The 287,676-nt window shown below is 41.4% G+C and overlaps 14 protein-coding genes and 1 non-coding gene across 20 annotated transcripts; 7 read left to right on the top strand and 8 right to left on the bottom strand.

Annotated features, from left to right (window-relative positions):
* Window positions 1-43,895: 43,895 nt before the first annotated feature.
* Window positions 43,896-66,506, bottom strand: rps6kc1 (ribosomal protein S6 kinase polypeptide 1). Its single transcript, XM_070849467.1, has 16 exons — window positions 66,352-66,506; window positions 65,283-65,318; window positions 63,964-64,084; window positions 63,613-63,728; window positions 63,439-63,532; window positions 63,289-63,342; window positions 62,722-63,144; window positions 61,637-61,761; window positions 61,049-61,147; window positions 59,052-59,099; window positions 58,328-58,460; window positions 55,089-56,738; window positions 53,869-53,958; window positions 48,601-48,683; window positions 46,853-46,948; window positions 43,896-46,086 (listed from the first exon to the last, which is right to left on the bottom strand). Exons 1-16 carry the CDS (start codon window positions 66,451-66,453, stop codon window positions 45,985-45,987), a joined length of 3,372 nt encoding a protein of 1,123 aa, XP_070705568.1. The 5' UTR covers window positions 66,454-66,506; the 3' UTR covers window positions 43,896-45,984.
* Window positions 66,507-67,086: 580 nt separating this feature from the next.
* Window positions 67,087-73,326, bottom strand: moxd1l (monooxygenase, DBH-like 1, like). Its single transcript, XM_070849885.1, has 13 exons — window positions 73,057-73,326; window positions 72,726-72,872; window positions 71,602-71,754; window positions 71,308-71,391; window positions 70,884-71,039; window positions 70,659-70,761; window positions 69,521-69,693; window positions 69,324-69,412; window positions 69,054-69,150; window positions 68,853-68,912; window positions 68,240-68,352; window positions 67,978-68,077; window positions 67,087-67,341 (listed from the first exon to the last, which is right to left on the bottom strand). Exons 1-13 carry the CDS (start codon window positions 73,324-73,326, stop codon window positions 67,177-67,179), a joined length of 1,710 nt encoding a protein of 569 aa, XP_070705986.1. The 3' UTR covers window positions 67,087-67,176.
* A 1,934-nt stretch (window positions 73,327-75,260) lies between these two features.
* snx9b (sorting nexin 9b) lies at window positions 75,261-90,942 on the top strand. Of its 2 annotated transcripts, XM_070848883.1 has the most exons (19): window positions 75,261-75,534; window positions 77,121-77,207; window positions 78,252-78,326; window positions 79,514-79,633; window positions 80,291-80,368; window positions 81,477-81,639; window positions 84,783-84,921; window positions 85,468-85,552; window positions 85,898-86,023; window positions 86,318-86,435; window positions 86,547-86,677; window positions 86,814-86,917; window positions 87,026-87,129; window positions 87,324-87,401; window positions 87,607-87,683; window positions 88,376-88,465; window positions 88,958-89,072; window positions 89,162-89,253; window positions 89,418-90,942. In XM_070848883.1, exons 1-19 carry the CDS (start codon window positions 75,523-75,525, stop codon window positions 89,463-89,465), a joined length of 1,842 nt encoding a protein of 613 aa, XP_070704984.1. In that variant the 5' UTR covers window positions 75,261-75,522; the 3' UTR covers window positions 89,466-90,942. The 2 variants fall into 2 exon arrangements, with proteins under 2 accessions (XP_070704984.1, XP_070704985.1); XM_070848884.1 differs by lacking the exon at window positions 80,291-80,368.
* A 753-nt stretch (window positions 90,943-91,695) lies between these two features.
* LOC139218107 (angiopoietin-related protein 7) lies at window positions 91,696-97,528 on the bottom strand. The gene is made up of 8 exons (XM_070849654.1): window positions 97,379-97,528; window positions 95,745-95,960; window positions 93,920-94,039; window positions 93,703-93,817; window positions 93,439-93,576; window positions 93,022-93,238; window positions 92,741-92,936; window positions 91,696-92,665 (listed from the first exon to the last, which is right to left on the bottom strand). The coding sequence occupies exons 1-8, from the start codon at window positions 97,526-97,528 to the stop codon at window positions 92,519-92,521; spliced, it is 1,299 nt and encodes a 432-aa protein (XP_070705755.1). The 3' UTR covers window positions 91,696-92,518.
* Window positions 97,529-128,013: 30,485 nt separating this feature from the next.
* Window positions 128,014-149,976, top strand: LOC139218124 (potassium channel subfamily K member 2-like). Of its 3 annotated transcripts, none has more exons than XM_070849675.1 (6): window positions 128,014-128,217; window positions 135,871-135,988; window positions 142,001-142,161; window positions 144,943-145,129; window positions 146,777-146,919; window positions 149,620-149,976. In XM_070849675.1, the coding sequence occupies exons 1-6, from the start codon at window positions 128,029-128,031 to the stop codon at window positions 149,974-149,976; spliced, it is 1,155 nt and encodes a 384-aa protein (XP_070705776.1). In that variant the 5' UTR covers window positions 128,014-128,028. The 3 variants fall into 3 exon arrangements, with proteins under 3 accessions (XP_070705776.1, XP_070705775.1, XP_070705774.1); XM_070849674.1 differs by having other exon boundaries at window positions 144,943-145,138; XM_070849673.1 differs by having other exon boundaries at window positions 144,943-145,147; window positions 146,771-146,919.
* Window positions 149,977-166,227: 16,251 nt separating this feature from the next.
* LOC139218319 (uncharacterized) lies at window positions 166,228-252,615 on the bottom strand. The gene is made up of 42 exons (XM_070849883.1): window positions 252,612-252,615; window positions 189,408-189,423; window positions 188,763-188,891; window positions 188,539-188,624; window positions 188,298-188,412; window positions 188,006-188,121; window positions 187,831-187,916; window positions 187,605-187,748; window positions 187,387-187,503; window positions 186,631-186,759; window positions 186,422-186,492; window positions 185,235-185,369; window positions 183,605-183,765; window positions 183,173-183,355; window positions 182,981-183,026; window positions 182,102-182,214; window positions 181,744-181,917; window positions 181,609-181,657; window positions 181,351-181,516; window positions 180,435-180,627; window positions 177,534-177,613; window positions 175,395-175,502; window positions 174,214-174,306; window positions 173,949-174,060; window positions 173,603-173,769; window positions 173,329-173,442; window positions 173,020-173,125; window positions 172,795-172,858; window positions 172,471-172,548; window positions 172,275-172,363; window positions 171,473-171,538; window positions 171,187-171,234; window positions 171,033-171,077; window positions 170,787-170,898; window positions 169,948-170,084; window positions 169,740-169,829; window positions 169,268-169,409; window positions 168,943-169,106; window positions 168,117-168,233; window positions 167,732-167,794; window positions 167,529-167,604; window positions 166,228-167,235 (listed from the first exon to the last, which is right to left on the bottom strand). Exons 3-42 carry the CDS (start codon window positions 188,883-188,885, stop codon window positions 167,149-167,151), a joined length of 4,365 nt encoding a protein of 1,454 aa, XP_070705984.1. The 5' UTR covers window positions 188,886-188,891; window positions 189,408-189,423; window positions 252,612-252,615; the 3' UTR covers window positions 166,228-167,148.
* Window positions 189,800-197,529, bottom strand: fdft1 (farnesyl-diphosphate farnesyltransferase 1). Of its 2 annotated transcripts, XM_070848811.1 has the most exons (8): window positions 197,356-197,529; window positions 194,128-194,225; window positions 192,855-193,038; window positions 192,517-192,645; window positions 191,959-192,150; window positions 191,430-191,606; window positions 191,130-191,282; window positions 189,800-191,045 (listed from the first exon to the last, which is right to left on the bottom strand). In XM_070848811.1, the coding sequence occupies exons 1-8, from the start codon at window positions 197,452-197,454 to the stop codon at window positions 190,818-190,820; spliced, it is 1,260 nt and encodes a 419-aa protein (XP_070704912.1). In that variant the 5' UTR covers window positions 197,455-197,529; the 3' UTR covers window positions 189,800-190,817. The 2 variants fall into 2 exon arrangements, with proteins under 2 accessions (XP_070704912.1, XP_070704911.1); XM_070848810.1 differs by lacking the exon at window positions 197,356-197,529 and having other exon boundaries at window positions 194,128-194,594.
* On the bottom strand, window positions 204,718-212,205 carry gata4 (GATA binding protein 4). Its single transcript, XM_070849376.1, has 6 exons — window positions 211,450-212,205; window positions 206,675-206,841; window positions 206,440-206,565; window positions 205,814-205,895; window positions 205,539-205,675; window positions 204,718-205,184 (listed from the first exon to the last, which is right to left on the bottom strand). The coding sequence occupies exons 1-6, from the start codon at window positions 211,970-211,972 to the stop codon at window positions 205,059-205,061; spliced, it is 1,161 nt and encodes a 386-aa protein (XP_070705477.1). The 5' UTR covers window positions 211,973-212,205; the 3' UTR covers window positions 204,718-205,058.
* Window positions 225,598-225,669, bottom strand: trnae-cuc (transfer RNA glutamic acid (anticodon CUC)). The gene has a single exon. It is a non-coding gene; the product is annotated as a tRNA-Glu (tRNA).
* On the top strand, window positions 225,924-240,381 carry ncoa7b (nuclear receptor coactivator 7b). Of its 2 annotated transcripts, none has more exons than XM_070849489.1 (17): window positions 225,924-225,978; window positions 226,927-227,108; window positions 231,306-231,463; window positions 233,153-233,223; window positions 233,355-233,462; window positions 233,544-233,645; window positions 234,198-234,314; window positions 234,572-234,756; window positions 235,251-235,372; window positions 235,928-236,521; window positions 236,696-236,867; window positions 236,993-237,140; window positions 237,366-237,494; window positions 237,626-237,778; window positions 238,259-238,354; window positions 238,437-238,510; window positions 238,593-240,381. In XM_070849489.1, exons 2-17 carry the CDS (start codon window positions 227,071-227,073, stop codon window positions 238,726-238,728), a joined length of 2,403 nt encoding a protein of 800 aa, XP_070705590.1. In that variant the 5' UTR covers window positions 225,924-225,978; window positions 226,927-227,070; the 3' UTR covers window positions 238,729-240,381. The 2 variants fall into 2 exon arrangements, with proteins under 2 accessions (XP_070705590.1, XP_070705589.1); XM_070849488.1 differs by having other exon boundaries at window positions 235,218-235,372.
* On the top strand, window positions 241,110-243,517 carry LOC139217500 (adenosine 5'-monophosphoramidase HINT3-like). The gene is made up of 5 exons (XM_070848813.1): window positions 241,110-241,219; window positions 241,893-242,010; window positions 242,200-242,269; window positions 242,772-242,898; window positions 243,042-243,517. The coding sequence occupies exons 1-5, from the start codon at window positions 241,118-241,120 to the stop codon at window positions 243,108-243,110; spliced, it is 486 nt and encodes a 161-aa protein (XP_070704914.1). The 5' UTR covers window positions 241,110-241,117; the 3' UTR covers window positions 243,111-243,517.
* LOC139217501 (adenosine 5'-monophosphoramidase HINT3-like) lies at window positions 244,245-246,084 on the top strand. The gene is made up of 5 exons (XM_070848814.1): window positions 244,245-244,335; window positions 244,411-244,528; window positions 245,251-245,320; window positions 245,451-245,577; window positions 245,935-246,084. The coding sequence occupies exons 1-5, from the start codon at window positions 244,249-244,251 to the stop codon at window positions 245,980-245,982; spliced, it is 450 nt and encodes a 149-aa protein (XP_070704915.1). The 5' UTR covers window positions 244,245-244,248; the 3' UTR covers window positions 245,983-246,084.
* ppp1r13bb (protein phosphatase 1, regulatory subunit 13Bb) lies at window positions 248,552-275,106 on the top strand. Its single transcript, XM_070848809.1, has 18 exons — window positions 248,552-248,890; window positions 249,128-249,282; window positions 255,721-255,868; window positions 257,339-257,458; window positions 258,288-258,358; window positions 263,189-263,290; window positions 264,515-264,689; window positions 264,876-265,075; window positions 265,196-265,360; window positions 265,758-265,950; window positions 268,822-268,955; window positions 269,185-269,635; window positions 270,261-271,045; window positions 271,141-271,278; window positions 271,365-271,498; window positions 271,621-271,787; window positions 271,982-272,181; window positions 272,863-275,106. Exons 2-18 carry the CDS (start codon window positions 249,274-249,276, stop codon window positions 272,902-272,904), a joined length of 3,234 nt encoding a protein of 1,077 aa, XP_070704910.1. The 5' UTR covers window positions 248,552-248,890; window positions 249,128-249,273; the 3' UTR covers window positions 272,905-275,106.
* Window positions 275,107-276,533: 1,427 nt separating this feature from the next.
* On the top strand, window positions 276,534-278,386 carry LOC139217499 (tubulin alpha-1B chain-like). The gene is made up of 3 exons (XM_070848812.1): window positions 276,534-276,669; window positions 276,755-276,903; window positions 277,397-278,386. Exons 1-3 carry the CDS (start codon window positions 276,549-276,551, stop codon window positions 278,384-278,386), a joined length of 1,260 nt encoding a protein of 419 aa, XP_070704913.1. The 5' UTR covers window positions 276,534-276,548.
* Window positions 278,387-279,560: 1,174 nt separating this feature from the next.
* On the bottom strand, window positions 279,561-284,564 carry eif2b2 (eukaryotic translation initiation factor 2B, subunit 2 beta). Its single transcript, XM_070849415.1, has 8 exons — window positions 284,317-284,564; window positions 283,589-283,709; window positions 282,667-282,818; window positions 281,239-281,402; window positions 281,012-281,107; window positions 280,793-280,930; window positions 280,646-280,712; window positions 279,561-279,756 (listed from the first exon to the last, which is right to left on the bottom strand). Exons 1-8 carry the CDS (start codon window positions 284,486-284,488, stop codon window positions 279,599-279,601), a joined length of 1,068 nt encoding a protein of 355 aa, XP_070705516.1. The 5' UTR covers window positions 284,489-284,564; the 3' UTR covers window positions 279,561-279,598.
* Between the last annotated feature and the right edge of the window lie 3,112 nt (window positions 284,565-287,676).

Genomic DNA, 287,676 nt, shown 5'->3' with positions numbered 1-287,676 from the left:
AGTCAACTGGTGGTTTTTCTTAACCCTGACTCAGCAAACGACCACTGTTTGATCTGCTCTGCTGTTGTGATGTCGTGTTCCTCCCATTACAAAGAGTACCAGGAAATGGTGGCCCCTGGAGAGATGAGAAAGAGACCCTGTTTATCCTGAGCAGAACCCGTGCTCGTGATCACAACCCAGCCCTGCACCTGGCCCCAGTGACATGCCAAGTACACACACACACACACTCACACACACACACACACACACTTACTTACTTACTCCACTCAAACCAAAATACACAATGCAGTGCAAATATGCATTATGAGAAAGTACACACAAGATTCTTAACCTTATATAACACCCACAGTTGTTAGCAGCCACTTCAACTTTTGTATGAGCACCATATGTTAGCAAAGTATGATGTACGTTGTCCGATTGCGATGTAGCAATGTTTGATGTCAATGTTAAAGAGCAGATTAGGGATTTTGGTCAATGGTTTATGATGTGTCTCCATAATTTCGTGATAGTTTTGAAAAAAAAAAAAAAAGAAGAGAGATGTTCACCTCCAATTAATTAGTTCCAATTAACTAGTGAAACATGGAGAGTCTTTTGGATTTGGATTTGACCCAAAAAATGATTCCAACATTATAGGCCAACATCAAGTGTTGCCTTGGTTTGTTACACAGATATTTCTTGAAAGCTGTAGCCCCCCCCCCAAAAAAAGAAAATAATAACTAAAAATATAGTTTAGGTAGCGGTCTTCGAAGCGGCAACCCTCGAAGGTGGCTCACAATGTTTGCTGTCATAGAAGGGGGCAAGACACAGTGAATCATACAAACAGGGATAACAGCGGCACGTGGTCTTGGGATATCTCTTCACAAAGGAATTCAGAGTGTTGCAGTCAGTTGTACACAAGAAAAATGATTAAAGTAGCTGTATGAAGAATAAAAATAAAAACAGAGCTCGTATTGTCAGTTTTGAGTTGTAAACATTCTATTTGAAGGCAAGTGGTGCCAGTTGGTGAAAAACTTCTATTTTTTGTGTATTTTTTCCCCAAAAGACAGTTATCATCCTTGGAACAGGTTAATTAGATCACCAGTCCCTTTGGGATTCAAATCTGGCACTAACACACACACACACACACACACACACACACACACATTCACTGAGTGCACCAGCTCATGTTCACTGCTTTCTAAGAATGTCTTTTTCGGGAGGTAGGCCTATATCGATATGTGTGCGCTGTCCAGAGATAAACTTTATTCAGAAATAAACCACAAGCCAAAGGGGACATTGTATTTGTATATGATCTCACCCAGGAGACATACATTACACTCTTACTAAAAATACACGGCCAGAAACCAAACATGTTGAATCGGAGCCACAGAATCCAGTTTGGCAGCGGGGGCTTGTATTGTGTGGCCAGTGCAAAAACAGAAGTGCTCCGTTGTCTCGTCTTTGTGCTTGTGAGGAGTCACATTGCGAACCAGTGGAATCAAAGACTCACCAAAAACTTTCAACAGGCTTTTTAGACCCGTTTTGAGCTGAAAGAGCTCTGAGCAGCTCCATGTCTTTCATGCTCCTTTTGCATTTACCTCTTCTTTTCTCAGAGACACTCAAGTTCACTTACTCTGTCTGCATTTCTGTTTTCTATTGTATCTCCAACTCCTTTCTTGTTTTTTTTTTCCAAACCACTTCTTCTCACCTTTGAATTTAGGCAAAACTTGGGAGAAAGAATGGAATTGAAAAGTCTCTCTTTTGCTTCTCTCTCATGCACTCACAGTTAGAAATGTCTCTTCTTTTTCTCTCTTTTTATGGTGCGCTGGCTGCCAGTTCTGGAGGAGCTCTATTGTCTCTTGGACCAGCACCTGTCACCACAGTGTTAAAATGCAGAGGAGAGGGGCCGTATGGTGTAGGACGCCCTCAGCAGGCCACTGGAAATGTGTGTAAATGCTTTAATTTGCATGCACACACATAAACACATGCACATACTCACAAGTTATTCCTTGTTGAATTGGGGAGGGGTGTGTTGGAAGTGTCGCGGAGGTCACTGAATCTTTGTGCATGTGTGCGTTGTGTGTGTGTGTATTTAATCCACTGAGCAAAGACAGTTTGAGCTGTTAAACAGCTGAGTGTCAAAGGGCTTTTATCAGGGCGAGTGGCGCCTGGACTCACACGCAAACCCACACACACACACACACACCCACGCATGCACATATTTGTGAGAACGCTTTCATGTACCATACAAATGCATCAAATTAGACTGCATGTACACACACACATGCACTCACACACTCACTCACACACATGCACTGTGTAGGCGTGTAAGTAGAAGGCAGAGATATTGTTATCGTAACGACACACTTAAGGTCCGTCTTGCCGTGCAGACGTGGTGGTGAGCCCAGCTGTTGCTACTTCTCACTTTCAGAGTACATGACAAGAGCATGTGATGAGGACATGCAACAGCAGTGCATGCACGTGTCATCTTGAAGCCTTACTATGAAAAGGCCCACCCACTTCATTACTTTCTTCTTACCTTCCATTTTCTGTCTTAGCTTACAACATGCACCGGCATATTTTCCAAGATATTATGTGCATTTTTTAAATTTCATTTTTATTGAAATAACTTAAAAAAGGTCTAGTAAGTAACTAAGTCAAATTATATTCAGTACTTGCAGTAGAGAAATACCACAATGTAGTTAAATGTAGTTCCCTTTGACACTGTGACAGCTACACTGCTCCTTTCACTAAATGTATTACAGCTTCTGCTGAAAAGCCATGCAGTTACATGGTCACAGTTACGTGGTTTTGTTTGCTGTTGTTTTGATGAACCTAACCTCAAATGATACCATCTAAGATGCCCTTACCTCTCCGTAGAGTCGACAGATTTAAGCTGTTTTTGACCAGAGTTCACAAGAGTAATTATATTTCACTAATGCTGCCATTACAAAGAGAGAAGCATGCTGCTGTCCTCAGTAATTGCAATATTATCCTCTCACAGAAGATGTAAGCAGCAGTGCAGCAATTATAACCTCAGCAAAGGAAAATAGACTAACAACTGGATGCACTTGACTCACTGAATGCATAACCTCAAAACTTGAAAGCATCTAAACCTGCAGTGCTGATAAAAGGTTCTAAAATTGTAATGAATTAAAATATATCTTCTAAAGTAGATTCTTTTAAACAATTCTTCAAAGAAATAAAATTGTAAAAATCTATTGGCTCTAATCACTGACAAGTTTGTCCATGTGCATTTCTCTGAATGCTGCATGTGGATCATTGATTTTGGGTTTTAGGGTTTTATTATCAAACTTTTAAGTGTATATTTACCATATTGTATGGCATCACATTCAGTATGATAGCTTTAATCAGCAGTAGGTTCTTAACTCACAATTATTAAAACAGTACCATATAACTTCTAGTGAATGGAGGCGGCTGTAGCCACAAGTGGTAATTACAAGATAATAGCACGTTGGAGTTTTCTTTATTCTCTAGAGTCTGTCGCTTTAAAGACCTCATTAATGGGCAGCTTGAATAGGATCACAATGAATAGGACCACAAGCAGGGAACAAGACGCATGTCTCCTGGTATGGTGAGTTTAAATCTAGTTTTGCTTTTGTCATAAAATCAGTCAAATGTTTATCTCTGGCTATGACCCTTTGCTAACATAAGCTAAAATTAGCCACCATAAGCTACTGATCATAACACACCAAGTGAAGCTGTAGGTCAAAACCCCTGAGCGTGTTGAATTGATCCGGTGAGGGTTTTATTTCTTATGAATAAAACTTTTGTAAGAGTATGTTGTTTTCTCTTTTTAAAAGTTACACAGTCTTGCTGTAATCCAGGTTTTGGACCACACTGAGGGCATTTTAAGTAAGTCACAGTTTCATAAATGTTGAATTGTAAAACAGTGAGTGATGTAGAAAGACTGTAATAGCCTGACATAAGCTGCTTAGCACTCAGACTTGCCATGTTGTGACTGCACATCCATGCATTCACGGACAAGAGATCCTTTGTACATCATTGTATATTTCTCATGTCTGAAACAAATACATGTGCGCACGCAAACAAACACACACACACACACACAGCAGAGGTACCCCTGCACGATGAAACACACAGACACTTGCGCAGCACGTACTCCTCCCCCAGTATAACCTACATCTTTATCTAAATAAAGGCATGTTTCAGATTATCATGCTAATGCGGAGGCATTGTTTACCAAACCACTTTCCTCTGGCCTTCGAGACCCTCCTCCCTCCTTCTCTCCCTCCTGTCCCCACCCCCATCTCCGTGCGGACCTCATGATTGTGCATTTGCAGCCCCCAAGTCCTCCATCTAGCCATTATCTCCTCTTATCTCTTTATAAGTCCCTGTCGCCCCTGCCCAGAAAGTGTCCTCATATTGTTGCTCCAGAGGACTTAAGACGCTCTTGGCTGCACTGAAATGTCCTAGCAGATGTTTCGCCATTTGAGCGCTTTTTATTGCCTGGGCTTTCTTCCTTTGAGGGGTGGAGGGAGGGAGAGAAAGAATAGGATAGATGGAGGGGAGGAGGTTTTAAACATTAGAAGGCCAACAGCTGGTTGCTTCTCCCTCCCTGGGTGCATTAACCTCTTTGGCCCTCTTGCAGCAGTGCCAGTACAAGGAGCCTCTCAGCATCTGGAGCTTAAGTAGGGCGAAAATATCACTGTTGCCACAGTGAGGGGACAGCAAATCCTGGAAACAGTCTGGAAGATGGAAGGCCAGGTCATGCCACATAGAAGATACCAGTTTGATAAGAGTCTGAGGCAGTGTAAGACTGCATCCTAAGCCTTTGGTAAAAACAAATTTCCATTTTCTGCTGATTTTGCCTTGTAACCTGTAAAATAAGCTTCATAAACACTCAAAGGGATAGTTTTGAGGAATCTTTGTACTCACACTTGCACAAACTATGTGCAGTCTGTGGTTTTTACTAGTCACTAGGTTGTATGAGGTAGTCTAGACTAGTCTACCAGCTGTCATTGATGTGGTTATATAAAACAAAGACAAATGCAGCTCTTTTCACAGCATTTCTAAATGCAGCCACTTAAATGGCATTTTGCAGTGTTACATAAACTATGTGTCTTTTTTTAGGCAGTGTGAACATTTGTAGTCTGAATATTACAATGCATGATGCTCTAAAAAGACATATGCGCCTATTGTAGTTTCAGAAACTGCTTTTAGTTTTATTGTTAATAAATGTGATGATTGACAAGTGAGTGGTCAATAAGTCATGTGGTCATCTCGTCCCTTAATGTGCAGTTTGGAGGATAACTCAGTGGTGGCACAAGCCGTCAGATGTCTTCACTGTCATCTAGCACAATAAGATATTTCATCAGGGTTAGGGATTAGATATTGGGCTCAAATCCATTGAGTGTCCAGAAACGTGACTCACAATTAATGCTAATGTTGCTCTACGTCTGCTAATTGTGTAAGTAGGCAACTGTTTGCGAAGACAATCAACAGAACAACTTCATAACGTGAAAATATATCAATACCAACAGCTTGTTTCTCTGCCCCCAAGGGGCCAAAATTATTTGCAAAAATAAATTATTATTCCTTTAAGGAGAATTGCAAACTGAAACTGAGCTGAACTTCTAATCTCACTTGTCAACATACCTTTGATTTCATGCAAATACATAAAAAGAAAACATTCATGTTGCATCGATAATAGTGCAATTCCCCGGAAACTAAACTATTCCTTTGAGTTATAGATATGAACTCAGGTATTTAATCCACCCAGTCTTGTTTACCTCATCTCACAGGATATTATTAGAATATGCACATAAAGCCCCAAATTAAATGACAAACAGAAAGGTGAAGCTGCACCAAGCGGGAGCCTAAAAGCATTAATTGCAGAGTGCTTGAGATGGACCTGAAGGCACTCCGGCTGCACACACACACTTTACACACACACACAGTCAGTTGCCATTCAGCAGCCTTCACTTTGAACAGTCAAAGTGTACCTTTTCTTGAGTAAACAGGACGATTGTCCGCAGCTCTCTCAACCCCTCGGCAGCTGCTTCTCCTTAAGCTACCACCATCGCTGTCATCATCATCATCATCATCATCATCATCATTATAATCATCAGCCTGCTTAAACACAAGACAACAAAGGTAGAGACACACAATGAGCCTGAGTAGCTTTTGAGGAGCACATCAAGGCTTAGTGAGAGAAAAGACAGAGGGTTTACCGTCTTTATTTGAATAGGCGTCCTTTGCCTCATGCAGGGCTTGGCCCTGTCGTCATCTTTACTCAGTATTGGGTGTTGTGTGCTCAAGGGAAAGGTGTGCGAGTGTGGGTGGGTGAGAGCGTGACAATAAGGGCAGGTGCTCCCGAGTTTAGCTTCATACAGTTTGTTAGCTCAGGGAACAGACACGCAAACACACAATGCTCAAGGAGAAGCGTTCTCTCCCTTATACCTCCACACTCCTCTATCATCGGCATCATCATCATCATCCCTTCCTTTTGAAATTAAAGTGTATCATGTCACTCATTTCTGAAAGTGACAGTGCTTTCATGGCTTTGCAATCGGCACAAGTATGACAAGCACACACTTCCTGTGTTGAAAATGTGCAGAACACACTGTACTCCCTGTTTAAACCCAGTTATTTAATTTAATGGAAGGGGCACTCCACTGATTATACATGTCAATGTCAATTTACTACATACGGGGATTTCTACACAACCTGTGAAAACTGCTGCATAATGTCTTCCTCTGAAGGGAGCTTTCTAAAGTCTAAAATTTCTAACTGTATTGAATTTTATCATGCTCAGTGTAGGACCCAGAGTTTTTGGAGCCTCATCCAACTGCGTCTGGAAACTAAAGTGTTCATAGCTGTACTGAACGGCCACATTTAAAGGTGCGGTGACAAGGCTGTCATCATAGAGAGAGGAAAAAGTGGTGTTATTTAAAAATGGTGCACATTTTCAGATCAGACTCTCCTGTAAGGTTTTCATAGTGTCACACTTGGCGGTACACACAAAAAGGGACAGAAATAGTTTTGTAAAAAATGAAAAAAGTGGAAACTTAAAAGAGAAGACTGTCGCACTTCCCTACAAGTTTCAGTTGCAGAAACTGTTGGACAAATCGTCCAAAAGGTGCAGGGCTTTCTAGACTGTGTGACCATTTGACAAGTACTCCTGTATTTTTCACTTCTCACACAACTACTTCTGTTGCTTTTATGTGTCGAACCGTGTGCACCACTTAAAGGACAAACTGCCCTCTGTCATTATCCTCATATTTAAATGATTATTAGTTCTTGCCTGTCTGTGACAGCAGGCGTTTCACCACTCCTTCCTGTACAGCCTTTCGGAAGCTATAAACACTTTAGACATGGTCAGACAGCACTTGCAAAAGTACAAGCAAACTGTTTTCAAGCACATTTTGGCCTTCACAAGTCTCTCAACTTTATAGAAAAACAGTACAAAATCACTGGAGTGCCAAAGGAGACAGCTGAGACAGAGTTTCTGAGTTTCTTTGGCAGTAGCTGATTGGAGCGGTAGTGGCACAAGTTGAATTCAGTACAGCAAAAATGGCTCCATCCTTCATACTGAGCACCTTTTCAAATCAAGCCTAATTATCGTGTGCATTTTTTTTACCTTTCTTTTCTCCGTCTTTGTTTTTTTTTTTTTTGCTTGACTTGTTTACCTCTCCTTCTTGAAACGGAAGGAGCATTGAGTCATTTTCTGGCAGCCGCAGGAGACAAGGGCTGAAATTGCAGGAGCAGACACTTCCATGGCCAAGTCTCATACGGCAGCACAGCTAGAAATTAATTAAAACAGGGGATGAGAGTGAGAGAGAGCAAGGGAGAAAGACAGGAGGGCAAGAGAGAGAGAGAGAGAGAGAGAGAGAGAGGGAGAGAGAGAGGGGAACAGACGGAAAGGGATCACAAGGAAAATACAGACATGCACAGTAAAAGGATGTTGAGCAAAAGCATTGTTACTTGTGTGTGTTTGTGTGCTGGCTCGCATGCGAACACCAGTTGTCCTCTGTCGACTCTGCCACAGACAGACGAGGGGAACAGTGCGATCCCGACACAAATCCTTGGTAAGGGTCCTTTTTCTGCCCTGCCTCCCTTGCCCTTTTCTCTTTGCCATCAGTAAATCCGGGTTTCACTACAACTTAAGCACTTAGCTGTAATCCCCATGAAGAGGCGATAGCCCTGCACAAGTCACTTTTCGACCATTAAAGGCATACAATAGGGGCGTGTTAGGGACTCACTTAAATGGATTGAGCACAAAGCCTGTGCTTGATAAGTTTTTAGCTGGGAAGAATCCGCCGTTTACACCCCTCCTTTTGTGCATTCTCTTAGATGTACTTGTCTCAACAGTCTAAGCCGATTTTATCCCTTTTTTGCGTTGTTTAATTCCTGCAACATAGAAAGGCTTTAGAATATGTCCTATTTCTTTCTTTCTCCCTCTCCTTTTTTTTTACAAACAAATGTCACACTGAAAGATTTACAATGGAGGATATCTCTATCCACTTTCTACAAACTAAACACAGGGGACGATGGCCTCTTCTTGATATTTCCAAAGCTCTCCCTTCAAATTAAGCCACTGTTTCTAATCTTTTAACATGGCGCATCAGCTGGACTGAGGGGAAGTGTTTTGATACGCTTGTCTCCCTTGGACGAAGGCTGCGGAGGAAGTGGACTCCAAACTCTTCAGAAAACACTAATACCCATCATCCTCTGGGGGCAAGGAAGAATGCGTTCCGATACTGCTTATCAAAGCAAGAACACTGAAACACAAGCGGCCAAGAAAAGAGGCGAGGGACAAAACCGGCATTGTCACTGCTCGTCATTTGCACACTGGCCATAGAGAAACACTTCGGAAAGACAATCCACAGTTGTCGCATGTGAAATCAATTAAGGAGAGAGCCCGTGGAAAACTGGGATAATGGATCACTCTGAGGGGGGCTCACTGTCTGATCGCCACAAACAAGTTCCAAATCAAGTTTGGGTATTCAAGGACATGGGAGTAGTTTTCTGGGATGCACAGAGGTCACTATTTAGTGTGAGTAGCAGGCTAGTTTACTGATGGAGGACACCCCAGGTTTTCTACTAAGTGGTTTAAAAAGTTTATGTACATATTTTAAAGTAAGTGTGCTTGTTGTTGCTGTTAGTAATCCCTCATCGTCCTAAACTGTATGTCTGTGTTTGTACTTCCATGTTTCTCCTGCTCAATTGCAGTCGCTTTCATTTACCTTAAGACTCTTTAAAAGGCCTATAAAGAAAGTGCTTTTAGTCTGGCAGACAGATAAAGCCTGAGAGTGAGCAGAGAGGGAGAGAAAGCGAGGGGGACACCGCTAAGTCGCTGAGAGCCGATCTAATCCAGAGGTTTGAGTGTTTGCCACTGCCACCATGTCTTAAAGCAGATCTCAGTAGGAGGTGGTGAGATGCTCCTCTGGGCTCAGGACTCTAATGGTTTGATTAAGCTCATCCAGCCAGGCCTGTGCTGCGGAGACTAAAGCTCCATTTAAGGACCAGACAAAGATGGGACCGCCGGGACGGATAAGAGCATTAAATGTGACTGCTAGGCTCACAAACACACAGATGTAGATTGGACACAATGTACACACACACACATAAGTGTATATGTGCATCACACACAGCAGTTCCTCCTGTATATGGTTGTCTAACTACAGTTATGACTTGCTTTACATTAAGGTTCAATTATTTTTGAGGTACTGAGTTATATGTAAATGCTGTAGCACAATAAAATGTGCTGTCATGTGTGTTGTGGAGTGTGTGCTGTTATAAAATGCTGCCCAAACGGTCTGAAAACAGCAAATCAATGTCATTCTCTGTAGACTAATCTTATTTTCTTATTTAAGCATCATCTCTAATGAAATAATTATAAGGAAAACAGAGATAATTTAAGAGAAAACTGTTCTGATAAATTAAAATCTAATCCAGTTTCTAGCTACCAGTAAAATGAACTTAAAATCTACGTGATCCCCAAACCCTGAAAATACCCACACACACCACCGCAGATCATACACACCCATACACCCTTAAATACAAAGGACATTTTTGCGTTTACATGCCTTCAGTATAAACTGACCATACAGCAATACACTGGTATGATGAATTAGTGACTGAAGTAACAGTGACAAGACACTCCAGCAGGCATATTAATAATGATGCTACTCACACCACACACACACTTACACACACCAGTGTGTTGTCCATCTTCAACATTGTTTTGGAATATAAAGGGTTAAGTCCGCCAGCTCACTCTCCCTGACTTTGCTGGCTGGACTGTAAGGCTACTAAGTAGCAGCTGTCCACCTGGCGAAGGAAGACCCTTCTACTGACACACACACACACACACACACACACACACACACACACCAAACACACAAACATAGACATACACATATATGGCCACTTGAGGAGAAACTGTTCTCAAACTCTCACTCACACATGCCTTTCTGCATGCACACACACACACTCACACACACACTCACACGCACGCGCACACACACACACACACACACACACACACACATACGAACATGCACTTTTCGTGGAGGAGAGGCCCAGATGGTCAGGGAGGGGAACAGTGCCCAGTGTCAGTGAGAGAGAAAGAGAGAAATGGAAAGAGAGAGATAGAAAAGGCAGAAAGTGAGATGGGGGAGAGTGAGATAGTTGGACAGAGAGATGAGGGACGGCAGCCAGACCCAAGTGGAGGAGCTGAAACAGGAAGACAACATCACACCAGCTCAGCCAGCCAGAGCAGCAGACACACAGAAAAGGGGCCATCTCTGTTACCAAATACACACAATCTGTTATCACATGCCTCCACTGAACTGTAGATCCACCAGCACTTCAAGGTCTTAATGACAACCGTAGATGATTTAGACAAATAGTTCAACATTTTTGAAATTACGCTTATTAGTTTTCTTTCTGAGTGTTAGATGAGAGGTCGTTAATTACAGACCCAAAGCGAGGAGCCAACTAGTTCAGCTATAAGCTATAGGAGGCTGGTTTGTGATTTTATTATTTTAGATTTAGTCTGTCCAGCACTTCAGTACGGTGTGTCCGCTGGTTGCCCGGCAACAGGACTCCGGAAACTCGGCTATTGTTCACGAAGAAATATGTAATTACAAATTGTCATTTTTACATCAGGGTTTGTACAAAGGTTGAACATTAAACAGGACACGGGCACAGGGTTGGCCTGGCAGATATTTGAGTGTTGGAGCGAGCTATGCTGATTCCTCCTTCACCCAGTCTTTATGTTAAGACAGGCTAGTGGCTCTCAGGCGTTCAGCTCTGCACTTTATGCATAGATATGAGATATCAGCCTTCTCATATAACTCTGAGAAAGAAAGCCAATGAGCACATTTCCCAAAATGCGGAACCATTTTTTTAAAAAGTGCATAACTGTTCACTTAGCATAAAAACAGGAAGCACGGGGCAACAGCTAGCCTGGCCCTTTGGAAAAATACAGCTACGGACATATTTAATGCTCATAAATTAACATGTTAACATGCTGAACTACGGTAACTGTTTCCAGTCTTTATGCTAAGTAAGGCTAACCATAGCCTGACACCAGCTCCGTGCTGAATGCACATTAGACTGATATCAATCTTCCAATCTCTCGCAGAGAAAGAAAGCAAAGACATTTGTTCCCCAAAAGCTTGAAATTATATGAAATTTATTTCAATCCTGAAACTACCAGGCAGTGAAACAATGAGACAAACAATGAGACACATTAATATGAGCAATTGTTGAATCTAGTTCAGTCCACATAATGTAGAAAAATTCAACCGACAAGCAAAAAAAGGGGGAAAAAACAAAGGCAGACATCTGAGCAGTGAGTTGTTTCTGGGATGTGAAACCCTTTCGTCCAGATGGCAATATTTTTTTCCAGCTTTAATTCATTTATTTCATGTCACAGTTGTGCTTTGATCGCTCCTCTCTAATAATTAATGTGGTTTTGCTGCGCGCTGCTCTTGAAGTCATTGTTCCAGTCTCTGCTGTACCAACGCGAGCTGGCTTTGACTTCCACACCTGATGGGAAAAGCACCGCACTCTCCCCCTCAGCTCACCCTCCTGTCTATTCATCTATCTCCCTGTTACTTTTTCTCTCTCTCCCTCAGCTTTGAATTGTCTCGAAGGGGGCTCACTCTTGCGCTCACACATTTGTACTCTCTCACACACACACACACACACACACACACATATTGGACTGTCTGGTGTCTCTCCAGAGTTGTTGGGATACAGTGGTTGGCATGTGTCACTCATCCATTATTGATCAGATCCAGCTGCCATCATCTACAGATCACTTAGAGATACACCATTGTCTCCGCCTCAGACAGACTATCACACACCCAAGTAAACTTGCTTGTTTACTCACTAACTTCATCTTTTTTTCTCAGCTGAGCTTATTGTCTCGCTGTCACCTCAGCATTTGTAATTAGTTCTGGCTATAATTATTCCAACATTGGCTTTGGGTTAACATACACTTTGCCCACAAGAGAGGGAATCGATTTCCCTAAAAATAAATAATGTAGCAACGATTATTATTATAGCTAAATGCAATCACACACATGAGACTATGCACAGAAAGCTCCAGCTCCCTCATTACACCTGCAACCACTAAACAAATGAACCTAAACTATGGCTTTATTAATGGTTGATGAAATGGTTAAGAAGTCCCTTTGGCTGGTGTTTAATCCCACCATCAAATCTCCTACATCTCCCATAAATATTTTATATTTGAATATGACAAAAAGCAAAATGATTATCAGGATAAAAACACCCCTTCAAAGGGCCATTTGACCACTTACCATCTTAAGGAAATCTGTAGATTCTGAACTACAGTCCTTTTATTAACAATTATTATCATTGACAACTGCAGGTTTGTTTATTTTAATTAAAATTTAATTTAATATTTTATCGACAACATATATAATCAGGTGTCACACTGGCGGAGGATATACTATAGGAGGTTTATAGGAGGTTATATAGGAGGTTTTTCATAATCAAAAAGTTATTGTCATCAATTGTTTATACAATAGTTTGTCTTATTAGAAGGTGCTAAATTCAAGTTCAAGCTTTAAAGTGCTTTAAAGAAGGAGAAAATGTGTTACAACATCAGGTAAGTGACAAGTAAAGAGGCTGTACACTTACTCCAAGAGTGAGTGTGTGTATGTGTATGTGTGTGTGTGTGTGTGTGTGTGTGTGTGTGTGTGTGTGAGAGAGAGATGTACTTGTTGGTTGAAGGTTTAGGGGGTAAGAAGAGGGGATCCGACAGAGACATGGAGGGAGGGAGGAGGGAGATTTTGCCCTCTGCAACATATCCACTCAACCATGTCTGTTCTCAACACCCCCTCTCACTCCTCTCTGACTCTCTTTCTTTTTTTTCCAAATGCAAGTCACCGTGAAAAATGTGCTGGTCCAATATTTGCACAGAAGTGGTGCTGGGACAGGCAGATAACCTATCAGTATTTGAGTTTGGCTTCCCATGCTCCAAATAGCCATCCTCCGCCTGTTTAGCTTATTGATTGGCTTGGCAAGAAACTAGGTCCCCTCAGCAGTGACCAAGGTCATACAACACATGGACTCTGTGCCACCCATTTACCCCCCCACTCCCACCCCCTCCTAACACTACCACCACCCCTTCAGCGCCCACCACAATCTCTTCCTCCTCCTCATTTCTCCCTCTCAGGAACATCATGTGCACTAATGCATGTGCGAGCAGACGTGAGGATGCGTTCACTCTGTCAAATGCACTCGTGCAAAGGGAAAGGCACCAACAATGCAACAAAGTCTTAAATGTGGGAGCTGTGGAAATGTGTTGCTTAGCATGAAAACACCCTGAGTGATTCGGAGGTGGTTCTTGGACTGGTTTAAAAAAGAAATAATGTTTCTTTTTCTTGTAAAACATTTGCAGACATTTTGGGTGAAAATATGAACTTTATTTTGAAAGAAATGTGGAAAAAACTTTTTTTGCTTTTCAAAAAGCTTCAAATGCATTAATTTAAGTAATGTGCCCCTCTATTGTACTGTATCTGTGTGTGTGTGTGTGTGTGTGTGTGTGTGTGTGTGTAATGACTCAGGGTATAGACCAGAGGCAGCGTCCTCCACTCCTCTGTGGGAATCAATGAGATTGAATTCTGAAGGTTTTCTCAGGGGCATCAGCCCTGCTTGTCAATACTGCTCTGTGTCACAAGTGCATTTTGTACACACACACATACATTGCACACATGTACACACACACACTTCCAGTTCACTGTCCCAAGCCAGACCTCTCCCTCGCCCCTCTCTGCATCTCCCGCTCTTCTAGTCCTCAATTAAACTTGCCCTATTTTCCCCTTTTTCACATCCCTGCCTTTATCTGCATCAACCGGACTTCCTGCTGTTTTTCGAACACTTCCTCTGTGTTATTTTCCTGTCCGCTTTCTGCCGTGTTTTAATCAAACATCAACACAGTACTGTAAATTAGTAGTAAGTAAAGCTAAAACAGTACTTTTTTGTGAAATGAAACTTTTCCATCCAACAAAAATCTTAATTAAAAATTTTTTATTGAATCTGTATCAGATAGTGAAATAACATCTTCAATATGTTCAGCGTAAAAGTTCATTCTTGACCTTAAAAACAGTAGTTTGACCAAAAAGATTAAGTAAAGGTCCAATTACTCTTTCATGTAACTGATATCATACTTTACTTTATCATACTTCACGTGATGAGAAACTATCTCAGTGACAACTGAGCAAACTCCATCCACTGAGGATGGAAGAAAAGCTCCAGAAAAAGCAGGAAGTGGACCTTTGATGTGCTGTTATCATTGTGTTCTTATCAGTTTCTTGCTCTCTGCTGCTCATGTAGACTATTGTCATTTCTGCCTAAGGACGCACTCTGATACTGTAGGGAGCAGGGAAGGATAGAGGAAAGGAGAGGAGGAAAGAGAGAGGGGACAAAGAAAAAAGGACAGAAAAAAGACTCAGACAGTCGGCCAATGTATAAAAACAGCAAGGTGATACTTGATTGTAGCATCTAAAGGAGAATTCCAGTATTTTTCAACCTGGATCTTATCTAGGACTATCATGGGTCATGACGCTACAGTTGTAGATATCTGGCTAACTGGAAAACTACATACGTATATCAGGACAAGCAGCAAGATCCTCCTAAAACTTTAAGATAAACTTGAATTTTAATTAGATCTGGATTAGATATTTGAAATCTACTTCAGGACAACTTGCAGGCTAACAAAACCAAAAAACACAGTAAGTTTCCTTTAAAAGTTTATTTTTTGGTCAGTCACAGAACAACATGTCTGAAACCAATATTGACGAAGGGTCTGTTCTATTCTATTCTATTCTATTCTATTCTATTCTATTCTATTCCTGATTTGTAGTCAAGTAAAACTCAGACAGTGTCACCTGTGGCTGGTGCATGATGAGCGGTACAAGCTGTGTGATTTATGACCGCTGCTGTGATGTTCTGCCGTGTTCCACTGTGACATATATTCCTGATATTCCCAGAGTCCTTGCTCTGAAACCCACCGGGCACCGAGGGGATTCGGCTGAGCCCCCCCACACACACCCATTTCTAATTTGAAAGGGCCCGCGAATACCTGCTGGCTTTGGGCTAAAAGTCACACACACAAACACACAGATACAGTTGACACACACACATAATCACTTACTGTTGCTCTTAAATATGGCTCTGGGGAGTTTGAGTGTCATTCTCCGGGAGGAGTGAAGGCCCCTGGGCCACAGCTGTGTGTGTCTGAGTCCGATCTGGTGTCCTGCCACACGGAGGGAGGCCTTGGAGCCCGAGGCTTGCCTGGAGGCTACAGCCAGGCCTTGAAGGACACGATAATATAAAGAGAAGAGATGCTGCCTCTCTCCTGCACCGAGCCAACAGATTTTGACAAGCTACTAACAAAAATACAGATGAGAGCAAAGTTTCTCTCTTGATTTTATGTTCACTCTTCTATAAATACACATGCGAGTGTTTTTCACCTGTCTTGCAGCCTCCTCCGCATGTGTCCCCAGTCCCCTACACCCTCCACACACACACAGATAGACGCACACACTCACACACACACACACACAAGTGTTAGCCCCCGTCGCCAAACAGCTGTCTGAGATGTGGCATCGTGGCGCACCCATGCTTCATCATTGTCATCTCCCCATCACCTGCATTCCTTCTCCTCCTTCGCCTTCTCCTCTCCATCCCTCCATCCATCAGTATTTTCAGACACAGGGCTCTGACAAGGGCACATCCATCCCCTGGTCATACATCACCTTTATCGGGGGATGGTGGGGGAGGGGGGGAACCGCGGTGCTGTCCCAAACTCCTTCACACGTTGGGACCGAGCCAAGTTTCTGTTTGTCCTTTTCCCATTTTCCTTTGTGTCTGAGGAGTGGGTTTCTTTGTTTAGTTGTTTTTTCGCTGGTGTTTTCTGTTTCACTTTCTCTGCCTTGAATGTCTGTTTTTATGTCTCCCAAATTCGAAAACATTCTGACATTATCAGCCTTCATCGAGGGTCTTTATTTAGGGGTTAGGCTAGCCAGTAGGCTTTTAAATCAGCAAAGTTTAACAGTGAAAACTATTAATTCCAATGGAATAGCCATATAGATTAGCAGAGGATTCACTTGTGGGGGTAAAAGTGAATTCACTTTTATTCGCAAATATCCATCACTTTGACAGTGTTGACCTTTGAGGATACAGAGAGTCCAGAATGGAGGAAGCTGTCATATTGTGTGTGTGTTGACAGTATAAATACATCTGTCAAACAAACAGTGAATTTCTTGTCCTGTTTGTGACCGAGAGCCGCCGACTGAGAGTAAACACAGAGATTAGTCCCATCTTGGCCCTCAGTAAGTCACGGTAAGCAAGCAGTTAACTAGCTTGTTAGCTTGTATTATCCTGTGTGTTAAAAAAAATTATTCTCTGGAAAAATCTCTCTGGATTACTTTGGCTTTCCTGTTTGTAGTCCTCCAGTCTGCTGCACGACTTTAGCTTGGAGGACACCTCCTGGTGACCCTGACTCGCTCCTCCTTCGGTGTTCTCCTCTACCCCGACCTCTCTATCCCTGTCTCCCTCACCTGTTTCTTCACTTTTCACACCTGGACTCTATTCTTGGCTTTTTGTTTACTGCTTCTGTTTTCCAATGTCCCGTCCTCCCTCTCTTCCTCTATTCCCCCCCCTCCTGCTGCACCATCTATCACTCACTCCCTCCTTCTCACCTCTCTCTCTCTCCCTGCTACCTTCTCTCTGTCTGTCCTTGCTCTGTTTCTCCTCTGGCTCACCTCTCATTAAGCCCCTGTGCCTATTGCCACCATGCCCAGTGTCCACCCACACGTCTCACACCTCTCTTTCTCGTGTTTTGTCTCTTATCTCTGTCCTTCTCTCTCTTTCCATATTTCTATCACACCCTTATGCATCCGTTCTCAAACTCATGCTTGATCTTCTTCTATTATGTGGTTACTGACTATACTTGGAAGTGATATCTCATGTCTGGACAGAATGAAATAAATAACATTTAAAACTGAAATCAAAAAATGCAAGAACTGTTGAAATCAGACCACAAACTGCCATTTGTCATTGAGGTATATGCCAGTTTACAGGTATAATATTTGCATCATTAAAGATGACAGTAAACACTTCCTGTCTCTTCCCTGTTGCCTTTTTAAGTGACCAAGTCAACCTTTCAGGAGCTGTATGCTATTTTCCACTGTCACTGATTAGTGTATTAAAAGCAATTGACAGTTTTTGTCCTGTGTAGTTAAGAGACCCAACAAAATAGACAAATAGAGCAGAAACCTTTATTGTAACATCTTACAGAATACAACAGAATTTCTTTTGTATGTATGTTTCTAATGTGGTTTTTCCCCATAGATAAATGTTAGATTTGATTGTGTTTTTTGATGTCTCTATAGTCCAAACTGTCATGTGATTGTCATTTTTACCTGTGCTTAGGTTCATATAACCCGTTGGCATTAACTGTTGCTGCAACATGAAGCACTGTTGCTATGGTTACCTGAAAATATTTATATGTCTTATACACAGCTGTAACTTATTTGAGGAGTTGTGCTATATGATTTAAACTGACAACCGCCAGCCAATCAAGTATTCTCTGTGGTCGTGGTCAGCCTTTATGCATACAGTACATCGTACATCACCATCTTGCTCACAGCACCCTCTCTCCCTCCCACGTATGCATGTGTTTAGATCACCCGGCAGCCTTACCTTGACCGTACGGCTCCTCCATTGATTACTGCCTCTACTTCTTCGCTCGAAAACACAATGCATCACAAAGACCAAACTGTCCGTGAAGGGCTAAAATAATTGTTTATAATAGACCCTCCACTTGCAATGACAAGAGTGCTATGATGTGTTTTAGGGTGTAGACAAGAGCTCCCGCTTTGTGCTCAGGTAATTTTCTTTCCAGGCCTAAGTGGTCAAGGTCTGGCGTTTTTAAACGCATGTGAGTGATGTGGTGTGGGGGAACCGTATTGTTTCAGGAGATGCGCCAATGTCCATTTGGAGAGCGGCAACACTCGTCTCCCCACTTGAGAAACAATGGAATACACTTCAGAGATGCTGCGTATGAAGTATGTTTATGAGTGCGCTTCGACAATGGAGGACAATGTTACACAACACAAGAAACGGGCTTGGCTCTGAGAGAAATGAGGTGGACCCAGCAGACATCCTTGACATTCATCGATAATTAAAACCCGTTGACATGGTTAGAAAAAGACTGATTCACTGGCAGTGTTTACAGTAGCATATGATTGCAGACAGAGCTGCGACCACTTTGAGTGCAGGAGAAAGTGGGCTGGAGTCATTTGGGGGTGGGGAATTGTTGAGGTACAGTGAGAGAGAGCACACTGTGTTTTGTTTGACATAAAAGCCCGCTAACAGCTACTGTAAACCCTGAGCTCTGCCAAGACTCACAGGTGTCATCAGGATCTGGCAACGTGCCACAGAGAGAAGACCCAATGGCCCTGAGGCTCGCTCAGAGGTGTCACCCTGCTGTAAGATGTACAAAAACATGAAGAGGAAGAGGTCAAGAGAGGCTGGAGATAAGGAGGAGATAACATCTGAGAGTGACCAAGTGTGTAAGCAGGAAAAAGAGTAGATACTGGGTGTGTATATATTTCTCTTTGAGACAGACTTCACTGTATCTAATGCTTAGAGAGGTGATGAGAGTATGGAAAGGAATTTTTCACCCTAATTTGTTGGGTGATATAATGACATGTTAATGATCCCGGCATCTGGCCGTTCCATCAAAGGTGTATATTTATGCTGAGAAAAAGAGGGTAAAAAAAATACAGCATGCAGAACAAACGCCTTTGGTTAGGTCAGAGTGTCTTCTAATGACCTCATTTACTAACAACAAACCCTGCAACCAAGCAGACAAACACGCAGCACAGCAAGGCCTCTCCTTTATCCCTGTGTGACAGTGGATGGTGGGGAAAGAAGGATGGAGGGAGGGAAGGAGAGGGGGAATAAGGAAACATGGAGACAAGAAGGAAAGAGCAGGAGAAGACATATCAGTGGAGGAAGTGTTGGCTAAGAGAGAAAAACAACATGAGGGGGGTTATTAAAGTGGAGGAAGGAGAGATGGAGACAGCAAGGTAAGAGAGCCTAAAGGAGCAGTGCAATCAAACAACACAAACACAGTCTCCGTGTGACTGCTCAACCTTGCCAAAGAAAATAGGTTACCTCTGTTTCTCCGGGTGCCCAGGGGAGGCACAAACTGGCAAGAGTTGTGCCCCTGTGTCATCCTGTAAACATTTAACCAGAAAACTGCCCCGCAACACTACTGACGACACTCCCCAACCACTTCCCTCACAACACAGGACAATGTGTGACGTGTAATGTAAAATGTGTTTTATATGGACACAGTGGAAAACATTTTAGTTAAATGCTCATTCTAAAAAAAAAACCTTCTTTTCATGATGACAACAGACTAAAAACTACATCATTAAAAACTAAATGGAAAGTAATATTTGAAAATAAAAGATAGCATTTTTTTGACATTAATTAGTCAAAGACAGAAAACTAACTAACCATTACCTTGAAAGACTGTGAAATGAACAAATAATGAACAAGTAGACCAACAACTTATCACTGTTAGACTTCAAAATCTTATTCAGAATCACACATTATATCCTCCTGATCAGTATAAACTTCCTCATCACCCAAAAATAAAGCTTCCTCAGAAGTTGATATACATGCTTGATGTAGCCTAAAAAGCAGCTTCTTGCAATTCAGTAACATTTTGTATTTGCCAAAAATGTTAGCTAATGTTAGTGCATCCAATATGCCACAGAAAATTAGACAAGAAGTGGCCGGCCACCATTTACAGAATCGTAAGCCAGTGTTAATGTCACATAATGGTTTGGCTGCTACAGCCTTACTTGGCCTGGTATGACCAGCAGCTTATGGCAGCAACTTTCATTTCTACTTTTGCTACAGTCACACTAATCCTATACTATGCTACACTGTTACTGAGTCTTGTAATTACCACTTGGGACTATAATGGCTGCTGTTCAGCAAAGATTACATAGGCTTATTTTAAATAGAGCAAATACGTTGTATTACTGCAAAGTGACATGGACACTGTGTGTGTGAACTACTACTGGTACTCAGGTACAGACTAGTAAATGGTACCTTCTCTGTTAATCTTGCTGTCAATGAGAATCACACATGTATCCGTGGTGATGGAAAACTTTTAAAGAATAGTGTGACGTTTTGGGAAATGTGCTTTTTGCCACTGCCATAGCTGTACAATAATATAAGGCTACAACTAGCTTAGCTTCGCACAAACACCAGAAACAGAGGGCTCTGTCTGAAGGCAACAAAACAGGGTGACTAGGTGTCCCGCTATATGCACAACTGCACAGCATTTTTATCTCTTGTCCCTTGTCCCACATACAGAGACAATGTATCACACTCTTTTCAGAGGTCAAACCACTGCAGAATAGATACTTTCCTTAAGTCTGTTTTTATCTAATGGCTGTGAAGAAAGCAGGGAAGGATGTCAGAGATCCCCCCCCCCCTCCCACACAGACACACATTTTTACAGGTGGTGGTGATTTTTGCTCAGCGTAAAGATTAAACTTTAGAGGTGCTGCTATGTGTACTGTGTATCTTTTGGACAGCTGTTTCCCTTTGTTTCCAATCTTTATGCAAAGCTAACAGGCTGTTGCCAGTAGACATACAGACATGAAAGCGATATCGATCCTGTCATCTCACTCCACACCAGAACGCAAATAGGAATATTGGTAAAAATGTTGAACTATTCCTTTAAAGATGGCGGCAGCTCTACCTCAGAAAGCAGAGAATGTATGATAATTAAACTGTGAAGAGATGCCTAGAAATTCATCTCAAATGTTGTTAATTTCTGCTGACTAAAACTTGATGAAAATAACAAAAATAAAACAACATAAATTTGATGAGAACTTTTACATTTTTGCTAAAACTGAATTGGCTGGCTGCAGTTTTCCTCAGCTCAGATGAAAAAGAGGAGGCAAAGGTTCACTTCTTGTCTTGACAGTGAGCATAAGTGCATCCATCCGTCCCTCCATCCCTCTCTCCTTCCATCCATCTGAGCATCACTAAAGCCCATCTTAATCTCCCTCTTCCACAATCACGGAACAAAGAGCAGAGTGCTGGCAGATCCTTGTTTTTCTAACTAATGTCGATTACATATTTGATAAACATGCATTTGCATTAGCATTAGCCGAGGTCAGGATTAGCAGCGTTCATCCTCAAACTGTTCTGTCTCTATGCTTCGCCTGTTTGTTGATCTTTTTTCTGGTGGTGCCTTTTTTTTCTCCTGTTGTTTGTGGCCATCTCAAATCCTAAAGGACACGACTCCACACAAGCGACGGCACAAATATTTGAAAGGGTGATTAAAAATCGTTTGGGAAAACAGATTATTGACTGTTTCTTTTTTTTTTTTTTTATCAATCTGTAAACACAAACAGGGTGATTTAAGGAGTCAAAAGGGGTCAGAAACAGTTAACATTTTATCTGTTAATTTAGATTTAGATTTCACCTCACTTCAAAAGTCTCATGATTAGTCATCAGTTTATTCCAATCTCAGATTTACTCGATCCCTCCGTTTCATGGACCCTTATCCCCTGATATGTAACATTTTTGCAACAAAACATTTCAACAAGTGTAGAGGCACAAGAAAAGGGCTTTTTAAGTATTTCATAAATACCCTTCTTCTGTCTTTTCCTCAAAAAGCAATAAAAAAGGAAGAATCAGCTCCAGACAGCTTGGGCTCTCAAAAAGTTTCAAGTGCCTCTGTTGACCGCACACAAAGACACTGATCTGCTTAGCAGGCTTAAGACTCTTTCTCTCCCTCTGTCCTTTCTCTCTGTCTTATGTCAGGCTCTTCCTAAAACCCTTCTCATACCCCCCATATACACCATACACCCACACCCACACCCACACCCCCACACACACACACACACACACACACACACACACACACACACTCTGAGAGACGCAGCCCAGATCGCTGGTCCTGAATGGATCTTAAAGTCCTCTTCCTAACCACCTATTAAACAGCTTAGAGGCATATAATTGTCATCCAGACGCTTCTCTCCAAATGGGTTTTTAAAAGCCACATTGTTCCTCTCTGCCACCAAAGGTTGAATAATCCTGAGGCTTAAGCAGCCGAGAAATGGTCCGTCTCATTCTGTTTTTCTCCAGCTAATAAGATCCTTCCTTTTATGAATACTCCTGCTTTAATTGTTTGACATTAATGCTAATCAAGCTTTTGTCTTTCTTTGTAACTTCTCCGCCAGACTTACAAGTATTGGCTTCACATTTCCCCTCTGTTTTGCTTGAAAATGTTCCCCTCCTAAACATTTTCTTTTCAGTATTTGTTTGGAAAAAAATATTTCTTAATAAAAAGGAGGGCAGTAATAGTTGCCAGCAATTATGGAACATTTAGTAAAGAGTACGAGGAGAGCACACTGATGCCACAGTGATGAAATGAGGAGCTACATTAGTATCCAGAGTTGAACCTAATTACATTTGTGGAAAACAAATATGGAATAAGAATCAATCAAGGAGCCCTGTGGCCACTGCTAATCAGATTTTATTAGTGTCCTTATTGCTCGCTCATGGATCACAAACGCGAAAAAGAAATTAGCCAGTGACTTTCTCCGACGGTCTGCCTGTTTTAATTGGAGAGATGACAAAACAACTGCTCTGGAAGTCTTCTTATTATCTGAAAGATAATTTAAGGGCCAGAGTACAAACGAAGTGAGGAGAGGAAAAAAGCCACTCATTCCTTAATTAAAATTTTTTGGTCTCCTTCCTCCCTGACCAGACAATTACCGTATTAGAGACCTATTAACCTTATCAACGCAGGCAGAAAGATCCAGAAGATTCTGCCTCTAATAAAGCAGGACTGTGAGACGGAACCCAAACGAAGACATTTGGTTGATTAAACTACGTAGCTGCAGCCCTGATCTCTCTGTTTCAGTGTCTTGGTTAGTGGACTCATTAGTCTCTTTGCACAACGCAACAACACTGAGTTTTCTGAGGGCAAATAATAAATAAATTCATACATTAATATGTGATCACTATTTTTTTTCCAGTTTTATTTGTGTCATTTGGTGCAAGAGCTGAAGCAGCTTGTCTGTTTTTCTACCTCAAGTCTTCCTAAGCAGTCCATTAGTCCTGGACGGCTCAACAATGATCTCCACAGAGAGAGATTTTTTTCTTACATTTCCATAAAGACAAGTGCATCTCCAGCACTGTTATTTCTGTCACAGAGAACTTAAACCAAATAAAACGATTTGAGAGATCAGAATTGTTCAATTAGCTTTCATTGAAGCCAAGTGATTGGTGGAAATGAAATCCCATCTCTCCTGCTGGATCTCCGGGTCGAGGATTTGTGGAGAATGATTGATGTGATTGGTTGCTCGTCCCTCCGAGAGTCATCCAATTGCTGGTCCATATGGACCCCTCTGACCCCTCCAGCCTCTTCATACTTCTAACTCCGTGGCTCCATTTAGCAAACAGAAGCTGCTAAAGGACTGCTAAGTTGTACTTCAGCGGTCCTCCAGTCCAATCACTCATTTACCTGAAGTGATTTTATCACTCTCCAGAGATAATCATGGAGAGTCCGACACAAAGTGCTGGGTTATTGAACCGACAACTAACAATTAACAAAGTTACAAACCTTGTCTGTGTTCAGGCTCTGTTTTAGAAACATCTTAATAAGGTATTACTGGGGTGAGTTAGGGGCATAAAATGCGCTTTATTTAGATGCTATGATGTAAATAAATACTGCTGAGTTAAAAGTAGACGTTAGTCTCTAAGTAATGGACGGTGAATATCCTCTCCAGATGGATTTCTCTCTGTCAAGTAGCTCTAAAAGGTTTTGGGATTTGTGGAGTGGGCATGGCCACTGGTTTTTGCATTTTTGGTCCTGTGCTCGCAGTGGTTGGTCTGAGGGGAGATTTTAAGAGGGGAATTATCTGGAATGGAGAGGGAGGAATGAAGGCGATTTGCGTGTATCTTTGTGTGTGAGTGTGTACGAGAGAGAGAGAGAGAGAGAGAGAGAGAGAGAGAGAGAGAGAGAGCATGCTTCAGTGGTCCCTTTGGTCAGTATGCAAAAAACCCACAGAGGGGCCCAAACGCATGGACCGTTTTTTGAGAAGGCTGCCTGCATCAGCTTTGCTCAGATCTCCCCTAATCCTTCCCACTTGAACCTTAGTCCACCACAATCTGCATGCCAACAGATTAACACAATACGCAAAGATAATTCAGCTGTCCCAGGACTGACAGTGATCTCGCAAATCTCTGAACGGCCAAGGGAAGATACCTACCCAAAACCCAGATTAAGTCCACAGATCTGAAGCCTTAGACCCTCTTAGGGCATATATTAGCATTACTGCGGGATGTTTTATTTATATATTTATCTGATTTTAAAAACAGATAATGCTGCCTGGTCAGCTTGAGTGTCACAAAATCTGCCTTGGGTAGGATGGAGGGATGAGACCTTATCCCAGATTGAGGAGAGAGAAAGAGGCAGAGCGCTCTGTAATCCATATTATATGATGCAGAGAGCAAGGGAATTATTTAAGAAGCTCTTTGTTGTACTCTTTTTGGAAGTGTCATTTGGGGATGGGATGAGGACGGCCGGCCCTATTCTGTGACCGATTATGTGATTTCAATTAAGAGGCTGAAGATTGAAGATTGGAGAATTATGATATCCATTTTCAAAGAGTGTAAAATTGACAGATTCAGATAGGAAGGAAAGAGAGAGTGACCGAGAGAGGAAGGCTGTGTGTAGTGAGTGTCGTGGTATGTTCCAAAGGGCCGCCAAAATTCCCTCTTTGCGTTTGGACATGCTGTGTTTTCTTGTTTAGCCGTGGTGGAGGGACAGTTGGACAGAGTTTTGGCGTCTGATACTCCTTTAAACCCTTGCATCTGTTTCTTAAACCAGCCTTCCTGACAAATATGCATGTTTTAGTGGTGCGCCTGAAACAACACGGCTCCATCGACTCAGGAGCCTTGTGTTGTTTTGTCTGAATGCCTGTTAAGTTACACTACACACCCATCCACCACCCAAATATCAATCCCTTACTGTCTGCCTCACTACATATGGATCACATGGCCCCCTACATTGTGGCAGAACACTGGTAGTGGACAAAGTGTGTTAGGAGGGATGTGAAAAAATCCATACCTCTCCTTAGAAGAAAAGTATGTCTGGGGTTCGTTTTAACACACAAACACACACACACACACAACTGCACATTAGATAAACAGACAAATTCCAATTTGAACAGCCACTAATTTACATCCAGTCATCTCCACTCCCTCAACTCTTTTTCTGGGAGGGTGGAGCGGGGAACGAAGTTGCCAAACTCCTTCCCCATTGTGTTTTTCCCAGCGCGGTGCTGGGATAGTTTGGAGAGCTTTGCTGTGTTCCCGCGGCGACAGACTGCGGCCCCTCTCTGCCGCGCTCAAGGGCCCTTGAGGCGGCCATTATCTGGACGCCCGCCTCGCTGAGGCATATGGGTAATTACTGAGCTAATAGAGTGATGGAGGGAGAGGCAGAGGCAGGAGCCTAGGCCAATTAGATGATGCATTAGTGCTCTGTCTTTTGTAAGCACCTAATGTGTGGGGAAAGGATGGGGTAGATAGAGAAAACGTGTCATTTCTGAAGGGTCAGGATCCTTGAGCAAATGCAAACAGTCTCTCTCTCTCTCTCTTTCTGTCTGTCTGTCTCTCTCCCTCTCTCTCTCTCTCTGTCACACACACACACGCACACACACGCACACTTATGGGACTCACTTGTGCATAGTAGCTCCACACACATTCACACAAGCGCACGTGTGCACAAACATGTAGACACTCAGACAACATTTGCACAATTGCACTTAGAATGTACCAAACACACACACACACACACACACACACACACACACACACACACTGATTACTGCGCTTTGTTTTGCTCTTTTCTCTAAGTGTCTGAAGAGTGTGAAGTCGTAATTATTGCACACTCTGGCTCTACCTCATGCTTGCATGTGCACATACACACATAAACACATAAACACACACATACACACACACACACACACAGACCAAATGCAGATGAGTCCAAATAAACGAGGAGACCCTGCCCAGTCTATTGAGGTCTGCTATGAGAATCCACTCCATCAATTACATTAAAGAGGCTGCCTAATGATGGCCACAGCTGTAATCACGCTCAGCTGAAGCATTTTACACCCCGCTTCTTTGTTTTCACCTATTATCATCCATCCCACAAAGGAGAGAAATTCTATCTCAAGCATCGGCACAGTGTTTTGAGTTAAGAATGTGCTTTTTGTCATCATCCAGTTTTGTCAGATTGTGAATCAGTGTTTTGGCAGTTGCAGCTGGAGTCATTGAAGTTGGCAAGCAGCGGGAGCAGCAGAAAGTTGTCAATTTGTTGCAGAGTTCTTTTTTTTTAATTTTGTCTTCCAGTTTTTCACTCTCACAGGTTGCTGCGTAAAATGACACCTGGTCAAGCTTCTGCTTTGAAAAGGAATTTAGTACATTTACTGTCTTTCCTGTACTGTGTAGTAAAACTTTAACATTTCACTTAATATCTCAACTGCAAGATTTATACTGTAATTATCGCAGTGAATTGTTACCTCAACCCTTCCAACTTTTGGAAACAGCCAATACTGAGTCACTCATTAACGTGCCAGTCTTTCTCAGCACCACAAACATCTTCTCTTAAACCATATGCGAAGAGCTCCATGTCATTAACTTAATTATTATTCCACCGTACAATTAGTATTAGAACAGTCTCGTCAAAGGGTAAATACAGACTGTACTGCTGGACAAAAGTGTATGATTAACACCCCAAATAGACTTCATTGTTACACCCGTAACAATAACTCCAAGGACCTTTGCTTTCCTCTCCTCGTTGCCTGACCGAGGTGGCCGGCCACTTCAATATCAACCCCACAATTACAGACATACAGAATGTGTGTGTTAGTGATACTGCACAAAGCATTGTTATTCATTCAATCCCAACAGATGAAATTGTAATAGCCATGTATTATTATTCCCTATCAGAAATAGCAGCTCTCATTATCAAACAAAAGACTCTATTACTGATATGATTATCAAAAGGGGAAACAGAGGAGGGGGTCTATAGCTTTCAGTGTTTAAATGACTTTGTTTCACAGCCTCTCAGTGTGATTTTACTGTTGTTGTGATTGGCATCTACATTTTTTTTTAAAAAACAGGTCAGCTTCACATCTTTGACCTTGTTGCTGCTGAGTGACAATGTGTGAGGTTAGTGGGCGATTATTGGTAATAGTGAAGCCATGGCACTCCTATCATGTGGATTTTGTTTTATGGTTGCTGTGGAAATACCTTAATTGCACCTAATTCAAGCCCAACTTTGATGAAGAGAGAGAGAGGGGTGGGTGTAAGCTCAATGGCGCTTGCACTTTTGCAGACGTATTGATCTTTTGTGCAGGCAGGAGTAGCTTCAGGGAGGTTCAAAGACATTCCCAGACTGAATCACCTTGAGGAGCTTGCTTCAGGCAGTCACAGCCCCGCTGACTCACACATAAAAGTGGTTCACAGTTGGGAGTTGACATGAAAATATGTTTTAAAGACCCTTGAAAAGACATTGTGACTGCTCAACATAACCTCAGTCACCAAGGCATGTCTCATAAATGCAAATATTTTCAGGTATTTGAATTTTGCTTGCAGATAACTCATAGAGAACCAAATTATAAGGTTAATATTTAAAGATACAGTGGGGAAAATTTGACCAGACCCAGTGGGGGTAAATATGAACATGATAAGTAATGACTTGGGTCCGTGGTTCTTGTAAAGACAACAACCCAGGCTACTTACATTGACACAATGTCAAAAAATAATGTCCTCCTTCATTCATGTGACATTGTTATTTCTTCCTAGTAGTAATTTTTGCATTTGTATGCTTATTTCTATGCACGGAATCTAATTGATGAGTTTCTTTATGTGCTTGTGGAATCTGTACATTTAGACCCAAGCATTCCAACAAACCCTTGGTGATATAGTGTGATTTTGGTTCCAAAATGAATGACTCAAAAACTCAAAAGACAACTCTTTGTCAAATATGGAAGTATAATTCATGGACTGTGATCTTTAGTGATGATTTTACTGTAAGACTGTGCTGTAAAAGCCTATATAATCTTTTTTTCTCCACTCAGCACCAGTGGCTCCATATGAGACACCCAGAAGATCTGTGAATGACATTAGTAATTAACTTAATGTGTTGGTACCATACATTTTATGTCATTAAAAGTTATAATTCTTAATATATGTATGAAATCAAACCCATTTTTTGATACCATCCATGGTTTTAATATTTCTTCTCTCTTTTAAATGTATTAACGTTTATAATTTCCTCTCTATATCGTAGTTTTTAGTGGCAGTGGCGGAGTCCGCCATTCCTGTGCTGCATCCGCATAGATCAAACATGGAAGATTCACAGGAAATGATACAGCATGTAATTCAGCACAACTTTATCTAATTGATTACAGGGATCAAGTTTTCATGCTATCATTATTGTGATCAAAAATATCTGGTAAACTGTGTTATCATGATAATTATCAAACTTTGTATTAAAGTTTAGTTTAGCTGAATTATACTTTGTGCTGTGGTGGTCGGGGGTTTTCAGCTATAAAAATGTTAGCAGAGACAAAGTTTATATCATACAGTATGTTCATAGGTTACAGTGGGATTGCAACACTTTAACCAATCCCCCGTCTGTGTAGTATAAATGTGTGTTAGAAAGATTTACATACTTTACATAAGCCTAACACGCTGTGTAAATACCCCTCAGCAAACAAGACAGTGGGTTTACCCTCCTCTTCCATCCCCTGGTTGTTAGTGATACAACTGAGTAACGGACTCTGGGACAGCCGAGCCGCAAACAAAACACATGCTAATGTGTGACCTGGCTCTCCAGTCTCACCTCCTGCGATAGAGAACCATAGTTCTCAAGTACAGCCAACCTGGCCCTTAATCTATCAATGGGAGGCCCTTCTCTCCCAACATTCAGACACATAACCATCCATCCATCCTCCAGACAGAGAGTCCTCTCCACTCCTCCTGAGCCAACCCCCCCCACACCCACCAGTCCCATCTCCTATGGACTGAAGGGCCCTTCAGACGTCTACTGAGAAAGAGCAGAGAGGTGGGAAAGAGAGGGAGAAGAGACGAGCAAAGAACAGAAAAGACTGGAGAGAGGGGAGAAAATGTAAAAAAAGAAATGACAGAGATGTGAAAAGAGAAAGATTGAAGGAGGAGGTAGAGGAGATGAATATTGCATCGGGCCCCTGAGGGTTATGGCTATAGTTCACGTTGTGTATTAATGTCTGAAGCGCTTGTATTCTCTGTCATGCTAATCTCACTGTGTTTCTTTGTTGTGTTGGCTGGTGTCTGCTAGTGTCACATACACTCATCTCTCCTCTCTTCCTTTGCTTTCTTCTCTTTATGTGCCACCCTTTTGGAGTGGACGATCAGAGGGAGTAATAGGGGGTAAACAGTGCTGTTGTCTAAAAGGATCACATTTGAATAACTAATACATTGTTAGCATTAGCATACATTAATTATTCAGCCCTGCAAAGGTGCTAGCCACTTTCCAAATAAGCCTCAGTTGTTTTTTCAGTTGCTGTTTACAGAAGGAATGCTTCCAGGAATCAGGACACATGAAAGAAAAAAGAAAAAAGGAAACTGTTAAAAGCACCTCAGCTTGCTATCATCAGCTCTGTCGACCCTGGGGCTCCACAGTGCTACGTCCAGTCTCATTTCACATTTCTATGCAACAATCAAAGAGGAAAATTTCAGAGGTGTGGCAAGTGTTGAATAGTCAGCAAGCTGTTTTTCAGTCTACTCCTGATTACTTTATCGGTTTGAAATCTTGGATGGGAAGAGAAATTGTGAAAGCGAGCCGAGCCAGAATTTCCTGGAGGTAGCGTATCTCTCAAGTCTCAGTTGGTGTGGATGGAGGAGAGGAGGGGGATCTCCTCCTGCATGTTTATCCACAGTAATCAGGAGTCTGTGGAGCAGGAGCGGAGGCTTGGCAGTGAGGGGACCCTGCCACATTAGAGAGGAATGAATAGCAATGTGCCAAGCCTGGCACACCAGCACTTTAGACACAGCATCCTTTCTGATTTGGTCAAAACTTTAGGAGAAAGAGAGAGAGAGAGAGAGAGAGAGAGAGAGAGAGAGAGACGTTGAGACTGTTAATCTGGAGCAAACTGGACCAATGTTTCAGTTTTGTTGTGTTGTTTTTCTCTTTTTTTTCTTCTCTCCGCCCATGAACTTTTGCAGCAAAGCAATGGGGAGGAACAAAAGAAGCCGTTCTGGGTTGACAAAGAGGAGAATAGATGGTATGCGAACGACAAGCCGCCATCTGCTCTGGAGGACGACCAAAATCTTGACACACTTCAGCAATCCCACAATCCCCTGCTCCAGGAGCGTTCCAGGCGCCCCATTCATACTCTCCCCTCCGCTCCCAGAGTCTGTGTGATTTCCCCCTTTTCTCTCCTCCTCAATTAAGTCATTAATTCCTTTCTTCGCCCCCCTCTTAATGACCGCAGAGGCACAAACAAGCCCTGGTTGCTTCCTATTGAGGCCCTGTGATTGGGCATAATTGCCGCGAGGGCCTAAGTATGGGGAATTGGGAACGAGGGAGGAGGGAAGCATTGTTTTTTGGCGGTGGTGAAGAAGAGAGCAGGGAAGAAGATGCACATTAGGTGGGACCCTTCCTCTCTTGACCTGCACCACATTAGTGTCAGTGAACATTCACCTATCCTAAACGGGGGGATCCTGACAGTGAATTGAACGAATCCGGACATGGAGAAAAAAGACAAAAATGCCAGATTCATAGAAAACACAGGGGACTGCATAAATTTCCATGATAAACAGCAGATCCTTTGTCCACCTCCTAATTATTATGACACATCATGTCTTCATCATGCAAGTTTCAAGACTGTTATGTGTTGAGTGCTTCAGGGGGAAAGGTGCTTTTGCTGGCAGCAAAGGAAAATCTTTTAAAGCAATCCACATGACAGCAACATCCATTAAAAGACCAAGGTTTTTGTTATGACGAAGTGTTTTTTAGGGCTTTATTTGTTGCAAGATGTGTGAGGCAATCACCTGATATATGCATGGCACCCATCGTGTCTTTCTGCAATAGGACAACATTGTTTCAGGCAGGCGAGCTCTTCCTCGTTTCAGTTTTTGGATTGGACCCTGGTCCAGTTAAAGGAAGATTCAGGATTGGTTGTGACTGCTGCTGGCTCACAGCGCACAGCTAACATCTAATGGCTTCTAGCTAGCAATGTCCACCAAGGATGCCCTCCAAGGGAGAGGGAGTCCAACATTCCACCCTAAAATCAGCCGTCTTGTTTGGCTGATTGTGCATTATGTGACCATCTGCAAAAAATTTTGAGTGTGTGTTCGTGTGCGTGATTTGTTGTGCTCGGCTAGAGGTGGGGCTGGAGTAGCTGAGGGATGTGCAGGGAATTAGACAGTCTTTAATAACACATTTTGGGGATGAATGCATTTTTGAAATACTCACAGATTGCTCCATTTATAGATGTGGAGAAGTAGAAACAGAGAGAAAAAGAGAAACAGAGGGAGAGGGGAACAGATATAGTAAATCTCCAGATTAGAGATTAGCCATAGTAGCAGATTTAAAGGGGTGTCTGGTTCTCGGCCAGCCTGCACAGGCATCTAGCTGGCTTCTGCTGGCCAGGCCTGCCATGGCCCTTCTAAGTAGATCACTCAACCCTTACTGGGGACGCCATATTACCACTGTTATCTCCTGTGGTCTCTCTTTCTTTCTCTCTCTCTCTCTCTCCCTGTTGTTGTTCAGCTCAGCTCTCAGAACAGGAGACAAAGGGTTCGGCCTGAATCAGTCCTAGACAGAGGGTGGGATGGATGGAAAGCATTTCGTCCACCCTTCCTGGCTAGAACTCCAGGCTTTTTTGGCCCGCATGATTTTTCCCCTTAAAATAAAACTCCAAAGCCTCCTCGCTAATGTCCAGATCAGAGGAGCAGTTAAGCACCGCCGTCGATGGCTCAGTCTGGTAGTTGGTGGGGGGGCTAGAGGGGATGGAGAAAGGAGGGGTAGGCGTATTTACTCTTTTTTAATGTGTAATGGTGAGAGTGGGTGTTTGCGTGATGCAATGAGTGATGCTCCCCTTGGCCTTATGATTATCTTTGACGTTTTTAGGCCCTGTAAGCAGTTCTTATTGGGAACTAATTCCTGTTTTTACATGGGTGTAAGTAATCTGCTGTAATCGTCACATTCACCCAAACACACTCACATATATACAGTATGCACAGAAAAGCAGTGGGTCAAATAACTATTACGCACACTCGTGGTGTAAATCCCATTGAGGCTAAGCTTTAGGGGTTGGTCACAGGGGGTGGCTCCAAAGGTAAGAGGTTAAATATGATCTGTGGGAACTCAGTCATTTAACCCCTTTATGTCCTTTTAATCGGTTTTAGAATATGTTTAAACAGACATTTTGGGCATCTGTTTACTTCTCAAATCTCTTGAGCATAGAAACTCATTGTCAACAGCTGGACACAACTGCAAGTGCACTGATCCAGAGACTTCATTTAAATAACACTATACTTTAAAATTATCTGCTGCGCATCATTTAAAAAATACGTGTTTAATGATGAGCATGGCTGCAAATGCATCCAATTAAAAAAAGGTAAAAACTTCGGAGGTGAATATTCGATTATTCTCTGAAATAATGTGAAACAAGGTCATTGTATTGCACACTTTTGATGGAGCCTTAAACAAAGACTGAGCTGCTATATCTTGCCCTGCATTATTCTTCTCTAAGCTGCTTACAACCCAGTTGTGGTCTGATACAGAGATGAAATCTTGGAGAGGCGTGTCTCTGGACCCAGGAAGCGGTGGCCACTGATTGAAGAATAGAGCTCTTGGATGGAGGATGTGCTCTGGGGGTATCACACACACCCCAAAAGACGGCGGGACACAATGAGAAATCACAGCTCTTTCACTTTCCGTCCATCTGCCCGCCACGGAGCGTGCTCAGTGTGTGCCACTTGGCTTAATTCTGTCCCATCAGCCACCACAAAAGCCTCCCGATCCAATCGCAGGGATCAGACCTGGGCCAAGACCATGAGACGGGGAGCCAAGGAACAGACCAGAATCAACAGCCCATTCTCCCAAGATCACACACAGCACACACACACACACACACACACACACACACACACACACACACCACACACAGAGAATAATATGGAGGAGAGAGTGACATGTAGAGTGTGGACAGAAAAGTGAGGAATATTTCCACCTTTAGTTCTTTATTTAGTTCAACTGGCTCCAACTCTGCCTCCAGGGATGGATGAAGAGATGAGACAAAAGTCAAACAAAAAATGGGAGAGGAAAAGTTACCATATGTTACAGCTGGTACACCATTAAAAAAAAAAAAAAAAGGCCAGGAGATCAGGGTAGAAAGATGAGGGCAGAGAAATTTCTCAAATACCACACATTCTCTCTCTCTCTCTCTCTCTCTCTCTTCCTCTCTCTCTTTCTCACTCTATTTCGGCCTCTCTCACTCTCTCTCACGCTGACTGTTAATTGTGTGAGAGCAGGTCATCAGTAGCAGTGCATTAGAATAATGGAAATAGATGGCAGAGACCTACGGATGGCAACACAAGCCATCTTCCCTATTTGCATGGCTGTGTGCTCCGGGACAATTATGTCATTATCACAGACCTCTGTGTGTGTAATGTGTATGTGTGTGTGTGTGTGTGAGTGTGAGTGTGTGTGTGTATGTTAGATGACAGGTGGGCAAATGAAGCTACTAAGTGCCAAGGAAATCTGAACTAAAACTCCATCACTTTTCTCTGGTGCCTTTTAAAATGCTTTAAATAGCATGTTCTCTGTCTGTCCCAGCATTAACATTTGAACAATTATTAAAGTATATAGTTTTAACTCAAAGACCACAAAGTCTTTGTTGCAGCGATTCTTCCTGATTTCTGATTTCCAGCCAGCGAATGTAAAGCTTTAATGAACCTTAAAGGAGGAGGGCATTTTGTCGCTTTTCTTGCCAAAATTTTGATGAGATGACTGGCACCAAAGCGTCAGTCAGCAGGCCGTTTAGCAAAAGTTTAGATCAGTTTAGCAAAAAGACTGGTTGCATGGTAAAACAGCTGTTTTGCATGTAATCATTTTTACACTCCTGTTTTTGTACGGATTAAACAAACAGATTAAACTTGTTAATTAGTGAGCTTTAGAGATGCTGGTAGGTGTTTTATTTTAACCTCTGGACAGAGCCAGGCAGTTTCCAGTCAAGCTAAGCCACCCGACTGCTCGTCGTAGCCTTGTATTTAACAGACAGATATGAGAGTGGATCTTCTCATTTAAATCTAAGCAAGAAAAGCAGATTTTCCAAAATGACAAACAATTACTATAACTCAAAAATCTTTGTGTGTTCCTTTTTTGAAGAATGACTTGTGATTTTTACATCAGAAAGTGGAATTTTTCAAGAAAATGTCAACCGTGTCAAAGTTTACAGTGTTTACAGCACACCCTGAGTTCAACCCGAGCGCCGGGGGATTCCCATCTTAGCCTACCACCCATCACTCTGTGACCCCACCAGGCTATTTAGGGATCCAGACACGGCCTTCCTCTGTTTCCAGGATGTCGGTAAAAAACCCACAGAAAGACTAAAGAAAATAGTTAAAAGTCATCAATGACCGCGTCTTCCCTCCTTCCTCTTGTTCCTCCTCCACCCCTGAAATGAGTGGGGCCTTTTAAAAGTAGCAGGACCTCATCAGGGACACAAGAATTAAGAAAACAGTGCAAAGAGAAAAGAGAGATGACCTTTGACTCAAGCAAGTGTCCTCTGCCTCCGCTGTACACGACTGACACTTCCTGTACTCATCAAGACGGGGAAGAGGGGGCCACCTGCTAACCATGCACTGTCACCTCTCTCATGGCGGATGCAGTATATTCGTGTGTGTGTGTGTGTGTCTGCTCTCATCCTACTTAGATTTGTTCCCACTAAAATAAGTAATAACCCATTGAAATCACCACCAGCCAGGCGCTTTTCACTCCACTTTCAAAACAGCTGGAAACATACAAAGTACATGTTTTGATGGTGGCAGCCGGATCACGGTTCCGTCTGAATTAAAAAAATTAGTATTGACACGACAAATCTGAGCAGTTACGAACATGGACAACAAGAGGCCATTAAATCCATCAGCAGAGTCTTCAGGCTGTTTCGGTAGCGTCAGAGATGTTGGACAACATGCATTTATCTCACTAGCAGCAGGCATTGTGCAGAAAAGGTGCGAGGTCTTTTTTTTCTGTGAAGCCTCTTAGCGTCCCATAATCAGGAGTGATAATGTGTCTCATTCTATGCTAATGTGTGTGTTTTACAGCAATCAGGCGACAGGTGATGATAGCACGCGCTGAGAGATGTTCTGCTGTGTGCATGTGCGGTGGGTGTGTGTGCGAGCGCGCAAGTGTGGACGCAAGGCACCATTAGTGACTTCCCAGGTCCTCTTCAGGAATACAATGGGCAGCGAAATTGCTTTAATGGAAAAAGGCTAATGTGAGACGCATACACACACTCACACACACACACACACATGTACACGTACACACACATGAACGCACCGCCTTAGCAAATCACTCAAGCTGGTGAGAGGTAGAAAAAGGGAGGATATTATCACTTACACTTGAAAAAATAGAGATGGAGGAGAGAGAATAGACAGCGAGGAGAGAGCTGGTGCTGCTCTTCTTCCACTTACTTCATGCTTCCACCCACTAGAGTCAGTGGTTTTCCAAAACAGAGGCATAGATTCTCAAGTTAAGATACAGCAGATTTTATTTTTCCTAACCTGTCTACTGTCCTTAAAAATGCTGGTGTGATTTGTGAAGAGAGACTGAAATTGAAAGAGAGGAGGAATATGTTTTTTTTTCCTTTTTTCTCTGACATATATACATAAAAATATGCTGTTTTATTTGAAGAAAACTAGTGATTGAGTAATTCTAAAGTAGACTCTATAGAGAGAAATTAAAAGTATAATGATAAAAAATGCTTAAGCTCAAAAAGATGATACAGAAATCTTGTTTCTTTATCAGGTGCTTTTCCACATAACCCTGGTGACACCATCTTTTGTTCTTTTTTCCCAGACTTGACAAAGTTCCTCCACAGCAACAGAAGACAGAAATGTTTTCACAGTTTGGTTTGACCCTTGTTTTCCTCGGCTGTTGTTGCTGTTGCTGTTGCTGTTGCCTCGTCCTCCCAAAATAGAGTACACACATCAGGTGAATAAGATCAATGTGGGCCAGTTGTAACACAACAAACACACAGTTTGTTAAATTGCTCAAGTGGAACCTGCAGAGGAGGAACGCTACGTCCTGTTAGCAGCTGGCTGTGAGGGCTTCATGGTCTAAGCCTGCTGAATGTACAATCAACTGAAGACAACTGATGTGCATTAGCATAACTTCAAAAAACAACACACGCTCTCTTTTCTTTGAGAGACAGGTCCACACACATGCACACACACACACACACACACACATGCTCCTGCGCTGCTCGGTAAGACGAAGCACGTCCCTCCATTGCTTCTAAATGGTCTCATCTGTGCCCTGCTCAAGGCTGGCAAGGCCTGCAGCATCTGTTTGACTGCAGGCCATGCCATAAGGTGCCAGGACTCCAAGGATCCTTCGCACTCCCTCAAGAACACCGCTCTACGCCCCGCTAACCCAACCCTTCACCCGCTTTCACCCCCTCACACCTCACCCTCAGACGTTGCTTCCTCCCCTGCTACCTTAGACACAGTGAGATTGTGAAGTCCAGCTAACTCTGTGACCTCCGCTCACTGCTTCCCAAAGCTAGCTCTCCTCTCCTCTCCTCTCCTCTCCTCTCCTCTCCTCTCCTCTCCTCTCCTCTCCTCTCCTCTCCTCTCCTCTCCTCTCCCATCACTTGTCACTTTGGTCTTACAGCTTCTTTACCTCCCCAGCCACATCAAAGTCACCCTCCCTGGTTCCCTCTTTTCCCTTAATCTCATCTGCCCCCACCCTTCTCCTCTCCACCTCCCTGACACCCCTCGGTCCTCCCCTTGCTTCCGTCTAATGCCCCCCTGTCAGGATGTGTGAGATGTCATCTACCTCCCTAATCTGCTGCCCCTTTTTCCCCAGCCTCCCCTCCCTCTCCATCTGAACCTCCTCCTTTGCTCTCTCTCCCGAGGGTGAGTGGGATCGTCTGGCTGGGACTGTAACTTGGGCTGTGTGTGTGTGTGGGTGTGTGTGTGTGTGGTAACAGAATGTGCCTCATCGCCAGGAAGACTTGCGCCTTGGAGGAACAGACAGATTAGCGGGTAGATTCTCGCTTCCAGCGCGGCATTCAAGCTGCATTCCCAGGAACATCTCCTTAACAAGCATCACATTCCCCTCCAGGTTGCCCGCGGCAACCCCACAACCCCAACACAAGGAGAGGAAAAGTGATCTGATGACTCTCGCTGTTATTTTTCCTTATCTCTCTTTTCTTAGCAGGATAGTCAAACACTGTTGCCCCCGAGCTTCAAACAGGAGATGATTATGCATGTGTGTGTTTGTGTGGGGCACTAACAGGAGCCCCGACGAGGCCTCTTCGGCCCTCGAGAGAGTGGATGGAGCCGGTAAGAGAGGAGAAAGAGAGGAAAAAGGGGGGAGGGAGGATAAGGGCCTAAGAGGAGACACGGTCAGGGGGAAGGGGAGAAGGGGAGGGTGGTCTTATGACAGAGGGGGTCGCCGGCTAACAAGCGGTGTGGAGCCACAGAAGGTGTGTGTAGCCAAGCGTGAGGAAACAGTTGAGACAGCATGGGCCCACTGAGATGACCGTGGAGCTAATGCTATGTTAGTGAGCTGCTAACGGCATGCCTGGGCCCTGGCGCGCCGCCCTTCCACACAGATCACAGAAGCCCACAGCACAACGAAAGGAGACACCTCAGGTCTGGGGGGGAGGTATTACTAGTGACACGTCTTTTGGGCACCGGTTGGGACTCCTTTACCATCTGAGCCTCTCGGATCATGACTCACACGCAGGCACGCAGGCGTGTAGGTTATATAAAGAGACTCCTAAATCCAATGTGGCGGGGAAGGTGAGGTAGACCAACGCTCAGAGCAGGAAAATAAGCAGCACTTTGAATCGAGGTACACGGGGGGCACTTTATGCAGGAAGACACCTTGGGTAATTTGACTTGAAGGGAGCGGAGACATCTCTCAGGGTTAGCAGGCATTCAGGCTGTACTTAGTGTCTCGCTCGCTTTCCCTTGAGACTCTTCTCTTTATCTCCAGTGCCTTCACGCACAAATTTAAGAGCATACAGTTGTGCTAGTGTTATTCAAATCAATCACACAATTACACATGCACAAAAATGTATGTTGGTCAAAGAAAGAGAAAGCAGAAGTTTTGTTTTTCTAACCATAAAGCCACAATTAGGAGTTCAAATATGCTATTGCATTACATGGAAGCAGACCGTGTTCCTTTTTATATAGGTTTCTTAGACAGGTGACACTGATGTATGGTGGAGATCTCCTGAAACTATTGTTTCAGTGTTTCAGAAACAAACTTAATGCTGCTCATATTGCTTTGAAAACAATCACGTTTCAAGGGTTTAAGGTTAAATTCATTTGTAGATAAAAACTTTGGAATTACAGCCCTCGAATCTTAATCAACCAACGCTGAACACCCAAACACAGACAGTAAAACTAAAGGTAGAAACAACACAAAACTTTACTCTGTAATAAAACTACTTATATTATGCAACTGTAACTTTAACATTCATTTTCATGCCACTTGATTTGATTTACCTTTTTTTTCTATCTTACTCAGTTGCTGGGTTTGTGTATCTTCTTTTTCTCTCAGGTGTAATTGTTTTTCCTGCTGACAGTCGGTTACATAATGTGAGTTTTATAATCATAACCACTGGAGTTCCTGAGTATCTTTTGGTGAAACAAACACACTAATACATGCCTCAAAACACAGCATATTTTCAGATTTTCTTGCAAAGTGACTGATGTGACTTATTCAAGGGTCAAAGGTCACACGTGTTGATCACAACATATTTAGGGTGGCTTCATCTGACCTCTCAGTGACCTCTCAGTGACCCTGTTTTATTGTGTGGACAGCAAAGCTACAGTATGAAGCCACACGGCTACTGAAGGTGCACAGACACACCGCAGGCCATCACAAAATCCCTCAGGCCAGTTTATGGTTAATTTTGGGGTTGCATTTTCCGACACTGATTTTTACTGATACCGGTTCTTTGACTGCACATGAAACGTCCTTCACAGTTACCTCATCGCTGCTGCAGAGCTTCATTTTGTTCAGTCTGGTGGAGGAGCTGCGGTAGGAGACACAGCCGCTTTGTACTATCTGATCAGATTAAGGCGTGAGACAGCCCAAAGGCACGAGGGCAGTGACAAGTAGTATTACAGTAGTTAATTAAAGTCAGACCAAGAGGAGATTTAATTAGATTTTGATTTTTATCCGGAGCTGACGACTTTTGCTAAGATACACTGTACACTACATTTTTAAACATTTGTGTTTTTGCATCTATAATGACTCTTATTCAGTATTACTGTAGGTATAGTATAATATACTTGGTACAAATTTTTTGATTCATTTTTGCATTATTGGACATATCTTTCCTTTTCTTACACACATTTGTTCTGTGGGTGGTAACTCAGTGACAATTCTGTAAAATGAGCCGCACTGGGTTTCATTTATGGCTCTGCTCTTCTTCTGTTTATTGATATTGTTTGGTCATGATCCCTTCCCTAAGGAGGACACTGGACACCAGCTGCCACTGCTTGTTACTCTACGAAACCACATTTACTACAACATAAAGTAAAAGGGCAGAGAATGGACAAAACATATTTCTTTGAATTTGTTATTTTTGAAATGAAATGTAAGCAAAGTGCTGCCAGTAGGTAACTTAAATCATTCACTTATTCAGGAAAATGGTACTGGACCTGGAATACATTAGCAATATAAATCTGTTTTACACCTGTTACAGTGCTGTTCACCTGCACCTTAACATGTGCTGCCTCAATGCTATTAACCATGTAGCTTGTGCGTGTGTGTGTGTGTTTGTGTGCAGTGGTAAGGATGTGTGTGTCTGTGTATGGGGGGATAATAAAGAGGCATTGTGTCTCTTCATAATGACATCATGGCTCTGACAGAAGCTGGAGAAGATGCCCGGGGTCTCAGAGCGAAACTCTTCAGCTTGGCGCAAGTGTGAGTGTGTGAGTGTGTGTGTGTCCGTCCCTGGGCTATAGGAGTCCTCCTGGGCTTTGTGAACGAAAGTCAAACCATCAAAGACAAAAACAAAACCTGACCAACAGCAATATGAAGCAGAGGGCAGGCCATTTGGCTGCTGCCCGCTCGCTGGTGTGCCTGTGTGTGAACACGACGGGTGTGAGGGCTGAGGAGAGGCACATTTGGAGAGAGAGAGAGTGAGAGAGAGAGAGGGAGGGGAAGAGAGGGAGGGAGAGAGAGGGAGAGAGAGAGAGAGGTGGGAAAAGACTACAGAGAAACAGAGGGAGGTCCAGGAAGTTGCAGAAGGGGTTCAGGGGTCAATTCAGGCTGCAGGCCCGGGTGACGCTTTCGGGGCTCAGAATGAGAGGTCTGTATTGCATCATGGGAGTCCTTGGCGTGTCCTCTTCATCTTGCCTCTGACCAGACGGATTCTTCCCTGTGGCTTTGTACACACATGCACACACACATATAAAACACACGCACCTTGTTTCTTTGTGTGTGTGACGCCAAATAGACAGTGGTGGGAAAAGTGCTCCGATCCTTAAGTTAAAAGTACAACAGTGTAAAACTACTCTATTACAAGCTAAAGTCCTTCATTCAAACATCCATCTTCAGTGAAAGTACAGAATTATCATTACCAAAAAGTATCAAAAGTAAAAGTACTCATTTTGTGGATGAGAGTGACAGGCTTGTGCATCAGTGCACAAGTAGAGTTTTGCTGTTTTAAAGGGATAGTTCAACTTTTTGTTACACGAACTTATGCGAGTCAGATGAAGTGATGAATAACACTTATATCAGTTAGAGTTTATGCTACAGCTAGTAGCTGGCTAGCTTAGCTTGGCATAAACAGCTAGCCCGTCTCTGTCCAGTGGTGGTGTTGCGTAGCCAGATCTATATCTACACTGTTTATGGAGAAAGGTCTGGCTGAATCCATTATCATTCTGGTATAAGGAAAAAACGTGTATACTTGTATTGTTTGTATTTCTTCCAAACCAATCAGCATCATCTTGGGTGGCACTAAGCCCAGGATGCAGTGACGGTGCTCTTGCAAAGTCTTGTTAAGGGGTAACGTGTTTTGGTGGAACATTCACACGCAAGGAGACGAGCTCAGGCATTAAAATGGCTCATTCCCCCCAACAGAAAACACCTCATAAAACAGTAAAAGATATAAAGTTTGCTGATCATGTGATATGACTTTTACTGATATAAAATATAACTTGATCGTTGGTCGGTTGAGTATTCTCTGATGCAGCCTCTTGGCTTAGATCACACTGCTTTTTGTGAGGGGCAACAGTCAAGAGCGTTAGTTTCATTTTTAATGTATTGTATTTTATCAATCAATCAATAAATCTTTATTTATATAGCACCAATTCATAATATGTTATATTATATATATTATTATTATTATTATATATATTATATTATATAATATATAAATGTTATCTCAAGATGCTTTGCATAAAGAGCAGGTTTAGACCAAACTCTTTAATTAAGAGAAAGATCCAACGACTCAGGAATTAAGAAGAAAATGAAGGATTCAAGAATCCACACATCAGGCGCAAGGCGACAAGTGGGAAGGAAAAACTCCCCTTTGACAGGAGGAAACCTCGAACAGAACCGGGCTCAGAGGTGGGCGGCTTTCTGTCTGGGTTTTATAAGCTTATCATGTCTTTCTTATGTAAAATCTCAACATGTGAACTTGTAACTATAGCAGATAAATATAGTGGAGTAAAAAGTATAATGTTTCCCATTAAATTATGAGGAATAGAAGTATAAAGTATCAGAAAATGGAAATACTCGAGTAAATGTACCATGTTGTTATGTTAGTTACTTACAGCAACAGCAGGGCATCATGTGCTGAACCACATCCCACAAAAATATGGTTTCTAGGTTTGTGCCATATGCTGTTTAAGTCCATTTCAGACAGATTTGAGCCATTAGCAGAGAGACTTCTTCATGTGCAGCAGCTTGGGGGGATCCTGAACACACATCTCATATCTGGCTGAGTAAGATTGACAGGTTTCTTCTCTGAGCTGAAGTGAACCTCTCGCCCTGAGTGCGTGTGTAATGAGAGACAGGTCTTATGACAGGCACTAATCAGCCCAGACTCTTGACCCTGTGGCAGTGAGGCTGACACAACCGAAGCCTCCCCCGACACTGCTAACCACTCCCCTGACCTGTGTGTGTGTCTGTCTGTGCGTGTGTGTGTGTGTGTGTGTGTGATGAGCAAGTGCCATTTCAGGTAATAGTGTCATAGTAGGAATGAGTTCATGTTCAGTTCAATCAAGCCCAGATGCAAATTTTCTTAAAATGCGAAATGTTTCTGATATGAGATGGTTATTTTTAAGAGATTATAAGGAATAAAATGATTAACTGAACTTATTGGCACACACAGGACATTTAATTGATTTCTAAATACTTAAAAAAGTCATATTTAACTTACCCGCCAGTTTCTAATTAAAGAAATATATATTTTAAAAAAATGTTTTTTTAAGATGAACGCTTGTTCATGAAATAGATGATCTTAGATAGATCGATCTTCTAACTCTCAGCAAGAGAATGAATAAACAAATTTCCCAAAGCTATTACTCCACCATTGACCACCATTTTGAGTGTTACCAAAAATACACCGTTACTCCAAGTGGGCTTTTAGTTATCACATGGTGGGGAGCCAACATTAGGGGAGTCAACTGTTTTCTGCTTTGCTTTGCTTGATAACGCTGAAAACTGTAAATGCACACAGTCCTCAGTGTACCTGGATGCGTCCTGCTGCCTCAGAGAAAACTCTCAAACATATTCTTCAATAATCAATACTTTTTAAGACTGGAAGCTGTCATTACCATAACTGCACACCAAAAGGACCCATGTGTATCAATGACTGCTTGGGATTTACCATGTTATGTGTTATGTGTGTGCGTGTGCTGGCTTGTATTACTTTAACGGTGCCATTCAGCAGGAGTGACGGCGGCTGTCTAGGAGAATCAGTCCCGCCGATCAGAGGGGCTGTAGAACAAACACAACGCACTCCTGGCTCCTTACATTTAACCAGTGAAGCCATAAAAACAAGCACGACTATATGTAATGATCCAGGTATGTTTATTGTTATCCAGAGTGCACTGACAGACCAGTACAGACATACAGCACAGAGTGAGCATTCAAAAGAAAGAAATCTGTCGTCGGTCACGTTCATGCCTGTGAAAAGGGGTTAATAAGTGGATCTGGTCATTTACGGTGTCTGTCTGTTAACATGTATTAATCCGCAGTGCAGCATCAACAATGGCGTGACTATCTGTGTATTGTTAGCAAAGTGTGCTAAGATACGTTTGATATAGGCTCCAATAATTCTCATCTGATTATATTATAATGTAATATACAGCATGTCAGGAACCATATAATTCAGTCATAACAGATATTATTAAATCTGCATTAAGGTCTGTCTGGCAAGTTAGCTGATGTGTTGCTCAAAAAACAACAAAAAAAATCCCAAAACACGCACAATCAAAAAGGATCTGATTGATGAGGCAGTAAGTGATTGACAAGTTGGACATAATCAAGGTTTCAACACCTGGGTGGACCTCTCACTCAGCACTACATCCTTTAAAAGGCATATTTACAAGACAAACATCATTTATTGTTCAATAGATTTTTCATAGTATTAAATATATTACACAAATCATATTCTTGCATGCAGAAAATGCAGTGTTGTACAGTGCAGTTTCCTCTGCTATTCATTAAAAACGACTACTATTTGTAAAAGGGCTGGTTTCAAATGTGTGTTTCATCCTCGTGAATTAAACACACTCAAGTTGTCTGTTTAACTGGCCCTTTTTCCAGCTAGTCTTACATAATTCAGTTTTAATATCACTAAAGTCTTCACTCAACAACAAAACACATCTCCTATCTCAAAATATTTTGTTCATTCACCTTGCATAGTGTCCATCTGTGTTACTGAGCGTGGGCTGGTTGGCAGTAAAAATGGTTGGCCAGAAAAAAGTTTTGACAATGTTTGTAGGAAATGTGATATCATATCCGTTTCTAGATCAGAACAACACAACCCCCACGTAAAATAAGAGGCTCAACCTGTCTCACTCACAGCTAATCTCAATGGGCTCTGTGAGGAATGATATAAGTGTTAGAGGTGGCAACAAACTGAGTATATTGCACATGGGTGTTAGAAAAGGCGACTTAAAGGGAAACATTTTGTGAGGATGTCCAATCAATGTTGTTGGTAAATGTAACCAACTGAAGAAATAAATGTCTCAGTCTGTGCTATCATTTTCATAGAGAAAAACTCCTCCTGTTGCAAAATCTGTTGTACTTCCTGGTCATAAGCGCCGTCATCAGTCGTTGGTAACCATGAAGACCTACAGGCTCCGTCAGCTCAGCTATTCAATCTGTTCTGTTGCAATAAATTTCAGCTTGGGCCATTTCTTTTAGTTTTTATTGGTGTTTTTAAGCCGTCTGTGGCTACTGACGCTTAGCCAGCAGAGAGGATTTGGGGTTAGGAGTCCGGTGCTCATGAGCAATGCATCATGGTAAATGTAAGCACTGCCGGCATAGTGCAGCGAGCAGGAGAACTCAGTGTTGATGGTGAATGTAGCCCATCAAAGTGTGTGATAAACTGGCCGAGAAAGCTGATTGGACACCCACGTAAAAAGCTTCCCTTTAAATCTGCGTCAGTTGAAGTGAGTAACATGCAGAACTTAATAAATGTAGTGCAAACATAAAAATGGCACCTCTTACTCTCAGATGTGTCATTTTGGCTTACAGCTACTATATGAGGAGTGAAATAGCAACAATGTCATAGTGGATCATCACTCAGTATCAGCACTAGCTGTATAAATTATTGCACCACACATGTTGTTAAGTGTTCCCTGCACCAAAAAGGTTACACAGTAAACCCTCTATGAGATAAAGCAATGAGCAATTAACAAGGAAGGCAATACTGCTTCTTGGCAAATTCCGTACAAAAAAAATAAATATAAATCAGACAAATACCAAAGGACTGAATGGCCATTCACAAAATGGGACGTGTGCAGAAATGCATTATCTGTATTTACTGTATATCTATTCGTGTGTCCAGTCTGAGAGACGAGGAGGAATTCTTTCAGGTCAGCCAGTTTGCCAGCATGCGACTCTGGTTTCCGCAGTCCCACAATGCACAGTGTCTATTTGGGCCAGTCCACTGTGGCAAAGAAAGGGTGGGATTTGATATCGTCCACACCTCCCACACCTGCGCCCAGTCTCTCCATTGGGTTGTACTGGAGCAACTGCACAGGAGGACGAGACAGAGGCCATAAAACACACTCGCAGCTAAAAAGTCACATCCAAAAAAATTCACAACTTTAACAGTTGATGCATACAAAACCTTCTACAGACTGTACAACATTAACACAAGCTCAGTGTGTATGACCACTCCTTCACAGCACGACTGCACTGCATTCATGACAGATTTGTGCCACATTAAGCAGAGATAAATTCATGCTAACCATATTAATATACATCTAAAGATTACCAGATTGAAATTAGCTTGAAGATATTATCGTGGTGTATGCTCTGTTATTAATGTATGTCCACTATGTGTATGATGGGTGTTTATCTGTTATAATCTGTCAGAAAAATACATACATATCTCATGGTGTTTTCAGTACTGTGAGGTCTTTCACATATAGGCATTTTGAAGACAAAAAAAAAAAAAACTCTGTGTAGGTTGAATTACTGTTAGTAATTCCTGAGAGTAGTTACTTTATTTAAAAATGTAACAGATTATAACATGCACCATGCAAGATTCCCCTAACTCAATCGAGCCCTTTTAAAAAAGCAGTGAATGTAGGATTAGTCATGTTCACGGTTCTTTAATCTCCACTTTAAAGTGCATGTGACTTATAAAGAATGGATAATAAATAAAGTGTTACAAAAAAAATCTTTTTTAGGTGGCGAAAATTTATTTCAGTGGGCAACTCAATTAAATTCTGAGCATGTAGTGACCGTTAAAATATAAACAGAGAAGTTATCAGTGGCACACTAGACCCTCACCTGCTCCAGCAGAGATCTGGCCTCCTCTGAAACAGACTCGGGGATGTTGAGAGCGGTGTGGCGACCAATTCCTGCTGGATGGCACCGCAGCAGAGACTGAGCAGAGGGAAGGAGGGGTGGAAAGAATAGATAACTATCAATCAAAACAAAGAAAACCTGACAGACTGAGAGCTACAGGTACAGATATAGTGACACCCGCAGAGCCTAGGGCAATGTGAGAGCAACGGGACTGGACAAATAGGAGGAGACTAAAGAGCCAGAGCACCTGAAACAACACTGATCAAACCAACTACAACAAAGTAATGATTTAACCACTGTTGCTCTTTCTTGGAACTGCCGTGTGTGTCAGAGAATCACAGAGAGAGTGACATGTTTATACATTATACATCGTTCATACACAGCAACTTTACTGGAAGGGCCAACAGTTAGCCAGAAGGGTTTTAACAGTAAAATCTGATAAAGTCAAACTGTCAATTACAATACATTTTTGCACTCAGAAAAATAAAACAATGAATTAATCTCAATGGTGAGAGAAAGGGAACACAAGAGTGATTTTTTAACCACAGAATTTCATCCTATTGTTAAAATACTTAATAACCACTGTAATCACTGTATGTTGCAACAGCACATCTTTCAGCGCATCTAAACCTACAAAATGAAAATGCTCGCACAGAACGTGTGCAGCAAGAAAAAGCCTTTCGAGCTTGGGGAGCCGGTGTGTTTTTTTTCCATCAGTTAGGTTGGTTGCCTCTCTCTCCCTCTCTGCTGATAGGTGCTGCAGGAGTTCTGGCTGTGTTCCTAGCTGCAGTCAAGACTGCTCCAGGCAAGATCTTATCCTGCAAGGATCAAGAGACACTATGTGTGCCTGTGTGTGTGTATCATTGCCAGGACTGTACCCAGACATAATCATCAAAGGAGACATCTGTGTGACTGACTTTTTTTCCCAGGTAAGTGGGTGTGTATTGTTAAACATAATAGCACTAACATAACACCCCGACTCATGTTTGGGCCATCGATGGGAACCACCAATAGCTGATATGAAAATATGCCCAGTGGCAATCAGTTAGAATTTATTCAAATTTAATAGACAATGAAAAATTGAAGGGACGCTCTGCACCTGCACTGGGTGTCTGTGTGTGCTACTGTGTGTGCATTTGTCCTTCAAGAGAGCAGCAAGTTATAATTAGCAAGTGCATGTGTTTATGTACATGTTTAGCAGCTGAATATGTATCTGTTGTCTTCCAAACAAAAAGGCTACGAGATGCTGCCTTTTCTCCCAAGCCTATCTTAAAAGGTGGCCCCCTCAGACAGCCCAGATCCTGGACCAGCAGAGTTCCAGCACCTTGAGAGCTGCCCTGGTCTTCACCTTCCACGCCGACCTCGGATCGGTGTGCTCAAAGCCCAGCGCTACTCCAGGAGCCAGCAAAGAGGCCCGGTGAGAGCTGACCCCCTGGCCCAGCAGATGGAGCTCAGGCTGGGGGAGAAAGTCACACCGACACCCCTGGCACTCCCCGAGAACCAGAGTAAGAGACAGCAGCCAAGACGCACCTCACTCGCACACACAAACACACTAACACACACACCAAAGCAACAAACTCCACCTCAAACACATGCAGACACGCAGGCAGAATCACACACAACCTGGCAAGACCACAAAGACTGCGAGAGAGTTGAAAGCCAAGACACCTACAGACATCCCACAACACCTTCGCAACAAAGATAACGTTTTTTTGTACTTTTTGACTCACCGTGCCGGTCAGGAGCTCAAACAGGATGGCGCCCAAACTCCACCAATCGCATGCTGCCGTCTCCTCGCTGATACCTCCCACCTCTGAAACAAGAGCGGAGACACAGAATTAATCGATAAGTAAATAAGCAGAGACATAACTTCTGTGTTGGAGAAGAACACTGGGAAGAGTAATCAACTAGTGATGAATGTAAAATAAAAAAAAACCAAATGTGTATAAAACCATTCACTGATCTTAACCTTAGAAGTTCAATGCATAAGACCCCTTACAGGATTATATCCTTTTAGGCATCTTGCTTTTAAACCCTCAACATTAAACACTGTTTCAAAATGACATCTTAGATTACTTAATGTTTCATTGAATTGATACAATTAATTCAAAATGAGCACAAAAACATGGACACAGTCGCACACAGACACACACAAACAAGTGTGTGTCTCATAAAAGGGTGATTTGCATAATAAAAAAGCAGTTAAATTGAGGAAACCGTCTGCTGCAACTTCACACCATCTGCATGACCTGACCTCAAACACAAACACACACGCACTCTTTCAACACACACACGCACACCAAGAAATGTAAAGCAGGAACAACTGAGAACAAATAGTATAACATTTTTGTTCACTTCTCTTTACCCCGGCACTATTAGTCTTTTTGTTTCTGAAGAGAATCTACACCAGATTTAGGCTGCAACTAACTATTATATTTTTATTATCGATTCATCTGCTGATTATTTTCTCAATTAATCAACTGTTAAGTCTATAAAATGTCAGGACGCAGTGACAAATTAGTGAAATCACATTTTACTAACTTTACTAAGTGATTTCATGTCTCAAGGTCATAATGTCTTATTTTGTCTGTTAAAGCCCAAACTGCAAAGACTTTCAGTTTACGATAAAAGAAAAAAGCAGAAAATCTTTTGCTTGAAAAATAACTGAAACGATTAATCGATTATCAACAAACCCTGATGTGTGTATTACAGGGTGACTCCATTTAAGACCAACACAAGACCTTAATGACAGACTAACACTTGTATCTGCACACAAGACTACAAAACCCTCTCAAGGTGAAGTCTTTCCACTTTCAGTTTAGCTTGATGAGATTCTGATCCACAGTATGTGTTTAAGTAAGACACAGGAACAGATACTTGGTTGCTAAAGTCAAAAGCGAATGTTTGAGAGTGAGAGAGAGAGAGAGAGAGAGAGAGAGTGTGTGTGTTTGTGTGTGTGTGTGTATGCTAGCTCCACTGGGTACCAGATGGCCTCTTGTGCCGCTCAGCTTCCCTCTGCTCTGCTCTGCTCTCTCCAGAGGGCCGGGACCCAGGGTCACTGCTGTGTGTGCCCAGAGACCAGGCTCCTCAGCTGGGGGAGTGTAAGAGACAAAGACCCCTCAGCTCCTGAAGGCTGCTGGGAACTCCAGGGGGCTGTGCGGCTCTCTTGCAGCAAAGGTTAGAGAGGGCTATGATACGACTTGCGCGTTTCGTATACACATATACACACATACACACACTCACAAACACACACTCACAGCCAACTGAGCAACCAGTCTTCAGGGCTCCCCAGGACTACTGTTTTGACAGCCAAGGAGAGAAGATCGTCATTGAACGGACTAGTGATACCTGCGTAGTTATGAGCTGGAGGGAAAATGCTGGACACACACACACACGCACACGTCTCAGAGCAAGGTCGATGTCATCACAATGGATTAATGTCTAAGGAGCTGCAGGGAGAGTACAGTGGAGCTGGCTACACTTACCGCTCTGTCAGAGCGAGGCAGGGAGAAAGGGAGACGGAGGGAAAGAGGACGAGAAGGGAGAATTAACTGTATCCAGAGGCCATGGGTCATTCAAACCCCACTGTTACACTGTGATGTGTACATTTTCAAATTTTCCCCAACCCTCCTCTAACCTGGAATTTTCTTTCTTGAACAGCATATGAAAAACTTTCAAAATGAATCCTAAGAACTCTAAGAAAACAAGAGGATACTGAGAAGTTCAGATACACTGGTACAACAATACAGTGTGTTCACCTCGTGGCCTCTTCTTCCCTTTCCCCTCAACAATGCAGTTCCCTCCTGTTTTGTATCTTAATCACAGTCCATCTTCTCTCCTGGGGGCCATAAGGAACTTTCTCTCTTCTCCTCTTAGACTGACTTCCCTAAAAACGTAACCGACAGTCATTGTTGAAAGAGGAAGTTAAGTACATGCAGGTAGGAAGTAAGGAGGAATCGCTGTGCGATGTTCCAAGACTGCGTGTGTGTCTTATGAGCTGCGGAGGCTCAGTTAAAATGGTAAAACCAAACAAGGTGCGTCTTCAAAAAGCAACCTAAAGCCATCCCATGTTTCATCTAATAATAATATATGAACATATTCAAATGATAAAGCAGAGGTACTGCCAGGGTACAATTCCTTACTTGTAAAGCTTTTTAGAACAATGAGATGACAGCTTGGTGTCAAAAGGGGAACTGAACTTTATCTTCCATGAGATCATACTGTGGCTGAGCAGGTACAAGAAAAAAAAAAAAAAAAAAAAAAAAAAAAAATCAGTAGAAACAAACAGCGAGTGTGATGATGGAGTCCTCAGTAACTGACTTGTTACCTCAGAGGGGAAGAATACTGAATTTCCCTTTTCTTAGACACTGAAGTCAGTCGGTTTTGGCCTTGGTTCCCTCTCAATAGAACAATAAACAATTCCCATTTCTGCTCAAATTAGGCTGCGTCACAGAGTCAGTCACTCAACAGCTTGGTTTTTTTTTTCTTATTAGAGAACAAAACACCAGCCATCTGATGTTTATCAATAATGATCAAATGGTGAGAATGTAAATAAGCAGAAGTGTAGAATAAATAGATTAATACCCTGCCACTGTATTTTCCGAGTCCACTCCCGTATTATTTGGGTGTGAATGTGTGCGTTTTAAAAACATGTTTCCCTCCGTCTTACGCAGACACACACACACACACACACTCGCACATACGGTCACAGCAGGCCCCCTGCTAGCTTTCTGGCAAACAGTCATAAATCTGTCATCAGGAATGAAGCCATCACTAGAGCTGACCCTGTCTGGATAAACAGCAATACATAACAAGGGCAGGAGAGACACACACTCACTAACCTCTGTGTTAGAGTGTGTATGTGTGCTCACAAGCACATACTTCTACAGATACGCGGATGTACTAAACGTAGAGTTTTGCAAGTATTAAATACAATACAAGCAAGCAAAATAGGTGATCGATATTATTGTATAATGTGCGTTTACTCAGATTTACAGCAATAACAAATAAAGGTGGAAACGAGAGGCTCACAAGAAAAAGATGAAAAGTTGCCAGTGGTTGAATAAGACGTCAGTGGATGTGGAAGTGCTGCTGTCGCTCAACATCAGCATTACACACCCCCTGCTGGCTGATAATGTGTATTGCATCCAATGATCCACAAGGGACCAACGTTTTTATTGCATCAGGAGCTACTGTAGATGATGTGCAACTTTCACATGAAGCCAAGTTTAAAGTTTTATTGTCTCCTAAAGGCTCCACCCTTCATCCACAGACACTGAGTCCAATAGTGATTACACTTGTATTTGTCTTTAAACTAAAAGATTATCTTTCAATGAGAATTTTGAATGTAAATTTATCATTTGTAAAAGTAAAGAAACAGCTAACAGCTTCTCAAGTGTGAGTATTTGTTTCATTTTACTTATTTCAAGGGAAAAATTCAAAGTTCTTTGACAAACGTCGGTCAGACAAAATGTGACTTGTGAGGGCAGCAGTTCTAAAATATACTCTATCAATAACTATGTGATGGGGAAATAATCATTGGTTGCAGCCCTAAACTTTTCCTTTACTTGGTTATTACAGCACTGTGAAGGCAGTTCTGAATCACACAACTGTAAGTCAAGCATATCTCGTAAAATCCATCTTTTTGAAAAAAAATTTAGCATCAAATTTATTTTTAAAAAGACAATATTGTTCAGTATTTTACAGTTTACCTTGCAAGCCTACCATCCCACTCTCGGGTGTAAAAATCTCTGCCTGCTTACATTAACAAGAACATTACACAATGACTTAAGTGTCACACATGTCTCAGTTTAGTACTTTTAGGCTAATTTTAGGCTACATTATGCAGAAAGCTCCTTATGCTGAGCTTCACGCCTATGTCTTTAGGTCAGCTACTGCTGGCCACTATATACCTCCACATGCTTCTATTTCCATTAGTAGGCTTTTAAACAAGCTGTTGCTGAGGGAATAAAAATGCACACTTTGGATATTAGATAGAGCATTTGTTGCTTTCAGATTTATTACAGCAATGGCATACTGTATGTTCTAGTCACAAGGAGGATTTAAATCTGAAGTGACCTTCCTGGCTCGAGAGAGAATGAATATGAGTGATAATATAAGTGCGTGGGACAGTGAATGGCTGTGAGGGTCATTGTGCACGTCTCAGAGTGCGTCCAGTGTTTTCAGCTGACACTTATCCACCCTGCATATTTAAGAAAGTTGTAATAAACACATCACACATAATCATTCCACACAGAGGTGTGAAGCCATACGCTCAAAGCATCAACACACAAGAAAACCTGTCAGCCCATAGATGTCAAATGCATGTGCATGCACACCTCCATACATACACAAACACCCCCTCTCACACACAGAAGTGCTAAGTAGGGACACGGTGCTGTAGTCTAGCAGCAGTTTGTTTTAGGCAGCTTGTAAACAGCATGCCAGAGCTGCCACAAGCCGGTTGGGGGCAACACATGGGGGTACCCCACCACTGGCTCACTGCTGCACAACAGCACACTCTATAGGCCAATGACAGAACTACAATATCCAGCTTCTCCATACTGGGAGTAAAAAAAAAAAAAAAGGTATTTCTACTTTATCCTCCAGATATTAGCCCCTCTGAGTGATGTAATATAACGCTGCCATTATAATTACTACAGAGGTGTTTCATTTAACTACAGAAGAACAGAGTGGAAAGAGCAGCTTTGTTTGTGGATTTCTATCAATCTTATAGTCAAGAAGTGTTCACCGGTTTCTACTCAGAGAGCAGTTTGTGTACACTTGGATTGTTTATTCATGCCTGGCTATGAATGAGGGTTTTGTGACCATCGGAAAGTGGCCTACTTATGGCATGCCTGCATAGAATTAACCCCGCATAAATCTCCCGTCTGACACGCAACGCAAACAAAGTGAAGTTCCTAATTAATAAGTGTGGAGTGAGTGCACATGAGAAACCAGAGAAATTAAGTGCATTGGCATGTATACGGGTGTCTCACCTGGTGCACAGTACATATTGGCAATGGCCTCTTTGTCGATGGAGTCTTCCACATCAATCCAGCTGCAGAAGTAGGTAATCTGAACATGACCTAAGGAGACAGGCAGAGGGAGAAAGTGTTCAGCCGAAAGTAGAAGCGTGAGATTTTCATCTGATGCGCTGCCTCTCGTTAACCCCACAGTCAAGTGTCACTCCGACTTGCTACTTTTCAAACCGTTCACTCACCTTTAAAGCACTTCCTTCCTCCGTTCCTTTCTGCCTCTCTACATCTCTCCGCGAGCTTTTCAAGCACACAGCCTCGGCGATTACTCCTGTTTAGCGGCTACCCGTTAACGCTATCATTAGAACTAATGGTGTCATTAGGTAGCCGTGGCCATTAGCCTGGGCTAGCCAGACTGATGCACCACACTACGCCGTTGATGGGCCCTTTAGAACAATAATTACCACCAGGGAGACGAAAACAGCCACTCAGCTAATTAGACGCTTGTTGATAACGAGGTGGAGAGAGATGATTGTAGGACAACAAAAGAAGAAGTTGAGGGGGAATCTGTGACCTCCTGGTGGAGCAACACTTTCGCCTCTGAAAGAGGCTAGTAGTAAATAGATTGCATTGTGGTTGACTGACAGACAGTACCTCAGTCAAATACTATCTGCCCTACCAGAGGGATTAGCAGAGATCTTGACCTCATATAAGTAATTCCTTTTTTGTTGGAGAAAAGAAGCAAAATGACATCCTCAGAGGGATGTCCTTTTATGCTTGTCTAAGAGAAATATGAGCAGATGCCACCAAGAGTCAATAGGATTTTCATTCGGTCTTTATTGAACTATTTACTTCTGAAATACCTGCGGTTAAACTCTCAAGAGGCCATCCAATAGTCTGTAAATGATTCCTCCTGCTGCGTAGTTCATCCTCTGTTCACTGTGATTCCATTTTGATGAGACCCACAGCTGTATTGTGCACTGAGCTGGACGACAGAGTTGTGGTATTGTTGTTTAGCAGTATTCCGGCTAATATTGCAAAAACTCAGTCAAACCGAGATACACTTAAAGACAAACTGTCATCTCTGTGCATTATAATCTAAGAGGGCTTCACACTTTAAGCTCTAGGAGAGTTATAAAACAAATGAAAAGATTGTGGGATCTAACAGAAAAAAAACAATTTTTACGGGAATTCTTGTCAACAACACTGTGCCATGAAAGTGGTAATAAAGGATGTCTAACCTTGGTGGTCGAGCAGGATGTTGTTGGGGTTTAGATCTCCACAGACGATGCCCTCTTGGTGCAGAGAATCCAGGGCTGTCACCATCTCTACTGCCCAGCAGCGTACAAACTCCTCTGGAATACGAGCTTGGGATGCAGCCAACGACAGCTCGTCCAGCTCTGCAAACAGCCGTGATACTTCTTTATCAAATTCGCTGCCACCTGTATTACTAATAACTCTTGATGATTCACCATCAAGACCTAATAAACTCTCAACCACTGCACAGGCCTCAGTCCCGTTTGTGGCTGTGGTGGAGCCTGTGCTGTTGTCACTGGGGTCTGGAAACAAGTATGTGTTTGAATTCGCCTCTAGTTTCTCAGTCTGCGAGTCAGTAACTGGAAGGTCAAGAGGAAGGTCATTATTTTGGCATGCAGGATGAACCACCATTTTGTCAGAGGCCTCTTGTCCAAATACCAAGCTGCAGTCATCCCAAATTGAGTTGAAGGGAGAGGACGAAGCAGCACTGGTGTCACAAGTTGCAGATGCTGTACACAAAGATGAAAGCTCCTGCTCCAGTGGCTGCTCCTCCCCCTCCTCAGGCTGGCTGTGAAGCTGTAAAACATCAGGCTGGATGAACTTCTGAGGAGAGGCTGTGGCCTCGAGGCCCAGACACACCCCTGAAATCTCTAACTCCTCCTGTAAAGAGTCTACAGTCCCACTCGTTACAGGCAGGTTGACCAAAAGGTCTGGTGGATGACCCTCATCCTCAACTACAGCCTCTTTAAAAGAGATAACTGGCACTGACTCGTTGGAGTCTTTATCACTGCAGTCCAACCCCCAAAACTCTGAGCTGTGGCCCCTGACCTCCTGAGCCAGCTCTGGAAGATCCTCAGTGACATCCGAGCCCAAGTCAGATGTAGAAAAGACGGGGATCTGCTTCTGAGGGGGGCGCTGCTCTCCCAAGTCGAGACAGGTCACCTCACTTGCACTGTCTTTGCTGTCAATACGGAAAAACTCCATTGGCGTGTGCTTGGACTGGTCCAAAGACAGAGGCACGGCAGGGGAGGGCAAAGGACTGAAGACTTCACTGTGGTCCTGTCCTTCGCATCGGTATTGCTCATTGTCAAAAGTGTGGCCACTTTTGTCAGACGACTCGGTGAAAAAGCCCAGTTCCTGAGAGCTGATAGGTGAAGAGAGGCTGTCGTTGCTAAGCAGTGAGCGGCTACGAGAGGAAGTGGTGGTTGTCGCTATGGGCACTTCCAGGGACAGCATTTCTTGTTCACTCTTCTCCTCCTCCTCCTCTAGTGCATCAGGTTCTACTTTGTCTTGTTCATACTCATTGCAAAGTGTCAAATAGCTGTTGGTGCACTCTTCCTCAGAGGTGGCTCCAGAGTCTGACTGGGCCCCAGTTTTTTCAATAAGCCTGGGAAGAAGAACCCTTTTCAGAGCAGACGTGATGATGTTCTCCCCTTCGTTCTGCAGCCCTGAGACATCAGAACAAGCACCTGGACCAGAACCAGCGCTGGCGGAGCCTCCATCCAGCTGTGGTACAGCATGTTGTGGAGAGTGTATAGCTGCTGTGTGACTTTTCTGGATGAAAGGAATGTCAAAGCTCTCCTCTGGGCTGGAATTACGCAGGTACTTTCCGATGTGAGACCACAGCTTCCCACCTACAGATGAAGGAAACAGGGCATTAAGGACAAAGAAAAAAAGGTTCACTGTGGTTCACAGAGGTATTAAGAGAAAAAATTAGGATTTAGAGAGAAAGCTGTGCAATTTCTAGATAATTCCACCACGTTTCCAATGCAGGAACTTTTCCTGAAATGTTTTTTTCACCAACTGGAGAAACACTGGTCTAAATTTAGTGTCTAGGCCACAGTTCCCATCTCCCAAAAAAACGTGCTCTCAGGGTAACAGCACAAAAAGTTGCTGACTGGACAAACACAAGCCTCAAGGCTGCTACAATAAACAAACACTGGGTGCCAGTAGTATCAAAACAGGGATAGGGGCAGCTTATTGTTATTGTCTTATTGATAGTGGCCTATTCAAAAGGTTCTCTATATGAGATCTAAGCATCTCACACTATGACAAATGTGCACCTCAGCCCTCCCCTACCAACCGCTGCAGATATGCAATTTGTTCTCACTGTATACAACCACCTGACTCTTGAGGGGCTCTAAAAGCTCCAGAGGCAGGTGTTTAACTTTTCTGTCCATAAAAAAAACTGCACACAAACTATAGTAACTAACTAATATTCATGGTTCTTTGGGTGCTGTGTAAGGACAAAGAGGAAAGAGCAAAACGAGACTTTTAATTCCTAACTTTGGTATCTGGTGCTCCTTAGTTACTGGGACTGTTTGGAAAAAGGGTAATTAGTTTCCACTTAGGAATGAGCAACCAAGGCAAACAAAAACAAGTTATGATTGAACCCATTTCACTAAATGGGGTTGGGGTGGGTGTGTGTTTTAGGTTCCCAGTGTAATGTTAGCATTTTGACTTCCCTCTGTCTTACACACACAGACGTGCAGATACACACACAGCTGTAGTGTGAGCAATTGGAAGCCAGCATCTGTTGTGTGTGATGAGAATGGATAGGGAGTTCACAATGATGATAATGATAGCGGGGCAGCTCGATGGCTTAGAAAGTAAAACCATCCACATGTTTTGTCCAATGTCACTCAGGTCACTGCCTGTCTACGTCTGCCTGTCTATCCTCATTCAACCCATCAACTGCTAACAGCATACTATAGAAACATAAGGAGAAACCCTGGATTTTATGAATCGCAGAGCTGGGACGTGACTGTAGTGAAACTAAGCATTTTCTAGCATTTGATTAGCTTTATTAGATCATGTTGAACCGCCCCATATGATATTCAATATTGTCCACTAATATTAGCGCAGGGTGGTTTTAGTGTGCACCAGATTGAATAGGTTACAGGGCATTTAAAAATATGGCTGCCTTTCATTGTATGCACTCACCCACACAGTAAGAGCTACACACACATCCTAGAGTGAGTGGGATGTAAGGAGGCCCAGGTGTTGGCATAGCTAATGAAGCATGACGCCACCTGGTATTCAGAATAATGACCTGTGACACACACCCATCTCTATCAAACATCTGTCTGGAACAAGGGCAGAGAGAGGGGCGGGAGAGGAGAGGCAGAGGGATCGGGTGAAGGAGGGGAAAAGACAGTTGGAGATAAAGAAGACAAAAGAGGGAAGATGAAACTGCTGAGCATGAGATGTGTGCGCGTCTTACCTTCAGCATACTGCAGCAAAAGGAAAACTGTGTCTTCTGAGACGATAAACTTCCTTAGCTGCACCATGTGGGGCACAGAGTGAGGCATGATTGTCCTCTTAGTCCGCCCGCAGTCACTGCTCTTCCTCAGTCCCTGCAATAAGAAGGGGGAGGAAAAGGAGGAGAGTAATTCAAGGTGAAGTAAGCAAGGAAAAAATAATGTGCATTTGAAAACAAGAAGAGAAAAGGGAAAATTAACCCAAATAAGGAGGGTGTGTGAGGAGAATAATGTGGCCGAGTGTTTGTGTGAAAAATAAGGTGTAAAAAAAAAAAAAAGTGAGGAAGGCTGTGTGGCAAAGGAGAAACCTCCCATTAAAGAGGTGCCAGCTATGCCCCATGGCAACCCAAAGTCACTGGATTCATCAAGCCACATACAGCGCGTGACTTTAACAGAGCAACACAAATCTATCAGCGCTACACGTAAAGTTCACATTGGCTGCTAGTGTGTACGTATGCGTGTGTGCGCGCGCACGTGTGTAGTCATCTGTGCCTGCGCTGTGCGTTGGCATCTGGCACACGTCTCACACCTGAGAGCAGAGGAGCTGACAGGGACAGGCCCATTAGAATCAATTACACCGGTCACACACAGGGGCTTCTGGCACACTTCACACTAACACTTACAGTCAAGATGACAAGGATGCGGGGTGCACGCACACACACACACACACACACATATTACACTTACTTTCAGGATGAACGTCTCTTGTGTTCTCTTGTCCATGACCAAAAGAACCTGTGATGGAAGAGTGCCATTAATTGCCAGGTATGAACAGACATACACAGTCCAAGATGATGTAGTGGTTATGTCCTCCAGAGTAGTTTTTTCAGTGACTGGGTCAGGGCACGCATAAGGGTCACAGAAAGATAAATGTAGGTCCCTAAATGATACTAGAAAAATTGGCATTAACACATCAGATCCTGCTGTGTTGACCAAACCAAGTCCCAGTCACATAATAACGGGTAAAAGCAATCTATAGATGTCTGTGGTGTAACAGCAAAAGAGGGTGAAGAGCACTGTAAAAGGTCGCAAATGACCGCATATTTCTTAAAATACATTATACATGAATCAATCAGTTCATTAATCAATATTTAATTGACGTAAAATAAAATTTTTTTGATCATCTCAATGTTTAAGGCTTAAATAATTTATCAAATACACCAACCGTTTATTGGTTCCATTTTCTTTAATATGGAGATTTTCTGCTTTTTTAACTATTAGAAATTAAGTATGTTTAGATTTTGGGTTGCTGGTTGAACAAAACAATCAATCTGAAGAGGATACGATGGCCATTTTTCAATAACAGAAAAAATAGCAGACAGATTATTGAAAATAATAATTTTCACACCTCACGTACACAAAATGTATGTTGTGCTTATACAGTACAGCAGATGCGCAAATTTCTTTCCTTTGCTGCTAAATTTTTAAATTGCAGAGCACATGCATTTCTTCAAAAATATATCACTCCAGAGCCGTGCAATGCTTCATAGCAGACAGTAATTGCTAGCAGGGGCATCTCTAAAAGCCTACTTTCCTCCCACCTGCACCCATATTCCAACAAAAAACAAAGGAGGTCCTGCCATCTCTCATTTAACTTTCCTTTCTCCCTCTGGCTCTTCCTAATATCTTCATTTCCTCCCTCCTTCTCCCTGACAGCTCTATTGCTCTGAGCGGAGAGCTTGGGCACACGTGTGTGAGCCGGTCTGTGTTTGTGCGTAGCCGAGTGCAGTGTGTGCGTATGTTTTGTGGGTGCGTTCTCTCCATGTGACCCTGGCGGGGACCAAACAGGTGCAGGCTAAATGGATATGAATGGAGCTGTGAGTAAACAGAGTGGCGGTGCTAGCCAGGGCGCTAATATAATTAAGACACAAACATCAGGGAAGGGGGGAGGTGGAGAGGAGGGGCAGGGGGGGCAGTAGGGTGAGGAGCTCTCTCCATCTGTCCCCTCTGTCCCCATTAAAAGTGAAAGGAGGAAGGAGGAGGAGGAGAAAGATAAGAGGAAAGGCCATTTCTGAAAAGCATAGTTGTTTTTTTTTGTTGCTCTGTTTATGTTTATGACATATTGTAGATTTTGCGTGCACTTCTGTAGAGTAACACATGTTAGTGTAGTGTCAACATTTTCCTTGGGGTTTTGTGTGTGTGGAGGACGAGCATCATTGATTCAGTGTTGTGTGCTGCTCTCTGAGCTGCTTGCCAAGTCATTTCATGGCTGAGTGGTGAAGTTGCTTCACCGGCAGCTGGTTGAGGGGACCAGCAACCTAAACTGACCTTGTGGCAGTCATAACTGACGCTAAACATACACACAGACTCAGCCCTTAACATATCATCCAGTAAATCCATTACACTTTATTGCTTCACATAAGAGAGATGGTCGAAGAAGGAAAGGACACAAGGAGGGGAAATTTTAAGATAGATACAATCCATCTTTAAATGAGTCGCTGCTGGACCGAAGCGGAATTATTTTGTCAGGACAGAGATTACAGATTAATTTTCATTTCTGACAACAGATTGAATAACATGAAATATATTTAACGGTAATCAATTTTTGCGTTTTTGTGTATTTCACTTACTCTGTAGGTAGAAAATAAAGACAAATTGTTCATTAAGATTTTAAATGAAAGACCATTAAAGAAAATGTACAAGATGTGGCTGCAAGTTGCAAGATTTCCCAATGGCAAACTGACCTTATCTATGACTCCAAGCACCCTGTAAGCTCGCAGCTCCTCAGATGGACTCTGCTGGCCTCCTCTGCTGGTGGACGGGCAGCACTGTGCTCCCAAAGCCTTGGGCAAAAGAACAAATGTGTAATTTTATCATTCAAATCTGGACACATTCATTAGGTACAATGAGCTCTTGCAACATGTGACCCAAGTAATACGTGAGAAAGAGCAACAGTCAGTGTCGTAGTGAAAAATATGAAAAAACCTCTAAACTCCTGAGGGAAATATCTGTTTTCTTTAACTGATGAATGTAGGCTCATTACTAAAAAGCTCTCCCTTTCACATCATCGCATTGTTTTCAGTTTTAATCTGAATATAAAACATAAAAGATTTAATCTTAATATAAAAATCTTGCCAATGACCGCCAATGTGCATTATAAAAAGATCACCATTTCAACACTTGCTGAGATGTTTTCATCTGTAATAAACTAGAAAGGACTCCAACATACTGCCTCAAGTGGTTTGAAGATCCCGGTGGATGTATGCATATAAAGCACATTTGCATAATATAATAGACAGAATATGGGCCAATGACATTTCCCTCCCACTCACCACTGTCTGTGTTGACCCTTGTCCCATGTTGCTTCTCAGATGCTGACTGGATATCTGTTCTGCACGCATCAGATACTCTGCAGTCTTCTTCTTCACTGCCTCTCGTCGTGTAGGACTGGATTCACCTGCACAGGGGTGAGTGAGAGAAATAATTTTGCCTTTACAAAGCAGTTTGTAATAACATGGTGTTTTGCCATTAAACAAAATGCCAGTACAGAAACTTTCAACTCTGCAGTATTAAGTGTCAAGCCAGCAAACCACAAAAGTGGGGTGCAAGGTCAGGATCATTGGCAGTGGTTTTCAACAACTGGGCCGCTTGTCAGACTCTGACAAGAGCCAATCATTCATCCACTTTCACCCCCAGTGCCACCCACCTGTCAGAGTGAGCAATGTATCGATCATCATCATCGATTTGTTAACAATATGATGGATTAGTTGTGAATTTGCACAAATTTCCAATTAAGTGGGGAGTTGTAATTTACATGATATCTAAATAAGCTTGAATTTTCACATTTCTTTTCCTCTGTCTGTGTATGTTCGACTTCCAGCTGCTGTGTCCCTTCCTCTCCCCGATGGATGCTGGCACTGGTTCTGACGGTTTCTACACAACAGGCATGTTGCTAACCAGCAAATCGGCTCCGTTTGAAGTAGAATTAAACAAACGTATTTTTAACCAACTTCATCAAGTGAGGGAGAATAATGTGGAAAATCCATATCATTCAAGCTGCTTATTTTTATATGTCTCCAAACATATCTGGTCACGGACCACCCCAACACCACCCATCCACCCATCCAATGTCCCACCAATCCACCCATGCCAGTCGGCAAGACCACTCTCCTGCTAGACTGCTGGTCCCCACGTTCAAGAAGGTAAAGATTCCTGTTCTACGTGAGTGATGTCTGGGTCATGACTCATGTACCTCATGAATAAGTGTCACCCCCCTTTCTTTAACTTTGGGTAACCTGAAGAAAGCCTTTACATTGGTCAGCTAAAACACGTTTTGTTCTTTTTTTTGTCTTAAATGGCACTAAAGTGGAGAACACTGACCTAAAAGAAAAGTGACCCAGCTCTCTCCCAAACTGACCTTGTACTCCTTGAAGCAGCAGGTCCACTCCGCTGCGATAGTAGGAAAAAGCTGCTTGGAAGTCCTGCTCTCTCTCCTTCTGTACAGCCAAACAGATGAGCTCACTGGCTCTGTCTAGGTAGTCTGACTTTACGTCCTTAGTGCTGCCACCGCTGTCTTTCTTCAGACTGCCGGAGAACAGTGGCGCTCGGCCTGGCCAGCTGACCTCTGGGTTAGGGGCTGAGGAGGCAGGGGCTGGGGCAGGAGATGGGGTGCGGCGGTCATGCAGGGAGGACAAGCGAGGGCTGCAGCTGCTGCTAATGTGGGTGGCTCCCCCCTGTGGCTGGTTTGGGGAGGTGCGGCCTGAGGCCATGCCATCATCCAGCCCAGCCAAAGAGTCTGTATCCACCGCCAGGGAGGTCAGGTCGCTGTCACTGGACGGGCCTGGGGAGGAAAACAATGTTAGGGTCAATACAGATGGATACAAACATACATGCTTCATAATAAGTCTACATATGCTTGAAAAACTAAATTCTCAGAGAGCTCTGATGTAAGGGAGTGTTGTTTTGATGCATAAGCAAACTTTACCTCCATACTCAGATGTGATGGTTAAATCATCTGCGCCACTGATGTCTCTTTGAACTGAAAAACATGTGGACATATCGCTGAGAAATTAACAGTCATTGTAAATTAAGAAGCAGACTGACAATGAGGAAGAGTTATTGTGTGCAAACTGACCATCAGAGCTGCAGTCTGATAAACTGTCTGCCAAGAAGTCTGAAAAGGGCTCCGCTGGTCCTATGAGCTCTGAGCCGTCATGGACCTCGCCTCCCTTTAAAAGAATTAAAAACAATGCAGTTCATAGTCTGTCTAGGAGTACGTTTGTGTTTCAGCATGTGCGTGTTTAAGTACCTTGAAGAAATCTTGGATGTGCTGACTACTGTAGAGAACAGGAATATTAGCAGAGAACTGTAGCAGATCCTCGGAGCACTGTCTTCTTTCCTCAATTACGGAGTCATCAAAACGACCTGCATGTGCATAGAAAGATATGAGTGAGATTGCCTTGAGTTGACACTGAGTTGCCTCAAGGGGGCAGAGTCATCACTACATCTCCAGTGGTTCAAAGGTCCAGGATTTATGGTTTTGTACTACAACACAAGTCTGTCACTATAAAGTTGATTGCTAACACTAACAGACAAAGATTACATTACAAGATGACCAGAAAATTAAAGAGGAGAACAGTCAACAGGGTTAGTTTCTCACCGAAGACTTTGGCCCTGGCAAACGGAGGGAACAGCTCTGACTGGCTACATGCATTCTTGTGTAGCTGCCAGAGGTTCTGATGAAGCTTTCGGAAATCACTGTATCTCTTCCACACTGTTATCTACAGAAAGGGAGAGGGGAGAGATGGATGAAGATAGGGAAAAAGATGAGTTGGGGTATGAAAAATGTTTGATATGTGTGAAGCTTCAGCAAGTGCATTATATCAGTTCTGTTTGCCAAACACTGCCTGAGCTCATTATCACTTAGACCTCAATCAATAAAATATCCATCAGGTCTGGTTAAACGACAGCACCTACAAACACTGTGAAACTCACGTCAGCTATTGCTCCAATGACAACACATGAAACAATCGAACTCGTGTGACAAGTTAAATTCCTCATCTCACCTCCATGTTGTGTGATAAAACTTGAAAACATTCATACACACAACTGGATAAGGTAGTTCCTTACTCTGTGGGGTAAAGCAACACATAATGACCAAGTGTTGAGACGCAAGTCTGGTTTGCCTGGCCGGCGTGCAGCTGTGGGAAAACCTGGACTGAGAACCATTCCCAAACAGGAGCATTGCTCAATAATGGAGGTATGTGCGTCTCCAGGCAAAACTCTTTCACTGTCTCTAAGACACACATGCAGTAATTGACATCATGCCTGCTGCATTAGCACTGGTTCCCGGCTAGGCTGCATTCCTCAGTGTGTGTCCAATGTAAGACAGCATTACTGTGTGTTTTTACTGCATGTTCAATGATACATTATGAGAAATGGGAATAAGTTTATGTTCTATAAAACCTCTGAAAAGACAAAACAATTGTTTTGTGAGAGGTATTCCATAATATTTAATCTGTGTCTAGTAACATCACCGTCTGTGTTTTGACATGAAGACAGTAAGCTTGGCATGAAAAAAAAAAATCAAACTGAATGAACATGTGCAAAAGCGGAGTGTAACAATTTTACTGATGTTTCCCAAAACTGAATTTTTGGCCAGAAAAAATGCTTTATTAAATCTCATGTGTAACTAGGTGGAAAAGGAACAGGTAGCCAAATACAACTCGCACATGTCAGTTTCAGCTTATACTTCATGAACAAATACTGTAAAACTGCAAATTTTGAAATGTGTTATACTACTATTGGAGGGTCTCAGCCGACATGTCAGAGATGACATACAACCTGCATACTACATACCTGCAGGGAAAAAAAGCCTTTTTCAAAATTTTTGCGTCAAACTTCTGTCTTTCAAGAAAGTTTTCAACGCTTTGCTCACACACAATCTCAGAATATGAAAATACTCGCTACATGTCTTACCTCTTGGACATCCTCTGGGTTCTTCCTGGAGATTATCTGTGTGGCAGAGGGAGGACAGAAATCAAGGATTTGGACACGCCATGTGAGTTATTCCTTTCTAGAAGATGTCAGAGCTGGTTTCTTGTGAGGCAGGCACGAGTATGAGCAGCAGCACAGCTCTCAGTGTGACAATGATTGCATTATATAGCGAATGACGGGAGTCTGGAGTGTAAGAACGAGACATCACCAACATTCATAAGTAGGATGGCAGGCAGGCGGAGACGAAGAAACTCAGCCTGTCCGTCCTAACTTACTAAACTGTGAGTGTGTCCATTTAAGTGTAAAAATCACTGCAGGCACTGGTAACTGGAGGTCTGACAGAAGAGTGGATGAATAATGGGATATTCATTTCATCATCAGAGGACTTACTTCTCTAAATCATCAAATTAAAGCCTGATTTTCCAATACTGCAAGTGAGTTTTGACTTTCTCTTACAGCACCACCTCCTTTTAGGTAAACAGGAGATAAACACAGGCTTTGACATTTCTCCATCTCAGCTTAAACAGCAGGTATGACTTGACAACCAGGTTCCCTACGACGTTAATGACTAATTTCAAGGAATTTCTCAGGGAAAAATTGCCTCAAAATATATCATAACAATAAGAAGCAGCTATGTAATTATTTCTGAGAGCCTGGCCTGATATTTTTCTTCTTAAAAGATGCTTAACATTATCTCCTTGAAGCTTGTCAATCGTAACGCCACATCTAACATTAACTAAGCTAGCTACTTAGCCATCTACCCAACTACACCAGTTTAACACAGCGTTTAGGTTGGATTCAATAAGCATGGCTAATACTGCTAATGCAATTTAGCAACTAAACAATACACTGGGATTACAAAACGTCGTTTGAAATAAAATGAATGTGTCTGTCAGCTACATCTGTGGTGTTCACACAAGCTGTTACCACTGCTATCAAATTAGCTTGGTTAGCACAGCTCAGGCTACTCAGCTAGTTGGTTAACCTAGCTAACAACACCTAGCATTAGCATTAGCCTTGTTGTCAGTGTGCCCATCCTCCCTTTACTTACCCTTGCGGTGACTTTGTACACAGTGTAGCCTTTCTGGTGTTTTTTAGGATCTGTGACAGTATAAAACCGAGCCAGTTCTCCTCTGTCCCGCTGCGATATCATTCTGATAGTGACAACATTGCCAAAGCTACCAGCCGGCTAGCCGTACACATTCATTCCCTGACTGCACAGTGACAGGCAGGCAAACAAGTCAGAGCTCCTCCCTCAGGAAAACCTGAGAAACTACAGCAGATTCATATGGTACTTGGGCTGTACAGTATACAGTATACACAGTATTTTAGTAAGTGATTACGTTTTATTAAGTGATATCAAATGATTGGCTCTTTTGTATGATCATATACATTTAACAAGCAGCAGTTAGGCTTACAGTGCATGAAATGAACACAATAAATGTAGACAAACAGAGAAAAGCATGTTAGTGTTGTATATTACATACATAATCATAGCATACGCACAGACAGAATGACAAATATATAATATAATATAGAGTTGAGCGATGATGGCTGAATTCCATTTAGCTACTTTAGTTTCAAAGTCTAGTGCTATAGGTATTAAGGTAAACATTTTTATCATATATGGTGAAATTAATTTACCTCAAAACTGTATGAACTTGATGAAACAGAATTTAAAGTAAGACAGCAATATATATAATATTATACTTAATATAACACCCAATTGTCCCTGTGATTGAAAAACAGATAAGATATGCCACGGACAGAGAAAACAAAAACACACCTTGTTTGTGAAATTGGATATATCTAACTGAATACAGCAGAGATTTTATCAGCTGCGCCTTCCTTTATAGTTGTCGCTCATACGACCACATTACAGTATTGGAATCCAGACTACCAAAAGTATGATTATGATTCCTGCTGAGTCCACAAACCAGGAAGTGCTGGGTCTGCTTGACGCGTTGTTAGTCGAACAAGTGACAGCTGGTGTCTTCATCATCTCCCTGATCAGGCCATTCTTGTAAAATGAAAAGTTGCCCTAAAGAAAAAAATGAAAATAAAAAAATGAAATGAATGAAAAAAAAAAGCATTAGTTAACTAACTTAATCTTGCACATTAAAAAGAAATCCTTGCACAGATTTGAGGGTGCAGATACTTTTTTATCACACAAGCAAGCATCAAGCAAACAGTGAAAAGCGTGCTTCAACTTAAATATCACATAATGCATTTGAAGAGGATTAAATGACTTTGTGTTTGTGTCCATTAGTTAAATACATAAAACTCTCTATACTGTGTATAGGACACAAACTTAGATTTGGTGGACACATGCAGAGCAGCACAAAGGCAAAAGTGTGTCAAGAATTATTAATAATAACAGTCAACAGCAGTCAACAATGCTTTACATAAACATAAAAGGAACAAAATAGAAGAAATGGGAACAAGAAGAAGCATTGAGAAGACTTCAAACTGACAAAAAAAAAATACAACAACTTACAAACAATTACTAGTATTAGAATTTAACATTTTATAGCCACCAAAGTGCATCTGAGATCTATTAGAAGAAAAAACAAAAAAACATTACAAATTGTCTATAAATTATGAAATAATTAGAAAATATAAAATATGAATTTCTTTTTTATACTAGAGGTATCAAATAATTCTTATTGGTACTTACATCTTCATCTGTGATCATCTGAAATTGTGGAAGGGTCTTCAACAATCTCTCATACTCAGCAATCCCATCCTGGTCTGAAGCTGTGGTCCCCACAGACAGTCTGTCAGAAATGAGTATGGAGCTACTTCAAAAAACATATCAAGATACATCTGCATGCAAAATATAAATAATGCATGCAACCTGTAAGCAGTTTGTGAAGCAGCACTGGTGCTGGCTTCAGTCTCAGCAGAAACATTATGTGAAGGACTGCACTGGGTCTTACTGGGAGACTGTGCTCAGCGATGTATTTGGGTGGCTAACACATGAGGTGATGCTGTTTGCAGGATAATAGAGTAAGAAGGCCAGGCACATCTCATCAGTAGTTCCTAGTCCCATCTGAAAGAGGAAAATATGGAACATGACAGGCATTAAAAACATGGGATTCTGTTTATAAATGGATTTTAAACAGAGTGTATGAAGCCAAGGGAATATGCCAAGGCGTAGATCGCCTGCCTCTCATATGTGTGTTGTATATTGACTAGTACCATTATGTTGCTTGTAAAGAGTCCAGTCTAAAAATTATACTGTATTATGTTACACAGGAAGCAACATTAGACTTTCTGCATTATTTCATTGGACTGCACTAAATGATACAAGTGTTCATGTTAACGTGCCCACCTTAATTACGTTTACAGTTATAATTCTTCACAGTGTGACCAATAACATATTTCATCAATCTTTCTGGTCAGATACATAAACTGTGGCTCATTTATTTCATCATAAGTCTTCATTTTACTTGTGTGTTGTTTCAGGACTTTTCTTGGGCAGAATTGTTTTAATTTAAAGCTCATTATACTGTATGTTTAATGGCATATGGTCATACAGTATTTACCCACCGTAGTGACTTTGGTGCGACTGGTGGTGCTGTAGGTGCACTCCACTGCAATCTCATCACCCTGTCATGGGAGACAAGTAATGTGGTATCATAAATTAGAGAACTGTAAATATGCCTTAGTTTTTAACAGCCCCAATAATTATAAAAAATGCCCTGTAACGTATGGACATGATAAATAGGCATTTAGGCAATGGGTACTTACCTGCTTGATGGTCTTGATGTTTCCCAAACTCATGATGTCCTGTAGCTCAAAGTTGTAGTTTTCATCTACGCCCAAGAAGTCTATCTGCCGTCCATTTCTACAGAGACCGAGAAGTATGACATAATAGTAACGTTATCTTTATTAGAAAACATTGTAATAATGTAAAAGCTCAAACCCATTATTGAACATTTTTAGTTACCAACAATTTGTTAGTGTTTCAAATTATGTCTTTTTTATTCTTTTTTTTTCATTCATTTGACTCTTTCTTACCTGTAGTGGCCAACTCTGACTTTCTTCCCAGCCAGATGAGTGTGCAACAGCACAGCGAACACGTGAAGCTCTGGCACAGGATTGACAAGCTAGGGTGGAGAGTAAAGGCTATAAGGAACACAGCTGTAAAGAAAAATATGACCTCTTAACTAGTCTCTGAAAACCACTGCTGAGATCCATACTGAGCCACCACAGACCTGAGAAAAGACAGAGGTATTACACACGCCGTAGGTGTGGAATTGAGCGGCTCTCGGAGGGATGTTGTACTCCAGATGCTCCAGTGGTAGTATACCTGTGGTCAGTATGCCCACATCATGCTGCCGGAGCTCGGCTGTATAGTACAGTTTCAGTCCTGAGCTGTCGATCCTGCCTACACAGAGAGAGACACGAGGTTAAGATTAAAAATATTTTAAAACTACTGGTTAATGAATGGTTTGATGAAAATGATGTGGATCATCATTCACAGTAACCTGGGCCTTCAGTAGACTTTTAGAGAACCCTTAGTAGACATTTTATGCAGAATTTTCCTTTAATCTGTGTGTCATGTCTGGGATAACATGCCCTGATGTCATCACAATTATTTATCTTGGTCTTGAAAAGTTTAAACTTAAAATAGAAATTTGGTGTAATAAACTGGAGATTTAGCCTTTACGAGAGGTGGGCCAGGAGAGTTAAACAAAGAAAGGCTATCAGTTATGTCATGGATTTCCCATGACATACAGTACAGGCCAAAAGTTTGGACACACCTTCTCATTCAATGCGTTTTCTTTATTTTCATGACTATTTACATTGTAGATTCTCACTGAAGACACAATTCCACTAAGTAACCCTGACAAGGCACACCTGTGAAGTGAAAACCATTTCAGGTGACTACTTCTTGAAGCTCATCAAGAGAATGCCAAGAGTGTGCAAAGCAGCAATCAGAGCAAAGGGTGGCTACTTTGAAGAAACTAGAATATAAGACATGTTTTCAGTTATTTCACACTTTTTTGTTAAGTACATAATTCCACATGTGTTCATTCATAGTTTTGATGCCTTCAGTGAGAATCTACAATGTAAATAGTCATGAAAATAAAGAAAACGCATTGAATGAGAAGGTGTGTCCAAACTTTTGGCCTGTACTGTAACTGATAACTGATAGGACCCAACATTTCTGGAACTTGACCTATAAGTGGGACTAAAAGTTAGGATATCTCTGCCTCTGCTGCTTTGATTTTGACAAATGTATCAAAGTCCAATACTGAAGTGCGGAGTGGAGTGCCCAGACTACACTGGTGGCACTTCATGCACAGCGCAATAGATTCCTGAAATGATTAAATTGCTCGTACTATTTACCTGCTTCACTCCTTGGATTGTTGTAGTGGATTTCCAGCCTATAGAATGTATCACTGTCCTCACCTCCGACAGGAATACCCACATTTTCTGGAAGCTCAAATACCTGAAGTTTCAGAGATTTACAGTGGATCAAGTTGCACAACACTGACATGGACATACACCGAAGAAGACAGAGAACAAAAATGAATCTACAAATTCAGAGATGGACACTTGATTCTCCCTCACCCTTCCCCCCACTGCCCACGCAGCCACCACCCCGAAGCAGGCGTCCCCTATGTCGCCCATGTAGCACGGCTTGTCATACGGTTCAGTCACAAAGGAGGGGCAGCGGTACAGCAGCATGTGATGAACAATGTCATGGTGCTCAATCACCGGTTCAACCTGAAGTCAAAAAAGAGGAGATTTGGTACAGAGGGTTCAAAGAATGATAAATGATGGAGACAATAAATATGAAAATCATGGTGTCAGTTTGAGGCAGGTGAGGGACTAGTTTTGTGTTAAGTTATGCTCCCTCTGCCACATTAGGGAGTTAATAAATGACAATAACCTTTACAATATCAATTTCAGACCCATGGTCACTGAAAATCTGACAGCAGTATCATAACATTGAACTAAACGGCATTAAATTGCAGATTTTGGTGACTATTACCTGATAAATATGATGTTTTGTATTAAAGGCTGGAAACTTCATGACCTTGCAGTGGTAGTAGGTATGAATGGAAGGTATAGTGATCTGCAAAAAAGATTAAAAAAATAAAGTTAAAGAAAACAGAACCGGTAGACACCTTGAGCAGAGCCCGGCTCAAGGGAGGGCGGACATCTGCTCATTTGATTACATATGTGAGCTACGAGGTGAAAAACAGAAAAATCTAAAATTTTTCCCCAAATTTCCCACAAACATGCCTTGTGCATCATTGTCATGGTTGTTTACAATTCTTCTTACATTGTCCATTGTGGCACTGATGTAGTTATTGTTGGTTAAGGTCGTCCTGGGCATGTAGTTCAGCAGGTTGACTTCCTTGGTGCCTCTCAGGGCCCCGTGGTAGGTGATCTCGTCTGTTGTTCCATAAGCATAGATCAGTTTAATGGGTTGAGCCTACAAAGGAAGCGGTAGTTATAGTCAGCAAATATGATACATCACCAAAGCGACAACATTAAATGGCTTTCACTGGGTGGGGGGAAGGGCTATGGTATCTTCCTGTGTTACCAAAACTGAAAAAAATCAGGTAGTTATTTTTTAAATTCACGAAACAACAGTTTAATTTAACAGTTTAACTGTGCACAACAAATTCACCACAGTTCAACAAAGGGTGTTCAAGAAGGTGTCCGGTGTTCAAGGCAAAGAAAATCTTGTATGCGTCTTTGTGTTGTTGTCATTGTCTTCATGTCTGAAAACACCCAACTGAATGCACGGTATTGAGGTGAACCTAACAAAAGAGCTAACGTAGCACAGTTTACATGGATACACGCAGGAAACTTGAGCTTTACATACAGAAATGGACTATAGTATTACAAATAATGAGCCACAACTGTCAGGTTAACGCTCCATGGTGCAACACAGCAAACAAAGTTTAGGTAAAGTGTAATGAGTGGTTCAGGGATGTTGGCCTGTATGCACTTATTGTTACCGTGGAAACAGCAACCTCCTAGACGGGCTAATCTTCCACCATTCCTACAAAGCTTGGGTCATTAATTCATTAGTCTGATAATGTTTGCATATTTTTCTTTACATACTGACATACAGTCTGACATCTTTCTGACATTATGCAGTGAAGGAATTTCCCATCTCATCATTAATTCAGTGTGATTTTCCAATGAGACTTGACCGTAAGAAATAAAAGACTTTTAAAACCAAATAATGGATAAATCACTGAATATTCAAACAAGTTTTGTATCAATCTTAACTCCCGCTGCTCCTTTTTCTTTAACTTATTTTAACTTGAAATAAGCCAAACAAGTTGATGAAGTTGATATTTAACACATGCAATATTGCTACAAGTACTCATCAGCTTTGCATCTTATACCACACATGCAGAATACACTGTTATATCTGAGTGTCTGCCTTACACTGATATGGAAGTCTTGGCCATCGCACGACTGAATGGACCTCTGAAAGGTCATGGTTGTTTGACCTTCGCTTTCACTCAGAGAGAGGAGAGAGTAGCTCTGCTGCTCGTCCACTAAAGGCATGGAGTTCCCTGTGGCATGAAGATCCTAATGGACAAAAAGAGAAAACTTTCACACAGCAGAAAACCTGATTTTGTGTCATATTTGCTGACCAAAATGGAAAAATTCAACTCAAGATATTTTGCCTGAAATACTCAAAGATGTCCAAGTGTGATTGAAGCATAAAACAAACTGCGACACATGCGGCTGTTAATATCTGATAATGGCTTACTGTGAAGTAGCTTCCATTGGATCCAAGTCCCCCTATGACGATATCTGACCCCTTCATGCCTCCGTTCGGACTAAAGCCAAAGCCCACCCAGCCTGTCGTGTTGACCACCAGTTTAAATGTAATGTTCCCTTGCAGGTTATCAAAGCCCCACTTCAGGCAGACCAAGTGGCTCTGGTCCAGGTACTCCATGAAGGGCATGGTAGGGTCCGATGCCCGTGCTCCTTTTGTCCAGACTAAGAACGCACAGAGGAAGGGAAGCAGAAAGTGCATGATGTCTCTGTGAAGTTCTTCACACTGAGCTCGCTGTCCGTGGTGCAGCCAAATACCCTCCCACCCTCCTCCGACACACCTGTGTTACTAGATCAACCCAAGTGATAGAGGCTAAAAAATGCTCCGTCATTTAGCTTTTGCTCTTGTAGAACGACACATACGGTTCTGTATAACACTTTGGCTGTGGCCTCAGTCACAGTCTGATTTTTGTGCTAAATTTCACCATATCTCAAATTCAGGGATTGCTTCAAAAGCTTGTTCTCAGTTAAATTAAATCAGTGCAATGTTTTTGAGTCAGTTTTTGACCAGTTTTTTTTGTGTAAATACACACTCATACTGTCTGTCTGTGGTCAGCTGGGCTGCAGACTTCGCCTACTAACAATAAACAGTATCCCCCCTCAGCTCCTCTCTCATTGTTATCAACCTGTTCCACCGGTTCTTTTCCACTGACAGGTGGGACCACTGCTGGACTCAGGTGTTTGATATATGAGGAGGTGACGAGGAGGGAGCAGCAATGAAAGATGCGCCTCTCGTTTCGGCCAGAGTCAAGGCTGTTATCCCCTCTCTCTGTTTGTCACCCTCTCATATATCACACACTTGATTCCTGCCAAAACAGTTTCATCTTATAGGAATGTGAATAGTGTGATCATTCTGTCAGCGTTGTATTCAGATCCTCTGCACTAAAAGTCACTGCCATCAGCGCTGCACACACATATATTCTCCTATTCATTGAATATATTCATCATTGATATTCACAGTGCACACACTTTAACTATCTCTGGTACTTCAAGTCTCTACTGATCAACTGATACCTCAACTAACTTTTCAACTGCTGCCTCAAACACTAACTGCTGGCGCTCCTCACATACCAGACGTCACTTGAAATAAAATGAGGAAGATATTTACAGGACACTTCAAATACCACAGACACTTCCACTTATAATTCACACCTCAACTGCTTTCAGTGCTGACATACTGAAAATTCAACTGTATACAAGGCTGAAACTTTACATGAGTTCAATGACTCTTAAACTTCAACCCCTTCATGTATTCAACTAATTTAAGTGCTTCAGCTAAATCTGCATCTCCAATTTAAAATGAACATTTTAAGGCATTTTTGCACCTGCAATTTTCCCTTAAAAATCTTGCTTTTTCTAGTTTTGTCAGATGCAGCAAAGAGCGATCACAGAGATGTGAGCTGGACAGAATAAACAGACAAACATTATTATCGCTGCTATTGTTGTTTCGTCCTTTGTTGTTTTGATGATGCTATCAGATCTGACCACAGGGGTGTCAGTGATGGACCTTGCTTGTCATGTAATAGCACAGAGAGCCCAGCAGAGGCCGACTTCAGCATGAGAAATAAGTCCAGGGGGGTCACTCCCTTTGAGCCTTAACACCAGCTGAGAGCCTTCAACAACACTGTCAGTAAACAGCACAGAAAACTACTCCAGACTAGAATAATACACTTTGAGCACTGACCATTGCTTTTGGTCAGAATACACCCAACGAAGCCTCTGGGCATAGTTTATATATTTTGGAAAGTACCCTTCTAAAGCATGAAAAACGAATTAGAAAGATTGCATTGATGCAACAGGCTTACATTGTAAAGGAAACATTTGGATGGCAGTAAAGGCAAACAATTATTATTTACAGTTTTTATGGCTGTACAACTCATCTGAGTAGTTTATGAATTATGATAACTGTTGATATTCTAATTAACTTATACTTTTTTGTGTTTTGAGCATCCGCCATTCCCCGTGTATAGCCAGTTTATTTGCCTTGTATGCCTTCCTTACATTTTCGCTGCAGCAGGCCTCTGTCTGCTCTCCTGTGAAGCTGTATTTATTAGTCATGTCTTGGAGGACCGAGCCTACCTTTCCGGTTTGTCTCCGTGCAGCAGGTCACTCCCTCCGCACTGTCAGCGGCTCTCTGCGCGCTTCAAACTTGCCGTCGCACTGAGCCAGTCTGTCCCTACCGTGTTGTTTTTTTCTTCAGCTTTTTGAGTTTTTAAGTGACAAAGTGCTTTTAGTAATGTGTTAAAGTGTGTGTTGCGGCGGCTCTTCACCGGGAGGAATTACCGTGTTTTTTCTTCGCTTTTAGTTGAAGCGCGGCGGGGGGAAATGTCCAGCTGAGGACTGGAAATCCTGAAAACTGCAGGGCCTGTTTTTGGAATGATTGATCAATACTTCGACAATGGCGCTAAAGGTAAGTCCGGCAGCTGTTCTGGGCTGTTTTAACGTCAACCCTGGTGTATTATCCCCTCCACTTTCTTCTGACAGTCTTTTTTTAAACACGAATAATGCGGGTTGTGGGCTTGTGGAGGCACAGACGGTCACAGTTTCTCGCATTAGGTTTACAGTGAGTACTTCACTCGGTAAACTACACACGCAGAGTTCAAAACAGTCCACAAAAGTCTGGTTTAGAAGCGTGTAATGGACGCTTACAACACATGCTTATGTCAGTAAATGTGACACGGGTGTTTTTGCTGCAGCCTACATGGAAAATGTGTCTCATTAAGAAAGTGTCTTGTGACATTTTACTACCTTTCTAGTGCGGGTCATTTCTACCTCCGTGGAATGCTGGGAAATGTAGTCCTCGGTGTTTGTCATTCAGAAGACTACATTGTATAATTTTCCATCAATACGGATATGTAATTCTATTAAAATGGGAGGGAATAAGTGGTAAGTTTAAGGCTTAGTTTGATTACAATCTATTATACAATTTATTATTTCATTTACCTTAAACATCTTCTCCAGACATGTTTTAAACAAAAAATACTTTTACTCTTTTACCCATTTTTCTGCACACAAAAAATCACCAGGTTTAAACTCTTGAAAATCTAAAAGAATTTTTTTGATATGACCAAAGGTTGTTTTCCTACTTATTTGAAAGCTGCATTCTCAGAGTTTGTGCACTGGAGGTTTTGAGTTTCCATATTGGACCAGGATTGGCTTCCAATTAGTTGTTCTCTCACAAAACGTGCCTGTTTGTACACGTGTTAAATTCAGATTTAGATTCAGGATTATATTCTTCTGTAGATTAACGTGAATGTTCATTTCTAGTGTCAAACAGCCAAGTGAAGTGGTATTAAGTAATACGGCTTTTTTGATTGGATGGGGTACATTTAAATAACATCTGTGCAGAACACACCAAGCCATCAAGCCAGGAAGGTCTAGGTCATCCTTGGCCCGAGCAGACTTCAAAACAAAGGACTTTCACTACATACAACTAATAACTGAGCCAGCAGAGCTGAGGCCATTGCCAGAAAAATTCAGGACTTCCTGTTTAAAACCATCATCCAGCTTCCTCTTGATTCCTGGGAGGTGACAGGCTAACGCTAAAATAGATCTCTGCTCAGGAAAGAGCAAATATAGTGAATTGGGATAGTCAAATTTATGAAAATAATAAGAGTGTGGGAAGGCCATGAAGTGAGCTGTGAAAGTCACATTGATAGTTGTTTTCACACTGTTAACTCTCACTTGTGGTTGGTGTGTGGGGCCAAAAGGGAAGAGCAGATTAGTGGACGTGGGTCAGTGTGAGAATAACTGCAGGCTTCTGTATTAAAGTGAACCAGGTAACCTTGTTTTTGTTGATGCTGGTGCCTAGTAAGAGTCAGCATAACAGGCCTGGAGGAACTAGTTTGGTCTGTTGCACTGTGTCATGAGATGTGTGTACATGCAAATACACATGCACATGCAAGTAAATGCTCATGTTCTGCCTTCATAAATGTGTGCATCAAACATGCAGTTAGTGTTTTGTCTCTTTTTTTAAATTTTTTTTATTGTGTTCAGGCACACGTTTTATATGAATTCACGGCTGAGCCTGGAAACAACGAGTTGACGGTGAAAGAAGGCGAGACCGTCACTATCACCAATCAGGTAAATTTGAATCAGCGCTCTTCTACTGTCCCTCTATCGCTGTCTTCCCTCTACCCAGTGGTCACTGGGTGCAGGATCCTGGTACCTGCTGTTGCATTACATTTTTATGATGATGATTTTTATTCAGCTTGTTTACATGAAATTTTATTTCCTGTGTCTTTATGCATGTTTTGTGTACATCATATTAAATCTTTAGTGGGAGTCATGTAGTTAAAATCAGTTTATTATTAAAAATCGTTTGTGCAAGAGAAAACTACATCTAGCATCTGTGTGTTATAAACTCAAATTCATGTGACTCAGTGTGTGACTATGTAGCATTGCTATTGAAAACCAACAGTCCTTTAAAGGCCCAACTCACATGATGTCAGGTTGACTATAAACGACGAGTGTCACAAACATGTACAGAGGAAGGAAGGACAAAAGGGAAAAAGGAGAGGGAGCAACCATGATGTCATTATCGCCAGTCGCCAGCAGTTCAAAGGTCACCCACTGTGTGCTGACCTACATAGTTTTCTAATCAAAGTCGGTCCTAAGCCAGCCAGGACCTACTGTATGAGGAAACCAGAATCTTTGTTTTCCTCACTAAATAAACTGACTGTGGAGGAATTTGTCATGGGAGCTTTCAGTGTGTTTACTGATACTTTGGTAACCTGGTTGTTGTCAGCTCTTTGCTCCGACCTGAATTCTTAAATGATATGTGGATGGGAAACCTGGTATCCTTAATCGTAGTAACAAGTAACGAAAAACACAGACATAGTAACACAGCTGCAATTTTCTTGAGAAACCCTCCTGAGTTTTTTTTTTCCACAAGTGCATGTGAATACTAATACTATTGTTATAGTAGTCATGTGGCAGGAAAGGGAACATCATCACTCACAGCAAAGTGTCCTTGTATCAAAATGAATAAAATCCAAAGTGTGACTCAAACTGAAATAAATGAATCAGTCTGATCTATTTGGTGATGCAGGCACCTTCTCTCTGCTGGCCTGAGCCAGTGCTAGTCGTTTATCCAAACGTGTCAATTTGGATCTTGTTCCTTTTCAGAATATTGGAGGCGGCTGGATTGAAGCACAGAACTCCAGAGGGGAAGTTGGCCTGGTGCCAGAGGACTACATCGAGGTAAGATGGACAGTCCCTTGATTTCACCACAGACCTGTCACACCCTCCACGGAAATACATGTACCTCCAAAAAAATGAAGCTGCAAAGCCATCTGCAATCATATTTTGATTATCTTTATCAAAGCACAGCAAAATATGTAACATTTCAACCTCTCAGTGCCTCTATTAGTTCGATGTCTGTCATTTTAGAAATGGATATGTTTCTGCATTGACTGTAGACTGTGGTACTGCCACTGCCTGAAGCTAGAATCACAACAGGATGTGCCTCCTTCAGGGTTTTGCTGATTAGGGTGTTTGGGTTTGTGTGTGTGAGTGTGTGTGTCCAGTGTGATCCAGTAACTCTTCATCATGGGGATATGATTCACCCTTAATATATTCAGAAAGAGCCACAGAGAGAGTTTGACCAAAAGTTAAGTCTGTGACGTCTTGTTAACAGTGAAGCCTCACTCTAAACAACACATCTAGCATGTAATGTTTGTGTGTTCAAGAGAGAGGTTGATGCTATCCATCTGCTTTACTTGGCAAACAAGCTTATGTGGATGTGTGTGTTTGTCTGACCTTAAGTTACCTCCCCAGCTGCCACCAGACTTTTGTTTCCAAATCATAAAAACACACTGATGACAATTGCACTTGTAACTTATGTAATATCTAATGAAACACATCAGGACGCCGCCTGTTTCTCATGCAGCTACTCTCTATTTCAGTGCACTCTACTGGTAAAAACAAGATCTCCGTGGTATCGTCATATTGTCAAGTGGTAGAGCAGATTTAAATGTCTACTTTAGGGAATGTTAATGATTAACCATTAACTGACAAAGGTTTTTGTGGGTCACTGTTGCTGCTTTATATTGTTTTTATACTTTGTAAAATACAACATTAATGTTGCTTAACTGTTTAACTGGTAGTTTTAATCAGTCAAAATTCTTATTGTTGGATAATTAAAGGCAAAATGGTTAACTTTTAGCATCCCTCGTCAGTATCTTCAGCCGGTGCCATGATATTTGGATAAACTAGGAAAGTTAAAAACCCAGTTAGCAAAGCTGGGTAGTACAAAGAAGACAAGATCACATTACCATAGAAGAGTGCACCTTTAAAAGTCATCAAATCACTCTGGAATATCTGGATGTTGTTCATTTAATGGGACTGTTTTCTGTCTCTCCCTCTGTCTTTTATTCCCTCTGTTGTAGTTTCCATCGTTCCCAGCAGCGGCAACCACAGCACCTACTGCAAGTGTTGGAAATACTGCACCACCAGATCTGTCCATCTTTGACGCCTATGCACCTGCATCAGCACCTGCACAAAACCAGGTAATGCACTCACCTAATGAATGTATGGGTACATTCAATTCATATTTACATCATAACAACCTGTTTTTTTTCTATTTACTGACCTTTAGAAACTAGAAAAATGATGAAGAGCTTTAAGTTCTTCAGATTCAATACCCCAGACCAGTGCTGGGGAAGCACCATGCACAGTGTACCTGCCACGCTGTCTTTCTCCCACTCAAAAGTATGTGCGATGGGGTGATTTTGAAGAAAAAGTGGAAAGCAGAAGTATGCGATGAGTTTAACTGACGTTCACGCTGCTTGTATGTGAACCCAACAGATGCAGAAGTGAGAGCAGCTGCCGTGGAAGATATTCACAGTGGTCATGTCATTTATATCTGAAGCAGGTTTTAGCTCTAGAAAAACCTGAAGCAAGAGGAAATAAGTTAAGTGAAATCTTTTGTCGTTAGCAGACAGGAAGTTCCACGCATATGAGCGTACTGCTGGATCAGTAGAAATTTGGGCACAGTAAGTGGTTAAGGCAGGAAGTGCGTCAGCCATTATCCTTCATTCCCTCTCACACTCTCTGTCAGACTCACATGCACATCTACCTCCAGCATCACTTTAACCCTTCCTCTGCTGAGTGTGAACACTCACTGCTGGTGCTTTGTGATAACATCACCTTCTTTTCCCCTCAAGGTGGATGCTGGGGGCTTAAGTCCCCAGCCGGACACCCCCGACACCCCAGTTTCCCCATACCTTTCGTCCCCTGATGAGGTAACCGCCCCTTGAGGGTGGAGGATGAGGCCAATGGCGTGAAACCAAGCCCTCCACCCTCACCCATTCTCTGCCCACAGCCCCCTACTCTCTGATTGGTTTGCTTTGGCAGAGTCCCCCTCCCGCACCTACTGCCTGCAGACAGCATGAACTCACCCTCTCCGTTCACTTTGCACGAAAAGTTCACACTTGCCCACGTTCACATTCACACGGCACCAATCGACTCCCACACCCTATATCTCAATTGTGTGAATCAGCACCACAGTGAAACATAAAAAGCTCAGAGATCAGAGTCAATAATCATCGTATCTCACATGTAATTGACTAATCACACGGACAAATCATCAGGCTAGAACACACACATTAACTCAGGAGGATCAGAATCTCATAAACAATTCTCAATTTTTTTTCAGTGCCATTTTAACAGACTGTTGTGTGACTGTTGTCTATTTATGGGCTGGAAAATGTTGTTGGAGTATTGTTGCTGCACTGCTGTGCTCATTTCCCAGTGTCATTGCATCAGTTTCTCTTGAAAGTACTGATTCATTTAAAGTAATTTCCTGAATGTCTATGTGTATCATGTAGTGTATTAAGTGACCCTGTACTAGTTAGGTTAGCATCAAGCGTGCTGCAACCTACAAAAGGCCCACATACACTCTATTGCATGTTTATGCGCAGAAGTTTCCACAGTGGTCACCACAGGATGTCTGCCTTTCAAGCATGGCATGTAGCTGCATTTTCAGCCATTAACTACTATAAATGTTAGATATATTGTAAATGGCTTAAGAATGGTAGTGTGAGTGTGCATCACTGTAAGCATGTCTTTTTCTAAATATGCAGTTTGATATTTGTAGTTTTGGGATATGTCAAGCAGCAATTTTAAACTACAATGTTGTTGTTGAGATGAGTCATCTGAACTGATTGCTCTGTTAAAGGCCAGGTCTGCGTCATGTGTTTGGAAAAGCATGTTGTTTTAAGACTACTGTCACTTTCTCATTGAACAGACTCCAAACTAGCCTGAGCTCCACTCTGTGCTCTCTCTCTCTTATATCTCCCTCTCCATACTTGATCATTTCTCTGCTTCTTTCACACCGTCTCCCTCTTCCAGGCTAGTAACGGTAATGATCCCTGGTCAGTGTGGAACGCGCCCCCCTCGGGGGGCTCCAACAACAACTGGGCATCCAATCCAGAGGGCACCCAGACTGGAAAGAGTGCTGCTGACGCCTGGGCCTCCATGCCACAGGGCCACCCTCAGGCTTACCAGGGCCCAGGTAAGACCAGCTTTTCAGTTAGCGCCATGATGGTTGTTGAGGTGTCAGTATGTGCCATAAAATAATCTTAAATTTCAACCTTGTGGTTTTACTTAAATTACTCAGTACTGGTATTCAAAACCTCAGGATAATTTAAATTTGGAAATTAAGTCTGCATTTATACATCATTAAGTGCTTCTGCTTTCTTTTTAAGTTATTGTATTTGTTGGCTGTATAACAGTTAAAAGGATACAGAAGTGACAGATGTAGTCATCCAGAAAATGCAGTGCTTAAAACAGATTACAGACACTGATGTCTTTATGTGGTTGCAGGCATGGAAAGGTCACTCTCTCTTTCTAAGTCTTGTTGACATTATCTTGCTAAACTTACTGTTTGCTTCTTAAACTGTAATTGTGGGGACAGAATAGAATATATGGCTGCAGTGGATGAGGTTGTTCTTCCTGCTGACCCCTCTGGAGGAAACATTACTCTGCAACAAAGTTAGATTATGTGGCTGTACATTTAAGGGCCTTGTCTAATGTCAGAATCAGCTTTCTGTTTGGATGCTTGTTATTATTGAGGTAGAGCTACATCCTACAACATTCTGTGCTTTAGTGCACATCTTGGATATGTGTTTGAGTTTTGACATGTAAAAAAAGGTCTCTGTTTTGGTGAAATTATGAGTTTGTTGTTTGTAAGACAGAAAATTATTTCAGTATATAAGATTATAAATGTGCTTATGTCTAATGTTTTCCTCTCACTAGGAAGAGATCCATGTTTCTCAGAGTGAAATAGTGGTCAAGTAGTCTTGTAATACCACATGAGATTAGCAAATATAAAAATATTTGTTTTTATAATGAGGACAGAATACATGAGAATATCCAGTAAAACCTCTCATCTGGAACTCTACGCAGGTGATCCAGTATTTATTATTAGCAAACTCTATTTCACTCAATGCTTCACAGATCTGGAGTGACTCAGATGTGGTTCTGCTCAGTCTTCTGTCTCTGGCCAGTCCCTCCACACAGATGCACCAGCACGTGGACTGGACAATAATTTTTGCCAGATTATGGAAAAGTTAGCGTCACGCATGACTCAGAAGGACAAATTACTTCGCCTGTTTTTGAAGTTCACTGGTTGTTATTCTAAAAAGAGAAAGGGGGGGAATAAATGGCAAGGAGAAGAATTGACAGTCTTTTTCTTTCTTTCCTTTTTGCCAAAGACATCTACCCGTATCCGTACCTTATCGATTACACAGGTATCCTCATGCATCACCTGGTGAAAAGCTTTTTCCTAATTTTTGAGTGTGGACTGGCAGTAAGTGCTGATGAAGAGAGTTTCCAGCAAACAGTTTAAGGAAATGATTTACTTTCTTAAAGGCATGTGTGTGAGGCATTCAGTTTGTCTCTTAACATATCACTGTTTTAACTTTATTGTGACTGACCTCTGACGATGGTGTGACTGGATTCTATTGTGCCTCTGATACATGCAGTGTATTTGTGAGGTCAAAATCACAGACCGAAAATGTTAATATCTTTCAGACTTTTGTTGAAGTGAATGTATACAATAAGAAGTTAATGCTGATTTTCATAATGAGTTTGAGATAAATTGTATGATTTAATGCCCAAATAGAAAAAGATGAATAAATGAATACATTTGATGCCTTTTTAGGCAGATTATTTTGCATTCTACCTTTAGATAATTTTAAGGAAAAAAAATGTATTTAGGGGCATTTAGCATTTAGGGGGTCGGGGGCCCTGGTGGTGGTTGCAGCTCAGCTAAGCTAGGCTTTTGGCAGAGCTGTTAGCTTAGCTGTTGTTACTTTTTTGTTTAGCCATCATGGATTTAGATACTCCCTTATGTTATTTGGGAAAACGGACTGAATTACTAAAATGTTGTATCATCAAAATGTTTTTTTCAGTAATAGGAAACGGGTAGAAACAAGAAGTACTTGTTAAATTTAGCTTTAGCTAAGGCTAGCTGTGGCTGTTTCATCAGCTAGCAATGTGTTTATAGTTTTGCAAACTTTACATTCTGTTTTCTCATAATAAAAAAAAAACCATAATAATATTTATATAAAGGTAAAGTGATGTCAGAAAATCAGATTCTGGTCTTAACTCAATATGTATTTATTGCACTTTGGCAGATGTAATGCAATGCTTGTGGTTTCCTAACTTGTCTGTTGTCTGCGTGTGGAAATATTTGCTCTAATTGCCTGAGACTACATTCAGACCTCAATTTCAGTCTACTACTTGCATTGCAGCCTTAATACTATATCTGTAAGGTTTTAAACCTTGCTTTGAGAGTGCATGGCAGATGAGAAAATCTTGCCATACAAATTATGCATTATTTTTGGTAGCTTTTAAAGATGGAATTTGAGAATCTGTCCTCAAGTAGAGCCAGTTTCAAACTGTTTACTAGTTCTTTATCTTTGTTGTACTTGCAGATCCACAAAATGATTTTACACCTACATGCATTCTCTTGAGTTTTCATATGAAATTTCAGCTAATGCAGAATGGCAATATTGTTTGAACCAATGAACAGATTTAGCCAAACATCACAAAAAGTGCAATACTTGCAACCCAGCAATTGTGTCAATGCTGTGTATATTTATATGCATTTGTTAGCAATGCATGTCACCAAATTACAGCCATGCAATGTTTCCAAAAGCATAAAGGTGGGTGCTGCATGCCCTCAGGCTAGTGCAGTTGCATCCATTACCGCTGGGAAAATCTCTTTCTAATCTGTTGTTTAGGACCACAGAGCAAGGCTAACCAGAGTATTTTCTACTTATGAAATAAGTAAGAAAAATTAAGAATCCCTAAATTAAGAAATAACATCAAGTATCCCTCTATTTCAGATAACATTAGATAATATTAGTCAGACTGCAACATGTAGTTGTCTCTCTGTCCAACACAACAGTTATCCATAATGGAAACACTTAAGAATTGGTTTATTAAACAGAATTGAGGAAATCCTTTGGACGAAAACCCTTGCTAGTATGTAATTCATATAATAGAGCAATGGCTGCTGTTTTTTATCAGTTTTCTCCCTCAGTTGGCTTCTTGTAAATTTAGTCGAACAGTAGTTTGCTGAACAGAGAACTTGTACTTTCTGTGTCAGTGATTTAAATCACAACCTTGTGTGCATGTACCTGCCTTCAGGAGCCGAGGATGATGAGTGGGATGACGAGTGGGATGACATGAAGTCTACTGGAGGTTACGCCGAATCAGAATCTGGAGACAGTGGAGCAATGCAAAGAGGAGGAGCTCATGCGTCCTCGATGAAAATCTCACTCAACAAGTAAGACTTAATAAGGCAGTAGGACATGAGGCTTCACAATACAGCACATCAGTGTGTCTGAAGAAGAAAAATTGCAAAAATATTGTGATCACATAAAGCAATTTGGTGAATTTTCTCTCTTTGAATGTCATAAAGCTAATGGTACTTTATAATGTATAGTGTATACTGTATAGTACAAACACATTATAGAATTACGCATCATTGAAAGGTGCCCTGTGGGATTTACATTCAGTGTTGCAAACGTGTTGAATGCATTTCCTTCCTCATAATGCATCTGCTAAGCTTATTTGTCTTAAAGGCTTTGAAGCCCGTATTGTTTATATCAATGTTCAGTAGCAAGCAGTCCTCTTTCTCCTCACCTTTGTTGGCACATTGCAGCATGTATTGGGATGTTACCACCACCTGTAGATCAGTGAGAATACTGTGAATCCAAAGACATGAACGTGCATGACCAAAAAAAATCCTTTAACTCTGAGGGTGGAAGTTAGAGAGAGAGAAAAGAGAAAAAAGAACCATCACTTTTTAAACTTCTCTTTCTCTGTGCAGGTTTCCTGGTTTCTCCAAGTCTGGTCCGGAGCTCTACCTCCTGTGCAAGCAGCTTGCTAAGGGCAAAGACAAGCTACTGATCTATGTAGGTTATCTCTAAATATCCATACAATATCATAGTTTGCAGGATATCATGAGATATCACAATTTGTTATATCAATGGTCGAAGTTCAGTAATTTAACCTGTCTGATTTGAATTAGTAACTAAAAATGAGTCATGAGCACATTTACAGGTAGATACAGTTTATGCTGCTCAGCAGGTAGTTTTTTCAGGTAGTATTGCAGCGATAGATATCACACTCCCTACAGTGTATTGGACAGGATTACAGCATGTTTTGACATGGTTTCCTCATTTCATCAGTGTGAACCTATGTGGTTCTGCCATGCAATGCGGACTAGTAGGTTTCTAAACCTTGTGTTTTCTGCACAGATGGGAGAAGTTGGTCCGGTGTGGTCTTACCCAGAAGCTCAGCTAGACTGTGTGGTGGCCGATCCCAAGAAAGGCTCGAAGATGTACGGCCTCAAGAGCTACATCGAGTACCAAATCACACCCAACGTATGTATCCAGCAGCATTTTCAAACCATCTATATTTTTATTGTGGGATTGAACTAAACTTGAGTTTAGACACCAAATTACTGCAAATACAACATCTAGAAATATATTCAATGTACCGTAGAATTTTTTTCTTAGAAGTCCTGATGTAAATTACATCATTATATTCTGCATGTGTCTGTTCAATAAAAACAAATTGCTCTATTTAATGATTCTATGTAATTTTGTAAGATATGGCTAAAATAAGTGTTTGCCCTTACCTGATAGTGTCTATAACTGCATGTTATTGGTTTGCAGACCACAAACCGACCAGTCAATCACAGATACAAGCACTTTGATTGGCTGTATGAGAGGCTGCTAGACAAGTTTGGGTCCGCCATCCCCATCCCCTCTTTACCAGACAAGCAGGTGACTGGTAAGTGCCCGACTCTCTAACCAACGAATGTACAGTAAGACACAAAAAAAGACAAACATTCACTGATAACGACATGAAAATTATATCTTTATAACCTCCCTTCCATTCCAGGGCGATTTGAGGAAGAGTTTATTAAGATGCGTATGGAGCGGTTGCAGGGCTGGATGACCCGGATGTGCAGGCACCCGATTGTTTCCAGCAGCGACGTTTTCCAGATTTTCCTCACCTATAAGGACGAGAAGGTGTGCTATTCCTCCTCCACTTTGTCTCCCTTGAATTTCTGGACAATATGTTTTATTCAAAAACTATGATGCATTCTAATCACTAAAACTAGGTAATTATTATTGCTTGATTAAAACGAGAGATCCATTGATGCAGGACTGGAAGATGGCGAAGAGAAAAGCAGAGAAGGATGAGACGGTGGGAGTGATGATCTTCACCACAATAGAGCCTGAAGCTTCAGACATGGATCCTGTGGAAGTGTGAGTATTAATCAAACTTAACTCTAAATTCACTGCAAATTTAAAAGCCCAGCTCAAAAAGCAGAATCTTCACCCTTTTATGGTTTATTGTTCACAAAATGTCCGTAGGGAGCAGAAATGTGAGCAGTTCAGCAGGTTTACCAAAGCCATGGATGACGGGGTAAAGGAAATCCTCACTGTGGGCAACGAGCACTGGAAGAGATGCACAGGCCGTACGTACACACTGCAATGCAGCTAAATAAACGTTTTACCAGACACACCCACACCTTGACTTTGTGCTGTAATCACTGTTTATATCAAAGAAAGGTTATTATGTTTTGTCAACCAAAGAAAAAGTCATTCACACACTGTGTGTGTGTGTGTGTGTGTGTGTCTGTGTTCATGTTTCAATTGTTCCTCAACACAGCTTTGCCAAAAGAGTACCAGAGAATCGGAAAGGCCTTCCAAAACCTCTCCTCTGTCTTCACCAGCAGTGGATACCAAGGTACAGCCATGAATACAAATATAACATCAGGTGTTATTTTGAGTGACTTGAGGCATTTTCTTTCTTTTGGGTGGCACCTTCAAAAGACTGCTGTAATCAACACATGTCATCAGCATAATGGTAGCAGCAGGGAAGATGTGCATTACCACACATGTACTGTTGAGAAACACATTGAAGACATATTTTAACCGCTTTTCTGCTGTAGGTGAGTCGACCCTGACTGATGCCATGACAGCCGCAGGAAAGACTTACGAAGAGATAGCTCAGATGGTGGCAGAGCAGGTTGGTGCAATTCCTGTTACAACATCATTCACACTCAATGTAACTCGCAGTGTCCTTGACTATTTCCTGTTTGCAGTCAGTATTTACATCCTAGTTTTGGCGTTTTTAATGACCCCCTTAACCCAGTGTCCTGCTCATGATCTATCTGTAAAGGAAGAAGCCCCAGGCAACTCCAAATCTCTAGTATTTCCTAGTATTTGAATGTGGCTTTTCTGACCGTTCTGTGTGGTCTGATCAGTGTGGTGTGTATTAAAATCAAACTTGGGCCTTTTTTGATGTCCTAGCAGCTGCCTGAGGGAGGATTCATCTGGTAAGCTGGTGCTGCTCCAGACACTTTTTCTCAGTGCTCCTGCAGAATTGTTTGTTTTAGTTTAGCGATGCCTGTGATACTTCTGATGAAAGTCAGTGTCTGGACATGGATTCATATTATGGGCCAAATTTCTAAAACAATTCATCTGTTGTATTAACCTGTGAAGGTTCCATACAGCTTTCCCTTCACAAATCAAGGGTAAAGGAAGAATATGCTATTATCTATTATCTATTCAAATACTCATTGTAGTACTACAGCAACTCTTTGTCTAGTGTGTTCGTTCTTATCAGGCCCAGTCTGTTTTTTTTCCTGTTTTGAATTTAACTTTGTTCCAATTTTAGGTTACATTTATCTTTTTTGACTGTGTTTGCTTCCTTTATAGCCCAAGAAAGACCTCCACTTCCTCATGGAGACCAACAATGAATATAAAGGTCTTCTTGGATGCTTCCCGGATACCATCGGAGTCCATAAGGTACATAGAGAAATCATTTATCAGTCAGCATAATCTGACATTTCTCCCTCACTCTAAACAGCTTGAATACCACGAAATACAAAAAATTACATACATACATTTACAAAGCATTGGCACTTAGTTTAATATATCATTAATAGAGCCCAAAAACTGTTACATTAAAAAGTTGTTACAGCTAATGATGCAAAAGTGGTTGTTTTTGATTGGGCAGCGCCACAGATGTTTCCCAGCAGCTGATTTACACATTAAAGTCTGTACCAGTGAAGACTTCCGTGAAATGTTAATAGTGCAGTTTAAACTTGTAGTTACTAAGAATTCAGTAACTAAAGGATTTATAATAGGCTGGTGCAGCATAGTCCAGAAGGACCAAAATTGAGTGAACATGTACACCTTGTTGTTGAGACATCAGGTTTCCACTTAGTTTCTTTTCAGATTCCGTCACCTTACCTGGGATTATTGTGTTGTTAACTGTTTGTGTTGTTCTTTTTGCAGGCAGCCATAGACAAGGTGAAAGAGGCCGATAAGCTGGTGGCCACCAGTAAAATTACCCCTCAGGACAAAGTCACCATGGCGAAACGACTCAGCACCATGTCATACTCATTACAAGGTAGAGCGCTCACTCAGAGACACTGAAGTGGTGATGTTTTTCATAGCTTGGTATCTGATTTAGATGGTTTCCTCCCTCCCCTCCCACAGCTGAGATGAACCACTTCCATAGCAACCGCATCTATGACTACAACAGGGTCATGCAGCTGTACTTGGAAGAGCAAGTGAAGTTTTACGAGACGGTAAAGGCATTTTCACTGACCATGTATCACAGTAAATTAGAGTCTATCTTTTTGTGGCTTTATTACCTGGAGAGCAGTTGCATAGAGCTTAGATACCAAAGCATCACATTACCAAACTCTCCCTTTGTATTCATGTTCATTTTTTTCTTCTTCTGAATCCACAGATTGCTGCAAAACTGAGACATGCGCACAGTCAGTTCACTACAATGTGAAAACAGCTGCCCTCAGTCTCACACTACAAAACAACAAGAATTAAACCAGCTCAACATCCAAAATATTCTTGCTTATACTGCATTCTTTTCCCCCGCTTTAATTTAAATTTCACTTCTCTCTTCTTTTGTCTCATGTCCTCCTTTACTGCTCATGCCAACAGTCCCAGCAGCTGTGTTACTCAGAAGTTTCTAAGCAGTTGATGAGCATGTACAGCAGCTGAAAAGGATTTGACACTTTTTTGGTTTTTGGGGGCCCAGCAATGGTAGCAGAACAAGACACACTATTTACACACACCCTTTCCTCTGTCCAACGTCTGCAGCTCGTGATGCAGGAAGTAAATGCACAGTTTGTTACACTGAATTGCGACATTACATGAGTCAAACACCAGAGTTTCTCTGATGTGGCGCAAAGTTTTTTTTTTTTTTTTTTACATCACACCTGTGCACACATTACATCTACATATGTTATGGAAATACTCTGCAGTTTTCATTGGCGAAGCTATTGTCTGCACAGTGGTGCAGCGATGTACTGACTCTGAACACCAAAGCCGTCCTCCCAGCTGTCCACAGGGACGGCAGGGGGGTTGATTTCTGATTATGGTATTCACAATAAAAAAAAGCCTGAGCTTTACTGTTATTCTTTCTCAGCCAACATTAGGTATATTTTAATCCTCCTATAAATACTGTTGACATTTAAGAGGCCTAACATCTACAGTGAAAGCAGTGGAGCATTCCTGTTTTTATCAATCCAAGTGTCAGAAGAGTTGGCAAAGCCAGAGTGTGTGTTGACTGTAAGTCCACTGCTGGCAGTCCCCAGCCCCCTTTCATCCCACACTTCCTCAAAAGCTAACAGGAAGCTCCACGTCCTTCCTGTCTTGCCCATGTGCCTTGCCCCTTTGAGGAAAATAGAAATGGTTGACTTAATTGCCCCCCAGCCTGCGTTCCATGACACTGCAGTTTACATTTCAGGAGAGGAGACAAAATGTGGGACAAGTGATCCCCAAAGTTGTGGTTCATTATTTTAAGACTTTAAAGCCAGAAGTCAGACTCGAGTCCTCCCTGCAGGCAGTGATTTCTCTCTCCCAGTTCACCTTAAGAATGTGTCTTTTTTTTTTTTTTTTTTTGACCAGATTATGGTGTTTTATATGAAGGTGGAACAGCACTGTTTAGTGTAAGAAGCTATAGTACAAGAAGAGTTTGGGACAGCCATGGATTATGTCATGTATGCAGTTTTGCTTTCGCTTTTCACCGCCCACTTTGCAATCACTCTAATCTTGTTCACTCTTTGTTTTCTTATCACTTGATACATGGAAAATATGCATATATATATATATATATACATATATATATACATTCTATTGGACCTATCGGGTGCTTCACTGAGATACAATTTTATGTATAGAAGTATTTGCAATACAGTGTAACTCAAAGAGGAGCGAAAATTCTGTTTGATTTATTAAAGAATGATTTGTACTCATTTGGATTTTATTTGTTTCTTTGTGTGTGTTTGAAAGAAACCATGTTTTGTTCTCTGCATGGTTCAGCGCGTACAACACTCTACGCACCCTCTGACTCACTCACAGTAGAGCCCTTATTCGCGTTAGCTGATTCTTGCGTAGAGCTGGATAGGAATGAGAATGAGTCGGCAGCCTGTGCGAAGGGTCAAAGAGTGTGTTTGTGGAGGAAGTGAAAGAGCTCTTTTACCCCACGTCCCGCTCTCTCCCCCATCAGGTGCAGCTGGATGTTTAGACCACATAAAGTAGCCAGCCAAGGAGTTCGTATACTCCATACATTCTCGTGTTTGTGGGTTATTTTTGAGTTTGTGTTCCCGTGCACAGAGGGCTTCATTGGAGCAAGGAGGGCTCATTTCACAGTTTACAAAAATCTTTTGCATTAAGAATTCTCTTCTACACTCTGTCTACAAAATCTCGTAAAACATTGGTTCAGCTGTTAGAGGAGTTTAAAATGAACTGATTACAGAGCTGCTGCCTTTTTTTCTGTATTCTTTGGCCTACATACTTCACCTCTGCTCAGCACATACATGCTGTATTGACATAAACCTGCCAATGGACTAAAGGTCTGTGGAGGCCCATGCGTGAAGTCATTTGAATGTAAGTAACACCCTCTGGATGCAACAGATAAACAGAAGCGTGTTTAGTGCATGATAAGAGTTTCAACCGAATGCTCTTGCACAATTTGAACCATCATTTATATAAAATAGTGTCCTTCGTGCCACATTTCGTATATAGTGTTTATTGTAAAATCCATACAGTATGTATGTACACATAGACCTCAAATAGCACAAACTTCTCTGCTTGACCCTATTCTGTGAGTGAGTTGCACTCATGAAATCAAAGGGGCGGGGTTATCATATCTAATATTATTCAGTGCTTTTATGTCCTGACTTGGAGTAATAATATTAAACCCCATTATATTTCAATAACAGCTTACATAATGGATTAAAATCATAGTTGTCTGAAACATGAAAAAAAAATTAGATAATAGTGCAATCATAAATATGCAATACACACACACCATATGTAGAGCATTCAATAAACTGTGTCACATGATCTGCCTCCTCAGCGGCCGGTAAAAACTGTGAGCCCCCTCACTGTTCTGTCAATGTCATACCTTTTTTTTTTTGGCTTGGTTGCTAACAATGTGTCAAAGTATCAAACTAGAAGTACAAAATAGAAGTAGAAAATATGGAAAAACTCCCTTCCTGTGACTGAATGGAAAATGTCCATCCCCCAAAAAGAACTCTACAGTACAACGTTTGCGTTTTCAAAAATACGCAGCAGAAAATGAGTCCAAAGTTTTGAGAATATTGAGTGTACCAGTGGTATTTGTTTGTGGTTCAAAAATAGCAGAAGAGATTCCAGAGGTCACTCACTACAAACACTGTTTTTGACGTATGACATTCACTTCCTTCATTGGAAATAAAAAGATCACTGGATGTCACTATCACTATGGTGTCCCAGTGGGGTGTCCATGTCCTCCCTATTGTCATGTTATTGTTCCTGTGTCCTAACTGTTGTCATGGTGACAGCTGGTCAGGGTGACAAACGGCTTCGGAAGCTGCGAGGTCGGATCTTCATGCTGACTTTACGCAGGGAGTAATAGTCAGAGTCCCTCCAGGAATACCAAACGATCCCGTCAGGACCCAGCGGCCCCCGGCTCTTAGGGGTGTAGTGGCCTCCCTGCAGGATTGGGAAGTAGTAGACACTCTGATTGCTTTAAAAGTGTATAATGAGGGGCTATCTCTGTACACTTACCCTGTAGTAGACTCCATTAAGGTTGGCGTAGAAGCACTGGTTGTACCACCAACCACCGTGGGAGATCTCAGCACAGATATTGCCGCTGTCGGGGGTGCTGAAGCCCTGCTTGTCGTGGTACCAGCTGAAAGAGTCCTGCACTGTCCCACTGAAGCCTGACACATGGAGACGGTACTGATGCTCCTCATCTTCCACACTGCACACAAACACAAGCAGTGGGAAATTGTGGAAGAGAAGCATGTTTTGAAGCAGCTTTCTGCGTACTTATGCATGACACTGACCTGAAGCTCTGGTAGAGGGCATGTTTGTGGTTACTGCTCCAGTCCTCCAGGTCGATGCGGAGGCTGTAGTCTCTCTGGGTACTCAGGTCATGTATGTGGTCGTTGCCCAGCCAGAAATCTGAGCGCAGGTCGCCGAAACCGTTCTTGTAGTCCCTCCAGCTGCGGTCAAAGCTCACTGAGCCGTCCACACGCCTCTGGATCACAGTCCAGCCACCACCTGAGGCAAAAAGAGAGCACTGCACTGACAGGGAAAGCACATACCGTGTCTACCGCGGGTTATCATACTTGTGCCTTGATCAACTGCATCACAGGAGACCTTGATTTGGTACCCAGAGTAAGTGCTTGCCAAGAAATGGATTGAAATTCAGTTGAAATATAGCCACAGCTAAGCCAGCTGTGTGATTGCATGCGACTCACCATCTGTGTCCATATCACAGTAGACCTCCACAGGCACACCGGCCAGAGATGGCACCACTGTGTAGAGACCTGATCTCTTCACTCCATTGTAGTAGATGGAAGCACAGTCTATGGGGCAGTTCCTCACATGCTGAATCTCTGAGAGAGGAAAAGGTGTGACATGGTTGAGTGGGAGTAAATCGACAAGGGGGGGGTTTGGCGCCCTCTGCTGGGAGATCATAACATTTCGGACTGCATGTACTGAGTGGTTCTGAGGGTGCCTACCTGGGTGCAGAGCTTCTTGGGCACTCATCAGTGAGTTGGGACGGACGACGTTGATCAAGCACCCAGGACTTCTTTTTAGTTTATCCACCAAGAGCGTCAGATTAAGGAGTTTGCTCTAGACAGAAAATCAAAAACCGCCCAGTTCACATTCGTTTTTGTTCCTTCAAGCATTTTTAAAACTCTGAGAGTGAAATAGTACTGCTTGTGATATGTATACCTGCAGGTCAAGGATCAGAGTGCCCTGTAGGTGCAGCAGGGTGGTGGCTTCAACATAGTGAACCTCCAGTTCGTGAAAACGCTGCTCCACAGAGCTATTCAAGTGGTTCCTCTCTTCACTCTGACACCACACATACGTAAATATTCAATCACACACAAACATAGACAATAACTAAGACCTGTGTAAGAAATGCAAGAAAACTATTAAAAACTAAAGAAAACTATTTAAAAACAAACTCTAGCCCTCTGGTGGAAAACATTGTCCTGATTTAAATAGGCTTTATCTCCGAATATTACAAAAGCACAAATTGTATCTGTTTTTTTTAAGTAGAGTACTTTTCATCTAATTAAACTGAGTAACAACTTAGTAAAATACTGATTTAAAACAACGCTTTTTCATGGCAACTCCATGTCCACACACTTCATGTCTGCACAACATGCACACACATGCAGTTTTTTCAGCTATAAATAGCATGATAGATATGTTAGAAGAATTTTAATACATTAACAACTATCATCAGTTTAAGTCATTAACACAGGCACATTCTCTGTTATTTAAAAGAGTAGCAGGTTTTGCTATGTTGCTGTGCAGATTAGCAGATAATATTGAACTCAAACTAAACAATGATTAAACTGTAACTGAATAACTCTGTAACTAATCTGTTAAATGGCATATTGGGCTTTTAGTGAGGCTGGAAGTTTAGAACTTGTTTCCTCTGTTTTGAGATGTTTGAAAGTGTAAATTGTATTGTATATTTGTCATTTTGACATGTGCTTATGCACATAAAAATGAAAATGAACAAATCTTCTGGCCCCCTAGGCGCGTACTCGAGGAGCCCCCTGGCTGGGGTGGCACCCACATGGGATCCACTGGTGTAAGTGATCTTTGTCACCTTTATTTTAACAGCCATTAGTGTCTCTGTGCACCACATTAAAACTCTAACATGCAACACTTCCCAGTGCTCTCGGCACAAAAAGGGACGAGTCCGCTCATTTAAAACTTAACGACACTTCAGTATGTGGTCTGTAAATAGACTGGATATGGAGGATAACACTAACTTCTAACCCTAACTCCCATTACCACAAACCCTGGAGCCGGCCCTGCCCTGCCCCTGCCCCTGCCCCTGCCCTTTTCCTCCGCCTTGTTCTTACGGTCGAGACTCTCAACACACAAGCGCTTTCCACCATCCACCTTTGACCGCTGACCGGTCCCGCTGTGAGAAGTTTGTATAGGCTCACTGTCTGAGACGCAGGAGGCAGCACGTGGAAGAGTATAGGAGGCTAATCCTGTTAGTGACGAAGGTCAAGGACATGCTGTGAGGAAGCCAGCTTGATGACCAGGCACCAGGTTAGAGCGCAGAGCTGTACATAACTCAGCACTGTGACAGCACAGGAGAGTATTTTTAATCCGCCAAACTGCAAACCACGATCTTTAACAGCCAGTCAGAGTATACAGAGAGCAAGTTTAGGAAAGTTAACCCCTCTCTTTCAAATGAACACAGAAACCAGATATAAAATCAAACCACACACAAAACTTTGATCAAAAATATATGTTTTGTCTAAACTTTTCTTTCATAAAACCAAAATAGGCGTAGAGATTTTGCCTGGTTCTAATAAATTATACATAATGCCACACGGACAGAAGAACAGGTTAACTTTCCACATGAACAAAAAAGTGACTTCTGTTACATGTGTTGTCTTTAATACGAAGCGGTCACATTGTCACAACGTGCTGTGAGCTCCAGGTAAAACGAGCACTCAAAGCAGTTGACAGGATTGTTGCTGATATTTGACCCAGGTCTGCTAAGTCCACATGGAAATCTCACCTGCAGCTCGAGGACTTTGAGGCGGTGCCGGTGGTTCCTCAGCTCCTCCTGCAGCTCGGAGATGGTCTCCTTCATCGCCACAATCTGCTGTTTCCTCTCCTCGTTCTCGTGCAGCCAGTAGGAAACCTCATCTGTGCAGCGGAACATATCCGGGCATTTCTGTTCGTCCAGCTGAGGCAGCGTGGCCACCAGGCGACACATCCCATCCTCCATCACCTGTTAGATGGAGGAGAATTTATGGAAATGTCCATCAGTGACAGTATACAACTACAACCTCAAATGGCTGTGACTGTGGTTTTTTTATATGGTAAATCTAAAAATTCTGTTAGATTCAAAGTTTAATAGCACCACACTGGGATTTCTTCTCAATGTCATGTCCAATATAAAACAGCCAACAGCTGATGTCTTCCCTTTACAGCTGGCATACGCCGAAAAAACAACAGTGACTGCCTTACTGACATTAGAAATTGGCTGTTGCCGTTGAATGACAAATCAGAAATGATTATAATTACCCCCCATGGCCCCAGCACAAGCATTGTTAACACCCTCTCCTCTAGTCTTGGTGCCTTATCTGCTAATGGTAGGAATGAGGCCCGCAACCTGGGTGTTATCTTTGGCTCAGACTTGTCTTTTGATGCTCAGTTGACTGAAGAGGTGCAGTCCCACTTTGCCCAGCTGAGACAGCTAACCAAGATCAGGTCATTCATTTCCTTTGCAGACTTAAAAAAGGCTTTAATATAATAATGGCCGCACTACACATTATCTTGGCTGCCCTTCACTGGCTACCTGTGAGCCTTGAGAACTGATTTTAAGATTTTACTGCTTGTGTTTTAAGCCTTGAATGGTCAGGCTCTTGTCTTTATCTGTGATCTGCTGACTCCCCGTGAGCCTGATCGATGCCTGAGATCCTCCAGCAGGGACCTACTGATTGTCGCTAAAGGTGGCACCGGACCTGTACTGCTCAGTATCCTGTGTTAAATCTCTTCTTAGGACTCACTTTTGTCAAATGGCTTTTTCTTAACTGCTGGTATTTGTTGTACTTTTAACATTTTTCATTAAGAATTTTTGGATATTATTTACATTTTATAATCTGTGTAGTGTTTTTGTATTGTAAAGCACTTTGTAGCTATAGTTTTTGAACGATGCTACATACATAAAGTTATTATTATTATTTGAAGAAAGCCTTAACTTTAGCTATACACTTTATCTAAATTTACTCCAAATGTTACAATCATGTGCATTTTCTATGGTATGTACTGTGTAATAGTTGCCTAGTTATAGGCCTGCTTCTGTCTTGGAGTGGTGGAAAGTAGCATTTTGCTGATGCTACTTTTGTACTTTTAGTCAAGTAGGATTTTGAGTGCAGGCCTTTTACTAGTAATGTTTTTTTTAGATTGCTGTATTGGTACTTTTACTTCAGTACGGGATCAGTTCAGTACTTCTTCCACCACTGCTGTATTGCATATTTAATCATGTATCTCTGGGACTGCATTATATTCATGAAGTTAGTTTTCCAGTAGTGGGCAGGCAGTTGGAAATGAAACATTTCTCTTATTGCTGACACATCTCAGGACAGAGAGCAGTAACAACAGAGCATCACTTTGGTTTGTGTTGAGGATGTTTTCAGTGATCACCTGGTTAGTGTACTCCCCACACTGGGATCCCCCGCCTGTGGTGGTAGTGTTCAGATTGTCTGCTTTGGCCTCTGGAAGCAAGACGATGAGGAAGCAGAGAGCAGAGCACACGCTCCAGCCAGGAGGGTTGGTTAAGGACAGGAGAGACATTGCGGCCGCCCAGTTAGTCTGTTCCTGCCTCGTCAGTGAAAGCAGGGCTGGGACACAGGAGTGCGTGCTTCACCATGTGAGGCTCTGCTGGCTCTCCCTGCAGGGATAAAAAAAAAAAACGCTTATTGTCTAATGCAATAAGAGACCTTTTAGCTCACAAAGCCATGTTCCCTCCCTATATCTCACAAATTAGTCTCAGTACAACTAATAGGACATAAACGTAGGGAAGTGAGATTAATTAAGGGGAACGTGATCTCCTCAGTCGATCACATTACTGCGGTTTGCTCTCCTCGCGTCACCTGCTCTTAAAGCCAAACTGAGGTTTTGACTTTAATTAAGCTTAATTAGGTCTTCACGTTCTCTTACTTTCTAAAGTCTCACTTACAAACACACATACAAGCACAGACAACATGGCAAAATGTTGCATTGTCCTTTACAGCTAATACATTTGTTTTAGTTACGATGAGGGAATATAAACTGTCCTCTTGTAGCATTTGTAGAAATGGTGGTGTACTCACCCCAGTCACAGGCCACCCTCTACCCCATGTCTGGCACATTTCAGGCCGAGGGGTTCTCTCCATTTTCTTCTTCTCCCTCTCCTCTTCCCCTCCTGTATCGCTTTCTCTCGCACTCTGTGTGCCTCATGTTCATCCTCCGTCTCTCCCTCTCTCTCCGTCTCAGTGCAGACATCTTAGTCCCATAATCCACCTCTAAGAGGATTCACAGCGACAGAGGGATGGAGGGAGGCAGACAAACAGGGAAGTGATAATTAAATTATTGGTAGAGAGGAAAAATGTACTTTTAATTGTATAGAAATACCCATTTCTTTCTTGGTTTTACTATTAAACCACGCAGCTTACTTGGCTGTCTTTACTCATTACATCAAATGCTGTGGCAGTACACACTGAACTGTATGTCATGGTTCTGAAGTTTTTGGGATTTTACTGACTATTGTGAGGAATAAACTGAAGATGCAGTAGACGAATAATAGAAATAGAAGGAACCCAGTTGTAGGGAGAATCAAATTTTCATATTTCGTTTAAACTTTAACAGAGAAAGAATTGCAGGGGAAGTTACGTGCACATATATGCACCAGCAAAACGCCAACATACATCAGCGTCTACAGTAAATAAGCATCACCTACAGGCACAATAATCCTGCTCAAAGCTAGTGGCAATGAAGGCTGATGTAAGTGGGAGTGTGAGGGGTGCTGATCCTCTTACTGCAGTCAAGCTGCTCTTTACATCTTTATGCCCTCAAATGTGGCTCAGCATGCACGGTCTCCTTGTTATCAGTAAAAACTAAATGCTACTGGAAGCCCACTTATTTCTTTTTATGGAACTATAATGTAACAGCTATTCAATACATTGTTATAAAATGCAAAAACATCTCCTAAACCAGTCTCTATTGTAACTGGACTATATCTGGAACCTCTCTCTCTCACTGTTCTTAAAGAGGCCCTGCAGGGAAAACTTATGCAGCCACCCGCCTGCTATTTTCAAAGGATTCTGCACATTAGACTTGTCCATGCGTTGAAAATGTAATGCACAGAATAATTCACATCTAAACTCTAAGGAATGCAAAATGTCTCCCATAAGAAAAGTTTTACTGTTATACCCGATGGTGCCTGCTGAGAGTGAGAGAAACTGTGTGCTTGAGGCCACATGGGGGCACCATGTAACAACTTACAGTAAATACCTGCCGGTCTTGACTGTGGTGATAACAAGCATCCCCAGTGAAGTGCCCCAGAGACAAAATACAAACGAGAAATAGTAGTAGTGGTAGTAGTAGCATTAGTAGTAGTGGTAGTAGTAGCATTAGTAGTAGTGGTAGTAGTAGTATTACTAGTAGTGGTGGTAGTAGCATGTGTGTTTGTACTAGAGAGAAAAAGATGAGAATAATCACACAAACCCAATGAACTGTCTCACTCACACAGTAGCATGTTACTCCTTTGATGCAACTCTACATTTCACACAAACCTCTGAACAGAATATTGATTTTGTGAAAACAGAATTTAAAGCTTTCTTTGGCAAGAATTTCTTTCTTTGTGGAATTGTTGTTATCTCTCACAGAAAATAGATATTAGAAATGAGATAAATGGGTGAAAAAAAAACAGCAAATGTGGATGCTTCCATATAGGTCACAGTGAGGGCTACTGAATGGTTTATTTAGTATTATGTGAATCGTAATTATGACGTCTGCAGTTATATCTCAGCCCTACTGAACACCTAAGGGAGATTTTAGACTGCTGTGTTAGACAACACTCTCCATGGAACCTCTAATAAAGGAGTATCTTATAGGGAAGAAGGGCGTTTCATCCTGCCAGTATTGTTCCTGAGAATCTCTCCCAAAGAGCAATATCTGTTCTTGCAGCTTGTGGCAGCCCAAGTGTTTGGTTTTTCCTTTCATTTGTCGCCTATTTGTATGAGTGCATATCTTCAAAGGAATTCCTTTATTTGCAGACAGTCTTAAGTTGTCTCTTCACATTCATGGTTTATGTGGCATCCACAACAGAAATGAAATTACAGACCTGTAAAATTACCAATAAGTTAATTTTGCATACATTGTATGTACTCTGTATAACTTATCTGTATGATGATACTTGACACCTAAAACCTGAGGGGTTTCAGAATGAACTTCTTTCTTTCTATAAACACAAAATGAACTCTTCCCAGCAGTTTCATTCCAGAAATAAAACTGCTGGTTCACTTTACGCTGGTGTCAGTGAATAATAGATTCGATATTCAGAGCTGAGTTGAGAGGCTGACAAGTTTCTTGAAAGAAACAACAAGACAGGGTCCTCATTAGCAACGGAGAGAGGGGGTGCTTTTGTCAATTATGTGATTCAAAGGTGCTGAACATACATGGCAACCTATGGTATTCTATGGTATTCTATGGTATTTGTGGTAATCTGTGGTCTATATTGTAATCAAGGCACCTGAGCAATGGAGCAGGCTGAGCAGCTACACCCCCACTATAATACTTGGGGGAGTTTACGACATATGTCCATATACGTTCCTTCATACTTCATAGTCTTCATGTCTTCAATATCAATCTACAATGTAGAAAATAATAAAAATAAAGAAAAACGTGAGACACAAAAAGGTGTGTCCAAACTTTTGACTGGCACTGAATGTCCAGATGTGTTAAATAGCTTTGCAATTTGTCATGGCAAACAATGAAATATATGCATTATGTACACTTCGAGAGCAGCTTAACTGGTCATGCAACCCTACCTTTAACAATAACCAGGCACCCATGCGTACAGGCCATACGTTTGACCAGACAGATTCTCTGATCAGTGGCAGAATTCCCTTCAATCAAAATGTTTTACATCTGCTTAATTATAAAGAAAAAAACGATGATTATTTATAGATGATTCATTGTTTCCAAGAGCCACCATCAAAAGGGATCTGCAAACTTAATCTATTACTTCCCAGTTAAATGGTTTTGCGAGTATCAATCAGTCAGTATCAATCAGTATGCATCACCTGTCTATTGAACCATTCTCTGGATGGATATTTATCTGAAGCATAAGCATTACAATGGGCAGTTACTCATTGTGATGCAGCCATATCCATCAGATTTCTCTAATAGACTCTCTTACGCACACACACACTTCAAGGTTGTAATAAATTTGAGGAGACACTAGACTTAATCCGTTCTAGCCGTCACTGCACTCCCCTTGGTATCATGCATCATGTTAACGGGCTTACCTGAATGCACTGCAGATACACACAAGTCTTGACTAAAGTAAGTACAGTAAACAGGCAGCAGAGGTGGCTCAGGTTAACACAGGCGGTTACTGTCTTTGATGAAAACAGCCTCAGACGCCGTCTTGACAAATTGAAGGAGGTCACATACAGCAAAAGAACGAGTCAAGAGAGCCATGATCTGCCATTTTTCTAACCGACCTTAAAGTGCAACATTTGGTTTCACCTCGCCCATTGAACGTAGGAATGTCATTTTCATTTTAAAAGGTAATAGAGGTCATTTAATCATAATGCATCCATGATATCCTTAAAATCATGTTCTCCTCCTATGCCTTTCTGAATTATCAATGAGAAAAACCTTGGGGCTTCACCTTCCTCTGCAGCAGGAACTAATTCCAGTTCATTTCAGAAACATCACCTGCTCTCATTTGCCATGTCACAGGCGCGTTGGCAGATTCATCAAGCACACCACTGCCTCCGTCTCACTGCCTTGCCTGAGGGACAACTTAACGTTTACTCCTCCACACTGCAACGTGGAAGACTAGGTTGGCTCATGTCTTAATTTAAGAAGATTTAAGATGAGTATTCTGCAGGATGCACTATGTTGAACTCATTACCAGCTATAATCAGTCTAGACATTTAAAAAAAAAAGTATCAAGATCAAAACACTTCCAGCATCTTGTAAATAAACATTTTCTAAGAGTAGAAAAAAAAAAAAATTTCATTTCACATTGGTCACATGTGTGACAATTATGTCAACCATTCTTGTTAATTAATTTTTTTGATCACTGCAAATTTAAACTTGAATTATTCTATTGCAGCTTGGGAGAGTGTAAATAAGATGTAAACACAAAAGTGACATAGGTCTACCTTATGAAGCATAAATATAAAAGCATATTTATTACTACATCCAGTAGATCCAGAGCAGCAACAACATTCATTTTGATTTGTGACACTAGCCGTCTGGTTCAATGTTCACCTTTTATGCTCTAATTTTGGTCCCCACCAACTGCTGAGAGAAATATATAGCATTTGGCACTGGGCACATGGCTTACAGTCAGTTTTTTTTTAGATATTTTAGAGCTAAATGATGCAGTGAGAGTGAATCAAAACCAAAACTATACCACTATGAGTAGCCCCTCATACATTGCATACAATATATTGTCATTTAATTCACTGTTAACATGAAAATATTGACACACACCATACATATAACTAATTTGGTATCAGCCAGACATCTTGGAGTTAAAGCAGGTTTGTCGAGTTTTAGACCAAGCTGGCAGAGACATCACAAATCCAGCAGAGCTCCTTCCTGCAGCACCCCTCCTTCCCCTCATCCCCTCTAGTTGTGCTGTTTTGTGTCTCCAGAGGACACGCGTGGCTCAACTCCAGCTTCACAGGACAGAAACACAATTTCACACATACAGCAGAGCTCATCCTAAACTGACAGACCAACAGGGAGTGTGTTTCTGGCTGTGTAAGTCAGATGCACGCCAGTGGTGCCATGGAAATAAGCGACTGACAAAATGTGTCTTAGCTGGACAAGCAACACTGGCTTACATCAAAACGGTCAGTTTAACTATAAGCATACATGTGCACTCACCCTGTCATTATCATGCCTTATTATGGAATACAGCTTCTTTCTGATCCACAGCCTGAATGAGTACACCAAGTACAGATAAACATGGGTGAAATTCAGAACAGACACAATCCCTCCATGAATGGATGGTGAATGGGCAGAATCTATTTAACAGAGAGATTCAACCACTCAACAGGAAAATATTCCCGTTGTAAAATATAACAGGAAAATCAAATCAAATCCCTGCAATAGGACCCAGGTCCTCAAGGTTGTCCATGAGTGTTATTGTTGGCATTAAAACCAAATTCTTATGTTATCATTTTGATGAGCACTCTTGAAATCTCTTTGAGAGAACAAATAACCCAGACCAAAAATGAAAAAACAATGATAAAATAGTAAATAATAGATAGAGATCGTGTTGGATTGACCAGCGGTACCTTTAAATTCCACTCAGAGAGAGATGAGACTGAGGTAAAATGCAACAGACCACTGTGTCCTTTCATTGTTTTCCATCCACACACTAAAAGCATCTAGCTGCCTTATATAACCACCCACTGCAGGTAATGAGGCAGGCAAAACCACTTAGGGGGGACTACAACCAGGATGCCACATTAAATATATGCATAACACGACATAAGATAGAATATAAAGAATGAACTATACATATTTGCATAAATACACATCCCTACCATAAACCAATAACACATGCTCTCAAATCATCACATATATGAGCCTTTTTGCTTCTAATCCCCCTCGTCGTTGTCATGGTTTGCTCCTGGAGCTCTTAAACAGGTGCTTGGACACACCTCAGCCTTTTGCCTCCGCCCCCTGCTGAATAGACAACCAGGAAGAGGTGAGTGCTCATTATTTGACTGCCAGTCTGAGCTAGCTTGCTGTCAAACATCACCAAACTGCCATCAACCACATATCTCCATTACAGATCATCAGAATTTACTGCTGTGAAGTGAATAGATTTCAAATGTCAAAATGATTAGTGTCTGCTTTCAGAATGGAATTGAAGTCCACGTTTTCATCAAGAAAACTACAGTATTTAGTATAACTTCAGAGTAACTAATCGCTAAATCTCATTTTATCCTTGTATTCAGTGAATGCGAGAGCAGATTTTTTTTCCATCTATATTCCAGATGTTGATCATCATATAGTTTCTGTGCAGCCCTTGTTGTGTGAACCTCATGGTGGAGCTATAAGAAAACTCTCCAAAGCTAGTCCATCCTTGGAGACCACGAATGAATGAATGAAATGTACTTCTTTTCTCTTTCTACTGCTTTTTTTTTAACTTTCTGTTCAGTAGTAGTTATTAAGATATTTCAGTCTGGACCAAAGTGGTGGACTGACGGACCGACAGATGGCCGTTGCCCTCCATATAGCCACGACGTTTGCGTAGCTAGAAATGGAGCACCAGTGGAATACTGAATAATCACAACTTGTTCTCCGATTCTTAGAAATGGGTTATTTTTACCTCCTGCTATTTTTAAGCTATAATTTAAAACTAGGTGAGGGCTACTGATTCAATAGAACAGTTGTTTTCTTCCTCCACTTGATGACCCTGTGTCCATATTCCCCCTGGCCAGATGTAGCATGGGGGCAGTCAGAGATCTAACAACTAGAAAGGAGCAACAGCACACACACAAATGCACCCGTGTGCACACAAATTCTGCCTGCAAGACTCAAAAACAGTAACACACTTTGTATGAATATAAGACAGATGGTAATATTGATCATTGTAAAGGTTATGTGGGGCCTCCGGCTCCTTAATGTTTTAGCAGCAGTGATCAAACTGGTGAGTCACAACACATTAGTGACCGTTTGTTGTAAAATGTTGTTACCTCTCATCATTGTGTCCGTTAATTCGGCTAAACTCTCAATATTTTCCTCTGCGTGAATATTTGAGGCCTCTCCTGCTGACCCCAACATGTTCCAACCTGCACACACAGTAAGGCGTACTGTATCTGACATCCTTATTCACAGCATGTGGCTATTCTCCAGCAGAATGAAGTGCTGAATGAATGTTTTATGAATGTGGAGTCTCTTCTTCTCTCCCTGCTGATGACGTAAAAAGGGACTGTGGTTTTCCGTCAATTTCATTATCCATACTGACTCTTCCGCTGCCTGAATGACAGTGGAAAAAAAGATGAGGCCGCCTTAGTCACACCAACACACACACAGGTCCTCTGAGGGTGGAGAAAGAGAGGCGAGAGGAAGAGCACGGAGGGATAGGAGACGATCAATGTTTTCAATCAATTCAATACTCTTCTTTGAACACCACAGTAGTAAACCCTGAGACAGACATAACCCCTCTTCTCAAGTCTTGCACCTGTGAATGCCTTCTGAATTTACCTGTAAATATTATATATTTACAGCTTTAGATAAAGAGTTAAAGATCACTTTGTAGCCTTTAATTAGCTCTTCTCCTTTACTTAAATGCCCAATCTATTGAGAGATAAGTCTCAATATAAATGACTATAATTGAATGGCAATTGTAAAGACAAAAGTTGGAAATTAGTATGATATTTGTAAGTAATTCATAATAAGTAGGTTGATTAAAAGAATTTCTAGACATTTGTATGTGTAGGATGATTTTTTAAAGCTGGATTTTGTTGGATATTATTCAAGTTTAGATGTATTTATTTTATTATTTATCTGTTTTTGGACTGGAAAATGCATTTGTGGTTGCCAATTAGTCACAAATTGGCACACACTTTTCTAAATCTTGTTTTTATTTGTAGATTGAGAAACATGCATTTGTTGCCAGCACAGTCTAATTTCTGTCCGTACTAGTCTGTGTGCTCTGTTCCTCACAGTCTCCTGTGAAGATCTCTCTCTCTCTCTCTCTCTGACGTCACGCTGACCTCACTGGGCTCGTTTTGTGTTTCTGTTTGGTAACTTGAGTGAAATCCGCTCACCACACTTCATGTTCTGTCCCCTTTTCGTGATGTTCTTGATCCATGACAATGACTCACTCTTGAAGAGTTTTATGTAATCAAGTGTCAAGTCATTGTATGCATTGTGAATGAAAAAGGCTTAATCACACAATCACACGCTGAATGCGCTTAATTACACGTCATTGTTTTTCACACCACATCAGAGCGTCTGTATTGGCAGCAGTGGGTTCTCCGCAGGCTCGAAGCAGCACATTGAACATCCTATTATCTGGCATGACTGTGTGGACGCTGTATATTGTAGACGGCTTCAATATCTGTCCCCCTGCACTCAGGTGCCCCATCTAACCAATAGTTGCATGTGCAGCATCAAGGTCACTTCCCATCAAAGAACACAGCCAACATCCAGACAGCCTCACCTCAAAGCACTGAACGGTAATCAAATTCATGGTGTGAGAATTTCACAGGTGGATCTGTGAAGATGAACTGATTCACTTATACGGATGTTCTAACTGAAGATTGATGTGCTGATATAGATTCTTAGGCTTATTCTCAGTGTCGATCACAAACCTGCCTTATTTTGTAAGGTACTACTCTTGTGTTTTGCATTTTTCCTGATGTCTTGCATTTGCAGCAGTAGTGTGTCCAATGTTGCACATGTGTATGGCCCAACACAGGTGTTGGTAAAGACTAGAAACCAAAGACAACAATGTTACAAATCTCCTTATTACCCGACACCTCAGCGTCATGTTTGTGCTCGACTCTTTTATAGCTCTGAAAGTGGGTCTGCTGTGTCTTCTCTTTTTTATCACAGTTGATTATATTTTCAACGTTTCACTGGGCTTTAGAGAACTTTATGAAGGACTTTTATTGGATATAAGACTGAAGAGGCAGCTGGTAGAGTGAGTGTATTTATATTTTAGGCTTACCGGCCAAATCGACCTGAACAATCTCGGCATACACCATGAACAGGAATACAGAAATAGAAATCTTGACGGCAAAGATAATTGATTTTTACAAATAAGATTGATTGTGAATGTAGTCTGAGGCTGCTTCTAATAATAATCCTTTGAGTTAACTTCCAAATACTTCCGGGTGCTTGACGGTACGTAGTTTGAGGAAGATAAGAAATGATAAATGTATAATGTGTATAATGTTGAGGCATAAAGAGAAACTTGTTTCACTAACAAGTAAGCAACATCACCCTGTTTCATACAGTGAATGTAAAAACTTTCAAATTATTACAATAACTCGTTACTTGTGCAACTAATGCCCTCCAATTCTGTTCCCTCTTTGCTGAAGGCTGCAAAGGCAACATCACATGATGAACCAGTAGCTCAGTGCAATTCAGTTTAGTTCTGTTCGGTCTGTCCTTATAAACAAAGATTTTTTTGTTGTAAATAAGAAGCCGTCAACAGTATGACGCAAATACACAATAAGGCAACTATCAGCAAACAAGACAGTGTTTCGTTATAACAGTCAAGCTGAAGATTTACTTATTATGACTTTCATATGTTTCAGTTAGCAACCGATGCTCTTCTTTTAGAAATGCAATACCCAGCCACAGATTTCATTTTTCCTGACATGACCTGGTAACCATGGCAACAATGCACGGTCATGTGTGGAGAGGGAAAGTCTCCTTCCTGGTCAGATAAAGGTGAAAAAACAAATAAAGGATGAACAACAGAGACATCAAGAATGGAGGGGTGCATCAGGCGACAGATGATGGAAACCAGCGTCTGCTGCAGCAGCTTTCTGCTTTTATGACTGACACTGAGTGAATTTCCATAGTCGCTCAGGCTGTACATCAAACCGTAACTCCATCCTCCCCCCTCTGGTCTTTTAACTTATAGCTCTCGCCACTTTACATGCTAATTGCATTGGAATTCTTTCTTTTTTCATTTGCATAATGGTAATGAGAAGAGGAGTGTTTGTTTACACGTGTGTGTGTCTGTGTGTGTTTGTATGTGTGTTGCATCACATTGAGTAACTGAGTAACTAAGGGAAAGTCCGCCAGACGCCCTCGGACCCCCATGAGCGATGACACACAAGGGCAGCCTTCATAAAAGTATTTTAGAGGCTGACACAGACCCTTATTGGATATCAGCTATTGGTTGGGTGCTGCAGCTGATCGGACTGATCTGATGAATCACAACATCACTGGAGTCTCATACTGGAGTAAAGACGGATAACTCTAGTATATCTTTTATGCTTTATTTGCTTTCTGATCCACCATCTAGTTAAAAATCTAAGCTGATTGTAGGGCAGAACAACAAATTTTTCACTTTCTTTGCTTATCACAAAGATTTTTCTTATCCTGATCTGTTATTTCCACCATTAACTTTTATTATGGATTCAATTGAAGTCAGAGAGATTTGGGATAGTCTGCCAGCAAGAAACATTTTTTACATCATTTATTATTTCCATTCAGTCACATGAGACGCTGATTATTTCAGAGCGTCGAGTTTGATATAAGCTACATCATTTCAATATTCCTCTGAAACATTTAGCCTAATAAATAATTTCTAGTTAAATTTTGGGTTATTAGATAATAACTTCACAATCATAACATCAGTAAATACAATATGAGATGCAGATAGTACAGAGTGGAGGGCAGAGGATGAAAGAGTGTGACTGCAGGGAGGGAGTGAACATCATGAACTCAAAGTCAGGACTACTATAAATATGCAGGTTATTTGTATAGTGCTTTTTTAGTACAGTTAAGACATTGGAAAAAAAGACTCTTTATATACATTATCATATAAGTTGAATGCTTAAAATCTTTTCATGTTCAGAATGACGATAATAATATGCTGATGTTAAGCAGGTATCATATTAACCATGTTCACTGTCTTAGTTTGGCGTCTTAGGCTGTTAGTTTGTTTTTTAGCACTAAATGCAAAGCGCTTTGTGGACGATTAACGTCCGTCCCAAATTTCTTCGCAATCCATCCAATTGTTGAGACAGTTCACTCAAAATGTTAATGGTGATGTCAGAGGGAAAGACAGGGGGTCATCAGGGTCATTAGGATCCATCCTATGGTATCCATGAAAGTTTGGAAGAAACCTTGTGCCAATCCTGATAATTGAAATCATTGACCTGCTGGTGGTGCCAGGGGAGAAATTATGGGATCAGCTAAATCATCAGGATTCCCCCTCAGGGAACCATGAATAGCATGTAGCACATTTCATGGCAATCCATCCAGTAGTTTGATACGTCAGAGATATTTTGGTGGACAGACAAACTGACCAATTACAGAAAGACATCATTGTCCCTAAAGCCATGTCCCTTGTGTGACAGCAAACTTATCAATCACTGATATTCTTAAGAGATATAATTGTTCAAATGAATGCTCAGATAGGCTCAAATGTAATTTCTTACTCTGGATATTAATTCTGTCTCAGTCAGCGACATGACCTCCAGATTGTTCTCAATTGCTCCCACATATCTAAGGTCAGAGCGCGGTTTATTAAGGAGTAAGATTAGGTCTCAGCTACACAGGGGTCATTATTTTTCACATTTTATTCATCAAGTTGAAGATGCTGTCATTTGGCCGTGTTGCAGACTGCGGAAAAAATAGTAGCCTGTTGAGGGAGGTTTTTAAGCTTGAGAATCGTGCAATTATTATTCAAATGGATGCATGAAAGGTAAGTTATGAATATACTATAAGCTTCCATAGGTGCAGCACGAAAGAAACCAATACACGAGGCGATGGGTTACGTGTAATCAGCCCATATGCACAGTTAAGCTTATTGTTATATGTGCTGAGAAAATGAAGGTGTTAGCTGATACAGGAGCTTGTTACCATTATGGTGTCTCCAGCACAAGCTTACAAAAAAAAAAAAGCACCCATAGTCAATATGTTTTTCCACACATTTATGCAGGTTTTCCTCACCTTTCTGTGGGTAGAGGTTACACTCCATAATGGCTAATGGCTAGCAATAAATAGCCTCTCCAGCGTCAGTTAACAATAGCCAAATAAGTCATTTTGTGACAGCACTTAAGAACAAGGTGATAATTTACTCCTGAGTGTTTCAGGTACTGAAAAACACACTTATACACACAAACAGAAAGGATTTACTCTTGCAGATACCTGTTGCTTTAAACATCTGGGGGAGATGCAGAGATAGACTCATAGCTAATTAACTTGATAAGTGAGTGTATGGCAAGAGGAAGAGTGAGAGGTTAGAGCACTTAATGTAGTGACCGTTAATAGCTCAAATTGTGTTAACTCCACAAACCAGCACATTCACGAGCTTCATATTCACTTCAGAATTGGAGGAGATGTCACACAGATATTTCAGTGTGTGCACATAATGGGATACTATAACACACTATATGATGATTTGTGACCTCAGCAGAACTCCATATACTGTGTTGTGATTCAGCCCCAAAATGTTCTCTTCACCAAAACCTTCAAAATCCAAACCTTATTCTGTGAGTTGGATGTTAGAAGGGATTCTTGTGGTCTAACAGATGTCTGCTGTCTGCATAGAAATCCAAAATATTCTACTTGGGGTGAAACCAACATTTCAATAAAATATGTTTAGAGATTTTTCCAGCTCGTGCCCAGGCGGCTCCACAGGCTTGGTTAATGTGTGTCCAGCAAAAGAGAGCAGACTGTGGGGGCACAGTCTGTGGAAATACTGGATTTAACACTCATCCTGGGCAACATTAGACATATGTAGGACTATGAAAATACAAGCTAGATAGCGTAAAAACAAAGTCGAGGCTTATGTAGGGAACAGTCCATGACTGAATCAGAGCATACTGTACAAAGTGCTGAGTGCACAAAAGGGACTAAGCTGGCGTTAGCTTAGCTGTAAATGAATATTTAAAAACATTAGCTGGCAATGAGTGATATTATTCAAATGACTGATGAGAAAAACATTTTTCATGATTAATGCACTAGTCCCTCTAAAGGACTAATTCCTTCTTGGTGAGCGGTGATGGAAATTTGATTTGTGACATTTGACTAATTTATGTACAGTATATGAAATTATTGGTGGGTCAGCTGTCCTCATCTCCACCTACAAATTATTCAACCAAAATGATCAAGGATACCATTTCACATAATGCTTATACAGTACATTGGCCATAAAATCCACTTTGTAGTATTCATGCCTTGTTATGTGAAAATACAGGATACGTTTTAATTTTTCCGGCAGCAGTCTGCATGTTTAGCCTGTAGCCACAATGGAAGGGATCAAAGGTCACTGTGGAGACAAGGGTTCACATAATTTGTCTTGTCAGTCATTTTCAGAGTTTGTGCTCATTTCATCTTCTCCAAATTTTATGGGACAGTGAGTCTCCTTCCTCGTCTGAAAGCCCAGGACCTGTGCCACTGCTTACAGGCAAGAGACAAAGATAATTCCTGAATTAAATCAAGGATTATATTTCAGACAGATGAGAAGGGTAATTTAATTTCTCCAGTTTCAGGGGTCATTTGTGGTAACAAATACAGGAGCCTCCACTCAGGGCAAATCTCTCATTTCTCCTCAGACTCGATATTTGACAGCATCATCGATGTTCAGATAACAGATAAAAGACGTGTAACTGCGGTCAATCTGATTTTGATAAAGGATAGAAGATTTTAGAAGCTTCTTGAAATCAATATCTTCGCGTTCATTGTCAGAGTGAAAGGCTTTCTCTCTACATTGAACTTACTGAAGTGGGAATAGTATGTGTGTATAGGGAGAGGATTATGTAACACACAAAGTGAAATGTTGCATGTTTTAGTGCTGTCTCAACATGTGTTTTTCAGATGAAACATGTGCATGTGTATGACAGTATGTGTCGTAATCCCAGATTCTAGCATTTTTAAACTTTTTAAAGTAATGATATTATTTTCATAGCGTAAAGATTTTACAGAGAGCACTGAAAAGGTGTGATTTTTGTCTCACTTTTTCTTTCTTAGTCTTTTCATTTCCTTAATTCTTCAGTATTTTCATGGTCTACAAATAATTCAAAGAAAGATGCCGAATATCATATTTTAAAAAAAGCAAATAACGGCAGTATTTGCAGGAGCAGCTGGGCACTATAGTTTTTAACAAGCGTTACTGAAACAGGAGTAAATAGAATTTGTCAGGGACTATTTTCAAGACTAAATTAATACACGTTTGGCGCTCCAATACTGGGTTCATGGCGATAAAGGAAGGTCACCCAGTGCAACAGTGTTCCTCATTAATGTGTTTTTACGACATCAATCGAGATCTCTGGAACAGAGGAATAAGCCGTGTCAGAGTTTAACTACATCGTCAATACTACGCTGAGAGGAAAACAGAGATGGCTGACCTGGGCAGCTTCTCTCTTGAATAAGCTCGTATTGTCACATCTTTTACCTTTTCAGCAATGTGTAGTATCTGCAAAGCAATGATTGCAGGATTGCAGATAACTTGTGTTACGTGACTGCCTATCGATGACGACAGATGCATACGTGAATAACGTCTAATTTAGCAGCGAGGCTGGAGCCGTGTTCTTCCCTTACAGTACTGTACCTCACTGTTGTTCGATTTCACATCACCTCTTGGCTCAGCTAATAGAGTTTGAGATACCTGCAGCGTCTGTGGGAGAAAAGTACATATGTTTCTTTTCTGGAAATTGGCAATTGGAGGGACAGTTAAATTAGCTGCAAGGCTGTAAACAAGATCTGAGTCTCACATTTTGTCCAACACCTCATCACGCAACACTTTAGGCATGAAGAAGAAACACTTCTGAGAATTACTATGTTCATCTGGCCCTAAGATATCTGTTGCTGGGGCCATCTGGTTTGTAGCTGCCCCTCAGGTTGACAGCCACTCTTGAACAGCCCACAGCACTTATGAGATTGTGGGTGCAAGCTATTCATCGTTGCTGCAGACATTGCTTCGGAATGAAATATGATTTTGTTCTTTGAACTGCAGCAGGTAGAAAGACACTGGCTTGAAGGGGAAGATGTTTTCTGCTGCGGCTTGTCCTCTCAGCACAGAATATGAACATAACTGTTTCTTTGGTTTGGATCAAAGCACCTTGATGTCATCACCATCATCTGTGAGAATACTGTGCCCATTTTCATTCCTTGAATATCGGAGCTCCATATTTTGTGATCCACTTGGTCTTCTTTCTGAGTGACATTATCAAAATGTGAAAAGGTTTTTTGTGTTCTCACAGTATGACAGTTCCACTGAATCCCCGTTTTAGAAGAGGCTCAGGGCCAATATTATTTCCTTTTCTTGGGTAGGTGGAAAATGGCATGAGTCAAAGAGGAGGAAATAGCTTTTGAAAAGAGTATACAAGATGCATTGTGGAGAGTTCATCTACAATAAGTGGCTATTACCTGTGTGTGTGTGTGTGTGTGTGTGTGTTTGAAACGAAACACGTTGCAATACAGTTGCACACAAACACGAGCTGCTATTGTTGCTTTCTCTTTGCAAGTAAAAAGTAAAATCAGAATTTAAACACTTTATTCCCCTCTCTGTGCTCTATGAATCAGAATCACTTCTGAAAAGAGTTCTGTCTGTCTTTGGCTTCACGTGTTTGCTGGGTTTTTCCACTGGTATAATCCTTTTTGTGTACGAAGAAAGAAAATACTGTGCATCATTGCCAAATAGCAGCTGCACAGATTTCTCTGCAGATTGTGATGCTGCCAAATGCAGTGTCACAAGTACAGCTACAGTAAGTAACGCTGCAGGTCTCTTTTCCTTTCGCTTTACATACTCTATCTGACCAATCTCCACCAGGACCTTTGCTTAGGTCTGTTGAATCACTTGAAAGCGATGACTTAAATTTCATCATCTCAGTAGCTCTTTGAACCGGCTGCACCTACAATTTGATGTTCAATTGCACAGGAGTGGTTACTGTGATGTAAGCAGGAAGACACACAAACCCACACGGGCAGAACAGATTGCAATCAATTTTCAGAGTAAAAAAACAGAAAATGGTCCACTTGAAAAGAATGATGAACTTGGAGTCAGACAGGGTTTGTCATGTCCTGCTCCGTTTCCTAGTTCATGTTGTCTGTTTCATGTATTCATCATTTCCTGTTTTATTTTGCTGCTCATCTCTCCACTTGTTTCAGAGTTCAGAGCTCCTTTCCTGAATTCAGCTTTGTTTTGCCCTGTCCGTATAGTTTGCCTGATCTCTGAATGTCTTCCGAACAGTGCTAGTGAAGACTTTTTATCTGAACTGCCTGTTGAGTCCTCCTGTCTGTGGTTTTCTCTAGTCGCTACACTACACTATTCACACTACTTTTTTGTGATAATATCATAAATATCACAATGTATGCGTGTTGGGGTATTCGACTTTCTTAAAAATCTGGGTAGTCACCAACCAGAAACTGATGACTGATATTAAAAAAAAAATAGAATACCAGCCTTGGCTCTAACAATTTTCCAGTTTCCAGTTGTACCTTGGGGTTGGCAGCAAGACAGGCAGTTCCAGGCTGTGTCAAAGAAGAGATAATATCTGACTAATTTAATATGTGGACTGTTGCAGAAAAACAGAAGGCAATGGATTAACATCTGGTTAGCCCGTATCCGTTCCCTATCAGTATAATTTTCACACAGATGGCACCTGCATTCTGGCAAGATAGTAGAGAGTACACAGCAAAATGAGACAACACCTGGAGATGAACTGCAAACACTGTAATCCATTCCCATGTTACTGTTCACTGTGCATGTGCAGGACACATTAAGCCGTATCAGCTGCCACGTACGTGACAGGGAGCACTGTGATCTAACACCCACATTATTCACACAAAGAGTGTTTGAGGAGAGTTTAAAAAGCAGCAGTAAAATGTTGGCAGCACATGTCAGGAATGTAAAGCACCCTCAACCCATTTTCAAATGAGCTGTAACATAGAACCAGAATACATTTAGTTTTAGCCCATATAGTCACCCATATGTTTTTCTAACAATGTTATGCAACCATTAATTTAATCCATATACTTCCACAGGCAGTGATGCAATGTTGGAGAAAAAGTCTAATCAAAGCTTATGTGATCTGGACGGTGCAATTGCGCAGACACATTCATACAAAAGCTTCCTTCCAAATATAGTATATGCCATCAAGATGAGTGTGTTACCCAACAGATAATGAGCTGTTGCGTTGCTGTGGGTTGAACGCTCCAATGTGCAATGGGTAACCACAAAGTAAGTGTGATGGGAGGAGGACTTATATGGTTGCTTTCTTATCAAAGCCCACCGCAGAATAATGTCTTTGGGCAAGAGCTTGTTATGCAAGGTGCAAAGCCACAGTCATACAGACTCACACTCAAAGGGCTCCCTGGCGTATGAAAACAAATATTTTTTCAATAAATATTTGCAATTTGTCTCTACAGCAACATTATCTTTATTGTAAATGAAAAGAGCTTTTGTGGGTCAGTGATGTTGCTGTGCTTTAGTGGTCGTGTCTGCAGGGAAAGACGTGGTGGTTGTGAAAGCCCGACTCACTTGTATGGATTCTCCAGTTCAGCTCTCGGATGTGTATTGATTAGTCTGTCATTGTCTCTGACCGCTGTGTGTCACACTCGCCTGTTGCTAAAAGCAAAGTGAAGATTCCTTTGGTGTGTGTGTGTGTGTGTGTGTGTGTGAGTGTGTATGCTTGGCCTTAAAGAGTGACAGACAGTGGGGGAGTAATGAAAGAATTTGGAGAAAATCAAACAATTATGAAAGCCATAACTTTTCTGTTCCAAAGACCTCTTGTTACTTAACCAATCAATCTACTCCAGTCAGAAATGGAATTCAGACTATTAAAGAAAAATGCCATTCTGTCAATTTTATGAATAGTTCTGATCATTTCACCACACAGGTCTGCTATTATTTAAAATAGCTCACCTCGTGTGGTTTGTTGCTGCTGTCATCATTGTGTGTGTGTGTGTGTGTTCATATGCTTTTGCTCTGCAAACCTCCCTGTCAAACAAACAACCCTGGAGGAAAAGTTCCTTATTTTCCTCATGACAGGATGTGATGCTGATCTCAAACTAATCTTGGATCCTGCAGAGAGAAGAAAAGGCTGGAGTTTGGTTTAAAGAGAAGAGTCTATACTGTTATTATCATGAATAGCACAGCAAATGAAAAATGTGGTTAATATTATTGTAGACCAACCAGTGCATTATCCATTACCAGTCATTATCCTGTAACATTATTTGTGTCACATGTTACTTGATATATACATTTTGGCACCAGTATTCTTACAACTTCAGCCACAATACCTGCTCCTGTTTAATCATCAGCAGATAGAGATTCAGCATAATACCTCATCAAAGCTCATTGTTTTATTATTATTTTAAACGTCTTGTATTGACAGGGCAAAGTTCTTCAGTGGAATTGCATAGATTCTCATAGATGCATGAGACTAACTGTTAAGTATTCCTTCTTTATTTTTTAGTTTCAGATTGTGAGGTTGGATTGGACAACTATGAAGAAATGATTGTGGCCAGAGAATCAGTTCTGAGAGGATTCTTTATTTCCAGTATGGGAGGTTAAAACAATGAATGTGTGTGGTTCTGGAAATTAACAAAAAGAACAAAAAAATATTTTAATGCAATAATTTCACATTCTGTATATGAATAAACAGCTATGAAGTTCAAATCAGAATCATCAAACAACTGTGGTCAACGAGCTCTACAAAGCAATGTTGCTCCCGGCACTCAGAGAACCAAAGTTATATACGCAGCTAATGCATCAAACAGTAAAATAAAGAAAGTTATGCATACTAGAGCTGCATAAGATGCATTAATTGTCTCTGACGATGACGATGTGTATGCACACATGCTGCTCGTGCACAGATCTTATTTTTCTTTAACTAAATTTTGGCCCTCTGCTGGTGTGGGATTACCAGTGAGGAGAGAGAGTGACTGCACAACAAAAAGGTTTGGGCACCCGTTTAAACATGAATCTGATATACTGTAGCAGATGCCTTGGTGCCATAAGGGTCCAACATTAAAAAACAATTTAAGAATATTAAAAAGCACCAAACCGATGTACTGGTGTGGGTTCACTGTGACCACCAACACAACTATTTTCTCTGGCGAGAGACTCTCCAGTTTCCACTGCTTTGCTAGAATGAGTGAGGGGTAAACACAGCTACATCGCAGCTTGTGGCTTGAAAATTCATGCAGCACAGCCATAGAAACGTGTAATACCAAGACAAGTTGTACAGACGTGGTACTAAGTTAAAGTCTATTTATGCCCCTTCCCTTGTAATAAGCACTCAGCCTGTTCAGCAGTTGAAATGAAAGTCTCTGATGTGTTCCACTTAAAATGTCCCATGAGAACAACGTCTATATTTTAGCTTTACAATGTTATTTTACTGAGCTGAATTACACTGTAATGCATACATTTCGCTATATTCTACGTGGCCTCCCAACCCTGCTGTTATCTCCTCTCCCCAGCTTCCACAGTGAAGTGTGTGTATGAGCATTTATGTGTCAGCTCAGTTGGCAATACCCGTCATCCCCCAACATTAATCTTAATTAACCCCCCGTCGCTGACGTGTACCAGTGTGACATATCGTCCTAGCATAGGTGACACTGACGTATCAGTGGGTGGTGAAAAAGGGAAAATGTGCTTTTCTCTACATCAAAGACTGAACTCTGATGTAACAAAGAGAGCTGAGAGACAATCTGAGGGTCACTCCAAAGAAAGTCTTCTTATCTAAAAATAAAATAAATAAAACGATGACGTGGTGTTGCAGTCAGACTACTGTGGTGTGCAGGGTTTTCCTCGGGGTCTCAAGATATTGCTCACTGAATTAAACCACATCCTTGACAAACATAATACATCAATGGCACTCTCTGCCTGTCTCTCCATCATAAGTATCACAGCTGAAATGATAAAATTACTATTTCTTTTCTTCTTAGTTTTCATGTTTTTTTTGAAAAACACTATTACTGTCTAGCACTTTGCAAACTGTTTCTATAGTAGGCACATTTTAATGCATTTCTCTCTCACAGATGCATTTCTCCTGTTCATGCACCAAAGAAGGTGCCATTATTAGGCATACCCCTTGCCTCTCTACCACCTCTCCAATACAAATGGTCTGAAACCATGTGAGCCTGTGCTGAATTAATCAATGTGTGAACGACTGTGTGTTTGTTTTTAAAATGTATTTTTTCCATGCCCACCCTGTTTAAATGTTAAATGTAATGTGTTTTATGATGACTCTGATGAAGGCCACAAGCTGAAATGCATTGGTTTCAAAATAAAGTTGTTTTTGCTAGTACAAGTGTTGTTGGAGTTTTGACCTCTTCAGACTATTATACAAGAGTCCCGTGTGTGGGAGTTTTATTTGAATTTTTATACAGTAGAAGTGGCCAAATAAGACAAAGAAGAAGTGAGGATACTGAAAAAAAAAACCGTTGAGCCTGCACAACATGACCCTTGAAATGTTCTGTTCTGTTAGAAACTCAAGGATAATGGAAGGTGTAGTCATGAACCTGAACACTGAGTTCTGAGTACACTGTTATTGTACTGAAAACCCTCCACTGCAGAGGGTCAAACATCAGCTACAAAAATGTGTGAAGACGGTTTAAAGGGGCAGTTTGGTGAAGCAGAAAAAAACAGTTAAAGCAATACATTTCGAGAATATGCTAATGTTTGAAGATATAACAGTGACCTCAAGGGATTTCTCCAATCCCATTTGGGGACTGGAGGGACAAAGTTGGAATTTGTGGATGTTAGCGACACACCCTGCAAGAGTTCCTCTACCGAGTGATGGGACTAAGATCCCGCTCATCTAAAGACATGCTGGTATAGATGTGAGGTACAATCCAGACGCAGTTCAAAATGTCTTTGCAGGCCTAGGGCACAAACATGATAACATGAGTCGAGACATCTTATGAAGATAACAAGTGATGAGAATTAGAGACAGCATAGGTCAGACCAGGCCCTGCAGCGACAACAAAAATGGCACAACAGTAAGAACCTATATTTTAGAAGTACCCATCAAATGTTCCACCCAGAACAAAACTCTAAATTTCTACGGCTGTCCAAATTGAACTGAAAATAACATTACCATTGTTTCTCAAGAAACCAACACGTGATCGCTCCTCAGCCATTGTCCCAACCTGACAGCACCAACAAAAACAAGTTGAGCGCAGAAGGGCCTGAACACCAGAAACAGTGTCCAATGACAACAACGCAGCTGGAGGGAAGAATAAACATGGGCATGAAAAATGTCATATCCATCAACTTTCCCTCAAGGTTGGCCTGTTGTAGCCTGTTGTTGGTCTCATGCTGGTACGTAGCCCACGGTTTGGTTACACTGAACACCTAACATATGTGGAGCAGCTGTGTCGCTAAACGCGTCTCTTAACCGGCTGTATCTGCGGCGCACATTCAACAGACGTCAGGTAGCAAAGGTAGCGAGCTTTTGTGTTTTTGGAGCCGGCACAGGGCTGTGATACTTTTATCATTTCCTCATTTCCCAGTTGTTCACTGTGCTATTTCAGCTTCTCTTGTCAGCTATTTTCAGAGGACACAGGTGACAGGAAACAATAAATAATACTACCAATGAGCTCATTAAGTAATTTCCTGTATATCAATAGTTTAAAAAGCTTCTCAGACCTTATGGTAAAAATATTAATAGGAGACTGGGCTATTTTTATGTTTGTAGAGTGAATCTCTGTGGCGCAGGAACACCATTGCTCTCCTGCTTGGTGTAGCCAGTTTTGTTGATTATAGAGGAAGCATAGTGTTGTAGTCGGCATATGTAGAAGATTTTAACACTCGCATTGGGCTGCATTCCCACACAACTGCCTCGATCAGAGGCCACCAGCCAGGTGGTCTTCCACACAGCACAATTCCCACATCTGCCTGTCGAGTAGGGATTCAGTGCTGGGCTCAGTGGGTGAAAATAACACAAAAGTACTTTAAAAAGAAGTGCAATGCATAACTCAACACATATTATAATATCATAAAGTAACTTCAAATGAAAGTAACCAGTAATATATTTTGAAAGTAACTTACCCAACACCGCCCTGTGTCATCTAAACGGTCTGGCTGTGGGTTGTCTGTGAGTGCAGCTCAAGTCAGCGTGATAGACAGGGAGAGGAAAGATAAGTGCTTAACTGATACTGATATTAGACCACCTGCTGAAATCGATGAAGATAAGGACGAGCTTCAGTTCAGCCTTCAGTTTGATGGCTGGATCGCTATTAATGTAAATGTAACTGGAAGCGAAGACCCCATCCTGTCTATCAGTGTTCCTTTCCTTGTGAGCAGCTTCGCCCTTGAACGCCCACTGCTAGGGTTTATTGTACTTGAGAAAGTGATCCAGGGGCAACCAGGGAAACTGATCACAGTCCTAATTACTCTGTCTGTGTCTGTGGAGCGATTTCAATACCTGCTGAAAAAGCAAAGACTCCTGTGAGCCTCCTTCAGAGCCCCATCCAAATGGGCAAAGTGCAACAGGGACATTTACACACTGGGAGGTAGACATGGCCAGTAACACATGTTTTACAGGTTTCATCACATCTAGATCTCCCTTTCAGCTCGTCCGTATCGACTACCTACACCTTGAGAGTATATCCTGTGAGTATATCCTGGTGGTGGTTGATCATATTTCAAGACACGTACAAGGGTATTCAATTAAGAACAAGAGCAGGAAAGTCTGCTCTCCTGAGAGCCGCCGAGAGTCTCCTTTATGATTCATGCCACGTTTTTGGTCGTCCTCAAAATTGCATCGTGACCAGGACTGCGGGTGCAAGAACAGACTCTTCCAGACTCTCCAGCTGCTGTCAGGAGTTGGCCATTCAAGAAGATCACTATACCATCCACAGGGGAACCCAGCTGAGAGGTTTAACTACTCCAGACGCTGAGAACTCTGGCTAACAAAGAGGAAGAGCACTGGGAAGGCCATCTCCCCCATATTGTGCATGCATACAATTGCACATAACATGAATCAACTGGGTACTTCACCTTTACTTCACCAGAACCAGCCTCAACTAAAAGCTAAGTAAGTAAGATTGGACAATGGCTGAAGCCTGTCGAATAGCCAATGGGAACAGAAAACAGTCCAGCTCCCAAGAGAGAAGTGGTACTAAGAAGTTGTGTGGCAGCATCATTAAGATGAGGGACCTTAGCGAGGAGGAGGACCAGGCAAGTAGAGGTCAAACTGGGAAAAGGCCATTTGCACTACATTAGTGTATGTAGTCTGTCTTGAATTTGGAAATAAGAAGAAGACCAAGACACTGAACTGTAACCTGCTACTTTTGATTAATGACCTACCTCTTAAAACCCCTCTACAACACACCAAGCCAACACTTGAGAAAAGGTCAGGACAGAAGATGAAGAGTATAATATTTAGTTAAGTAAATAGTAAAGAGTAAATAGATTCTTGGAAGGATACACTGATGTGGGTGTGTGCAACTGAGTAGTTGGATTTCCTTGTGTGCTTTGCTTGGCCATGGAAAGTTTCGTTCTTGATATCCAAGTCACCTTAATCTCTATTCTACTTTTAGGAATGTTTTCTTCTCATATGAGAGATACAGTATGAGAATGCATAAATGAATGTGAACACATGATTCAATGTAAAAAAGAAAGTATATCTATATATTATACATTTATCTTTCACATGGTGAATGAAGTCTTTCTGCTGAGGGAGGCTAAACGAGCAGAAGTGAAGTTGCCCCGTCTCATTTCTTTGTCCTTTTCCCATAAATTATTCTTATTATCTGCCTATTTGGTACCAGCTGTCACCAGTAACAACCGCATGAGAGTGAGTTAATTCTCTGTGTGCTGATTTAATAGCTTTACACGTGTGCACATTTGCAGGTGTTTCATATGTACATGCATATCGCTGGGGTTCATTTCGCTCAGCTGTTCATGATTATTGATTTTCACAGAGTTCAGGCGACAAAGCAGGAGATCAAAGAGTTTTGTCTGCTCTTGAACCAGAATTGTTCTTTTTCACCGCTGTCATCTATCAGGAACCAGTGACTGCAACAACCAGAGCTGACATAAAACGCGTAACGCCATATTAAATGCAGCTTAATGAGGGAGAAGCTTGAGACAGCCTTTTTGTAGAAACTGCTTCCACATGTGTGCCAAGAGCAGAAGAAACTGTGTGTTACCTGCTCTCATTCCTGTCATAGTCACTGATCTTTATGAGAACAAAAATTATTCTAGAAAAAGAATACAGTTATCTGGACTCATGGATTCACTGGAGCCTGAAGGAAGCTTTGCCTTATGAAACTTATAAATCTCTGTATTCTAGCATGGTTTAGAAAGACTTTCTTATGTTTAAGGTCTCACTCACTACCCTTAAATGTTGTAGGTTAGTCTTTCTCAACAGAAATCTTTTCAACACCACCTAGATGTGCTTTACTTTTGAGTGTCCGTATAGATTTAGTTTAAATCTCTTTGTCTGCTTTTCATGATATTTAAAAACACAAATTCAGTACCAGTGTGGAACTGTACGCTCCTATGCCAATTTGATTACAGATGACAGATTAATCATTTTATATTCAGTAAAGCCCTCCGAAGCTAAAAATACTGCTGACAATGTTCTGCAGGGTGAGGAGACTGTAACCTCAGTAGAAATGATTCAGGAGATTCAGCAGTGTGGAGATGTAATTCATTTATCATACCTTGAACCCTTTGAGTCTTTACAATGCACGCTCGCAGGCAAAAGTATGAAATATACATATTCAATCTTTATAAACTCATTGAAATTTTGTTTGCTGATGTCGCTGATCATTGTAGGAAACTGGGAATACAAGTATTTTGAAATTGATCTCCAACCATCTTTTCATGAGATACAGTACAGACTTGCATTTTTGCAAATTTGCACTACCCACTGAGAAAAACATGCATGCAATGTTTTGTTTTGTTTTTAAGTTAAATTGTCACAGTAATATGATGCAAAACTTTTCTTCACCTGTAGCGTTTTTGGAAATCATATTAAAATTATATCTTCATAGATGAAGTTAAAACCACAACACTCTTAAACTGTAATTAATGTCAGATTGCTGTAAGGGACCACTTTGTGAGCACTTTTTGCCAAACAGGTCACAGGTGAACAGTAAAATGGCTTATCACATCAGTGTCTGGCAGTTTGCTGTGACATTAGGAGAGATTACTATGGTAATGGGGTCCAGTAATGCAACGATGTCACAGATAATAAGATTACTGTCATGTAACAAAGCCCATATGTCCCTTATACCAGTGCTGTTCTGTTTGAGGGAAACAGTAAATGAGGACAAGAGATGCTGAGGCAGGTTATACCTCATGAGGAGACTATTAATGAGAAGACAAAGAGACAAGTGCATTCGTTAAGCTGTTTTCTGTAAAAAAAAAATAAAATAAAATAAATGGAAGTGCTGAAAATACCCAAATGCCTTTATCTGAAGACAAAGCTCCTCTGAGCAATCATGTTGAGTAACAGCTACATTATATCTGCAGATAAGATGCTTTCAGAGTCAATGTAAATTCAGGTCACTTAACTCTAACTATGTTTGCAAATTACGCCCAACTGTGTGTGACTTCAGCACACAGTGTAATGACAGACAGCAAACAGGCTTTAGCCAGCAAGCAACTTAGAGACAAACCTCCTGTGTCATTATAGAGCTTACAGACTTGGGCTGTAACATTAACCGAAGTAGAGGCTTTTAAATTGATATTTTCTTCTTTTGACCTTAATGAAAAATATAATTGTGTTGTCTGACTGCAAATTCCATTAAGGCTTGGACGTAATCGAAAGAACAGGAAAATAAACTACGTTGCAGAACAGGCCATGAAATCATATCAAAAGAACATTTTATAATTTATGAATTCTCACCATTTTTATCCACTAGCTTCAGGTGTATAAAAAAAAAAAGGACAGAGTGATAAAAACAGATGAAAACTACACCACAAGTTACAACACAGCCCTGAAGCAAAGTCACGCAGACAAAGTCGGATAGATCTGTCAAAGTCCCCCAGCATCGCCGCTGCTGAAGTGTTCTGCTAGCAAAACATGACAGCTTTAATGGTAGAGAGCTTTTTTTAAACACGTCAGCAGCAGAAGCCCAATTAAATTCATGTATTCACCTTGTTTGAGTGCTAATGAATCTTGCTTTTCCACGGCTGAGCTGACCTCTGATCTGTTTGAGAAAATCAAGAAGGAAATTCAGCCTCAATAGATAGATGAGGTCTCACAACACTTGTTGACTGTAGTATGAAATGATTAGTACAAACTTAAAGCCTGTCTCTCCGGTCTGCTATTTTTATCTGCTGCTCAGAGACATTTCCATTTTTCTCCTTATTGTTCTACATCTGGCTGTTGACACTGAGGCTCACTGCACCAATAACACACTGCACTGTAAAGGCAGGTACTCCAGCTACCTGGTTATTAACGCAAATTAACCCTTGATGAGTGAATTAACATTAAAACTAGCAAGATTTCATGTTCTGTATCCTGCTTATTGGATGCTTCTGCCACGTAATCCATCATGACATCTCTCTCATTCACAATCCACCATCAAAAGCTTTATAGGACTGAAAACAATTCAATTATATGATGCTACAGCATCCACTGCTACAATTACAGGAGAACTGTAACCATAGCAACATCAGCAAATCCAGTCCTCGAACCATTGATCACATGTCTTTGGTTGTTTGGATGACATTACCATTGATATTGAACAAATTGGCTTCTTGACTCACAGTGACATGAATGGATGTGAAACAGGAGCTGGAGTCAGAAATAAAAGATCAAAACCGAAGATTGAGTGATTCCATCATCGTAACCTGTATTTTTAAAGTGTATTTATTAAAAGAACAAAGAGAATTTGGAAAACAGTCAAACAAAGACTTCAAACTGACCACAGAAATAATTTAGCATTGTTGTATTGCTGCTGCACCACACAGAAGGTAGCAAAAGCCCCAAACTTTATTATATTTTGAGGAGGAATAGGTTGTCAAACTCTAATGAGCCCAAACCATCATACAGACAGCAGATCCTCATAAAAACACTGTTTACACCTTCACAGTCAACAAGAAAACATGCCCTCCCCAGACTCCAGTTCCTATCACAATTAATCTGCAGTTCTTTGAGGAAGCGAATGCGGTTTAGATGCTCCGCTGATGATGGAGAGGAGAGGAGAGGAGAGGAGAGGAGAGGAGAGGAGAGGAGACGAAGTGATGAGCAGAAAAGGGAAAAGATTGTAGAAAAAACAGTTTGATCCTTTCCTATTTCCTCTCAGACAATTTATGGACAAGCTGTGACATCTGGACACACTCCATTGAAAGCCTTTTAAGAGCCGGTGCACAACGCATGTGTGAAATTGTTCCATAGTTATATCGCTGTCATACTGCCAACTACTGCAGGAGAGGCTTTCTCTGCTCAGCAAACTCAGCTAGTGTGAGACTGAGATGTCAGCAAAAGTGAGGATTATGAGTTATTCTTACTATTATCTTTTATTTTACAGATAATTACGTTTTTTTTGTATATTCATTGACACACAGATCTTTCACAAGACCTTTCATTGCACATGTGTGTGTGTGTGTGTGTGTGTGTGTGTGTGCATGTGCGTGTGTGTCAGAGACAAACAGCCCAGCTGCGCAAGTCTCTGAATTCAATTAGCTGTAGTAGCTCATGCAAATCAATATTGTGGACACATCTGTGCACACAAACGCACCCTTTCATTTACACACACTCCCTCACAAGGACACAAACAGGAGATGAACCACAACTGAAAATCAAATTACTGAAAATCCCTGTCAGTCCTGGTTTTGTGTATTCATGTAGTGGTCATACCTGCATGCCAAGGTGGATAATGCGTCACACTAGGGACATAAACCATACAGGTTGCCTCACTAATGTAGATGGATTTAATTAATGCATTGACAGCTGCCCTTCAGGGCGTGTTACCGCTGCAACCTGAAGTCTGCTCTCACTGATAAGCTTGTTGCCTCGGTGTGATATGTGGGCTCCTGACTGAGATGTTACAAGTTTAGATTATTGGTCCAGCAAAAGAAACAGCTGTCTGGAAAAAAAAAACCCACCCCTGAGAAAGAAACTACTCACACACAAAAAAGACAATAACAAGGGAAGTCGCATGCAACCTCCTGGCTGTTAGATAAAGTCAATAAAACATGCTCTTTAAGGCTCTCCTGAGTGGGATGAACGACAGACAAATAGCATGATTAAGAATGTTTTGGTTTTTTTTGCCCAAAGCAAGAAGAGAATAGTCTTTCTGTCTAGTGGCATCTGTCAAAGTGCACTTGACACTTAAACTGTAAATGGCTGCCCAGAGATCACCAAGGGAGGGCAAACGGCTTCTTGGATGATGCTTTCATAACCACACTGCATAAATCTGAGACGGCTCACATTATTATGTGAGCTTTTGCATGATGGGAAGCTCCTGAGGAAAGCTGCTGCTCTCCCTCTCTCTCTCTCTCTCTCTCTCTCTCTCTCTGTACAGCAGGAGCGCACACTGTCCACACCACAGAGGAGTGGGAGTGCAGCGCAGCGCATCCAGCGTGTCACACCGCCGAGGTTCCTCCACTGACTCGCACCATCCAAACCTGTGCGTCCCTCCATAAAGGCGCGTCAGTGGACACAACGTCCCCAAACACCTGCGTGGATGTCACGGTGTGTTCCTTTTACGCCGTAAAAGGCGAGGACGCCATGTCCTGGATGTATTTTCTCCGGAGATGGTGAAAGCGGAGGGAAGCGCACATCGCTGAAACCATGTGGAGAGCGACCACGTCCCTCAGTGGGAGCACCGGAGGCAAAAAGCTACGCTGATAGGAAATCATTACTTGCGTTTGTTCTTTCTTTTTCTTATCTGTCTTTTTGGGAGAAAAAGATCCGTCGATGAGGAAACAAAGAGAGAAGAGATGGTAGAGAAGTAAGTGCGTTATCAACTAGTTGAAAATCAGCACATCAGTGATAAAAAAAAACAAAAAAACATTACAAATAATGTGCATGTGCTTGTATGAACGGTTCAGAGAGTGATATTATAGGCTTAAGATGGAATTAGTATGTTTAGATGTTTGTGTGTTGTTCAACAGTGACTTTCTAGTGATGGTCTGGCATCTTTCTCTGCCCCTTTATTCCCTTTGGAGCTGATTGGTTTATGACAGGCTGTAGCTTTTGATGTAGGCCAAATTGTATTCAGTATGTTAGACTTGATTTTCACTGATTCAACAGGACAGAGGGTAATGGTCACACAGTCATGCAATACTACATATATATAGTATAACAAAAAGCAAACTGCTAAAATGATTTACATTTTTATGGGTTTATTTCACATGGTTGCAGCTCACTATTGAGAGGCATAAGTTGCTTACTGTAGAATACTGGCTATGAGGACCTCATGGGACGCTTATGTAATTGCATCTATTGTTGCCAGCCGTTTTGGAAATAGGATTGTGATAGAGAGTTTAATTTTTAATGAGCCTCCATTCAGTCGTTGTATTCTTGTGCACTGTGCGACCCAAAAGCACAGAAAAACCATCATCAGCATTTAAGTTACAATTCAGGAGGGAATTCTGCATGTATAAGCCTGATCCATTGTGGTAATACTGTAAATATAGAAAAAAAATAATGTTTAGTTGTTACATATTGGATTGTGATTATTTATTTCATGAGTTTGTTTCTACTCCACTGAGCATACAAACTTGACCCTAATGTGAAGAAGCCTTAATGAGTTGAATCCAGGTAGAAGTCACGATTCTCCTCATTGGATCCAGCTCAGAGGAAGGAGCTAAGATATGGAAATACATGTATTTAAGTCTAGACATATGCAAGTGTTGGTGCTGGAGAATTACAGGTGGTGCGTAGCAGACAGCGCTTTGAATGACAAGTGCTCTGCCTGCTGCAGATGATAATAGGTTGTGGAAAGTTGCTGTTCTGCTGGTTTATTATTGGATGTATGAATATTAAGAATATTTTGCAATAACTTTGTAAGCATTTATTGTATTCTAAATAGCCATTAACATTAAAGGATAAAGTAAAATTCAATTATTAGATGTAAAGCTGAAACAATTAGTGGATAAATCAATTAGTTGAGTGACAGAATACTGTTTTTATTATTAAATCATTGAGAAAATAACCACCAAAATAGCTGCTCTTTTTTCGATAGATAGATAGGCTTTGTAATCCTTACCATGAGATAAGACAGAGGTGAGACAAATGTGTAAGGCTAAATATGACTCAGGTGAGTCTCTAGTCATGAGAAGAAATTGATCCACATTAATCACTTCCGTCTCCTCAGTGGCCGCACCTGACCTTCTTGACCCCAAGTCTGCTGCCAACAATTCCAAACCTCGCCTGTCGTTCTCGGCCAAACCGGTGGTGCTGAACACTCCAGATGATGAGGAGTGTGACACCCGGACTACTGTCATGAGGTGGAAAACTGTGTCAGCCATCTTCTTCTTGGTGGTGCTTTACCTCATTATTGGTGCAACGGTGTTCAGAGCTCTGGAGCAGCCTCATGAGAGCTCCCAAAAGCTGGCCATACTTGCAGAAAAACTGGACTTCTTGGCCATGCACGCCTGCGTTAACTCTTCTGAGCTGGAGGATTTGGTCAAGGTAGGTGCAAGCAACAACATCGTATTAATAATTCAGATCTTTTCTCTTCTGCAGGACCTGGTGAGGTCGTTCTCTAACCTTAACCACCTGTTTAGTATTGTACTATTGACAACATGATGACACAGGTCCCCCTAACCTTAACGAGGTCATCATTTTAACCTAAACCACAATGTTTCAAAAACCTTCTTCACTGAACCTAAACCATGATAATTTTCCAAACCTGACCAAGTTAGTTTTGTTCCTAAACCAAACCAAACCAAACCTTAGCAATCCCACTTCATAAAACACATCACTTAACAGCAATCACATCAGAAAACACTTCTATAAGTCATTCTAAAGAGCATTTACATACAATGTATTCTTCACATTTAATTTGAAGGACTCATTTTTTGCAAACACGTGATCTAAGCTTCCATTTCCTTCTAAAACTGTTCTATAAAATAATGGGCCTATTGAAAGTGAAAATCAAATAAATTGGTTCATAAAACTAAAATACAACATCCCTGATTTTCACTGTGCTCCCTTCTTACAAAGGCTCTGGTTTAGGGGCCGCCTGACCCCTTAGGCCCCCGGGCCTGTGAACTGGTTATCTGTTTATTAGTCGCTCCAGGCTGGAAACAATTGCAGAAATGCTGCTACAAATCAAGCCTGAACATCTCAAACAGAAAAATGAATAAATAAAGCAGACTAAACTAAATGAATCATGTACGATAAAGAGATGAAGATAAAGATAAAATAAAAAGTCACTACACTGTAAATGTCACAACTGAGTGAACAGTCTTCTAATAAAAGACCTCTACTGACTTCATGGCTCTTCCTTTATGGATTAGTGGATCTCAGCATCACCATGACTTGTCCGGGTTGATGAAAAGCATTTCCTCTTGGGGAATCTAGCTGGCATATTGGACCAGTGGATGATGATTACTTCTCTAATGTGCCACAGCTGAAAGGTCTTTAAATCCCGGGGGACAGTGATTTGTCTCTGATTTGTCCGCTGCTAATTTTGGCCCCTTGCTGAAACATTTCCCTGATTCGGTTACAGCATCAAAAGTGTTCCCTGATACCAAAACATCCTCCGAGCTCACTGGATAAATAATGAATGCAAAGCAAGAAAAACAAAAAATGCTAATGTTCCATACAGAGTGTGAGTCAAACACTTATTTTATATATTGAGATGCCTGTAATTTATATCATATCACACCAGCAAGTATTTTAATGATTGTTTGCAATTTTGCATATAGTTAGTTTATGTGTTTCTGCTCCCACATTCAGGCATTGGATTTTAATGATCAGGGATTCAAAACTCTTTTATTGTTCTAACAAGGACAGAAAGATGTTCTAACAAAAACTTTTTCTCATAAAAACAAGAAAACCTCATGTTTAGGACAAGTGACAAAGTCATTTGAATAAATCGAGTGGGATTTTCAGCAGTTTGTGAGTCTGTTAGTCGTCTGTGAGATTTTGTTCTCCAGTGAAGCAACTATTCCCACTGCTATTCAACATGTTCAGCCATCAGTGTAGTTTCTCATAATGAAGAAGCTCTCCCTGTAACGAGAAAGCGCTTGTGTATTAATGGCACGTGCCTCATGCTAATCATTGGAAAATGGTATGGGTTTAACGAGATACTGTTTAAATTCTTTCTCCTCACAGTTGTGTCTCTGAGCCGCAGTATGAACAGCATAGCCGAGAACTGTCCAAATGTTGTTCATGCATATTCATCATTATCCAGTGTAAAATGTAAATATTGTGGGTTTAATTGGATATTTCCTGAGGCGTAACGGCTTTATTTCACCAGGATCAGATCAGCTTTTCCATCTTCTAGGTCTGATATTAGAGGTGCATTTGACTGTTTCACTTACTCAGACACATCTGAAAGCTCTTTTACCACTTTCCTCAAGGAATTGTCTGTGTTAGCATTCAGTGACAGTATGGGCTCTTACCATAATAAAGCTGATGAGGATTTGTTGTTGAATAATGTTCAGTTCCCACCTACTGTATGTAAATGAGACTGTTTTCGATTAAGAACGGCTGGTAACAGATGGCAATTACTTGGCTTTAAGATGCTGAGTTCATGTGTCTGTACTGAGATCGTCAATCAGACTGACTCTTAATACATGATGATCTCTTGTCAGGAGACAACTTGTATAAAATAAATGTGGCACCCTGGACAAAAGAAGGGAGCAGGTCCTCAATCCAAACCATCCCCTTTTATTTATGTTACCGTAGAAATAAGTGTATAGCTACAAAGCTGCTTTCTTGTTAAGAAAGACTCATACTTAGAACCAAATGATACTTAATTTTGATTTCCTCTCTTCATTTTTCCTTACCGTTGGCAGCCCATTAGTTGGCACAGCGCAGTCACCATAATTGTTGCTGTAGCCCTCGCCAGCGCTGAGAACATTTAACTTGTTAGAAATCATTGAAGTTGGAGGCAGCAGAAATAATAAAAGCAGCAAACAATTGCAGCAGTTGATTCTGCAAGAAGAAAGCGTGTGCTGCATCTTTTCTTGTAGCAGAAAAGTCAGCAACTCTTTCTGAAAATGTTGATCCCGGATTTTGCACGCTTGGACATTGGTGGTCAGTTAAGGGTGAAGGCTAATGATTGTGGTGATCCTGAGGTAAAATGTTTCACTTTTAAATATCTACCAGATCATCGCATACCAACACTAGATCAACCTCAGTTGTAGTATTTGTTTAGTGCAGCATCCTAACATGTTAACTATGACGTTAAATCTATTTGTTGATGTGGTCTTTGAATAAGAACATCACCTGCGGTAAAAGCGATGAACAGAAGTGTTGCTCCCCTTTAGCATCTCTTGTACTGTACGACCCCTGATGTTCTCCCTCTCAGGCTTCAGTCTCAGCAAAGCCAAAAGTTAGAGCAAACTGTCCTCTTTTCAGCCAATTTAATATTTGTTTTTGGGCAAGTATGACTCCTCCTGTCACTGACCTTTCAGAATCAGCCTTTGCTCAGAGCACTTTACACACAAAGACAAATTTCTCAGTCTTTGACTTCAGAAAAGAACTGAGCTGAATTACTTACAGTATTGGCCCAAGACTTTACTTTACTTTACTTATGAAAACTGGGCACGTTGCCTGTAGGAGGCATTAAGGGGCATTTTAATGTTTTCCTAAAGCTATGGGGCTAATTGTGAGCCAGTGCATATCTCTCAAAAACCTTGCATTTGTTGTGCTTTTACTAGACAGCAGACCAACCAAACAGCTCTGCCAGCCGTCCATCAGACAGTAGCTTCCATTAGTTCAGCAGCCTGTCAAGGAGCTCTTTCTCTTCAGATGATTTATTGATAAACAGCTTCAATACAGGTGGCTCACACTCATTTTTGCTTAATTATGTACATACACACACACACAAACACACCTCTGAAGGCTCCCTCTGATCAAAAGCCAGTCAGCAGAGGATTGAAGAGAGATGTGCTCTCAAAGGGAGTAATTAAAAAAAGTGAGTGATGTCAAAAAGCGCAGACGATTCAATCTCTCTGAGCTGTTTAGCTCAGCCAGTGCGGTCTTCACATATACCCGTCTTATCATTTCCCATGGCCACATTTAGTATGCACACAGCTAAGCGCCAAGACAGTGAATTAATATGACCATTTTGGCAGGGAAACAAAGGAGAGCATGTCTGATTGTGTTATCTGATAAATGATGTTTTCAGAGGCACTGTAGATGTAGGGTTTTCAGTATTTTATCTTTGAGCCCTCTCCTTTGTCGTATTTGAACAAAATTGGAGATAAAACCATTGGAATATTGTTGTGTTCACCTTTTGACATTATGTTTATTGTGTCTGTGATTACATTTGAATCCTCTGCATATGTGTAGCCAAAGCAGTTTTGTCTTTTGGACCTTTTTACTCCAAAGCTAGAGGCTATTGTTTTGGGGTTTTTTTTTGGTTTGTTCTCAGTTCTATTTTTGGTAGCAGCGAAACAAGCTGTAGCCAAAGTGTTAATATACGACAGTAGCCTCCTGCTTAATAACTCGCTTGTGTGTTTCTTTAATGCCTGCATGTAACCTCATATTAGTATTCACCCTCCACTGCACTTTGTCTTGTTGCAACTGCAATGAAAACACAAACTAGTTTTTGAAGTGGAGGGGAAATATTACATGGTTTTCAAAAGTATTTACAATTACAAATATGAAAAGTGTTATGTGCATATTCATCCCCTTTGCTATGAAACAACTATTTAACTATCTGACTGTGTGCAATTTAATCTCAATATAAACACATCTATTCCATGAAAGGCCTCAGAGTTTTTTAGAAAGCTTTACTAAACAAACAGCATCATGAAAAATAAGGAGCTCATCTAACAGATCAGGGATAAAGTTGAGGGTAAATATCTCATGTTAAATAACATTACTGCCAAGCAGGCAGGCTTAGCAGATTAAACAGCAGTTAAACAGTGGCACACCTGAGTCACAAGCCCAATAAAATCAATTTGAACTCCAGGTTGTAACACTGCAATATGTGGAAAATTCCAAGCGGGATGAAAATGTGTTGAACACAATGTAAAAACATGGAAAAGAAATTAGGAAACAGGATTGAAATGTCACTCCAGTGACAGCATGAACAAACCGTGGAAGAATCACCCAATCAGCTCGCTCGACCTGCGTGTCCAAACTATGCATTGTTGAGATTTGGGAGGTGTGCATTTTGGCTCCTTGGCTATGGTTAATAAATAGCTGACGGCTTCAGGTGTGTGACTAGATGCCACCCCCTACGTCACTAAATATAGGGAACGCTATTTTCCTGACTTAACATCAGCACATTGTGAGGTGCCAGTATGAATAGAATTTCCCGGACACTGGGCTGGCGAGTGGAGAGAATGTGCTTTTTATTGTATTTTGAATGAAGCAAACACAGTTCCTGTAAAGCTTCCTCACAACAACGTTCGCTGCCATCAGCCCATATCTGCACACCTTCTGACATGTCATCTCATGTTAACTCTTGTGTTACATTAGCGCCTGTTACATCAGTTTCTAATCTATTATTTATCCATTTCAGCTTTCACACACTCGACCTTTTCTGCCTTATCACACTCAGCAGTCGTAGGTTAATGAGAACTCCCCTAGTTTCACCAAGGATGACGAATTGCAGCAGAGAAGACCCTGACATTGCAGTGACCCTAAACTGTGTGTGTGTGTGTGTGTGTGTGTGTGTGTGTGTGTGGGTGCGTGCGTGCATGCGTGCATGCACAGACTCTGAAAAAGCTGACAGTGCTGGTTCAGGAGGACCGCGGGAGGTGTTAGACTCTGCACATCATTATTGTAGCATTACTGCTTTGTTCCTGAAGTTTTATTGATATTATATACAAATAATGGAGGTCATCAAAAAGAGGTAGATGGCTTACTCCCCCCACTAGAACAAGCCAAGATTTGGATCAATTTTATTGCTCTCTCTGAAAATAAAAACCCACATATGCGTAAGGGAATAAAAGCTTTAGTCCAGTGAAATATTCTACTTCAATTTATGAACATAGGCTTTGTAGCAGTGCCTCCTGTCCCTCTGAGGTCTCAAAGCTTTTCTCTTTCATTTGTCTCAGTAATGATTCTGTATCCTCAGAAGCCACTTGGGTCAAGAAAGCTTTTCTCTCACTGCAGTGAACTGACAGAGTCTGATTTAAAATACTGGGTGAGATCAGGTTAATGCATCATTCAGAGAAATGGACCGTTGCTGAACCTCACACTTTATACTTACTGTCAATGTGCCTGTCAAGCCCTCCATTTTATATGCCGTCTACACTGATAATAGGGTTCCTAGTGAAGTGTGTGTGTTCCTGATTGAGACAAAAGCAGGCTTCTCTTTTGTGGGCTTAAATGACAATCGCCATTGAGCGTCAATTAGCAAGCTAATTCAGCTATCGACAACTTCAAGAGCTGGTTGAAAACCATCTCCAGCATAGTCTGTGAGGTTTCCAGCTGGCTCGTTTTAAAACAAGAGCCCTGTTAAAGATGTCTTAAAGACGCTTGATGTCTACAGTCCTGATAGAATTCTAAGAGACTGAGATTAAAACTGAATGTCCTGACAAAAACATTACAAGAGAAAAGGCTTTTAGGGTGAGGACTAACCAGTGTTTCTGGTAATTGCATCTCTGTCTCAGATAATGTTGCAACAGTTGCTAGCGTGCAGACTTCCTCATATGTAAGAAAGAGCAGGACAGAGCCGCTCTGTTAGCCTAAACTCTCATATAGGAGCATCCATTACTCACAGTGGGGATATGCTATGCAGTAAATGAGTTCTGTTTTGTACATAATCTGTAAGCCTACAAATGAATGTAGTAATTAATGACAGATCCGTCGGCTTTGATGTAACCACTAAGATAATCAGTTAGACTGTTTGCAGATAAACTCACAATTTACTCAGTTTCTTAATGTTTTTCTCCTGCTTTGCTGTTAATAAAATCAAAGTATCAGTATCAGAGCGCTATGCACAGTTTTAACATCTGAATCCAAAGCTTGTGTCTAGTCTCTAATTACAATAACTATGCTCTGATTGGACAATTGTTGTGTGAGATTAAAGCCTCAAACCATGTAATATTTACAGTTATGTATAAATATTGTATACAGTTTATTGTGAATTTATGGTACAAACCCAGTATACCAGTAGTGTTGATGCGCATCTTTGAGTCTCTAAGCTCCACTGCTTCCTACCTCTACATGTGGGTGATTGTGGGTGTGAGAAGTCATGCAGTGGTGCATTTTCCCTCCAGCTGGTGGCTTCACTCCACTCTTGTCTCCTGACATGAGAGTACAGCCCCGTACAGCCGGCTCGTGTCTAAAGGGCTCGTGACACACACACACACACTCAAAGTCACCTGGGCAAGACTAATCGGCACAATACAGCCCCAGCTGGTATCACATCATAGCCACAGTCACGACCTCCTTCTGGTTCTACTCAAGATTGTCTTTTTTTTTATCACGACATAGACAATCAACAAAATGCTTAAAGGTTATTATTTTTCCACGTGCCTTCAACAGAAGGAAACTGGCCTTGTTTACAAAGCATGAATTTTGCTACACATATTAACATTATATTATTATGTGTAAAATGTTCAAAACAGGCAGACTGCTGTCTGAAGGTGGCCGAATATGCAGCTTCTGTACATATTTCATGCAAACATACTGGGCTATAACCTTGAATTTAAATGTTAGAAAGCACCTTGTAACTTTATGCTTATTACATTGCATGACCCTATAGCTGACAACAGTGTGTGTTGTTAAAGACGTAGGTGTGGCTAAAGTGACTCAGAATTATTTATGGGCTAAAATTAAGATCTTCAGAAAGTTCAGCAGTAAATCCAAACGTGTAAAAAGCTTCAAAAAGATTAAATATGCAGATGCGTAGTTGAAGAAACATTTTGAGAATGTGTAAATCATTTGTAAATAAATGTTCAAAAGAAATCGATGCACAAATGACCTCTGAAGATTTTTGCAGAAGTCTCAAGTATTAAAGACCAGTTCCTTATTATTTCTCATAACTCTTAATTGGTTTTTGCTGGATGTTTATCTTGGCTGTAATCTATTCCCCAAGAAAACTGATGTACACCACAAATTTTCTTATGCTCAGCCCACCTTATACCACACTTTCACTGGGACCCAGTGCTGTATGTGCTAATTTTTTTTGTTTTTGTTTCACTTCAGCAAGTGGTTTCAGCAGTCCGAGCAGGTGTGAACCCTTCAGGAAATGCATCCAATCAGACGAGCCTCTGGGACATCAGCTCCTCCTTTTTCTTTGCTGGGACGGTTATCACCACGATCGGTAAGGGTAGTTTCTGACTCTTTCACGGCTCATCTCTCCTCATTTCTTTCTGTTGACAATGCTCAACACTCACTGTATGCAGCGCTGTGAAAATGCATACAAAATGTACTTTTTAAAATGTAGAAACATTTCTGGCTTTATAAGCATAGTCAATTTATCATTTTGATGCGCAAAGGCGGCAGAAGTACAATTCAGTTTTGATGACCGTTTTGGCATGAAATTGCACTTGCCAATTCAGAACGAGCATCAACTGCTCTTCTCCATTGTGCTTCATTGCACCTGGATTGCACTCAGACTACTGGTCACCAAAATTGCAAACATTATTTGGCAAAACTCACTTGCACCCTAAACGCCCAGACACACTAAGCGAATATCAAAGAACCAACAGAGATGCAGGCTGACTGGTGTGTCGGCTCACGTCACCTGTGTCTGATCCACTGCAAAGTCTGCATCCAACAGCTAAGTAGCGCATATGGGTCCGACTAGTGCCGAGGACGCAGGACACTGTAAAACCTAGGAACGCAGACTCTCCCCAACAGCCTGACATTGGCCGTCAGCCATCAGGGCAATTATTTTTGCACTTGCTTTCAGTTTCACACAAAATAGAGCTTGTTTCATTTATCTGCATAAGCCACAAATTAAACCAAGCTAGAGCCTAGTGTGTCTACTCAAGAATGAATCGGAAAGAAGTCATTTTGGGCCTCATTTGCCAGTTTTCAAGTGTCGCTATGGCTAATCTTCACTTACACTTACAGAGGTTAACACTGTAACTTACAATATAATAATAATAATGTAGAAAGTTGCAATACATCAGAAAGTTAATGTGTGTCTATTGGAGACAATCTCAGATATCTGGGCACATGTACAGACTTTCAGTGCATATAGACTCAATGTTGCAGCAGTTTTTTTGTGTTTCAGAGGTGATTTTGTATCAAAAGCTGTTTAACTGAAGAAGAAATGTAGCTTAAAGAGCCTAAAGGGATCTGACTCTACATTAGAAGAATATGTTTATTAAGGGCCTGTGCTCGTTTGTTCTTGGTTTCTGTACGATCCAATCAAGGAACCGGCATCTCTCTCAGGCTGTAAGCACATTTGCACAGCCTGAGACTCCAGTACGCTTTCCTTTTCCATCAGGTTTTTTAGCCCACTGCTCCTTCTGTCACCTCCAGCTGTACAAGCTTGATAATCAGGAAAGCAGAACAGCTCACACACACACATTTTTGAGCTTCCATACTTGTGAGGACCCCACGTTGACATAATGCATTACCCAGCTCCTTACCCTAACCGTAGCCATCACAATTAAATGCCGAAGCCCAAACCTCAAGCAAAACCTAACCCAAGCCTTATTCTAACCTTAACCTTAAAAATAGCCATTTAAAGTCGTGAGGACAGGCAAAAATGTCCTCACTCTGTTGGTTAAAAACTTTTTTTTTGGTCCTCACTATGTAGCAAGTACAAGTAGACACACATACACATCTGACAGCTCATCTGGCTCTTCCAAGTGGACCGGTACTTCTGCTCCCTGGGCTCCGTTTCACATCTCATTCACTGCTCATTTACTGACAACAAAATGCACTAAGATGCTTTGAGTTAAAAATAAATTGATTTTGCTTCCTGGTATGAAAATGAGTGAGCTTGTTTTTCAGAATAATGACCATCATGTGTAAGCAAAATACAATCTGGATGAATATTTTGGCATTAAACTGCACTTATTGTCCGTAACCACGCTCCAGCCCCTTTTCCAGGTTTTGCTGCACTGCACCAGGCTTGTGCTTGCAACTCTGTTCATCACAACTGCAATGATTTGGCCACAGCAACAGCGCACACACTCACAAACACACACACACACACACACACACACACACACAGCTAGCCTTAACTGGCTTGTCCCAGCAAACCATAACATATCAACTTCTCTGTTTGTTGGGCTGTTGGCCTTCATTTCACATCTCCCGGATGCTGTCAAAGCTCATCATCAGTAAATGTTTCCATTGCAACATCTAGATTTTGCCCTCTTTTTTATTCAAAAGGTAAATGCATGTAGGCACAGAGTAAAATCTTCACTGTGAGTTTTCCCTTTGCTCATATTAGGTTAATTCCATTCTTCTCTCAACTGCTGTCGTGATTTACTGAAGTCGATCTTGCTCGTTATTAGAGGCAGATTGACTGAAGTTTGATTGCTGAAGCAGAAAGACAGGAGAGCTCTGTGGTTTAATTTAGTTTGGAGTAGCTTACACAGTTTTGTTTGCCTTCATTGAAAACTCAAATATCTGAAATAGGAGGTGAAGGTGCACAGAAATGTACATAGCAGAGAAGTTTAGTTTTCCATAGCTTTAGTTTGCTGCAGAGCCGTCACTCCCAGGTGGTTCACCTTCAGTGCAATGTCGGTGAAAACAGCATGTAATTGCTGTGCTGTCTTCGCCTCATTGGTACAAAATGTTCTGTGGCCAGTGCTGCTATGCATCGAAATCAAATTTCAGAGAAGCGATCCTAAAGCCATTGTGTAAATTCTTTGTTACTGACCAACCTGTAAAGAAATTGGAAAGAAATTCAGAAAGGTTTATTTTATTCCGCAGGCGTGTGAGACAATACAGTTTGCACTTCTCTCAGCTTTCATATACTCTCCTGGCTTTTCTTGATTGTGCTAGAAGGGGTTGAATTTGGGATCTGTAATAGGATGTGCAGTAGTGAGGCAACACATCTTTCCGCCCACTTATTTTCACCCATATACTTTATCTAGAAAATGGCCTGAAAAAAACTCTATATATGTAGCCTCTCCTATCTTCTTCTCCCCTCTCCTGGGAGTAAAAGAGGCGCAGCAACAATTGATCTCACAGTATTCCTGTGGGATTCCTTAGTTTAGTCTCTCCAACTGTTTTATTCCTGCAGAAAGTCACATTTCCTATAGAACTTCCTATAGTATAGATCAAAACAGATCCCAAATGAATCATCCTTCGTTGCTTGTACATAAAAAAACATCATTATTATTCCACAGGTGTCTTATTTTATTCTAGTGTTTCATGTGAGTACCAATGTGTCACAGTACCATCTCTTTATACTTTCCTCTTGAACCTGAATGTTATATCTATCCAGTGCAACATCCTAATGTGTTTAACTATGGGGCTTATAATTTATAGTGAAAACAATGAGACAACAGGGTTTCAGTGCACTTTTTTCATAAATGAAACAATCCAAAAGCAAAACCAATACTGTGTGCCTTTAATAAAAGCTAATGAAGTTAAATGTTTTGCTACCATTTTCTCTCCTGGCATCACTTAATGAGTTTAGAATGAAGACATTACATTTTTATTGTCCACTGCAATCCCATTTGTTCCTATAAGAGATAGTACAGACCGTGACAGGTTGCAGCGTGTGATCATTACATCACTTTGTCTGTAGTGCCATGAATACAGTGAGTGTGGAGCCTGGACAAATGGGTTTGTCCATTTGTCCTGGCTTTAGCTCAACATCCATCCATCCATTATCTGTTCTGCTTATCCTTAAGGCAAGGCAAGGCAAGGGAAATTTGTTTGTAGAGCACCTTTCAGAAACAAGGCAATTCAAAGTGCTTCACAGGGACATAAAACACAGTAAAAACAAGACAGAAACATTAAATTGCATGTAAGGGTCGTGGGTCAGCCCAGCTGACATTTGATGAGAGGCGGGCCAGCACATAGAGACAGACAACTGATGCTCACATTCACACCTACGAGCAATTTAGAGTCACCAGTTAACCTGACCGTCATATACCAAGAGAGTAACCAGAGAAAACCCACGCAAGAAAGACTGGCAGCCTCTGACCTGGAACCTTCTTGCTGTGAGGTGACAATATGAACCACCTCACCACCATGCTGCCTTCAGCTGAACATACATTTTAGTTTTCTATTATAGTATTATATATATGTGTGTGTGTATTAGAAATTAGTTAATGTATAACCCATCTACGTAATGTTGTAGTCAAGTGTGAATCAAATTGAATAGCTTATTGGTAATTAACCAAATTTGATATTCAACATTTCATCATCTAAATGCTGAAATACATGTTTCTTATGCCTATTAGACTTTAGACTTTAGACTTCTTTATTTTATCCCCCATAGGGGGAAATTTTCTTGTTACAGCAGCAACAATATAAACAGGGACAGTGAAAGAACAAGCAATAGAAAAGACAAAAAATAGCAAATATAAATATAAATATAAATATAAATATAGATATAAATATATGGATTGTGATGAAATGAAATAAATATTTACACCATAGGATATTTACAGGAATGGAATGGCATGGATGGTAGGCAGTATATTAACATCAGCCAGTGATGCTGGTGTTAAAGAGTCTGATGGCTGATGGGAGAAATGACCTGCGGTAGCGTTCCTTCTTGCAGGGTGGGTGCCTCAGCCTGCTGCTGAAAGAGCTGCTGAGGGCCCCCACAGTCTCATGCAGGGGGTGAGAGGGGTTGTCCATGATGGACTTGAGTTTTGTTAGTGTCCTCCTCTCACCCACCTCCTCTATGGAGTCCAGGGAGCAGTCCAGGACAGAAGCGGCCCTCCTGACCAGCCTGTTCAGTCTCTTTCTGTCCCTCTCTGTGCTCCCTCCTCCCCAGCAGACCACTGCATAGAGGACTGCAGACGCCACCACAGAGTCATAAAAAGTCCTGAGCAGAGTCCTGCACACTCCAAAGGACCTCAGTCTCCTCAGCAGGTGGAGACGACTTTGGCCCTTCTTGTACAGGACGTCTGTGTTGTGAGACCAGTCCAGTTTGTTGTTGAGGTGAACACCCAGGTATTTGAGGGTCTCCACCCTCTCAATGTCCAGTCCCTGGATGTTCACCGGTGCAGTCTGGGATGTCTATTACATATAAATCCACATTTCCCCCAAATTTTAACAACTCTAAAGAGCTAACAGCTTATCTGTTTAGAAATGCTAATTTAAGCATTTGAATTGAAGGACAATCAACTTGTCTCAGAGAGCCAACATTTAACCCCAGAGAATGACACTAACTCTTTGAGCTTGCCAAGCGTAACTTGCTTTTCATGTCTAATATTGTAACAGCGTTCAAAGATGAGCTGAGATTATATGTAAGAATGAATCTGTTTAATTAGAGAGCTTCTCAGTTGTTCTGCAGGGACGTCAGGAAATAATCCGGCAACCTGTCTCCCATTGAACTCATCATGAAATTAGTTAGACCTGATTGGCAGTTCACTCACATTTTAGTGTCACCCTACTCCAATGTGAGAATCTCATTAGATGACACCCTGCAGGTCCTATCCTGAGACAAATGACTCCATTGATTGAGAAAAGTGGATGTTTTTTATGCAAATCCGTTATGAAACATTAAATAATGAAAGTCATAAGTTGTTGAATGTTTGTGGGTCCAGTTTACATAAAGCTCAGACATTGAAGACCTGTCAGTTTTTCTTGCTGCATATGATGATGGGTTTGGAGGGAAGATGAAAGGCTGAGAACCAGTGATGGAGTCACATTTGTGCATTTTTCTGTGCGTGTATGTGCACGTGTGTGTGTGTGTGTGTGTGTGTGTGTGTGTGTGAGAAGGCCTATGTACAGCACACAGTGTTTTTCATTTTAGGTGTTCAGTTCATTTCTGGGCTTTTTTCCAGTTGGAAAAGGAGGACTATGGGTGTGAATTATGGAGTCAGAGAGTGCTGTTACGTGACTTCCACCTCTCACTACTGAGATTTTCTAAAAAAAAAGTTATTCTGCTGCATCTGTCTGCAGTGAAGTCAAAGCACAGTCAGTCTTTGTGAAAAGTTTTCTTGTCTGCTCAGCCTATTTCAAACCGATTGTACTCCTTTTGGAAATATGGTCTAATGAGACTGTGCAACAAATAGAAAATACACATTGACAAGGAATTTACAATGTCCTGCTCATAACATGGGCCTACAACATGCACACTACTACACAACTACCTTACTGTGTTGCAGCACATTTATACCGCCCTTTTGAATGAAACCGCTAATAAGCTAATTAACCACGTGCGTCTCCTTCCTGTCAGGATTCGGGAACATCTCTCCTCACACAGAAGGTGGACGGATCTTCTGTATCATTTACGCTCTCCTGGGGATTCCCCTATTTGGATTCTTATTGGCTGGTGTCGGGGATCAATTAGGGACCATTTTCGGGAAGGGCATCGCCAAAGTAGAGAAGATGATTGTGGTGAGTTCCTTTGTTTTTGTCACCTCGTGTATGTTTACCAGCTTGCAATGAGTCATTTATACATCTGACAGCTTTATTATCCAGGTAAAGCAGGAACAGCTGTAGAATTATATTGCCAGAGCTGTTGCTATAATGAACTGCAAGGTTAAAGCTGCAACAAGCCCTCAACACTACAGCTGTAGGTTCACATTCAAAAGTGCAGGTTTTGCTTTTTCCTCAGATTTCAGCAGTGAGTACTGTCAAACAGACCCGTGTAAACCAATATAACATGCAGACATTTTGTTCCAGATCACTAAGTTACATTTGTTTTGGAGAAATATTTCAAAATGTTGAAAAAAGTTTTGGTGTTTCTTGTTGCTTGCTGGGCTGAACTCACTGGAGTGTCGCCATCTTATTTCTTAATGTCAGTGGAATAAACTACCAGCACACAACAATCGATGCATCACGCTGAAATATGATGGTAGGGTTTTTTACCTTTTACATAGCAAGTTACACATTGACTTCTGTCCATACTCAGGGAAAAACACTATACTCATGCAGAGAAAAACACACAGTTAGACGGCTCCATTAGTCATGTTGGACACAGAGAATATAAATGGACTCTGCTGGGCAATCTGGTTGGTGGTTAGTCATTAAGTTTCTCCTAGAAACTCTAAGGCTCACCCTGAAAAACCAAAGCAATTAAACAGCTGCTGAGTGCACAAGCCAATAAGGATGATACCTCACAGCAGTGACTGTCAGTGACTAATTAAATGCAGCATTTTATCTTCTCACAGTACAAACTAACATCTGTTCTTTGTTTTTTACTTACCAGAACCACACATTCTTTATATAGCTTATAAATATATATCTTATAAATCTGGCATCATTTATCAAATGGATTGTGCAGCTAATTGATCACTGGAATGATCATAACGAATCAACCAATAAGAGATGTCATATAAATAAATATATCAAGAATAATCTTGTAATTGAAGATTAACTGTAAGATCTTAAGTGCAAGCAAGGAAAAGATGTGTCTTGAATAGATTAAATGTCCCCATGCATTTAATCTATTATGGTGTTCGAGTGTGTATAAAATTGCAACATAATTTTAGTCTTTTGTCTTAAGTCAGCAATAGTTACAGTAAGTAAGAGTATCAGAACATAATTTGAAAACAAAAAACACCTGAATTCCTGTAAAGTATTATGATATTCAAAAGGAGAAAATATTAATCTATTTTCCAGTTAGGCAGGACTTCTGTTGACAGATGAAGGAAAACAAATTAAATACTTTGTCAGTGAATTTTACTTGTCAGTCATTTTGCCGATAATGTTCAGAGCCAACATTGTGCAACCTGCCAGACACATTCATTAACATTATTTCCTCATTGTGTTGATAAAAACAGTACTTTGGTGGCATTTTGTCTCTCTATTTGCTGTAGTAAATAATTTCATTAATTCCATTTAATTAATTTCATTTAATAATTCTAAGATCATTCAAATTTTCTACCGGAGGTCATTTTTATAGGACGTTCTTTTGTATCTGTCCGCAGTCACATATATGTAGGACTGAAAAACATCCTGCATTCTAATAAAAGCCAGATGAAATGCTAATTAAAGCACTCCTGTCTGATTTCAGTATTACAGCCTCCATTTTCAGTATAAAAGCTCTGATTGTAGCAGCTTCTCAAGAAACCACATCCTTACTAGCAACAGGTTCATTATGATTTTGATTCATTACTGGCTCTGTGGCTTCCCTCTCAGGGGAGGAGGAGAGAGGTTGGCAGCTGGCTCAAACAATAGGAAGAGATGGACCGGAGCTGCTGTGCAGTGAAGATGCTGCCTGAGAAACCATCTCAGCTTCACAAGTCCCTTTGGAAAACTCTAATGCCGAGTTCTCAGCTAATTTGGCCCTGTAAGGTCTCTTTAAAGTGGATACCACTGTACTGTGCTCAGCGAGGACGTCAGACATCACAGACTCTGATCTGAGGTCTGCCTGCTCTTTATACTTTCCCTCAGAGGCGCTGTGCTTTGGGCTTACATAACTGGAGAGGGGAAAAGGGCACGATACACAGAGAACCAGCTGAAAGCAGTCACCTCAAGTGTAAAGGCAGAAGAGAAAAATAGCAGCATGTAGAATATACCCTAATGTACTGTGTAACTGCAGTGCTCACATCAAATTAAAATTCTCATAGTTACAGCTGATAGCACGGACTGTAACTGTTATGAATCCATTAGGACTGCATATGAAATATACAGTAAGTCATCGATATTACAGCACATGTGAGGCGTGTCAAGTCATGTGCCACCTCTGTTCAGCTCGAGTGGGCGTGCCATCTGACAGCGAAAGTTACGTCACATGAGCTTGGCAGCCTGACGTTTGAGATGTTGGAAAACAGAAAATGTATTCCTAGAAGGAGGTCGAAGGAAGAAACTCATCACAATGTGAAGTGAGCAAGGAAGAAATCAAAGCCTGTGGGAAAATAAGCAGAGCGGAAATAGGCAGCATGTTTTTCACGTGTTTCCTTTAAAGTCATTTTAGGAAATGTCTTGTGCTACATCATTGATGCCTGTGGAATAAACTGAAACAGTATTTACGCTGGCCAATTAAACTATATTACACCACTAGTCAGAACCTGCAACTCCAGTAAGATTCAGGAATATCGTTTGCATTCATAGACTCTGCGCTCCCCAGCTCTGAGTATTTAATTAATTCCCACTGGTTTCATTGAAATGTTTATTTCGTGTATGTGGAAATCCTCTCTTCTTTGTATTAACAATTCTTTTAACTTTCTACAGAAGTGGAAAGTCAGTCAGACAAAGATCCGTGTCTTCTCCACGCTGCTCTTCATCCTGTTCGGGTGTCTCATCTTCGTGGCTCTGCCAGCCGTCATCTTCAAGCACATCGAGGGCTGGAGCACGCTCGAGTCCATCTACTTTGTCGTCATCACCCTGACCACGATCGGCTTCGGAGACTTTGTCGCTGGTGAAAAAGGTCACTTCATTTTCTTTGTGATTTATGGGCCATCTTTCATTTTTATATCTGATGCCCAGTTTAGAATCTGTGTATTTATAGTTGAGTTATTCCTCAGTCTGAGTCTGACTCAACAGATGTGCTCCGCAGTGACAAGCCTCCCCCTGGCTGCTATTACATTCTGTACTTCGCACTGTGATATATGTATTCTGTATTTTTCTAATGCAACTGATTTGTTAAACCAGAAATCTGTACTCATTTAAATCTCACAGATTATGATAGCACATTAAAATTAGATTAAACAATCATAATAATCTCAAATGATACCATAATCCTTTAACAAAACCCATAAAATGCAGATATTCATTCACATCTATCAGAGCCATCCCATTTCCAGTGAAACTGAAACATGTCACCAGTCTCTGAGCTGCCGCTGGTAACTTTTATGAAAATATTTTTTGTCCTTTTCGTTGAAATTTACTAAATCAAAACAATAGTTCATGAAACAGGTAATCTCTGAAAAATGTCAGCCTCCTTTGGCTCCTCCTAGTGCTCCTACTGTGTGTGTGTGTAAGCAGGTAGTAACTTGATTTTACCTGCTTGACAGACAATTGAGAGCAGATTAACTCGATTAAACTTCCCCGAGCAGGCCTAATGATTATAGATCAGATTACACCACCTGTGCCAACCTCAGAAGTTGCAGTAAACTAACCATCTTGGACTGCGGTTAGTTAAACTGGTGGTGTAATGGATGGTTATCTAACTGCTGTGCTGCGTCACGCCAGTTGATTTATTGAGGACTCTTTTCAGATTCACCTCTTGGCCAAAGCCAAAACAGCATTTGAAGGTAATGTTTGCACATGGACTTATTCATTAAGTTAAGGCAGACTGAGTCCATGCATCTGATGTAACATGCATGGCCTTAGGTGCTGTATTAGACGGCCTTTTTGAATACTAGATTGTGATTGGTCAATTATGCCATTCTACAGTCTGTTATTTATAGCACACTGTTACTATAGATGCAGCTCTGATAGCCAAAGCAATTAAGTATTTTTTTTTTTTCAATAAAATCCTTTTTAAATCCATATTTTATATCAAATTATTGGTTTATCTTTTTCTGAAGCCATGTAATAAGTGCGATAATATACAATGAGCGTATAACACGTATAGTTAGTTAGTATTTTTTAAATGTGTGTATGCAATACCAACAAAATGGGGACACAGATGTAAAGACATTGTAAAGCACAATTTGTGGTCAATAACTACATAGCACACCGTTAGCTTTCCTCCAGATCAATGACTTTTCTCCCTCATCAGGACTTTCTCAGTGCTTACTGGACACTAACTGTCCAGTTTAGTGCCAACTCAGTCTTTGTCATGTTTTTAAGGACCTGTGTCTATTTTTATCTTACTGACCAAACATTCCCAGTTATAAAAAGAACATAAAATACTAAATGGAGCTTATTTTCTATATTACTGGCATGGCACGTGCAACAAATCCACAAATTCTAAGATTTATATTTATAATAATTTACTGTATTTATGCATTTACAGAATACGCATATGTTTATAGTTGAAACAGTTTGGTAAGTAACACATGTAACCCAGACTAACGCATCAGGCTTGTTTAATCCACTGGTTGTGTCTTTGGTTCTGCAGGTGGTTCAGAGAGTCCAGAGTATCTGGACTACTACAAGCCTGTGGTGTGGTTCTGGATCCTGGTGGGCCTGGCGTACTTTGCTGCTGTGCTCAGTATGATTGGAGACTGGTTCCGGGTCATCTCCAAGAAAACTAAAGAGGAGGTATGTGCTGATGTGCTGTGAGTTATGTCACATCAGGGGTTACCCAAGGGAGAGAAGGAAAGGAGGAAAAACTGAATTTCACCTTGGAGGTTTATCACAGAAAGGGGGGAAGGATGTTGGGAGATAAAGCTCACTCCTTAATAGCTTCATGTTCTGTTGCTGGAGCCAATTTTCACACTTTTAATTTGTTTCTTTATTAAGACCCACCAGTCCGGATCAATTTTCTTTGAGGCCAGAGGTTTCTCAGCCCAAAGTAATTGTTCTCAACCAGCCCTATGACTCACGTTGTTTGCCATTTTTACTGAAGAAGAGGACTCATATAGTCTTAAATACTGATGAACTAAGCATGTGATTTGGCATTCCCCGCACTGCAATAATGCTAAAGATAAAAGATGAAAAAAATCTCTTATCTCTCTAAGCATTGATCTCTATTGATCTACTAAATGATGGCGTACTATCACACCTTTGCATGTTATCTGTTTCAAAAAGTTACAAAAAGTTGGTTTCAGGAGCTCTTGGATGATCCAACAAACACTTTGTTTTAGCAAACTGAGGCTTTTAAATTAGTGCTTCAGTCTGGCAAACATGGTGCATTATGCATGTTTATAGGAGATGGAAACCTGCAGGGGTTGCACATTTTGTTTTTCATATTTGAATAGCTGTGCAGTGCAGCTCTAGATAAATTTGACAACTTAACAGTGCTGCTGCTTTATTGTGGATCCTACTCACCCTCTCACCAGCCTACCTAGCCTCAAACAAAATATTGCAGATGGGGGGACATTTATAGTAAACTGCACATCACACACATCCATCTCCCCTCATGGTGACAGAGTAATTCCTCACAGTGTTTTCCAGTTCACCCTCTAAGCCTTAAATCTGAAGTGATGAATCTCCATCCTGGCTGCATCCCTCTGGAGAAAATACCATCTCGTACAAGGGTTGGATTAAATGTTTGCTGTGCTTCCAGCGGCTGCTGCTGAGTAATAAGATATCTTGCTGTACTGGCAGTTTCATTATTTACGTGTAAAAAGGACAGAGAGAATCACACATCCCCGTGTACATGCACCATGCTGCATAAACCAGCTACATGTGGCTTTTATTTCTTTATAAAACATATAAAGGGGAGGGCTAAATGGAAGCGTGCAGTGGGAATCCTTGCACTGGCATTATTAGCAGTGCAGTTGTGGCCCCTGTGAGCTCCACAGAAGAATACATTAGTGAGGGAGAAGGTTGCAGTGGGAGGTTGGGGGTTTTGTGGGAGGGGGGTGAGGACCATCATGCAGAGAAAGTGATAAGAAGAAGGAGAAAGCACGTACTCAAGTGTTTGTTCTTTAGTGTGTCTGGCTAATGCGCACACATACAGACCACCCCATAAATTTTAACTTGAGCTCTCAGAAGTTCGCTTTACATGAGCGCACCTCAGAGCCTGATACATAATTAAACAGCGTGTAGTAAGGAGACCTACAGTAATGCATTATGAAGGTGAAATCAACTATGTGATCATTCCTCTCCTCCACATTGCCTCTCAAGGACCATAAACAAATAAACTGTGTCTACCAGATACAAAATATAGTCTCCAGGTTTTGCACTGCTCACACACCGAGGACATTTCTTTTCAATTGCTGGAGGCACCTGCAGTCAAGTTAAGAATAAACCTCAACAGTGAAGTGATGAGTGGGTAAGGTGTGGACACAACCCTTCTTCTGAAATCACTCATAATTCACAAATATTTGCAGAAAGATTTAAAGAAATAACGCATCTACCAAAATGACAAACTTGAGTAACCGTTCACTATACCTCATCACATCTATTATTATTAATATTGTTTAAATCTGCACAACTGCAGTTACTATGACAAATTAACATTAACTGCAAATAATAGATGAAGGTTACAGTGTTCTTTCATGAGCATCGCTAGCTGGAGAGCAGCCGAGACATGTGAAAGAACGCTCAAGGCAAAAGCTGCTAAAGAGCTGTCTGAATAGATTAATGGACATGACATTTATGGTCTCAAGAGCGACCTCCATTAATTATTGTTTTTTTTTTTTATTAATAAGAAAGTATTATATTATTTTATAATTATATATTATAATTTTTTGAGTTTTTCACTTTTATGCAGTCAGTTGTATTAACTTATTCTGTCAGAATACGTTCAGAAATGGACAACAGGGCCTTCGGGCATGGATGATAGGTCATTATTTAACCAATTCAAACTGTGCACTGCTACATAGATGTGAAAATGTTTCAACCACAGGTAGATTTCAGGACTTCATGGCCTCATATAAATGTGATGGTATAAACACACTTGTATAGTGTATAAATATTTGTGGTTGAGATATTGTCATGTCCTACAGGCATGTAAGGATAAACATGTTTCCTGATGGTTAGCAGTTTAAAAGGAGCAGTATTTTGACTCCCAGACTGCATATTTTATATGCTTTACATTTAACACCTGTAAGATTTTGGCATATATTGGTACTAATACTTTCCTGAAAATCTGATTGCATTAACTTCCTCTGATATGCTTGTTAAGCTTACATGCTCCCCAGACAACATTGAATACGCCAACATTTTCTGAAGTTGAACCTCTCTACACTACAGGTGTCAATGTAGCATGTGTGGATATTATTATGACATTAAAGGGAGGAACAGGTTGTGCTTCATCGTCTGCAGGCATCAATCTTAATTATCTCCCTGCAGGTTGGGGAGTTTCGGGCTCACGCAGCAGAGTGGACAGCCAACGTGTCGGCAGAGTTCAAAGAGACCCGGAGGCGGCTCAGCGTTGACATCTATGACAAGTTCCAGCGTGCTGCGTCCATCAAGCGCAAGCTGTCATCCGAGCTAGGTATTAACGCATCCATCAACCAGGAAATGACCCCTTGCAAGAGGACGCTGTCGGCCAACCTGTGTGAGGACAGAGAGGCTTATCACAACATGACTCTCTCCCTCAGTCCCGTCACCGGGTCCTTGGCCAGGAACGGCAGCCTCTACCTGAACGGCCTCAGCCCAGACTATGCTGACCGGCGGGAGATCGCCATCATCGAAAATCTGAAATGAGAATCAGCTTGAAAATGAGATTCAGGGAACCGAGTGAAACACACTGGTAGCGGAGCTCATTGATTGAGCAACTATAATAAGGTACCCATGCGCATTCATCAAGTGGATTGTGCTCAGATCATCGATTGAAAACCTTGAGAGTTAAACGCAGATCAATCGTCAAGCTCTGTGCAGCCATGTGCATGCTTAAAACTCACACTAAAACTCGTAGTGTGTCAGCTCACAGGTTCCATTCATTCCGACCTCTTTTCATTATGACTGTGCCAAGATGATCGACAGTTACGCTAGTGAATGAGCCAAATCAGACGCATGCTCCAGTGATTGTATCAACATGAGTTTAACTTCTCTCATGAGCAGGAAGGACAACCCATATTGAGGTAGCAGCGCACTGGACATCTTCCTCTCTTATATGCTCAAACGACCCTGTAAACACGTAGAAATGAATATATTCATCAGACTTTGGAAGCAATATATGTATATCTGCTCATTTCTCATCAGCTCTGAAATCTGCATCAGATAAAGAGGATCCTCACTGCTGAAACACTCCATAATCAACATTGAACTCTGGTTCTTGACGAGGCAGCAGACGTCTGCTAACACAAAGGAATGTGGCTTTTACTTTTAGTTTACTCTTCTTCCAATATGAATTTATATGCCTTGCGTTCACCGGTCAGTCAGCCCTCACTAAAGAGACGAATGTCGATATTTTTGTTTCTCCATGACTGACATTCAGCTTTCCACCCTAAGGAATAATCCACTTGTGCCTTACTTAAAGCCACACTGAACATGTAAGGATGGTGATGGACGAAAGATTGACTCTGTCTGCCCACTTGTTATATATGAGCACAGTTATGATAAAGACATATATACATGTAAAGGCATCTTGGGAAAAAAAAACAGTATGAAGAGGAGGCAAATGGAAGGAGTTGCCATTTTCAGAGGAATTCACAGTATGCATGGTAACCGAGAGGAGAAACTGTCTCTTGAGATGAAATTAACAACTGAGAAAATGTCATCTTTCTGTCTGCCAGTGTGATTTTGCCATTTGCTACCAGCCTTAGTGTTGCGGTAGTTACATTAACCACACAGTGCCAGGCTCACTGATCAGACCCCATTCTTCCCTACACCAAAGTAATGCTCCTGTTTTTCTGACAGAGGAATCACAGAGGTATACGGTCTGATCAAAGGATCGGGAGGGTTGTCTGTTTCTGTCCTGCAGAAATTGAAGCCACAGTTATATTTTTTTCATGAAAGTGAAACCTAGAGCTTGGTGCAACATTGTCTTTTTTTTTTTTTTTTGTTGAAATAGATCCTGCCCATGTATGGTACTGTAGCAGTGGAGGCTCTATGGGCGTAAGGCATATTATATCTTTACATTATTGTTTTTCACGTCGTTTCTGCTCTCATCACTACTTCCTTCAGATATAAATTAGAAAATATTTCCTCTGCTGATTAAGATGAGATCCTTTTAAGTCTTGCCAATACTGAATGTAGACCATCAGAAACCTCTATTTGCTATATATCACTGCAGTGACTAAATTATCACGACTTTAGAGGTCTGTGAGTTGCATTGGTTTAAATAAATGCCTCTCTGCAGCTGATGTGGCTTTGATTGAAGATTATGAAAATGGTGGGAATGTCGTGGTGGCACAATTGATATCTTATTTTGATTCATAATTCAGAATATACATTTGAATTTCACATTGAGCAGGCCCGTTTTTTCAAATTTTTCTTTTAAAATTCAGGATGTTTCTGTAAGGATGAAGATGGATTGTTTTAGATGACATTATGCAAGGATATTTTAGGTTCTGGTGTCTCTCAGCTGAATGGTTTTGGATTGTGTGTCTTACAGTGTTATTCAGTGCTTTGATCCAGCAAGGTATGCTGTAATATTCTCAATACATTTGATAGTGCTTTTTACCGTTTGTAGCATTAAAATACATTTACAATACAATGTGACTTACAAGACAGTATGCCGTATGTGGCAAAACAAGTCTACATGTCTGCTATACCAAATGTCTATAATTTAATGGGTTATTGGGTGGAAAGGAGTATGTTTTGTGTTTCATTACAGTACATTTCAGGGCAACTTAACATCCTGAATAATTTTGTACCTTAACTAAATGGCCGAATTCGGGTGCACCAGCTCTTTGTAAGTTTAAACTAAGCCTATTTATAAGTGAGGAGGTGGAGATTTATACAACACTAAATTGAAACAGGTCGCACCAAACAAACTTGGCCTTATAGCGATTAGTTGTTACTACATATTTGATCCCAGTATGTATATATGACCTTTTTAGAATGAAGACTAAAACAAAAAATTGTTGATGTCCATGAGGAAGATTTTAAACAACATATCACAGAAATGACACAATATAGCTCATTAAAAAACTCAACACTAGTACACTTAAATAAATGGCAAATAAATACCCAGTTAAAGCAGATATTTCCGTCTCATTCAACATTCCCAATAATTCTGAAACACACATCTGTATGCACGCATGAATAATTTAAGTAATACCCACATTTACAAAAAAATGGTAGTGAAGTTTAATACACCACTCAGCCGCCGTTTCATTGCAGTCTCTTCGAGCTGAGACAGTTTTAATGGTCCAACTCAAGTGAAGTGAAGAAGCTGGGAAGGACTTGCACACAAACTTAGTGATGGATTTACGCATAGCTGGTGCAACCCAGTGTGGGACAGTATTAGTAGGTTACAGGATTGCTGTGTTTTTCCGTTCTGAATCTCCTGGTTTTCTTGAAATGTTTTTCTACGCGTGAGCACAGATTTGTGCAGAGCCTGACTGACTGTACTGTAAGGTCAGCTGTCATGTATAATCAAGTCAAAGAGGAGTCACCAAGAAATTTTGAGGGAAAATAAGATAAAAATAAGGAAAAGTTAATCTTTGTTTCTAAAAATACCACTATGTTTTTTTTTTTGTGATTCTAAAAAGCAATCAAAACACTTCATCAACACTTGGTGTATATTATACTGACTGGCAATACACTGAAAGAAAGACTAGCTAGTACATAAATGCGGAGTTGCCTGGGGGAAAGCAATCCGAGCCTTAGTCCAGCTGCTCAAAGCGAAGCCCCCAAAAGTCGTCCTATTGCTTTTTCCCCAGTTGGCTGCGTGATTGACAGCCACTGAGAGGCGAGCTGTCAGTGCTGGGGAAAGTCATGGTGTGTTGTCGAAGGAGCGTTATGTAATACGAAAGGCCATATGTGAGGATACATGTGCATTATACATGTGTTTACAGTGAGTGTGTGAGTGTGCGTTTGGAAAAAAAAGTGTGACTGCGTGTGCACTGGGGTTTGTAGAAATGTCATTTAATTTACACCCACACAAGCATTCTCACATGGTGTCCTCTTCTTCTCCCAGGGTGACAGTTTTTAATTAAGTCTGTGGCTGCATCAAAATCCCAGTTCAAGCATGTTGAATGTATCTATCCATTCATGACGGCGAGATGAGCCTCATTATGAATGTAAAAGCACATGATTTAACATTGTGATTCATTAATGCAAAGAAGTCTAATTAGCTCAGTGGGTATGCTACAGGCATTTTAAGGCCACTTGCCCTCATTTATTTAAGAAGCAAGATTCCATAAAATATGATTATGTACTGATGATAGTCATATCTATCATGATATTAGAGAACGGTGTTATCATGTGGTTTCAGAAAATCCTCATAAAAATGTGCTTTAGTGACATCAAGGTCCATTTTTCATAAACCAAAACTTTGGTTTGGATTTGGTCAAGTGTATGCATGAAAATATTTTTAAATGAGACATGTTATATCAAGGCAAACCAAACTAAAAGTTTGTTTTGTAATCTTTATTTCCCATTAAGCCCTTCTGTAAAAAGAAAAAAAATGCAAATACACATGTGGGGGGTCAAGTACACACATGCACATTTAAAAAAAAAAGTGTTGCATGCTACTTTAAATGTTACGTCTAGTGTTTATGGATCAGATTTGTCTTTGATCACAGGCTGTGCTTTGATTTTAATAACAGCACAGCAAACCATGCGTTTCCAGTATGTTAATGTGGGTATGTCACCTCAATTCATGACAAACTTTTCAGAAGGTTTAGAATAAAATCTTTTATATGCAAAAAAAAAATCACTGACGGTCATTGTTTTTCAGATTCTTTAAACATTAAATTAAAGTATGGTGTAAATCTATATTTTTCTTATTGTTTTAATACTGCTGTGGCTACATATGCAATACTTAGCTTGTAGGATCAATCACGTCTCGGTTTTTGTCTTTTTTTGCAGACAGCATGAAAGCTACAGAACATCAGTAGACTTATTATTAAAAGGATGACATTTCTACACTGCAGTGTTTTTAGAATTGTCGCAGCAATCTGAGTTTCCAGTTTCCTTTGTTTTTCATGAGGAAAAATACAGCATTTCTCCCAGATAAACGGCCTGCATCCGGCTGGTCTGTGCAGCTCAATAATGAAAGACACAATGGTGTTGTAATCACATGAATGCAATGACAGACTGAGGCTGATAATGGATGAGTGCTGACAAACTGATCTGAGTCACATGTTATGAAATATTCCTCATGGCTCACAAGCACAGCGTGGACAAAGAGGGCTGCAACTCATGAGTCGCCGTATTGACACTAATTTACATATCTTAACCATGTTTTGCTCTGAGGATTTGTCTTTGTACTGTTTATACAATTGGATAACTTTCCTCCAGTTCGCCCTCTACTTTGTGTACAAGACACAGGAATACCACATGCAGTCTGCAACATAAAGACAAATCCTACTGTGATCACGGTCTGTGACAGTTTTCCTTAATGCGAACTGGCAGGTTACTGAACCACTCTAAAGATAGAGTGACACTGCGTGTCACCTCCCAGCCTCTTCCCCGTCAACAGACAGACAGGACCATAAGCACATCCTGAGATGTTGCATTACACCGAGAGGACACAAGCCCTGACTCTGTGCCCTTCATGATTCACTGCTGAGATAAGTGCAGACTGGCTTTACATTAGGCACAAAAGACCAGCAGATTTGAGCACATTGTTGGCACAGGAGTGGTGATTTATCAGTGTTTAAACATGCACAGTCACCATCATTTGGTAATGTGTAAGCATTCAAGTTTTGCTGTTGGCAGTCTGAATATATAGTAGACCATACCAGCTATATAACTGTATTAGTGAGACAGTGCAGTGAAAGCACTCAAAGAGCTGCTTGAGGTGCAGAGAGGGAGTGTTTTGTACCCTGCAGACAGGCGACCACAGAGGCAGCCTGGTTGGAGATTGGTTGGTTCATTAATGATTCTGTCTGCAGTGACATCAGAGAAAAGCGGTGACTCAGCCACCAACCTCTACCGTCTCGGGCTGGAGAGGTACATGGTGGTTACCTCACACATCGGGAGGGAGCTGAAACTGTGTGTGGGCGGTGTGTGTGTGTGTGTGTGTGTGTGTACTGACTTCATGTGACAGGTCCTTTGCAGACTGTCAAATTCTGCAGTATTAGTTGGCATATAATTGGCCTCATAATGGCTTATTCTTGATCTTTTTTTTAGATTTAGTTACTTTGCACCGATTAAAGGGTGCCGAGCTGCTGTGACCACATTGGTCTCAGAAACACTGCACAGTTTTCTCCATTGTGAGACACCCAGCTACTGTATTGACAACTTCAGCTTAATAGAAAGTGCATCAGTGTAGATCAGGGATACTCAACTTGCTCTGCCCAGGGGCCAATTTTTCATAATGACAGTAGGCCCGGGGCCATTTATTGTTAAAAAAAAATGAGTAACATTCATCAGATAAAGTGAATAACCATTTAGTATTGTCCTGTGTCTCTTTGTGTTATTCATCTTTTTTTTTTCTTTTGCTTTTCTGTTCCAAGCACAGTCAGTTTTTTCACTTTCCATGTACAAGCCCTCACTCTGCTGATATCACCAGATAGTTGTCACTTGCCTGCTTTTAATGTCTGTTATTTCAAAAATGCCATTAAAACTGTTTAACAAATGGGTCCATAACCCAACTTTATCTTTCTTTGAAATTATTTATTTTCAAATTGGCTGAGCATTTGGATAATGTATTTAACAGCTGCAATTGCATTTTAGTTGTAAATGCTTTTTACACTAGAACAAACATACATTATGGAGAGTAAAAAATAAATAGCAAATAGCATGTTTACCAGTATTCAGGCTCACTACGAACAGCCCACATTGGGCTTGTCAAACAGATTTGGCTGAGCTCACGGGAGTTTGGCTCTGAGGACAGAAAGAAGGGAGGCCACCACACCACATGATGACTGTGCCCACTGTTGTTTTTATTTCACTGGACAGTTTGACACATAAAACAGTGATGAATGACGCAGCGTAGCGAGTTGACTGTCGGGTGTTGTGCTTTGAGAAGAGATGCAAAGCCCCTCTCTTGTCCTATCATCATCTCGTCAGTTTCTAGGAGGTTGACTTTATTTTATAACTGTATACATGGTCTCACCTGTTGTGCTGGTCTTCAGTGGCATAAGGAAAATGTTTCCACTGAATTTATCTGTTATCAGATATCCCAGCATTTGTTTCATCTATTGACTCGTTTTCAGACAGTCACATATAATCCACAGATTTCTGTTCGAAAGCAAAGGTGAAAAGCTATCCTCATGCATATTTTCCAATAGTTACCCTTTTTTCTCAAGTTACACGAAGCAAAGCAGCCGTGGCTGTCGCATCGGTCAGGATCATCATTGATGAGGCAGAACAAGACAACTGCAAAGTTGTAATCATCTCTTGTTATGGTGCTACCTGGTCTGTGAAAGATGTCATTGACAGCTAATGCACAGGTGGTGTGTATTAGTGTATCAGGTGGAAATGTTTGACAATATTGATGTAGCTCTGTCAATGTTAGTTTTCATTATGAATTACAAAACCCCTCAAATCTCAGATGTGTCCCACGGGCCGCAAGTCAAGTATCACTGCTGCAGACTAATGAACAGATGGGGCTTCTGAGGATCATCTAGTGCACTGCTCATTCGGGGTGTGGCCATTTGGAGCACATGCCCTGTAGAAGGTAATGGGGAATCTGGAGCTTAGTCTCCAGGGCGAGAGGAGTAGGAGGCTAACTGGTGTCCCAGGGCCAGGAGGCGAGAACAGGCAAGCAAGGGGAAGATAGGACCGGAGCGAAGACGAGGAGGGGCAGGCTGGTGGAGGAACAGGTGCTGGGAATCTTAAAGGACGAGGAGAATCAAGGTAAGATTTCCACAAGTCATCAACAAGTCAAGTTACTTGGAGCCTAATGTTTACCACAGCTGGGTAATGGACAGTCTGGGGAAGAGTGGAGGACTGAGCCGCTCTTTTAAAGGCTGGAGAGGTGTAGGTGGCTTGATTGGAAAGCTGGTACAGGTGTGTGGAGATTGAAGGTGTGTGAGCCTGTGACCTGGAGTAACCTCCTCGACTCCGCTCGGGTGACAGACAGGGGGAGACAGACACAGATAAGGGAGAGACAAAGGGAAAACAGGGAAAAACACAGGGATCCTAACACGTTTGTTTCACATGTATGCGCATGCAAAGTCGTGGGTCGACTGATCACACGACCGACTTTGTCATTCTAAAAATGTGTCACTAAAGCTCACAAAATAAATTGTTGAATCCCATTTGTTTAATCTCTACACAAACCATGAAATGTAGAAAATTGATGTTTTACCTTTCTGTTAAAAGTACAGATTAAACAAATGAGATACAGTGTGTATTAATTAGTGGGCTGTAGAGGTGTTGGTAGGCATATTATTAAAATTTACAAACAAGGCAGGGTTAACTATTTTCTCTGTTTATGCTAAGCTAAGCTAATTCCCTCCTGGCTAAAGCTCCACATTTAATGCATGACACAGACATCTAACCATCAGCAAGAAAGCTAATATGCATATTACTCAAAATATTGACCTATTCCTTTAAAATCCATCAATGCATTTTGGTGAAATCGTTTTTAGAGCCTAGATCAGCTGAGTTTAATTTCATTATTAGAAAGAAACAGCTGTCTGTCATTCAGCCCTGCTCCATCCGAAAAAGTAAAACCTGTTCAACACAAAGTGATGACCTCTTATTATAATTGACCTTTTTAATCAGATAATTACAAACCAAATCGGAAAGTCAACCTGACAACAAAGACCAACACTTTGTTCCAGACGGGGATTTAAACTTTAACCTTTCCCTGTATCTAACAGCATTTCCTGTCGTGTCCCGGCTCTTGCAGATAGGATATCCTCTCATGCTGAGAGGATGAATGACATCCTGACCTTTACTGCTTCAATACTCCCTGTGGAGCATGAATATATATAGTTAGAGAAGGTGTCCTTGATAAAAAGTAATGACAGCAACCACAGTGATGATGCTTTTGATTTTATTTTATTCTTAGTATGTAGCTGATATGCTCTAAGATACACGAAAGGTCCCAAAATGATGCGAGAAGCAAGGTATTGTACTAGTCCAAACTCTAAAATAAACTCACATATAATTTGAAATTCATCATTTTGGCATGTGATTTTAGATAAATACTTATTATACACTCCTATCGGGACTTATTATACATTGTCAGTCTTCATCTTTTTGAGTATCTCATTGATGTGACCCCAGATTCTTGCAGATGTGTAGTGAGAGGTCCGAGCACCCATAAGAGGCTGTGCAGCAGGATGTCTTTGCCCGCGGCATTAAAGCTGACTTCACAAGCTCACAGATTTCAGATTTCAAGACTGACAGATTTCAACAGCAGCAGACACATTTGTGATTTGACAGCACAGCACAAATGTCAGAGTGCTTTGGTGATCTTGAAATTTCTAGGAAACTTGCTGCTGCTATTTGCTGCTCTACATGTATCTTTGAAATGAGATGAAGGGCTAAAGTTGTCCCACTTCTTCCTTTAATAAAGAATGCACAACTTTTAGATACTTAGAGGATTTGTTATCAGGGGTTTTAGTTTTAATTTTGTCCTAAAATAAGTAAGTAAAAAACTTTTTAGTTTAGGGTGGCTTAGGTGTAGGAAAGTAAAGGAAATCTCTCAGAAATCTCTCAGATATTGATATCGAATTAAATTTGTGCAATTCAAAATTGGTTCATGAGTCACAAGGTTTAGCAATAAATGTCACAAGGAAAGTTTCGGTGGAAATTTAATATGAAGACTGTCAAAATCACAAAGAATGAGAAATCGTAGGTATTCTGAAGCCATAAATAAGTTAGAGATTTTATTTTAACATGGCAAGAATCCAAAGCAACATATCTACAATAATCACATATCAGTGTTCAATCCCATCACAGCAGGCAGCTAAAAGCTCTAACAAAACCTCTGCTTTGGGCCAAACAGCAGACAGACAAATGTAGCTAAATGCAGCAAAAGAGGCAGACAATTCCCACAAGAGTTGGTATTGATCAGACCAGAGCTCAAAAGGTCTTAAATTTGTCAGGTGGCCATAAAAATGACCAGCTGATTGATGATGTTGCCAAATCATTCGCCTTAAAAACTCTGAGGTGATAATGTCAGTGTTATGTTTACTTGTCGTTCTGCAGCCCTTAAGCAGCCAAAAAAAACACAGTAAAAAATTTGCAACATCTATACTTAATTTTCATTCAGACTCAAATTATTAAATTAATTGAGAATGTACTAATTAAAAAGAATTTTTAAGATGTTTTTCATGAAGTCTACACCTTTTAGCTCCACCGGCACAGTTCAGTCTGTGTCAGCTGGTGGAGGTCAGTGAGTCACTGGAGTTGCATCACTTGTCACTGTTCATGTTTAGTTAAATCCGTTTTGCCCTCCACATCTGCCAGCCTCTACAAGGTAAATGGATATCCTTTGTCAGAGAGGTGTAGTACTAATGCCTGGGTGCACCTGCAGATTCTGACTGAGAATTGTCCTTTAACCTCTCTGTGTCTCTATTTCTTCCACTAGTCTGGATTTTTCCTGCCAATTCCTGCTACTGGGTTACACCTGTATCATTCCTCAACGTAGACAATAAGGAGAAAAAACATTAAATTAAATTAATAGGTTTGGAAGGGAAGGCTACATGCTCATGCATTACTCCATTTGGTACAGCCTGGAACGGAAATTGTTTAAAAATGTCAAAGAAAATGACTGCAATTCTGTACATTGGCAGCATGTTTCTAAACTCCACTCAAAAGGTGAAATACGTGACAGAAGAAAGTCCCTCTGAGTTACTTTAATCTGAAATAAATAAGCAAGAGCAGAAAAATCTGGAGAAATTGGAACCTTTGGAGCCACAGTATCTCTAAATGAAGCCTGTTTAAGGCTGTTTCCTCCTGTTTCCAGTCTTTATGTTAAGGTGATCGTCACTGGGCTCCAGCTCTGTACTTAATGGATATACACGAGAGACTGGTATAAATATTCTGATGTAACCTTTCGACAGAGCCATGCCAGACTGCTTTCTGTATTTCCAGTCGTTACACTAAACTGGTTAACGACACCAGGCTCTGGCCCAGTATTTAACACACACTATTAAAATCTAGTAATTCCATACCACTGTACTAAAGGTTTCAAACAGGTTTCATGGTAAACTTTCAGTCAGAGGAGTTTGTACAGAAAGGTTTAACCTGTGACCAAAAAGAGTTTCACCTTTATGCTTTTATTATCTCATAAAATGGAAAATGGAAAAAAAAAAAAAGTTAAATAGCAGATGAAAACATTTGTCAAACTGAAACAATTTTGAAACCAACCATTCCTCACATCAGATATTTTTGATTTGCCACAACAGGTATAAATAATAGCTCCATTACAATTACATGCCATGTCAGCAGCATGCCCAATCCCTGTGCCCTCATAAATCATATTAATGCCTTCCTGTGACAACAAGTCCTATCATGACTATATTGTGATGTTGCTGATTGCATCCACACACCTGTCTTTAGTAATGTGCAGCTGCCCTTCACTGCCTGGGGTGAGCTATTGTATCCTTTAGGTGCAGCTGATCATAGATACCACAGCCCTCATATGAATAACAATTTGTTTGTACTGGAGAATAGAAATGAGACATTTCAGGCCCCACAAGTGCAGCTGTTCCAGAGGGATCCAAGTGCATTCATACACGAGAGAAACCAATCACTGAGACCAAATGAGGAAGTTTAGCTTTAGATCCATCCACATACACAGAGAATTCATGCACAACCAAACTCCTGTAACTTTAATTGGTGTGCAAAAATGTCTGGCCTGTTGGGAAATTTGAACTAATGGTTGGCCTCTTAAGGAGCATCAGCAATCAAAACAAAGACAATACACAGACAATAGAACAGCAAGCCCAAATCAGATCATACTCTGATCTTGTTTTCAACAGCTGGAATATTTCAGTCAGCACTTGTCGCTGTGAACAAGAGGGACTTTCAGAGATAATTAGCTACGGTGTGATAGATAAGAAGGTCGATCGGCAAACACGTACACTGCGGAACATCACGATCATCGTGTCTGAAGACTTTTAATAAGACATTTATTCAAAAGACACGCAAGTAAAATCACTGAGTGTCATTCAATTAATACCTCACTTAAAATGTTACAAAACTGCTGTTACATCATGATTACCGGCAGCATGTTGAGGGTTAAGGCTCTGCATACAAAATATTTATGCTGCAGGAATAAAGCCATGTTGTGCATATATAGGCAGCTGTAGGCAGTGCTGTAAATCACAGGAAGCAAAGCCATATATCCAACCATACATCACTTTGGAAGGAAACCTTTCAGTTTCACTGTTGAGACCAGTGGTCAAGCTGATGGTCAACTGGGAAAAGGCTGAACTACCACAGTGAAGCAAATACTTCAACAGGGTGCAAAATATGACATCAAAGGTCACAGCACTGTGGGCCTGAAAGGTGGTTGCCAATTCTTTCAGCCACATCAGCTCATAACCTGGACAGAAGCCAGTGATACGTCAGGGAGGAAGAGAGTCCTAACTCTGTAAATAGGAACAAGTGTGTTGTCACAGTGGCATGAAGGAGGGAAGCGAACGAGAACATCCTCAGGTGGCATCTCATCAAGTCATAGCTTTTTTGTTTTACTACATTTCCTGTGCGTCCCCACTTATAGTAACATTTAAAACATTTAACGTGTAGTGAGGAGTGGAGGTTTGTTGTTGGTGGAGTGTCTTCTTCTGGGATTGGTGTTCACTCTCTCACATTAAAGCTGCACTGATTAATGTTTTTATGTTTTTATATTAATAATGATGAAATGACTATGGTGCTCTAAGGTGTGTTTTAGCACCTGTGCTGCTAAATGTTTTGGCTCACTCTTATTTTCAGCTGCAGCAGGCAGGTGTTTTCAGCAGCAAAGTGGAAAAGCGGTTAGCACCAAACAGGAGACAGGCATAGTTATCAACAAGCTGGTGACTATAGTGAAGCATTTAGTGACTAAAAAGCCAGATATTTCCCTCAGGAGCTAACATTAGAGCGAATATTGGACTTGTGCTGTATTCCCACCATATAGGCAGAATGGGAAGAGCTGGAAGAAGTGGAGATCTTTTCATCAAGTGGGAGATACTGGGCTCGCTTTCCCACAGAGAGAGTGAAAGACACCAGAGGGAGATATTCCTGATATACCTCACTCTTAATCAACAGTCAGAGGCTGACATGACATTTCTCATAATTACAATTTAAATGATGATGTGAACGCAGCAATTAATTCTTCAGGTGGCCACAAACAGAATTCCAGACCAATGCTGGTATTCCTCTGTATCAGCTGGATGTATAAATAGGAAACTGTGCTAACACGTTCACAATTATAAGGTGATGGTATGTGAATGTCGTGTTATTTTGCCTCCAAGTGGCCAGAAAAAACTATAAATATTGCTTTATAGTTATCTGCTTTTTCTTTTTAACTTTATATGAATTCAGGCTGTCTGGTAGCAGAAGGGGACTCCAGGTGCATAAGAGGGATGTTAAAGTGTGTAGAATATCGGTAGCCTTCCTTTACGAGGGTTATTTGTAATGTAGTTATTTAACATGATGGTTCCTCACTGCTCAGTACATAACAGGTTTGTGATCACGTACACACACACAGGAATATCACAAGCAAACACATGAACTATCATGTTGCAATACATGAGCTTACATAACAAACGTGCCCATGTTGTACAACAGCTTCCCTGCAGTCTCAGGTTATAAAATGCCAATCCACATGCAGGAAATAAACAAGCAATGTGCTGCAGAGCCGGGTATTTGTGGGAAACATGAATGGAGCTGGTGTAAGAGGTGTGGTGAAGAAACAGAAGGTGACTCTGGAAGATGGGTCAGTAAGGTAGTCTCTGTCACAAAAAAAAGAGGCAAAGGACTGATGTTCAATAAAATCAGGAGAGCTAATCATTTGTCAGGACTACACTACACAGTCCTCTTAAACATCGCAGAGCGAGCAAAGCAGAGCAAAGCAGAGCAAACAGCAGAGCCTCAGAAGACTGAACGCAGGTGCAACCAATAATTAACCACACAGGTGTAATCTCTGAGTCTAATTAACTTCTCAGTAGGGCAAACTGAACCAGAAAGAACATCTAGTGACAGTCAGGAGAGGAAACAGGACAAAGCCCTGCTGCAACACCAAACATCTGCTTTCCCCGGTGGTCTAAATTAAACCTCAGACTGCAGGAGTCAATCCTTTCCCCTTACGCCGAGCTCAGTTTCCCACAGAGAGAGTGAGAGAGGCCGGAGGGATGAACTACGAAGCAAATTCAGTACAGAAAGGCTTTCTTTGCCTAAGCAGGCTCGATAAAGCCTAAAACCCCAATCAGAGATAATGGGCCCACAGTGGTGGTTACCAACTTGTTGACCCAGGTTTTCTTTATCAGGCTCTGTGAACCAAACTGCACCAAAATTACAGCAAAAATTTGCAGCAATAGTGTTTATTGCTGCAAATAAGGCAAGAGTGGGATGCTGGCAGAAAAGAGTTAGTGTAGGTATTGCGTAATTTAAGTATATAAAATTAGGTTTCAAAATTGTGACAAAATGCTGAAACCAGGAAGGCTGTATTGAAACCTCGTCCACCATAGCTGCTGTTTACTCCTTCCTCGCTCGTCTGTTTTAATCTGTTGATTCTCTGATTTCTTAGTCTTTCATCGTTCCACTTTTTACTGGTGCTCACTTTAAGCTGCTCAGTCAAGATCACTTTAGACGTTTATTTCGAACTTATTTGGGTGTTAGTGGTAGCCTTGTTAGCTTAACCTAGCCTAGCGTTAGGGTTAGGGTTAGGGTTATGATTTTAATCATTTGAATCCATGAATAGTAGTCGTTTTTCTTAGCCTCAGTGTCTGCAGCTCTTCTTGTCAGGCTGACTGAAGGTCAAACAAACACCACGGTGTACAGTATGAAGCCTATGAGCCTGAGAGGCGACCCCCGGGGGAAAATTAGTTAAAGAGCACCGCTGCTGCTCATCAAGTTTGTTTGAGTGCAAAGTGACAATTCAAGGTGACCTACACAAATGTATCAGCTTTTTTAACAACTATGCAGCATATATAAGGTTTGGTAAAATCTACATTTCCCAGATGTTTAGTATGGCTTAGAAAAATTTGAACTATGTAATTTTTTACTGATTTTGTCTTCAGTGGGATCAAGCAGGCCTGGGGCTGAGTGCCACAGAGGAGTCAGGAGGTACTGAGATGAACACTGATGGTTTTTCATTGGATTTGTTGACAGCGAGAACATTATAGAATAACAAACATTATACTTTATTCCTGTTTGTTGTAAAACAAGGTTGTCTGCAATAAAAATGTTGATTTTTCATGCAGGAAACTACATTTCTTTCCTGTGGAGAGATAATTTTGTACTATACTGTACATCCTCTGGGCCACCGCTGTCACTGTTAAATTCTAGACTTCAAGGTGTTTTATTTTCCTGCAGGAGGGAAACATCTGGTAGAGTAGCTTTTCCCTTTGGAAGATTGCTTTCATGTGATGTTTTTTTTTTCTTATGTGGAAAAGAATTGTCTCAGTGGGCAAACACAAGCGTTAACAGGAAAAGAACAAAATGATTCCTTCCTCCTGCCTTTAAACCTGCTGCCGTGACAGACAGCTGTGCCCCATCACAGCCGAACAACCACCTGCAACCAGCGTCGATCATATCAGATAAAATCTGTAAACACCGCACTCTGTCCCAGGCCATTTTCCTCTTGGATAACATCCTTATAAGCACAACATTCCCATTCATGTGTTGTTCACAGTCTCCTCCAGATACTGTCATTGCTTATTGTGTGGAATATACTGTATACTGTATAATATACTGAATATAATGTATTTATGGTGCTCAAGTCCGTGCCTTTTTAGCCTCTGACTGGATAAGCGGACGATTAATTTTTCAGATTTTCTATTTCGGCATAAGTTTTTGAAAGCCTGTTGTGATGCCTGACAAAACTGCATTTGAGTTCTAATTCTACGAAACCACACAAGCCCCTTCCTCATGTCACAGCCACCACAGTTGATGTGTGCAGATCGAGTGCCCTGCAGAGCAGCATCCAGGTTTCCCTGACCTGCCTTCACCGGTGACAACCAGCCAGGACTGATAGTGTTTACCCTAAGCACCGGCTCACTGTTATTGTCACTGTATTAGACCACTATCAAAACAATATAACCACCCTAACTTGGGCAATATCCCTCCATTAAGCTTATTAGCTCGACAACAGGCACGCTAATGTGCTGACAGTTACCACTGTGGGTAGTATTTGATTGTTTGTGTAAATCACTATGCCTGATATTCACTCTGTGCATGTGTGAGAGAGAGATGAGGAGAGAGAGTGACAGAAGGAGAGAGAGCACAGCAGTCGTGCTCATGGAGGATCTGAGAAAAAACAGCCTGGGGAGGTGCCCAGGGAACCTCCTGGTGTGATGTGTGCAAAGGAGAGGAGAGGAATAGAGAATAAAAAATCAGGAGATAAGAGCAAAGGAAAGGAAAGGAGAGGAGAAGAAAACGATGAGAGGAGGAAAATAGAATGAAGGTGAGAGGAAGCAGAACGCACTTATCCACTAACTGTTGCTACTGAACATAAGCACTTTGTAGTTTGGAGAGTAGATTGGTTCATTTATTATTTTGTTTATTTAAAGAACAGCCTTTTTCACTTTAATGCAGAGATTTGTTCATTTTGAAGGGATATTTGTTTTATAGACACTGAGGTATGCACATGAGGGTGTTGCTTTCTTTGTTGTTGCCTAAAATATAATTTTGCAGAAATCTATTGAATATCTAACATCTGCATGAGTGTATGGATATTGAAGTAAATAAACAAGTAAGTAAAAAAGATGTGCTACTTTTTGCACCTTTAATTTTTGTTAATTTTTTTTTGCTTGAGCGACTGGAACCCAAAATTTCTGTGCAGAGCCCTGTACATGTGTGTGATGTGACCACAACAGGAAAACAACGTGCACAATGTGCTTCAATGTGCTTCAATGTGCTTCACACTTGGGATTTGATGGTAATACAATAGGTCAGTAAACAAATACAGTTAACTCAAGCATATAAGAGCACTTTAATTTACTAAACTCGAGTCATTTATAAATTTTTCATCATGGGTGTATGATCTCTTTAAATTGAAATCAAGGTGCATGAACATAATCTGCACACAAAAAGGCAGATTATCCAAAAACAAAGCAACAACTCTAAAAGAAAGTTTGTATTCCGTTTATAATAAAAAAAACAACTTTAACAATATCAAAGCATTTGAAAGCTTTTCTAGCAGGTAAGCATATTTCATCTCTAAAACTAACATAGAAAGGACAATAAGCATTGGAGTAAAATACAGATATGGCATCAGTGTGTCTCGTTTGGGAGGAGTTGGCCTTTTGTACAGATTGTACAATATGACTCAAGCCTCAGCTAGCTGGCACTCACATGGGTGTTTTATTCTAATCAGTGAAAAGTGTCGTGTGGATGATGTTATTCACACTTCTTCATCAGGCATCTGAATTTATAAACAGAACGTCCTAACATCTTGTCTTGACACCTCCTCATAATTCTGGCCCTTCGCCACCTGGATGCTTGTTTCTTTATGGCAACAGAGAAGCTTTAATAAATATTTTGGAAGTGGCAATTTCCTGCAGTTCCACTCTAATTTAATAGTGAAATTAGTATGAAATGTTATCTTTTTCAATATGAAGCTCATTTGGCTTTATCCAGGATTCGGCTTAAACTGAGGTCATTCTGGTTTGGATCGATATTTGGGGTAATGTCGCCTTTGATCCTTTAATATTAAAAGTCCTGATCCCAACCAGAGAACTCCTCTTCTGCTTTAGTTTGATCAAGAGGGAAACGATCAAAGTTGATATAGCAGGGGCCCTGAAGAGGAAAAACACATTTCATAAAGTCATATGCAGTCCTTTAAAAGTGTGATGTATTAATCTGTCCTTCCCTTCTATGTAAATAGAAAATTATTAAGGTCTGAAAGGCCCTGAAAACCATCCAGCTTCTCAATTTCAGTAATGTTGTCCACAGGAACACGCAGTTTCTTTGACTTACTCTCTAGGTAACATTCACGCCAAGTGTTAAATTATTGCTAAATATTACCTCAGGACAGAAAACAAGCTCTTTTCACATCTTAGGAAACAAACTTGGGAAGTGTTTTGACTTGCCTTGCGTATGAGCCGGACTGGGGGGGCGTCGAGCTGACCCACACGCAGCTTGTGCCAGTTCATATTGCCGAACCACCTGAAGGGAGGAGAGGAAGGAGGTTGCAGGTCAAACATATTGACAGTGAGAAACAACTAAAATCAAAAGGGTATCACACATAGTGTACAGTTTAACACTGACACACATGGGATGTTGCCATGGTTACCTGTGATGCCGGACATCTTTGATTCCGTTCTTGGTGTTTCCTAACCTCTGACCTGGCCGAGGTCTGCACACAAAAACACAACACATCATTCACACAGATGACATTTAGAAACGTTTTTTTTTTTTTTGCCGATTTGCAGATTTGCATTCAAAAACCATAAAACTACAAGTGCACATTATGAAACAGTGCAGATATGATCTATAATTCATGCTCTGCACTGGGAGAGACTATAAACCTCCATGTGATTTTCACATGCATTTTACATGATCCAATTCTGTGTCATGAGAAAATTATTCAGGCAACACATTGAGTTTATTTAGAGTTCACACGACGGCATTATTGCCACATGAGATTATAATCACGATGCAGCAACAGACAGTCTCACCTGCACAGTTTGCTGATAATGGACTTTGCTGCCTCGGTTAAGTAAGGAGGGTATTTGAGCACCCCGTCCAGAATCTTGGCGTAAATCTTCTGAGGCTCTGAACTTGAAAAGGGAGGGCTGAGAAGTTGAAGAGAGAGAAGATGCGACGTGTCTGTCATGAAAATGGCTCAGAAATCAGTCAGTCAATCAGTCAGTCAGATGCTGCTGGATAAACTGAACCAGCGACTGTGTCAGTCACATTTCCCTGCTGCCATCTACTGGTGCACATCAAGACCTGACTCATTCATGATTCCTTCTCACTTGACCATATTTGTGTGACTCTCTTTTGAGATAAAATCATTCTTTTGCCTAATGATTTAAATGCTCAGGTTATTTGGTAAGTCATTCACAGAGAACAGTAGTGTACTTATAGGCAATTTAATAGGCAATTTAGCCAATCGCCTTATTTTCTTTTACAGTATGATAACAGCAAATACTTTTGCTCATGGCAGTTAGGTATTACTTTATAGAGACTGCAGAATATCAGTGTTTTTTTTTCTTCCAAACTTCAGTTTTATTTCCCAGTAATGTGCCCAGTGTATAAAGATAATTTATTCTTCCTTTCCTCTAAAAAGCACAGTTGTTACTGTTGTTTCCCACAGTCTCATCTCTGGTAATACCAATAGGTATTTTATTAGTAACTCATTGATACAACAAAAGTACACTGTAAGTCACTGGCTGTTAGCAGTCAAATATTGATATGAGCATGTCAAGATAACCATATAAGACAGCAGCGATGCTTGTTTCCAAATGAGGGCAGGTGTGTTAGTTTTAGTGTGAGTGTTACCTTCCCACCAATAGCTCGAAGATCAGGATACCAAGGGACCAAAAGTCAACTGCAAAGTCGTGTCCCTGGTTCTTGATGATCTCTGGGGCCATGTACTCAGGAGTGCCCACAAATGAGTAGGTTTTCTCACCACGCACCAGCTCCTTGGCAAAACCAAAGTCCACCTGCACAGAGACACACACACATACAGAGAGGGATTATTTGTATATCAGCAGCTGTGTGAAAAACCACTGACGCACGTTCTCTGACAAATGCATTTCCTGTATATTTAATTTGTTCTTAAAGAGTATACAAAATCGACACACATACATATGCAAGGACTCACCAGTTTGACGTAGCCCTTTATGTCCAGCATCAAGTTCTCAGGCTTCAGGTCTCTGTACATGATGTTCTTCTTGTGCAGGTAGGCGTAGGCCTCCACCACACAGGCCGTGCAGAACACAGCAATGGACTCATCAAAGCGCCCTCTGGAAACCACAGACCCATATAAGGTTGAAATACCCCACTCCAACAATTGCCTCCTCTGCTCACTTGACTTGTTGCTTTCAGACAAATTTTTTGTGCTGTAGTCATTTTCATTTGTCTGGACACAAGCAAGTTTCAGAAACTGAAGTTTACTTTATTGCTTGTGATATGAAGCTCCAACATTATCAATAAATTAAGTTTAAGTGCCGGTACAACCATCAATTTTCAGTTTCACTGAGGAATAATTCCACCTTGTGTAGCAGCACAGCTAAATATTCCAGTTGCACATAAATAGATAATCTAAATGAGGAAATGTATCAGTGTTTCCTCACACTTCTTTGAGTTTGGTCCAAATCTCTCCTCCACCACAGAACTCCATGACCATGTAGATGTATCGAGTATCTTTAAAAGCTGCATGAAGCCTGCAGAGAGAGAACAGAAAAGCAGCACTTGAAAGTTCTCTGTACATTTCACTGTTTTATGATTGTAATGAAAGGATTGTGTGTGTGTGTGTGTGTGTGTGTGTGTGATTGCAGTTACCTAACGATGAAGTCACACTGGATGGCTTTAAGGATCTTCTTCTCAAACAGCATGTGCTCCTCCTGTCTCTTGGCAACAATGTGCTTCTTGCTGACGCGCTTCATGGCATAATATGCCCCATGATTCACCGTGGTCATCTTAAAATTATAATAAAACGATGATCATCACAAAAAACATGCATGTATGTATATAAAAACATACGTTTATAGAAGCACACATCAGCTGAGAGATCATTTCAATTTGAGATATATATTTTTTTCAACTTTAAAACTAAAATAGAAATTGCTTTTTTTGCTGAATATGATATTAATACCTTTAAAGGTCAACAGGCCTCCTGTAGGTTCCTATATGTGCATTCTGCAGGCTAATATTGGCAGTTTGAACGTACTCTGTGGTACTTTCTGTATAGTCTAGCTTTTTAGGAACTGTATGAGAGTTGTTAGGGGGACAGAGGATCAGAAGAGTGGAGGAGTTATCTTTTTTCTTTTTATTTCATGCTATCCTCATGAAACTTATTGTAACTTGTCATAAAGGCGGAGATATGGATCCAATCCTGTCTCTGTATCAGGGCTTTTTAATCTTTTTCAGTCAGTTTATTTTGCAGCAAGTCTTCACCATATATATATGTTTGTTGAGATATTAGGAGGAGAGTATTGCATTTGTGAAAAGGAAAGGTCCAAGGAATAACACAAAGTAATAATTTCCATTCAGTCCCTTGGTGTTTGTTACCTCCTGTCCTAATGCGCTCACCCTACTCTTTTTCTCTTAAGGGGCATGACAACAATATGGTTTGGATGGGAGAAGCTGCAGATTTTAAGGAAACACAAAAATAGTCTCACCAGCTCAACACGACCAAACCCTCCAACTCCAAGCGTGACAGGGTCTCCCTGATGGCGACCCTCCTGATACAACACAGGAGTCAGATCCTTAAACCTCAGCGTGGAGCTGGGACTGACGAAGACAGGCAGACAGAGAAGGTTTAACTAATGCTATTTCATTTCAATGAACTCATTTGTTTTGCATTATGTGATTGTGTTACATCTTTCTGCATCCACCAAATCTTATCATCCTCCACAACCACTCACTTTGACTTTTCAGCAGGTGCTTGTGCCTCCTGCAGCACTTTGGAGCTGTGAGTAAAAACCAAATGAGAGTCAGGATTTGAGCAGGAAACAGAACAGTCTATTTTATTTACATACACTATTCTTCATGGTTTTAAAAGTGTTCTATAGTACGTACTCATCAAACAGCTCCAAGTGCTCTATCGGAATTGTCTCTTCAAATACCCTAAAAAAAGGAATTGTCAGAATCAGAATCAGCTTTATGTGTACGCAATTGCATGGCAGGGATGGTCAAACTGTGCATCAGTAAACAAATAACAAGTTCACAGCAAAAAGCAAACAGGGCAATAATGAAGAAATACAGTGAAGGAACTCCTTTAAGGATCTTTCTTTCCAGGAGGAACAGCCATCACTGGAATGTCTCCATCATTTACACTCAGAATTTAATGTCAAATCAGACTCACTCCTTGTCAATGGAGAAGCAGGTAACAGGGCCATCAGCAGTGCAGGTGGCAGTTCTCAAGACTTCCCTGCAAGAGGAAAAACACTGCACATGTCAACCCTGGAAAACTGTATGTCACTACTCTACATATATTTGTCAACACCTCAGTGTGGAAAAAGTACATTTCAGCTGTCAGAAATTTGACAAATTTGTCCTTACGTTAGCGCCTAAAATCATTGGCATCCGACATGTTTTATGTTTTCATTTGCTGACAGGTCTGTAGTTGCTGAAATAATTAAACTATACAGCTCACGGCACATTATTTGTTGATGTGCAGGCTTTTCCAGGACAGTAATATATGTGGATACAGAAAACTATCTTTTTCCAAAGAAGTGAGTGTTGTGTATTCATTAATTCTTTGATCTTATGCTCCGCGAATCTACATCTTCTAAGATGCTGTTTTATACTCCACAATAGCTGGATTATATTTGATTATCAAAAGCACCCTTATATAACCAAACCAATGTGGCTGTTATTCTATCATAGATTCTATAATATATGTTTGGTTTTTTAAGCAGTGCTACAGACGTTGAGTCTTTTACAGAAGATGTTGAAAAATGTTTTGAATTTTCTTCTCTAATTTGTCTGATTTAGTGAAGCAATTTAATTTACTTTTACGATTGCAAGTGACCGTTTTAGAAGAGGAAGAACATTTAGAAGATATTCGGCAGATTGTGCGACCATAATGTCGTGGCACAGAGCAGTGGATGTTGCACGAGGCTCCAACAAATGTCCTCAGGCATGTGTTGTGTTTCCATGGTTACCGTATTAGGGCCTGTTCCCCGAAATGCTCCCCTTTTCCCATCCTACGAATCTGCTTCTGATGCCCATTCACGTTCTTAGACACAAGGACCTGAGGGAGAAACAAATGAGATATATATATATATATATATATATATACAGTATACATATACACACATTTACATTTGAATTTGTGCACACAATATGACACCACGTTACCTCCCCTTTGAGGATGATGTAGAACGTGTTTGCCTCTGCTCCTTCTCGGACGATAACATCTTTGTCCTGGTACTTCACCTGAGGAAAAAGTGACAAAAACCATTTGATTGGTAAGGGTCGTTGATGTGTACTGGCAATGATATACTAAATATGTTTGTCTTGAAAAACGTTGAGATTTAATAGGAAAACAAATTCTTATACTAAATGCCTTTAAAAGACCTTCTTTCCAGGCTTGTGAGAATTCTCAGAACAAAAGGTTTATCTTCAAACACAGATGTTTCATTAGTTTACCAAAAGCGGGTTTCTATATTTCTAAGTACACACCTCCTCCATTGAGTCAATGATTTTGGACAACTGGACATCATTCAGATCCTTCAGAGTGCGAGACCTGTGGCAGCATATCAGAAATATAGCAGCAGAGTTATTAACAGTGTTTATATACACAACCACCAAGCTAAACTACCAAGAAAAGACTTGTGCTTTTTTATGTGGGAAAACCACGCTGACGGGATATTAAACTCTTGCTAGCTGAAGAGCCTGCAAACTCACGTCTTCAGGAAGCCCATGAGCTGCTCACGTTTCTTCTTGGACTTGTTGGTTATGATCGTCCTGTAGGTCTGTCGCTCCATGCACCACACACGCACCGCTGTCTTTGCTGCAGCAGAAGTGAGTGACGAAAGCTGAAGTTAAGACTGCAGAGTCAGTCTGAATAGGCTTACTATCATAAATAAAAATCATAATTAACTCCATGGTCCCACAAACTAATCACACAAGGTGTTTATACTTATAGTATGAAGATAAACAATCCCATTGTTATATCTGTATGCACTTAAAGGAGTCATCATCACAGGGACTGACCTTTAACTGTTGCTGTCCGTTTGCAGTTGTACAAGATGGCCAACTCCCCAAACACATCACCGGTGGTTAGGCTGCGGAGGACCCGGCCAGCCTGGGTGACACGGAGCTCACCAGCTTACAGGTAGAAGGAAAAGAAAGTGGAATTAATATTATTAAATTGTTAGAGCCTTAGACCATAATTCAAAACATTGGAGCTCAGATTTAAGTAAAGTCCCCCATCGCATGCAGCCACAGACAGAAACACACAGCCACACACACTCAGGCATGTCCCCACCTGCTACTATGTACATGCTGTCTCCTTCAGAGCCCTCTGTAATGATGTCATCACCCGGTTTGAAGTTAGATACCACCAAGAGATCCACCATCATTGCTGTTTGCTCATCGTCGAGGCGGCTCAGGAAGTCATTCTTCTGGATGGCTTTGACGATCAGATTTGTCTCGCTGACGATGGGAGGTGAAAGAAGTCATCTCCCACTCAACATGCAAACCCATCGTACATTATTTAGGTGTTTGACATTTGCAGTAGAGGCAATTAGATTGGATTTGCCACTATGGCAAACCTAAAATCCAGCGCAGTCTTATTTAAATTGAATATTCTCTCACCAACAGTATCTGATTACCAACCTGACAGTTTTCTTGACCCTGGTGCGAGTAATCTCAAGGGTTTCAGGGATTGGTTCGGGGGCAATGACAGCTGCACGGCTCTTCCTGACCTCCGGTTCAATCTCATTACTGCTCTGGGAGGGAAATTCTGAAACAGACAAACAGAGGAACATAAAGGGAGCGTTAACTACTGTAAATGCCTGCCATGTTTCAGATGAATGTTGAATCAAAGGTCACCTCGACCATTCGCGTATTTGTGAGTGTGTGTGTGTGTGTGTGTGCCTGCCCCTGGTGCCCATGTTAGACTCTTACGCAGATCATGATATTGACTTTGCAGATCCTGCAAAAGCTTTTCTTTCTCCTGCAGTCGCTTTTCTGTGAGGATAAAAGCAGGAAAACACATTTAGTGCACAAAACATCACAAAAAATCCTCTCCATTCATGTAAAACATGACTGCAGAATGTTACTTGTATAGTGCAAACAGTACTTGATTTTTTTGATGATATTTCAGCGCCTCAAATACTCAATCACAACATATTGGCAGAAATTCAATTTCCTCATAACCTAAAATTTGGTTATTGAAGAACTGAGACCAAGATATGTAGAGTATAAAGAGTATAAATATGTATTTGGCATGTCTGGGCTGCAGTGTCTCAATAATAGTCAACCAATGTATGTGATACAATATGATAAATAGAAAATGGTCTTGTACTTATATAGCATCTTTCTAGTCATTTCGACCACTCAGAGTGCTTTTACACTACATTCACATTCACCCACTCACACATCATTCAAACAGAAAGAATCTTAATTGGAGGAGACTGATCTTTCAAACACATTCACACTCTGAAGCACAGCTTCAGGAGCATTTTCAGGTTCAGTGTCTCGTCCAAGGACACTTCGACATGCAGACTGGAGGAGCCGAGTATCAAACCGTCAACCTTCCAATTGGTGGACAATCTACTCTACCTCTGAGGGATAAGCTAGTATCAGCCAATATGTGTATGGTCTAGATGTTTTTTCGTAAATCTGCAATGTTTTTTTTTTGAGTTGGATTGTTATGGATTGTTATGTAAATTCTCGTGCAAACTGCTGCTTTATAAAGGTAGCTCATTAAAGTACAGAGAGAAGGCAAACATTGAGATAGAGTGGAGGAAAATAACAGTGAGTTCAGAGGCTGAGCTGAATACACACAAATCCAGGCCCACTCCCACTAACATTCAGTGATAGCTTTCATACAGCCAACCTCACTTTCTGGCCAAACAGATTTTGATCCAGCTTCTCCTGCCAGTCAGTGAATTCATGATCTTTATACTCACTGTGCAAGAGTGGTCTAAGGTCATACTACAGTACATTGCTATATCACAGCTGGATGTAGTCAAAACCCAGTTATACCACACCTAGCGCGTCTAATGTGAAGTGGCTGTTGACTGTCAATGTCATACAGTGATGGTTGTACTCACCCAGGTCTTTATTTTGCCTCTGCAGCTCCTGGTTGATCAGACATTGCTTTTCTAGCTGCTGCTTCAGTTCCTCTAGTTGCTTCTCCATGACTACAGAAGAGGAAAAAACTCCAAAAAATAAAGATAGATGGGGGAATTCATAGCATGGGTAACAGATAAACTGCAGCACAATCAATGGCAGGCAGGTGAGGATGAGTTTAAATTATACAGCTGACCACAGATCTAAAATACAGTACCAAACATACTGATATGTGTGGGATTTGCACACAAAAAGCCCTAAATATCAGCGTTCCACTGTATGTAACTATGCCTTTTCACACTGAACCTTTCTCCACTGCCTGCACACAGCAAGAAGCTCGCTGAATAATGCAGACTAATGATAGACAGTCAACAGGGGGCTGTCTGAATGCTGTCACACCCTGCCAGCTTTTGCTAAAGATGTATTACTGTACCTTTGACTGATAATGGCACAAAACCTGTCAAAATAATACCTAAACCTTCAGTTTTAGCACTCTCAGTGTAGGTTATGTGCTTCTTTATTCTCTCTGCTTGTGTGCTTTTATGATAATGTGCGACATTCATAACCTCTGCTGCATAATTTAGTTTTTAAGTTTCCATGCTAACAAAGTAATTGACTCCTAATTCATTATCAGGAGGCTGTGTGAGATATGTTCCCCACACACTGGATCCAATATCTATTTTCAATCTGTTTCGATCTGTTTACAAAAGCCATTAAATGTCAATGGAAAGATGTTTATGCCTCTATTGACAGGCCAAACATTTCAGTCAATACAAACAAAAGGCAAACTGGTTACCTGACCAATATCCTACACACACACACATCCGTTCCAGTAAAGCCTGAGCTGGGAGAGCTGTTTGCCTGTGATCACTGGGCTCATCACGTGACCCCAGTTACCACTGCCTCACCCTGGACATTGGACAGCTCTGAGATTAGACATGATGTTAAAGCGAATCATAAAGTCGCTGGGCAATAGAGCAACAAACTGCAACAGGGAAAAGTAAAATGGCTCCTGTTCCACTATCAGAGATGGTTGTGTCTTTGATTCAAGTCTGGACAGAAAGTGATACTAGTTCAAGATGAACGCTGGGTCCTTGAAACACCAATAGTTCATAATCAAAGGAGGCAACAGCATGATGATCCCGTCCAGCACATAACACAATGCAGCTGCAGTGCCAGCAGTTAACAGGCCTGTGTTGCTTATGCTGATGGTCATTAAAATTTTACAAGGAGTATTATGGCATCAAAAAATATGTCTCTACATGATGCATCATATTTGTGGTTCAAACATGCTGTGAGGTGTTTCATTAACCTGACACACACACACACACACATACACAGCTGTACTCAAACACAATTTGTAAGCTTTCTAGGAACTGGGAGCTATAGAGAAAAGCACTTGGGACAGATTGGGATGATATCCTTTAGTGCCTGCACTAAATGAAGGGAAACCACTGTTAGTTTAACTCTGTGCTTTCAGCACCACACACAACTGGAACGGCTCAAACCGATCAGTAGCTGCATACAGCTGATTGTGCACTGGATTGTGTTTATTTCTCTTTTTTTTTGTGAGATGCAATGGCTACAAAAAACTTGGATATTTTAAATGTTTTTTAGACTATCAAGTTTAACAACTGTTTTAAAATGATCAGTGGTCTTTCATTCACATAAGCAGTGATGCATCCAGTAATTGATTCTGGGAGAGTGCGGGGAAATGGGAAATTAGCAGAGACAACTGAGAAAAAAAGGGCATTTCTGTCTGCTTGTCAGCTGCACATCAGGAACATGATGCTGGACTGATCACCATTATACAGACAGCATACTGTACACTCCATACTGCCTCATTACTAATTCATGGCGAAGTGTAACTACAGCTGAATTCTCATAAGATGGTCTGTAATAGAAACCTGGAGAGAACATATGTCTGGTCTGGTGGTGCATTTAAGATGCATTCTGACACTGGATGCTGGGTATTTTTATGAGCTAAGAACATGTACTTCAAACACATTGATATAACAACACCGCTGTCCTAATGCCTTAGGATCCTCTGTAAATGGCATCCAGCTTTAAGAGACATATGAAATGGAATATGTGGGCAGATAAGCCAGAGTGACACTCACCTGCAGGCTGTGTGTGGATCAGGAGAGAAGATGAATGTCTGTCCAGCCTATGAAGGCCGCGTGGATCATAGGAACCAAATAATCACCCCGAATTCTCAAAATCCACTTTCAGCTGTAGAGAATTATTCGCTATATGTTTGACTCCCAGACTGTCTACAGACTGGAGGCACCTGAGCAGATACAAGCATGCAGTCTGTAGTCTGCAACCTCCCTGGCATTACTTCTTCTTCTACTGCTGCACACTTTCTCTCCTTACTTTGCCATGCCTGGCCTGGAGCTTTTACTATTTCTACTTCTCTCTAGCTATCTCTCACTCTCAATCTTTCCTCCTCTTTCTCTGTCTGTCAAACTCAGCAGCCCTGGTGTTGAATCATTAACGATAACCTGAGGCTCCTCCCATCTCACCAGGTTGATGAATACAGACAGGAGGAGGATGGACTGAAAAGAAAGCTGAAGTTGGGGTGTAAAAATCCTGATCAGCTTCCTATTCTTTTTTTTGTTTTTACTTTAAAACATCACTGCAATATTGATTTGTGATTTCTCTGGCATTTAGCAGTGCTATATTATTTCCTGCTGACGTTGAGGACAGTAGACACCAGAGAAAATTAAACAAAGGCATAAGTAAACAATGAGAATGATGACAGAAAGGGGAAGGGATATGAAGACATTATGAATAGCACAGATGTAGCAAAGATTAATTCGATATATTTGATCTGATCTGAAATGATCTGCAGCTTTTCAAAGGCAATCTATCAATGATATGATCATGTGAGAGACTTTCCTCTGAGAGTCACATTCACACAACTGGCAGCTGGAAACTATCAAAGCTGAGGGCAACCAGGACAACATGTAGATTATATCTGCTGCAGTTAGAAAGTGTCTACTCCATTAGGTCGCTATTTTTCCACATGCCACTGGATGTTTTCCAGGCCACAGCGTCATTAAATGAATCGAAATGAGGCTGAAGGGTTAGCATTGTGACAGAGGGCGTGGGCCTTTATTGTTCACAGTTAATTATTGATACTCTGTGTGGTTAATCAGCTACATTAATGACCCTAACGCTAAGAGATAAAACGGCTCAGATTTCAGCTGTGGAACCGTAGGGAACTCGGTGACAGGCAGTGCGTGTGTTATGACATTTTTCCATTAGGACCAGCGTGGTTAATATGTTTTAATCAAAACAAACTCAGGCTCAATTCTGTGTCACTGATGACAAAGAGTTCAACTTAACAGATGTCTTCAGCTTCCAACCACTATGGTAAACTCATGTTGAATCACGAGCTCAATAAAATAAAATCTATGTTATTTTCATTCTTTAATTCAAGTTTAATTCAACAGGCAAAAACCAAACAGATGGTTCATTATGTCCAATGTGGTTACAGCTCATACAGAAGTGAAACTGAAAAAATAAAAAAGCACACAGCAGTTAAAGGCAAGTTAATGTGGCGAATGTCTGCAAAGAGTTGATGAGCAAATAAACTCAATAAGGCAGAAATTAGCAACATTTGTTCCATATTCTTAAAATCATAATGTTCTTCAGTCACAGTTGAAAACATTAAGCGTCAAGTCAACAACTGTCGCTTCTCATAAAAATGACATTAAACATAAATTAAGAATGCCTCGGTATTAGCATAATGAAGTGATGTGTTTGCATTATCAAACATAATAATAATAATACTAATAATAATAATACACACAAAATAATACCTTCAACACATTCTGATTGTAAAAGACATTCAGTGTGCACACAAACTGACCTGGTCCTTTCACAAACTTCAAATCAGTGAATGAATTCAAGACAAATGCCCTCCTGTAACTAAACTGTCAAAGTGGCAACAGTACAGACATGATAGACAATCAATGACAAACACAAGGCTGATTACAGCACTCATAAGTTAAGAACCACTCGCTATTTAATTACTAACAGCAGGTAAAAATACCTCAAGTGCAACACTGAGATTTACTGTTTTTTACAATGTTACCTCATTTAGCTCCTCTGTTGGGCATACTTTACATTGCAACTAAGCATACTGTAAAAGCAAATGCAAACATACAATACTACATGTACGGGATTTCCCCTTGTTGTTTTAAAGTCACATTCTCAGATGATGAAGCTATTTTACATTTCCATTAGTGTTTTCTTCAGGGCAGATATGCTTATTCCTGCTGTGTGCGTGTTTCCTGGATGAGACTGACAGTTCAAACAACCGAACTGTTGCCAGGATTACCTCGGGGTATTGTGTGCATTGAGAAATTGTATGTAAAGTATGCATGCAGGGCTAAAACATGGGGTAAGTGTAATCCTTTAAGGCATGTTACACACTTCAAGTTGAACAAGTCATGCAAAACCAAAGTAATATATGAAGTGAAAAGAAACAGCCTATCAATATGTCTCGGACATTATCACTGTTCCAATTTTCATATTCAATTTATTCCTATTTACATAATATGTTCAATTCCAGTCGCTCTTTTTTAACACACTCTTAATAGCTGAAGTTGGGACGGCCTGTGGGATAAACAATATGACAAATAAATACAGAACTTTTTTTAAATGATCATTATCATTATTTTTAGCTGGATTTCTTGAATACTTAAAACTAAAATTAGTTTTCTACTTTTTTAAAACCTTCTTTGATTGCTTCTTAGGAGAGAACCTGAGACGATGCAGAGGTAGATTAGCTTAGTTGCAGTGAGGTCATATAATTATACAATACAGTTGGTCATTGTCGGTGCAAACGTGGAGACCAAACATTTCTAACGGCATGCAAAAGCTCAGCAGTGCATGTTTATAAAATGTTGCTATGATACCAGTGACTACATATTCTTTGCAGCTAGCAGTCGTTCTCATATGAAGTCAGGTTTACTCAGAGTGACAGGGTGAAGGATGATCAGCGCTTCTGCTCTTCCTTAATGCCACAGGCTTTTTTGATGTCTGTTGGGTGTTCGAAGGCGGCTTGAACAAACTGACCGAAAAGGCGCTCCATGTAGCTCTCACCACGAGGAAACAAGCCCTGCAGGAAGGCGATGTGTCCACCGTGGGCCGTCAGCAACAGAGCGACGTTGGGCAGGTCTCGCACCACGGTCAGCGGGAAGGCTGTGCGTGTGGGAAACATATTGAAAAAGAAGTCAGATTTTGTGAGAGTAGCCAAGCTAAAATGCAGAAATATTAACCACAGCACAAAAGAGCAGCTGCATTTAAGAGCAACTACACTTGCAATTTAGCTTAAACACGCAAAATCACAAATTCAAAAAATGCCAAGACATAACATTTGCCAGTAACGTGACTCATGTCAGTTCATGTGTCACTGCTTGTTCATTATGTTAGCAAGGCTGGGCTTCTACAGATGCAGCAGAGGTGGAGTTGAAGATATGAACGTGTGGTATGGAAGGTGTAGATCTGCTGCAAACACTACAACACTGATCAACGCTGTAAACTACTAGTCCACATAAAGGGGTTCATATGTCTATCTGTTCTCATCATAAACAAACATAAACATGGCCTAGTCTGGATATCGCAAGCAACAGTATTCACCATTCACACCCCTGTTAAAGTGCCAACTGTTACATGATATGGAAATACCTTTTTAATAAAATCTGTGTCCCCCCAACAAGTGACATAAAAGAAACCTCTCATGCAATGAAGGGATTCTCTGATGTTCAGCACTATTTTGGCCAAAAGGTTATAAACATTATTACGCAGGAAACATCCAATCAAGAAACTGGCCAAAGACTTCACAATCCAGCATCAAATAATGAAAAGTTACATGAAAAACTGTGAGCCAAACACGATGGCCATCTGCTCATATTGTCTACTCACCGTTTTGGGGGGAGAAGGGGTCGTCGGCAGCGTTGAGACACAAGATGGGTACTGCTGTGTTGGGGAGCTTTTTGTCTGGGCTGGCATCTCGGTAATAGTCCGTACAAGATTTATAACCAAACAGCAAAGAAGTGAAGCGTTCGTCAAACTCACGGATAGTCCGGGCCTAGAAGAGAGGGATGAAATTAAATGAAAATGCAGAATAAAAGGGAGATGAGACACTATGACAGAGAAGTAAATGTGGGGGGTGGACCATACCTTTAAGACAAAGTCAACATCTACCACTTTCTCTAGGACCTTCCTGTGCCTGTGAGAAACACATTTTTTAAACCTGAGGTAACAATTCAGGAAGAAACTAAATTCAGGAAGTTATGACACCACAACTGATACGACCTGCTGACGGCACGACACAGTCCACTCGTGAGGTATTTGTTGAAGAGCAGCCAGTTGAGCGGTTCCTCCATTGAGGCAGAGGACTTCAGTGCATCCCAGGGGACAGAGATGGTGAAACCCGCCACCATCCCTGACTGTGTGCCCTTACGGCCCAGGTAGTTTAACAACAACATGCTGAAGAGGGTAAAAGAAGAGGAAAAAAAACAGGGAAAGACAACAGGAATTTGGCAAGAAGGTAGTAACTAAAGGGGAGAGAGAGAGAAGAAGCCAAGCTTGGATAAATCTCAACCATAAAATAACTTTTTTTCTCATTTTCTCAGAACAGTGCAAACGAATGCAAACCATTACGCCAACTCACCCTCCCAAAGACACGCCAGCACCGAGCACAGGGGCATCTGGGTAAAGTCCTTTGACATGATGCATCACACGCTCAAGATCTGAAGTACTGGCTGCACAGTAGGTGACAGGCGTCTGAAGCGAGCAGAGGAAGAGAATTACATGTGGCATTAAAGTGCCAGATACTCAAATAGTAAATAGTAATTAATAGACACACGTTTGGTGCTATAATGAGTATTTACACCAGCAGGACAGTGAATGTTTACTACAGTGTCCTTGTTCATCCCAGTGAAGGAACTTGTCACCCAGTACAACAGTGTGGCTCAGTGATGTGTATTTAATAGCTTTTGGACAACTATAGAGCTCCAGGGCACAAAACAATAAAGTATAGGATATATTGTTAGCTTTTGTCTTTTCGTGCGATTTGTTGACCATAACAAAAAACAGAATATCCAGTCTTAAGCTTATTTCTTGGAAATCGCAGCTGTGGCAGACTTCCCAAAGGGACATTGTTTTCTAAATCTATATTTATTTGCACAGTTTGATGACAACAAATGTCACTGTATCTTGTAAGTACCATCAAATTTTGGGGCAAACTGGCCAGTAGTGTGAGGACAGATTTGCTTTCAGTGAGCCTCATTTAAAAGGTTTTCAATTTCAGCCCCAAACTGGTAAATTAATATCAAACAAGAAGAAACACCTGATGTCTAAATTCCTAAATGTGCAGAGACCACTGATCTGCCTCTATCCATGTGAAAATTTGGTGGAATCAGGTAAGACTGATAGACAGGGAACAATCTGCAAACTCTAACGTGTGAAGCTTCTTCACACACAGAAAATGTTGAAATGTCAGAATTAAATGTGACGTGATCATAATTTATTGGGTAATCGTTGTACTCACCAGCAACTCCTCCCCTCCGAAGCCTCTGTTGTTGAAGACCACACATCTAAAAGAGAAAATGTTGATGAAAACAGCAACAGCAGCTACTGAACATTAACTTGAGTGAAATTAAAACAAATTCCACTCGGTCACGCCACATAAGTTTCCTGTTTGCTCATTTAAGATAAGAGACAGGTGAGGAGCATGACTGACCTGTAGCCGTGGCGGGTGGCCTGGTTAATGGCATGGCGCACGTAAGACTGCTGGCTGTTCCCCGTCAGGCCCGGGAGGATCAGTACCGTCGGGCGGGTAGAGGATTCTGGGTAGGTCCCACTGGCCTCATTGTCCACCCAGTCCAGAGAGATCTGACCACCATCAACCGTACGGATCAGCTCACTGAGAGAGGACGACGAGGATAACCAGTACATTAACAACACAAAAATAACCAGTTCTCCATTCTCTTAGTTTATGCTTACTTCATCCACGTGTTTGAAATGTAGAGGATTTATAGCGCACGACTTAATACTCTGACAGGACAATCCTGTAGACAGGGGTTTTATTAAAGAGATATGAAAGATGACTGTGTCAGGAGAAGCAAAAGGAACTGACAGAACAAAGGAAAATCATGCAGGAGGTTCATCCTACTTGCGATAAGTGACAGGAGGTCTGGACTTGAGGAGGGCACAGACGAGGGTTTGCAGCCGGCCTCCCCAGCACCACGGAGTGGGACTGAAGCGCTCAGCCACCACAGGACAGTACTTGTGAAGAAACGCACTGAAAGCCTTGCTAGAAACCAGGGCTGGTGTCTACGAGGAAAAGAGGAATAATTAGTTAAGAAAACACAATTATGCCTTTGACAGAAACTGATGCATGTAGATCATGAAGGGTGGGGGAGGGAAGAGCAGACAGTGTGACAGGTATGGAGCTTTAACAGCAGGGTGTGGGTGCGTGTTGACGTGGCAAACAGTACAGTGTTCTACAAATCAGCCACTTGAAAAAAACACAATCTGCAAGAATATGTCGCATTAAAAAAATAATCTCTCATACTATGTGTTTAGTTTAGTAACCTTCCCCATGACATCTAGACTATGACACATACAAAACATACAACATGAGTATTAAGAAAACACATTCACTAAGCAGACAAATGACTTAAAACTTAAGTTACAGTGCCAAACATTTGCTGGTTCCAACTTCTCAAATGTAAAGATTTGGTGTTTTCTTCAGTTTTATAACATTAAGGTTGAATATCTTTGGGCAAAGAAAGTTCTTTGAAGGCATCACATAACACATTTTTTCAGTTTTTTCACAGTTACACTAACTAAAAATAGATTTATTGAAAAAGTAACCTCAATTTAACATGTTAAATAATGTGTTTGTCAACTAGTAGAGTTCCTCCTATGAAGGATCCCTAACATGCATATTAAGAAAGGTTTAAAACAAAGTGTGATGATGTGTTTCATACTAGTATATCTCAATAAATATTACTGTATATTATATATGTACTGACTATGTTAAATGATGTTCTGAAGCATTATTTACAGCTTTATACCAGTTATGAACACTTAATATCATAGTTATACTTGTTGAAAAACACAAATGCATTCAAATCTCCTCATTATAATGTGTTACAAACATCTATGAATTGCCCATATGCTGCTTAGAAATACTAAACAGGGGTTATGATAAAGTACTAGCAAACACCCAGTAGTTACAGGTCTTATCATAATGTTGTATGAATTCAATCTGTTGCTCCCTAATTTTTGTAGAACAAAGTACAGTAGCATGGGGCTAATGTTTCATATACAAACCATGCATGTAACATTATCATTACATATTTTCATAAGAGCTTGTAGCGGGATTTTGATGGTGTGACAGCTTGTGCAAAATTACTGTAAGCTAAAGAAAAAAAGGAAAAAAGAAGAAAATGTTTAAACGCAAAATTAATTAAATACAGAAAATATATATTGAAATACAATTAAAAGATAATTACATTAATACATCACAGTAAATTTACAATACAGGCAAAATATAATATAATACAATAAAATTAAGTACAAATTAAATTAAAGTGAAAATTCAAAAGAAAAAATCCAACAAAATTGAGAGAAATAGAGAAAAATAAATTGTTAATTAAAGACACTAAAATCATACAAGGGAAGAAAATAATATTAACTTAGCTTTATATTAATTAATCTTTTTTTTAATTGTATATTTAGAGATAGTGTGCAGTGAGCGTTGCCTCTCGCCGTGACCGCGGTGACTGACCTGACACTGGCGGCCCCACAGATAGTACAGGGCGGCCGTGACGGAGCAGATGAACACGGAGTAAGGTCTGGTGACACACTCCCAATATGTTCCCCGGAGCTCCAGGTAGGACACAAACATGGCCATGAAGTGCTACTGCTAACTACTGCAGAGAGCTGACCCGGAGGACCAGCTGACGGCGTCTAAATGACTCGTTCACCGACACAACGGGACAGACCACTGACAGACAGACGAGTAACCTTAGTGAGTTAAAGCCCGACAACCACCTTCATCACCACCAGCTCACGATACAGATGATTCACTCCGAGACGTCCCATCGGCTCTGTCGGGGACGGTAGAGAGCCGGTATCCACCTGCAGGCTTTTACTCAGGTGTTTTCTTCCTGGTTGGCCAAAGACTGAGCGTTAAAGCGCAGCCTCCAGCCTCAAAGTCCGCCCCATGCTAAGCAAGGACGTCCGGAAGTTGGAGGCTTTCACTGAATGACTACAAATATGGACGGAAACTAGCACGCATGCGCACTAATTCTTCTTTTCTAGTTCATGCATGGTGGCTGCAAACCGGAAATACGTCATCCAGAGTAGCCCTCATCACCACGCTCCCATGTAGACGGTAACAGCGTCTGCACTGAAAACACTGAGTCCTCTTCCTCCTTTCCTTGTTTTATATGACTAAATGGATGCGCACACTCCTCCTGCTTTCTTCTAAATCATCACAAAATCCCTTACTTGTCTTACATATATTCATTTATCAGAGCAATTTAATTTACATCTAACAATATTTTCAATGGTAAATACAGTCTCCGCTGTGGTTCCCAGAAGCAGAATGAGAGCTCTTTCCTTTATATGTACAGATGCAAAGTCTGTCCACACCTGCCATGTTAAAACAGACAGGCCATAACACCAAACAAGAACTTCTCCACATGACATGTAAAACATCTGAACAGAAGCTTTCACATACAGTCTCATATCTATGTGGTTAACTGTTATCTTTTCTTTTATTACAGACCCTTAAATTGACTTGTGAAGTTGTAAAAATACTGTACAGCACATTGGGGAAAACTGCTGGAGATCATAATGTTTTATTTAGAAGAATAGCAAAGTGAGCAGAAATACAGTACTCAAATATAAGCTCTTTATTTTAATCTAAATTGATTGACTTTATTTGACGATTATACAGGAAGTATTCGCTCTAGTTGAGTGGGATTCCCGTCACCACCTCTGACTCAATGCCACACTCGTCATTTCCACGCTTGATCTTGAAGAAACCTGAAATGAGAAGACACAGACACATGATTTCGCTCGTCACCTTGCCAGACGATGTGACACCGGTTTGTTCAGCACTTGGAATAATATGTGACACAGAAACACGACGCTCTCCGGTCCTAAACCCTGGTTTGGTCGTACCTTTATCTCCCCAGTCACTGTTCCAAGAGTTTGCAGCAAGCCAGTAGGGCGTCCCGCTCTCCTCTCCCCAGCCGAGGATCTTGATGGCGTGACCGCCCAGCATCTCCCCTGTCACATGCTGATACACACCTACAGTGAGGAGCATAGAGTGCAAGAACTCAGGGTTTACAGGGCAGAACATTTGAACACATTTACTACTGAAGGATAAATGATGAGTGGTGGTGTGTTCAGGTAACTCCAACGAAAAGATTTGAGAATAGGCGGCTGAAAATCACCACATTTATATCTTGTAAGACAGAGAGTCCCAGCCTGGGGGGTCAGGATCCAGTTACACACATTTGTGTTTACTTTTTCTCACCTTTTGCTAATTGTTTTTTTCTTGTGAAACAATGAATAGTAGTTTATCTCATCAGATGTGTGTAAAAATCCTTTGAATGAAATAATATGAGAGGGTCACAAGACAAAAAGGTTGGGAACCACTGTTGTAGGAGATTTGGAAAATAAATAAGCAAATAAAGATTAAATGACCATAATGTGTCTTTGACCAAATACAAAACAGTGTAAACTATCAATGTTATTCAAAACAGGTTTTAAGTTTACTTTGACTCTGAAACTGAGTGTTTCAAAGGTTAAAGGTAAAAGTTACTTAAGAACTAAAGAAAAGCGTCAGAACAAATGCATAAAGTGTATGTTGAGAGCTGAATGTTGTGTTTAATGGGCTTAATGTACAGTTTCAGAGATCAAAGTGAAACCAACCTGTCTTGTACTGCAGAAAATCTGCATATACAGAGAAAGCCGCCTCCACCGGCCCGTTCTTGTACAGCTCCGTCATGATCTGCTCCTGTTTGGACGGGACGTTGTACGTGCGTCTACCTGCAGAGGGAGACAACCAGAGCAGTAACATCAAAGACAGAAACAAGATGAGGCGTCATAGAAAAGTTACTGTACGGGTAAATCATTTGAGAGGTCTGTACCAAAGTGTTTGTCCTTCTGGTAGGATGGCGAGTATCCATCAATGCACTGCTGCTCACACTTAGGAGTGTCCCCTTCACCCTGACAGGGAGGACGAGTCCCATTTACATGATGCTCACAGGGGGCGATGCTGTAGGGTCGGCAGCCTGTCAAAAACACCCTCAGTTTCAGTTCAGACTTGCATCCTTTCTTTTAATGCTGTACAGAATCTTTTCAGTTCACGCTTACCGACTTTGGAGCCGTACAGGCCTCCTGTCACAAGTCCTTTCTTTGCCCAGAACTCCCAGGCAGCAGAGGGAAAACCGCCAAAGCAGCTGCATTCACAGGATAAATAAAGTACAAGCGTTGTTCATTGTGCCCTTAAAAGGCCTGAAACGCGCTCATTTCTTACAAAATTACTCACCCCATGCCACAATCATCGCAGCAGGACAGTAGATCCTCAGCAGAGATCTCCAGAGAGATCTTACCTCCGCTGTGGATACACAACCTGTCAGATATTGCCTCTGCTGCCCCGAAAGCCTGCAGGGAATCAAATCACACTGGTTAGAGAATATAGTAGCTGGTTCTGAAGTGCACGTGATTTATCCTTTGGTTCTCCTCAACTGAAGATCTTAACCACCACTACAGCTCTCCCTGATCATGGAAAGAGTGCTGATTTGACTGCCACCCCCTGTATCTGCATTGGTCCATCTTACCCAGCAGGACCCACAGGATCCCTGGTCTCTGATCTGTTGGATTGTGGGACAGTTGGGCCATTGCTGGCGCGGATCAAAGCTGTCTGGAAGCTTTATGCCTTCGGTGTTATGAACCCTGAACAAGAGAGGAAGATCACTGAGCACAGCTGATAAGATGAACCTGCTGACTGTCACCTGTTTGGGCATGTGAGACACTGCACACACCCTCATGTCTGGTGTGTATCGTGCTGTTTAAACTTACACCTGTGGCAGCTTGGGTCCATTCAGTATCGTCCCACACAGTCGCTTCACATTGCTGATGTCAAAGTTATGGAAGTTCTGCCCGGCCTGGAGCAAAAACAGTGGAGCTAAAATCAGAGATTATGGAAATCCAACATTCAATAGGGGACAGCAGGTTTGTGCTGCAGAGCTATTTAGCAAAAGTTCAGTGAAAACCTTAACAAATATACATTAAGATGGACTCACCGTCCAAGTGGTGTTAGCCTTGTTAATCAGGTCGACCATCTCTGAGGAGAGCGGAGGGACTTGAGGCCGAGCCCCGGTGACAGAGACTGTCACCAGCACACAGAGGAGGGCCAGAGGATGCATCCTGCCAAACAGATGAGGAGGTGGTGACAGCATTATTCAGGTCAGGATTTTCTTCAATATCTTTGCTGTTATCATTCTTGTTTCTTCTAAAAGTGCTGGAATTACGGATATAATGGATAACATCTGCATTAACAAAACATAGTTGTAAAGGAATCACTGTTACGTTACAAATACTTTTGTTTTACAGTTCGAGTAATTGGATTTTGACAAAGATGCATCACAAATTCAAAGTAACTAGAGAATGAAAGATAGATCTTATATGTTATTTGTGGCAGCCGGTTGGTTAAAAACCAATTTAAAAGGATGGAAATGGATTCTTATTAAAGCCGTGTTTTCCCAGGCAGTGGATTATTAGCAGTCAATTATTTAGAAAACTATCAGAAATAAGAAGCAAGGATTTGAGCTTAATTTGAAGTATATTAACCTGCATTAAGGGAAGTAAACACAGCAAGTGTCATTAAAGAAACAGCCTAAATTTAAGTCATAATAACATAATAAAAGAAAAACGATTCACACCTCACCTGTACCTGTGCAGCAGACGTCGACGTTTCTTTCCTGTTACTGAACAAAACTGGAGTCTCCTTCAGTCCTTTTACTTCTTATTGGCCTTTTTACAGTCCCTAAGTTATGGAATCACATGTCTGCTAAATGAATATATTGCCAAAGCCGATCTCATGTGACTGGCAAGACGTCTTACCAAAGGTTCACAGGTGATCTTAAAATTTACAACCTGAAAACCCTAGAGAATATATGTAATTTATCATCATTACCTTTTACGAAAATCTTTCCTTTTCATTATTTTGCCTCATAACAGTGATTTACACACATATACAGACACAAAACTACAGTCTGAAATCAAGTTTAACGACACTGTGATAAAAATGCTGTAAAATGCACAATCACCATCCAGGCTGTTTAGATTCACCTCTTTATTTGTTCAAATATGTACAAATCAAAATGTCACATTACATAGCAATGTTTGTAGCTCTCCTTTGGTTCTGTACAAGGTTACTCTGTGCTAGCCTTTCTACTCACCAAAGCTGTGTTAAGGACACTTCAGCTAGCAGTCTCAATATGCATTTCTTTCAAATATCAAATGTATCAGAAATTACATTTGTTCTCCATTAAACATTTCAACAGTCCATGTCAAAACTACCTTTGAAATAGTGCTATTTTTTTCCCTCTTTTTTTCCTATTTCAAAAGGACGATTTGAAACAGAGCAAATACAGACATAAAGGTGTTGACATGAAGCTCCACTGTGAGTAGAAGCTGACATCTACGCTAACATACAGCACATATACTATAATAAAGTGCACTGTACGTACATTTATTTTATTTGAGTGTTTCTCCTTTAAAGACATAACTACTAACTTTGTTCTGACATGAAAAACATGAAGACTAAGATTTGACACAATTGAACAAAAACTTAATGAAGTTTAGTGAGTGAGTTCCTGGAAATCCTAAAACAGGCAGTGTCTTTGTAATCTATAGTGCATTTCGCCGTTTCAGCACACTTGATGAAATGACACTATTCATTTTTATCCTTTTTATATTCAAATATATTAGATTTTCAAATGTTTTAAGCAAAACAAAAGAAGAACACAAGCAACATAAACATTAAACAACAAAACACCCTGATTTGTTTCAATGTGTCATTTATGCTGGTGATTATATCCACACAACACCGTGTGTAAATAATGTATCCAGATGCAGGATGGACTAGCAGAAACTACCAAACAACCTAATTAGACCAGGCTGCTCTCGCACTCCTCCACAGCCTAAATATGTCCGTGGTCCGCCAACAGCCGTGATGGAGAGGGCAAAGTGGGAGGAAGTGTTTGAGATTCTTCTAGTAAGAAAACCAGACATCCAGAGTGGGCAAAGAGGTTTTCTGAGTCTGTGTGCCCCGGGAACGGTGGGGGTGAATGGGTTCACTGTCCCTGCATGTCGCCGGCGCCCTGTGCCTGTGCTGCAGTGGTGCTGAGGTACTGCCAGCTGAGAGCGGCGAGCAGCATGGCAGCAGACAGGTACATGGGCGACAGGTGGTGGGTCCTGGATGGGAGGCTGGACTGTGACAGGGCGGACTTCTCCCGGATTAGAGCCAGGGTGTGCAGGGTCTTGTCCCGTGACGGGTCGGTGACGGAGACCTTCTGCAAAATCTGCTGAGAGGGAGAGAAAGATTGTTTGTGTATAAGTGCGCCAACATGGTGGAAATGAGAGAGCAAACACAGAAGCACACCCACCTCCTGGCTATACTGGGCTATGATGGTCTGCACGGCTGTCATGTTGGTGGCCTCCATCATGAGCGTGACCGCCTGCCCCTTTCTGATCTTCACCACCCCCTGGAACACCATGGGGTTGTTGTAGCATGTGGACAGTGTAGCTATCGCCATCACCTGGCCGAGAGAGGATTAACACAGTCAAGTCAAAGAAATGAAATCAAAGTGAGGCCCGTTTTCACAAAAGTTGCATCTGTCAGTCCTTTCTGAAAATTAAACCAAAATCTGCGTCACTGTACAGTCGGAATGTGGAAAGTAATGAACCTGTGGAATGGCACAGAAATTGAAGACGCTCTGGTTGCGCAGACGAGATAGGTAGGCAATAACATCGGGGACGTGTCGCAGAGCGTCAGTGACTAGCAGGTTGAGACAGGAGAGAGCCGACTCCAGCTTCTCAGGCTGAGCAAAGTCCTCCAGCTGGCCTGCAAACTGACTCCAAGCCTGCAGGATGCGAGACATTAACACATCACATATGGTACAACATTTTTTTTTTTAAATCCCTCTGCTCAAATCACTCAAAAAGCAAACGAGGACAGTTTCTTTAGAGACACAATCTCCCTCAGACTGAATGTGTGGCACAACTTTTCATGCTGCATTAAGTCTGTGTGTAAAATAAGAGTAAATATTGAGTTTAAAATTGGCTCACTTTCCACTGCAACCTTTTGTATCATTAATTTCACAACGCAGACTGGAAATGTGTAAAAAAAAAAAACTAAAAGTATTGAATTCTTCATACTGCAGGTCTCAGGTCAGACACTGAGATAAAACAAACACGCTCCTATCGCGGTGTTACCTCTTGTGGCCAGAAGGCACGTCCCTCTTGCGTGTCCTCTAGATAGTCTCGGATGATGTTAGTCTTCTGCAGGAACAGGCCCATGGAGTTGGCCAGCTCGGTGTCCCGCCCCACCTCGGGGTCCTCCAGCTGGGACGCAGAGAACAGCCTGGACAGGCCGATGCCGACCAGTCCTGCCACATAGTGACAATACTGCACAGGGGGGTGAAATTAGGACACACGGGGTCACCTTTATAGCCCCAGCATGACATGTCATGACTAAACACAATCAGTTATTATAATATCCAGTATTTTGAATAATTAAACATGAATACAGGCAGGGTTTACTGTATTAGTTTGGATTATAATAAATTTAACGTATTGAGTGGTACAACAAGAAAGCCTGATAATTAACTATTAAGACTCATATCTAAGTATATGGTACCAAAAGCAGTGCCAGGTATCTGTTTGTGTTGTTACAGATTTAAGTTATTTATTTCTTGTGCCTGCTATACTCCAAATACGTCTCATATTTCTGCTGTTATCCTGACATAATGATAACACAGGGCTAACACGTACTAGGTCCCACTCCTTCATGGATCCCACTTTCTTTTCCAGGAATTCAGCCATTCCCACTCCCATACGGTGGCAGATATCGGAGATGACGTCTTTGTATTCCTGAGCGAGGTTCCTGAATTCCAGCGATATCTGCACACATGAAGTGTGAATGAGTGACAAAGGTTTCATGTTAGACTTTTCTATCACAAACAAAACTCCGTAATTAACGTGGTACTTTACTGAGTACGTTTTGTCTGTAAATCTGTCATTTAGAAAAGATTACATCAGTAATTTGAGCCTGGAGAGCCTGATGTACCTGCCTACTGCCCTCTTATGTACCAGTGTCCACTGCTACTGACCGTGGGGAAGTCCGCCAGAACCTGTCGGTCTTTCTCCTGGCTCTCCGTGAAGCACCACTCATCCTGGTACAGGTAGGTGTGGAAATCGTTCAGCATGGGAACCTTCTTGTCCACGGGGATGCTCATGTCGTCCTCCACTGTGTCCAGCGCTCGCAACACCAGGTAGAAAATACAAACCGCATGTCTGGATCATAGAGACAGGAGGGAGGACGTGAGAAACACAGTTGTTCTTTTGGCGGTGCTTTTACACGCTCACAGAACAGTTGTCCTCACACGGCGACAAGCAGGTCGTCAAAGGTCAGGGTAGTCTAAATGTGGAGGATCCCCTTTGACTGGCGGTATATAGTGAGCACACACACCCACACACACTCTAAAGGTGTTGTATTTACAAACTGCTACCATCTGTCTACTGACGGCTCTGACCTAAACACTGATCTTAAATTAGACTCCCAGCAGCAGCACACTTCCCTGTCTGTAATATTAGCAGTTTACTTCTGGAGTCCTGCTGGTCAACACAGGTCACCTTAACTCATTTAACACTGTTGGTTTAAATTTACTGTTACACTGACACACATTAAATCTCTTTCTGCATGGCAACTGCCAACTGTTGCCATCATTTAGCACTACTCTTACATAATCTATAGATTAAATGATCAAACAAATGATCGAAAAAAATTATAAATAGATACATCAATAATGAGTTAGTTGCAACCCAGACACATTAGTCATCACCTGATACAAATATTTGTACTCCAGTATAAAGTAAACTAATACACTGCTGAGATGCATCTGAAATGTGGTAAGAAATGACTCAAAAACTCCTTAAATTCCTAAAAAGGTTTGATACAGCCATCAGCTGTAGTGCAGCGCCTTCCTGAGGCTGAACTGATGCATTGTGATGGTGAAAATGTCTAGAATAAAAGGCCAACACTGGGCATTTCTCTCTGAAGGTGTGGATATGAGCTGTGTCTGCTCTGCTGTCAGACTCCTCAGGATTCAACAGGCCGACAGCTAAATTGTTTACTTTTTTTCTGGACTAATAAGATAAATGCAACACCAAAGAACACACTGGATCCAGTTAAAGGAGCTATAAGCAGCTGATGGCAGTTTACTACTGTAAATATTTTTGGATGCGTCCTTTATTTTGCACACAAGAAACATACTGGTGCGGAAAAGGGGAAGTGCCCCAGCCAGCGCCTCTCATTCTGCCCTTCAGGAGAGAGAACATGCAGGCGGACACACCCCTCCTCACCTGCAGCCTGCCTGGACTCACCTCAGCTCCCCGTCCAGCGCCTGAATCACAGCTGCGAAGCTGCGGCTGGTCTGGTTCAGGTACAGGTAGCACGTCCGCAGACTCTCGCTCATGGACTCCTGGCAGGAGAGACAGAAAAAGGTGGTGTGTCGGTAGAAGCCTGCGGGTCTGAGGGCGCTGGAGGGTCGGGCGGCCTCCTGCAGGCCCCGCTCCCCCAGCCTCCAGCCCAGGAGGAGGGACCGCTGAGGGGAGCCGCCGCCCCGCGGAGCCACCGAGAGAGAGCGCTTGAACACGGACAGAGAGACGGGACACTTGCAGCAGGCTCCGGCCATGCGAACAACCCGTCAGCAGGAGGGACCCTGCAGCTACACACCGACCGGGCCCATGTCGACGCCACGCGGATTAAGGAGAAGCTGGAGACCCGCAGTCCACGCAGAGGACACGCGAGGTGAAAAACGTTACGCGTTTCAGATCCGCTGATCTGAAAACAGTCCCCCTCCCCCCCCACCGAGTAGGTCTGCAGGGTCCGCACACACCACTTGTAGATCTGCTGTCGTGATCACTCCTCCCACCTCCACCCAAAACAACACCAGCTGCAGCTCTCCGCGTTTCCTAATCTGCCACTAGAGAGGAAACATGGCTGGTAGAGACGAGCTGAGACTTAAGTAAACACAACATGCAGCAGCCTTCATCACAGTGTCGGAGCAGGGGGCGACACCAGGGCATTAAACGTTACAGACCTTAGTGTCTGCGTAGGTGATTAACTAGTGCTGCCTCTTGGTGGTCAGCACACACGCAGATTAAAAAAAAAAAAAGAAGTGCAAATTGCATTGCATTTAACCCAAACATGCAGAAGTGCATCCCTGTTGACCTTTAGCTGGGTCGTGACCAAAGTGTTTTAGGGTGAATCACATACGTTATAATAATTTTCATACACAAATGGTTTGCTTTCTTATATATTTATAATGAAGGAGTGTTGGTGAAGGTTAGTAAAGGCTTAAGTTGAGAACATGCAGGTTATTGTATAATCTGTACGTGTAATTGTCGCAATGAAATTTTTATTATGAGTTTCATCCACTCAGTAAAATATATACAGAGAGAGAGAGATACAAAATAACGATAAATAATATAAATATAATGTAAAATCTAAATGAAGAAATCAACTCAACACAAAGATTTTGACCAGTGGGTGTGGAATTAAAATGGGAATTTATCATTTCAACATTAAAACTTTAAAATATTAGCTGCATAAGTTACTTTGCTGTAAATTAGTTTATGCATTAAGTCTCATTTTAGACTTTATTAAGGTTTCATTTTAACAGCAGGCTTGTATTTTTCACCTAAAAGTCTCTGCACCAGCATCACTGGTAGTCTATCTCACAATAATGGAGCACAATGAAGAACACAATGAAACCAGTTCCACACATAACCTGAGACTTGTGTCCTACTTCCTCGGTGCATGCTGGGAGGGCACCAAAAACACTAACCTCATATGACTGCAGTCACATGATCTGCACTCAGCCAATCATATGTATGATGATCATGGCTTCAACTCTATGCCTTTATTTCAAAATAAGAGCACAGTGGTCAAACTGCTTTTCAAGAGCCAAGTTAGCTGGATGAATAAACAGGATTATTTAGCCTGATCACTGCACGTTAGCCCTCTGGAGACCTGTCTGATTCTGTCACGTTAATAAACTGACAATTAAAAACTTAAATGTGCTTCTATGTAAATATTATGGGGTCACCACTTGTAGTTTCAGAAAAGTGGAAGAGTTAAAAACATCAATGTTGCCTGTTGAGAGCTTGTAGAAAGTATACAAACAATATAAAGCATCAAAAGTAAAGTGTTTATTAATATATGAGTTACATGAACACATGAGGTGGAGGCCACGACGTGGATCTGTGCTGCTCTCCACACAGCAGCCACCATTTCTCTGTGCCAGAGGCAGGTTTAGATGGAGTTCTCCACCCTGAATACTGAATACTTTGTTTGAAAACAGATTTTAAAGACACTTTTGCTGCTTTATATTATCTATATTCTTTGTACAAGCTCTCTATAAGCAACATTAATGTATTCATCTGTTAAATTATAGTGTTAATTGGTCAAAATTCTTATAGATGGATAGATAAATCATTTAATCATCCCCTTATGGGAAATTGAGGTATCCAGTAGCTCAATGGACAAACAATAAATTTGACTGACTTAACTGTCTCACTTACTTTTACGACTTATCTATTATTTTTTTGTCCGTGAAACCAGTAAAAAATGAGAACAGTTACTCACCGTTAAATAAAAAATCTGAAGTAAAATACAAGTAGATAGGCACTATTGCACTTTGTCCAGGGGGAATTATGGTGCCATGGCAGAAAACTTTTACATGACACTGTCAGTCACACTGAAATGCAATGAGTACTTTTGCTTTACTTCATTGTTTATCTCCTTAAATCTCTGAAAGAAGCAGTGTTTGAGCGGTGGTCAGAGGTCTGGGACCAGCCTACTTTGCATTAACCCATGGTCCTGTTCAGGTCACAGGGTGGTCAAAGACAAAAGGTGTCACACCTGTTTAACAGCTGCTAAGTTATTAAGTTCATGCACCTCTGCAAATTTGCCTGATTTGGCTTAAACACATATTACTGCTGAAAAACATTAATGACTAGAATCACCTGAAAGAATCAAAGTGTATGGATATGCTCGAGTTATCTTTGAGCCTGGTCCATGTAATGATGCTGTCGACCAAAATAAAGGCCTAATACTGGTCCAACCATCCTGCAGTCCACGCAGTCTCTCACTCTCTCTCTCTCTCTCTGGGTCACATTGGTGTTAAAACAGCGGGATAAGCCCTCAAACATGCGCACTACCCGCTGCTGAACCCTCCAAGCTCATTATGTAACGTAAATCCAGAGTCAATGGTCATATCTGCCTGCCTTTATCCGAGCCAACACAGGAGAGAGCGCTCAAATCTAATTAGTCCAGCTGATTCTGTCCGACCACCATTTAGGTCAATCCACAGTGATGCACCCTGTGTGCACTAAGCATGTGCAGACCTACTTGTTAATAGGCCTATGTCACTTTCCTTGTTGCCGCACCGCAGCCGGTCTGTTCTGATACTGTGAAAACAGGAACATAGTGTGCTGCTCGTCTCGATATGCAAATACCACCGTGCATCTAACCCGCACGTGACTGCTGTCTGCATATTCACACGACAACACGATTATCAGTGTATAGCCTAAAGATGCTTCACTCACATAATCCAACTTTGGCATGACGGCGCTGCAGCCTCCCATTTTGAACTTGAACAGGTTGAAGATCTCCTCCGGATGGCCCAGTGACTTCAGGATGTCCATGTTGCTTCACTGTTCAGCTGTTACTCTGACAAACTGATGTATAAATCTGGTGAGATGCTCCCCATCAAGGCGATGCGTCGCTCAGATGCAGCAGCAGCAGCAGCACCACCACCATGAAGACAACACGGCTCTCACTCACAAGCGTCGCCAGATCGACTGACGCCTCTGATTGGCTGGTGAGTCATGGGCACAGCGCACAGCGTCCAATGAGTGAGCAGAGCGTCTGGTGTGATGGCCCGCCTCAGCGGACTGATTGGTCTGATTGGTCCGCTGGTTATCCCACAGAGAGGCCATACCTGCCCTCTCTTTATACTTTCATGATACCTGTTCACTAAGTCATCATGGACCTGACACCTGTTGGGTGTGATCACTAGACAGAATTAGACAGTGTGTAACATACTTGTCATACATATGTAGAAATTAATTTATCTGTCTAAACTTTTTTTATCTGTTTATAATATTTGGACCATCATTAGGTACACAAAAACTTGTCTTTGTGTTGTCTAACTTTATTTTACTCGTCTGGTGTAAGATTATTATGTTTTGTTGTCTGACTGGAGGAATGTGTATTATTATTATTATTATTATTATTTAAAGCTATACAAATTGTGGTTATTATTGTTTATTCTCAGTCAGTTTTTACTAAAAGATACACCTAAACAGTCCCACAGGGATTGGAAGTGTCACAGCAGCAAAAGTAAAAGAACATATATAGCTAAGTAACTTTAAAAAGTAGAACACTGTATATATTATGGAGATATATACACAGAAGTTAGTTAATACTGTTAACTATAACAAAACATGGTAACTATTAGTCAACAAAAACAGTCACAAATAAAGAGAGGAGACCAGGAAGTTAATACAAAATTAACTGCCACATGACGCATGAAGAGTCTGTTTGAAATATATTTTATCATGAGGCCTCAGTGAGTGTCTGAACTCATGGCACAGCTATTATGGGGAGTAAAGCCAGATGATGCTTGCCTGCCAAGCGGCCCATCAAAAACACAAAGAGCAGCTTGGCACACATATGCACACAGCAGTAAAACACTTTTAACACAGTTGAAATATAACTTCTAAGACATGCAACTGTACAATAATAGAGCGTGCAGCAACAGGTGCCCACAAAAACCCCTGAAACAAAGAGGATGTGTAAGATAGTATATGTTATACCGACACGTACAAAATTAAACTCACTGACTGTGTTCTGGCTAAAAATAATCATATCTGTGGTTGAACTAGTTACCTTATATGACCTGGAAGTATTGGGTCAAAATAGCACAATAAGATTGGACATGTTCAAGTCAAAAGTCTGCTGTGAGAAAGGCCTGTTACCAAAACCGCATCCACCATCTATCATCAGAGAGCATGATTTCTAATGAGTGTTGGATTCATTTGCCAGGAACCAAACTGTGGTGTCTTACTAATTTGTAAGCATTTTGGACTGAAGGGAACACACCCTCTACTTCTTGTTAAGAGAAAGCTGCAGTCTGGCAGCTCCGTGCGTGAAGGCTTGACACAATCCTATCAGTGAGGTTATTGGCATCCAAGAAGACTGAGCCAGAAAAGAGGCTCTCTCAAGCTTTCGCTCTTTCTATTTACGTTAGTTTGCACACTTGTTCACACAGATAATGCACGTGTGTTTAAAGTGCATGGTAATTGTTGTAACTCTACAGTCATGCCAGGAGCTCCGTGAGAGTAGACGGGGTGCTTTGAGCTAAATGCTAACATCAGGATGCTAACATGGTGATGTTTAGCAGGTAAGATGTTTACCATGCTCACCATAACAGTTTGGTGTGTTATAGCATGCCAACATTTGCTAATCAACAGAAAGCAGATGGGATTGTCATTCATTGTTAAGTTATTTGGTCTTAAACTAAAGTTCCAGATGAGTTAAAATGTTGACCTGATGAAAAGTGAGAGGATCATCACAGAGACGACAGTTCATCCTGAGGGGGACATGAATGTCTGCAGCAACTTTTATCATCTGATTGGTGTTGAGAAATGTCACTTAAAACCACAAACGTGAAAACATCATGGTGTCGTAAGAGAAAAAGTCAGGGGATCATCAAAGTCATTAGGATTCATCCTCTGGGGATCACGATTGTCATGATAATATTTCATGACAATCCATTCAGAAGTTATTGAGATATTTCAGTCTTTCAGACAGATCAGCATTTCCATCCCTAGAGCCATGCCTCTAGCAAACAAAGTTTAACACGTATAAAAGTTAGTGTCCTGTATTAAAACACTTTGGTTTGAGATATTTCAATTCTTAAACGGCCATGACCTTTAACACCCAGATAAGCTACTCTGTTAGAAACCAGATACACACTAACAGCCAGGTCCTGTCTAACGTGTTACTCTGCATGACTCTTGTCATGACATGTGAGGAGACAGTAGCCTCACATATGTTTACACGCCTTTTTTTCAAGTTGATACTGTCTGTACGAGCTTACTTCCGTCAGCTTACACCACAAGAAAAGGAGATTGATGTTGGTACAATTTGCTCAGCTGCTGCTCAAAAAAGATGATGATGATTACAAATTGATGACGATTAAGAAATGTCACACCTCAACAGCGGTTGTTTTGATCAGTTCAAAATGAATGGAAATATATCATCCTGTTTCACTTTGCCATGATATTTGCTGTGTGCGTGTTTTGTTTTTACCCCTCAGGTGATGTTGGACAGAAACAAAAGAAAACAGCAACATTCACTTTAGTTTCAGCCACACAAAGGTCACTGATATGGTACATAAACTGTTGCACTTTTCGTATTTGATTATTACACTAGTAGAGGCCTTTGTAATATATATTCATATATATACATTATATGATATCAACAGTAAACAACACCCCTTTTAAACACTATGGGTGAAATCATAATCATGATGTAATCATGAAAATGATAACATACTTTTATGAATAAAGTTTCAAATTCCTGCACAGACTAAAGCATCACTGAAACACCTTTAGGATGTTTTCAGCCATGTGAACACAGTAATTGAGCAAATATAATTTAATAGATTTTGCTCAAGGGCAAACAACTGTGAACTGACGCTGACCTCCTGCACAGTATGTGTGTCACTGTGTGGCTCCCATGAATCACTTTGTAAAGTGAACCAGGAGCATCTCTGACATCTTTATCGGTCCTCTACTCCTTTCTCTTCATGAGGTGAAACTACTATGTCTTGCCCTACAGAAAGGTGAACTTTGATCTTTCTCCTCTGCATTCTTTTGTGAACTTGCCAAACTGGAAACAAAGAGGCTTTTGATGCTGCTTTAGACAGTTGATGACACACACGCTGTGTCATTTTGCTGCAAGACACAATAAATCAACAGTGTGCAGGTTAGGTACTATCTCTATGGCTATGAGCATTAACGTGGGGAGGAGCTTAGTGGTGACAGCTGCAAACTTGTAACCAGTCGTCTCAGTAAGCATGTTGAGAGTGCAGCTGCTCTTGTTGATACTACATGACTGATCCCACAAGAGGAAGCAAAATATTAATTTTATTGACTCCTGAGCTACTGGGCGTGAGGAGTCTGGATGGAGCTTCGCATGTGAGTAAACTGAGCCCTTATTTTGTGAAAAACTAACCTAACGGAGAGGCTGAGGACTCTTTTCTTTGCATCCAGATATGTGTCTGTTCTTTTCTGTTTTCTCTCTTTGTTTGTATTATGTATCTGTTTGTATTCAGGTTGAGCCGTAAGCGGCGTCTGTTTAATGGAAACGAAAAGGAGCCTCAGCTGTACACAAAGAAATGTTTGGCCAGTCTAAAGACTCTGCTGGACAGATATCAGACTGACCCAGAGCCTCCCAGACTGAAGTAAGTGCTGAGTGAAGAGGAACCGCAGTGTGTCCTCACAAAGGGTGTGAGGCTGTTTGAAATGTGTTTCAACAGTAAAAGTCACAGGTATAATTCTACGCGTGGGTTGATTAGATCAGAGAGTTTATAAGGTTCACATTTTCAGTTCCTCTCGGTGCTGCTCACGCTGCCCTCACTGTGACAGTTTGTCACATTAGATGCTTTATATGATGTATCATTATGTTTTACAAGCATATCTTCCCCCATAACTACGCCTAAACTTGTGTATCATCAGAAATAACCTAATTTCAGTGTTAATAAAACAGACAGTAAACATAATTTGCATTTTATGATGCATTTAACTATTTTAATCAATTATGTGCCAAGTTCTCAACCCATCTGATTTACGATTAGTGAAATATGGAGCTATGATGAGCTCTCCTGATGTGCTAATATTTTCCTTCATTTGAATAAATGCAAAGTAATTTCCTTCTTATTTACATTACACAAGTCAAACGGTGTTTATTAGTACAGTAGGAAAGGCATTTTTGCAAATGTTGGGAAATATGCTTATTTGCTTTCTTGCATAGAGTTAGGTGAAAATGCAGAGGCACCAGTGTGTGGATTTTGTAATTGTTGGACAGACGGACATGGGAGTGGTATTTTCATTCGACTCTGTGCAAGAAAGCAATTAAGCAATTATTCCTTTAAAAAGTAAATCAAATCGTAATTTGGCAAGTTTTTATCACCGGCCCAGAGTCATAAATTTCATGTTTGTGTATATTTCCAGATGAGTTATGTCTGTTTCCAGTAACCACAGTAAACATTTATTAGATACCTTTGTGTTACAGGACGAGCTTCAGTCGCTGCTGCACATCTGAAGTTTGTGTGAATGGAGGCATAAAACAGCTGACTGACCAGCTCGGCGTCTTTGAGCTGGTGTGGTCCTGGGCTGACACGCAGTGCTCTGTGAGGAAAGTACTGCAGCATCTCAAGTCCAGACAAGCCACTGAAGACATTTTCCTCAATGACTCAGTCAACAAGAAATTTGTGGCGTTTCACCGTGACATCACTGAGGAATGTGGTGCCGAATATAAGCAGCACTCATGGGCTGTTATTGAGAAACAGGAGGAGGTTGTCATGTATGGGCCTTATTATCCTAATTACAACAATGGATTGCACAGTGAGGATGTCATTATCAAACAAACACAGGAACTTCTGGAGTCAGAGGCCATCTCAGAAGACTGGAAGGTGTATGTTTTCAGCATGAACAGCCCGTGTTTGGCTAGAAATACAGATCCATGCATGCTGAACCTGGTCCAGAAAGCTCAAGAGTGGTGGACTGTGTATGGAGTAAAGACTCATATTGGTTATGTGAAGTGCTGGGGCTTCAAGGGAGTTAAAGAAAATCTGTTCAGGGATTTTAACCACAGCCAAGTGGACTGTATAGATCAGACTGAGGACCATGAGAGCAATGTTAAAGCAGCTGAAAAGAGCAGAGATCCTTTATGTGAGAATCTGTTTTCTGCTGTTAAACACCTCCTGACATCTGAGAGTTTCCCTTTGATGAATGCTGTGCAGGGGCAGGACTGGAAAAGTTACTTCAAGAGTATGCACAGCACCTTTGAATGCAAACCAGAGGACGAGAAAAAAGTCCTCACCCAGGAGGTGAACACAGTGATCGAAGCTGCACAAGTCCTGCTTTCAGAAAAAAGTGGAAGTTTTGAGGAATATTTGGAAAAGGGAAGGGCGTTTGCACTCGGTTACACTTTCAGCTTACAAGTGTCTGACGCCATCGGGGATCAAGTAAGACTCACATTTCAACAGTGCTGGAAGGAGATGGTACAGGAGAAATATGTCGAGTTCATCAGGGGGAAGCTGACTGAAGACTTCAACCAATGTACCGTCCAGCTTTTTATCAAAGACGTGGTAAAGTTCACTAAAGGGTACTTACAGATTGGAAGGATACAGTTTTAAGAAACTCAGAAGAAGAATGGCGTTAACGTAGTATGTCACTAATGTTTGGTATGCATTTGAGGTGGAGTGAGTAAATAATAATAATAATAACCAAGCATCATACATACCATTTGCATTATGTCAAAATGCTTTGTCTTTATTAGTTTCCTCAGTAGAGCTACAATTGCACACAGAGGAGGGAAATCAGGTAGTGTTAGTACACACTGAGAAATGTCCATCTCTCATTGTGTCTTTACTTACAATATATCACAGATGGTGTATTACAATTATACTGGAGTGGCGTTTTTTGTTTTTTTTTTTACATATATGCCCATATCATGTTATGTTGTTAATTACATGTGGCGATATTCCACATTTACACATGTTGCCCCCGTGCTTGTCACAAGCAAATTAAAGCATTAGGTGTTGCTAACAAACTGTACAGTCTTGATAAAATACTCCTGAAATTTATCAAACAACCGTCACTTAATCGATGATAATTTGAGGATTGTGTGGTCAAGGCCTATAAAAATAAATACCAGCAGGAAGAAGAGGAACTTTTCTGATGGATGCACGTCTACGCTTGTATCAGCAGAGGGAGCTATGTGCCATTACTTCCATCCAACACTCATCACGTGCAGCTTACTTGCTGCATAGGTAGTTTATCATGTATTTTTTTCATAGAGGTGTCAATACTGACATGTATTTTTTACACTTTAAATCAAAAAGACAAAGACACACAGTTCAGGCACCAGAGTAGGAGCTTCTTTGGCTTCTTTGGCTTGAGTAGGAGGTCATGTTGACTGAAGGTCAAATCGCTGGTGCAGAGGAGTGATGGATGAGCAGTTCTCTGTTTGTGACAGTAAGTTTATAAGAAATACTCCTGATTAGCTTGTAAGTGTAGATGTAGATGCATTGGGAAATTACACAAGTGCATCAATCACTTGGGCAATGTTTAAAGGGTCAGTTCACACAAATCATAACTCAGATACATCTTTTTTTTTTTTCATTTGACCCTACTGGCATTTTGCTTTGCAGACAGCTTTAGTTTTATTTCCTAAAGCTATTACTGCCAAGACTGAGCTGTTATATTACAAAAAAACATGACTGGTTGTATGTGTGTTTGGTGCTTAATTAACCACTCTGGATAATCCACAGACCTCAGCAGCTTTGAACAGTTTAAAGTATCTAACATACAAACAAAATTCTGAAAAGTGACCACACTGAGTTACCAGCACATGGTTTGTTCTGTAAAGAGACATAGTTTTGGGTTTTAGCTCCACAAATATGTAACTACTACTTGAGAGTGTGAAATATATTTCTAAAAAACCAAGAACTGACCCTGGTGCTGCTTTTGACATTAAAGGTTGCTGTTGTGATTCTTCATATACTTTGCAGGTCTGTCATTTTTTGACAAACAGTGACACAGTGATATGACAATGAAGACAAATGTATTGAAAAAAAAAGGTTTGGGGGGGGGGGTCTGACCATTACTGTGACTGGTTACTGGTTTATGCTACAGTATTTGTGGAGCACTGAGTGTCCCTTCACTGGCAAAGAAGTAAAGGTGAGAGTGACAGTGCTGCTCTGAGGTGTCTAAGACAAACTCCATTCAGTCCTCGATTGCTGTGAATGACCACATAGTATCCTTGCAGTCCTGCTTTAGGTCTCCATACTTTTGTGGCACCCACGTATTTGTCCCAGAGCGCTGCACTGAAGGCACTGAACGGTGTGTTGGCTGCGGGGACGTCTGCGTCCAGAGCAGAGTCTGCTTTCTGGAGAGCCTTGTCTCTCAGGAGAGTTTATAGACTGGTAGGTTTGAGATGCTGCGTTATAGGTCATCTAGGCCAGGATTAGGTTGTTCCAGGGCTCGGCTTTGGAGCCAGAGGACCCACCGTGGACCCCAGGGGACATCTTGAGAGGAATGGCACCACCTTGAGCTGCCATGTAGGCTGGCAGGGCTGAAATCTAGAGGGGTGCAGAAGGAAATAATGAGAAGACTCGTATTTTTGACGATATCTGCCCCATGTGGCTTTTTGTGCAGATGAGAGCCTCTTGGTGCTGTTTTAGATCAAAGTTTAGCATTTTTAGCCTTTCCTGTCCTGTCAGTGTCCCATGATTTGGCATGTGGAGAGAAATATTAGTATAATAAGTGCAAAATAAGAAGTTGGTTGTGTGTTCCTTTAGTTAATTCATTTTCTGGGCTTTGCTTTATGTTAAGCATAATAAGTGTCTCTACCCACCTGGCCATCACAACCAAAGACTCTAAAAACATTTTTTGGTGTAAATATTCCCTGAAATTCAACTAAAAGGACGTCCAACCTGTGCATGCGTGCTGTGGTGTGTGTACAAGCTGTGAGTGTCTGGCTCCGTCTTTATCTGGCGAGGCTCCTCCGTAGCGGCGGAGGCACGGGGAGTGCTGCTTGGTGTGACTGGAGTCCCCTCACTGCCCGGGGTCCCTGTGGAGCACACAGCTGAGGTCATTTTACACTCACAGATAGTATACACATGTGACTGGATCTATCTATATATATATATATGTGTATATATATATAGAGAGAGGGAGAGATATGTATGATTGTGATTTTGAAGCTCACCAGTTTGGGATTTGTTGAGGTTCTTGGGTTTGCGTTTGCGGGTCTGGATCCCCTCTTTCTTCATAGCCAGGGGTCGTGCTACCTGTCAAGACACAAAAACATAGAAATGACCTTTAGTCAAACAGCCGACTGAAGTATGTGTAGTTATCACGGAGGCTGGTTAGAAAGTGATGTTTATAAAGAAAATCGATGACGGCAAAAAAGTGTACTTATTTCTAAAGATACGAGAGCCTCTACTGCAAAGATTCATAAACCTGGGGAATGATTGTACTTTATTATCAGCTCTATGTTCATATCGTCATGATAAGCAGTCAGTTGATTTGTTTACATGTAAAAGATAAAAACCTGCAGAGGCTCTGCGGGAAATCATCAAATATGTAGTCACCTCTAGTTTTAGGTCAAAGTCATATTACCATTGGATTCACTTGACCACCAATATTAAGTATGTATGTTTAGATTCTCTGCATGTATTTGTGTTTGAAAAGCATAATGTCAGATTCATTTAAGTTTTAAGTGTAAGATAGAATATGTTTAAATTTGCTCTCTCCCCCTCTCCCATCTCTCGCTCTCTCTCTTTCCCTCTCTCTCTCTCTCTCACTCTCTCTCTCTCTCTCTCTCTCTCTCACCCCATGGAGTTTCATGTAGAGGCCACAGGCGTTGCAGACTGGCTCTCCCTCTGCGTTTCGTCGCCACAGGGTGGTGGTGGTGGTGTGACAGTTGGTGCAGGACAGGCCCACCCTCCTCGAGGCAGACTGCAGCAAATCAAATATGTCAGAGCCATCAGTTAAAAAAGGAGAAAAAGGAGACATTCATCGTACCAGCCGGAGGAGGCCCAGAGAAAAGTGCTCCACTGTCACCCACCAGCCGTCGTTGAGGTTTGATAAGAGGTCTGTTGATGCCATTCATCTTGTGGTACAGTCCGCAGGCGTTACACAGGTAGTGGCCGGTACCATCCCTCCTCCAGAGGGGGGTGGACATCGCCCCACAGTTCACACACTCTCGGCCTTCACCAAAGTCATCAAACAGGTCTGATGAGGGACGACAGGAGAGAAAGATAATAAGCAAAACTTCATGTCACCTTCATGTGTGAAGAGTTTTTCTTTTTGGTGAGACTGTAGTTTGCTTCTATCTGTATAACTCTACTAGGTTATTCTGATTATTTTTCATTATTATTATATTATTATCAGCTAATGTTCTTTGACACCCAGGTTTGAAAAATGTAATTCAATACTCCAGTGGGTAAGAAAGAAGTTTCTGTCATTCTTAGAGAAATTAACTTCCAGCTGGATTTATACCCCCAAAGAAATCCCTAATAAACGGTTTCTAGCACTGTCAAAGCCTGATGGGCTCCTCCTCAAATGCAGTGGCATTTCCACACCAGCAGGAGGTGCGGGCTGCAGCCCCACAGGCCCCCACAACAGCAGCCTGGAATCCCTCCTTATCTCACAGCTCCACATGAGATAAAGAGCCGGCTGGAAATAGAGACAGAATAGAGCTCCATCACATTCAAATAGAGACTCCGTGTCTATCACATCTCTGTCTCCCTCTCTCTCAGATAGCATGACATCTGATGAATGCAGTCTTCACTCTCTCTCATCTGCCACATAACAGAGTATCTCCCAAGAACCACTTAGACGTTCAAGTGAAGGACATCCATCTGTGGGGTGGAAGCGACTGCTCGGCTTTTAAAGTATTTACCCGCTATGTGAGGTTATGCTGAGATGAGGAAACAAGGAAAACAGCAGCTCAATAACTTTAAACGTGTGCTTAATTAATCTTCCTCACATAGGATGAATCAGGCCTCCATCTGCTCCTCCCTCGCTGCAGAGAGTAACTGGAACAGCACTGATACACATGCAGGCCTCTTCCAAGGCTGAGAGCAAAACAAAGACAGCAGGGCAAGCTAACCTTGAGCCAGGCAGCAAGTGTAGCCAACACAGCAAGGCAGCACAAGACAATACACAACAGACAACAGGAGTGCTGCAGTGTCAGTGTCTATCTAAATGGAGGTTTGTTTTTTCCGCTGCATAAATGTCAGTGTGTGCGTCTTTATCAGGGCGCCGTTCAAAAACACACACAGTAATGCTTTATTAGGAGGACAAAGGTGAAAAATAAAAATAAATAGAGTCGATCTACTGGGACACGTGTGCAGACTGTCTGATCAGCTTTTCAGTGGCCACATTGGTCAAATGAATGTTTCTTTCTTCTTTTTCACTATTTAATGGTCACGCTCACTGATTATTTTAGTCGTGGAGACTTTACTTATAAAACAGCACAATATCAAAATTTGATGTAGTTAACCAACAGTTGCTACTTATGTGAAATAATGAAAGCCAACAACCTGGACCACATACAACAGTAACAGTTACATGACAGTAAAGGGGCCTTTTCCACTGATGGAAAGTATCTAAGTAGATTTACTCAAGTGTTGTGCTTAAACAAAGTACAAGTACTCTAAATTTGTACTTGAGTGTTTCCAGCTTATGCTACTTTATACTTCTACCCCACATTTCAGAGACAAATATTGTACTTAACTTACTTAAATTTATTTCTCATCAGTTGTAATTTGGCTGAATAGAAAAAAAAATCTATAAAATAACATGCATTATTTCACTGCCATTTAAACTACCAAACAGTGAATTATGTAGTTTAAATTATCTTCATCAACACTGGAATTCTACTTACATATTAATGTATCAGTAACTATAATATATGTTATAATAGATCATAATATATTTACTAGTAAAACACTCACAGGGCCATATTTCTACATATTTTACCTTTAATGTTCAAAGTACATGTTGTTGATAATATTTACTTTCAGCCCAGGTTTGCCTGTAACGAAGTGTTTCTACACTCTGATTATGTTTGTATTTACTTGTGCTTTATTTTTTTTATTTTTTGACGTTTTATTTATTCTACATTTTACTCTGCTGTAAGATTTTCTGCACTGCTCTTTGCTCAAATGCAAAGCAAACAGTAAAAAGAGTTTTTTTAAAAAAAAACAACATGACACGGAGCAAATGGAAAGAGTATTAACCTGTTAAAAACATCTGTCAGCCTTTTACTTCATATTTGATGGTGAAGCTGTAGGCAGACACTCATTGTGTGAAGGAGACATGTTTTACTTTCAGCACTGAAAAGATCCTACAGAGGGATAATACAGGTTCAATAATAACAATGTCTTATAAACTAAAATAAGGATATTTATCCAAAAATATATTGTAAAAAAAAAAAAAGTTCTCTAGTAGTTGGAGGGATGTTATAGCTTCTTACATAAAATAATTTTCCAATTTAGATGAGATCAAAATCAAGAAAGAATGATCTTATAAAGATGAATTAAACATCTGATGCAAAACTGTTTTGTTTTTTTTTGTTTTACTGAAACAGCTTTACGAAATATATTTATGAGCCAATTATAAATCAAAGTAGCTGTGATGTGTCTGCAAAAATGTGGCATAAATATAATTTTAATTTAAGCTATCTTTAAATATCTTTACATATATTTTACAGAATTAAAGTTTCTCAGTATTATGTAAATTATCACTGAGCATATTTTGTGTGATGATCATTAAAAAAAAATCTCATTTGTTTCTTCTCTCACTTAAAGCTGAGGGAGTTTTCTCTTTCTGCCTGTTCACCAGCAGAACAGCAAACACTTTCACTGCAAGTCTGCACGGCACTGAATCAAACACTGAGATTTGATTTAATTTGATGTGATCGCAAAACAGTGAGCAAACTGTCAGTTTGTGTGATTGCAATCAGATGAAGAGATCAGGGCGGATCAATGCTGTTATCTCTCTCTCTTTTTCTTTCTTCGTCGAACGGCTCGAAGAGATTTGCCCTGTAAGTGGGAACATTTAGGCTTTTTAAATCAAAACCACACAAACTACTTTGTGCTCACATCAATTGTAAATTTGATACTAATGAGTAATATTTCTAATAATGATCCAGATTAGGTAGTAAATTACATGATAATGAAAAGGGAATATATTGAAATATAAACATGGAAAGATTAATGAAAATGTTTGCATGCAGCTGACAGATGAAAGGAAAATGTAGCTGGAGGAGACACAATGATCACAGTATTGATTAGTGATGAAGACTATACATGGTGCAGGTCGCAGTCATCGAAAAACCTGACAACCTCAGCAGAGTGACTGTGTTGCTGTGGTCCAGAGTGCGACTCCAGGGCTCAGGGACATAAAGCTGAAGTCACAGTTACAGGTCAGAGCTGCTCCTAGCCGTGCTGTTTAATTAATGACAAATGATTCACTGAATCCTCACTAACACACAGGACTCTTGAGCTCAGTGCTGCAACCTAATCATGATCATGATCATGATCAGGAACCTCCATGAGTGAACCACAACCCCCATAAACTATAATCCTCATAAACCGTGTTATCAATCTATGTGTCTTTGATTCATAAAAATATACAGAACATGTTTATTATTGTTAATGATATGTTTTTTATATATGTTGCATGTTTGACTTGTGGGTTGTGTTGCTATTATGAATGTGAGCAGGCCTGTCACACAAATGAAGTGTCACTGGCCTAAATCTGGCCTTTTGGTTTATTTTCTATTCATAAAGGAAGTCATGATGAAAATATGGTTTTAAAATCCTCCTAAAATGAAGAGAAATGTTTCAAACAGAACCTCAATCTGCGTCTGCAACTGAAGACTCTCATTTAAAACATGATTAAAGGGAAAACATGAGCAGGATAAACTAACTGATGTATCTGGAATAAAATCCAATTTTCTTAGAAGAAAATTTATGCTTTCCATGTCATAGTGACAGACGTGAAAATACGTGTGTGAATTAGAAATCCTGTATTTTAATTTAAGAAATAAACTCATCAAACTCTTCAAACGTGACACCTTTAATCGCTTTGCAGCGTCCTGATGGTCATATCACTGACTTATCTCACGTGGCTGCCTTTAACTTTCTAAAATTCCTCGATGTTTATGGTTGACGTGTTGTTTTAATCAAACAGAAAGAAAAAAAATGTGCAGTTTATTTTCGTTCTGCAGAAATGTGCCGAATAATCATTTATTCTCACACATTTTATTAAAAGTTTAAGCTCGTCTCATAATTTAAAGACATCTAACTGATTTGTCTTATAGCAGAATTAGTTTTACAATTGTGCAAAATATGAATCCCACATTTAATCTCGGTGTGTTGTTTTATTGTAATGTTGATTTATTTGTTGCCATGGAATCATATTTCAGGCCTTCTGATTTAATTAGTGCAATCTGATGTGCTCTGTAAACTCAAACTACATTCATCTCGATGGGTCATAATTATTAAGAGATTATTTCTGCAACATGCAGACGAAACGTCTTTTTAAAACCTGTCCTGTAGCAGGACTTGTGTCAAAAAATATTGAATTAATGGTTCCCCTGACTGATCCCTGACTAATATAAAGAAATTAAAGAGCTGCTCAGTTTTTGTCAGCATCTGCGCTTTTCTTCTCCTGTTGGTGAATATGATAGTTTTGATATTGTTTACATTTCTATCTGCACTACATCATTTCAAAAAAGTCACAATATTTTTATCCAAGTTTTATCAAAGAGAAAAACACAGAAGATATTTAGCGCCTTTTAAAATTGTGTTCTTCTTTCCCGTTGCTCACCTATGTTTGGGTGCCGCGCTGTGCCAGGAGGAGCGCCGGTTTGGAGACCGTGGAGGACCGGGCTATCAAAGGGGGACGCCGGCCACGTCCCACCCACGTTCGGACTCATGTAGGCCGGGTAGGGGCTGTGATACGAGCCGCTGATGCTGCGGGCTCCGTAGTGCTCCCTCCCGTTGGCGGAGATGTTCAGCGGGCTGGCGTAAGAAGCTGCCGTCTCCCGGGCCGTGGCCACCCCGGAGGACAGGGGCGGGCTGGTGGAGAAGGCGAAGCGCGGAGACACCGGGGAGTGGTTGTACGAGGGCACCGAGTCTGCGCCCGGCTGAGTCCAAGCAGAGTGGCTCGACACCGGGCTGCTCTGCTGCGACGCGCCGGGCGTCTGGAGGTAAGGCAGCGCCGGGATCATGGGGGTGACGACCCGGGTGGTGGGCACATAAACCGGAGAGGTGCCCGCCGAGGCGTTGTGGAGAAATCCGGCCTCGTAGGAAGGGGGGCCGTGGTTGGTTGTCATTATACCCTGATACATATCCTTTCCTTGAGGCTGGACATCCGTGTTGATAGAAGGTGTAACGACGGTGTGGATGCAGTTACGCACAGGACTGCTCGGTGTTACCGCAAAAAGATATGATTGAGTACAATCCGCCAAACTGTCCGGTCCTTGTTAAAATCAGATGTGCTGTGAGGAAGACAAGCGAAGGAGCTGCCTGAGAAAATTAAGAATAAACCGAGAGAGGAGACGTGAGGGAGAGGAGGAGGAGTGAGAGACTGCACCGTGTGATCAAGATCCAGCTGTTATCATCCCCCTCTCTCCCTCTCTCCCCCCCCCCCCCCCCCCCCCCTCTCTCTTCAAACCAAGAAAGAGTTGAAAAAATATCTTAATGAAATGTAATCATTTTCGCTAAAATTAGACCAACAGAATTATATATTCAACCAGAGATTGAAAAAAGAAATCATCTTTCTCATTAGGTCCTTTCTGCTGAGTTCGATAACGAACTTTTAATTGTGCTTTTTCCTGTTTATGGATTTTATTAATGATTTGAATCGGTAAACTACGATTTTTTTTATTGTCCGTTTGTGAACTAAATTAAGAAAGTTTTCAGTGGAGTTGTTAGTCGTGTTTTGGCCCCTGCTCAGTTTCTATTTCTGTCATAAACCATTTCACAAATCTGTAAATGAGTTTTAAAAAATCAGTTTGCACATTATAGTAACTTTTATCTGTCTGTGTTTGAGTCCCATCTGTTAAAAATATAGTTTCGTTAACCTGATTTAACTCCCTGGAGTCTAAACTGTTTGTTTCTCTTTTTCTAAATTGTCCATTAAAACGGCTTCATATGATGATTGTTTTTGGATTTTTAGTTCCTGAATAATCTTTTCGAGAAAATCACTGCAGTGTTTTTGTCTGTCTGTGGCACTTATACACTGTGGTGTTGGGTTTTTGTTCCACTGGCATTTAACGTTATGATATGGACACAATCATGTGCACATTATTGTTTCTGATAACTGTTAATCTGTAATATCTGGATTAAACTAGAGCAATAAAGGCTGAGTTATGTCTTGCAGCAGGATGGTGCTTTACAAGATAAATATATGCTATGAACGAAAGGTGGATTATCCTGTCAAACGATTAAGATATTTTAAGAAAATGTAAATATATTAGCTGTGACCTGCAGGTTTGTTATCACATGACTTATCGACTTCCACGCGCTGAATTGGCATTCACGTGTCCAATGAGCAACTTTAACTCTCCCAATTTTTTTTTTTTTCCATGACAAATATGATGTATGGTGCTGGATGCTTGAGGCGGATTCCGTCGGAAGTGTTGTTGGAGGTTGTTGTCCTCATGAGCACAGATTTATACCTGTCATCAACACCAGTCAGCGTAAACACACGAGGCCATTTCATTGTGCAGCCACTTCCCACAGACAGCAGCTCAATGAATTATGTGGCTCTTATATGTGTGTGTGTGTGTGTGTGTGTGTGTGTGTGTGTGTGTGTGTGTGTGAAAGTTTACGCAAATCCTTCTGAAGCAACACGTTATTATTCTAACATTATTATTCTTAAAAGGAAAGTGTGTTTTATCGGATTAGAAGGCCATCAGATGCTGAGTATCTGTGACCAAACCCATTTATCTGCATATCAAACTGTGATTCAAAACAGAGACAGAAAGAAAAATGATGTGTTCACAGAATTTATCCAGACTGAGCTGAAGAGTTTGTAGTTTGCTCACCTCTTACAAAGCAACACAACATGACAAGGCTGCCTTCTGCCAATGAATAGATTCAGATTCTTTGACTTGTCATACCATGAAAATCATACCTGCACCCAATGACAGTAATCATGAGAATCATTTCCATTTGAATACACAACTAAATGGAATGCAGCCGTTGTTAATAATACTAATAACACCTGTGCTATTCATGCTAGAAGTTAAAATATCTACTGAGGCCTCTGGAAAACTTTAACTAAAATGCTTAAAGTTTATTGAAAGGAGCACAAACCCTTCAGTTAGATTGCTGACTTGCCGAGGGGCTGCATGGAAATCAACTTCTATGAAATGCATTAAATATTATAATTCATGTTTAATATTTTACATGCCCACTCACAAATAGATCAACTAAAATAAAGAAAATGATATAAATCCCGTATAGATGTAAAGTGGCTCACTGCAACAGGTGCAGCAAAACATGTTAAGCAGCTCTGAGAAGAAGAGTTTCAATCTATCTATCAATCAATCTATCTATCAATCAATCAATCAATCAATCAATCAATCAATCAATCAATCAATCAATCTATCTATCTATCTATCTGTCTGAACATGAGCCTCATACAAGAACCTATAACCGTATACAGTATTGATTCGCTGCCCCCACCCTCTCTTGCAGAAGGCAAATAGAGCAATACTGCCTCAATGGAAATAGGGAATTGTCATCAATGTGTAACTGCAGACTGATAACAGAACCACCAATTGGTGGCTAATAATATCAAGGCGTATGTCCCTTTAGCCTGCGAGGGCAAAAAGTAGCACGAAAGTCACAGATGATTCATGCTTTTATGCTTCCAGTAGAGCGGTTCAGTCTGCGTGCCACCATGTGAAGAGGGGAGTGAGGGTCATCTTTGTTAATAATAATCAGTCAGTCCTCATTCAGCAGCAACAACTTTTGGTGTCATTCTTCTTTCAGGCCAGAAGCTACTAAACGCTGCAGTGGAGTCGAATTTGATCCACATATGGGGTGAAAAGTTCACAAAAATACTGAAAAATCAAACAGAGTTCATCCTCTTTTCTGTTATTGTACAGTACAGTGTGTGTTTTGATTTGTGTGTTTGCACATGCCAGGCTGTATCACTGACAGTGACAGAGGCCAGATCCCAGGAAAGTGTGTGTGTGTGTGTGTGTGTGTGTGTGTTCGTAACCATCATTCTATGCATTGGTGCAAGGTTTGTGTGTGTTTTCACTGTGTATGAATGAAGAGGTGTTGGGTGAGGGACTAGATAGAGATGCTGGTATGTGGCAGACATCAGCGGACTGTTGCTGAGGACGGTGTGTGTGTGTGTGTGTGTGTGTGTGTGTGTGTGTGTGTGTGCCTGCATGTATTTATGTGTGCAAGGAAGAAGGGCCAAAGTAAGTCACCGACCCCAAATGATTGAGTCTTTGCCCCAGCCAAGACGGGGACAGTTTTCCTGGTGCCTGGTTCAGACACACACACACAAATACACCGACACTAGTAGACTCCTGGCTCCAGGAAGAAGACTTCAAATGGAGAAGCAGGAAACCCACGAGGTAGAATACCCTGTCGATATGGGCCAACAGAGGCCAGGGACACACACACACACACACACACACACACACTTGCTGTTCTTTAGCTGTTTCCCAAACGAAGTTTCAAAAATGACCTTTCATCTTGTCTGTGTCTGTTCCTGCTGACCTCACTTGTTTGTTTGTTTTATGTGATCAGATTGATTGCCATTGATCCTCTCATGTGATCAGGATAATGATGAAACAGTGCTAATCAGTGTTAACTCACTGCCTGTCAAATGGGTTCATAAAGACTCTTGATTACAAGTGACCACTCTCAAAGCTTTCATTCATTTTTATTGGTTGACTCCTTTGAATTCCTGACTTAACTTTATTGAGGCAGACTTTCAAATTGGACATTTTACAAAAGTTTACAGTGATAAAAACAGCATGTGCACATAACAAATTGCCCCATGGGAGCATTAAAGCCCTGCTCTGACTACCATCATGTTTGCACTGCTCTCATTCTTATCTTGTAATGTCAAAACTTTCTGCATCAATCAATTCACCCTCTGTGTGTCTGTGGTAAATTCATATCATCTATATCCTTTTTTTAATGCTATCACACTGTATGAAAAATCAAGTTCTAGTTTGTTACGTTTTGGTTCAACTTTTTGGAGTTTAAGCTTGAGTAACAATATTTTGGCTAAATTTGGGTGAATCATCAAGGCTTTTCTCATCAGGGGTTCATCTTATTGATATTGAGTTTGTTTTGCATTTTTTTCACTTTATTGAAAAAAACACTGTAAACATGTGAGATTTTCTAGTGCGATCGTGCTTCATCATGATCATCATGTTTATGACAGTGTGTAACTATGTGTGTAACTAGGTGAGTGTGTGGATTTGTGTGTTATTCTAAGGTATCTGTATGTTATGCTTGCAGATTAAGTGTGTTTAACCAGGTAAGGTCAGGGAGTCACACAAGAGGAGAGACCACTCGGCAAGACACCTGGGCTTCAGCAACAACAGATCGTGGCTCTCTCTTTCTAACACACACACACTTAATCAGGAGTTTTTTTTATTTCTTTTATGTTTTTGAATAAATTATTAACTCCTCAGTTGCAGGTTCTCATATGTGACAGGCTCAAGTGCTGAATTGGACTCTTGGTTCACACTGTTTGAAGAGCAGCGTAAACATATCACACAACACTCAATTACAGGTGATAAGAATTCAATTATCAAAACCTCTTTTGTTCTGATGGTCTCCACTGTTTGTAAAGCTACTTAACCAACCTCACTCACACAAACGTTTGAATATTTCTTTGACGCTTGTATGCTAATATTTGAAATTCCACTCTTGGGTGTTGCTTGCTCAAATGTCAGTTATAAAATTTAGAAAAATCCTAAGGAAGTGAGTGATTTGTTATAATCAGGTGAGCGTTGCACAGAGGGTCCCATGCGCAAAATCCACCACAGACCAATCACACCGGCCGGATATCTGACTGACAGCCTCCAAGCGGGGTGTCCCATGATACCAAGAGTGTGTGTGCATGTTTGCGTGTGTGTATATATGAGCTATGGTGAGTGTATTTTTAGCAGTGAAGACTCAGGGATCCCAGGACCTCTCCCTGTGATAAGCAGTGGCCAAAGTCCGCGGGCTAGTGAAGGCCTGAAGAGCAAATAGGGAACACACACACACACACACACACACACACACACACACACGAGAAGACAGTGCTTAATATGCTGATACACAGGGCTTAGTTGCAGTGATGTGGCAGGCAGAGGAAAAGCTGTTTGTTTGTACGCGGAGGGGCAAGTTAGGGGTAAGATTCAGGTTAGGTAAAGGTGAGGTGACGTCATCAAAACAATGGATACCGGTGTCTTTGAAGGGTTCAAACAGAGTTCATGCAGAGAGGGTTAAAGAGGCGTCAGTGGGGCTAAAACGGCGTAAGAATACGCAGAGTGTGATAGGGAGAGAATGAGAGAAGGTGGAAACAAGTGTGTGAACTTCTCATCAATGTCGAAAACGCTCTTCTGCTGTCAGTCAAAGGCAGGCTCCTCCCTCTCTGAAAACACTGCAAGAGAAAACAAAAACACAATGAGGAAGCCAGAGGAGAAAAGGTTCCTCAATCCAGGGACGGTCATAGCGCACATGTCTGATAACAGCAGGAATATTTCTGTTTGGACAAAGAGAGGAGGGGTGGTGGAGGAGAAAGGTTTAACAAATTGGTTACGTCTGAAGTAAGAAGTGGAAAGTGGTCAGAGAAAGAGGGAATGTCAGTGAGGAGGAGAAGGGAGATGCCACCAGACAGGAGGAGCAGTGGAAAACAAAAGAGGCTCCACACTCTGCTCCGTCTTATCTGTCTGAGGGTCTTATCCACCACCGGCTCTGTTAGTGTAACCCCATTCCCTCCCTCCCTCCACCTCATCCCTCCATCTCCAGCCCACCTTCCTCCCCCTCCCACCCCTCGACTGACTGCCTGCTTCGGACCCCGTTATCAGGCCAGGGCTGACGTCAGGGGGCCCGCTGGTGCTGGGGGGCCGGAGACGGAGGCTGATAGCGCGGCAGAGGCTGCCTCCACACAGGCTGTGGGAACCGCGGACCCAGCCCACCTCGACCCAGTGGCCCCGCACGTCCACCACGAAAACACACACTGAAGAGAGGATATATGGTTGATCCATGAAAGCACACACACTTTTTGTACATTTGGGGGGGTTAGCAACCTGACGAGAATTTGTACAATTTTAAAAAGTACACATTGTGGGTATTTTCTAAGCTGGGACCACATTTTTACAGTCAAAATAGTTAAATCTAACTACTTTTAGACCAACAAAAATAAAAGAAATGCTAAATAAATTAAGGCTTCAGCATCTATTAACACGATTTTAATTTGTGTCAGTGTGGACATCGCTATGAAACATGTCTGCACCTTCATGTTGGGAAAATAAAGTTAAACAAATTCTAAATGAACCATTAAGAAAATAGACTTGAGCATTTCTAAAATCCTGTCTACTGCCCTGACACAGCACAGCTGATTTTCTATTAAAAGAAACACATCAAACTGCATACAAAACTGTGTGCTCCTGTGCATATATGTGTACATCTTGCTATTAAAAGCATTTTCCACTTTGATAGACTCAGTGCACTGCAGTGTCCCAGAGCCTAAAATAAACACATCCACAGCAGACATGAAGCGTGCAGTTAATGAGCTGCGTCTTATCAAACGTCCCTGCTCAACATCTCAATAGAAAGATCTTCTCTTCCACTTCTATAAAAATAACTTTTTTTCCACAATATGTCCCAAGGTAGCAATATAACAGTAACTCGTTATCTCCCATAATTCACAATATTTCACCAGTGACCGACTTCCACTTAAATATAAACTGCACAAGTTCAGGGAATCACTTGAGGTTACGCGTTTTCAACCTCACACTTAAGAAATCAGTCCTCCAGGGACCCTCTCAGCCCAATAAAACTCTATATGACGGATATTACGTGGTGAGGCGAACTGTCATTTAAGCTGAAGATAAAGCTGAGGTAACGTGGCACTCATCAGCCCATGTATCTCCGTAAGAAACAGATTATGATGTCAGAGTTGGTGTTCTGCCATTAGACATGAATTCACCGGAGGAAAAATCAGGGAATTAATTGCCTGAGACTAGGTTAAGGAGGCACTTAGCCCTAAGTGGTGGAATGGCTATTGTCATGCCAAAAAATCTCTAAAAGGTGTGTGTGTGCGTGTGTGCGTGTGTGCGTGTGTGCGTGTGTGTGTGCGTGTGCGCGCGTGTGTGTGTGTGTGTGCGTGTTGGTATGGGTCAACAGGTGCAAGTCTGAGGGGAGTGAGGGGAGCGCTGCAGCAGATGAAGTTGGCAAGTTTCACATCATTAGTTGCAGGTGCTGAACTCCCAAAATGTGCAAACACATAGGCTCACACACACACACAGACACACACATTGACACTCATGTCAGCTAAACCTTGTTAATTATCATCCCTCGACATCAGTATAACCACTGAAGCCGCCCAACGCAACTCCATTCAACTCTGGTGTGACTCATTTGCAGTAACGGGAGTGAATTGAACCATGAATCTGCCAGTAACACACACATATATTTCCACATCTTCCTACGTGTGCCTCAGATGTTTTCGGAGATGGATCTGTCGGATGGGGAGTGGAGACACACTTATCAGTGTGTTGTCCTCGATAAGGCGGAGAAGATTTGTAACGGTTGCTCTGTATGTGTGTGTGTCTATTGCTCTCTCTCTCTCACTCTGACCTCTTGTCGGCCGAGCCATTGGGAGGAAGAAAGAGTGGCCTTGACAGAGCGAGAGGAGGGCTGAGATGTAAAATAAGAATCAGTGAAAGAAAGAGGCTGTTGTCCCGGAGTTGCTTATTTCTTCTCCTCCACCTCTCGCTATCGTTTTCTCTCACTCTCTTTGTCAGACACACACTCCCTAAAGTTCACCAGTGGCCCGTAGCGTCCTTGGATTTAAATAACTATAAAATATGTGAGATATTAGTAAAGGTGAGTGCAAGCAAGAGGGGAAAAAAAAGGAAGGTGAACTTTAGGTGCACTCTACAAACGTTTTAATGCATGAGTGAAAGAATAAAATACAACCTCACTGTAGTACAGATGACACCCTGCAAGAAATGTACAGCTTGGACTGCAAATGCACTGAGGATTCAGCATAAAGAAATGATTCATTGGTGTAGGCCTTGACACCAAAATGTTTCCATCTGTATGTGAAAGAGAAATGCTTAAATAGAAGGCTAGACGTACTAGCAGGTATACTGGGGTCCAAGCAGTAGAGTGACTGTACAGTCAAATCTCAAACTACACACGCTCACACATTTCAGTGCATGAATCCACCTGAGCTGTCAGTAGCTTTCATAGTGCAGCTCTCAGATAATAGTAAAGGACCACATGTACCAAGTCTGGAAAAACTGCAGCTGCTGTCTAGTGGGCAAAGCAAGTGAGCGCAGTACAAGTTAGTGGCAGCGGCCTCAGTCAATCAGAAGTTAATGAGTTTACCCCCCCCCCCCCCCACACACACACACACACACACACACACACACACACACATGTGATCACTTTCTAACCCTCAGTGCATCGTCTCCTCCGCTGTCTTGGTAGCCGCCCGCCACACTGCCTGCCTCGGTGCCCCCCTTCTCTGCCCTCTGGGTGACATGATAAGCTCAGGCCTCATTAGTCTTTTTAATTGGTCCAGAACAGTTATAGTGAGCCAGTCTGAGGTCTGGCCACGAGCCAGGCTAAAGTAAACCGACCCAATGGAAACACTGTGCAGGCCGACCAACAGCTCACAGAACGCAGCATCGACCCTGAAAAAGACAGCGTTTGATTTAGGCTAAACTGTATGGTATCACAATGGTACTATATCTACCCATAGATTACAGTGTTTTTCATCTTTAATTAACACTAATCAGGCCATACCAAGTTCAGCTAAAGCTTAAAGAATTAAAACATTTGAATTTGTAAAGAGTTTCTCTTTGTTAGATTTTACAAATCACCCAAGGAACCCATTTCCAAACACAGATACTCCCTTCATTTGACAGCTCGTTGGCCTTTTCTCGTGCCCACAAAACTCAGTCTTTCTAAATTAAGACATTTTTCTTCCCTGGATGAGTGCAAAACAGAGCAACTTATGAGGGTAACATTCAGCCCTCTGGAGCATTTGCTTTGTGTGTTCACACAACTGTATGTTCTTTGTTAAAAAAAAAAAAAAAAGACAATATGATGAATTTTATAATTAACTTTTATCTCTAATATTTGGAATTTGTTTATCTATTTTTTTGTTTTTCTGGTACTCAGGGTGTGTGACAGTGTGTGCATAAGCATGTATGTGTGAATGGGAGAGTGTGTGTGAGTGTGTGTGTGTGTGTGTGTGTGTGTGTGCACCACGGCGTCTATAGCTTGCGGGGAATCCATCAAAGCTTATCATTATAAGTAAACATGACAGAGTGGACAAAATGTCTTGTGCGCCGCCAGACCTGCTATCTAACCACAAGCCATATCTGTGATGATGGACTGATGTGGCGCTGGCTTGGACAAACCAGAGTCTGAGTGTGAGAGTGGGAGTGTATGTATGAACGCACACACACATACACACACACATCAAAAGGCGTACACATGTAGACACTCAGACGCAGCGAGCACACACACTCAAGTTACCTTTAACGTGGCCCTTATATCTTATGCCTCTCAAAGGAATACAACCTTTGCAGTGCATGAGAAGCTGACTTATCGCACGATCATAAATGAGCAGGCACAGTCATAATTCATATGGGAATTTATAGCTGTTATTTATTGGCTAGTGTTGGCTGGGATTTACCTATGAGTTGAGCAGAGACTTTGCTTTTTCTCCTGGAAAGTGATGGTCACTGTACAGGACAAGCCTCTTTTTATGGCAGATGAGATCAGAGGAGAGTTAAGGAGTTGCTGAGGGAGATTTATTAGTAATGTTAGCTAATAGTTCATGATCTGCACTCATTGTCATGATTTCCCTATAAGCTGTGGTACATCAGGTTAGGTTATCTATCAGAAAATGATTTGGAAAATTAGCATACAGATTTTTAGAGCCCTAACCATTTACCCAGGGTGAGGTTTCTTGCATGTGTGCGCACTGAGGTCAGCCTGTGTGTTCCTCTACTTGTTACAACACCGCTGATAAGCAGGGTAAACAACCATGCACAGTTTGCTCCCCTACCACGGTCATGTGATCAAAAACACTGATGGGAGAGTGCATGTGTGTATGTGTGTATGTGTGTGTGAGAGAGAGAGGGGGATATAGCGCTTATGTCCATCTCTACTTAAGGTTTCCTACACTGTGGCTCCTGCATCGCCTGGACATTTAGCTCTAAGAACGAAAACCCCAATTTTGATAACCTTTCCCCCGCAGTTCAGTTCCCGGGTCAAAGGTCATGGCTGCAGTGCTTCAGCTGACTTGGCAGATTGACAGCGGGTGTAGTGGCGCTGGATTGGTATACAGTATGGAGCAGTTTCAACCCACGTCTCCATCACTTTCATTCCCCTCTCTGTCTTTGTTAACCGCCTGGTGCAAGTGGTCGGGGTGTATGCAGAGGGAGTGTGTGTGTAGGGGGGTCATTAACCTCATGGTAACCTAGAAGGTGGCTCTCCTAGACCACCAAGGGAGTGGTAAATGCGTCTCCGTCTCATTTAAACTATTGCAGCTTGTGATTTGTCATATATATTAAAAACAAAACAAAAAACATTACATTCCTGCTCTTGGAGCCCCACAGAAAACTGCTGCCTAGTTTCTATCTAGTGATTTACTTAATCGACCTGAACTAGGAATAGTTCGACCTTTTTTGGGAAACTGGCTTATTTGCTTTCTTGCCAAGTATTACACAAGAACACATACTCTGATGACCATATGGTAAATAACAGGGGGGAACAGCTACCCTGGCTTTGTCAAATGATTAAAAAAAAGGGCCCATACCAACACCCATGAAGCTCATTTATGGTTATTTTTCATTTACTTAATCCAAAAAAGTAGCTTCATAGTTATATTCATATATATTCATCATATTTACAGTCATGAGAGTGTAGTATAATTAACATCTTGGAAAGAAAGCAAAAAAGCACAGGTTATTTCCCAAAATGTCAAACTATCAGTCACTTTGGATAATGTCTGCTGCTGGAAAACATCTGCTAGCGACAAGAATTATTAGCGTAACGCTTTGTAACTTGATGTAGCAGTTATATTATATTTGGTGAATTGCAATTCATATATAAAACATATTGCATATAAAACAATTCAAAAAACACTGTCTGATGTAAGATTTTCTCAAATATATCTGCATTTCCTTCACAGGTTTGGTTCATTATAATGAATCAGGACTCCCATATTTCCTATCAATTATCATTTGTGTGACATATCCTTTTGCTCTGTTTAGGTTTTGCAGCTTCTTGCTGCCATGGCGTACTTGAAGTTATCAGTGGTTGTAGTCTAAGCTAGAAGTGTATGACGTCTGTGCAAAATGATTTTAAATCTCTCCAAGGACTGTGCTGGGTCAGACCTCTGTGGCAGCAGCAGCTTTAAACCATACAAACAAGATATTATCTTTGTGTATTGACTTAGCAAAACAAAGCACTGAATGACATGAGAGAGGATTTTAGTTGCTGCTACTGACACTCTGACTGTCTAATCTCCCATTCAAACACCAATTAAAATGTGATGCTAAAATGCAGGTGAAGATTGCATAGCTTATTTTTGAATATGCGCTGAATATGGTATCCTAGCTGGGACATACAGAACACATGTGCTTTATCATCAGCACACACACAAACATGAAGGTACACATATGTCCTGAAAATGTGCTCCATCTTTTCTTTTGTTCTTGTCCTCTTTCTCCTTTTGTGCTCATCCTCTGTAACATAAATTCCTCCACGCATGTGTGTGTGTGTGTGTGTGTGTGTGTTTGGCCTTAAGCTGACTACCCATGTGTAGCAGCAATATTAACCCAAAAAACAGGCACTGTAATGCTGCTGTGCTGTTTGTGGGCCCTGGCAGGGCAGTGTCGTAAAAACTCTAATATCAGGGGCTGAGATGAGGCTACCTGTATACTGTACAGATCTTATACGACAGGGAAGCTATAGGTTTGATGGACTTAGACTATTATTATACCCCTGTCTGACTGAGAGCCACATCTTGAAAACATTACTCAGTAAAGAGTCAAAAGTTTAATAGAGCTCATCCTTGGCTTTTTTTAGTGTTTAATACTTGGTGAAACTGTCTGCCTCAATGCAATTTCTTTTTATATCTTTGTGTTTTCAAGGCCATGCCTGTGCCTCCAGAAAATTAAGGATAACTTGGAATACGAACTTGAAGAAAAATGTCAGAAATGAGGAAAGTGAACATGGAGAGAGCGTTTAAAAGACTGTGGATAGCGATATTTGGGAGGTGGTCGTGGCTGTCCCATCGCTCAGTCACATGGAGGCTTTGATGGTTTTGAAGGGGGACGATGATACCCAGAGCCCCGGGGTCCCTGCCAACACAAACCCTGCTCCCAACCAAACAGGCCCCCACAATCCTTTGCTCCAAACAGAGTAGTGAGAGAAGGTGGGGGTGGAGAGGGGTTGAGGAGAGCCTGAACAGGACGGAGGAGGGACACACCGGCGCCATGGCGATCCCTAAGACAACTTATCTCCTCTGTCACAATGATAGCGCCTGTCAAAATAACTGCCAAGATACATAGCCAGCCAGGAACTGGTTAAGTCCTGCTTTGTCCAATCAGAGGGCCTGCAGCCTGCGGCCTCTGTCTCTCCCCACCTTAGAGGCCTCTCTGGGACCCAAGTTCCACAAACACTCATTATCTCTGTCTCATTGCTCTCTATCTCAAACAAGTTCGCTCCAACTAGGCCCAAACTTCATGGGAAAGAGAGACAGAAAATTATACACTCCATTTACACCAGAACTGAATTTAATGAGTTAAGGTTACAAAATATGTGGTGAATATTGGACTAAAGACACTTCATAGTCTCAATAACTTGGTTCTAATGGTAGACATTGTTTTAATGTGCAGTACCCTCTATGTAGATAGATAGATAGATAGATAGATAGATAGATAGATAGATAGATAGATAGATAGATAGATAGATAGATACTTTATTCATTCACTAAGGGAAATTCAGGTTTACACCACTAATATTGTGACCTCCTCCACATATTGCAGGCCTCTGTGTCTTACACCATTTGTTGTGAAGTGTCGCCACCCACCGGTATAAATGATAAATGGCTCCTGACGTGACAAAGTCAAATATAATGTGCACGTACAGTGTATGTGTATTTTATTTGGGTTCCCAACGTGGGGGTCTGAACCCAGGAGGTCACATGATATGATCGGGATTAAATGAAACATTGACATGCTACGCAAAATTATTTTTCAGGGGGTTAATGTACTATTTTTGCCAACAGAGCTTTAACACATTATTCAAAGAATTATTATTCATCACGAACAAGCACACAAAAGGCTGAGCACCCCTGCACCAGTACAGTCTGTGGTAACTAGCACAGACAATACAAACAGTCTATTGAAAGATTTTTCATTAAAAGTAAAAGAAGATATTTTGTTTTAACGTGGGTCACGTTAGGCTGTTATTGTGCTAAAAACTAAAACTTAACACGATTGTATTAAAAACGAAAGCAATGATATTGCGGTTTTACTGTGATGGCTACTAAAGATAATGTATGGTAATTATAATAGGTAATACTTTGCTCCAGTCATTTATTGTAGCCGTATTCACCAGTAACACAGAGGGTCAGCAGGATAGTCACTGCTCTTAATATTTAACCCATCTGTTGTCCAATCGGTTTATTTCCGCTAAATCCTTAGCAGGGGTAATGAGAGTCTACACTGAGCGAGACAAAAAGTAGTTCCCTGACCGGGAATCGAACCCGGGCCGCGGCGGTGAGAGCGCCGAATCCTAACCACTAGACCACCAGGGAAAGTTAAGGGCTGCACGATCCAATCTATTCTTGTTTTTTTCCTATGTGTTATGTGTGTTATCTGTCTTTATGCGTTTAGTGTTTTACACTGTGCTGTGTGATATCATCCAAAAACCAAACCGTCAGCTAAGGCTAAAACTAATTTACCGTCAATGTTAGCAGGAGACTAGCTAGCTAGCATTAGCTAATATTGAAGACAATCTGGCGGTCAGCTCATTTTAGTTTTTACCGTGCACATGACACCAGAGGGCGTAGTGAAGGGAGGCTTCATTTTGATTTTAACATTAGCTGTTTGAGGATGCACGCAAGGTATGTGGGTAATCTTAGCTATCTGTTTTTGTGTCAAATTCAGCGTTAAGTGCGTCGTTGCACTTCGGTCTTCGGTCTTAGCATCAGGCTATATTGCACGAGCAGGGATGCCTTATTTTAAGAGAAGGGGCTAGCGGCTGGACCGAAGAAAACATCCTTACCGTCTCCGCCAGGTTGCTATTGTCCTGTAAACAAAGTGGCTAGCTAGCACAGTTAGCATCAGCTGTTCGGTCAGCTGGAGGACTGGTTCGCGGTGTTTGCTCAGACCTGGAGGTGGCACAGGCGGCTGTAACATTAGCCCAGCCGGATATCTGCCTTTTGTTACCGCTGCACCTCAAGAAGAGGCTGAAAGCTGCTTCGGCTCACGGATTAATGAGCAGTGAGCAGGCTGCTGCACACTGGAGACTCTGGCGAGGTTAGGTGGGGTAGCGTTGCTTCAGATTTGGTTTTTCCTCTGTAGTTAGCCATTCACCTGTTATGTAACACTTTTAGGCTACACGTGGATCAACTTCAGGTGCCTCATCTCTGCTCTTCAGGGTGTGCCACATGCGTCCACTGACGCTTCATCCTGTGATGTTACAGCTAGCTGTTAGTGTAGCCATGATAGTCAAAATGTTTACATCAACTGGATTCCTAAACTGGAGCAGCTAAGAATAGACACTCGTGATGAAGCATAATTACATAATTAAACACATGTTCACAGTGGGATCATTAACTAGCAGCAGATGTGTCTTTCCTCCACAGCAGAGGGATGTGTTTTCCTTCCTGTTGGTCAGCCATTGTCAGCTCAGTGGCCTGACATGCTTATTATAGGATGCTTTCATCGCCCTCCACTTAAACTGATGAGGCTTCACCATCAGTTATTGGGGCTTTTGCATCCCAGTGAGTGTTGCTGAGTGAGGAGGCACCCTGTGAGCCTACTAATCCGCCCACTTATTTCCTCTGCAGGACAAGAGAGAAGTGTGAGAGCGCCGTGTGACAGGTGATCTTCCCAAAGTTGTGCCTGCTGGATTGGGCACACTGAGTGGGGGTGTAAGGGTGGATGTTTGTATGGATGTGCTTGACTGCATACAGATTTAGGAGCCTGACCTGATGGAAAAGAGAGACAGGAAGCCGGGATATTTTGCCAGGTAAGGCCCCCTGTTTGTGTTTGTTTTGCATTTTATGACAGTGTTTTACTTCCTGCAGCAAAACTGATGTTAAGGTCTAACATTTAGTTCCCATTAATCTGCATGTTTTCATGTCTCTAGTCTAATTCGATATTAGTCTGATAGATATTGTGATTTGTATTTTTTCCTTTTTAAGTAACCTCGAGGGGCTAGTTGAGTCAATTTTATCCCCAAATCAATGATCACAAAATTGCCTCAGAATGTTTCACAGTCTGTACAACATGCCACACCCTTTATCCTTAAACCCTCGATTAGTAGTTGTAGTACTAAAAACTACCATAAAAGGCTTTTTAATCGATGAAACAGAGGAGGGATTCCTATTCCAGGATGGACCCACAGACATGCATTGGATGTCACGTACGCATAGTTCACAGGAATGGCAATAGTTGAATTTCAACATAGAGAAACAGAACGGAAACAAAAGAATTCTGACATTATCTCAGACATTATAGCTGCTCAGAGACCCTTTCATTTTAATTAATTTTGTGAATCATGATACCATTTTTTGTCTACAATAATGTTACAGAGCCCTTGTAGTCTCAGGATTACTCCCAAAGTGATTTTTGAAATATATTAGAATCTAAAATGACTCTCGAGTTACCATGAAGTTCAGTGAATGATCCGGTTTAATGGGCGAGTTACCCAAACAGATAAATAAAGATAAAGATAAATAAAGAAGTGACACTGTGTTTTTTCCACTTGTGCTGCATGTTTATTTGTACCTTGACATTCTGCTGTCATTCCCACCTTTTTTGAGTCTTGGATCAGCACTGTTAAGTCTCCTGCCTCTGAGCTGCACCCAGCTCTATGCAGCCCCGTATTATCTGAGTCATGCGTCAGAGTTCTCGCAAGAATTGGCCCACTGGGGTGATGTTGACTTTAAAATTGGATTTCGGCAGCATTGTGAAACATGATAGCAGGATAATGTGTGGAAAGAGGTTTGTCACAGCTACGGTGCACAGATTGACAAGCAGTCAGCAGGTCCTGAACAAAGATCGACCCTTTCTTTCTGACGTCTGCTCAGATGAGATGTGTTATCAAAGGTGTTTTAGAGAGCTAAGTGAATAATGGCAGTGGATTAACACGATTAAGGGGTGAACTACTGTGTGATGTGGCTTGAATGTGTCTAAGAAGCCTGAACACACGTTCTTGTTCTGCTTCAATTATCCCATCCACGCCTGGTCTATTCTATATAAATAGCATATCATAGGGTGAGAAACACAACATGTTTTATGTCTAAACACAGTTAGAAAATTGCTGAAAGTTAAATTTGCATGTGAAAATTAAGTCCTCTAGATAAAACCATCATTTCTACCCAAAACCGGATAAATGAGTTAATTATGGATTAGCAGTAGTCGTGTGATGAGTGTGCTGTCGAGTGTGGACTTGTGATGAATGTGTGAGGTAGTGCAGTGTAGCCTGATGGCCTTTATCCTGTTTTAATATGCCTACAGTTTGTCTTCTTTTAATGGTTTGGTAGTCTTATGTTGGAAATATTACATCAAGAAGGGAAATTATTTTGAAATGGCGTCACATTTCAGTCAATCTGTAATTATTAGGTTGGCAGTGCATTTAATCTTCACGGGGTGAGCTTAGTTAGAGGTGGTGTTTTCCTGCAAAGGGAGTGTGCAAACCTGTGGGAGTGAGCAGCAGAGCAACAGTGGAAAGGTCTAAGGTGAATACATCAGACTCATGCAGACCTTCACTACTGTAAAGACCAATAGCCATGCTGTTTCTGTGCGGATAGAGAGTGAAAATGTCAGGAAGAAAAATCAGCCTTATCTCCCAACACAGCCGCTGCTGTAACATGTAGCTGTGCTGCTAGTTGCACCATATGCTGCCTCGCTTCCTGACAAATAGAGCAAAGGCCACTGTGGACTGGAGCATACGCATTGTACGGTGCCAGTTAATATTGGCTCCTCATCGACTTTTTCATGCTTTATTGTTTTACAACAGTGAAACTGTATCATAAACTGTGTCATTAGACGGATTCAAATGAAGTCAAAATACAAAACACGAAAACAAGTATTCACTCCATTAACCTGACATATGACAATATACAGCATTTCAAGAAAATCACAAAATGATTTAAACAAAGATCAAATAACAGTGTGACAAGTAGGTTTGTCAATTTCCTGGAAAAACAAACAAATCTGCTACAAGGTTACTGAGAAGTTAATGGCATAAAAATGGAAATATGACAAAGTCACCTAGTGAATGAGGCTCATGGCAACTGTGAAGGAGCTACAGAGCTCCACGGCTGATTTGGAGAGACGCTGCACATGAGTTACCGGTCGCCTTGGTGATTTCACCAGTCGCAGCTTAATGGCTGTTGAGAAAACACCCACGACATCCTGGCGGGTGTTTGTCAGGAGATATGTGGCGCACTGTGAAGCAAAGCGGGCCCACGGCCTGATGAGACCCACATTATGCTTTGTGGCCGTCAAGTATATCTTTTGGGGTTAGAAACACACTGCTCAGTGTCCGTCATGAACCATGAACCCGGCAACATCTGCTCCTCCATGAAATGCATCCTGTCAACACTGTTTGCACTTAGACGTCACAGAGTTACAACATTAAAATCGCACCCACTTAACTAATTAATTTGTATTTTCATTCATCTTGTTACCTACAGTATTGTTCTTTGTCTGTCATGTCTGTCAGTGGATACGCTGGTTACAAAATGAAGGTTTAAGGAGACGGAGGAAAGGGATCTTCAGTAAGATGGAGGTCTGAGAGTGAATTAGACACTGTGTGAAGCAGACTGTGCTGTTGAGAAAAGTCTTGAGCTCACTGCCAGATGTGTGCTGCGTCAGTTTAAGTGAGAGAGTGACCTGAGGCTGTGGGAGAGGCCTGAACTCCGTCTGTCTGCAGCCTTATCGACCCACTCTTGCCTTTCCATTAAGGCGCGTGAACACTTAAAACGCTTTTCTTTTTGCTTTTCTTTCATTCTGCCTTTGCCTGGAGCTATGCAGGGCCACGCTGCCCTATCACTAAAAGCTCCTGATAAATCAATTTGCTCTTATCTTTTTGTAACATACACACACTCCACACTTAAGGATAATGCACCTTCTATGAGCCCCACCGAAAACCTTAAGTGCAACACTAAGCGGTGATGCCACTGCACATGAACCCCAACTGGGTCTGGAGATGCCATTACATAGTTCTCTCGCCTATCAATGATTAAACGGGGAAAGTCTAAGAGGAAAATATGTCTGACACAGCAAAGTAAAAAGAAAAAAGTTAAAGATCAGTACAACAACTTTGAGCACAATAGCAGCACCTGGAATAGAATTATAAAACTGGATGGTTTTAAAGGAGGCGTTGAGCTGTTAATGTTGATAGTTTTTATCTGCTAATGCTTTTTAAAGAACAATCTTCACCCACGCCACAGCCAGGCAACACTATGTCTGCCTCAAATGAAGAGTTGTAAAGGAAGTTAGGTTTTATTTTCCATCTCATGTTGAAGTATTCCTTAGTCAAACAGTTGGTGCCAGCGGCTTAGATCAAATCCCCTAAGGGCATATAGACCTGTGGCTCGACTTCACTTCACCGGCTATGAAGGGATTCGAAAAGCTTATGAGGAGGGAGTTAATGGGGGCTGTGGAGGACTCTGTAGATCGCCACATAGAAACAAAGAGGGGTTAATGACGCAGTTCTTACCCTTCTTAACCTGATGTTTAAACACATCTAAGGCTCCTCTGCTTTTAAAGTGGACATGAAACAACACGTTGTGTTGCCGATCCGCTCCACCTGCTGTTATAGCAGTGTTTAGATTTGGGAGGTTTTATTTCTAAGGGGCATGGAAGATCGGTTCAGAGGAAGTTCACCTCCATATTTTTATGTTATAACTTGCAGAAGTTTAGAAGAAAGCCACAGAGAAAAAAGCTGTCAATGTTGAGCCATGTATCATAATTGGCAATTCCTTCATTATGTTAAATCCTTCATTGTAGTCTGTGGGACTCATCTGCAACACTGTGAAAATGAATGAAAAGTCATTACCTACAGCATTCAAATCGTTTAGGTATATGTGCCTGCACACATGTTTGTCCAAACATTAATCCCAGCCCATGATTCTCACTTAAGTGATCAGAAAGCTGTGATTTCTGTATTTTCCTCGTTGAGCGAACATGTCCGTCTCCTCTGGCATCCCATCAGGCTGAAGAGGCGGAGGCAGCTCAAGCCGAGCCAGTCGGAGAAGAGTGTGAATGAGCAGAGCCCGGCGATCATCTCCTGTCCAGACGTCCCAAATGACAGCGACCCCAACAGGAAGACGGACCCACAGAGAATAACGGCAAAGCCACCTGCAGGCTCAGGTACGACCTCACAGGAAGAGTGTGCACTTTGATAGCTCGCTGTCTTATAGAGGAATTATTTGAATAAATAGCACTCCGAGATGTAAGAGCCTACTATGAAACTTCAAACTGCTTGTTTGGTGTTATCAGTATACTAAAAGGTTGATTTATACGTCTCCAGTCAAATTTTGCTGTATTTACACTGTAGGTGTATAATGTTGTAGCTATGTAGAATATATGAACACCTGGAGAACTGTGGCCGCTGTGCTTGGGGTGCCAGTTCTATTCGTTAATAATCTGATTATTGGGGTCTGAAACTAATGAATGCAGGCATCTACAGTTTGAACCTGTGTAGTCATGATACACCATTATGGCAATTATAGACCTTGGTGTTGTGGCTCCATTCACAGCAGAAAGAAATCAGGGCAAAATCAAACATGCCCACTACTACAATACTATTCAGGCTTTGTCATCTTAGCAAAATGTGTTTTTCCATTTTTAGAGAAGCTATATGCCACCATAGTGGCATTTGTATTACTGTCCACATTGATTTTATTCCCCTGCTCTGCTATCTGAAGTGATTTTCCTGCCTGCCTGATCTGCAGCACAAGGCTCCTCCGCACTGGAAACGATCTCTGTGGCTTCAAACAGGAAGTTGCATAACCTTTTTCCTGTGCTGTTTTACAGTTGATGATGACATTAACGTTGACGTGTTCGCACAAGTTTGAGCACCAACATTAAAACACAATAGAAATATTATCATGAATAGGATGTTGGCATCTTTGCCATCAATATAAAGACTTTTTTGAGGGTTAGGATTTTTTCAAACATAAGATAAAATGGCTGAAATAAGCTAATGATAATAATAATTTGATATCAATTGAATTGTGTCAGTGGGCTGTTAAACATAGTGTGTAGATTGTGAATGACTAAAAGAAATTCTTTGTTATGGACCAGTGTCAGTGTAAAATCATTGTCAGAACATATCTATAGCTTCACATTTGCCCAACAGTAATCTCATTATGACCACAGCTCAGACTCATGTGTGGGTTTAATCGATGCTTTCAGGTTTCGCATGACTTTTAAGATGAAACTCTATAACCGGCGATGCTTGGTAGCAAACCACTTGTCACAGCGCAGTATGAATTCAATGAATAAGCAGTTTTCACAAAAGTGGCAGCGCCCTCGCCTTTATAGCTCGGCACAGTGAAGAGCAGGCGCAGCCGGAGTCTGCCCGTCTGCTGCTTAGTCATGCCCTCTGTTTCCATGGAGGAGCCAGCGGCAGCAGTGTAATTACACGGCCAGGGAGTGGTACGCTAATAGCTTCTGTGTTCCTGAAGAAGAAAGTGCTGACTGTGGAACTTTACTACAACAAGGGTCAGATTGTTTGTGTCTTTTATGATAACTGCTTCAGCGTGTGTGAGACAGTGTTGTAAGGCTGGATAACGTGACAGGACAAACGAACACCGGTGTCGTTTCAAAAGGGAACCGCACACTGTTTTTGTTTTTACTGTTAATTGTAGGAACTTAGAATCACTGGATTATTTGAAATATATGTCAATAGCAACATATAAATTATGAGATGGACAACATGAAACCATATACTGTTTCTTACAAGGGTAATTGTGTTTTTTTCTTATGAGATTTTTTCCAGTTTGTTGTTGTCCTCAGTCTGCAAAATCCCCTTCTCCTTTTCTCTTTCCCTTTTAGATGATGGCTGTCAAAGTAAGAATCAGGTTAAGAGGGAGAAGAGGCGGCCACCAGGGACAGTGGAGTTCACTGTGAGTAAATGGCAATAACATTAAAGTAATATACTGGCTTATTAGCAGAAAGGTTGCAGCTTGCATCATGTAGTTTTTTGACCCTGTTCCTTTTTTAGAAAATGTCTGAATGAGTTCATCTCTTGTCACAGGTGGGACCTAATGACTCCCTCAGCAGCATCGCACTCAAGTTCAACGTCACCCCAAACAAGCTGGTCCAGCTGAACAAGCTCTTTTCTCGCAGCGTCTACCCGGGTCAGGTGAGAACCTCGGCACTTCCTCAGCCCCCTCGTTTTTCCTCTGGCTGGCTGACCGTAGGTTGTCCATCGTCATTATTGCAGAAGCTGTTTGTCCCTGACGTGAGCCAGTCACAGACTGACCTGAAGTCTCAGAGTTCCTCCGATCCCTCCTTCACAAATGGCATGTCAGAGAGCGCATCGCATGTGAGTAAAAGCAGACTCCCAGATTTCTATCCAAATCTTGACTATGAATCTACCAAAAAAAGCACTAAATTATGTAAAAGACATAGGTTACAGGTAAATCCACCTTTTATCTTAGTGTTTGTTTGATTTGGGGTAATTGTATCAAGTATATTTTACTTCAGTGTCTGTTAAAACACCAAGTAAAATGGGCGTCCACATTCCACACATTGGTTAATTTAATGATATGACGAGGCAGTCTTTGAATGAGTTCAATCTTTTTCCAAAATTGTCCATCAACAACAACTGTATGTGAGACAATCATGTTTAAGGCAAACTATGGCTCTGGTTCTACAAAGTATCTTAGTACGAGTTTTATCTATAGTATGAGTGAGCAGTTTTCTCTGCATGCGTAAACGATTTTTGCAGTGGAGGTTACTTTTGGACACTGCGTTATTTTAAAAAGTGCTTAACAAATGTGGGTCCCTGGTGGCCTAAAGTCAAAGAAAACAGACACCACATGGTGATATTACTAAATAAAAGCATAACATTCAGGCCTCTGATCTGTGGTTTTAGGATGACGTTTCAAACTCCAAGTCCATCCGGCGTGAGCTCTCACCAAACTCAGAGGACGAGAGCCCGGCGACGGTTAAATTCATCAAGATGAGCTGCAAATACTTCACTGATGGCATGGTAAGAAGCCTAGAGAGTAGGATGATAATAAGGGACTTATCACAATCAATGCTGAAACACCTAATTTCTTAGTGAATCAGCAAATTAATCAGTGGCAATACTAGTAATCGATTTATGGTTTCAGTCATTTACTAGCAGAAATATTGATTATAGTAATTAAATATTAATTGATAGATTTTTTTCCCCAGATGATTGGTGATTGTGGCGTAGCTGTACTGTTGTTACCCCCTCCTCAGTGTGTTATTTTGCCGTTGCAGGGAGTGGTGGGAGGCGTGCTGATTGTGACACCCAACAACATCATGTTTGACCCCCACAAGTCGGACCCGCTGGTGATCGAGCACGGCTGCGAGGAGTACGGCCTGATCTGCCCCATGGAGGAGGTGGTTTCTGTGGCGCTGTACGACGACGTGTCACGCATGAAGCTCAAGGATGCTCTGCCATCGTAAGAGCCCCTAAGAGTTCGCTTTCCTCATTTCACTCTTTTCTAACGGTTCTCCTTCCAGTCCTCAGCTGTGATTCCTCATTTCTTGTTTCTCCTTCCAGTTCCTATTCTTGCTTTTGTCGAAAGTAAAACTGTACAAAGCTCTTTTGATTTCCAGCACTTTTCATATTTTCTTCTTTATCACATCTCTGTTTAATGTTTAAGTACCTTTTGTTTGTATATCTTGTCTAGTTCGGAGTTAAAAAGCTCTCAGATCCCAGTTCTAGTTTTGCAAATTTTTCATTTTAATTCTGTTTTTCATAAATATTTCTATTATTGATTCATCACATGTGTTTTGTTTTTTAAGTTTTGTATCATTCTCACCATTTATAATTTCTGTTGGACCTTCTTTTTTTTGTTTTTTCCCCCTCTTCATTTTCATCCTCACCTCTGGTTATGTGTGATCCCCCGTGGCCCCACAGAGACCTACCCCAGGATTTGTGTCCTGTGTACAGGCCTGGCGAGTGGGAGCAACTGCCATCAGAGCGGGATCTAAACCCCTTCAGCCGTTATGAAGCTCTGGATCCAAAGCGACCGATCATCTTGGACGACATCGAAACAACCCTCTCAGAAACTGGTAACATGTCATCCAGCGCCCATGTGTTGTGAGCCACACTCTGAAGCACTGAATGAAATCACTCTAAAATGTTTTACTTTTACCTGTTTTTCTATTCACAACAAGCTCTTGTTGTTTCCGCCTAATGAATGTCAGTGGCTTGTGAATTTTCAAATTCAGCTCTGTGACCAAATATTAAGTTTATCTCTCTATCATCCGATTTCCTTTACACATCAGTTTACGGACAGTTAACTATTAAACATAGCTGAAACAATTTGTTTTGACAGTCAAGTCATTGTTTAGGTCATTTTGTAATCAAAGATACCAGAAACTCACTGGTTCCAGCTTTTCAGATCTGAATATTTTTTGGTTTTCTCAGTGATATGATATTAAACTGAGCAACTATGAGTTCTGGACTATTTGTAGGGTAATTATAACAGGCATTTTCTACAATTTTCTGTATTGAACAAATGATTATTCAAAACAAAATCTGCAGATTGCTTGGCTGATACTAAAGACGCCTTGATAAAATGTCCCGCTGTTAAACAAAAAACTGTTCTGTCTTCTTAATACCAGGGAGCACAGAGGGCGAGCAGACAGAGAAGTCTCCGTCAGACGAAGGATTCACAGAGTTGGAGCCAACCGTCAACGGGAGCACCGAAGAGGCGGAGGGGACGTCCTCCAAAACGCCCAGCGTCATCAGCAGGGACCAACAGGAACTAGGACCCAGCTGCCCAGTCCAGGAAGACTGTCAGGACAAGTCGATGCTTGGTCAAACTAAAGGGAAGCTGGATGATGAAGAGGATGAGGGCGTGGCTCAGAACAGCTCCATCGAGGATGGAGAGTCGATACAATTCTCTTCAGAGACTGAAAAACAGGGTGATAAACCTACGAGCCAAGAGGTCACTGAAACCAAAGACATAAAACCTAAAGGGACCACAGAGCTGCTAAATGGTCCGCATGATATAATGACTGGCGCACTGGTGGACCAAAACAGGAAGTTGAGTCTGAAGGAGGCTTCAGAGGTTTGTGGGAGCTCGAGTCCAAAGAGACAAAGCCCAGACAGACCAGCAGGTGGGGCTGAACTCAGTGAGGAGGAGAGACGGAAGAAAACCTACGAGGCAGAAGTGAAGTCATGGCTGCTGGAGAGGATGCAGGCTCCAATAGAAGGTAGGAATCATAAAATAGACATCGAAACAATGCGTAGATATAGTTATCGTAGTTATTGTACATCTTGCATATTAAAGTCAGAAACTGTTCTCTCCCTGTCCCCAAAACCGTCTTCAGATCTTGGAATTAAGCCACAGCGTTAAACTAACCAAACTCTCATCCCATTCCCTACAGACATGCTGTTCTCATCAGAAGAGAAGAGTAAAAACCCGCCTATGTTCCTGTGCTTCAAAGTGGGAAAGCCAATGAGGAAGTCCTTTGCCTCTGGGATGACCTCTAGTCCCGCGCACTCATTTGGGGGCCGCGGGAAACAGCCAGAGTACTGGTTTGCTGTGCCACAAGAAAGGTGAGAGGATGACTAGCTCATTACGTTAATGAATACACATACAGTACGTCATCGTGAACTGATCTGAAAAACAAGGAATCTGGTGTTAAACTACATACTGTACTCTGTGTGGGTGTGTGTTCCAGGGTGGACAATCTGTATGCATTTTTCGTCCAGTGGTCTCCGGACGTGTATGGGAAGGAGGCTCGAGAGCAGGGCTTTGTCGTGGTGGAGAAAGATGAGCTGGACATGATCGACAACTTCTTCAGTGACCCTGCATCTTGCAGCTGGGAGGTGAGCTCAGTAGCAAAGCAGGAAGCCCGCTCACATCCCTCTGTTTGCATCACAGGATAAACACCATAACGTTGCGTTTCTAATTTCTAATACAGATATAAATAATGATGCCGTGTTTTTGCACTCCATGTATGACTGATGCCCTGTTTTGCAGAGGCGGTGAGGTCTTTGTGTCATTGACATCTCTTCAATGTTCTCTTGCTCATATACTTATTTTGATCCAAGATCATCACCATCGATGAGGCTAAGCGAAGGCAGAGTTTCGGCAGCTGTGACGGGGACGGAGAGTCTGTGGATGCGCTGCCCATGCTCAGTGATACCAGTGATCTGCTGCAGGACACGCACATAGAGAAGGTAACTTTTTCATTTAAACCACATTAAGTGAGCCACTTACTGACAAGAAAATGACTCAGATTTTAGGAAGAAATATGCGACATACTGATCAGTACATCTAATTACAATCTGATGATCTGTCTGCCGCGCAGCTCGCCTGCCGCTTGCCGGCCCGGGTGCAGGGTTACCCCTGGAGACTGGCCTACAGCACTGTGAAGCATGGCACCAGCTTGAAGACTCTGTACAGGAGCCTGGCAGACGTGGACAGTCCTGTGCTGCTGGTCGTCAAAGACATGGATAACCAGGTGGGGGCTGTTTGTAAATGACTGGCCGATAACACAGTAAGTGAATGGGAGTCAAACAAAACGACCATCAATCATCAGCAGATGGTCTGTGGGCTCGATACACAAACAGCTTTTTATCAGCAGAGAAACAAATGAAAAGAGGCGATATTATTGGACCCTTATTGTATTAGCTACGTTTTAGCTGTGACCAGCAGCTCTACAGCTCGCTGTGTGACTGTCCTGAACTTTCTTTTTTTTTTTTGTGTTAAACAACTTGTTCAGTTATGGCCTTTTATGTGTGTGATTTTTAAAAACTTCTGATTTTGGCGACTCCTTGCAGTGGTATCAAAAAATACACCAGTAAAAACAAACTTCCTATAATCATAAAAACTCACATGGGGTTTTTAACTAAGAGTTAAAACAGTTCAAACCTGTTTTATCTGATCTTTTCATCCTTTAATTGAATCTGACTCTTCTCTCTATTATATACACATTTATTAGATATTTGGGGCGTTCTCGACTCATCCCTTCAGAGTGAGCGAACACTGCTATGGCACAGGAGAGACGTTCCTCTACAGCTTCTGTCCTGAGATCAAGGTTCGTACTACATTTGTTTAAGTAAGCTTTAACTTAATTCCTCAAACGGCAACATCAGACATGGTTTGCTCTCTGTTTTCAGGTGTACCGCTGGACGGGGGAGAATTCTTACTTTGTGAAGGGCAACACTGATTCTCTGCAGATGGGAGGAGGAGGGTAAGTTCGTCTACCAGCTACGCAGCAAATTTGGAGCCTGTTTGTGCACGTTTTCTGACTCTTTGTCCCCCGTCCCCTGCAGCGGGCAGCTGGGTCTGTGGCTGGACGCTGAGCTGTACCGAGGCACCACCACCAAATGCGCCACCTTCAACAACCAGCCGCTCTCCACTCAGCAGGACTTCAACATCCACAGTCTGGAGGTCTGGACCTTCGAGTAGCCTCACCTGCCTCCCACTACTTCTATGTTCACTCTCCGCTCCTTCAGCCCGTCGAACACCGACTCCCGCCACCCTCCTCCCTGACTCACTGCCCCACACTGACACTAAATGTTCTGGGAGAGGAGACAGAAAGCAGCCCGTGCAGTCGTCACGTTGACTGAAAACAGAAGGAAAAGTCCTCTGTGCTCTGTTTTTGAGGTGGGTTTGATCTGCAGGTAGGTTGGCCAGTTCACGTCTGGTTCATCCTTCCTTCAGAAGTCCGGGGAAAATGTTGCTCCCGGTTCATTTGCTGCCTTAGACATCCATCTCCAGCTTTCCCAGCATGCAGTCTGCCTTACCACCATAAGCTTATGAGGAGAGAGAGGATGAAGGCTGCTGATGTTACTGTTTTTCCTGAAAAGAGCTGATTTTAAGTGTGTGTGAAAGAACAAGGTGTCCCATGATTCTGTAGGTTAATTTGTTCAGAAATATTGGTTGATGTAATTTGTATGTTTGGAAATCTACAGGATTATGTACTGAGAAGGTTTTGAACTTTATTTTTCTTTCCTTTTTTTAATGACAGTGAATTTCAAACATTTAGGAGGTGGAGATTCCAGGGAGATTTTTGGATCCTCTGCCATTAAATTAACTCTCAGTGCAGAAAATATTTCTAATTGTTTACACTGGAAGTGTTGCACTTCCGCTGAAGGCCGCCTTGTTGTCTTATTTTGAATTTTAGAACAACTGAATGAGAATGTCTCATTGCATTTCCTCATAACTACACATAATGTTTTCTCCCTCCGTACAATCCAAAAAAGCGGTAAAGCCAGGAAATGTTTGCAATGACCAAATACGTTCTATATTAATTTGATATTTGTTATGTGCTCATCATATTTTATAAAAATATTTTAGATTTTTTTTATTTTTACATTTTGTTTTTACAAATAATGCTCAATTGTTTTTTTTTTATTGTACTTTTTATAGAAATGTTGTGTTAAATATTTCTGTTTCTGATTAGGCCCAGCAAGCACTAGAAATGACTGTTTTGACCATCAGTATTGAATTCATATCGCACACTGCCTAATTTTATATCTCTGATTTTCATTTGTGGTCACTGTTGTTCACAGTCACAGCCAGTAGAAGTTTAACATGTCGGCACTTTGCACCACAGGATTGATCGACGGTTCGTGCTGTGTTGTTGCCCTTGGTAATTAAGCTTTTTTTTTTTAATGTAAAATTGTTACTGAATGTTTGATTACCACTGCAGGAGGGATGCTTCCTGTCCAACCACAGGTTAGCCTGTGCGTCACTTCACAATGGGTGGAAAAAGGGATAGTCTGTTTTTGCACTCTGGTATGCCACTAACTACAAATTCAGATCTACTAACATGGAAAAGTTATATCCTGCGTATCCAACATTGCATGAATATGCAATACCGCAATCGTCCGACACCACTGTTATGATAACCCGCCATATTATCCACTAATGCCAGTTATCGCTTCATGTGAAAATGAGCTTTGTCGTCTTTAGCTGTTCAGTGTTGTAACTGTGAATGCTCCCCAAGTATTATTTCTTGTGAATCCAAAACTGCTGTGTTCTCTGATATCACTAAGGATCTATTTATTGTGTTGTTATGGCAACCACATTTAAACCTAAATAAATGTTAAATACATACATATGTGATAATGGCTCATGTTGTTTATCAATTCAATTCAATAAATTTTTTTGCCATATGTTCAGATGAAAAGTTTCACCACTCAATGAAATTCTTGCTTTTCCCTTTTGCCTTCACTGCTGTTTCAGGATTAAAAAATAGATATAAATAGATAACTGGAAGAATAAAGTAGATAAAAAGGTGTCCTATTATTGTAGGGCAGCTAACAAAGGGCTAATTCACTGCCATCAGGTTACAGTGAGACCATGGATGTAAAAAGGGGATGTCATCATCCTCTCAAAGATCACTGATTGCGCAGATGAATCACTCGGTGGACTAGAGTTGACTCGCATGTCCAAATAAACCAATCTAAATAAAAATTACAGGAAGTAATTAAACCGACTATCTGCAAAGAAGACGAACAAAGAGGTCTCACTCAGCCTCTGTTTTCAGGCACATATACAGCACGTTAATAGTCATTTACCACAAATACATTAAACTATCCGCAAGAGGAGAACATGGTGTTTCTCTGCGTAGTTTAATGTTCATTTTCTGTCATTAAATTATAACCTCAATGAGTTTTCAGGCGAATGCATCTACAGGTAGAGATGCATAGCGCGGATTATCTGGGATTTGGAGGAAAAGTTTTTAGAAAACTATAGAGTGATCCATCCTCTTAACATAGACGATCTTCAGCATATTTGCGGCCGGCGATTTCAGGAAGAGAAAATAACACAAGATGAACAAATGGGAAACATGCAGGGGAATAGCTCAGACTCGAGTAGCAAGATGGTTGAAAACTGTATTTTCTGTTTGATAGCCAACGATCTGGACAAAGAAACGGAGGTCATTAAAAAGGTAAGAGATACTTTTAAATAAAGGTCAACCGGTTAGGGGGAGGAATCTAGCTAGTCTTATTTGACTTCCTATTAGAAAAGAGAAACACAATTGAATTAGTTCTTCATCAGAAGTGAATGCGGCTCAAGTGTTTCGGGTTTAGTTTTCATGGGCTAAAAAGATTCATATATTGAATACAAACTTTTGAACACATGTAAATACTCGATTCTGATTGGTCAGTTACAGAATTGTGCTGTCCTTTATTTCCATTTAATAGACTGTTGCCATGGATACAATTCTGACAAAATTATGTTTAGATTAATATTTTGTGTCAAATGATTGATTTCTTTAGTACGAAGCTGTGCAATAAGCTGGATAATGCTCCTGTATCACCCTTACACACATTGTTATGTTCTATATTTTATTTACTTTGACAAAGAAGTAATCAAACCAACATTTTCAAATAGAAGATCATGATAAAGTTGAGAACATAACTTGTTCTCGGTTGCAGTACAAATCATGGTGTGCTCTATGTGATTATACACACTCTCAAGGTCCATCAGCATGAACAGTAACAATATACACACCACTTCCAAACACACTCACCTGATACAGATCAATAACAATGACCACCAATTCACAGATCTACATGTAAATGTATGTGTGTGTGTGTGTGTTTCATCCCCTCCAACAGAACAATGAGCTGGTGTGTTTCAGAGACATTTACCCTGCTGCTCCTCACCATTACCTGGTGGTACCCATGGAGCACATACACAGCTGCCTCTCACTGCACCGGGGACACATCGGCCTTGGTTAGTTACACTGGATCAGTACCATCTACTGTTGGTAAAAGTACTGCAAACACCACTATTAGTCTTCCTTCTTCATCTGCTTCAGTTTAATCAGGTGATATTTAAACCCATGCTACCCGTAAGTGAACAGTGTTTATTTCAATGTTGTCGGGTCTTTACAGAGAAATAACTGAGTCGTGTCTCCAACAGTTAAACGGATGGCTGAAATGGGGAAAGCTGTGCTACGTGACCAAGGGATCACTGACAATAAGGACATAAGGTAGATGAAGACAGGTAGCGTGTGTGTGTGTGTGTGTGTGTGTGTGTGTGTGTGAGTGTGTGTGTGTGCTTCTTGACCTTCAACAAAACAGTAGGTTTAAAGGAATAGTTTGACATTTTGGGAAACATGCCTTTGAGTTTTCTGGGAGAGAGTCAGATGATGAGAAGAAGGATACCACTCTCATCATGTCTGTACGTTAAATATGAAGCTACAGAGAGGAGCCAGTTAGCTTAGCTTAGCACAAAGAGTAGAAATAGGAGGAGGCAGCTTGCCAGGTTCTGTCCAAAGTTACATTACATCTCATTCAATTCATACGAAGTGTAAAATTGTAGTTTTATGGGTTATTTGTCTTGTGTCTCTGCAAGGTGCAGCAACTTCCTGGAGTCTCCAATGGTTGCCTGGCAACCACTCATAGCCAAAAAATAGTCCAGCAACTATAAAACTGTCCTTAGACTTACCTGTCTTTGTACTGATCACAGCACTGATGTATTTTCCTCTGCAGCCTGGGGTTCCACCAACCTCCCTACACCTCAGTTGATCACCTCCACCTCCATGTGCTCGCCCCCGCCAGCCAAATCTCAGAGCACATACAGTATAAGTTCATCCCAGAGACCACAAATTTTGTGACTGTGAGTATCAGGACTAGAAATTCCCTCCTGAATAAAATCACGATGAATGAAATCAACAGACAAATGTGACTTCCTCCTTTGATCTTGACTATTTTAATGTCTTTTCTCTGCTCCTGTCTAAATGAATGATTTTCTTTTTGCAGGAAGAATATCTACTGAAGCGTCTGAAGAATGCTCACCCACAAGACAAGTATTATAGTGTATTAAAGTAAGAAGCTTTATGTGTCTCCCTGAGCCACATGAAGATGATGATGTTACAAGAACACTCAAACTGTGCAAGACTAATTGTAGCATGCAGTCCTGTATCATTGTGTTGTACACAGATACAGTATGTGCATATTTAAACACTGTGGATATCTAAATGCACTTATGAACAGTTGTATATATTGTTTTTAGGTGTTTGTGTGTGAAAAGTATGAAATGAATTATTTTTTATTTATTTTTATGGTCAGTAACATGAATTGTTTTTGTGCAGAATTGTGTGCATTTGCGTGCATCATGACAACTTGTCCTTTTGGGATTGAGGGGAATTTCTGTTTATTGCTTTACTACCTGCCTAAAAGTACAATATTTGCCTCTGAATTGTAGTTGAGTGCTGCAGCTAGAAGTATAAAGTATCAGCAAATGGAAATAAAGTAAAAATACCTCAAATTGTTGTTTTGTCTGTACCAGTGAGTTTGCGATACATGGATTAAACACACATTTATTAAAGTATGTATTCATATCATCAACAACTGTAATAATAAAGAGTCAAATTTTACTTGATTAAAAATACAAAGGTATATTAGAATCTAACTTTATTTAATGTACAAAAAAGTACTTATCATGCAGTGGCCTATTGCAGAAACATGTATTTCATATTATCGGATTATATGATATCAGATTATATGATGCATATATTTGTAATAGATGTAGTCATGTGTTCATCACTTTAATGTTGCTGCTGGTAATGTTGGAGCTAATTTTACTGACTTTTAGGTTTAAGCCTTATTAAGCCTTATCTTACCCTATAATAATAAGAATTTAGTTTATTATCAAATAAATGTAGTAAAAAGTACAATTTGCCTCTGAATTGTAGTTGAGTGCTGCAGCTAGAAGTATAAAGTAGCAGCAAATGGAAATAAAGTACAAGTAGCTCAAATTTATACTTAACGTTATGGAGGGCACATGGGCTCCCTGAAGGAGTAATGTGAATTACTAATTTACTTGGGTGTTGTGAAGGCAGCGGTGGAGCTGGTCGATGAGCTCTGTGATCGGCTGGTTGGCCTGACTCCTGATCACAGACACGCCCAGACATGATCGATACTCAGCTGTAAACTCACAATGAAGTGAGTCACTTGAACAACGCCGATGGGGACTCAGGGCGCCTCCGGGGGCGACGACTGTCCTTTCTGCCAAATAGCGAACAACCAGATGGACACAGAGATCCTGCTCAGCGTGAGTATTGAGACTTCATCCATGTCCGAGAAGTTCAGCAGCTGGAAACTCCACTTCCTCTGTGTCTCTGTCCAGGACGATGAGCTGCTTTGCTTTCGTGACATGAAGCCCGGCGCCGCACATCATTATCTGGTTATTCCCAGGACGCACATCAGCAGCTGTAAAGCTCTGCAGGGGGAGCACACACCTCTGGGTGAGGGGGACTCTGGTGTGGGAGCAGGCGGCAGTGCTGGTAACTCACACAGAAAGATCAGCCAGCAGCCTTTATTGGTTCCATGGAGAGGTCACAGTGTTTGACAATCAGTATACTCAAAAGTAGAAACTGACTTTTGTTGTCATTGACAATTAAAGACACTGCTCCATTTATACTGTAATTATTTTATTTGCCTACTACATTTTTCTGTCAGTTCGTGCAGCATTGTGTGGTTTATTTATTAAAAAACAGATATAGTGTACAGTTTTAATATATATATAATAATAATATATTCTTCTCATATTGTGTTTATTAAACTTAATTCTGGATCTGGTTTTCTGGTTTGTACCTGTCAGTGAAGCCAGAATTTGTCTTTATTTTTGTCAATATAAAGCGATTCGTTGTCCCTGAAGAGGTCATAATTATATGTAGCATGTCATAGTGAGTAAACTGTCCTGAGGAGCAGGAAGAACCTGAACTCTCATGCTCTCGTCCTCTCTTCAAAAACATAACAAAACTATAATGTTATTTTATATAAGACCTTCATGCCATTTAGATCCTCACTGAAAAGTGAAGGTGTACCTGAGAGTCTCTCCCTTATGGACCGACTGACAATGAGATGAGTGATAAACGATGCTTTGTTGATTTTACACTGTAAATATGCTGCTGTGTACTGCAGGCTGTGCTACTGGAGCACACTGATGCCATCTGTTTGTTAACAGTGGAGCGGATGGTAGAGATGGGGAGGAGTGTACTGGAGAAGAATAAAGTCCGTGACCTCAGTGACGTCAGGTAAATCATTCACCAGAGAGTCAGATAGGATGGACTTAGTTCCACAGATCTTTAATACGTCTTGGATGGTTTTGATTTCATCTTTTCCTTGCAAACCTTTGTTAGTTTGTTTTTCACTGAATCTATGCAGGATGGGGTTCCACCTCCCTCCGTTCTCCTCTGTTCCCCACCTCCACCTCCACGCTCTGGCTCCCGCTAGTATGATGACCTTCAGGTCGCAGCTTCACTACGGGCCCCAGTCTCACTGGTTCATCACAGTGAGTGATACTGTCATTGATCGGTGGAGACCGGAGACTGCTAGAGAAAATAATCCCATATTTGATTTTCACAGTGTACCATGAGTGTTTAATTATTTATTATTCATTACAAGAATAACGTAAATCACATAAATCGATCAATAACATTTTCCTTTTGGTGAATTTTGCAGTTGCATAAATAGTACTAAAAAGGCGTTAATACATTTAAACATTTGGATTAAAACAAAATGTTCTACTTTATTTTTATTTATGTCCTGTATATCTGCTATGTACACCGTACAAATGCTACGTATTTCTTTTAATGTATAAATGTCATTTATGGGTCATCTTCCTCTTCCTTGTTCTGCTCTGTTGCAGGCAGACAAAGTGCTCTCTCAGCTGAGGACTCGTGGCGAAGTCAAATGAAGAGTCTGAAGGTGCAACAGCCTCCTTCTATGTTGACACAGGTTTTTATTGTCACTCTGCTCTCTGTGTGCAATTTTAAATCAGTTTTCCATTTAACTTAACATTTGTGTGGTAAAGAGATAAAATTATTTATATTCCTCCAAGCTACTTGCTGATGTGGAGAAAAGTGGAACAAACACTCATATGTATTCTTCTTATTATTTTTTTTCTTATTATTATTGGTGGAAGCTGTAAAGGTTCAAACCTCCTAAGAATGTCATGTTGAGTAATTGAACATGGGAGAATTACAGCTGTTAGGATAATTTTTTTTTTAGGATTTTAGCTGTTTAATTACAAACCTTGAAGACTAACTTGAAAGTTTGAAAATCACACGTAAGAAATTATTTAATTGCACGTTTTTTTGCTATAATTTGTCAGTGTTTATCAGGAATGTCAAGTATACTCTGCACATTAATGTTTACTTGTTTGTTTGTGAAGATGAGGTGGATCAATCTAAACGGCTGCTTATAACTTTGGGTCATAACCCCCTGTGCAATCTTTCCTTTAACATCAATATGATGTTATATATGTACATAATATTGATAAATAATCTGCAGAAGCTCCAGATAATGGTCTCGAGGGTTGATCGGTCCATTCTCCTTCTTACACAATTCCCCAATGTGGGATCAATAAACCACAGCTGTCTATCTATCACAAACACAGGCTTGAGTGTGTGCAGCTGTGTATGATACCTCTTCAGTATTTCTGTTTACTTTAATGATCACAGGAGACAGTGGGTCCTAATTGGGCTCCTCGATATGATGTTGGTTTAGGTCACTTTTCATTAAACCAATTATTCTTACTTTTCATTTTTTTTAAATAAGCCAGTTACATGAATATCATTATGTTGAACATCATATTTTATAGTGTAATAATGCAAATGTGTTGGTTGTTGTTGTGAATGATTTCAGAAGCAAAACTGAAGCATCTACACTGTTTGTTTATTCTTTGTGTATATATTTGTGGTTCTGAGTAAAGTATCTTGACAATTACTGGATGGATTGCCATTAAATTTTGTACAAACCTTAATTTCCCCTCAGGATGAATTATAAACACTTTGGTGATTCCTCAAATTTTTATCAAGCTCCATAATCAGGTCAAATAACTAAACTCTTAGGTTAAAACAATCAGGTTTACATTATTTGGCCTTTTCTTAAATAAAGTGCTGTGTTACTGTTAAAAAACAAAGCCATCAATTCACCGTGACTGAAGATGCATCACTGCCTGTGAGCCACTTGATGTCAGTAGTGTAACTTTAATAGTTTTATTTAATGGAGGTGCTGGAAGCAGGGCCAACAAGCTCCTGATCCTTTTTTTAAAACTTTTTTTTAAACTAATTTAAGAATAATACAGGAGGAAACATGATCATGATATAATTTACCAACCAAGTCTTCCTCAACCTCCCTGTGCTGGTATTCAAGCCATAAAACTGTAATAAAGGGAGCATTTTTCTCATCATATGGAGTTTTACTACTCAATTTTAAAGAAATTGCGTAAAGTTAACGAGAAAATCAGTTTCCTTTGACAACCCAAGTTCACTTTACAAGCCTCTTAGTTCAGAGGAACTTGTGTTGGTTTAGTTTATATAGATATATGTCTCACACATGCACATAGAATACATTAACCATTACTTTTACAGCTCCTTTGGAAAAACATGAATCTCAGTTTAAGTGATTTTTTTTAGGTTAAATTGAGACAAAACTGCAAAGTGGATTAAAGATAACTAATTGATTGGATCTATTATTAAGCTGCAAGAACGAGGAGACGTCGGGGTAAGAACTTCACACAGAAATCTGTGGTGTACACAGGTTTGATATGGAGGAGATCCACAGAGGAAGATGATGATGAAGAAGAGCAGCAAGTGACACAAAGAAGACATGGGAGGAGGAGATTTTAAAAGACCTTTCTCACTTTGCCAGAATGGAAATCCGGCTTTGGGTGTAGTTCAGTTTCTCTTCAATCTAGTTTTAACCTTTGAACTTGTGGATTCATCAAGGAAAAACTATATTATAGTTGTATTGTTTTTGGACACAACACCATTAAAACACCAATGAAACATGGATGGGAGGATTTCTGCTGTAAGGAGGATTTCTGCTGTAAGTTCTCTGTACTTCTTTGCGGTGTAACGTAGTTAACTAAACCCACTATAATGCTTTAATGGTTTTCAGATGTAAGTTCTACAGAGAGGCCTCCAAACTCAGCGGTTCCTTCTGCTACAGCATCACTAACTAACGCCACTAGCTATCACACTGCCGTTGTCATAATGGTTAAATACAGGGGCTGTCGTCCGATAATGGATCAGCTATGATCAATAGATCGATAGTTGCTGATTACTCTTCAATCTTATCGTTATGTTTCTTCACATTGAGACGGTAGAGCTGAGACCGTCCATGGAAACCACAGCAGCCGTTGATAACCTGGTAACCTGACCGGTGACGTTACATTCCTGACATTCTACGTTGCCGTGACGCCCTCGCTGCTGCGGTGTAGCCCCGCCCCTCCCATCGTCAACAACTGGATCCCAGCTATTTGTATTTTCGTCAACTAGCGCTGCTAGCCTGCTAACGATGATTCATTGCGTTGGTAAAAAAACGAGTTAGCCAAGGTGGATGGACTTTTATTCATTTTTGCTCGCTTGACACACACTCCATCGAAAGCTAGCGCCGATGTGCGGCCAATGCGAGGCGAAAGACCGACGAGAGGGGAGAAATCGCTTTGCGTACCGTCCTTTAGCCGCCTCTGAAACCAGCTAACACAGCTAACAGCTTACGTTAGCTGGCTGGCTGACAGCTGGTCCGGTTAGCTACGTGCCTTTCACAGTAACGTAGCTGAGGTTTACCCCTGAAACAATGACTTGTCTCTGACATTGGTGAGTAGAATCTGTGTGTCACGGCTCAGTAATATCCAGTCATTGCATGGTATTTGTTTTGCGAGCTAGCTGTGACTGGCTAACCATCGGCTTGTTTGTAGCAGCAGCTGTACAGAGCCACGCCTGGACCCTTTTAAATTAGCGCCTGTGGCTGATAATATTTAGGTATTATTTTCAACTACAGCACAATGTTCAGTTTTATAGCACTGATAAGACTTCCACTGTTTTGGTTTGCAGAGGGGACTGAGGCCCAGTTGGTTGTCACATTGGAGTAACCAGAGCCCATAACTAGAAAGGTGGGTCTTGACTGACGAAGATAAGAGGGTGAGCCGTGAGTCAAGTTGCCGATGCACCCCTGGTTTTGACCTGCCAGAGCTGCCAGTATGATGCCAGTAAGTCCACACAACCCCAGCTGACTGACTGTAACTGACCCTTTATTCTTTTAACATCAGTGCCTTCCCAACTAATGATCAGACTTTTACACAAAACTAAACCTGTGTGCAAGGTGAAAATCGTCAGGTCTCATGCTCAGTATGTGAATAGTATTGAAGGGATATGGCCTTTAAATTAAAAGGCAAATCTAGTTTACAATCTTCCTCTGCGGCATTTTGGAGTTTCTCATTCACATGTAACAAACGTGGTTCTTCAGCCTAAAAATATAAAAGTAGCAGATATAGATTGGGGTGCAAACAAGTTGCAAGATTGTCTGTCTGTCTGTCTGCGGATCTGTCCATTTCTCTTTCTCACCCCCACTCACCTAATCTATAAGTGAGATTGGTTCCTAGAAATGAAATGCTTAGCTTTATCTTCTGCGACTTTTATCTGTTGTACTGTATCTCTGCAACCAACCATAGCTGCTGGACTTGCATTTTTCATGTCGATGGTTGCAGTAATTTCAACGTTGAGAAGATGGAAATGTAAACGGTGCTTGTCATAAATTGGTGAACAGGGTTTGTGGTTTATTTGAAGTGTGTTTCCTTTAAAGACAAGGAATAAAAATGTTTTCCTCACACGAGTAAATGCTGTACAGTATATCAGAGTAGGACAGGTTAACTAGACGTTATGATCGTTCTATTTAAAGCAGTGGGTACAGTAGGCTTTAGTGCGTGGTAAAGCAAAAACTATTTTCATTCTGTTGTTTTCCCTGGTGTTATTGTTCAAGACGCTCTGTGTTTCAAAGGATAGAATACCTGAATGGCAGAGTCATGCTTTGTTGGGACCTCTTTTGTTATCTTTTGTGCTGAGAATGCAGTGATGGGTTGTGGGGAAAGTGATTACAGTCCTTTTGGCCTTCAGGGAGGGGAACATGAACTCAGGTGCAGGATAAGTTTACAGTAGGTTCGGTAAGGTGTCATCATAAATGGAGGTGATCCAGTCTTGGCCAGTTATCTTTGCAAATGATTGTGCGTCGGTGGAAAATACACTATCACAGTAACATTGTGTTTGTCGTCATTAAAATAGCTTTACAGCACAACTTCAGAGAGGCTTGTAAGTTTTCAGCACATGGTAACAGAGAAGTAACTCCATATTCGCTGCAGCCATCGCAGGATTGACTGCAATGGTAGCCTCTGTGGACGTTTATACCCTGTGGCACCAACAGGCTATCAGAGTCAAAGAGCCAGTCGAGCAGAGAGGCAGCCCTGCATTTGGGTCTCGCGTGACTCCAGCAGCCAATGAGACCTTGGCAGATCTAGGTCTGTGTGGCTGCGTCGACTAATGCTCTGTTGTTAAGGGGAACTTTTGAGCTGAGTAGATTGTCAAGTGGCATTAATCTCACACAGTGGAGCTGGGCAGAGCATGACTTACAGGAAATGTAAACATTGCATCTTATTGTCGCTTTTACCACGTTTGGAGGTGTGCTGATTGAAAATGACATCAGCCAAGCCCTCTCAGTTATATCATAAAACACTTGTAATTAAAGATTAAAATGTCATAAGTTTAATGGGTGTGACTATTACCGTTAGACCTTTTTTCCCAAATTCACCATGAGCAGATGAAAAATAGTCCGTTATTGATTTATTTAACAACTCTCTAGACTGCTAGATCTCTTATTGGTTGAAAAAGTATATATTATTAATTAGACTTTTTAATGCCTTCCTTTGATGCACATTAGTCAGCTTTCTATCAAAGGGACACATCCTTTTTTAAACAGCGAGCTAAATCTTGTAAGGACCTGACATGTTGCCATGCTTCTGTCCAGATTTGTATTTTTTTAGTCTTTTCAAGACTGATAGAAATATGAAATATCAAAGGAGTTTGTGCTTGACAGCTATTAGACACATAAGCCCTGCTAGATTAGTCTGTAATAGCAGAGCCAATGTAGTTATAATTTGGGTTATCCAGCTTAATGTTCTTAGAACATCTTTTTTAAAAATTCAATTTGGATCTAAAACATCTTGTTGCTCCAGTGTCCAAGTGCCCAGCTACAGGAAACATTCTTACATCTTGATCCTCATATACATGTATGATATGTAATGGCATTATTTTTTGGTAGTTCAGTTTAATTCACATAATTTGCATCATCACCACGTCATCTTTCCTCCATATGGTACAGTGCCATTTTAGCCAGATGGACAGATGTTTGGCATGTTTTAGCTGTCTAGATAACATGATTTATTTCTCCAGTGAATGGCTGTCTTGGATTTTAGCTGTTTGTGTCTGAGAAGGCCATTAGGCCGGGGGTGGAATTTATCAGTTTTATTGCAATGTCTTAAATCCGTATTGTCTGTGGAAGGTGTGCTCTCAGGAAGCAATATCCTGCTACCTACTTCATTGTAGGTACCCCTTTCTGAGCAAATGAGTGACAGCGTTTGTGAGGAGAAATGACACTTCAAATCATCCTGCTAGACATGAGGCCGGCCAAGCTTCTCTCTTTCCCTTGCAGAAGTTAAATGATAAATGCCCTTATCTCCAGATGCCGCCCGCTGTAGCTCTGCACATCAGTCAAGAGGGATACTGTATGTTTCTAGTCATGTACAGACGACATGCAGTATAAGGAGGATGATCCCTTTATTGCCTCTGCATGATAGTCCCCTGACCAGCTTGCCAGTCACAGCTGTGGCCAAACTATTCTCATTAGCAGGGAATCGTTGGTGTTGCAGCCGCTGGCACAACCCAGGGACAATTGGAAGGACTTGTCGGCACCCTCCTCCACCCTCACCCTCCACCCTGTGACTCCCTCTCTCTCTCTCTCTCTCTCTCTATCTGTCCCTCTCTTTCTTTGGCTGTTTGTTTCTCCCTAGCTCTCTCTCCCTCCTCCCTCCCTGAATTACACACACGGCAAGTGTTTTTTCCTCCCAAGACTCCTCTGCAGCACTTTTCCAATGCACGCACCGTCGTCGGTTTCAGAGGTCTGTTGAGATGGCATAACAATAAGGTCTCATGCCCGCCAAAGCGGCAGTGCTATGATGAAGAGGTTTGTGACTATAGTGTTACGCGGCCTCGTTAGCCTCTCCAAGGAAAACCCCATTTGGGCAAAGGAGCACCACCGGCCACCAAAGAAGGAGATCAGGAGGAAACGGAGGGCGGTCAAAAGAGCCAAGAGCATGGGCAGACGCAGCTTAGTGAGGGCGGTTCGTATTTCTCCAGTGGTCAGTCAGCTGGATCTCTGGAGTTTCTGTTTTCTATACTATCACTCTCTTTTATAACATTTGGCTTCGGTTTTTGTAATTTTAAGTTGGGCCCAAAGTTTGCACCTTGTGTGTTCTGATTAACCGAAGTTTTGTTTTGATATGCTCTGAAGGATGATCAGCATGCAGATGTGATTGTTGGAATGCAGATTATGATGGATTGTTTTATTCAGCATTTTATGTTGTTACTACACTATTTGATGACATTTTCTTACTCATTGTATTTCTTACATTGAACACTACTGTAAAACGTAAACGTCAATAAGAATGCACAATATTTCCACCAGAAAAAATTCACATAATGGCATCAGTCTTATTTGTATTCAGACTGATGTTGTTGCTGCTCTCCCTGAGCCGTTTTGTGTTCACTATTTTCTTCCTGTTCCGTGTTGTATCTTATTATGCAGCTGGTAGCGCTCCAGCATCCCTTGGGGATTAGCAAAGTAATTATCTATCAGTAAAATGTGTACATAACTAGTCTCTTGCTTACTTAAAACATTTTTTCAGTTTCTTTTCCACTTTTCTCTGTTAATGCTCTTGCACACCAGTTCTCAAAAATGACGTTCTTTACTTGTCAATCGGGACAGTGGGTCCTAATAACGCAGCAAGAAGCAACATGAAACCAAAGACGAATGGAAGGCCGTTGGATTTGTGAAGGAGAGCCACAGTAGCACCTAAAAATAAGTGCCTCGTGTCCAACAACAATTCATCACGATGTTTGAATTGGCTGAGTGAGGTCGCAGAGGCTCCCATAGTCATAATGTTTCACTTAGGCTGCTGCAGAAAATGTCTGTAAATTGCACAGATGCATCATTACAACGGATGAGTCACTTTGTCTTGGAGAAAGTCCTTGGTTAATAATCTATAGGTAGTTCTTCTGGGACTAAATTTAGATACTATATGACAGCGGTATACACTGACAATTATTTTAGTGCTACAAATGCATCCTGAGGTCACATACATAGACATTTATGAATCAATTAGAATTAATTGCACTTGGTGTTGGATTACCTACTAAATGATTCATGTGTAAAATACCTGAATTGCTCATTGAATTACTCATTGAACAGAGTTAACTGTGAGTCTGACTTAGTCCTTGTTGGAAGTGCAAGTTCTTTGTTTCAATTCTTCTTTGATTTGCTTTGACATTGTAGCCTCTGGTTTGACATTGTGAGCCAAATGTAAACACAGAGGTGTGTTGCTGGTCTGGACAGCAAGAGTAGGATAACGGAGCTCTTTGATAGTGCAAGTAATGTTTCATTTTAAGTCTTGATTGCTCAGTTTTCTTTGCATTAAGCTTGCATTGATTCTTGCCTCAAATCCTCCCTGTTAAGACATGTTCAGCCTGCCTGGTATGCAGCAAAACTATAAAAGTTGAACACGTTACTGTTCGGAATCCAGATTTTCCCTTTTTACTCTGTTTACCAGCTGAACTCACAGTTAACTCTAAACTCTTTTCTTTTCAAACAACATTTTTAGTTCATTTTGAAGATCTCTCCAAACACTTGGCTTTGTTACACATGTATTATCCATCACAGTCACACGCAGCCCTGTTTTTTTTTTTTCTGTAGGGATACAAAGGTGAGGCCTGTCACATGAAACAGGAAGGCACACCTCAACCCCCGAGAGTGCTTTGTGCCACAGCAAACAAACGAAAATGTGCCTGCCACCGCACAAGGAAAAACACATCATGCCGTTGTGCTGTAACACCGAATATAGAAGAGTTCACATCAGTCCATTTGGCTTGTTCTTGTCGCAGAGAAGTCAAAGTTAATGTGGGCTGGTCAGAACAAGGCAGATGGGAAATGTTATTACATTAATTAAACTGAATATCTTTAAACAGTTGGGGTTTGATGGCTTAACCTTCTTCGTTTATCATTCAGTGTGCACAGAGACCTTGAGAGGACATTATTCACTGCTCCCTTCATCCTGTATTTTGGCTTTATTCAACTAACAGGATTATTCTCCACATAGTTGTTTGCCAAAAAATAAATTGTCAGATTGTGAAAATATGTTTTTCCCCAAATTTTACAGCCTAAATTCAAAATGGATTGGTGTTTTTTTTTTTTTTTTTGCATTACAGAAGTATTTAACCCAGTGAGTCAATACTTTGCAGTGGCTGAATCTTCTTAGATATGTTTTTATCAGCTTGAACCGCCTGGATTTGGGGATTTTCTTTTTTTAAGCTTTCTTCCAGCTTTCCTCCTTTAGGGGTAACATTGGACCTGCGTGTGTGTTTGAGATCTGTGTGTCGATGTGCTGATTATTGTAAAAGAAAAACCATAAATGGTCTCCATTCTAGAGAGATAACAGGTACAAAGAGCATACTGTATATGCTGATGCAGAAAATGTACATACAGTCAATAACCTAAAATGATGTTATCTTTTTTTTCTTGCATTTAAGAAGCTACGGTCATCAAACCTGGGATTGATTAATGATCACGGATATCTGTGACCATTTAAAGGACTGATATGACAATTGTTGCCACCAAATGCACTAAGCTAAAAATAAGCTTTAATTGAAGCTCACCAAACTACTAGATGAAGCTCTAGACTGTAAGATTAAGATTTTTGCACTTTTTACAGCAGTTTTATCCAAAGATGGTTTGTTCTGGGAAGAAGCACTATAACTCATGTTTATCATTTCAGTGTTTGTGATTAGTGATCGCAAAAAAACAATGTTTAATACTTTGTAGACGACCAACGAGGCATTTAATTAATACAAAATTGTTACTCAAATCACAGTTTATATTGATACTTCCCCTAATCGTAAAGCAGTGTGAAGTCACGTGTGATTGTTTTTAAGTACAGACTGAAGCATGTGGGGGCTTGTTCTGCTATATCTTACCTCTCAGCCTATACATATCTTCAACACTACGGCAGGCCCTAATCATAGTAAACAGAAATGTGGCAGGCACAGGCACGAGTCCACCAGCAGCTCAATCTAACTTTCAGTGCTGGTGGATAGCAACATGTAGCGTCAGCACACTGGGATTTGTACAACGCAAGAATGGATTAAGTCTCGTCCACATCAGCCAATGATTTATTTTCTTATTCATTGTACATCTTCATATTTTCATAGTGAACAAACTCTTGAGGGAAAGATCATTTAAACATGGTATTACATGTCAGTGGGATCATTTAAAGCCTTTTCTTTCTCCTGTGTCAGTCTCCTCCTTACTGTCTTTATTCCTCTCTCAGATGATATTGACGGTGTACCTCAGCGATGGGGAGCAGGCTGTGACTGAGGTGCCCATCACCCCTGAGACGACATGCCGCGATGTCGTCGAGTTCTGCAAAGAGCCCGGCGAGAGCGGCTGCCACCTGGCTGAGGTCTGGAGAGGCAACGGTAAGAGCCGATTGAAACTGTGCTGCTTGGTACGGAGAGTGTAAGAGCCTCCCTTGGTTCTCTGCCACAAGGAAAAAACACACAGGGGGTGTCACCAGTATTACATGAAGGTGGAGCAATCTGAAACTCCATTATCACCGAGCTTGACACTTCACTTACATGAGAATTTAATTTTCTGAAGCAGTAGCCTGTAGCCTTCCTCACTGATGTAAAAATAAGCACTTCATTAAAAAAAGAAAGCCGAGTAGGGTCATGCATAAATACCTGAGTGCATAAATAAGAAAAAACTGTCACACCCTCAAACTTCCTATTCCCATCAGCTATTATCTGACTACATTAGTTCACTAAGAGTACATATTCGTGGGTCAGAAAATGGTTACGTGCTGCAACAGTCCACCACACTGTCACAGCAGATTCCACTCGTCCCAAACGATTTGCTCCCATCACCACAGTCGTGCTGACATTCCCGGTGTTATCAGCATTTTTCGCTGAGGGGCCACTCCCCTGTTGAAAACAACGTCCCAGCCAAGGGCTTTATTAACCCACGTTATGCAATCGTGTTCGGCTGGTGCCTGACAATGCAGCTGTCTGCCCCCGCAACCTCCTAAAACCTCTCTGTCTTTGTCTCCATCTCTTTGTCTCCCGGCCTCTCTTTGCCCACAGAGTGCCGTCCTCCTGAAATGCAACAAGTTTTTAGTGCACACAGTCACCCATCCATCCCCTAACACCCTGGGATATCATCACTTGGCTTGATTCTGAAAACCTCTATACTGCCAAGACATAAACAGATGGAGGCATGAAGTGGCTTAGATCATACGTTTATTCTTTACATTATTAATTAGTTTTTCACTTAGTAGTAATGACACTTGTATGGGGTGATATTAGTTAATTTAATACACGTAACAGATTTAATCACACACATCATCCCTTTATATTTAAAGGAATAGTCTGACATTTAATATGCTTATTTGCTTTTTTAATAGCACATCTGTCTGTTGGATATAAAGCTCAGGCAGCTCAGCTTAGCACAAAGACCGGAAACCAGGAAACAGCTACTCTGGCACATAACCCCTGTAATCCCACAAATTATAGTATAACACTTTGGTGTTTGTACAGATTAAACAAACTTTAAAAATTTAATTACTTAATTAGTGTGCTTCAGAGGTGCCGGTGAGCGGATTTGATTACTTTTGGACAGAGTCGGGCTCGGTGTTTCCAGTCTTTGTGATAATATAAACTAGCTGACTGTAGCTTCATATTTAAAAGGTAGTTGGATTGAAACCACTCTCATATCAAAAGCAAATTAACATATTTCCCAAAACCTTTTCTTTTAACAACTGTGCTTTTAACTGTCGCACGGAATTTTAAATTTGACTTACTGTACGTGCATTGGAAAACTGAACTAAGTCAGTTGTTCCTCTGAGACATAAATGTTTGACTGATAACTCTTTCCCCTCTTTTCCTCTGTAGAGCGAGCGATCCCCTTCGAACACATGATGTACGAACATCTGCAGAAATGGGGGCCTCGGAAACAAGAAGTCAAATTCTTCCTCCGGCATGAAGATTCACCAACTGAGAGCAGTGATCAAGGTGTGTATTGTCATTCTGTCCTTAATCGGGAGGATTTTCCGCTCTATGTGGTCTGTACATGAAAAGGAGGGTGGAGGATGGAGGGAGGAGTTGAGGGTTGTCGGGGAATTCCTGACATCTGTACTGGCTGCTCAGCTATGGACGCTGGTGTCAGTCGAGTTATTTTTTTCTTTCTCCCTATCTCAGCCCGTCTTCTCCAGTCTTTAGAGCTTAGGTGTGTTTATAAACAGAGTTTTATGTGAAATTGTATGGAGAGTTTAAAAGGCTGTGCAGGGTGAAAAGTAAAAGTTTAAAATCAATCACTGAAACCAGCTCTGCACAAGATCAGGGACTCACTAGTACGCATTAATTCCAATGTTGGAGTTTAATTGATGTAGAAGTACAAAGGAAGCACACAGAAAGTTAACAGGTGGCAGAGAAACTGGTGATGTGATGTGATCCTGATCTGACTAATATTTGATTTAATTTTAAAACTCGCCTGAGAAAGTGTGTTTTTGCAGCGAAGGTACCATCAAGATATCCGGTGATTTTTACAAGTGAAGCAGAAGTGGCCAGTTTTCTGTCTCAGCCTGTGGAGTCATTTGCTCTCATCTTTCCATCGAGCCTTTCTTATGAAAAAGTTCGAGTTAGGTGGCTGTAGTCAGCAGTGCTCGTCCCAGTTCTGAAATCCCTCTGTCGTGTGCAATCATGTCAGTGAATTTTCAGACTATCCTGACAATGGTTGTAGCCTCTGAATCTGCACCCGTGTGCATGTGTGCGCACTCATCTGTGCACACTTGAGTTTCTCCGCCCTGCCTGTGTTTGTGACTGTGACTGTTTGTTTTTGCAGGGAGTCAGCAGTCTCAGGAGCAGACGAGTCGCAGAAGTGGAAACACTGGAGACAAGCACAATGAGAATGGGGTGAGACTTAATTAGCATTATCTTAAATATGTTAAAAATGAAATAGACTTGCAAGAATTTACTGTAATTTGGAGCCTTTTTTTGATGAATAAATTAGGATTATATTTGTACATGTCTTCATTATTTGAATTAAATGAAAAACAGGTCCAGAAATCCCTCAATACAGAGTGCAGTCACAAAGGCATGTGTAAAGAGTGACAAAAAAGAAAACAAAAAATATAAATTATAAAATTGACAGGGAAAATGGTTTAAATTCATTCTACCCAAGATCTGTTCTGTAAAGGTTCAGATTTTAGCACAGTGTTATATTCTAAATAGTACATCATGTTTTATTCAACATTTGTGAGGACCCTTCCTGCCGTGGCATTTGCATTTCACCTGCAAAGCAAGCTAGGCTAACTACCTTTCCGTTGGAGAGTGGGAGCTGTTTAGCATCGCTTGTCAAGATCAGCGCTGATTCCTTTGAGGCTTTTCGTTTTAATCATGTTATTTTACCAGCACACTGTGGTGTATTTGTCGCACATTATAGAAAGCAGAGGGGCTAGCTAGCATTAGCTGTCTCTCTTCCATGCTTCCAGTTGTGGTGATCCTGATATTTAGGTGTTTGAGAGTAACTTCACAGGCCCTGGTGATACAGGACTCTTCCATTTGAACACACTGCCAGTATTTCCCTGTCAGGTGAACCCGTTGTTGTGCATGTTGAGCTCTAGCTTTAGGAAGTGTGTGCGAGGAGATGTGAATGACTCTGATAAGAGCAGCCTCTGGCGTGGCATCCTTTCTCTCTCAGACCATCTGTCCCAGATTTCACAATAGCAAAGTGTTGCAGTCAAGGAATCGTAACTAATTCCACCTTAAGGGTGGAGGGAAGAATCCAGCGCAGCAGGAAATGGAGGGGTTGTGGTTTTCTTGTTTTCAAAAAAGATTGTAGCACAAGAGCACCCAGAAGCAATTCCTTTTTACTATCCTGACTTTTTGACTCTTTTAGTAATGAGGAAGTATCATCATATGAGGTAAAATATATTTTTATTGACATGAAAATCGGTTATTGAGCGATTCTCCAAGTGACAGTCTCTGTTTAAGCACTGCCAGTATCATGTTATTAACCTATAAATCCCACACCCAAGCATGACAAGCGAATGCGTCTGTTTTATCATCACTGTTCACTCTCTCAAAGAGGAAAACGTTATCAGCTGCACGATCAACTCCGCTTAACCTCCCATGTGCCGAGGTTCATTTGTGTCCGAGTTTCTTCCTAATATCTGATTTAGAGGATTATATCAGTCAGCCTGTTGGATGATATAACGGGTCCTAAGAGGATCATTGCTTTGGCTTTTCCATGGGCTGCTGCCCAAACCCCAGGGGCTTTTTCTCCACCAAGCAGAGCTGATCATCCTCTGAGACGGACGCTGCCTCGTAAAGAGCAGAGGTGCCTCAAGGGAACGCCACAATGATCACACGCAATTTTTTGTAATATGTCTTTTATTTTTTTAGCTTCCAGCAATTGGTGATGGCAGCTTATTGGCTGTATTGAAACCTCTCATTTCATTTGCGAGGAGATAACATATTAATGTTTGTGTCAATTATCCTTAAAGCTGCAACTAACAATTATTTGACAATTTCTTTAAGCCACAGATGACGTGTTCAAATGCTTGTTTTGTCCAGACAACTGTCCAGAACCCAAAGATTTGCAGTTTGCTATCTGAGAAATCGTTGACAAGATTAATCTCTTATCAAAGTAGTTGCTGAAGATTTTCTGCTGATCAAAAATTGTTTGCTCCTCAGAACATTATTTCTTGAGCCATTTTACTCTGAAGCGATATCCTGGTGATAATTATTGTTATATGACAATTTGGCCAAAATCTCTCCATTACAGATGTGTACAAGTGTGTACAGTTGTTGGTGGGATTACTGTGTTCTCCCAGTAGGACGACAGCCCTCATCAGCGAGGCTGCGCTCTCCTCCTTCCTGGTCTGCTCAGCCGGGTGTTTCTCCAACTTCCTCTTCATCACTGTCTGAGGGTGTGTGTGTCTGTTTCTCCCTCGGGTGAATCGTCACTGATGCAGTGTTGCCTGAGTGCATTTGAGCGTGGCTGTATGTGTGCCAGTGGCTTCCCCCTCTCTCCCCATCTCGACTTCGGTTGAGTCACTTCGTCCCTCCCTCCTCTGAGCCTTCCCACGCATTCTTATGTTATGAATTCCTTAACAAACGCCAGGTAGGAAAACACTTGTCTGAGATTAGATGGTTTATGACATATATGCTATTGTCGCCTCACTTCACAATACTATAAAAGTCAAATTATTCCGGAAAGGAAGAATATTTTATTCAGACAAGATGAGTCACAGATTGGTCTGCCTCTTCAAATCGAGTAAAAGCAGTGCATACAATAATTTACTGTTTTGCATGTCATGTTTAATTCACCTGGACATTATCTTATTTCCCCAGCTTTTTATGCATATTTAGGATCACAAGAAAACTAACATACACTCCAACTAATACATTTCTATTTTTTTGTATCGTTATCTTTTCTGTGCCTCTTACTAATCTCTTCACGTTAAAATGGTGCTCTATCCGAACCACTATTCTACTTTTCTGTTTTACTATTTTTCTCTATTCTACTGTTATTGGAAAAAAAAAAATACCGTGACATTTCTCCTCTCTCCTCCCTCTTTGAGCACACGTCCTAAAGGCAACGTCTAGGAGCACTTGAGCGTTTCAGCACCGCTTGTAGTTTGGAGGGCTGTATTTACTGCTCACTCAGTTTGCTGTTTTATTGAAGAGCAGTCAGCCTGTGTGTCGACTGTAGCGACTGGAAACTCAGAAGTCTGTAGAATGATTGTTTGGAGAAAAAACAGAATTTAGTGTGATTTTTTTTTTCCTGTTTATTCTGTGAGCTCCTGAACAACACATGGTTGCTGCTTATGGTTCAAGAGGACGACCAAATGTTTATGGAGATGAACCATTTTTTAATGTTTAGTAAAGCTGATTTTATTGGTTCTACTACTTAGGCTTTCTCAAAGGCACTAAGCTTTGTCTGCATTTTATAAACCTCTTTTTTTGGTTGCGTGCAGTTTTTTTTAATTTTTTTTTTTATTGCTAGAGTTACAGCTGAAATATCAGCTGGTCAACACAAAAGAGGGAAACGGCAGCTTTTTTTGGTAAGTGATTGTTAGATCGGTTTTAAATTAATTTTCAAGTAAATTTGCTGCCCTTCTTTCTCTTTTGTGTTAGTACCCTGAATATCTTTTAAAGGGGAATGCCAGCAATTTCATACATCAAAGTCTGTTTATTGGTCTTGTGGGGTACTGCTGCAGACGTGAAAAAGTTGCATATATAGCCTTGTGTAGCTCCAGAGCTGCTCAAGGTCTGGTAAAAATCATTAAGTGATATCACTTAATTTAAGACTGCAAGTTAGTGTGTGGTGTTAGAGAGCCTGCTCCTGATCTCTGCCAGAGGCGTGATGCTACATTAGACATTAGATGTTCTCTGACCGAACTGTCGGCCTTCGAGTTGCATTGTGGAAGGCAGTTTTTATTTCCCCAATAAAATACTTGTATCTTTTGTAGAGGTCTCCCCGATTTTAGGATTAAGCTGGGCTTTAGAAAACTGCATCTACTGTCTTTTTGGTATTTTTTGACCAAATAATCAAAAAAAGATCAATCAATAATGAAAATGATAATTATTTGATTATTTCACATGAATTGTAGTTCTCTGAAAGTATATCAGTGTAGTTACCAATAATTAAGGATTTTTAACATTAGGAAATTGGAATGCATTATTGTGATATAAACTATACAGGGAACCATTCATTAAACCATTCCTCTGCAGCATCAAAATGTCACATATTCATTTTATTTTTTTTCCTTAACACCAAATGACACCCTCAGAGCCTCCACTCCCCTGATCACTAACTGAGCCTTATTGCAATTAATGTCCCATCTTAATGATGTTTGAAAGCTCGTTGTGGACGAAGGGGAACCCAACTCTCTCTGATGTTAAGTCTCCTGCTGTTTGACCCTCTGGGCGCTGAAATCAGACATCTTTTAAAATCATTTCTGCAAATGGCTTTTTGCGTAACTTGTTTCTTTGTACTTGTTTCTTTGTTTTTGTGTTGTTATCATTATGTAAGGTTTTTAGCTTATATAACTTTTTGTGCAGGATGTATTTTTCTGCACTTATTGACTGTCTTAAAAGTGCTACTATATCAAACATTTAAAGGAGTGTTGGTAACAAGATACACAAAGATGCATGACACTGCACACACTCTTTCGGTGTTACTGGTAAAGATTGAACTATTCACCTTTTAGCTTTTACTCAGAGCTACTAGATGTTGTTTTGGCTGGATGAAGAGTCATGTATCCACAGTGCAAGTGTGTCATACTCATAGCAGCTCCCACAGGGCAAAAAAAATAAATGGTGGGTCATGTCCTGATTTTAATCAAGCAACTTTTAGTAAGAGGAAGAAGGGGCTGAACAGTTTGGGGTTTATTGCACAATTTCTTTTAACTTAAATTAATTTTTCTTCTATGAATGAAAGCTTTCATGCTCAAGTGGGGATTCTTGAATCCTTAATTTTGAATTCTTGAATCGTTGGGTCTCTCTCTTAATTAAAGAGTTTGGTTTAGACCTGCTCTTTATGGAAAGCGTCTTGAGATAACACTGTTATGAATTGGAGCTATATAAAGACCCATTGATTGATTGAAGGAGCTCAGGAGCTCACCAACTTGTTTAAAATGTTTAGAAATCCGTATGCATCATCACATTTCAGTGGGTGCGAACATCAAGACCACTCAGCTCAGATTTTATTGTGTTGACCAACTTTCACGTGTGTAGGTGGGGAATCAGCGTGTGGAGCTCACACTGTCGGAGCTGCAGGAGATGGCCACACGGCAGCAGCAGCAAATCGAGGCTCAACAGCAGATGCTCGTTGCAAAGGTAGCTTCTTGTCTTCATTCTTTTATCTCGCTATGAACAATTCCCCTGTATATTCAAAATGTGAATCTAAATTGGCCGTTCCTAAAACCTAAATGTTGGTTACTGTGTTAGATGACTCTATCATAGAGTCAAAGGTTCTTGCTGTTACTTGACTGAGAGATGTTACACACTATATACATTCAAGCCCGACCAATCAGAGCTTGCCATCTTTCAGGTTTTTTTCTAGTCATACATAGGTGATAGGAAACACACGGGCCAGTCTGGTATTGTGTCATGCAGACCCAGACTAGCGCTCAACGGGCCAAGTAAGTTCGGGACACAGCCATGAACCTTTCCTTTCCGTTATGTAACAAATGAGATCGGGGGCAGCATGAGTCACGGTGCTAGTATTGTTCAGTCTGTCAGAATTCATAGTTCACTCTTTATATGAACATGTGCACACATTGCAGCGCTTACTTAAGCATGTAAATTATTCACGATTGAAACACTGAGGATTCTACCTTTCTCAGACTGTTTAGAGCTCTGCAGTGATTATAAAAAGTAGCTTTCATCCCGTTGTTGAAGGAATACTAGTGATAAGGAGTTTACTGGCAAACCTCCACACAACCAGTCTACCTTGTCAGTCTTGGTGGTTTTTCAGCTCGCTAACTAAGTCTGGCCACCGTACTTGTGGTGTGCTGATCAGTCATGCAAGATGAAGCCCACTGTAGACCCGCCGATAGAAAGACTATTTATTGCCTTTGTTGTGGCGTCCGAAAAGTAGGCCTACTCGAAGCCCTGCAGTCATTTGGAAACCTGGGCCTGTCATTTCCTATTTTAGGATCTTAACTGGAGCACTTCTCAGTTGGGTAGAGAGATGAAGTCATCCGACCCTTTCTTCAGCCTTCAGACGGTCTTGACACAGCATTTCATTTAGTGCATACAGTAGAAGGATTTAGCCTTGTTTTAGGGTGTGACTGCCACAGAGGTACCTTGTAAACCTTTGGGTGGTGCCCCACTAGTTTTGTATTCATGCATATTCATGTTGTTTTTGACTTATAAAGATATAAACATTGAATAGATGAAGTGACATTTTGTCTTTAGTAAGTCTTTCCAAACAAACAAACTTGCAAAAGCACATAGCGTTGAGACTGTCTCAACCATTGGATGCAGTTTGACATCATTCAGTACCTTTTGTTTACCTTTTTACCTATAAAATGTCAATCTCTGCCTCGCTCTGTGAAGGAGCAACGTTTGCGTTACCTGAAGCAGCAGGAGCGGCGTCAGCAGCAAACCGTTTCAGAGAGCGAGAAGCTGCAGAGGCTGAAGGATCGTGTGGACAGCCAGGAGGCGAAGCTCAAGAAGATTAGGGCGATGAGAGGCCAGGTGGATTACAGCAAGGTCATCAATGGCAACCTGTGTATGTATACATTCAATATGGGCAAGCTTTCATTACACTAACCCCGTATTCCAATCAAGAGGTGCAAAAACATCTATTCACACCTGGAGATGGGGGTTTTTCACATTTTGATCAATGTTGTGCATCTAACAAGAAAGGTTGAAGGCATAAATGAGCTGATGTGATTTTCTCATTTCTTACATCCAGCGGCAGAGATTGAGCAGGTTAGCAGCCTGTTTCAAGAGAAGCAGGCCGAGTTGCAGTCTGCTGTGCTGAGAGTGGAGCAGCTCAGCCTGCAACTGGAGGACCTGAGGAGGGGAAAGCTCAACGGGATACAGACCGCCCTGGGTGGCCAAGTAACCGGCGCTGCAGCCCTAGAGCTGCGTAAACTCTACCAGGAGCTGCAGGTACTAGAAATACTTTAACAGGCTCCACTGTGTTTACTTTAGCCCTCACTACAGGGATGGTCGTATCTGCTGTTCTGGTGAATCTGTTCGTGTTTTCTCACCCACATTTATCATACACAGATCCGAAACAAGTTGAACCAGGAGCAAAACAGCAAGCTGCAGCAACAGAAGGAGCTTCTCAACAAACGCAACATGGAAGTGACGCTCATGGACAAGCGCATCAGCGAGCTGCGGGAACGCCTCTACAAGAAAAAAGCTGAGGCACGTCAAAAAGAGAACCTTCCTGTAAGGCTAAGAGCGCTTAACAAACCTTCCTTAAGAGTCTTTTTATTGAAATGCTTCTGACAAAAGTCTCCCCTCACAGTGGAAAGTCGGTCCGCACATGCCAGACCTTCAATATGGAGTGAAATACAAAATCTTTTACCTGTTTTAGCCTCTTTTAGCTTCAGTGTGAAGTGAAACTTGTGGTGAAAAGGTTTGCTCATTCCCCCTTAGAGACTCCTTAAAACAGTCCACAGTGGGGAAACTACTTGCTTATATTCATTTCTAATGACATGAAATTCATCAAATAGAACTAAAACTATTTCAGTACTATTTAACTAATTTCTTTACATTTGTACATTGCGATTGTTTTCCCCACATGTCTAACATTTGGAACTTCTCTGACTTTCTCCTCTTATAGCTGAACAGAGCCAACGGGCCTCCGTCTCCCCAGCCAGCTCCTGGTACTCTGGGCCGTGTCGCTGCTGTTGGCCCGTACATCCAGGTCCCTGTCCCGGGCCGACAGGAAGGAGGCTACACCATGCCACCTGATCCACTGAAGCCTCAGACTCTGGGTGTTAATAACCAAGCTAATCATGGCCGCGCCAAATCAGGTTGGTTGAAATCCAAACATTTTTTTAAATGTGATGGAATTTGTTGAATGAATATATTTTTTCCTCAATAGGGAAGCAGGAACATGAACAATAGTAGAAAAAAGCAGATGAGAAGACTGATATTTTTCACTATATTCAGTTACAGAGTAGCTTGGATACATGCAGTCCCAGAGGCAGAAGTCTTACACCACTACACATTTAACACGTCTTGCATGAGAAGCTTGTGACTGAAATTCCCTCCTGGGCTCCAACTGTTACTCTCTTTCCTTCCTACCTGACTTCTCTGTAAATTCTCCACCTGGACTTGCTTTCTGTGATTTTTCCTTCCTCTCTAACCTCCCTCTCTTCCTGTGTCGTGTACACTGTGAATCCCTTCCTTTTCTCTCCTCCTCTCTCATGTGTCTGTGCTGTCCCGTCTCTTTAATGTCTCTGTTCCACCGGGTGTGGGGTTGGGGGCAACTCTTCCTGGGGCAGACGGTGTGCGAAAGCCTCCCGGCCCTTGGAAGGTGTCTGATTTAGACATCGTTGTGGACCCGGTACCCCCGTCCCTTCCAGAATCACACCCAGGCACCGGAGCCTCCACTGGCTCTGACGGCACGTCCCGTGAGTGCACAGTGCTGCGTAAGCAGAGAGATGGCACTTTGTGAACCTTCTCTTTTGACTGTAGCACCGGATCCTCAGCATGCACTGGAGTTTTTACTCTATACAACATTTTTATCTTATAAATATCATATTATGCTCTGCCCAGTCACACCTTGAGCCCTCTACAGTCAACTCACAACCTGATGTTTTTGTACTCAATGAAACAGATTCTCTTTAAAAGTAAAGAGGCTGATGTCCTCTACCAGACAAATTAAAGCATACATGCACGGCTGGGGAGTCTGAGGAGGAGATGAACATCTGTGTTCAGTTAACCTGAACAATCACTGATCGATGGCAGCATCCTCGTTTGGCGTCGTTAAGCTCTCCTGCCAGTGCAGTATTGAGCCAGTGTTTCCAGAGCTGGAGGGAGTACATGTTGACATTTCATTTGAAGCGTCTCCTCCGTGGATTGGCTAATGACGTCAAAGTAGTGGGGTGCCATCATGAAACACTTTGCTGCCATCTGCAGAAATTTTACATGCTTAATCGTAGCTGGCATCAGGCCTCATGTGAAGATCACTGACAAAGTGCTGCTGATCCTGTGTGTGTTTGTGCACTTCTGAGAAGGTTCAATGAGTCGAGTGCCTCATGAATTTACACATGCAAAGCAATCCAAGATCTTTGGGCTTTGTTCTAATTTCATAACATTCCCAGCCTGCCTAACCTTAACCTTCACATAATATTCTCACAACAAGCAAACTGTGAGAAACTCTTTTAGCTGTCAAACATTTAAGTTACACACAGAAATTAACTTAATGTCATCGAACTGACTCAGCAGCCGTCACTCCTGACAATCTGGAAAGACCCAGACCAAGCTGTTTCCTTTTACAATCTGGTTAGTATTTGTATAGCTGTCTTATTATTAATGTATTTATTACTGGCAGCGCTACGCTCGATGAAGTTTTAAGGTAGCTGCATTTTAAACAGATTTCCCAATGATCCAAATTATTGTACACCCACTGTATGTTTGTTGACTTTATTAAAGTGCTGAAGGTATAAAGTAGCACATTGGAAATCTGAAATGCCTCAATTGACTTTTGAGATTTTTGAAGTCTGTAACAAGTCAGTCGCCACACTGCAGCTTTATATTATACAAACATATTCCTATCGAATTGTACCACAACTATCACTGTTGTATTCTCGTGTCTCCTTTTCCCGTCCTCTTTCTTTCCACCCTATCTTCGCTGTCTTAAGATGCATTTTTCATTCTACACATATATTTTTTGAAGTAATCTATTTTGTGTGAGAGACAAACAGTACTGACATTAGTCACACCTCCTGTGCATCCCTGAAACTTCCACTAAATCCGAATTTAGTTACTATTTGCCAAATGTAACTAAATTAAAACCCTACATGACTAAATACAAGTACACAGTAGCAAACTACTAATACGGATACATTCATTACCATCATTGCTTTGACATGAAGGCTCAGGATTTTTGTCCTATTGATCAAAAGCCCCTCTGGAAACCTTTAGTCTACAGTGTTATTGATCAGTCTTACTTGAAGGAGAAAGTGGGACAACTTACAAATCCATTGTGCAAGAAATAAATAAATGTTGTGATGTGCCAGATGCATCTGCCACATGGACCTTCAACAGAGTATGGACATTTTCAGAACGATGAACAACTGACCATAAATAAAAAACACCGAAAATTAGCTAATGGAAAATTTCCATCTGTTCCAAGAGCAATAAATTTCTCATCCCCAGGGTAATGTTTAATAATTATCAATGTTTTAGGTAAATGGTACATTTAGCCATTTTTCTGACAAGGTATGGCCTTTACTTCCATGACCTGTGGTGATGTAAGTAATAAAGCTTTTTGCAGAAATTTGTGATTTCTAGAGACCTGATTTGATTCTTCTAATTTTTGCTTGTATATACGAAAGCTGCTGAATTCACATTAACAAAAAGGCAACATGGAGCATTTTTGAATATCTGTCAGTGGTGTCTGGTTAATAGGATAGATTTCTCAAAATCCTGAACCCTCCATTTAATACCAATCCTAGGTCAAAACGGTACAGATACATTTGTGTGTGTTTAATCACACAAAGTGATCCACTTTGAATAAAAAGATAAGAAAATGTTACCATTTCGACCTAGCTCTGGTGGACATGCTTCATCACTACCCTGAGTTGTAAAAGAGGTTTATGCTTCTTATACCACCTCAATCACTGGGTCTTTTTTCTCTTTTGCAACACACTTACTGTGTCCTATTTGTGCCCTAGCTAATGATACTGGTTGGCCTACTCTGGGCAAGACCAACACATCTCTAAAGCCTCCTGAGAGACGAGACTCAGGGACTGATACCCAGGGCAAGAGCCCTCCCTCAGGCTCCCCTGTCGCTCCAAATGCAGAAAAGGTTAGTCCACTCTTCTAAACCCTTTTATTTTGGCCATTGCTTTTGTATCTATAAACCTCCTGATGTAATGTCATATCCATAAGAAAAATGTTTTATGTTTGAGATTGTGCTAGAAATAAAGTCATAGTGTGTTTGAATATAACCTCAGGGCAAGTATTCAACATTTAGGTGTCATTTGTCTCTGTGAAATACTATTGTTAATGCTGGATGTTTGATTGTGATTTCACAGGTGCTAGATTCCAAAATGGCAGTGTCCTCTCCTGCCATATCCAAGCCACAGCCGCCTCCCTACGGCTCCCACCTCATCTCAGCAACCTCAGCCAGCTCCTTGGAGCGCCGGAAGGATGCACCCCCTCCTCGCCCACTCCCAAACCCGCCAGCTCCTGCTTGGCCCCGCGTCCCTCCCTCCACGGGCTCATCCTCCCAGCAGATCCAGCAGCGAATCTCAGTGCCGCCAAGCCCCACCTTCCAGCCTAATGCACCACTATTCCCGCCCGGGCTGAGCGAGCGACTGGATCCCCCGCCAGCTGTGGCAGTACGCCCCTTCATCCCAGAAAGAGGATCACGGCCTCAGTCGCCACGGAAGGGCCCACCCACCATGAACTCCAGCTCCATCTATCACATGTACCTCCAGCAGGCAGCGCCAAAGAGCCAACCACTGAAGCCTGCTCTCAAAGCAGGTAAGAGCTGGGTTTGAAGAGATGGTCCAGTGTGTGACATAGAAATTAATAAAATCATAATTTGGCCTATGAGACTTTTATAAAAGGTACAGTCGATAGCGTTTTCACTTGACTTTTAGACTTTTCCTTTATTCCACAATGACCCTTAAAGGAGGTATAAGGGCATAGTTTCACATAAGGATCAAAATAAACAAAGTGGTCAGTGACACGCAATATAATTAAGAGGACAACAATAAGTAAGTAAACATATATACAAATGTGCAAACCAGCACAATGTGGTAAATATAAAGTAGTTACTTAAAAGTAGTCTTTAGTTAGATCAGTCATTTACAAAACCTTTTTTTGAGGTTGACAAAAAGAAGTTTACAACATTGTTTGACTTTTGATTCATCTTTCTCCATCATGTGTCAAGGAAAAACGCCGTCACATTGGCTTGTTGCAGCCTCAAATGAATTGAATATTTTTAGGTTTCAGTCTGTGAAAAAAAACATAACCTTGGGCAGTGATTTAACTCTTTAACTCTGACATTTTAATTGAAAAAATATTTGACTGGTGAATTAATGATAATAATAATGATGTCGGTGCTCTGCAGTGTAATTATAAACAAACTGTCTGCTTCCTCTAGTATATGGGAAGCCTGTTTTCCCGCCCAGCTCGACACCCCCCTCGCCCCTGCCTTTCGTCCAGGCCGGAGGGGCCTTCCCATTACTCCAAGGTCAACCCAGTGGTGAGGACACTTTGGACGGAGAATTTGATGATCATGAGTTCTTCCAGCACCCGGAGCCCTTAGCACCTCCTCCCAGTGTGGAAAACATCCCACGACCACTCAGCCCCACTAAGCTAACACCCATGGTACACTCCCCGCTGCGCTACCAAAGTGACGCCGATCTTGAGGTGCTCCGTAAAAAGCTGGCCAACGCTCCGAGACCGCTCAAAAAGCGCAGCTCCATCACAGAACCAGAGGGCCCCAGCGGACCCAACATCCAGAAGCTGCTCTACCAGAGATTCAACACTCTAGCAGGAGGCATAGAGGGAAATGGAGTCGGTGGATCAGGAGGTGGCAACGGTGCAGGTAATGGCACGCCGTTTTATCAGCCAGCGAATCCTGCTGGATATCTGGGAGGTGACTCCGTGGCTGATACAGACAATGGCAACCTCCCCTCTGACACGCCTCTACTGCCACCACTGGGGGCGGAGGAGTCGGGCTCTGAGGCTCCACCTCCTTCTACTGACGCTAATGACAACGAGCCGCTGCCCGCGCCACCGGAAGAGCTGGAGGATGCTGCTGAAGCAGAGGGACCAGAGGATGACAACAACAACAACGTGGGAGGCTCAGAGGCGTCGCTGCCCAGCCCTGTGCCGGAGGTCACCACTCCAGAAGAGAGTGGCATGACGGCCTCACAGCCCCTGGTGAGAGACGCATATACACAGACTTATAGTATTTAGGGAGTTACATTCTCAGTAAATAATGTCATAACTCACGCCTCCTGTCTTTGTTAATATAGGAGAAGCGAACAAACCTGAAGAAGCCTAACTCTGAGCGCACTGGCCACGGCTTCAGGGTGAAGTTCAACCCTCTGGCCCTCCTGCTGGATGCCTCACTGGAGGGAGAGTTTGACCTCGTCCAGAGGATCATCTATGAGGTATGTCATGTCTGTGTGTGCACACTTTGATTTATTTGTATTTGCCTGTAGGATTATCTCTTCATCTGGGCTCTTCTTTTTTCCAGGTGGAGAATCCTAGCACTCCTAATGACGAGGGCATCACACCGCTGCACAATGCAGTGTGTGCAGGACATCACCACATAGTCAAGTTCCTGCTGGACTTCGGTGTGAACGTCAACGCTGCAGACAGTGATGGATGGTGAGTCCACGCTCTCCGCCACAGGAGAACTGGATGATGACACTCGTTTGATTCCTCTTGGTCTGCCGTTGTATCCGTTTACATTTCTACGTTGTGTTTGTTTTCCTGTGTGTGTTGAACAGGACTCCACTTCACTGTGCCGCCTCCTGCAACAGCGTTCATCTCTGCAAGTTGTTGGTTGAGTCGGGGGCCGCCATCTTTGCTAGCACCATTAGTGATGTGGAGACTGCTGCAGATAAATGCGAGGAAATGGAGGAGGGCTACATCCAGTGCTCCCAGTTTCTATACGGTGAGGAACATCAGTCTAAATACTTGTACAAAATCAAACATGCCACCGTGGTGCTGTAAGACATTTTGGTGTAAGTTGGAAAAAGTCTTGTGTGGCATTTTGGCTTTTTACAATTACAAATGAGCTTGTGTATAAAAATATTGATTTGATCCAACACGGCTGTAATATTGACAGTGTTGGTCTTTGTTATACAGGTGTTCAGGAGAAATTGGGAGTGATGAACAAGGGGACAGTGTATGCTCTGTGGGACTACAAAACCCAGAACCCAGACGAGCTGGCGTTCAGCGAGGGGGACGCCATCACTATTCTGCGACGACAGGACGACAGTGAAACAGAGTGGTGGTGGGCACGACTTGAGGACAATGAGGGCTACGTGCCCCGCAACCTGCTGGGGGTAACAAAAAAAATACATTATTGTCCCATTCTTCCATCAGTAGGTTTAGCTTAAAGTGTCACAGCGAGGGTTAGATAAGTTACCAGTGCACGACATTTCTTTTCCTCTGTTCTGGTTTGTTCATGCGCATTGATGAAGTGAATTAATCGATTAATCACTGGACAGAAAACTAATTGCTAACTGTTTTTGATAACTGGCCTCTTTTCAAGCAAGAACGCCAAACATTTGCTTGCACCAGCTTTCTTTAAAGAGTCACTTATCGTCAGGTTAAAAAGGCATCTTTCACTCTCTGGCTGAAAGTGTCACCTCTGAGACAAGAATTGGCACAGTAATCAATAATAAAAATGATCATTAGTCGCTGCACTAAATGATTTGTTAACAACTTATTGACCTTAAACATGGGCTAATTGGCTGGATGAATTTCTGTTTAGATATCATTGGTTGTTGTTATTGTTGCTAGATTTGTTACAATTCTGACAAGTTATCAATTAATACTATGAACACATTTCACTTGGGAAAAGATTGATTGTATTAGTAGGTAATAAATCTGGTTTATTGTCAAGCTTAAGTCATGGGCTATGAAGGTTTTCCAATGATGTCAGTGCTGAAATGCATAACCACAAACATAAGTCAGCTTATCTCAGTCAAGTTAAACATTTCCCGTCTTTGTCTCCTTTGCAGCTGTATCCAAGGATCAAGCCCCGGCAGCGCTCCCTGGCGTAGTGTCTCACTCCACTGACCTCTGGTTAACAGCTGGACTAGTGACAAAACCAAGAGCAGAGAACAAAGGAGCCTGGTGCTTCGTCTTCTCCCCGTGGCCATAACCTCCCCCGGCCTCGTGTGCTTCTCACAAAACCCTTGTCTCCGAGGCAGCGGGCACCAAACTCTGACACACATATTTACATCTGCACACACGTAGACACACACACAATGAAACACAAGCACTCCAAATGCGAAAATCTCTTAAAACACTCCATCCTGACCCCCCTCTTTCCCCCAACACCTTTCAACCTATCGCTCTGTCATTGTCCCAACTTGATTTTTACCCCGATTCAGTGTCAGCTCTGTATCAGACATCAACTTGAAGAATAAAACACTAACCCTCGTCTCAGTATTTCTTGCAGTGTTCACACTTCAGCCATCTCCCTAATGAGTTCTATGGTGGCACTGGTTCATATGACACTGTGTGGTGACTGGAAATCATCTCTGAGGGTGAGAAGTTGCTGATTTTTGTCAGTAAAATGTATCATGAGTTAAAAGACCTCACATGTTTTTTGTATAATGCTAATTTGATCCCCTTGCACAAACAAAAACACTTAATGCTTTAAACTATTTTAATTCTATGACTCCCTAAGACCTGGCAGAATTGTTGAAGAGTAAGATAATCAATTGATTTGCTGCTATTGATAATGATTGAAAGTCCTTCTAGGTATTCTCAATGAGTAGAAAACGGATTCAGGAAAATAGAAAATGTAAATCCTCAGTATTCAGGCCAGTCAGAACAAATCCAACACATTAAAGCAAAGATGGATTTAAATCGACACCTCACAACTTGTTACAAATTGCACTTCATGACCATCACTGTAAGAAGTGATTTTTTTATTTTTTTTTATTTTGTGTCATCTGTTCAGAATCTGGATGCAGGACTATGTGGATGTGTGGCAAGAACATTAATAAACTTAAACCGCCTCCCAACTGTAACTATCCAGATTTTCTGTAATTTCAAGCTGTATGAAAACACTGTTCAAATGACCAATTCAAATATTTAAGCAAAGTTTGTATTTTTGGTAGTTGGATTATCCCTGAAATGAACAGCTCATGCGCTGCAAAACATATTGTCATGGACGTGAGTAGCAACCAAGTATTTTGCTTTACCACCAAAGGTCGTCAAACTGAGAAGCTGTGTCTGCACGGCATCTACAGATTGTGTTTAAATGTTACAAACATTAAAAAAAGATCTCTTAAAGTATTGCAGGAATTAGGAATTGGGGGAAAAGTTGTTTTGAAGCTTTTAATTTCACAGTGGCGAGATGGGCAAGAATCAGCTCCACAAAGAGGACAGTTCTCAGATGAGTCAGTTTTCTTTAATATTGATGAAGTCATTTACTATATGTATACTTGTTTTTAATTTGTCCAGGCATTTATAATAAGTTTGTCCTCACTCCAGATCCTTAATTCTTTCTGACTTCTGGCACCTGATACCAGTTTTTTAATCTTGGTGAAATCACCAAGAAAATCCACATCAACTTTGTTTACCCCACTAGACCAAGTCAACACTCAGTTTCAGTAACGTCTTTTTTTCCCAACTAGCTGCTAAGGTTACCTAACGTTGCAGTTACTTTTCTGTAGCTGTGACAAACCCCACTTGAAACACTTAATCTCAGGACCAACATGGTGCTGCTGACACTGTTCCACCACTAAACTAGTGATCATAGCTCTATTTTCACTCTCAGCAAACATCACCTTCATTGGAGCAGCGAACTGAACAAAAGAGAAATAGTCCAAAATTAAAAAAAAAAAAAATCTATCAACCATAAATTACTCATAGGTGAAGAGACGGCTGTCGTGTCTGAAATGTAAATGTTGAGAATCAGACTTCAAATTCGCTTCGGACAATCCTGAATCTGCCCTGTTCTCTTCCTCCAGCTGCCCCCTTTCAGGTATTACACCATTATCCAGGAACACTGATCCATGTGTTATCTGTCACATCATCGAACATCTGGAGTCCATCGGCTTGTTCTGAACCTTTGAGTGACTGAGTGTTATGCCAAGTGTGCTCGTGGCCCAGGCTTTATCATGGCTTAACCTGTACATAGTGTGAGGAGATGTGTTGTATGTCTGTTTGCTGTATGGACAAGTGGGCTTTCTGTATAAACGCTGTACTCACACATTCAATTCTGTAAATGTCAACAATAAAACAGAAGCTCTGGCATGACGAATGTCTTTCAGTGTCTTAACAGCAAAATAATGTAAATAACAGTGTTACATCTCTGTAATAATGTGATCATGAAGCGGGACCATCCACATTCAGATTAATTCAGGATTTGCTGAGAAGCTGCTGTTATTTCAGAAAGCTGCGTTATGACTAATACCTGCTATCTAGTAACTTCACTAACAGACTAATAACACTAAACATCATCAAAAAGTAAAAGAAGTAAATCAACGTTAAAGGGGAATTTAAGTTGTTTGAAATGGGTGAAATTTGTCTATGTAGAGTTGAAATGATTAGTTGGTCAACAGAAAATTAATCAGCAACTATTTAGAAAATCAAATTATAGTAGTAGTAGTAGTAGTAGTAGTAGTAAATTATAGTAAAATAACCAGTCTGGTACCCTGATGAAGAAGACGGCAGCTCTTCTTTAACCAATAGGAAAAGAGTTCATGTGACGTTCGACCAATCAGATTCAGTAGATCGTTTTCCCGCGTTAGCAGGTTTGACAGCTATAAACTTCCAAACTTCTTATTTCAAACCTCAGAAACATGGTGAGTACGTTTATTAACGTCAGTTTTATTTATGTGTATTAAAACTGTGGTTTCTCCGTATGTGGTAGTCTACATTAGTGCTAGCTAGTTATCAGTGTATTTAAGTTACAGTTAGCAGTAATGTAATTTTAGCTTTAACATTACAACACTAACTTTAAGCTAGCTAGATATCGTAAAGAAAAGTCTACAGTGGTGGAGGTCCGTAAACTAGATTTCATGTTTTATGGGGTGTCTGAATTGTAGGTGTAACTGTAATCGGACTGTAGGTATTTTCTGATGACTGTTTTTAGTTTAAACTCAGTTTTAGTTTTTCCTGCCGGTTAAAGTTGCTGCTGTAACTGTTAACAAAATGGCGGACATGAACCAGAACCGTCAACCGTCAACGGCTCTCAGTGGTAAAGTTAGACAGAGCTGCCAGATTGAACCGGCAAAACTTTTGGATTATACTATATCAAACAGTGAAGGATTTCACTCAAATAAACTGAGATGAGCTTTAACAGACCGTTTTTTATTACAGAGATATGATAATAGTAACTAATTGGAATAAGAAAAACGTTTCAACTTAACCAAAAATCACAACTAACTAAGTTGTAACAAACTGAAATGCGGTTTGTATTTGGTGGTTATCAGTCATCAGTCTTTGCTCTCTGACTGAGCCTAAATTAGTGAACTCACTGCTGCTCCATACTACTGGGATGAAAGGATTTATTGGAATATAATCTTTTAACTTTTCATAGGTGGGAACTTGCTAAATGGTTTAAATGGTCTTTGTTTTCCTCCAGCGTGAGTGTATCTCAGTGCACGTGGGTCAGGCTGGTGTCCAGATTGGCAATGCCTGCTGGGAGCTTTACTGCCTGGAGCATGGGATCCAGCCTGATGGACAGATGCCCAGCGACAAGACCATTGGAGGAGGTGATGATTCCTTCTGCACTTTCTTCAGTGAAACTGGAGCTGGAAAACATGTCCCCAGAGCTGTTTTTGTGGACCTGGAGCCCACTGTCATCGGTGAGTTCTTTATTTTCACCATAGTTTCAGCTTAATTTTAGACAGTCAAACCCTTGATTCATTATGATTTACCCTGTCTCTTCAGATGAGGTGCGAACTGGGACCTACCGGCAGCTGTTCCATCCTGAGCAGCTGATCACCGGCAAGGAGGATGCTGCCAACAACTACGCCCGTGGACACTACACCATCGGCAAAGAGATCATTGACCTGGTGCTGGACAGGATCCGCAAACTGGTGAGTCACCTCAGAAAAGCAGAGTTCATTCTTAGTAAGACTGGGACTCTGTGATGAAATGTGATTAATGTATTCAAAGAACTGATGCATTACCAAAGTGTCAAGAGCACTTGTGTATTTTGTATGAATTCACAGCTTGTATTATGCAGCTTGACCACCACCCTCCACCAGAGGGCATCAAATCATTATCCATGACTACTAATGTCCTGATACTCTAGTCATGTAGATAGTTTTTTACTTTCTCCAGGTGTTGAGACGTCTTTCTCTGAGATTTCTGCCTCCAGTAGAGTGGAGCTGAAAGGGTTTTTGTATTCGTCTTCACAGCTTTGAAATGTTACATTTGGCCAAATTCAGCTGCAGCATCTCTTTCCAGTGTTCCAGTTACTTATTTATTATGAATAACTCAGTTGGTCCCTGCCCTAATTCTCATGGGTTTCAGCCATTTCAACTATTTTGTAGCATTTCTCATATTTGTCTGTCCCTCTGTCCTCAGGCTGACCAGTGCACTGGTCTTCAGGGGTTCCTGGTTTTCCACAGCTTCGGAGGTGGCACCGGCTCTGGTTTTACCTCTTTGCTGTTGGAGCGTCTGTCTGTCGATTATGGCAAGAAGTCCAAGCTGGAGTTCTCCATCTATCCAGCTCCTCAGGTGTCCACTGCCGTGGTGGAGCCGTACAACTCCATCCTGACCACCCACACCACCCTGGAGCACTCTGACTGTGCCTTCATGGTGGATAACGAGGCCATCTACGATATCTGTCGCAGGAACCTGGATATCGAGCGTCCCACCTACACCAACCTGAACAGGCTGATGAGTCAGATCGTGTCCTCCATCACTGCTTCCCTTCGTTTTGACGGCGCCCTGAACGTGGATCTGACAGAGTTCCAGACCAACTTGGTGCCGTATCCCCGCATCCACTTCCCTCTGGCCACGTACGCCCCCGTCATCTCCGCTGAGAAGGCTTACCATGAGCAGCTAACAGTGGCTGAGATCACCAACGCCTGTTTTGAGCCGTCCAATCAGATGGTAAAATGTGACCCTCGCCATGGCAAATACATGGCCTGCTGCCTTTTGTACCGTGGTGATGTGGTGCCCAAAGATGTCAATGCTGCCATTGCCACTATTAAGACCAAGCGCACCATCCAGTTTGTGGACTGGTGCCCCACTGGTTTCAAGGTTGGCATCAACTACCAGCCGCCTACTGTGGTTCCTGGTGGAGACTTGGCCAAGGTCCAGAGAGCCGTGTGCATGCTGAGCAACACCACCGCTATTGCTGAGGCCTGGGCTCGGCTTGACCACAAGTTTGACCTGATGTACGCTAAGCGTGCCTTTGTTCACTGGTATGTGGGTGAGGGTATGGAGGAGGGAGAGTTCTCTGAGGCCAGAGAAGACATGGCAGCTCTGGAGAAGGACTATGAGGAGGTGGGAGTTGAATCTGCTGAGGGAGGAGAGGGAGAGGGAGAGGAGGAGGGTGAGGGGTATTAGAGAGAACATTGTGGTTTTAAATACATTCAGTGTTTGTGCTGTGAAATACCAGTTTGTTTACGTTCAGAATAAAACTCCTAAATGTTAATTTGTGCTAAAGTTGCTGTGACAGTAAAGATGAGAGAGGATACAGCAGCTGTTTAAAGGAGGAAGTTTAGGGAGACTGAGGGAGAGGACTTTAAAAGAAAATGAAATTGGAGATGTTTGTATTAGAATTCATTCCATAATGAATGTTCACCTATCAAATATGTTTAGAGTAAAAATCCTGGTTGTGCTCTAAATAAAGTTCCTGTCAAGCTGTGCGTCTGTGTCATCTTCACTGATGTAATGCACAAATGAATGAGGAACAAATCACATTTTGAGGTTTTTCAGTCTTCGTCTCTGCAGCTGCAGTTTTATCTTCTGCCGCTCGAGGCCGCTGCAGCGTGCTGCGTGATGACGTCACTGTAGTGCAAGTCAAAAGCCCTGTGAGCTCGTAGCTTCATCGCCGGGTGCGGTGGCGCGCGCCTGTAATCCAAGCTACTGGGAGGCTGAGGCTGGCGGATCGTTTGAGCTCAGGAGTTCTGAGCTGCAGCGGACTATGCCGATCGGGTGTCCGCACTAAGCTCGGTATCGATATGGTGCTCCTGGGGGAGCTCGGGACCACCAGGTCGTCTAAGGAGGGGTGCACCGGCCCAGGTCGGAAACGGAGCAGGTCAAAGCCCCCGTGCCGCTCAGTAGTGGGTTCGCGCCTGTGAATAGACGCTGTAGTGCAGCCTGAGTAATACAGCGAAACCCAGTCTTTTTACACCAGCAGCACAGCACACACACTCACACACTGAATCTTTACACCGCACAGCACCTTCATCACCACCTCTTCATCATCTTATTGCTTTAAAAAACCTCAACAAACCTGCTGCTCCGCCTGTCATACACCGCCTCCTCCTGGAGGACACCTGCAACTACACCAACCACTCCGAGGACTTTTTTTTTTACTTTGAGGGTAAATTTTCTGTCCAGGCTATTTGATTACATAAAATCATTAAACAATTAACTTTTGCTATATAGAATGAAAAATTACACAAAACACAAAAATACCTAAAAGTAGCCCAACAAATGCGTCAATTGTATGAAAACGTTACAGGAATCTTTCTACTCATAATAAACTCATAATAAAGAATAAGAACAAATGACATTGCATCAATAGTTTAATTTATTTGTTAGTTACACTAGTTAAAGCTCATGGTCCTCTGGGTGGTAAAGTTCGCTCATCAGTCGGTAGATGTATGAGGGTGCGTGACCTCCGATGTTGGAGATGAACAGTGTGATGAGCTCAGGTGGGACGTAGTCAAACACCGGACAGTGAACGTTCACCTTCGAGAGAATCTCACCTGAAAGGAAAATGGACATGAGATTATTCTCTAATAGAGAGCTGCAGGAATTACATGTTTTTGTAAACTGGCTCCCTCAACAAAAATCCAGTGGGATTTTTCCATTGGATTATAACAATGCCATAACAAAATCAGCTCTGTGGCAAACAAAAGGTTGTGGTACTTGCATGTTTTGCTCAATGAGATAATCTCCATTAATGAACCCCACTTATATTACTTTTGAAGTGTAGAAATAGGAGCAAAAAGCTGACATTGGGCTAGAAACTAACTGCACCGCAATCACATGACTTCACTATCACCGCCACTAAGCAACACCATGATTTGAAAAAACTATGAATGTGCAATACTAGAAACTGATAAATCTAAAGTTGGAAAGTCTGAGTCTTATAGTATCTTATTTCTGTATAGCAGACGAAGCGATAAAATCATTCTTAAATAAATAAAATCATTTTTGAGTCAATAGTTTGCATCAAATTATTGATTTCTTTAGGAGCCATGTAATAAGCTGGATAATGCACAGCAAGCAGCGACCATTATTGCAAAACGAGCCACTTCGGGATGATTCAAGTCCTGCGGCAATCTGTCAAGATTCGTTTTATAATAATGACGGGCTCGATGCACAGTATCCCTTACTAACCAACTGCTGCTTTTAAGACACATAAAATCTTCAAAAGTCAAGAGTTGGGTATTTTCAGATGCATTTTTGTCACAAAAAAATGAAAACCTTGTGTTAACAATAGACCAGATTTCAGGCATCAAACCAAAAGTCCATTGAAAAAAAACCCAACTTTAAGACGAGGGGGAACCAGCAGCACAAAAATGCTAATTCCTTCCTGCAGCGCTCTGCGGAGGAACATTTATTTTAAAAAGGCAGGAAAGCTGACGTTACCTTCAGTGAAGGGAAGCACCTCCTGTGGAGAGACAAACTTATGGAAGGTGTCCTCTTCATTCGGGAACTAAGGACAGGAAACAGTTATGTTGTCACTGGCTGTCTGCAGAAATGACTCATGTGAGTCAGACCGGAGAGTCCTCCTACCTGAGGCGAGAGCTTGAACATGGGAGCGCAGACGATCAGAGGCGTTGAGTGGTGCTTGGCTGCGAGGGCCAGAGTGTGTGTCCCATTGACGGCCCTCAGGCCTCCGTTCGCCAGGACGGTCTGCGTGCCGATGATGACCTGAAAAAGAGATCGCCGCACAGGTTAAGTCCTGCGCTCTGACGTAACGTGACTTCAGCGTCTTCTGTGGTGTTAAAATACCTTATTAACACGAGACATGACTGCAAATATGGCGGCGTCTGCGATCACGGTGGTTTCGATGCCTGCTTCCGATAGACTGGTTGCCATCTTGTGCCCCTGGTAGGACGCAAACACATAAGATAAAAAATTATAACAATCTTTTTAGCACAGTGACGCCAAATCTTTTTGTTTTCCCCGCATGAACGCATCATTTCAAACTTGTTGTGTCTGTGATGTGGTTGAGCTACCTGGCAGAAGGGGGCGCACTCCGCCACGATCACATGGAACTTGCGTTTGCGTGCAGCATCTTTGAGGAAGGCCTCCACGGTGCGAGAGCGGCCGATAGTCATGATGACCTCGTTGGAGTGAATGTGCTCCAGGGCCTGCATCGCAATGTTGTCTGTAGTTCCCTCTGAGGAAGGAAACAGTAAACGAAGAAAAAATAAATATAATAAAATAAATACAGACTTTGGTGAATATCTACTACCAGCTAAAGTATCTACCAGCTTTTTAAGATTAATATGCTTCCACAGTTGTTGTGTCCTTTTCAAATGTTCCCGGCTCTTTTAATAAGGAAATATCTCTCAGTTATAACCAGCTTTCTGTCTTCCTTTTTCTGGAGGAGCAAGCGAGCTCGACAGAAGTTTACTATCCTGCAACGCTCCCTCGAGGAGGGACATTAAATGCTACCAAATTGCTCTACCTCTCTGGTTGTTTTTGGTAGAGGCTACACCAGTGGCCCCTATTCGTTTGCACAGCATTATTTTTTCAGCCGACAGTACAGTTGGCAAGTACATACAAAGAAAATTATGAAAATCAAACTTGTGATTTAAGTGTGAGGAATTGGCCAATTTCAGTTTCAGGGGGACAGTTGGGGAAATGGAGGAATTGCTTCTGTCCCTGCTTTGAAGAAAAAAACAAAACAAAAGGTGACTATTGTGCAAATTATAATTAATTGAGAGGGAGGAAAAGGAGGAAAAAACCCCAGTGTCATACAGGTAATTCACCTTTGCGTAACATTTTATATGCTTCGGTCTTAATGTAAAGGGCAACTTGATTCTACAGAATACTTTGAAAGTTTGGAGACTACCAAGAAAACCAAGAAGGCTTTATTATCTAAATCCAGAGTTTCCCACTGGTTCGGTGGACCACGCCCTCTCCTCGTGGCACCGCAGGGGTATAAAGACTGTGGGTGACAGGGTGTGGGATGGGACTGTATTGTCTTTTGATTAGCTCAAACAGAAGTACCATCACCCCCAAATAACTTTTTCAGATATTTGCAAATACGCAGCTTTATCACCTCTGTTATTAAGTTGCACCCCGGTGGGGTTTCCCTCTCGGCTGTAGAGAAGTCTATTCAAAATCCTTATACCAGCTAACTTATCACTAGGCTTTATAGGGCCTTGTCATACCCAAATAATGAAAGCATAGCCCATATGACGTCTTCACCCATTTGTAGAAGCTGTTTCTCCTTTGTCCAAATAGGTGTTCCCTTTTTTTAAAATCATTTTTTGTCTATTTTTGGTTCTTTTATTTTTATTGAGAATGTTTTTTGTGGAGGTTGAGCTGGAAAAAGGGAACATATTTCATATTTCTGCCCTTACAAATCAATAAACATACTCTGAAGACCAGTTGATGACCTGCTTGTTAAAAACGGAGGAAAAAACAACACATACCAAGCTCAGTCAGCAACTCGTTGATGGCCTCGATGACGTTCGGTCTGAGGGCGGTAAAATGCTGCCTGAAGTTCTCCTCGCTGAGTACTCCAGAGGTCAGCAGCTTGTGGAGAGATTCCTGCTGGTCAGCCTCTTCACTGCTACCTCGAGATCTGCAGAAAACAAACGAGCTCAAGGAAGGAAGAACTGCCGCACAGTTGAGACATTTTGTCAGAAACACGAGGACATCGTATAATTACGAAGGCGTGAACGAGGAGAGGGACATTTACCCTGAAGATGTGGTGAACAAACAGGACAAGAACTACAGCAAATACACATTTACAGAATAAACATAAAAGGGAAAAACCACAGAACACTAAAGACATATTGAAGGCACCGCATGTGTAATTTTGCAGTAACATTTCATGGGTCTGTCTATTCCTAATAAAGTTTCCAATAATAAATGAATATAAAAATTATTACTTACTTGGGTTTTAACTGGGATGCTTTGTTAAGTAAAAAGCTTTTTTGCCCCTAATTTGTACTAAATTACATAATTTTTTTCCAGGAAATATCTTTAGAAATGATTGAACTATGAAATGAACAAAATTGCTTTCACATTATCAGATGAAGATGCATGTATTTATGGAATTTCTTTTTTAAAGTGTTGAAAAAGGGCTTAACTTTGTTAAATGAGCATGTTTATATCAGTTCGCGGAGTAGTCATGAGAACCAAACACATGATCACAACATAAATCAAACCCAGAAAGGATGAAACCAATAATAAAAACACAAACATCTGACTAAAACTAATGGACTTGTGTTCAACAGATCCCAATCAACATTCCTAATACTCACAGGCTGCATGAGTTGGTTTAATCAATGACTTTAATCTTTAACCTTTGGAGGGCAGATGCTGGTTTAGCCTCCTCGGCCTCCTCACCTGGCAAATTCCTCTCTGATGATCTTCAGCACCCGTCTGATCATGTTACCAACGGTGGTCTCTGACGGCTGGGCAGCAGTCATTCTCCTCCCCTCTTTCCGGATTATCTCCATCAGATCACCTGAAACGGAGAACATTTTAGTGGGGATAAGACATGTGCACCTCTGACTGAACCTCTAACTCAGTCCACTGTGTGTTAAGTCCAGGTCTTACTGTTTTAATCACATCTCCAACCTGCAAAACACATTTCGGTTGATACTTTACACGAATAGAGAAAATTACATTTACAACATAGCAACAAATATGCACATTTTTAAGCTAGTTTACTCACTGGTTTTAATTTGTAATAAAGAAACATTTTATAGTTCCCTATATTCTCGTTCACATACGTTCCTTTACATATTGCACGTCTTGTTTATGGTATATCTAGGTATAATTTACTATGTGTTAACAGTACAATGAGCACAAAACTATCTTTGGGATGAATACAACTTTTTATTCTTATATTACTTTAGTGACCTGCCTCATATAGAAAATAAGCCTGCGTGTATATGCTGTACTTTCTTTTTTGTAAAATGTATGACTAGTTACTATGAAATATCACTTTTGGAAACACCGTTAACAGGTTTGTCACTGTTCGGCTAATGTTACAGTGACAGCCTTCATACTAGTAACCTGCCATGCCGTAATGTCTGAGTTAAACCGAAAACCAGAGTAGCATGGAGCACCTGCGCTGCTCCACCGGGCCTGGGCTGTGATTCTGCGGAGCAGGGCGGTCGTCTCCCGGGCTGTCTCCGCCGAGCCCCGCAGTGGTCCGGTCCCGCTACCTCCGCGCTTCAGGTCGGACAGGAACGACTCAATCCTCTCCGTCAGGTCTGTTTCTTTGTCTGGACCCGGCATTGTTGTTATGAAAACCGGCTTGCTGTCAGAATACAAACTGGCCAACTCAGTATTTGTAGCACACAAATGTTTGAGGAGGAAGTACGCAGGAGTACTTCCGGGTGGTTATGACGACACTTTCATTTGATTGGTGGACAGCATCACGTGATATTGTGTAAAGTTTATGATGCGAGTATTTTTGAGACAACTTTTGTGTAAAGTGTGATGTTCAGGTTCAGGTTGCCGGGTTTCTTTTAGACTTGGATTTTTATTTATAATACATAAAAGAAGCACAAAAATCCAGTGTAAATGCTAATAATGTCTGGCATTGATTTGATGTCACTGTTTTCCTTGAAAGACCTGGATGAAAAAATACAAGAACAAACAGTCCAACATGAGGAGGTGTGTCCTATTTGTCCAGTCGTTCATCACTGATCAGCACAAACAAACTAAAGAGAAACAAATCAGAAAATGTATGATTACATCAAATTATATATATATATATATATATATATATATATATATTTTAATTAGCAGTGAGTTGATCCTGGTTTTTCAGTCTTCATCTCTGCAGTTGCAGTTTTATCTTCTGCCGCTTGAGGCTGCGTGATGACGTCACTGTAGTGCAAGTCAAAAGCTCTGTGAGCTCGAAGCTTCATCGCCGGGTGCGGTGGCGCGCGCCTGTAATCCAAGCTACTGGGAGGCTGAGGCTGGCGGATCGTTTGAGCTCAGGAGTTCTGAGCTGCAGCGGACTATGCCGATCGGGTGTCCGCACTAAGCTCGGTATCGATATGGTGCTCCTGGGGGAGCTCGGGACCACCAGGTCGTCTAAGGAGGGGTGCACCGGCCCAGGTCGGAAACGGAGCAGGTCAAAGCCCCCGTGCCGCTCAGTAGTGGGTTCGCGCCTGTGAATAGACGCTGTAGTGCAGCCTGAGTAATACAGCGAAACCCAGTCTTTTTACACCAGCAGCACAGCACACACACTCACACACTGAATCTTTACACCGCACAGCAGCTTCATCACCGCCTCTTCATCATCTTATTGCTTTAAAAATCCTCCACAAACCTGCTGTTCCGCCTTTCATACACCGCCTCCTCCCGGAGGACACCTGCAACTACACCATCCGAGGACCTCTCACGGAAACTAAAACTGGTAAAAAATCTTCAGAGTGGTTGATGTGGTTGCAGGTGTCCTCCGGGTGGAGGCGGTGTAGGACAGGCGGAGCAGCAAGGTTTCGGGTTTTTTTCATGGAATAAGAAGATGGAGATGATGTACACTAGAGATGAGCTACAAACTACAAACTCTTTATAATTAAAGATTATCAGTATACAGTTCAGACAGTTTACTATTGTTGTTTCAAAGCCTTCTTTACACTCTCATGACTGATTTTATGGTGGGGTAACACACTGAATCCTCTATTAGTTTAATGAGGGATCTAGAAACAGAAAAAGATAGATAGATAGATAGATAGATAGATAGATAGATAGATAGATAGATAGATAGATAGATAGATAGATAGATAGATAGATAGATTCTCCCAGCTTAAATCCACTGTTAGTTTTGGTGTGTCTGCCATGTGCAATGTTGTGTTGAGTAGTTGGATGTGAAGGCTTGGGATGATGAGGGTCAGTGGGGAGCATGAGAAAGGTTTTGGCACCCTGCTACGGTAAAACAGAGAGAGTGCATTGTTCTCTGACCTACATTTCTTGACCTGGAACTGCAGAAAAAAAGGTCAGACTGAATGGGGAGCAGCAACATGTCTTCGCTCTGCGCTGCGCCGCACACTCGCTGGTCAGACCATGACATCATCAAACTGCCAAACAACATTTTCTGACAATTAGCCCGTCTGAAAAGATTAAGAGCTGCAACCAGCAGTGTGACGTACCGGGGGGGTGTCTCAGTTTCCCCAAAACACTGGAAAACCATAATGATTCCTCTCACTGTTTACTGTCAGAGTGGATTTTTGGTCCCTGATCCCACATTCTGCTTTTTTTCAGGTTCATGCTTGTATTTGAAAGTCCAGGTTGACATGGTTTAATGTTCAAAAACTCATTATTTTCCTCCTCCAGATGTGGCTGCTGCAGCTGTTTCCAGCATCTGTCTGAATGCTTTGTTTTAGAGGAACAGAACAATCTGGTGCTTCGCTCTCACTTTGATGTCTTCATGTTACCACGAGCTGGTGTTAGTGAGGAAAAAACAATTGCGGAGGTTGATATAGGAGGTTTTCGGTTTATGGGGACAGCCTGCCTGCTGAAGGGCTAGAGGAGGTCACATGATCAACACGATCCCCTTGTGACATCGCAAAGGGAGCCAAATCTAAACAGCGTTTTCACACACAGATGGAGCAGGAGAAAAACAGAGAGAGGAGGATCTTTTGTCATAGTTTGGTGGTCTGTAGACACACACGACACATTCATGTTGAAAAAGACCCTAAAAAGTTAATTTTGCATCATGTGGGACCTTTAAGGATTCTGTCTGTCAGCAAAAAAATGATATTCACAGTCCACTGGTCAAAGCTGCAACCTCCAAGTGCTGAGTAATGATGACAGAAATAATTAGAAAATAACTCACATACACATTGGTCTAATAAAGGAACAATGACTATCCACATTTGAAAAGAAAAACAAAAAATTCCAAACTGATCATGTATTTTAGAATTAAAAGTCCATTACTTTTGTACAATAAAAGTCATCGTTTTTAATGATTTTTAAACAAATCTAATGATTTAGAGTTTAAGAGTATATATGTGTTAGCTATGACTATGACTAACACCTGCGCCTGTTGTTGGCTTTGCAAAAAAAAATCTCTGATGTCCAATTGTTTGTTGACGAAGGAGCAGAAGTAGCCTGGTTTACTTTATTCCCTTCATTCCAAAAAACAGGAAACAGGCTCACTGAACTCCTGCTGTCACACTGTAGTAGTGGGACCACCGTTACCCGTACCCTCCTGTTCTAACATGCCTCGTCATTACAGTCACATTATTCCCTGCAGGTCCATCATAGGTCATCTCACCTGTCAACACACCTGCCTCTCATTCCCCTTAACCAGCCACTCAGTAAACAGTATAAATACCTGCCCACAATCATTAGTTAACTGCCTGATTGTCAGTGTGTAGCTTCTTGTCTTTGTGCTTCAGCCATATGTTCCTGTTCTGCCTACCTGGCTCGTCCCTTTTGGGCTCTTTTTCTTTGCCAGCTGCCTGTCTGTT

This window comes from Pempheris klunzingeri, chromosome 18 (assembly GCF_042242105.1).
Source record: "Pempheris klunzingeri isolate RE-2024b chromosome 18, fPemKlu1.hap1, whole genome shotgun sequence".
Taxonomy (NCBI): domain Eukaryota; kingdom Metazoa; phylum Chordata; class Actinopteri; order Acropomatiformes; family Pempheridae; genus Pempheris; species Pempheris klunzingeri.
Note: the sequence above shows the minus strand (reverse complement) of the source record. Positions and strands in the feature narration are given on the sequence as shown.

Bases quoted from the DNA above. Each gene is read 5' to 3' on its own strand.
- rps6kc1 (XM_070849467.1), bottom strand. From the start codon at position 66,453: ATGATATCGCAGCGGGACAGAGGAGAACTGGCTCGGTTTTATACTGTC. The intron at 64,085-65,282 runs GTAAGACATGTA...CCCTTTCTGTAG, and splicing joins ACCCAGAGGATGTCCAAGAG to ATAACAGTGTGGAAGAGATA. The intron at 58,461-59,051 runs GTAAGTGTAATA...TTCTTATTGCAG, and splicing joins AAGAGACGTTCATCCTGAAA to GGACTGAGGAAGAGCAGTGA.
- moxd1l (XM_070849885.1), bottom strand. From the start codon at position 73,326: ATGCACTTTCTGCTTCCCTTCCTCTGTGCGTTCTTAGTCTGGACAAAA. The intron at 69,694-70,658 runs GTAAATAGTACG...CTCTCTGTGTAG, and splicing joins CAATCCAAGGAGTGAAGCAG to GCAGGATCGACAGCTCAGGA. The intron at 67,342-67,977 runs GTAAGTACCAAT...TTTTTTCTTTAG, and splicing joins AGATGATCACAGATGAAGAT to GGCAACTTTTCATTTTACAA.
- snx9b (XM_070848883.1), top strand. The intron at 86,024-86,317 runs GTATGTATCCAG...ATTGGTTTGCAG, and splicing joins AGTACCAAATCACACCCAAC to ACCACAAACCGACCAGTCAA. The intron at 86,918-87,025 runs GTGAGTATTAAT...AAATGTCCGTAG, and splicing joins GACATGGATCCTGTGGAAGT to GGAGCAGAAATGTGAGCAGT.
- LOC139218107 (XM_070849654.1), bottom strand. From the start codon at position 97,528: ATGTCTCTCCTGTCCTTAACCAACCCTCCTGGCTGGAGCGTGTGCTCT. The intron at 95,961-97,378 runs GTGATCACTGAA...TCCATCTAACAG, and splicing joins GTGGGGAGTACACTAACCAG to GTGATGGAGGATGGGATGTG. The intron at 93,239-93,438 runs GTGAGTCGCATG...TTTTTGCCTCAG, and splicing joins CTGTGATATGGACACAGATG to GTGGTGGCTGGACTGTGATC.
- LOC139218124 (XM_070849673.1), top strand. From the start codon at position 128,029: ATGAGGTGGAAAACTGTGTCAGCCATCTTCTTCTTGGTGGTGCTTTAC. The intron at 135,989-142,000 runs GTAAGGGTAGTT...CCTTCCTGTCAG, and splicing joins GACGGTTATCACCACGATCG to GATTCGGGAACATCTCTCCT. The intron at 146,920-149,619 runs GTATGTGCTGAT...ATCTCCCTGCAG, and splicing joins CCAAGAAAACTAAAGAGGAG to GTTGGGGAGTTTCGGGCTCA.
- LOC139218319 (XM_070849883.1), bottom strand. From the start codon at position 188,885: ATGCATCCTCTGGCCCTCCTCTGTGTGCTGGTGACAGTCTCTGTCACC. The intron at 183,027-183,172 runs GTCAGTCATGCT...TTTCTCTTTTAG, and splicing joins GCCACCCGCCACGGCTACAG to ATGTGTGGTCTTCAACAACA. The intron at 170,085-170,786 runs GTGAGACTATTT...TATAATTTTAAG, and splicing joins GGTTTGGTCGTGTTGAGCTG to ATGACCACGGTGAATCATGG.
- fdft1 (XM_070848810.1), bottom strand. From the start codon at position 194,438: ATGGCCGGAGCCTGCTGCAAGTGTCCCGTCTCTCTGTCCGTGTTCAAG. The intron at 191,607-191,958 runs GTAACACCGCGA...CGCATCCTGCAG, and splicing joins GTGCCTTCTGGCCACAAGAG to GCTTGGAGTCAGTTTGCAGG. The intron at 191,283-191,429 runs GTTCATTACTTT...TCTCTCGGCCAG, and splicing joins ATTTCTGTGCCATTCCACAG to GTGATGGCGATAGCTACACT.
- gata4 (XM_070849376.1), bottom strand. From the start codon at position 211,972: ATGTATCAGGGTATAATGACAACCAACCACGGCCCCCCTTCCTACGAG. The intron at 206,842-211,449 runs GTGAGCAACGGG...GTCCCTCATCAG, and splicing joins AGCGCGGCACCCAAACATAG to ACCTGTTTGATGACTTTGGT. The intron at 205,185-205,538 runs GTTGGACGTCCT...GCACCCCTCTAG, and splicing joins ACCACAGCACGCATGCACAG to ATTTCAGCCCTGCCAGCCTA.
- ncoa7b (XM_070849488.1), top strand. From the start codon at position 227,071: ATGGAAAAGAGAGACAGGAAGCCGGGATATTTTGCCAG. The intron at 231,464-233,152 runs GTACGACCTCAC...TTTCCCTTTTAG, and splicing joins AAAGCCACCTGCAGGCTCAG to ATGATGGCTGTCAAAGTAAG. The intron at 237,779-238,258 runs GTGGGGGCTGTT...CACATTTATTAG, and splicing joins TCAAAGACATGGATAACCAG to ATATTTGGGGCGTTCTCGAC.
- LOC139217500 (XM_070848813.1), top strand. From the start codon at position 241,118: ATGCAGGGGAATAGCTCAGACTCGAGTAGCAAGATGGTTGAAAACTGT. The intron at 241,220-241,892 runs GTAAGAGATACT...CCCCTCCAACAG, and splicing joins AAACGGAGGTCATTAAAAAG to AACAATGAGCTGGTGTGTTT. The intron at 242,011-242,199 runs GTTAGTTACACT...TGTCTCCAACAG, and splicing joins CCGGGGACACATCGGCCTTG to TTAAACGGATGGCTGAAATG.
- LOC139217501 (XM_070848814.1), top strand. From the start codon at position 244,249: ATGGGGACTCAGGGCGCCTCCGGGGGCGACGACTGTCCTTTCTGCCAA. The intron at 244,336-244,410 runs GTGAGTATTGAG...GTCTCTGTCCAG, and splicing joins ACACAGAGATCCTGCTCAGC to GACGATGAGCTGCTTTGCTT. The intron at 245,321-245,450 runs GTAAATCATTCA...GAATCTATGCAG, and splicing joins CGTGACCTCAGTGACGTCAG to GATGGGGTTCCACCTCCCTC.
- ppp1r13bb (XM_070848809.1), top strand. The intron at 257,459-258,287 runs GTGTGTATTGTC...TTGTTTTTGCAG, and splicing joins AACTGAGAGCAGTGATCAAG to GGAGTCAGCAGTCTCAGGAG. The intron at 271,279-271,364 runs GTATGTCATGTC...TCTTTTTTCCAG, and splicing joins TCCAGAGGATCATCTATGAG to GTGGAGAATCCTAGCACTCC.
- LOC139217499 (XM_070848812.1), top strand. From the start codon at position 276,549: ATGCCCAGCGACAAGACCATTGGAGGAGGTGATGATTCCTTCTGCACT. The intron at 276,670-276,754 runs GTGAGTTCTTTA...CTGTCTCTTCAG, and splicing joins CCTGGAGCCCACTGTCATCG to ATGAGGTGCGAACTGGGACC. The intron at 276,904-277,396 runs GTGAGTCACCTC...CTCTGTCCTCAG, and splicing joins TGGACAGGATCCGCAAACTG to GCTGACCAGTGCACTGGTCT.
- eif2b2 (XM_070849415.1), bottom strand. From the start codon at position 284,488: ATGCCGGGTCCAGACAAAGAAACAGACCTGACGGAGAGGATTGAGTCG. The intron at 280,931-281,011 runs GTATTTTAACAC...TCTCTTTTTCAG, and splicing joins TCATGTCTCGTGTTAATAAG to GTCATCATCGGCACGCAGAC. The intron at 280,713-280,792 runs GTAGGAGGACTC...TCCTGTCCTTAG, and splicing joins TGTTCAAGCTCTCGCCTCAG to TTCCCGAATGAAGAGGACAC.